The following is a 288,358-nucleotide window of genomic DNA, read 5'->3' on the forward strand; positions in this document are numbered from 1 at the left end:
AGAGTTTTTTTTTTCCTTGCCTTTTTCAGCTTCTAGAGGCTGCCCACATTCTTTGGCTCGTGGACCCCTTCCTACATCTTCAAAGCCAGCATCATTGCATCTCTCTGACCATTCGTCCATAGTCACATCTCCCTTTCTGACCAAAGCTGGGAAAGATTCTCTAATGTTAAGAGCCCGGGTGATTATATTAGGCTCATGTGAATAATCCCCTCATCTGAAAATCCTTAACTTAATTGTATCATCATAATATGTTGTCATATAATATTCACAGGTTCCAGTGGTTAGGATGTGAATCTTTGGGGGGCGTCATTATTCTGCCTAACACATACATATATGTACAAAGATAGATATGTAATGAATTTTAAAATTTATATAGAATTTTTCTCAAAAAATGTGAAATAAAGGAACAAACAATAAGACTATACCCTCAAACAGAGGAATAATCATTGTAGAAAGAATAAAGTTTTTCACATATGTATTATTACTAGGTCTCTGATGAGATATTGCCATTGATATTGAGGGGAAAAAAATGGAGAGCTACAGCTACAGTAAACAACATGAATAATCCTTAGAAACATGATGTCCAGGAAAAAAAGCAAGTCCCAGAAGACTACCCAAATGTAGGTCTTAAGTCTATGTATGAGCTTCCTTGGGCTGCTGTAACAAATTGACAAAAGCTGGGTAGATTTAGAGAATGGAAATTTGTTGTTTCACAGTTCTGGAGGCTAAAAGTTCTAAATCAAGGTATTGGCAGGGCCATGCTCACTCTGAAGGCTCTAGCGAAGAGCCTTCTTCCTAGCTTTTAGGGGTTGTCAACAATCCTTAGCATTCTTTGTCTTGTAGCTGCATCACTACATTCTCTCCCTCACATGGTCTTCTTTCTTCTGTCTTTCTGTGTGTTTCAAATCTCCTAATCTTTATAAGGACAGTCACTGGATGTAAGGCCCACTCTAATCCTGTATGACCTCATCTTAATTTGATTACATCTGTAAATACCTTACTTGCAAAGAAGGTCACATTCATAGGTGACCATAGGGACCATTCCTTATGGAATGCCAGGGACTTCAACATATCTTTTGTGGGAACATAGTTCAACCTACAACAGTCAGATTTCCCAGGAAATAGACTCTAAGACTGAGATTTGCTTGCAAGGGACTTATTTATGGAGTACTCTGGGGAACAACACCAGTAAGAGAATGAGGGAAGCAGGATCAAGCTGAGGAAGAAGCTGAGCTTCAATGCAGCAGTAATAGAGGCCTCAGCCAATTCCACAGGGAGCTCTGAAGCTAGGATGGCCCTTCAGAGATGTCTGTAATTGAAATAAGTGGGCCAGGCTTTTGTATTTCTGCATTAACCAGGCACTGGAAGCAGGCTGTCCACAGGAGGGACAAAGCAGCTCCCTTTGGCCAAGGATAATGCCCAGGGAGGGACACAGCTGTGAGCCCTCAGCAATTAGCACTCTTCTCAAATGGATATCTTGATCCTGCTGTGGGTGTCTGGGTTGCATCCCCCAGCATCCATTTATACTATGGTTTTTGTTTTGTTTTAATATTTTATTTATTTATTTATTTATTTGGCTGCCTGGGTCTTAGTTGCAGCACACTGGATCTTTTTAGTTGCGGCATGCGAGATCTAGTTCCCTGACCAGGGACCAAACCCTGGCCCCCTGCATTGGGAGCATGGAGTCTTAACCACTGGACCACCAGGGAAGTCCCTACAATATGGTTTGTAATAGATCTCAAAAATAAGCAAAACTAAACAATATATTATTTCATATAAATTTGTGATAAAGTATTTATATGTATATGTATTTTTAAAACATTTATATATAAAAACAGCAGAATGACACACAACATTTAGGAATGTGCTTACCTCTGAAGTGTAGGATAGGGTAGCTTCTTGAGTCTTTGGTTCTTGAATTGGATGGTGAGTTTAGGGGTTTTTTAAATTATATTTTGATTTATAACTAACTTATCTATTTCACATAATCTTTTGTATATATCGAATATATTTACAAATACAATAAAGGGAAGAAAGAAAAGAACGAGGTGAAAGTCATAGAAATTAAGGTAGCCAGAAATTTTAGAAAAAAAAATATGAATAAAGATAGCAAATCTTGAGTCCACTGCTAAAGGAAGCATTTAGGTGAAGAAAAACTTCACCTGAAATTCCCTCATATTCTTTACTTCAGTTTGTTTGCATAACCATCCTAAAGTTTTGTTATTTTTGGCTAGCAGTGGGATGTTGGCAAAATATATTGTTTACTTTCCCTTTCACCTCATTTTAAACTGATGTGTTCATCATGCCACGAATTTTTTTTTAAGTGTAGGAATATTTTGGGTAAGGTTATTGGAATGATTAATAGATCTGCTGGTGAAACAAAGAAATCCAGTAATGTGCAACCCTTATATGTTATTTCACTATGTCTTTTTAAAGGTATATTGAGTGGAGAAAGAAAGTGGTTGGCTTATGTTTGTATGATCACAGTTTGTACTTTTTTTCTTCTTTTTTTATTGAAATATACAAAATATTTATTGTTGACATACAAAATTATGCTAGTTTTAGGTGTACTGCATAGTGATTTGCCAATTGCATACATTATGAAATTATCACCCCAATAAGTCTAGTAACCATCTGTCCCCACACAAAGTTATTACAATATTATTGGCCATATTCCTTATGTTGTGTATTATATACCTGTGGCTTATTCATTTTATAACTGGAGATTTGTACCTGTTAACCCACTTCACCTATTTCACCCACTCCACCACCCTCTCCTCTGGCAAACACCGATTTGTTCTCTGTATCTATGAGTCTTGTTTTCATTTTGTTTTATTTGCTTTGTTTCTTACATTCCACATTTAAGTGATATACATATTTGTTTTTCTCTGTCTGACTTATTTCACTTAGCATAATACTCTCTAGATTCACTCATGTTGTCGCAAATGGCAAGATTTCATTATTTTTCATGGATCAGTAATATTCCATATATATCTCTATGTATCTATGTTGATATATATATATATCTCACATCTTTTTATCTACTCATCTATCGATGGACACTTAGCTTCCATATCTTGGCTATTGCAAATAATGATGCAGTGAACGTTCGTGTGCATGTATCTTTTTGAATTAATGTTTCCGTTTTCTTTAGATAAATACCCAGGATTGGAATTGCTGGATCGTATGGTAATTGATAATTATATTTTTAATTTTTTGAGGCACCTCCATACTCTTTCTCATACTGGCTGCACCAATTTATAATCTCACCAACAGTGCATGAGGGTTCCCTTTTCTCCCCATTCTCACCAACACTTGTTATTTCTTGTCTTTTTGCCGATAGCCATTCTGACAAGTGTGAGGTGATAGCTCATTGTGGTTTTGATTTGCATTCCTTTCCCTGATGATAAGTAATGTTGAACATCTTTTTATGTGCCTGTCGTCCATCTGTATGTCTACTTTGGAAAAATGTCTAGTTAGGTCCTCTGCCCATTTTTTAAACAGGTTGTTTGTTTTTTTGATATTGAGTTGTGTGAATTCTTTATATATTTTGGATATTAACCCCTTATTGGACATATTGTTTGCAAATATCTTCTCCCATTCATTAAGCAGCCTTTTGTTTTTGATAATTTCCTTTGCTGTGGGAAAGCATTTTAGTTTGATGTAGTCCCATTTGTTTATTTTTGCTTTGGTTTCCCTTGCCTGAGGTGACACATCCAAAAAAAATTTCTAAGACCAATGAGAAAGACCACACTGCCTATGTTTTCTTCTAGAAGTTTTATGGTTTTGTTACAAGAAAATGGGGCACAAGAGGATGGTCATGTCCTGGGTCTTGGGCAAGTTCCTGGGATGGGCCACCAAGTGAGGGTCCTTGGCTTCGTGCAGAAAAGATTTCAAGAGTGGGCCATAGTAAAGTGAAAGCAAGTTTATTTAGAGAGATACACATTCCATAGGCAGAATGTGGTCCTTCTCAGAAGGTGACAGTGGCGCTGAAATACGGAATGGTTAGTTTTTATGGACTGGGTAATTTCATAGACTAACAAGTGGGAGGATTATTCCAACTATTTTGGGGGAGGGGCGGGGATTTCCAGGAATTGGGACATTACCTACTCTTTGGCCTTTTATGGTCAACCTCGGGACTGTCATGGCACCTGTGGGTGTGTCATTTAGCATGCTCATGTGTTACAGTGAGTGTATAATGAGGCTCAAAGTCTACCGGAAGTTGAATCTTCCACCATCTTAGGCCTAATAGGTTTTAACCAGTTTCTGTTGTATCCTCAACAGCTAATGGTTGTGCTCTGCCCCCTTCCCTCCTTTCTCACTTTTAGGACTTACATTTAAGTCTTTAATCCATTTTGAGTTTATATGGTGTGAGAAAGTAGTCCAGTTTGATTCTTTTGCGTATAGCTCTATGGGGCTCAGCAGTGTGCTCCTCTCTGGTCATCAGAACGATATGCTCTAGGGGTGCCCCCTATGTGTACACCCTTCTGTTGTGGTGGGCTTGACTACTGCGGGCTCTCTGGTAGGTGAGGCTGGTCCCTATCCTGATTGGCTGCAAGGCAATGCCTCCAGAAGTGGATGTGGGCTTGCTGGAGCATGGGGTAGTCTTCCCTTGAGGCTGTCTGCGTGGTCCAGGGGTTATTGGGGCCACTTCTGCTGCTGAAGTGTGGGGCCAGGTGCCTGGTGCTAATAGACTAGATGGAGGGTTACAAAATGACACTTGCCAGCAGCAGTGTTATTACGGAAGACTGAGCTCCCCAAAATGGCTGCCACCGATGTCTCTTTTCCCAGGGGGGAGTTCCAGTTGCCTCTTTCCTCTCCCGGAGGCTCTCCAAGATCAGCCAGTGGGTCTGACCCAGGCTCTTTTCAAACTACTGATTCTGTGCTGGGACTTGGGGCATGTGAGATTTTGTGCACACTCTTAAGAGCAGAGTCTGTGTTTCCTACAGCTCCCTGGCTCTCCCAAACATAAGCCCTGCTGGTTTTCAAAGCCAGATGTTCTGGAGGCTCATTTTCCTGGTGCAGAAGGTGCACGACCTTTGGGCTGGGGAGCCCAGTGTGGTGCTTGGGCCCCCTGCTTCACGGAGAGGACCTCAATGATTGTGATATTTTTCCCATTTGTGGGTTGCCCACCCAGGTGTGTGGGTCCTGACTATATTGCATCTCCATTCCTCCTACCTGTCTCATTGTGGTTCCTTCTTGATGTCTTTAGTTGTGAAAAATCTTTTCTGCTAGTATTCAGGCCATTCAAATAGATAGTTGCTCTGTAAGTAGCTGTAATTTTGGTGTGTCCTTGCTAAGAGGTGCGTTCAGGGTCTTCCTACGCCACCATCTTGGCTACCTCTTCACAGTTTACTAAAAAAAAGAAGTATGTACGTTGTATATATCATATAGCTTTATTACATAGAAAAAGAAATGGAAGAATGCACTCCAAATTGCCAGCTGCATTAGTGGGAACAGGAAATGAGGTGGGATGGTTTTTATATACTTCTGTGAGCTTTTGAAGCTAAAAAAATAAAATACTAAAACTGTATTTTTTCAATCATTTGTTTCAAAATGATTAGTTTAGTTTTATATGTTTACAGAAGGTTGCATGAAATGTGAGCGTTAAGTTCTCTTATAAGGTAGGTGATAGAGTAGAAAAGAGCACTGGATTTTTAGTGCAAACACCTTGGTTCTAGAAACAGGCCTACTGCACCAGAGTGGTTCTTAGGCAAGAAGTTCATCTCAAAGAGTTTGTTTCCTTGTTGAAAAAATAAGAGTGCTAACGTGATGTTTGAATGGATAATGTATGTGAAGTCACTTTGAAAACGATAATGCAATATTGAAGCATATAAACGTTAATGCTCATGTCATGGTACTACTGTGTGTTAAAGAAATTAAATTTTTACTATTTGGAAACCTCCCAATTTCTAATGTCACAGGTTTGTTTATCATGGCACTATTTCTTTTTAACCTAGAATTGAACACCTCAACTGAACTTAAAGGAGAAATTAAGTGCAATATTTTGAACTGCGTTTAAATGAAGATGAGATAGAAGACAGAACTGTTATAAATATGTAAGTTTTATTATACAGACAAATGAAGGATTCAGCTCTGTTGTAATGTATTCTTAAAAATTCCTAGCTTCTATGTAATTCTCTAATTACAGAATTTTGTTTCATTATATTGAACTACTCCTGATTTCACCATGAAAATCTGACCTGGAACTCAGTTTACAGAAATACTGCAAATGAATTTACAATTAAATGGGAATATTGGTATATTAATATGATACAATTTGGTTGATTCCCATTTTTTTCCATATTAAAGATTATTCTGAACTCTAAATCTTTTAAATAAATGAGACTGAAATTCAATGTGGTTACGTCTGAGCATGTTATCTGTGTAACAACCAAATATTTCTAGAGACTGTTCTATTCGCCCTTAAGCATTTTTAAAAATGCTGCCTTCTCTGATCTAGTTATTGAGAAATGATTTCATAACCACAGTTTTTTTCCATGAATTTCTTTCTTTATTTTAGTTTTATTAGAGTACAGTTGATTTACAATGTTGTGTTAGTTTCAGGTGTACAGCAAAGTGATTCAGTTATATATATACATATATTCATTCTTTTTATAGATTCTTTTCTCATATAGGTTATCACAGAATATTGAGTAGAGTTCCTGGTGCTATACAGTAGGTCCTTGTTGGTTATCTGTCTTATACATAGTAGTGTATGTGTTCAACCCAAGCCCCTGATTTATTCCCCCACCATGTTTCCCCTTTGGTAACCATAAATTTGTTCTCGATATCTATAAGTCTGTTTCTGTTTTGTAAATAAGTTCATTTGTATCATTTTTTAAATTAGATTCCACACATGAGTGATATCATATATTTGTCTTTCTCTGACTTATTTCACTTAGTATGATAATCTCTAGATCCATCCATGTTGCTGCAAATGACATTATTTCATTCTTTTTTATGGCTGAGTAGTATTCCATTGTATATATGTACCACATCTTTTTTACATCTGATGATGGACATTTAGGTTACTTCCATGTCTTCGCTATTGTAAATAGTGCTACAATGAACATTGGGGTGCGTATATCCTTTCAGATTATGGTTTTCTCAACCACAGCTTTTTTTTTTTTTAAAGACACCAATTGTACTTGAACATTTGTTACTTTCTTTCTTTTTTTAAAAAATTAATTAATTAATTTATTTATTTTTGGCTGTGTTGGGTCTTCGTTTCTGTGCGAGGGCTTTCTCTAGTTGTGGCAAGCGGGGGCCTCTCTTCATCGCGGTGCGCGGGCCTCTCACTATCGCGGCCTCTCTTGTTGCGGAGCACAGGCTCCAGACGCGCAGGCTCAGTAGTTGTGGCTCACGGGCCTAGTTGCTCTGCGGCATGTGGGATCTTCCCAGACCAGGGCTCGAACCCGTGCCCCTTGCATTAGCAGGCAGACTCTCAACCACTGCGCCACCAGGGAAACCCCCTCAACCACAGCTTTTAAATTGAAATCCCAATTCTACTACTTAGTTTCTATGTGTCCATAGGAAAAGTATGTAAATGTTTTAAGCCTCACTTTCCTCATCTGTAAAATGGGGATAAAAGTAGTACCAACCTCTCTGAACACAATATCTCTGTGCCAGTCGCTGCTTAAGTAGTATTGCCACATTTTACAGATGTAGAATTTGAATGCTTAGTAGCTAAATCCACCCAAGATCATACAGCTAATAAGAGGTAGAAGTAGGATCTTGTCCCAGATTTCCCTGACACCAAGCCCAAAGTTTTATAGTTTTGCTCCCTCTTCGGAGAGTTTTTAATGGTTTCATATGTTTCTACCAATCTCTGGGAACCGTGGTCTATATTAAATTTTAGCACAGAATACTGCTGAATAGGAGTAGATCACCATAGGTTCCTGTATGTATTAGTGTTTTTAGAGGTTCATAAAGTTTATCCAGGGGCAAAGGATTGTTGTTCAATTCCAAAAGTGTGTAAGTGTCTGAACCAGAAAGGGTTTAACTCTGTCATGTACCACTTCACTCTGTGAAGCCTCTTTTTTTTACTTTTAATCAATAGAATAATTAATATTTCTAAAAGGAAGTTGAGGTGATCAGAATAAATGTGTACATTTTTAATAAAAATTATTCCTGTTAATTGCATGGGTAGTGCCCAGATTTTATAGGAAAAGAACAGATATCAAAATGAGGTGGTTTCAATCTTCAATATTCCTTGAGTTAAAGTAACATACTTAATATGAACTCTAACAGCAATGGAAAGTATATTTCTATGGTACCTGTCTTTATTTATTAAGAAAAATCCAAAATCAACAATTATTTTTTAATGCCTGTTTAATTTTATGTCAGATGCTATGATAGGTGCTAGAGACACATATGTGTATTCTTCAAAACTATTAACAGGTATTGTTGCTCTTTCCTCTCCTCTCTTCCACTCCACTCTTTGCCAGATTAATTTCTGCTTATCCTTAGATCCAGTTTAAATGCTACTTCCTTAGAAAGGCCTTTCAGGGCAGTCTCCTCTCCCCACCTATCCTCTTGCCTTAAGCCCTATTCTTTTCTTCTTTGTACTTATTACAATTTTTACCATATAATTAGTTGGATATTTGCTTAATGTCTGTCTCTCCTGCTAAAGTGTTTTCCTTCATTCATCATTCATCCATTCAACGGGTATTTATTGAATACCTATTAAGTGTCAAGTACTCTTAGGTGCACATCTGAGGTGAAGAGAACAGTGGTGGACAAGAAAAGATCACTGTCCTCATGAACTTAACATGCTATTGGGAAGATGAACAAAAATTAATCAAAGAATTTGAAAACATTAAGTGTTATAAGGAAAACAAATGAGGGTAAAAGGATAAGTAGTGACAGGGCAAAGGAGACAGGCTATTTGGTCTATTTATGTAGGTCAGTTAGTGAAAATCACAAGTGGTGAGCAAAAGTCTAAATAATGTAAAGGACTGAGTCTTGGGAAATAGAAGGTAAGAGGTTCCAGGGAGAGGGAACAAGAAGTAAAACTACTTTGAGATTGAAATGAACTTGACTTATCTGAGAAACTGCAAAAAGTGTGGCTGGAATCAAGTGAACATAGGAGAGGGTGGTTGATACTGCTGGAGAGGTCAGGGCAGTTAAGCTGGTATTGGAGGATTTTGTTAACGTGATGTAAAGTCCGTGAAGGGATTTGAGTGAAAGAGATATCTAATTTACTTTAAAAAAATTCTAGTTGCTTCATGGAGAACAAACGCCAAGACAGGCTTTAGGGGGACGAGTTAGGAGGCTATTGCCATATTCCAGGTAAGGAATACTTGTCATTTGGATTAGGTTGGTAGGAGCAGAAGTGGGGGAAGTGGTCTGTCAAGGTATATTTTGGAGGTAGAATGAAAAAGACTTGCTGAAGAATTGGATATGGGAATGCAATGGAAAGGCAAAAAATCAAATCAAGGTTGACCCCTAGATTTTGGGCTTTCAGAAGTGGGTATATAGTGGTGCCTTTAACAGGGGAAGGGAGGGGTATGTGTATGGTCGGAGTAGAGTTCTGTTTTGAATGTTAAATTTGAGATGTTTATTTTTATCGTACATCTGAGTGGAGATGTTGGGTAGGCAGGTGGAGATGTGTGTGTGTGTGTGTGTGTGTGTGTGTGTGTGTGTGTGTATACACACTCTGGTCTGGCCAGAGACATTTGGAAATTATCCGCTTACAGTTGATATTTAAAAACAAGGGACTATGGTAGTTCCCTGGTGGTATAGTGGTTAGGATTCGGTGCTTTCACTGCCACAGCCCAGGTTCAGTCCTTGGTCAGGGAACTGAGATCCTGCAAGCCGCGTGGTGTGGCCAAGATCAAACAAACAAAAACAAACAAACAAGCAAAAAAAACAAGGGACTAGATAAAATGTAGAGAAGTAAAGAGAGCTGGGGTCTGAGCCCAAGGGCATTGCATCATTTAGGGGTCATCAAGAGCAAGGGCCAGCAAAGGACTCTGGGAAGGAGCAGCTGGTGAGGAAAACAGTGGCCACCCACTGTTGAATGATAAAATAGGATGAGGATTAAGAATTGACCATTTTTTTCACTATTGTATACCTAGTACCGAGTTCAGTTACTGGTACATAATTAGAGCAGAATAATATATATATTTTTGGCTGTGCTGGGCGGCTTGCAGGATCTTAGTTCCCTGACCAGGGATTGAACCCAGGCCCTCGGCAGTGAAAGCGCAGAGCCCTAACCACTGGACAGCCAGGGAATTCCCAGAATAGTGTTTGTTGAATGAATGAATCTTTACTTCTACTTATCTGTTAGATATTTGAGTGTCTCTAAGTTCCAGGTACTATTCTAGGTCCTATGGATTCACAGCATAGTGTTCCCAATAATCATAAATTGTAGTGTGAGCTATATATGCATACAGTACATACATACAAATGCCACAAAATATGTATTTTTAGTTTATGTAACTCTTGCCCCCTCCTTCCACCCTATTCTAAGAAGAATGGGATTGAATATCTGGAGGGCCCTTTTTTGGTGAGCAATGATGAATTGGGATATATAAATTTGGGGCTGTACTGTAGGCAAAGGTTTTGACAAGAGCGAGAGGAGGAAGGTGAGGTGGAGGGAGAGGAGTAGTGAGACTTCAGTTGAATTGGACAGGTAGCCCCAGCCAAAGATATCAAATTCAATTATAACAAAATATGGTGCCAGCTCAACTCACATGGCTGAATTCTGCTGGACAACTGACAGTTTATGAAGAACATTAATTAATCCTATAAGGGGGAGTGGAGAAATAATATATAATCCCGTAAGAGAGGTTATATCTAATTAATCCTATAAGAGGAGGAGAGAGGGGGTTGGGCAGGGAGAGATAAGGCTCTTAAAGTAAATATTATAAAATTATGACTTTAGCTTCAAGATGTGTTAAAATGTTGACCCTTAGAATTATTACCCTTAAGTCTCTGCCTTTTAAGAAACTCTCAAGTCTTGAATCAGCAGCCCCTACTGGCTAAGAAAAAATTTTAGGTATCTTATATGATTCCCAAATCCCTGCCAGAAAAAGAAACAAAAACTCCTGATGGGAGGATGAAGGAGTATGTGTGAAGCACCATATGGCATTACACAATTTCTTAAATTTACCTTGTGGTCCTACTCCCCTGGAACTTTGCTGCGGTGGTTTTCGTATCTGTACTTGGACTGTGCACTTTTGTACCGTCTCACCACTCCCCCTCGCCCCCCACCAAAAAAAAAGAAATACAAAAGGAAAGTAAAAGAAAAATTTCTATAGTCCTTTAAGTCCAGTTAAAACATGGAGCCCTTCCCCCATCTAACTGTTCATCAAGCTGTATTCCCATAATGTATCTTTCATTCATTTTATAGCTCTTATGCCATTGCGTATTATAGTCATTTGACGCCATGAAGTTATTTGCCTTGAACTCCAAGACATGGGGAACTGTGTTATTTAATGCTCCGCGCGGGAGGGACGCCTGGCATTTAGAAGGCCCTCCATAAGGCTGTGTAACCGGAGCGAAGGTGTGTCGTGGGGACGGCACAGAAACAGAAGATGCAAGCCTTTATTCGGAAAAGCTTACAGGAACAATGACAGCACATTTAACAATGGTACAGAATCGTTTAACAAAGATGTGAAAATAAAACCATGGCTCCACGTCCACTTCTTACTACAATCTTCCCATTCACTAGCGTTGTCTCTGACCCCATTCCCTCCTCAAACCCAAGCTCAAACCAGACTGGGTCTGATTGGCCAATAGGAGCACAACCTTAGGTAATCGCGAGGCCTTCTCCAGCCAATGAGAGACCTGGGCGATTTGGCGGCGGTGAGACGTGCAGCCGTCTGGCGGAATCCTGGGGGCGTGGGGACACGTTGGGCGGGACTGAAGTTTGATTGGCAGGTGAGCGATCCGCCGCCTTAGAACGGAAACGCGGCTAGGTGAGAGCAAGGGGGGGGGTCGTGGGCGGGGCAGTGAAACTAGGGTCAGCCAATGACCGACGCACTACATGCAGAGAGAAAGCTAGATCACCAATGGCGGCACGGATATGGTGCCATGGGCGGGGTTTAGGCCCAAAGCTGTGTAGGAGCAGCGCCTATTACGGTAGTCCTCATCTTCACGGCCGGCGCCTCTGCCTGCATTCATTCGTTTGTTTTTTCCATTCACGAAGGTAGTGAGGCCTGGTTGAAAGCCATGGAGAGCGGTCTGCCTGCCGCCGGCTTCCTGTACTGGGTGGGCGCGGGCACCGTGGCCTACCTGGCCCTGCGCATCTCGTGCTCGCTCTTCACGGCCCTTAGGGTCTGGGGTTTGGGTCACGAGGCGGGGGTCGGACCGGGGCTCGGTGAATGGGCAGGTGAGTCGAATCCAGGGCCGCCGGCCCCCTCGCTCCTGCTGCGGCTCGCGCGGCTCCCGGCCGGGCCTGGTACGCGCTGTTCACTTCTGGGCCCAGCGCTTGGCCTTCCCGTCCCCAGCTCCCCTCTCCTCCATTCTGAGACTCCTGCGTCCCGCATACCTGCCTGTCCCCTAAGCCATTTTCTGGCTTGCTTAGACTTGTAGAGTTTTTAAATACTAAATACATTGCTGGCTTAAGTCAGCGAATCTGAAGTGCCACTTGGTGGGCGCGGGAGAAATCTGGCCTGAACTCCCTGGGGCTTGTGTCCTTTAAGCCGTTCCGGGTTAACGGAGTTAGTCGCCTTGCTGCTTGCTTCCTCAGTCGCACTCTACCCACCTTGGCTCGCCCCTTATGAGTGTTTTTAAAACAAAGTCTTTGTCTTGAATACTGGCCCTGTGCTCAGGATGAAAAGCATTCTGTTGCCTTTTGGGGGGCGAGGGTGGAGGAAGAGGACACAGAATTTCAGAAGACTTTCTGCTCTTTGGAACCTTGGATTCGGCCTAGTTCATGTAATTTACCAAAAAAATTTGGTTAACTATTCTGGAGTCCTAATGAGTAGCAAGAATTATTGCTTCTGCAAAACGGTAACTCTTCATGTAGAAATCGGAAATACTTTCTGCAGAAGGACATTTGCAGGAAAAAGTATTCCCAGAAAGAGTGAGCTAAACAAACAGGTCTTGTTCCATCTAGTCGGGGGATTTTGAAGATGGAGGAGAAAGGTCAGATTGGAGAAGTTGGGAAACATCTGAGGAAAGTTTTGCGCTTACTGTTTTTCTTTTTCTGCCTTTTTTGCTGATTTTCTTTCCTTATTTTTTGTTTCTTTTAGCTTTTTTTTAAAAAACCGAGTGATATGCCGTTCTCCGATGTGATTATTCATTCTGCTGTTTTATAATTGAATGTTCACTTCACAAAGCATTTTATTGAATTTTGGGGTAGTTAGGGGTTGCTTTCAGACTAAGCTCAAATAATGTACACAAATAATGTTACTCCATATTCTTAACTTTATTCACTCAAAAACATTTCAACAACTTAGTAGGAAAAACATAATAAATTAACATTTTGGGACAGCAACAAAAGGAGAAAACATCTCAAGTAGGAATGAATATGTGAAGCAGCTATTAACATAATACATATTTTAAAAAGTCACTTAATTGTTTTTTGATCGTTGAAAAAGCAAGTGAAGTGCTCAGCTTGATTATAATCAAGATTGTAATTTCACGGTTGATAAGCCCAAATTCTTGGTTGTCATGTTTGGAAAACTTGCTTGTTGACTCTTTTTTTTTTTAAATGAAGGTTTTATTTATTTATTTAGGTTGTGTTGGGTCTTCGTTGCTGTGCGCGGGCTTTCTCTAGTTGTGGTGAGCGGGGCTACTCTTTGTTGCAGTGCGCAGCCTTCTCATTGCTGGGGCTTCTCTTGTTGCGGAGCACGGGCTCCAGGTGTGCGGGCTTCAGTAGTTGTGGCACATGGGCTTAGCTGCTCCGACGCATGTGGGATCTTCCCGCACCAGGGCTCGAACCCATGTCCTCTGCATTGGCAGGCGGATTCTTAACCACTGCGCCACCAAGGAAGTCCACTTGTTGACTTTTGAACAAGACCCTAGTGCCTTAGGAAATTATATATCAAGATGAATAAGTTTTGTAATATGTAAGCAAAGACTTATGGTAAAAACTTTTTTTTTTCAACTATCTAAAATTGACCATAGTGGCTAATAACTCAAAGGGACCAAGTCATCTGTATATGAATCCATAGTAAAAAGCCAAGTGATATGACATTGTCATTTCATAAGTATTATTTATATTGAAAAGATTTGGCCCCAGAGGAAGGATGTTTGATAAATTAAGGGCAATGTTTAAAAGATTTGGAAATGAAATTTGAACTAGAACACTGGGATATAACAGAGAGGATCATAGTATCATAAAGTGAAATGTTATCCAGTTCACTTGTTGGGAAAACTGTCTTTTTTAAGTACTTAAGTAGAAAAAATAATGAAGTTGTTATTTTTAACATTACTTACATGTGGTGGCCTGGATCTTAAAAGTAAATACGTCTTCCTTTATGTCTCCAAATTCAGGGAATCTTTGAAAAACAAAGAAAAACTGAAATAATTTGAAAAACAAACCAGCAGAGATGACATTTGAATAATTAGGGTTAAATTGTGATTAAAAATAGGTAATTTGTTCAACCAGTTATTAGTGTAACTAACCAGGCAAGGGCTCGTGTACCTGTGGTGCTGAAAGCCAAACTCTGACAGTAAGTGTTTGCAGCAAAGTAAGGGTTTATTTGCAGGGCACCAAGCAGGGGAGTGGGAGACAAGCCTCAGATCCACTTCAACTTGGTCTTTGAGTTTAAGGTTCTGTTTTTTTTGTTTTTTTTTTTTACGGGAAAGAACAAAGAGGCTGGGGTTAATTATCATCTAGGGACATTTCTGTAACATTTCCTAATCATAGTTTTGGGAGTGAGGGTGTCTCTGGTTTATGATTCCCAGGCCAGGTGGTCCACGGCTCAGGGGTCTGTGAGCTCATCTTGTAGTGGAGAAACAGCCTGAGTTTATACGTTGATGATGTTATTGACAACAGCAGTTTTAGTACATTAATGATGTTATATGGACAGTGGCAGTTTCAGTCATCTGACTCTGGTTGATTAGTGTTCAGTTAGCACAGGATTGAGGTCAGAGGGGACCAGAGAAGGAATAAAGTTTTGGGTAGAGAGATTAATCATAAACTCAATAAGGGAACTCGGTTTTTTTTTTTTTTTTAAAAACATCTTTATTGAAGTATAATTGCCTTACAATGGTGTATTAGCTTCTGCTTTATAACAAAGTGAATCAGTTATACATATACAATATGTTCCCATTTCTCTTCCCTCTTGCATCTCCCTCCCTCCCACCCTCCCCATCCCACCCCTCTAGGTGGTCACAAAGCACCAAGCTGATCTCCCTGTGCTATGCGGCTGCTTCCCACTAGCTATCTATTTTACATTTGGTAGTGTATATATGTCCATGACACTCTCTTACCCTGTCACATCTCACCCCACCCCCTCCCCATATCCTCAAGTCCATTCTCTGGTAGGTCTGTGTCTTTATTCCCGTCTTGCCACTAGGGGAACTCGGTTTTAGGGCACCTTGGTGTCATTAGGGAGGCATTGCCTGGTTTCTAATACTGATGTTTATTTAACATCTTCCTCTCCATAACCAATTATTTTAAGTATTACATAGTAATGTGTGTTGAGTTGGTAGTATATTTTTATACTTGTTATTCTTAAGTCTCTGTATGTGAGTATGTTTAATTTCTCCCCTTCAGATTTTAGAATCTGAGAGGCAGGGACTGTGGGTCCTCATTTTTTGTCTTTTCCCACAGTAACTGGCATATTGATCAGATATAAGCTCTTCTAGACATTTAAAAAAAAAAAAAAAAAAACCTTGGAAAATCCCCAAAATACAGTTGTGCTTTGCAATCTGTAAAAATATTCCAGACCACAGATTCCTTAGTCTAGTAGGTTTTTAAGACCGTCCATTACATGGCCCATCCTCTAATTTATCTCCTTCATCTTCTAATCAAGAGCTGGGTCATCCCTTCCCTAGTTCTCTCCAGTAACAGTCCCACTCAAGTGAATCATGCTGATTTCACTAGGTCCCTAGCAGGTGGGTTTAGCCAATTTAGGAGGTAAGGCTCTCTTGCCTGCCATTGTCATGTGACACTTTCTGTATCTCTTCCGAGAACAAAGAGATCCTGTGAAAGTGGAGCTTCAAGTTGTTTGAAGGTCACTGTAGCAAGTAATGAAAAGAAGATTGCTAACAAAGGTGGTCAGTTTGTGCTAAGAAGAGAATAGTCCTTGCTGTGGAGCAACAGAGAATGTAATCTGTAGAATTTGGTTTGAGCGTAGACACATTTTGCATTTATTTGAGCAAGTTTCCATCATTGGAGTTCATCTAAAATGATTGATGTAGAAATAAAGTGGGGACTTCCCTGGTGGCGTAGTGGTTAAGAATCCGCCTGCCAATGCAGGGGACACGGGTTCAAGCCCTGGTCCGGGAAGATCCCACATGCCGTGGAGCAACTAAGCCCATACGCCACAACTGCTGAGCCTGTGCTCTAGAGCCCGTGAGCCACAACTACTGAGCCCACATGCTGCAACTACTGAAGCCGGCACACTTAGAGCCTGTGCTCTGCAACAAAGAGAAATCACCGCAATGAGAAGCCTGTGCTCCGCAACAAAGAGTAGCCCCTGCTCGCCACAACTAGAGAAAGCCCGTGCACAGCAACGAAGACCCAATGCAGCCAGATAAATAAATAATCTTTAAAAAAAATAAAAAAATAAAAATAAAGTGGAGGTGATAGGTGCAAAGACAAGGTAATTATACTTCCAAAGCCACTGATATTTTATCCTTTAAACTTGAGACAGCACTCTGAGCTCTTAGTTTCTAAAGGAGAGGATATAGCTCCAGGCAGCAAAGAATGAAGGATCCACTAATCAGTTAATGAGTTAGATTTTTAAAATAGCTTTATTGAGATATAACTCATAGACCATACAATTTACCCATTTTAAAGTGTACAATTCAAGGTTTTTCTTATATTCACAGGGTTGCGCAACCATCATTATAACCTAATTTTAGAGCATTTTCATCTTCCTTAAAAGAAACCCTGTACCTATTAGCTGTCACTCCCTCATTCCCACCCCCTCGAGCCCTAGTCTTTCTGTCTATATACATTTCCCTATTCTGGATATTTCATGGAAATGGAATGAGATAATGTGAAGTTTTTGGTGGCTGGCTTCTTTGATTTAGCACAGTGTTTTCAAGGTTCCTTCATGTTGTGGCAAGTTTCAGTGGCTTCATTTTTTTTTTTTTTAATTGCTGAATAATATTCCATTCTGTGGGGAAGGAAATCCAAAAAAGAGGGAATATATGTATATGTATAGCTGATTCACTTTTCTATACAGCAGAAATGAACACATTATAAAGCAAACTATACTCCAATAAAAATTAATTAAATAAAAAAAGGAAAACTAATGAAATCCATATAAAGTATGAAGTTTAACAACAACAAAAAATATTCCATTCTGTGGAGTGAGTTAGATTTTGCAAAGGGTCTTCTCCTCTGTATTTTGCCCTCTGCACATCTGCATTAGCAGATCCCTGAGATTTTCCAAAGCTGATGGAACTCATTTGGCTCTGTAGTATTGCAAGGTTTTCCTAATTCAGTAGACAATGAGGACTTAAAAAGGGTATGGGGTGTTGGGGTTCTCCTGTGGAAAAGCCATTCGTCAAAGCTGGCTCTGCTTAGCCAAGCTCCAAGAATCAAAGGGTTCTCAAAATCAGGTGTGGTACATAATTACTGTTTTTACATCAGACAGCTGTGCAGGATTAGTCTAGTTACCTCAAACTGTTGAAGGCTACTTGAGTGACCAGGGCCCACTGACAGTGGGTCCCTTTCTTTAACTAGGTTTTGAGGTATTACATGATTATGTATGTACATATGTATGTATGAAATGTTATTTAACTTGGCAAGTCCAGAAGAAATATTACTATCACTTACTGAATGCTTGAAGTGTTCCAGGCACTTCACATAGATTATCATTAATTTCTCTTTGAGTTGTGCTCCAAAATCCCCAGTGTACAGAGAAGGAAACAGGGGCTTAGGTAAATGACTTCGTCTGTGGTTTCATAGCTGGTGAGTTACAGGATCAGGATGCAAAGCCAAGTTGTCCGTTATGCAACATCTACATGCTGTGTGTGGTGGGGATTGGCTTACAGACTACATGGATACTTGGGGTGGATTCCTTTATACCTTAGGAACTTTATTGCTTTTTGATTTAAGGCACACTTTCAAATCTGGACATGCTCGGTAATTCTGGAAGCATTTCAGGATAAGTAGCACATTTTAGAATCAAGTAGCTTGGGATTTTCTTCAGATTTGTAACCATGAACACATTGGAAAGGCACTCAAGGTGCTTAACAAAGCGAAGGGTTTGACTGGCATCAGTACCTGACCTTGAATGCTGTTTTCTGTTTATCAGTCTGGCATTCTCAAATGGATTTAGTGATTCTCCGGAGGTCCAGCTTGGTTAGTGTAATATGCTCCCTGTTGACATTCTGGTAGACCTGTTCTTGCTGGTGAGTTTGTTTTTGATGTTGATCACAGTGTTTTTTAAAAAAGCTGTTTTTTTTTTTTGTTTGGTTGTTTGTTTTGTTTTTTTAAAGCAGGGCAGGTGGTGGAGGGCAGAGAAACAGATGAACTTAGTCATAAAAGTTCTTGAAGATATTTATTAATTCTTCACTTCATCTCTGAAAAGGGAGTCCATAGGCCTAAATGGAACAAAGTCTCCAGATTGGAGTTAGCAGCGGCAACCTTAAAGCACTAGGGCTAGAGCTGTGTAAGAGGAAACAGATGGAACTGGAGTATCGGCCCTAAAAGCATGCCCTGGTCTTATTTGGAGGAAAAACCAAAGAGGATGGTTTCCTGGAATTAGAAATTCAGCCTCCTTACTCTGAGCTGTTCCCTCCAACCTCACACCAGCCTCCATTGTCTCCTGCTCCCTTTTTTTTTTTTCTGTTCTTCCTCTTCCTTTCTGTGCAATAATAAGTTTCCTATTTAAGGGTCAAACCTGAGACCTCAGAGACTCAAATCTAGACTTGGATTCTAGCTCCTCCAGTTTAAGCTAGAGTGTAACATTGAGTAAGGTAGTAAACATCTGTGAGCCTCACTTTCCTCATCTACAAAATGGGGATAATACTGGAGCCTGTTTCATAGGATTGTTGTGAAGGGTAAATGAAAATACTTATTCTGTGTAAAACAGGTGGTGCAGTGCCTAGTACATAAATGCTTAATAACGTATTAGTAATATTATTAGCCTTTGTAGCATTATATATTAATCACTTGAGCTAATTGACAAGATAAGGCTTAGTAAGAAAAGGTTATTAGCTGGCTGACTGCATCTTCAGCAAACAGATTACCTTTGCTACTCAAGTGAGACTGTTGAGCTTCGAAACTAATTTTCTGTTTGTTTTTGTTGGTTGAGGATAATTTTCAGTTTCAGAAAAAAGTTATTGAAAGATTTAGTTAGTGAGCAGAGTACATTGGTAAGTGGGTTTGAATAGATCAATTCCATTGCCTTTAAAGCCATTTGTAGATAAGGATAAGTTAAAAGAAATTTTATTTAATAGTGTGTCTTAGTTCGTTTAGGCTGCTATAACAAAAATAGTCCAGGCTAGGTGGCTTAAACAACAAACATTTCTCACAGTTCTGGAGGCTGGGAAGTCAGATCAAGGTGCTGGCAGATTCGGTGTCTGATGAGGAACTGCTTCCTAGTTTATAGATAGCTGTCTTCTTTTTCTGTCTTCACATGACAGAAGGGGCCAGGGAGCTCTCTGGGGTGTCTTATAAGGGCACTGATGCCATTTGTTAGGGCTCCACCCTCATGACCCAATCACCTCCCAAAGACCCCACCTCCTAATACCATTATATTGAGGGGGTTAGGATTTCAGTATATACATTTTGTTTCTAGCATATGAATTCAGTCTGTAGCACAGATCCTTTATTCCATTTCTCTCCTGCTCATCTTTCCTGAACATAAAAATATTAAAATATAGCAATTTGTGTCTCTGCCTTCTGGGATAGATTACGATTAAGGCTAGGAGGCAGGGAGGGTGAAGCCTTCACCATCTTGGTGGAGAGTGTGATCCAACACTGTTCATTTGTCCACCCACCATCCACATCCTCCTGAGGCTGGCCATGGACCTTGTAACAGACCAGTGGGATGGCAAACAGGAATCAGGAACAAACTGCCCTGTTAAGTGGTGGAAAGCAGACACACTTGGTTCTATGGGAGCTTGTGAAAGAAGGTCAGAGTGATGACTGAGCTGAGATCTGAAGGGAAGTGAAGAGTAGCAGACAGAGCAGAGGGACCAGCAGGTGCTAGGCTCCTGAGGTGGGAAAGAGCAGGGTCCCCTTAAAACAAGGCCTGAGCGCTTGGAGCCAAGAAAGGGTAGGCATGATGTAAGATGGGAGTGGAGAGGGGCTCAGGGGCCAGTGAGCAGGGCCGTTTAAGAACATGGAAGACAATTGTGGGGATTTTAAGCAGAAGAGTAATGCTGAGTTGCAACTTTATTGTTTTAAGTAAATTTATTTATTTATTTATTTTTGGCCTGCGTTGGGTTTTCGTTGCTGCGAGTGGGCTTTCTCTAGTTGTGGAGAGAGGGTTCTACTCTTCGTTGTGGTGCGTGGGCTTCTCATTTTGGTGGCTTCTCTTGTGGAGCTTGGGCTCTGGGTGCTCAGGCTTCAGTACTTGTGGCACTCGGGCTCAGTAGTTGTGGCTCGTGGGCTCTAGAGCACAGGCTCAGTAGTTGTCGTGCACAGGCTTAGTTGCTCCGCGGCACGTGGGATCTTCCCGGACCAGGGCTCGAACCTGTGTCGCCTGCATTAGCAGGTGGATTCTTAACCACTGCGCCACCAGGGAAGCCCTGAGTTGCAACTTTAAACAGAAGTTTTTGCTTCTGTGATCTTTCTGAAGCTGTTGCATTGTCACAGAGGTAGAGAAGAGCAGATTATTCACATAATCTCAGTTAAAATTGCCTTTAAAAATGCAAATTCATACTTTATAGTAAGGGAGGCCATTTTTGTGCACTTTCTGGTTATCATCTTTCAAAGACTATTTCTCCCTGGGGGAAAATCTAATCACTGTGGTATGGGAAGTTCTACTCTTGACCAGGGACTGGATGATAACGTTGCATGAACCCTGAAACTGGGTTATTGCTTTCTCGAGGTCACTCCATAGGACCATGGTGTGATAGTTGAGAAGCCTGCCACACATCCGTCTCAGAAGGAATGCTTTGTTTTCTTATTCATTTTGTCTGGTGAAAAAACGTGTTTGTCTGGTGAAAAAACGTGTTTGCCTGGTCTCTAACTGGCAATTCCAGGGAGACTATCCAGTTTCTGAAAAGTTATCCTTACCACTATTAAGTGAAGTTATTTCTACTTAAATGATCTAGTCATTGGGGGAAAGGAGGAAAGACTAGAGAACTAAAGATTTTGAACAATTACTGCCTCTCAGGAGTATGACATTGGGGAACAGTAACGCTAACGGAAGATTGGCTTTAGGGTCAGTACAGCAGGTCTGAGCTTTGCTACTTGCTAAGAAGTTTGACCTTGGAGAAAGATTGCTAACCTCTGAGCATAACTTTCTTCATCTAGTAAATGGGGCTGTTACTTTTCAGGGTTATTATGACAGTGGAATGAGATGTAAATGAGGTTCTCATGTAACATCTTATGTGTTTTTATGGATGCCAAGTAACATATATTTAAGACATCTTTATTTGTATACATTGCTCTTATTTGATGAAAAGAGATTGTTGAAACCAAGAAATGTAGTTCACTCAGCAGATAAACTATTGGAAATCTGAAGTTGTGAATAGATTGATTAGGAGGTGATTCACAGTACTCCAGGAGAATTGCTTGCTTTGTGAAAAGATTTACTAAGTGGTTCCTTGAAATATGGTCCCCATTAGTGAACCTGAGATACGATGGACTTAGAAAAATCTGGTTCTGTGCAACTTTTCAACTACATTGTAAAAACCTTGGGTCATTTTCAGCTCTTCTTCTCTCACCCACATACAGTCTATTAGGAAATCCTATTGACTTTAACTTCAAAATATCCAGTATCCAGTTCCTTCTACCACTCTGGTGTAAGCCACCAAAATCTCTTGCCTGGATTATTATAACAGCTTCCTGTCCTTCTGATTCCACCTTGGCTCCCCTATAATCAGTTCTTACAGAGCAGCCAGTGATCCTTGAAAAGTTCTAGTCAGATCATGTGATCCTTTGCTCAGATCCCTCCAATGTCTTCTCATCCTGTTTACTTATTTATTTTTTTAAAATGAATTTTTATTGGAGTATGGTTGCTTTACAATGTTATGTAAGTTTCTGCTGTACAGCAAAATGAATCAGCTATACATATACATATATCCCCTCTTTTTTGGATTTCCTTCCCATTTAAGTCACCATAGTGCATTAAGTAGAGTTCCCTGTGCTATATAGTATGTTCTCATTAGTTGTCTATTTTATACATAGCATCAATAGTGTATATACATCAATTCCAGTCTCCCATCTCATCCTGTTTAGATGAAAACCCCACTTGTCACCATCTCCCATACTGCATACTTTGCTCATGTATGACATTTCTTGTTTGTCTACCCCTGTTAGAATGGAAGCACCATGAAGACAAAGATCTGTCTCTCTTGTTCACTTACGTATCTCAAGTGCCTAGGACAGAGCCTGCACAAAATAAGTGCTAATACATAGTTGTTGTATGAATGAAAATATTCAGGTATTCCAGTGTTTTTGAGGGATAATGTATTTTTTGTGGGGAATTATCTTCTCTTTCTATTTTCTCTTATTAGTTGTAAATCTAAGAAATATTAGTGGTCTCCCCACCTCTAAAAATGAAATTATTTAGTCTGAAAACAAAATATAGATTATAACCTCAGGAAGAAGTTCTCATAGTATAGACCCTGGAACTAGACTGCCCTGAATGTCTTTGTGTCCCAGGCGTGCCTGTACTTACCGCTTCTTTCTGCTTCTGTGTCCTTTTGCTTGTGCAGAGACATTCAGTAGTTTCAGTGGTTGTTGAATGTTGATCTCTCTGCCTGGAGTGCTCTTTCTTCTGTTGTTCACTCTTCCTTAATTCTCCTGTTCATGAAATTCTACCTACTTTTCAGAGTCCTGATTCTGAATGTTTATGTGCAGCTGCCCACATGGAAGCCATCATGTACTTTTGGAACTCTGATAGTGCTTGTTTTGTGCTTTTTTGTGGGCTTTTCCACACTTTACCTTTTTGGTTGTTTGTGTGTGTGCCTGTGCTTGCACTCATGACTTTGTTCTAAACTACAAGCCCCTCGAGAGTGCACAATAAATAATACGTAGTGAATGAATATATTTTCTTTGAATTATATTTTGATGGGGATGGGGTGTTTTGCTTTACTTTTGTATTTTTTTGGTTATGTTTTACAAAATAATTTGTACACCTTTTTTCCTCTTTGTTTTAAAACCTCAAGTGACACCTAAAAAGCTAGATTGAAGTTAAACCCAGACTGACTAGACAAAGACTGGTTATGGAATTATTGTAGCAGAGCTGGGATAACAGTTTTGAAAGTGTGAAATGCAGTGAGAGCAAAGAGATGTCCTTGTGTAGCATTGGTAATAAGCTAATCTTCCTTCATACTTGTGTTAGGAAATTGCTGTAGGAAATCAACCACTTTGCCAGATTTAATAAACATTTCAATATTAATGGATATATTTATTGTTCATCCCCAAGTCTTTATAAAATTGTTACAAGTAGGCTTTCTTTTAGTAAGAAAGACTTTTCCAATGAAAGTTCCAGTGAAACCTTGCTAATTGGTAAGGCTGAGATGAATGAGTGAAAAAACTGAATTCTAGGATGTGTTGACCAAAATGTAGTTTTGTTATTTTAAAGGCCTGAGAAAATGAACCCACGCCTTCTAGAGCCTTCAGACTTTTTGGGGACATTGAGCTGAATTTCCTGGAAAATCTCTTTGGTAGTAAAGGCATCGAATGGTCAATGTATATACTTAATAACTGCTAGAAAGTTAACCACAGAGCATTGAATATATGCGTTGTTTGCTTCATGGAAAGAAATGAATACTGCAGTTGGTTGATAATCTACAAAAGTTTAGTCAGCCATTTTGTGAGAAACTTGAGAAAATTGAAAAATCATTAGGAGGCAGAAGAGACTAATGATAGAATAACAAAACTGGAAGGGCTGTTGGTGACCTCTTCAGTTGAACTATTAGGGAAATAAGCTGGAAGAGGTAATGACTTGCTCAAGTTCATTCATCCAGTTAGAGATTGTTTAGGCAAGAGGGTCAGTGGCAAAGAGCAGAAAATGGGGGTTGCATCGGTGGTCGGTTGATTAAAAGCAGTGGTAGGAGTGATGAGTGGCAGGCTCTGACAGCAGAATAGAAGAGACTTGTCAGGGATGAATTAAGAGAGGAAAACTGGTGAGGAGGACAGGCAGAGGTGATGAGTGCTAACAGTAAGGATGCTGGCAGAACTGAACTTCATCCCATTTCCGCAACTGGTATGGGGCGAAAAGCCTTCTCTGTGCAAGAGCCTGAACTCTCGAAGAAATGACACACATCTCTGTAGCCCCGAGGGTACCATGTTTCCTACTCTTGGTACACTCCTACATGGATGTTAAGACCCGGGGACTTTTTCACTATGTATAGTGCTACAAGCCAAGTGGGTCGATCCAATGTCTCTTATCTATAGTCTTGGCTGTGCCTGTAGCCCTAACTACAGATGATGTTGATGACACTAAATTGCCAAGGAAATACTGTATAGTTTTTAGGATTGCTTCTCAAGGTGGCCAGCAAAGGGTGCAGTATCCTTTAGAAGTTTAAATTCCAGTTTTAGAGTTCCCTTAACCTTCCTCGTATGTAGAAATCTCATTCTCCAGATTGGTTTTACTGTAATGCCGGCAGTAACTGCTCACCACCAAGAGACTTCCAGTAGAAATATTGCCAAGCTTGCTTTAATGATTGCTGAAACTCCCATCTTGTCACATAAACAGACTTAATAAAGTAAGCAAGCTCTCCTAATCTTGCACATTCAGTCATAATTTTGCTGTGGAACGGGGAGCAGCTTCTTATCTGTTGTTCCAATACCTATCATTGCCTGTCATGAGAAAGGGGAGGATGATCTCTTTATAGATAATGTGAAAAAAAAAACACAGGGGTTAGACAATGATGTTCACACATTCTGAATTAGAGGAGGCTGAATTCATGAAATTTTACCGTAATGTTGACATCTTAATTTACAAATTGCTTTTGCAAGTATTCTCCAATGATTGCCATTACCACCCTGTAGTTATTATTTCCACGTAATATACCAGGACCAGAGGGAGCTGCAGGGACTGGTATAGGGGTTACACAGCTAGTAAATGACACAAGAAATTGAATCCAGGTTTTCTGAGTCCGGGCTCCTGCCAAATTTCCTGCCGAAGCTCCTGATAAGGGTGATTCTAAGGCAATTTGCAGTTCCTGTCCAAGAGCTTATACATCGGAGACTTCCTCAAATGTTGTCTGAAAGTGAAAGGTCTGTTTATGCCAATATCCATGGGACATAAGAATCAGTTGGATGTGTTGGTTAAAAATAGAGAGTCTAGGGCTTCACTACAGACCCACTCAATCAAACTCTCTAAGAAAAGAACATGGGAAAATGTATTTTTAACAAATTAAGTTGATTCTTAAGATCATGCATTTTGGGAAACACTGGACTGGGGTCGGGCTAGCCTTAGAAGAAGGCAGTGGACTATACATGCAGGCTTTTTAGCCAGATAGCTATTCTTGGTACCAGGGCTTGGTTTATAATAGTGTTAAAACTTCAAGTGATTTCTGTACTAAATATTTACATATAACTTTGACAGTTAAATAGAGATTCTATTTTAGGCTAGTTCTGTGTTTGTGCATTTGAAATAGATTAGAAAAAAAAAGAGAAAACTTGAAACTTCTCTGTGTTCCTATGCAATGAGAAGAACCACAAGCAGCACACCCAGTATTTCCCAGTCTTCACTAATTGGAGATCGGGGGTGAGGGTAGTGGGGTCAATAAGAATGGTTTTTGGTAGATGCAAATAATTGAAATTTTACTTTGCTTTTGGTAAGACCATAGGAAGAATAGCTGAGGACTTTGGAAGCTTCACTATAAAGAATAGAGAGGGGCTTCCCTGGTGGCGCAGTGGTTGAGAATCTTCCTGCCAATGCAGGGGACACGGGTTCGAGCCCTGGTCTGGAAAGATCCCACATGCCGCGGAGCAACTGGGCCCATGAGCCACAACTACTGAGCCTGCGCGTCTGGAGCCTGTGCTCCGCAACCAGAGAGGCCGCGATAGTGAGAGGCCCGCGCACCGCGATGAAGAGTGGCCCCTGCTCGCCGCAACTAGAGAAAACCCTCACGCAGAAACAAAGACCCAACACAGCTAAAAATAAATTAATAAATAAATTTATTAAAAAAAAAAAAGAATTGAGAGAACAATATGTCCTTATTTTCTATTTGTGATTGTTTTTTTAGTGGCCCCATTTCTTAGTTTATATATATTACATTTATAGACAAGAACGTTTTAAGTCTGCTTTCTTTCTTTATAGATGGATTTAAAAAAGAATTATCCTTATTGTGAAATTAATATAAGTGATTCTTATTGGGCCAATAGACTGGAGAGGATGTTCTTTTTCTTTAAACAAAAAATTAAAGTCCTCCAAATGAGGAAACAGCAGCAAAATGGGCTTAGGTTTAACCAGAAGAAATTTCGATTATAGTTGGCAATCTGAATGACTTTTGTAGTGATTAAACAGTGGAATCGGGTCATTCATTCATTCAGCAGATAATCATTGTGTGCTGACTATGTGCTTGGTGTACCGCATTGGGTCTGGAAACTAGTGGTGAGCAAGAAAGCCTTGGTCGCTACCTTCTTTGTTCTAGTAGAGGACACAGATCATTACATAAGCAGCTCCGAAAAGTTTAGCATGAGCCAGCTATGGGAACACCTCTTCAGGGGTTTAAAGGTTTCTATAAGGGGCTTCCCTGGTGGCGCAGTGGTTGAGAGTCTGCCTGCCAATGCAGGGGACACGGGTTCAAGCCCTGGTCTGGGAAGATCCCACATGCTGCGGAGCAACTGGGCCCGTGAGCCACAGCTACTGAGCCTGCGCGTCTGGAGCCTGTGCCCCGCAACAAGAGAGGCCGCAGCAGTGAGAGGCCCGTGCACCGCGATGAAGAGTGGCCCCCGCTCGCCGCAACTAGAGAAAGCCCTCACGCGGAAACGAAGACCCAACACAGCAAAAATAAATAAATAAATAATAATAAAAAAAAATAATAATGAAATCTGCCATTCTGACCATTCCAAAAAAAAAAAAAAAAAGTTTCTGTAAGAAGTCAAATTTAATCCAAGGTGTGGAAGAAAAGTAGTAGGAAGATGATGATGTTAATAATAGTAATAAGACAAAATGTTTGTTAAAAAGCTTACCATTTACCAGATACTCTTCTAAATGCCTCAATGAATTCATTTACTCCTCACGCACTCCAATAAGGTAGGTCCTATCCCCATCTGACTGAAAGAAAGCTAAGATAATAGAGAGGTCAAGCAGTTTGTCTGAAGGCACATGGCTAGGAAGTGGAGGAGCCCCTGGGATTGGAACTCCTGTGAACTCTGCAAACTGTGTTGATGAGTGAGAAGTGGGCAGGTGGGGGGTTGGAGGACAGGGGAGTTTTTCCAGCAGAGAGAAGACTTGGCGTGAAGACCTTGAGGAAAGTGAGAGCATTCAAGAACTTTGAGCAGACAGTCCTTGAGAGGAGAGAGGCAAGAGATAAGACTTAGAGAAATGGGCAGCGGGCCAGTCCTAAAGGACCTTGAGGCTCCGTGAGGGTTTTATTTATTCTCAGGGCAGTGGGAAGTCATTGAAAGATTTTAAGCAGTAGATGTCATGATCGAGTTTGTATTTGGACCGCTTACTCTCGCATTTTGGAGAATGGATGTGGAGGGAGCCACCCAGGAGATGGGGGGGGACCAGCAGGAGACTGGTGATGGGTGATGGTGGCTTGGATTAAGGTCATGGGGCAGGGACTGAGCGGGGGAGTCAGACGAGAGACAGAGGTAGAAGTCCTGGGCCCTCGTCACAGGTATGTTGTGTGTGTGAATGAGGCGGCAGAGGCTGACACTGGGCACCGACCGTGGGAACCCAAAGAGAAGGAGCAGGATTTGGGAGGAAAGCAGTGATTCCCGTGTGGTTCTGGGTGGATGTCCGGCAGTCTTCCTGTAGATTAGCACTGGCCCGAGCCTGATGTTCTGAGCTCCTTACCAAAGTCCTTTGGCTCAGCAATCAATTATAGTTGTCAAAAATTATATGCTATATCTTACGATCTATAGAAACTTTGGAGCCTCAACATGTAATATCTTAGGACAAGGAGAACATTATTTTTGAGCTGTTTGAGTGCATCCCATGTAGCACTTGGTGGCTTAGTTTGGTAAATGTTTGCTATTTCCTTTTTAGGCGGAAAAGCAGGGAAACACAATCAGAAGACCTGAGTTCAGAGTCCACCTTCCTTTGACATTTATTATCTGTGGAATTTTCAGTCAGCCTCTCTGTTTATTGCATCTATCAAATTATGTCTAAAAATACCCACTCTGTATATCTTCAGAGATATTGAGTCTCTGAATCGTGTCTGGAAACACTGTACAAAGCATTATGCACAAACGGGACATGGGGCCTTTTTCCCCCTTCCATTTTCAGTTAGAAACCTAGAAATAGAATTGCCCCATGAGTTGATCAGAGCCTTTGTGTGAGGTTCAAATTGCTTCAGAGATTTATTTTGGGATCTGTTGCACATTTGTCATGATCAACACCTAAGTTTCTTTTGAAGTGATTATCTAATATATGTCAATTTTAGAACATACCTAAAACTTTTTTTTAAACAACTTTGTTGATGTAAGCTGGGTTTCTGCATGAAAAGTTAAACTAATTTAACCACAAATTATGTTAATTTTAAATAAATACTTCAACTTTATTTTTAACATATGCAATGGCTATGGTTAGGTATAATGGATTAAGGTTATAGTTAAGTTATTGGCAGTGAAGTGTCATTTCAACTCTGATGTAATTGGAAGACTCTCAAGTTTGACATAACTGTTTAAAGTTCCATTATTGTATTAGAAGCGTTATTGTAAGAGGTAATTAGAAGTTCCTGTCATTTCTTACTCGGTACCCTACTGTTTTTGTCTCAGGCTTAAAGATATTCAGAGGGTACTTTTTCTTTAGTTAAAGGTTTTCTATTCCAACCTTCATTTAAGCTAGATTCTTATGAATTATGACATTGATGACATAATGGTACTTTTTAGCTCTCCAGAGCAAAAGTATTATCTTTGATATGAGGAAGTAGTTTCCGGATGTACTTTGATTCTGATTTTAAAAAATATAGCAAAGATTAGGACCATGTATAAACACCCAAATCTTCTAATAATACTTGCTTCAAAATACATTACTTCTTTGAAAATTGTGAATTACTTTTTTTTTTTATTTGTCAATGTGTTAATGTTTCTTCAAATGGAAACATTTACTTTTCTCTCCTTTTGCATTCCTATCTTTCGGTTCTCCCAGAAGCAGATACTGAGACAGGGACTCAAGTGCAATTAGTTTGTTTGGAAGATGATCCCAAGAAACACCAGTAGGGAGGGAGACAGGGAAGGGAACACAGCCAATAAAGGGGCTATTATCAAGACCTGTGATCACCTGTAGCTAGTGTAGAACTCAAGTTTCAGAGCTACTTCACCTGCAGGGCCTGGAAGCTCAAGTATTTTATATACCAATGGCCATTAGTCACTGGTTGAGGGCTGTTGGTGGTGAGGAACACTAGTTCGATAGTACTTATGTCCACTGTGCACTTGGGTGTTGCTGGCTTCAGCCCCCAGATAAAGCCCTTGGGGCGAAGAGACACATTTGGAATGTGCTGTCCAATGGTGTGGTCAGCATGGATATGGACAGGGCACTACCGGCTTAGCTCTAATTCCCATCACCATATTTGCCCTTGGTTTCATTTTCTTTAAACAAAGCAACGAATAAAGACCAAGGAAAAGGTAGGAGGAGTTATTTCCTGGAAATAATAAAAGAAATATAGTGGATTTGAAGTAGATTTGATATATGTTATAATCTTTCACTGTGGATGGGAGTTCTGCTACCTCTCAGGCTGGTTGATGGATTAGCCTGTTTTAAGTGTTTTTACACTTTTTATAAATACAGATGACTGACTAAATATTGAATGAACTTCATTAGGATTATGTTTGCATTAAGGTATGAATTAATCTCTTCCTCTCCATAATTTAGTTCTGATCTACTAAACAGGAGATGGTTGCCATATGGTCAGTACAGAGTGAGTACAGCATTTGAGGGAGTTGTGGCAGATGTGGTTGGTTGCTTGTTGACAGAATGCCAGATTTGTATAGGTATTGGACAACCATATACTTCAGAGGAGAATGGCCCTGTCCTCAGACCCAGGGACCCAATCGTAGTTTACACTTATTTTGATGATTCCTCTCTCCTTGCTAGAGATTGGTTTAGGAATGGGCATGTAGCACAGTTCTGGCCAATGAGATGTAAGAAATCTCCTGGAGCGAGGGCTTCTGAGAAGCTTTCCTCCCCTTTCAAAAGAGGCAGAAGGAAGGGTACTGGTCTGTGAGGATGTGATGCCTGTAGCCGTCTTTGGGACCAGAGGGGACAAACTGAGGAAGGAACCAGCACACTGAGGGCTGCAGAGCAGAAAGATGGAAAGCATCTGGGTCTTTGATTCTGTCATTGAGATGCTGAATTCACCCATTCTGGTGGTGCCTTACACCTCCTTTTGTTTTCAGATAATAAACCCCATTTTTCTTAAAGCTATTTCTGTTATTTCAGCTGAAAGCATCCTAACCTACAGATTCAGTAGAAAAGTAGGGAGAGTTTCTTGTTTTGAGTAAAATTTTATAATTGATGTAAGGTCCTATAGACTTGGATAAACAATATATTGCAGTTCATTTGAATACTGAAATGGATGAAAGGAGGCCAACTTTGGTATGAGATATGATTGCACGTCTCATTAAACAAATAAAGTCTCATTCCTGATTATGCTGGTCATTGAGTTCTTGGCCATATTAGGCCATTAAATTGTTTTAGTCAGGTCTACAGTTTATAAAGCCAAAGAGTATAAGTATGTGAAAACTGTCTTATTGCCAAGATTCTTTGAGAACTGTTACCAAATGATTTAGGAATATTGGGTTTTCAATTAATTTGAAGTAAATGTCATAAGATGGTCTACTTTAAGTTAGTCTAAGTAACTTTATTTTTAGGGAGTACCTAGTAATCTGAAGACTTTGACCCAGTGTAGTTCAACTGAGTTGGAAAAGGATCAGGACTGGACATGAAGAAGTGAAGGTGGGGTGGGTGCATGTTATGTGTGGGTCTGTTACTATCCTTAGAGCTTATTTCTCTCTAATTCCATTTCAAAGCCAGTAAGAAGTCAGTAGTGTTCATTACCCTGATGGTATATTCTTAGCTTTGCCATTTCCCCATATTAATGTATTATTAATATAAAAATTATGAAATCCATTTCAAATATTCCTGGTTGGGGCAACAATCGAATATAAGGTTAGAGATTCAGTGTTATTTAAATTCCCTTGTTTTTAAAGTCCAAATGGGGAAATGTGCCATCTGAGTCACTGAAAAGCTGGAACAAAGATACAGGAGCTTAGGGACATGGATTCTGCTTTGTATCTCAGAGAGGGATATGGCCTTACTGATGCTGAGTTTGTTTTAAGAACCAGGAGAGCCTGATGTGTGAGTCTAAATACTATTTTAAAAAGAAGATAGAGATTGAGTTCATCTTGAATAGCAGTAATGCAAGGACCAAGTCTAAAAGGACTGTAGTACAATAAGAAATTAAGCCTCTCGGGCCTGTCAAGACTCAGGTTGGCCATGCACCATCGCTGGGGCTCAAGGGAAGCTGTGCTTCTTTGTGTGGGTGTGTCACTTCTGATAGGAGAGATTCGGTAACTTACTCAAATTTTGTCCCTTGAATGAAGGGGTGTGTGTGTGTGTTCTTTTCCTGCCTTCCTCTTTCAGAGGTGAAACACTCATGGGTTTTGGAAAGATGACTATTCTTGTGTTTAAGAAACAGGTATTATTTAAGGTAAGGTATTATTGCTGATTAGTGAAAGAATCTGATTCTCTGGTAACAGATCAAAGGCAAGTATAAGAAGACTAGGACAGCCATTATCACCAGTTTTAATTTTGTAGTTTTTATGCCTCTTTTTCTTCTGTATTTGTTGTTACATTTTTATATTACTACCATTTCTGCCCCTTATTTGGTATTGGCACCTCATATCAGGCGTACAACATATATCATGGATATTGTATCGTCTATTCTTGGGCTGTCTCCATACTCCCATCATTAATCTTTCATTTAATTGATTCAACAAATATTTGATCATCTTCGGTGTGCCAGATACTTTGCAGTGTGCTGGGGGGGATAGCAATGAGCAAAATGGTCCAAGTGTTGGCTTTCATGGAACTTGCATTTTAATAGGGAAGGATGGACAATAAACAAACAAATAAATATTTGGTAAGTCTTGCGATGAGATGTACTAAGAAGAAAAATAAAGCAAGGTAGACAATAGAGAATAACAGGAGCATGGAGAGGAAGTTTGTATCCCTGCTAGTTTTATATAGGGTAGTTAGGCAAGATTTTCTCATGAGGTGACATTTGAACTCAGACCTGAATGCAATTGCCTCTCTCCACCCCAGCCATCCTGGCCTCCTTGCTGTTCCTTGTGCATCTACAGCACAGGCTTTGTACTAGTTTATCCTTCTGCCTAGAAGACTCTTCTTATGGTTAGCCATGATTTAAATAAATGGGGAAAAGGATTGGGAACGATCAATTGTGTTACCAGGCAGATCGAATTCTTTCTTCTCTTAGGACTGCAGAGGATTGGTCTGCCTGCCACTGAATTATGTAGAAGATCCTAGCTGGAACTTCTGGATTTCTTTGATGCGCTTAAAATAACATGAATAATTTGTTTAAATGTACATGATATTTAGAAGATCTTTCTGAAGGCTTAATCCCACCCAAGTTATTCTGCCCCATTTGCTACTTTAAAAAATTAATTTGATCTATCTGTAATAAAAAACTAAGTTTTAATGTTTTGTCATTTGACCTAATAAAACGTGATTCCCTGGGTAATATCCATGGAGTTGTCCTCCATCACTTTACTTTCAACACAATAAAAGCTTAGAAAGCTTACTGATAAGTTGGAGCCGACAAACAGTTTTATTCAAAAGCAGTTTTTAAAACAACAAAAGACTGTTGTTTTCTAAGCTCCTCTGAAAGCTGTACATTTATTGACTTTATCGAGAAGTGCAGTGTTTGTGTCTCTTTGCTAATCTTTTTCCTAAGCATATTGAAACTACACCCTTATGATTGATTAGGTTTGTAAAGCAAAGGCAGCTATAAATGAACTTCTGAATAGCATCCCCTATTGGCTTATCTCTAAAATGATAATGCAAAAACCAGAAAATAAAAAAAACTATTTTTTCTGAGCTTATGATTTACGTCATTGCAAAAGAACTGAGTCATTCAACACCACATTCTCATGGTGATGCCTTGTTGGGACCTTAGTAGTTGTGTATATGCTTGTTGAAGAGGAGAATTTCTGTTTGCACTTACTCTTTAGATTATTCTGTACCTTAAGTGGGTCATTTTCACCATTTAAAAAAGTCATTCTTTGCTTTCCACCTCATCTTTTATTTATGCTTTATATAGATAGTGGTGTTTGGAATATATTTTTTTTGGCTGTTAGCCAATTAGTGATTATCTTTTATAATGGTTTTCAAGGAGAACAGAGATAGGTAAAATTCAGAAATATTACTGAGACATCCTTTCTGAGAGCAACTTTAACCTCATTTCCCACCCATACTTTTTCTGGAACCGTAGAACAGACCAAATTAGGTTTCACCAAATTTTCTTTTAGCTAACTGTGCCCTCCAGTGGAGAAAACACAGGGCAGTGAAATAGCCCAGGTAATAAGCAGCAGAGAGGAGGCGATGTAACACATCAAGAGCCAAACTGCATAACTATTTTCTACATAAAAGAAAGAGCTTGTTTTTACCCCTCATAAGCAAGAATACTATGCATTAGCCCTCCTCTTTATGGATTTGTTGAACGTCCAAAGAGGGATTTATCAGTAGTGCTTTGACTTCATTGCTTTATCAAAGTAGTTGATGCAACGCTTTGCCGCGTTTTGTCCCCTCCGTGATGGTGTATGCAGTTTATGAAACATCAGGCAAGTTTAGTAAGAGCTGAGAGTAGGGAGTAATTGGAGTTTTCCCCCTAGAATGAGCTTAAACAATTACTTTTTAAAAAAATTTTTTAAAGAGACAGAAGAAAACCCGAAATTAATTTAGTGGATGTACACAATAAACATCTTGCTGCTGTACCTGTGCATATTTAAAGCGTTCAGAAAATTGTGAATGGACCACTACTCCCCTCTTTTCTGAACAGAAAGGGCTGCTGCCTTGTGCTCTGACTGCTGGCCTGAACGTAGTGGTCTTCTGGTGACCACAGGCTTCATCTGTGGGTATGGTGACTGCGTGTGCCTGAGCCCCTGAGAGCATTGCAGAGGCGCATGCTCAGAACACGGGTTGGTACATGTGCAGCTCTGGGCTGGGGGATGAAGCCAGCATTAGGGGTTGCTGAATTCTGCTGCGTGATGATGGGCACATTGTGCCTGCAGGCTTCCTTTGTGTCTCTGCACTTCTAGGGTCGGAGAACTGGATCACTCAGTTGAAGGGGAAACATAAAAAGAGATTTGATGGTAGTTTTTGTGTTGGTGGAAATTTGGAGATATGTTTCACTAAAATAATTTAGTGGGTGATATCTGAGAAATAGTAAACACAGGCTTTCTTTTTCTTGACTCTCACAAAAACCTGGGCCAACTGTCCTTACAGTGAATTGTCATTTGAAATTTTCAACATATTCAAGAAATATAAGCTTCCTTTATCTTATTTATTTATTTATTTATTTATTTATTTATTTATGGCTGTGTTGGGTCTTCGTTTCTGTGCGAGGGCTTTCTCTAGTTGTGGCAAGTGGGGACCACTCTTCATCGCGGTGCGCAGGCCTCTCACTATCGTGGCCTCTCTTGTTGCGGAGCACAGGCTCCAGACGCGCAGGCTCAGTAATTGTGGCTCACGGGCCCAGTTGCTCCGCGGCATGTGGGATCTTCCCAGACCAGGGCTCGAACCCGTGTGCCCTGCATTGGCAGGCAGATTCTCAACCACTGCGCCACCGGGGAAGCCCCTTTTATCTTATTTTAATGGAGTATATATTAGGTAAACTTTTTTACACATAGAGTGATTCTTAAAATTTAGGCATATGGAGGACAACTAGAAATAAAAATACATGACTTAAAAATCTTAAAAATGCAGGTTTTGGAGCAAGAATCTTTGCATAATAAACTTCAAAAGGCATAGTGTCTTTCACTTGAAACATCTTTTTGCAAAACAATATAAATATCTAAAGGAGACACTGCCAAACAACTCATTTTTAAAAAAAGTGTATGCGGACTTTTAGAGGGGAATTTTGAAATTTTTGAGGGAAAATTATGATATGACTGTGATTTAAGTTCTTTAAAAATTATTTACCGTTATTTTATCACTTTTTATTTTATTTATTTATAAAAACTTATTTATTTATTTATTTTTGGCTGCATTGGGTCTTCGTTGCTGCGCGCGGGCTTTCTCTAGTTGCAGCGAGTGGGGGCTACTCTTTGTTGTGGTTCACGGCCTTCTCATTGCGGTGGCTTCTCTTGTTGCGGAGCACGGGCTCTAGGCACGTATGCTCAGTAGTTGTGGTGCCACGGGCTTAGTTGCTCCGTGGCATGTGGGATCTTCCCAGACCAGTGTTCGAACCCGTGTCCCCTGTATTGGCAGGCGGATTCTTAACCACTGAGCCACCAGAGAAGTCTGTATCACTTTTATTTTAAATAATGAATTACTGTTTTAACATCTGGTTCACTTTGAACTGTAATAACTGACTCTAGAGGGCGCTGATGAGCACCAAACAGTTTATAAAAATTTATATTGAAGGTGATTTTTATTAAAATGAAGTTTCCTTTGGTTTTTAATTTAGTACTTGAACATAAATACATATTTTGCCTCCCAAGAGAGCCCAAAGCAAACATACTTAGTTTTTTTTTCAATTGGGTAAATAATTTACCATTATATTTTGAAATTCTTTGAAAATTCCATTGAATTTGTGCAATTTCTGTAAACCATCTTTGCATCCCACTTTTGGAAGCTTGTTTAATATTTCAAAAGAAAAGAACCTACTTCATGGATATAAAATACAAATCTTAGTACTGGATAGATTTGCCATCTTTTAAATTCAGATAAGTTTGCAGAGATATTTATTTTCATGCTTTAGAAACTCTTCCAAAAGTGTATTCTAAAGTTAGATTTTATAGAATTAACATTTAGCTATTAGAGTCGCAAATAAAATATGCTTTATATATTTTAGGAGATAAAATACTTTAAAAGTATAGTGTGATATATTAATTTGAAGAAAGTGATCAGACTTTTAACATGGGAAAGCTTTTAGAAGATTGCTCCTTTTACCCAAACTCCAAAGATGGTGATGTTGAAGACGTACATTAAGAAAAAGGTCTATATTACAGGGAGGAAAGTTTGCTAAACAAAATTAGCATTGCCAATTAGTATTGCCATTAATTGGAATATTAGTCACTTCAAAGAATGAATTTTTACATAAACTTGCATCCTCTCAACCTATGAAAAAACGATATATTTCCTTTTCTTCTGACTACCCCTCTGTTTAACATTTCTTCTGAACTATCACACTGTTTTCATTACTGCAGGCAGAAAGCCATATTGAAAGAATTCTCTCAGTAATTTGATATGAAACTGTTTCACTGAAGGCAGTGCTGTCCAATAGAACTTCCCATGATGATGGGAATATTCCCTTTTTTTCTTAAATAAATTTATTTATTTTATTTTTGGCTGCATTGGGTCTTCGTTGCTGCACGTGGGCTTTCTCTAGTTGCGGCGAGCGGGAGCTACTCTTCATGTGTGCAGACCTCTCACTGCGCGGCTTCTCTTGTTGCTGAGCACGGGCTCCAGGGGTGCGGGCTTCAGTAGTTGTGGCTCGCGGACTCTAGAGCACAGGCTCAGTAGTTGTGGCGCACGGGCTTAGTTGCTCCTCGGCATGTGAGATCTTCCCGGACCAGGGCTCGAACCCGTGTCCCCTGCATTGGCAGGCGGATTCTTAAGCACTGCGCCACCAGGGAAGCCCAATGATGGGAATGTTCTATATATGCACTGTATGATTTGGTAGCCACCAACTACATGTGGCCTTTGAGCACTTGAAATGTGGCTAGTGCAACTGAGGAACTGAATTTTTAATTTTATCTAATTGAAATTAAATTAAAATTAATAGCCATGTGGCTAGTGACTACTGTGATGGACAGTGTAGATTTAAAGTGCCTCTGCTGAGTGATAGATATATCAGGGGTTGAATCATGACTCTGATGGGATGTATGCATATCCATTCAGTCCTCTGCATTTTTATAATCTTGCCTGAGATTCTATAATATGTAAACATCTGGCTTTAAAATAACTACCTTTATGTGGAAAGAAGAGGAATTTTGTTCTGAAAACTAAGTTGATGTGTCTGTTTAGGTCTAGAATTCTGTGACTCTTAAAACCCACAAATGAAAGTGTTTTTGCCCTTTGGGTATAGCACAAACCATGAAGGTTTTCTTCATGTTAAATACAATTACATGTTAAAATACAGATACACAGGATATGACAACTGACTGCAAATGGAGTGACCGATTAAAACAAAGCAAAAAAGCCCAACACACCAAATCATGTCTGGTAAATAATGTTAAAAAGTTTGAATGATGCTTTATAGTTTCCCAGGCAGTTGCAATTCAATCTTCTTCTTGGATTATTAGCCCCATTTTACAGGTGAGGGAACCATGATTTAATCAAAGTTTAAGGCTCATTCATTCAACAGACATTTATTTTTCATTTATGATTATACGTAGATTTCTGGGTTAGAAATGGAAGAACAGCTCTCCTTTGGAGGAACTAACAATCTAGTGGGCGCAATTAAACAAATAAATAAGAAATTATAATATAGTATGTTCAATACTGTGCTCTATTTATGCCAAGGATGCAGTGGAAGAGCAGGAGAAGCCCCTGACTGATGAGGACATCGGGAGTCCTCCAGGTGAAGAATGTGGGGGAAGGGCACTCCAGGAAGAGGAGACAGCAGGAGCAAAGGTGCAAAAGTGCTCATGTTCTAATCAGGGAATAAATTTAGTACATTGAAGATACCTGAAAACTCAGGTGTTCAAAATTTACTAGTGGTATTAAATCATCTTGACCTCATTTTTTCTTCTAGCTCAGCCTGAAGAAGGGCCGGGCTAAAAAGAACTCCTGGTACAGTGATAAAGCATCCAAGTAACAATTTCAAGGAGAAAGTTAAAACTAGGTTTAGTTATTTGGCAAACACTAACTTACAATATTGATGTGCTTAGTAGAAATCATTTTATTTATTAAAGCAGATCCCTAAAGGTCTCTTTGTTTCGCTTGCTTGTTCCTACTTTCACACCTTTGCTCCTGCTGTCTCCACAGGACTTTAATTCACTGCTGTTTTCCCAGGGCCTAGAACAGTGCCTGGCACATATTAGGTGCTCGTTAAATATTTGGTGAATGAAGAAATGAGTCCTAGGTTATTATCCTAAAAGTCACTGTGAATGTTTAAAAGTATTAAAATGTGTTTTTTTTCAAACTTGAAAAATTCAGACATTTTTATTATTCACACTGGCCTTCCCACCCCCCCCACCCAATGTTTCAGTTACCTGTTGTATATAACAAGCTATCCTAAAACTCAGTGGTTTAAGAAAGCAACCAAATATATTATTGCTAATGATTTGTGGATCAGGGATTTGGGCAGGGCTCAGTGGATACAACTTTGTTTCACATGGTAATTGCTGGGGCAGCTCCACTGGGGCTGGAATGTTCAAGACAGCCTCACCTCCATATCTGTGGCCTTGGAACTCTTTGAGGGGAGCTTCATTTCTTCTCCATGTGGCCTTTCTAGGTGGTCTCTCATCATTCACTAGACTGGGTTGAGCTTCTTTACATGGCAATGAGATTGTTCCAAGAAGGTAAAAACAGAAGTTGCAAGGTATCCTAAAGCCTTGACCTGGAAATCATACAGTGTCACTTCTGCCACATTCTCTTGTCAGAACAAGTCACAGGACCCTCCCAGAATCAAGTGGGAGAGCAAGGGTTCCACCTTTTGATGGAAGAGTGGCAGATTCCCATAGCAAAGTGGCATAAGATGGGAGATATTGTTGCAGCCATCTTTGGAAATGATCTACTACAGTCAACCCTCTAAGCATAACAATTCACATCTCTTTCATATGCAGAATACACTTACCCCTTTTCCAGAAGTTTTGGAGAAGTTTTATCCCATTACTTCAACCTGAAGTTGAGGACCTTATCATTTAAATAAAGAACAGATGCACATGAAGTTTCTCAGGCACCTCTGCTCTGGTACAGCTTCTTATGATCTAGAGGTCTATGAACTAAGAAGACAAGTTGCCTACCCCACTCACCTGACCCACCCACACCCAACATATGCTGGTGAGACAGGGACAGGAAAATTGCAATAGGTATTCCCATTCAAAAAAAGGAAGAATGAGAAGTACATAGCCATCACTGGTCCATAGCAATTTTGAAATCCAGCTGGGCACTATGTTGCCAGTTTTCTTATTCCACATATTGAAAATGTTCCTTGATTTGTGCCCATTTCTGATCCTTGGGAGTTGTTCCCTAGTACATTGTTTTCTGAGACTGTCAGCTCTACCCTTTGGTCTTCTGGCTTTCTCCTCTGCTGTTTTTCTTTTCCATAAGAGATGAGTTATATTTGCAGCTGAGTAGCTTTTTCAACCTGCTTCCTATCTATATGAAGTTGGGACCCCCGCCCCCAGACACATTTTTTCATTTTGAACTATTTCTTTCTCTTTTAGTCCAAGATGGTAGTGCTTTTAGCACTACAATTTTCTTAGAAACTTTGAGGGTTTTCTATGAATTTTATTGGGGGTTGATTTTATGTCCCCAAAGCTACATCCATTATTTTTTCCAAGACAGACTTGTCTTTGGTTTGCATCTATAAGACAAGGTCCTTACGATTCTTACAAGTCCCTCTGTATAGGTGAGAAGAGTCTACTAGATAATACCTTAAATATTTCCAGGGTCTCAACAAAAGATTTTAGGGACAAACCCTTGATTTGATATTTACCCTGAGACCATTTCTTAATTTGAGAATCTTTTGCCAATCCTGTGCCCTCTATATCTTCTTGAAAATTCTGCTTGAAAATTAAACAGGTCCTTGTTTAGATTATTTCTATCTGGAAATAATTTGGTATTTGAATTTGTATTCTTTGCTGCTGTAGATGATTGATTTGTACAGTACGTCTTTTAGGGGATACAGTGATGTGTAAGACAGACATAGAGATTATTATCCATCTTTCCCTCCTTGAATATAATCAACTAGCTCCATAAATAGTAGAATCACAGATAGTGATAATTGCTCTGATGGAATAAAGGAAGGATAAAGACGATTGAAAGTAACTGGTATGTGAGTGGTGGGGATATTTTAGGTAGGATGGTCAGGGAGGCCTCTCTGAAGACATGATATTGAGTGGAGACCTTAGTGATGAGAAGGAGCCAATCTTGTGAAGTTCTACAGTAAGAGTGTTCCAGACAGAGGGAAAAGCAAGTAAGAAGACCAACAGGTGGGACTGGGCTTGGTGTGTTTGAGAAAAGGCAAGACCTTTGGCTGAGCTGTGTGACTAGGTGTGGAGTGTAAGGGGGAAAATGGTAGTAGAAGAGGTAGGTATGGATGAGGCCATGAAAGATCCCATAGGACATGGAAAGGACTTTGGATTTTATTCATTTTGAATATTGGGAAGTCATGGCGGAATTCAAGAGGGGTAGTGATGTGACATGATGCCATTCACTTTTGTAAAGGTGACTCTGGCCGCTGTGTGGTGAATAGACTGGAGTGGCCAAGGGTGGAAGCTGGATGGGCACTAAGGAGCCTTGCAGTCATCTAGGGGAGATGTGCATGGTGGCCCCTTGAACTAGGGTATGGTGCTTTAGGGCATGAGAAGTGCTTGTACATGGTATATATGTGAGAGATAGAGTAGACAGGTCTTGTGGGTGGATTGGGTATAGGATGTGGGAAGGAGGAATCAGAACTGACTTCTAGGCTTTTGGCTTGAGTAGCTGATGGGTGGTCCCATGGGGAGTCTGCAAGAGGAGCAAGCTTGAAGTGGGAATCAAGAGTTTTACTGTGACCGTTACTAAGTTTGTGATACCTACTATGAAAATAAGATCGATGATAATAAAAACTCCTAAAAGTGAAATTTTTTTATCTTATGGCTTTTTGTACGTGCTTTTTTATTCATTAGGAAACTTTGCCACTATTTAGATTGAGACGCAGTGAAGCATATGGATGTGTATTGGAGGAGATATATTTTTTAATGTGCAGCCATTTACTGTGAAATTAGTAGTACAACCAAATACCTTCCAGAGTTAGGCAGTGTTTTTTGTACTATGTTGTAAAAACTTCATGCGCCCCTGAAAAAAATGTCGATTTGTTTTTTTTCCCCTATTTATTCCAACTGGGCGTGGTCATAAAGGGTCATGTGTCATTTGTTATTCATATGCTATTGTTATGGAGAGTTCATTCGTTTTTACTATTAAAAATGGTGACATGATAGTAATCAAAACGTTCTGGGAGAGCCTTCTAGAGGGGCGTAACTCTTAGCATTGAAACCAGCATTTAGCTGAGACCAGACTCCTAACTACATGAAGCAGAATTGAGGAAGGTGAATGGCTTTGATGAATTATAGTGCTGCTTGTGAAGGGCAGTAACTTCACTTTTCCATTTGAGCTAACAGCTTTTTATTGTGGAGTTCAGATGCAAAATGAGATAATAGGTTTTTCACCCTATCTCCAGAGTCATTTGGAGATGGTGTTTTGACCAGATCTGCCATTCAAGTCAGCAAGCCTTAGAAATAATTCATGATTTTATTTTCAAATTGTGATTTTAGGCTATTATCATGAGATGGTTATGATGCCACTCTATTGTACTATAATTGGGCTGGGAGGAAATAATCTTTTATATAAGGTGAGTTAATGGTTTATTGCTGTTACCACTTATTTTACCTTTTTTAGTAAATGAAAATCATTTAAACTTAATTTAAATTCAAATGGATATTCTATAGAGAGCATAACTGATTGAAAACCACATAAAATATGTCCTTTTGGCAACAAAATGTTCAGTTTTTCCTTCTTTTTGAAACCTTGAGTCAAAATGTGCTAGTGAGTGAGGGTGTTTGTATTCCAGTGGTGTAGCTGAACCAGACAGGTCTGCAGTGCAAGGGATTATTTTTAGATACTGGGATGCCATTTTTATCCTGCAGAAATATTCATCAGTGTCTTGCTGACAGGCCATCAGTTTTATAAATGTGTCACACAGACCAGATTTTATTCTTTGTCTCATTTTCCCTCCAACTCTTTTCCTTTCCCTTTGATTTGTTCCTATAACTGTTTGGAGGAGGAGAATTGTTTTTTTTATTTCAATTCATGTATTAGATACTTCATTTCACAGATTTTCAGCATCACACAGTTCATTCATCTCTCTGCAGCTGCTCACGCATCTCTGCTTATTATCTATTATGGGAAAACTGTTATAGATTACTGAGCTGTAGGCAAGGAAAAGAGGAACTTGTGCATTGGAGGCTCTCTTCATGGGCCCATTCAGTTTTTGGCTGCCTTCTCCAGATATGTTATTTTATGTATGTATTTGTATGCAGTGTGTGTGTGTGTTTATTTACTTGTCTCACCCAACTAGGGACTGGCATTATTTTGCATGAGGGATAGCTGCGTAAGGGCCTAGGGGTTACTATATGTGGCAGAAAGCCTATTGGTGTGTGTTGAAAATAAGTCCATCATTATCTCTAAATACATACAACACCAATCATTTAATTTGTTAGGAGGCCCTTCTTTTATTCTGGATGGTTGAGTGGCAGATACAGCCACAACAGGAGAATCCCTGCAATTAAGAGAAAGCAAGGGGCAGCTCATAAATATAGTAAATTCATTTTTTTTTTTTTAACAAAGTATACTCATGTCTCATTTTTATAAAAGTTTAGATTTCCAAAGTGGGCGTGGTATTCACTTGCCCATCTCTCTAATAAATGTTTACTGAGTAGATACTTCAGGTCCTAACACATTAATTGCTCTGGTAGATACCAAGGCTTGGAAAACAGGCTTCCTGACTTGTAGAGTTTATAGTTATTTTAAAGAGAGAAGATATATGTGGATATTTCACAGACATGGTTGTATAGTTTACTGGGGAAGAGTGTAGGCACAGGAGCCAGAAATTGGGGTTTTCAACTTGTGCTTGTCATCTCCTAGTTCTGTTACCTTGGGCAAATTATTTAGCTTCTCCGAGCCTCAGTTTCTTCATCTACAAAATTGGTATGTACCTTGAAGCTACTGACTGTAAAGGTTAAAAAGATGGTGCTTATTTAGCAATATGCTAAGGATACGGACCATCATGCCTAGAACCTCGTAAGCACATAATAAATGCTAGTTAATTTATAATAACAGTAATAGCAATAACAGGGATAATAATGAATATTTGATGAGTATTCTGTAGTGCTCTAACAGTCAGGAATGTATTCAGCTATAAATAACAGAATACCTGAGTCTGGTGGCTTAAATAGATAGGTATTTATTTATCTAATAAGAGGTCTAGGGCAGGCCAGATTGAATATTCATCATTCAGTAATGTTTATTGAAAATCTATATGCCAGCTCCTATTCTAGGCACAGGGATTCATCAATAAGTAAAATATAACAGTCCCTACCCTTCTAAAGCTTTTATTCTAACTAGGGAGAGAGGCAAAATAAACAAAATAAAAATGTAAGTTATTAGTATACTAGGAGGTGGACTGCAGAAAAAGCTTCATAAAGGAAGGCCCATTTAATTACGTCATAAGAGAACAATAGAGTTTTAGTAAATGAAGGCTAAGAGAAAATACACAATAAATGTAAGAAAGGATGGAGGGCCTTCCCCAAAATGGACTTTCTGTGTTAGTCATCAAGTAGTCAGGAACCAAGAATGTAAGATTTTTGTAAGTTTTCTAAATTAAAAAAATCTTCTGTGTTAATGTTATTATTCTCGCTTTATATAACAATTAGCAATCAGATACTTCAAACACCAATAATGATACTAGTATATAGTGCTTTTATGTCAAACATTGTTCTAAACAGTAATAATAATGAAACATAATGGCTGACACATATAATTAGCACATATAATGCTAATTATGTGCCAGGAACTAAGGATTTGATATCCATATTCATATCCTAGTCTCTGAGTTAAGTACTATTGCTATTGCCATTTTATAGACGAGTGCATTGAGGTAGTTGAGTAGCTTGGACCAGGTTATTTGTCTTCGAGAACAAGGAAAGAGGCAGCCAGAGAGATAGCATCTCGTTCTCTAGTCCAGAGGATCAAGTAGGTGAGAGTAATGCTAATGGAGTGTAAGTAGGTTGCATCCCTAAATCCTGAGCAAAGGAAGGAAGGAGAAATCGAGGGCCTGAGATGGCTCATACCAACACTCCTATCCCTGACCTCTACGACTCGGCTTACCAGTAGATGTGATTTGGTCCAGAACTCTTGTCATACTTCACAGATAGTCTTCCCACAACTAAGCCTCAAGCATATACTTTCCTCATCAGGTACCATTAGAATCCTTTGCTCATAGAGAGAGTATCTTTTTTGTTTGTTTTTCTCTTGGTTATCTCTTGAATTAAATGAAAAAGGACTTTTGCAGCTTCAGTGTTGGTCTTCTAATGGACTGAGTTTCCAAGATTAAGCACATTTAGGTAGTATCTGAATAGCTCTTATAGAACAAATGTTATGACATGGCCTGTCTATTAAAATTTCCATCTGGTTTCTTGTATACATTCTGTCCCAAATTAGAAGCTGCCAATCCATCAGCATACAGGTGTGGTCCATTCTTAAGGAAACCTGGTGTAAGAGAATATAAATTTACAAAAATAGCTAAAGTAGGAGGGGATATTTACGTTCCAAAAAGATTCTTAAGGCTTCTATTAAGTTAATTGGGGAGTTTGCTTTACATAATAATTAAAATAACAGATTTTATTTATACAGTATATAAATATGAGACCACAGTTATTACCTAAAGGGTAAACTTACTTATATATACATTGCATGGAGGACTCGATCATGATACAATGTCATGTTTATTCTCAGTGAAAGTGACAATTGTGTAGTCAGGTAGCACATGCAGAGAAGACCGTAGCCTATTTAAAGGCCAAGAGGGAACAAATTCAATGTAAAATATTGCAGCAGTCCTCACTATTTCATTAATTATTCTTATGTTATATGTTATCAGCTGACTCACTAAAAGTGGCTCTGTTGTCTTTATCTTTTTTTAGTTTTTATTTTGGCTCTGTTGTCTTTAAATGAAAGCTGAGTAGATAGATGGCTCCAGGGAAGATCCAGTTTAGAGACAACTTTGTGGGAACTTTGAGTCTGTTTGAATCTTTAGCTTGCTAGAAAAGTAACTCATGATTATAAGGCACTTTGCTGATATAAATTGCCCTCATAGAGTAAACCATCATCTCTTAATGCTGAATTTTACAACTGTCTTTCTCCAAGTACTTGGTATTACGGTAAAACAGTAGAAAACCCGCCAAATTCCCCTCTCAATACCCTCTTATCCTTTTTGGCCTTTGATCAGTCCTGTTTCTCTTTGTTTTCCCCACTATACCTCTGGGTCTCAGGTCAGGAGAGATGGACTGAAGCAGTGAGTGTACAGTGGGCATGGCTGTCCACTTCTCCAGAAGTGGTAGAATAGGTTCAGCTCTTTATTTTGTTTCATTTCTAGAAAGCCTGAGTTTATTAAGTGCTTTTCTGTCCTAGGTTTTAAATGGTAACTGAATTGAACAGACCATCTCACTGAGGCAATAACCACATAGGGACTTCCACAGTGTAATTCAGTTTAAGTTAGCACTTACAGAATATAATTTTATTTGAATTTTAAACTTTAAAAAAACATTATATAAGAAATACCTTTAATTATTATAGAAAAATTAGAAAATGCAGCTAAGTAAAAAGAAGCAAATAAAAATTACTTACAGTCCTCTACCTAGAGGTAACTACCATCAACTTCTTGGTCTATGTATGACCTTTTAGACTTTTTCCAACATACATACAAACAAACATACACATACATATGTATATGTAAATCTTTTTTTTATATAAAAGATAGCAATTGTACTTGTCATTCCTACTATTGCATCTGGGAATTGGCTTGTTTATAAGCTAGGTTTTTGATAAGCTTCTTTTGGCTCATTATTAGATAATGGTCATTAGAAATTCCAACTAAGGGTCTTCAGGAGAAATAAATGTCGTTAAAACAAATATAGTCAATTTTGTTCCTCATGGTTTTTCTCCAGTTTGTCTTCACTTAGCAATATATCATGGACACCTTTCACTGCCAATAGCTGTTCTTTGCTGCTATAATTTTTGATGGCTGCATTGTATTTCTATTGTATTGACATACTATCATATATAATATAGGTATTATATATTTTATATATAGTATACATATGTATGGATATACTATGTATTACTATATATACCATAATTATATACTGTATATCTACTATATCCATATATAGTATATATATTCTTAATTATATATTCTGTGTAATTTATTTAGTGGTCCCTTATTGTTGAATGGTTTCGATTTTGCTATTGCAAACAATGCTGCAGTATACCAGCATCTTAAAGGTCATGCTCATTCTGAAAAATTAAAAAGGAAAGGCAATAGAGCATTAAGTTAGTAAGGGCCAGCAGATGGCATGGAAAGGCATGACATTTAAAGAATTGCTTCAGATGCCCTTGTTTCTTAAGGATCAATGACCAATTAAGAAAAACTGTACAATTAAGGGCTATTGTACATCTACTAGAATCTAGTAGAATACTGAAATTTATGAGTTGAGCAGTGAGGCATCCTAATCTTGTGAGGAATTGAAGATGTTTTCAAAACATTAAATAGCAGATGGTATTAATCCTTCCAGCATACCTGTAAGGTAGGTGAGTAGGTCAGTGAACAACACAACTTTAACATCAGGCATCAGAGACCTTATTGTTTCTCTTTTTCAGCTCTAGTTCAGACAGTGAGACTTTGTTAAATAATTTACATTCGAAAAAGTTGTGGAAACTTTTACTAGAGACCAGTGAGTTGCCACAGTTCCTTTGCGGAATAAGAAGAGGTATAAGTAAAGAAATGGGACTGCTGAAAAGTACATAAGATTGCATTTTAGATCAGCCTTTTGTTAGAATTAATGTTTGAAGGAGGTAGCTTCTTGAAGAGAGGAGAGTATGTGTCCTTTGGGTCCATAATGCTCCCAGACAGCTGTGCTTGCTACCTAACCATTGCATCTGAGCGAGGACTTATTCATGAACTTGAATAAAGCAGGCTTCAAGCAACAAGCAGAAAATCATTTCACTGGTCTTTACCACCTCCAGAACACCAATGGTTCACAGGTGAAATAAAGTTATAAAACAAGCCTCAAGCTTTCTACCTTTCTTGTTAACTTTTTTTTGGAAGAAAAGTTGAAAACAGTTAAAAGAGTTTTTGATTCAGTTACTCATGTTCTTTCTGTCTTGACTTTCTAAAGATGAACTAGCTGTAGGTCTATTTTATTATCATAAATCATAGCTCTGACTTGACGTCTACTGTTTCTAACACTTTTGGATGTGTTTGTTTCAATAATTAAAGGTGAGAAAGAAGTCATGACCATGACTTTATATTCATCATAGTCATGGAACCATAGGGTCTTGGCTATTCATTTAATATGTGACTACACTTAAAAAGATGCTGAAATTGAGGCTCAGAAATGTTAATTAGTGGTCGAGGTTCACTGAGCTAGCAGAACCAGGGCTAGAACCAAGGTTTCCTGACTGCTAGTCAACTCACCCCTTTTTAACATATCAATAGAATATGATCTCTGTAACTGAGAAACATGGTGTTGGGTTATATGAAGCTCCTTTAAAAAGATTAGGTTGAAAATGTATCTCACTGAGTGTTCATTTTGAAAAGTGTGATAGTCGTTAAGTTGCTTAGCATAATTTCATTGGCAGTCTTGGGTTTTCCTAAAAAGTACAGAGGATTCAGCTAGATGTTGTCTGATAGGAGGGAACTGTGCTTCCGTGCTTCCATGGTTTTGGCTTTTCAGGGAAAAAAAAAAAAAAAAAAAACTATTGGAGAGAATAGATTAGCATTCTTCATTTCCTTCCTCAAATTTGTTGTTGATACTAGCCAATCTTCAAGATATATATCATAAATTGTTTATTGGGGAAGCTGTTTTGAAGTTCTTTTTTATTTTTATTTTATTTTTTATTGAAGTATAGTTGCTGGACAATGTTTTGAAGTTCTTGACCAGGCCTGAGTCAGAATGAATTTGATTTCTTCTGGGTGTAAAGTACCTGCGGATGTGGTGAGGCTTCTTTGGCTGAAGCATGAACATTTAGGCTAGGGAAGCATTTGATCCTTGAAAAAGAAATTATTTACTAGGAAACTCTGGCTCAAAATATGACTTTATTGCAGTGTTACTGTGATAAACCTAGTTGAAAGCAGAATAGCTTTTTAGTTGGAAGGGACTTATTTATCAAAGTGACTAAAATCTGGGTCTCTTTGTTGGAGGAATTTACCCACTTCTTATCTGAAGAAAATTGTTAAGAGCTTAAACTGGTTGAATTTGGTTGAAATAAACCAAACAATCTACACTAGACCCTCCTTATATATCTATGTATATATATCTACCTTGGTGTGTATAAATTCAGACCATTCAAAAGAAGTTAATTATTGGAATTCCCAAGTAGATCTCATTATAACTCTTTCACTTTTATCAGGCCTGAATTATATATTTCAAGGACACTCATGTAATAGACACTATTGTCCTAATAGTGTGTTTTCGTACTGTTTATTAGCTAAGGAAATGTTTGATTTAGTTATCACTCTTCCAGTTAAATGCATATAATCATAAGATATGTCAAGAACTAATGTTTCTTGTTTTGAGCTAAAGGACTGTTCCAATTTGGACTTGTTGAAGTAACTTCAAGCCTGTAGGCCTTTACAAGATGTAAATTTCTTACATAGGCGTAGAGGGAATGTTATGGTTTATGTTGAATATAAAACAATTACGTAGACTGGACAATTGTCATTTGAATGTTACCTACTCCACATGAAGAAGAAAATAGAGCCAGGATTACGTAACATATCAGAGATAAGAATCTTGTAACTATGCCATCAACTCATTCTTTTTCTTTGCCTTATTTCTTTGGCCGCACTGTGTGGTTTGTGGGATGTTAGTTCCCTGACCAGGGATTGAACCCGGGCCGGCCGCAGTGAAAGCGCAGAGTCCTAACCATTGGAGTGCCAGGGAATTCCCTTCCTTGCCTTATTTCATGATCTAAGTTTTTATTTTTTTTTTAATTTATTTATTTATATTTTTGGCAGCCTTGGGTCTTCGTTGCTGCGCCTTGGCTTTCTCTAGTTGCCGTGAGCGGGGGCTACTCTTCCTTGTGGTGCATGGGCTTCTCATTGCAGTGGCTTCTCTTGTTGCAGAGCACGGGTTCTAGGCGCGTGGGCTTCAGTAGTTGTGGCGCACGGGCTTAGTTGCTCCATGGCATGTGGGATCTTCCCGGACCAGGACTCAAACCCATGTTCCCTGCTTTGGCAGGCGGATTCTTAACCACTGCGCTACCAGGGGAGTCCCTCATGATCTAATTAACCATTAGGATTAGAACTAGATAAAAAGTCAGAGAACTTCAGTTCTGTTTCTTTGCTTCCAGTTATTGTGAACTTGTGAACAGTATTTAGCTTCGAATAATAGATTAGTCAGGCTTTGACATCCTAGAGGCTAGGATGTGATTAAGTCAGCTGGACTTAATGATTGTTGTTGTCTGTAAAGCTTAGAGGTTCAGATTACTGGAAGGTGGCTAATGGGGGTAGAGAGTAAAGAGAAAGATCCTTCTCAATATTGAGCACAACATGGGGCCCATTCCCTGGCATGTTATATTTGGAAAACACCAGACAAATTGTCTGGGGTTAAGAGGCTGGTTAAGAAATAATGAAAAATAAAGTTGGATTCTGCATCATCAGATTAATGAGCAAGGAACTCTGGAGTATTTGTGTATGCACCATGCATCCTTGCTAAATGTGACTGTTTTAGGCACTTTCAAGTTTATAAGTCAGTGTTCTATTGTGTAGTGGGTTCATGTTCTGGGGATCAGATTTAGGATGATGTGACCATTGGCAAGTCACTTAACCTTTCTGAGATGGTTTCTTTATTTATAAAATTAGATATTGGGAATTCCCTGGCACTTCAGTGGTTGGGACTCGGTGCTTTCACTGCTGGGGCCCGGGTTCAGTCTCTGATCGGGGAACTAAGATCCCGCAAGCTGCATGGTGTGGCCCCCAAAAATAAAAATTAGATACTATAATAAGATCTTATTATCTATAACCCTCACATACTTGCTGGGGTAGCTACTAATTGAGTGTTGGGACAATTAAAATATCTGTAAAGTGCTTGCTACTGTGTTTGGCACAGAGTAGGTCCTCCATAAATTTAGATACATGTAAAAGGGCTGTTCTACCCATGGGAGCAATCCAAATGTAGGTTCCTCTGCATTCTGTTGTGTAAATTGAATGATGTGTTAATTGAAGTCTTACTTCCTGAATTCAAGGAACCATACGGCAAGAGAAATAGCGATTTCTTTTCTTTTCTTGGTCTAGCCCTTGGTGAAAAGTTAATCTTTACTAACTTTTTTTAAAAGAGACTTTTAAAAATTGAGGCAAAATTCTCATAACAGAAAATTAACCATTAACCATTTTAAAGTACACAGTTCAATGGAATTTAGGACATTCACAGTGTTGTGCAACCATTACTTCTATCTAATGCCAACACATTTTTCTCACCCTAGGAGGAAACACCATACCAAGTAAGCAGTCACTCTATCCCTCTTTCCCCAGCTCCTGGCAACCACTAATCTTTCTTCTCTGTGGATTTAACTATGCTGGATGTTTCATGTAAATGAGATCATACAGTGTGTGATCTTTTGTGTCTGGCTTCTTTCACTTAGAGTGTTTATACATAAGGTTCATCCACATTGTAACATGTGCCAGTACTTCATTCCTTTTTATGGCTGAGTAATGTTCATTGTATGGATATGCCACATTTTGTTTATCCATTCATCAGTTGATGGACATTTGTGTTGTTTCAACTTTTGGGCTATTAATGTACAAGTTTCTGTTTGAATGCGGTTTTCAATTCTTTTGAGTATATACCTAGGAGTGGAATTAATGGGTCACATGGTAAATCCGTGTTTATCTTTTTGAGGAGCCACTAAACGGTTTTTCCTCAGTGGCTGTACCATCTTGCTTTCCTACCAGCAATGTACAAGGACTCCACTTTCTTTCTTTTTTTTTTTTTTTAATTGCATAATTTCACTATCACCCAGAGAAAATTACTGCTAGATCTTTTTCTTTCTTTCTTTCTTTCTTTTTCTTTATTTTTGGCTGTGTTGGGTGTTTGTTGCTGCACGCGGGCTTTCTCTAGTTGTGGAGAGCCGGGGCTAGTCTTCATTGTGGTGCGCGGGCTTCTCATTGTGGTGGCTTCTGTTGTTGCGGAGCATGGGCTCTATGCATGCGGGCTTCAGTAGTTGTGGCTTTCAGGCTCAGTAGTTGTGGCTCTCGGGCTCTAGAGTGCAGGCTCAGTAGTTGTGGCGCACGGGCTTAGTTGCCCTGCAGCATGTGGGATCTTCCCTGACCAGGGATCGAACTTGTGTCCCCTGCATTGGCAGGCGGATTCTTAATCACTGCACCACCAGGGAAGTCCCCAAGGACTCCACTTTCTGTACATCCTGACCAACACTTGCTATTTTCCATTTTCTTTTTTTAAAAAATTATGGCCAAACTAGTTTGTCATTGTAGTTTTAACTTGTGTTTTCCTAATGATGCTGAACATTTTTTCATGTGCTTGTTAGCCACTTGTATATCTTTTTTGGATAAATATCTATACAGGTCTTGCCCATTTTAATATTGGGTTGTCTTTTTGTCGTTGAGTTGTAGGAATTCTTTATATATTTTGGGTATTGGTCCCTTATTAGATATATGATTTGCAAATATTTTCTCCCATTCTTTGGTTTGTCTTTTCACTCTCTTGATATCGTCCTTTGATGTACAAAAAAATTTAGTTTTGATGAGGTCCTATTTAGTTTTGATGAGCCTACCTATTTTTTTCTTTCGTTGCACATACTTTTTTAAAAAAATTTAATTAATTAATTAATTTATTTATTTATGGCTGTGTTGGGTCTTCGTTTCTGTGTGAGGGCTTCCTCCAGTTGCGGCAAGTGGGGGCCACTCTTCATCACGGTGTGTGGGCCTCTCATCATCGCGGCCTCTCCACAGACTCCAGACGCGCAGGCTCAGTAGTTGTGGCTCACCGGCCCAGTTGCTCCGCGGCATGTGGGATCTTCCCAGACCAGGGCTCGAACCCGTGTCCCCTGCATTAGCAGGCAGACTCTCAACCACTGCGCCACCAGGGATGCCCCGTTGCACATACTTTTGATGTACTTTTAGTAGCTTCTTAATTTTCCTTTCTGTACCCCTTCCACTTTCTATTATTCCTCATCTATTGCTGATATTTGTTGAGAATTTATAATATGCTAAGTTCCATGCTAAGTACATTGTATACATTATGCTGTTTAATTCTCAAACAATCCAGTATGATGAGTACTATTATTAACATTTTATTGAGTCTTTACAGTAACTCTGTGGGACAGATGGTGTTGTCTTCACTTTATAGATAAAGAAACTGAGACAATAGAGGTTAAGTAGCTTCTGATAGTTGGCAGAGTTTGCATTTGAACCTGGACTTGGAACCTTGCTGGTCTGATTTTAGCACCCATGTTCTTAACCACTTCACATACTCCCTTTGTACTTAAATGGCAAAAGCCTAAAGGCTTTCCTCTGTGGGATCTTACTAGGCCTGTGATCCAGAAGTAGTAACCCCTTTGTTCCCAGTCAGAATTCCTACTCTCAGGAGGCCCCTTCTGTGTTACCCTCACATTTTGGGTATTCCCAAAGGAAGCCACAAAGCAGTTTGAATCCGCTAAATCAGGCAAAGGCACAAGGATTGATAACCTTTTAATTCTTGTTCAAGGGTTTGCATTTTTAAAGAGGATGTGGCATTCACTGAAATGAATCATTATCTGCCAAGGTTTTCAGTTAACCAAGTAAAGTGAAAGAATCAGGCAGAAGATATTTTTGGGTTTTGGTGCTGCCAGAATGTTATTACTGGGCCTTGCCTGGAAGTGGGCCCAGGGGATTAACTGCCTTAAGGGGATCCTGCTTTTTGCAGTTTCTTCCTTTTTTCTGTTCTGAACCTCTGGGTGCTTTGAATGTTGTCTTGTTCTGTTTTGGTTTTGTTTGTTAGTTTTTGAAGTGGCAAATTATAACTGTCTGCCCTATTTGGTTGGGTCAAGGGAAAAGGAGGGAAGGTTAAGAGAGAGAGAGCTGTTCAGTAGGGAACCCAAGAGGACGTAGTGGGAGAGGGGCCTATGCAGTACTGGGATAGCATGTTTGTAAACTGACCCTTTTCTTTCCATAGTAGTATACTGTACTTGAGAAGAGGTGTGTATTTCCCCAAACCGTGAGGTTGTGGGAAATGCCCACAATATCAAGGTTGATGCATAATCTGATTTTTCTTCCTATAAAAATTTTTTTAAAAAATATGATGAGAACAAGTTATAGTTGTCTTTATTTTGCATCACTTTCACTGCTTCTCTTTAATAAAAACGCAGGAAGTTGCTGCTGTTTTATTAACTTGCAGGCTGCATGCCTCTCTTCTTTGTTCTTTGTTAAATATGAGCTGGCATGTGTTAGACTACTTTAGCATTTGCTGTTAGGACTTCAGTGGTTTCTAAATTCAGCCTGGCTAAGCCTGTTCCCTGTTTGCCTGAATCAATTGAGACTGCTATTTTTAGCAACAAAAGGGGATTGAAATAGCAATTTTCTTTCCATGTAATAGATCCCCAAGAGGAATACTGATGCAAGCTCTCTGTCATTTTCTGTTCTCCCCACCCCGCAAAAGCACTCAGAGGAACGGCAGCTGTCGTGGTTTGCGGCAGTATTAATCTTTAATCAATCGAGTGTTTTCTGCATTCAGGTGTTGGGGGAGGGGTGGGGAGGGAAGGGTCAGGAGAAGGAACCTGCTTGGAATAACTTAAGCTCTTACGCATGGGCTCTGCAGTCAGAATTTGGTGGGTAGTAGCAGAGAATAGACAGAAGAGCTAAAAATAGCCTGTTTGCTTCCAGTGTTCCTCTAGTCTACTTTTGATGTTTGATTTTGATAAGGTTGATTGGGTTCTTACTAAAAATATCTGTTCCTAGCAAGTTGAGGACAAAAAGAGTAGAATATTTTTAACCTACACAAACAGAAGCATTTTTGTTGACTGTATAAAATCTGGAAGCTGAGCCCTGGTCAGTTGCCAGTATTTTATATAATCTGTAACAAGCTAGACACTTCTGGATGCCAAGTTGGGATATTCTTTATAGTTGTCAGTTTCTATCTTCTCAAAGGCTTGCAAATTTGGTTTCTGGTGTTATATTTATATATGAAAACATAAGCCTTTTTGAATCTCCTTTTTCCCCCCTCCCTTCTCTCCTTCCTCTACCTCAGTTCTGGCCCTGGCTATCATAAATTACTCTCACAACCCATAGGGTTGTGGGTAATACCTGAGGCCACTGGGTTATGCGTGGGCAATACCTGTAGCTTTTTCTGTGTATTGTTGAAAACTACCTTAAGTTATCCACTTGCTCCATGGCAAAATGGAATCTGAGAACCCCGAGTGTTAATTGAAGAAGCCAATCTTAATGACAAGAACAGAGAACTGTCCTTTGAAAATGTGTATCTATAGATTCATCATAAACTAAGTTAAACTTCTCTCTGAAATTTCTTAAATTTTATTTTAGATCACTGATTCTTGATGTTGAGAGGGGCTGAAGAGTAGGTGGGGTTGTGTACAGTAGGTGATTGGGTGTTATTTCTAAAAAAAATGGGTAAAGCAGTGGGGAGTATCACAAGAGGCTAGTTTTCCATTCATAGTCTCCTTTTATTCATTCACTCATCTCACAGAACCTCATTCATCATCTACTTTTTGCCAGGCACCATGCTAGCACTTAGACTGTGGTGACCCAGACTCTTATGGAAACCTATATGATGAATGTCATGCAGGGGAAGTACAGAGTACCATGGGGCCAGTGAGCTATGAGAGCCTGCTAGTCTAGAGGTCAAGGAAGGCTTAAGGGAGAGGAGATGTTCAAGCGAAGATGTCAAAGATGGGAGAGAGAAACTGGGGGATGTGAAATTGGGAGTAGAGGGGACATTTGTGAAAGGAGAGCATGTTACCTTGTAGGAACTAGAAAAATTTCAGCATGACTAGAGCAGTGGGTGGTAGGGGGAAAGTGATGAGAGGTGAGGTCAGCTCATGGAAGACCTTGTAAAGAATAAGGGCAGTGGGAAACGACTGACAGATTTTTGGCAGGGAAGTGATGTCAGATCTGCCCAGTGGAGTGATCGCTTTGGCTGCAGTGCGGAGAGTGAGTTGGAGAGGAATAAGAAAGGGAGCAAGGGGCTTCCCTGGTGTCACAGTGGTTAAGAATCCGCCTGCCAACGCAGGGGACACAGGTTCGAGCCCTGGTCTGGGAAGATCCCACATGCCGTGGAGCAACTAAGCCCATGCACCACAACTACTGAGCCTGCGCTCTAGAGCCCGCGAGCCACAACTACTGAGCCCGAGTGCCACAACTACTGAAGCCCGTGTGCCTAGAGCCTGTGCTCTGCAACAAGAGAAGCCACCCAATGAGAAGCCCGCGCGCTGCAATGAAGAGTAGCCCCCCGCTTGCTGCAATGAAGAGTAGCCCCCCGCTTGCTGCAACTAGAGAAAAGCCCACGTGCAGCAACAAAGACCCAATGCAGCCAAAAATATAAATTAATTAATTAATTAATTAAAAAGAAAAAAAAAAGGAGCAGGTGAAGTAGTTAGAAGGCTGTTGCAGTAGTTCTTGTGGGAGATGAATGCTGGTAGCCCCAGGTGGTGGCAATGGGGAGATGTGACTAGATTTGTGTTCCAGGTTTTATATAATTAGCAATAGGGAAATATTGTTGCTTCTTGACAGAAGAATGAGATCATAAAAATGGTGTTTGAGAAAGATAATTCTTAGCTGTGTATTGCATGAATCAAGTGGGAAGGAACTGAAAGGGTCATTGCACAAGTCCTTGTGTGTTGGGATGATAGCTTAGACTAGGGTGAGAGCTGTTGTGAGAATTAACTGGATAATATCAATGAAGTACCTTGAGCAAATAGTCTTATAATGTGAATACTGTTGATGAAAATAATCAATAAACAATCAATAATGAGACTAGAAAAAGAGTTTTATTTGAACTGAACTGAGGACTATAGCTGGGAAAACAGCCTTCAGATAACTCTTGAGAAACTGCTCCTGAGAAGCCTGGTTTTCAGTATGGTTTTATATCTTGTCAGAAGAAAGAACATTAAACAACTCAGGGATACATTTCTTCAGGGTTTCCAAAAAAATGACCAGCATGTACACGGTGAGTCAGTATGGCCTTGGCGGAGGGAGTCTTATCATCAAAGGAGTACCAGCATTGGCATCCCAGGAAGGGAGACAGTTAATCTTTATTTTTAACGTGGACATTCTTTACTTCTCGTCAGTGTGCCTTTTTCTTTAATAATTAAAGCAGATGTACAGTGTATGTTTGATAGGCCACAAACAGGCTGTTTCAGTTAAAATAAAATTCAAGTTAACTCATATATAAGCCAGAATGGCTTCCCCATACCTCAAGATGTGAAAATTTATTTTATCAATATTAAATATTTTGTTTTAACAATTTACTGACAGCTTACTCTTGCTTTTCTGGCCCTGTAATAGTGACTTTAACCATATAGAAATTTATTTATTTTTCACCCAATTTAAAGAAGACCAGGTAGACTTTTTGTGTATGTTGTTTTGTTTTTTGTTTTTTTTCTTTGGCTGCTCCTTGCAGCATGCAGGATCTTAGTTTCCCAACCAGGGATCAAACCTGCACCCCTGCAGTGGAAGCTCGGAGTCCTAACCACTGGACTGCCAGGGAATTCCCACTTTTTGTGTATGTTTGATTCCCTGTGGTAAGCAGTTAATAAAAGAAGAACTGATTGGTTGAAAAAAAAAACCTGGCATAGAAATTCCATGGAGTCATGAAAAACCTTGATTTCTACGAGTATGTTCCTTCACCTTAGCCCATGGCTTCTACCCTCAAGGTTACTTCCTGGTTCAAGACTGCTGGAGCTACAGCCATCATTTTTTGAATTGGCTAGACAATGGGCAGAAAGGGGCCTCTCCCTGCTGAGTCACTGCTTTAAGCAGCCTTTCTCAAAGTCCCTCACAACACTGCATCTTATTTTCAAGATTTAATCCCATGGCCACACCTAGCTGCTAGGGAGGTTGTATTCCAGGCCACGATTGCTGCAAAGAAGGAAGGGAAGGATGGGTACTGAGGAAGACAGCAGGCTCTGGCCCATGTGTGTACATAACATAAGAAGGATGGGTCCCCAGGATTGTTTTTGCACATTGCATCATCTTTCGGTGTGGCTATGAGTGCTTAATTTTTGAATCTTAAGAAAATTCAAAAAACAAGCAGTATTTCTAATTTGGATGATTTGGAAGCTGGTCTTTGTTTCATTTGGTTTTCATTGCAAGGTGGTAGGTATATCAGGGTGATAGTGCTTAGATCGTGTTTCCCAAAAGACCTACCAAGAAATGATCTTAGGTACTGCACTGATGAATATTTTAAAATGTTAATGGTTTTTTTACATACGTATTTTACACTAATCTATTTATATTTATTGAAACTGGTAGTCTTTTATGATAATCAAGTAGTTAAGTAAATAGTAGTCCAGTAATTAAGATTTCTATTAAATTTAATTGTTTAAAAATCAGTTTTGGGGCTTCCCTGGTGGCGCAGTGGTTGGGAATCTGCCTGCCAGTGCAGGGGACACGGGTTCGAGCCCTGGTCTGGGGGGATCCCACATGCCACGGAGCAACTGGGCCCGTGAGCCACAATTGCTGAGCCTGCGCGTCTGGAGCCTGTGCTCCGCAACAAGAGAGGCCGCGATGGTGAGAGGCCCGCGCACCGCGATGAAGAGTGGTCCCCACTTGCCGCAACTAGAGAAAGCCCTCGCACAGAAACGAAGACTCAACACAGTCATAAATAAATAAATAAATAAATAAAAGAACGTGAATTTCTAAAAAAAAAAAAAAAAAAAAAAATCAGTTTTAAGAAGGTATTAGGTGACCTTAGGAAACACTGACTTAAGCAGTGCTACATTGATTTTTGGGAAACTGGAATAGATGAAGAACCTGCTGGATCAGTTTACACCATCTTTCTATTCCTGGTAGGAAAGGACTTCTGTTTTTGGAAAGACAATACAAGCACACGGTTAAAAAATACCAACAGTAAGAAGAGTAAAAAATAGTAACCTCTTCCCTGTATTTCCCCAGTGCCCCAGAACAACTGCCAAAAGAATTTTGATTTAAGGTATGCTTTAATTAGCTTCAGTAGTTGTGGCTCGTGGGCTCTAGAGCACAGGCTCAGTAGTTGTGACGCACAGGCTGAGTTGCTCTGCCGCATGTGGGATCTTCCCGGACCAGGGCTCGAACCCATGTCCCCTGCATTGGCAGGCGAGTTCTTAACCACTGTGCCACCAGGAAAGACCCAAGGATTTTTTTTCTATCCAACTATGAGCTGCTGTCTCTGCTACTACTGTTGGAAGGTATGTAGCTTTAAAGCAAAGAATATATCTTTAAAAGCAAAGGCAGGATAATCCTTGTCCCCATCCTCCCTGTCTTAAATAAACAAATTTATTATTATTATTTTTTGGCATCAAGTAAAACTTTTATGAGTGAGTAAAGTTTGACAGATGACTTGGTTGTGTCTGTACATTATTTCAAAAATATTACCTATCATATGACTTAGAGAACTAAAGAATTTGTCATTTCCTTTGATAGGGAAATGATACTTGATCCCCCATTGCCTGGCCATTGTACATGACTCTGATTATTATAGAACTGCAGTGGTGCTTACAGAGATGAATAAAGGAGGCTCTTGGTTTCCAATTTTATTTTTTGTTTCTTTGTGCCCATAAAATAATTTTTATACTTTTCTATTTTCTCAGGAAAAAAACATACTTGTGAGGCAGTATCTGACTTATGTATAACTATACAGTTCTGCATTTGGTTTTGAGAATTATCAGAATATGGAAAAGTGATATTTTTATCTATCTAAAAAGATCAGAGGCTAAATTTTTAATATTTTTACAATTTAAAGTCATGTTATTTCTGTTTAATATTTGAAGACTTAACCGTGAAATGGGTGATTTATGGAACACCTAATATCCACAGTGGGTCTTATACATCATTGTATTCTCTGTAGTCATATACATAATAGTTTCTAAAAACTGTTAGTTTGATTTAAATTTGATAGTTAATAGCAAATGATAGGAAAAAATGTTCTTGTTGGGAGCATAAAGCTAAATCTTTTGAGAAGTGTGTTTTGTATTTATTCTCAACTTAGTCTACTTTAAAATGTTTAAGAGGGACCTTGGGGGACTGGCAGTTTTAAAATAGCCAAGTAACAGTATTTCTAGCCTTTTATCTCTTGGAAATCCTCTCTAATAATTAGGAGAATAAGGAACAGAAAGCACCATTTTGATGAAACTAGGGAACTTCTGAAATCCCTCATCCCCAGTCACAGCAAATGAAGTTGGAAGAGTGATAACTTACCTCACCGAGCCGACACCTGAGTGCTCATGGATGGTCCACCATTGGGAAGCAAGCAAGTTTGCTCTGCACCCCAGAAAAGCACAGGAATTAGAAGTATCAGGTACCTCAAAAGACAGGGATGGGGAAGGTCACTGAACCAGATGTGCTTGAGACTCCAGAAAATTGGGCACAGAAGAGGGCAGAGGTGAGATACGAGACTGAGAACAGGGGTTAAGTGAAAAGTCTACAGACTTAATAGCTGCCCAACTACCCAGCAGCCAGAAGACTGGAATTTGGGAAATGCTTAAGAGATACTGAAGGGTCCTAGAGAAAATGCAGATACTGACTTGTGGATTCCCTAATCAAAAAGCTGGTTTGCCCATCGATTACCCTATAGTGGGGGTCACAGTGTAGTCATCCCACCAATGTACACTAATTGCCATGTTATTGCCTTCAAGATGAGACAGACCAAAACAATCAAAAGGAACTTAGAGGAAACAGAATAAAAGAGTAGAAGAAAGTATAAATATGTAAACAAAGTCTAATTAATGTCCTCAGAGATAAGATAATGGATTTATAATAAGAATAAACTGCTGCTTTAAAAAGAGAAAGAGCAATCAATACAGAAGAGCTCTTCAAAATTAAAAAATTGGCAACCTAAGTTTAAAAAGTCAATAGAACATTTGGAAGATAAAAGTTGAAGAAATTTCCAGGAAAGTAAACAAGAAGAAAAGTAAGATTAATAGAGAAACTCTTACGTCTGAACTCTGATTAATGGAAATTCTAGAGAAAAATGTGAAGAAATTATCAAAGAATTAATACATAAGAAAATTGCCAGAATTGAAGATCATGGATTTTAAGGCCCATCAGTGCCTAGCACCAATGAATGGAAAAGCACCCAGCCCAAGCTCTGTTACCATGACAGAGTCCTAAAGATTAAGTAACAATCCTAAAAGCCCCAGTGACCAAAAAGTTCATGTGCAAATTGTCTGAAATGAGAATGGTGAAACATTCTTTTTAAACAATACTGGTGCAATGGAGAGTTGTTTTTAATTTTTTGTTAAAAATGATCTGTTTAGAATTCCATACCTAGTGTCGACTGAAAAAAAAATGCACAACCTAAAAGTTGAAATTATGTTTTATTCGGTGGACATACTGAGGACGTAAGCCCAGGAGACAGCCTCTCAAATAGCACTGAGGGAGATAAGGGAGGAGCCGGGATACATAGGAGTTTTCACAACAAAACCAAGTAATCAAAAGATTGCTGTTAATTAAAGAAAACCAGACTTCTCGAGTTAATGAATTTAGCGCTTTTCCATGTGTGGGAAGATGCAAGAGACTGCGTTTATTGAAGTCATTCCTTTGATATGCACCCTAAAAGGCCAGTGTCCTGTTTTTCTCCATCCCGAATCCCCTCAGGGTGCATACTTGGGGGTGGCTATGGCTTGATGGCCTCAACATCCGTTGTTTACCGATATGGCAGGCGACGTTCTTTGTCCACACTAGTTAAACTATTACGTGTGAAGTTAGAATATAGACTTTATTTTTAAAGATATAAAAATGTAAAAAAAACTTGCTTCAAACTGTCACACGAAGAGACGTGATAACTAAATGTAATATGATATTCTGGATGGCATCCTAGAACAGAAGGACACTCAGTAACAAGACAGTCTGAAAAAATATGAACTTTAGTTAATAATAATGTATCATAATCGGTTCATTAATTGTGACAAATTTACCATACTAATGTAAGATGTTAGTAATAGGATACACTGGCTTGGAGTGTAGGGAATACTCTGTATTATCCTCACTTTTTTTTTCTTTGGTAAGTCTAAAACTTATTTTAAAATCTAAAATTTACTTTTCAAAATGTTTACAAAGTGTATCTTCATGCATCCTTTCTTGGGAAGCTAGATGTGCTGCATAATGAGGGAATAGAACAAGATCTAGCAAACAAGAGCTTCAACCCAGGAGAGACAGTCCAAGGGAATTCCCAAGATTATGTTCTAGAACAATAGCTGTGCCACAGAGTATTCCAGGTTGGATAGGATGAAAGCTGGAGTGCTCTGTGAAGGCGATCTTTAAGGGGAAAAAAAAAAAAAAGTAATGGAACAAATTGATGGGGTTGATCATGTGGAAAATTATATTGAGAGGCTGTTAGAGACTGGGGGAAAATTTAAAAAGAAAACTACGCAAATGCAATAAAAAGGCAATTTTAACTCCAGGAGAACAAAAACGTTGATTAGGGAAGAGAATGTAATTCTACTATACTGTTTGGTTCACTAGTGGATAATATATTTTTCTAGCCACAGTAATTGTTGTATACTAAAGAATTTGACTGACCTTTGTTCCTGGGAGGGAGCATCTAGATCCTTGGAATTTCCTAAGTGATAGGAGTGTCTTTGTTATTTATGGTGGGCTCTGATAGTTCATACTAATGAAGTCACTCAAGGTGGGACTACACAGAGCTTCAGGATGGGGGCTGGTCCTGCCAGAAACACCAACCATGTGATCAGAAGATTGGAGCTTTGAGCCTTGTGATACCAACTCAACCTTCCAACCTCTGGGGAGGGAAGGGGGGAGTTGGAGATTGAGTTCAGTCCTGTGACCAATGATTCAGTCAACCATACCTTTGTAATGAAACCCAGTGAAAACTCTGGACCCTGAAGCTTGATGTAGGTTCTTCCTAGTGGGTGAACACATTGAAGTGCTGGGTGAGGGTGGGGGGATGGCCTGCCCTGATTCAGAGAGGGCATGGAAGCTCTGCATTTGGGACCGCCCTTGACCTTGCCCTAAGTGGCTTATTCATTTGGTTGGTCCTGATTTGTATCCTTTATTATAAAGCCGTAATCATGAACTGTAAGTTATCCTGAGGTCTGTGAGTCATTCTAGTGAATTATTGAACCTGAGGAGTTATGGGAACCGGGAACTTTGTAGCCAAATAAGTCACAAGTGTTGGTGGCCTAGGGACCCCTGAACTTGTGGCTGGTGCCTGCACTGTGGGCAGTTTTGCTGGGGACCATGTCTTTCACCTGTGGGATCTGTACTAACTCTGGGTGGTTAATATCAGAATTGAGTTGCAGTATTACAATAAGGTAAACACTGACAAGTGACAGAATCTTGTGATATAACTTCATTGGAAGAATGGGGAAAATATAAAGGGAGTGAGAGTTCTCATCAACCCTAATGAGCCAAGTAACATATTGATGAATCAGGAAATTACAGTGTAACATAGGATTTAGAACATGTAAAGATAAGGAAAAACAGTTAAAAGCAATGAAAATGGTTGCTTCTGGGGATGGAATAGGAAGGTGCAGAAGGATAGGGGTAAAGTCCTGCTGTTTTTGGCCTAAAAATTTGTAACTATTATCTTTTGTGGACTAAGTTATGTATTACTTAGACATAAATAAAATCACTTTAAAAAGAAGGAGCTTGGGGCTTCCCTGGTGGTGCAGTGGTTGAGAGTCTGCCTGCCAATGCAGGGGACACGGGTTCGAGCCCTGGTCTGGGAAGATCCCACATGCCACGGAGCAACTGGGCCCGTGAGCCGTAATTACTGAGCCTGCGCGTCTGGAGCCTGTGCTCCGCAACAAGAAAGGCCCGCGCACCGTGATGAAGAGTGGCCTCCTCTTGCCGCAACTAGAGAAAGCCCTCGCACAGAAACGAAGACCCAACACAGCCATAAATAAATAAATTTAAAAAAAATATTGCAAACCTTTAAAAAAAAAAAAAAAGGAGCTTGACTGTAGGCTGTCAGTAGTTCATCAGGAAATAAACTTGGACAGTGAGATGTGTGTATGTGGGGGGGTGCTTTGGGGGATGCTCTCAGGAAGAGCACCTGTGAGGAAGCAAAGGGAGCCGAGTAGGGCAGAGGGAGAAGTCAAACTGTGATGCAGAGTCAAACCTGATCCCATGGGAAGCTCTGAACCTGGGATGGTGCTTCAGAGATGCTTAACTGAAGTAAGGGAGCTGGATCTTTGTGTGGACCAGTCATTAGACATGTACTGCCCAGGGGAGGCACTGTAACCTCGGGCAAGGCAGCTCCCTTTGGCTGAGGGCAGTTCCTGGGAGATGCTCACTTGTGAGCTGACAGCAGATAACACTCCTGGCAAGAGGACTGCCTGAAGACCTCTGTGCTGGAGGGGAGCATGTGGTTGGTGCTCTAACAGTACCCACTACAAACTCCAAAAACTGGAGAATCTGGAAAAGGAAGGTTTGATATCCCTTAGGCAAATTTTATAATCTCTAGTCCTGGCATATTCTGAGCTATCCAGGATTATTTTTTTTTTAATTTATTTTATTTTTATTTAGTTTTGGCTGTGTTGGGTCTCTGTTGCTGCGCGCCGGGGCTACTCTTCGTTGTAGTGCATGGGCTTCTCATTGCGGTGGCTTCTCTTGTTGTGGAGCACGGGCTCTAGGCATGCGGGCTTCAGTGGTTGTGGCGCGCGGGCTCTAGAGCTCAGGCTCAGTAGTTGTGGTGCATGGGCTTAGTTGCTCCGTGGCATGTGGGGTCTTCCCGGACCAGGGCTCAAACTTATGTCCCCTGCACTGGCAGGCGGATTCTTAACCACTGCACCACCAGGGAAGTCCTCCAGGACTATTTTTAAAGTGTGGTATGCTGCTTTAGCTCAGCCTGGGGTTGACAATGTTAAATAGACACAAACACACACACACACACACACACACATCAGAGTCATCTGTGTTCTTCTGAAATATGTATATTCCAGCCAGAAATTCTAGATGCATTATTTGGAGTGACTTTATTGTAGTTTAATTATTGAGCATTTCTTATTGAGGGATTTTAAAGCACACAATCTGAGAAAATCTGATGTTGCCACTGATTCAGTGCTGTAATCACATATAGGATTTGCTTGCTCCACAGTTGTAGAGAATAAACAGAATAATCTAGGTACCAAAGGCTCTGTGAATGGACAGATTGAGTGGCAGACAGATTAGGAGAATATAAGGTACTGTACTTGTAAAGTGAAGAACTTTGAGAAACCAGGTTCTCAGGGAAATCGTCCAAGTCCTGTGAGTTTTGTAGTTTGTAAGACCAAGTAAACGTGAGCATCATTCATGCATTCAGCAAATGTCTACTGAGCACCTACCTTGTGCACATCACGTAGCAAGGAGCCTGGAATCTGGTAGAAGAATTAAGACGTGTACACGTAAGAAAATGCAATTCAAAGTAGAGAGTGGTAAGTGCTGTAAGAGAAGTGCATGTAAAGGGCTAAGGGAGCTTAGGGGAGGGAGAGGTTCCTTTTGTTTGAAGTTATCTGAACAGTGGAATTAGTTGGTGAAGTTTGAACAAGGCTTTGAAGGAAGCGGCGAGTAGGTGAGATTCTGGGGGTCTTGGAGAGAGCAGAAAAGTTTATCACAGAAGGAAAAGGAGAGAATTGGAAACAGGAAATGTTTATACTTCATGTGTGACACTTTAGTGCATCAGTAACAGGAATACAGTATAAAACTTGGGTCCCCATACTTCCAAAGTACTCAGGAGATGAAGAGTTACAGAAATATGCAACTGAATTGATCATGAGGTTGAGGAACTCTCATATGATACTTAATTTCATATAGATGGGTTCTGCTATGAATGTTTAAATCCATGAGTTAGTAATGTTTCTTGTAAACAAAACCACAATCATAAAAATGCATAAGTTACCTTTGGGAGATGCCAGAGAACCAATTTACTTTGAAAACTGGTAAAGGAGAAAAAGAATCAAACATTTATCTTGTGTTCCTGTGCAAACTCTGTATCATTTGTAATCAAATAACTGATGAGGAGTCATTTCTCGATGGAACTATTCCAGCTACTAAATGAAGACGGGATGATAGAATTCAAATATCACCATTTTGCAATATCTAATGAAATAATGTGTCTCAGTGTTGATCATCAATGGCTGCTAATATAACAAAAAGTAAGGTTAGCAAACATGTGCCTCCTGATGGAAATATGCAATATCACTTACGAAGTATTCTTACCCAAAAAATCAAACCTGAATTTGATCATCTACAGCTAACTTTTAGGGGATGGAAGAACATGTTAAATGACATCAGGAGGATGCAATCAACCAATGACAGGCTGGTTAAGTATAAATGTATGACCTAATGTCTTCAACAGATGACAGGGGGTGGAGCAAGCAGGGAGGGAGAGGAAGAAAAAGAGGAGGAGATAGAGGGGGGGAGACAAAGGGAGATGGAGACAGATAAGTAGATCTAGACAGATACAATTTTATAACTTATTCTATTATTTCATAATCTATTATGATTATGAAAGATATGGCTAGGAAGAATTTAGATATGTTTGCCATATTTCTGCATAGTAAAAGTAGGGACCATCATGTAATTTCAAAGAAGTGGTTTTAGGACAAATACAAGAAAATCCTACTTTACACCATAACTTGGTTTCCATAATTTATAAATGGTTTGGGAAAACTCATAGAGAATTTTGGGGGGCATCCCTAACCTTTTGCGATGCTATTCAAAACCATGCTATGAATTTGTAACAAACATGATTCCGGTATTTTAGAGATAAGATACCATGGTCTAGCCTGACCCATTATCATTTTCAAATGTTTATGCTACATAAGGTTTTAGAGCTTTTAAGAGAAATATGCTCTCCCATAGAAGAAATAGATATTATTCAATTTCTACTACCTATAATTAAAAAAAATAGTTTATTATGGTATAACAGATACAGTGTGTACTTAATTGTACAGCTATATGAATTTTTACATACACACATACACAACAAGATATAGAATATTTCCTACATCCTGAAGGTTCCCTTAATGCCTCTTCCCTGTCATCTACCCCGTTACTCGGGGTAACCAATATTATCACTTATATCTTTATAGATTAGTTTTGCCCTTTTTGAAATTGCATAAATGGAATCATAACAGCTTGTACACTTTTTTTAAAATTTTTATTTATTTATTTATTTTTGGCTGTGTTGGGTCTTTGTTTCTGTGCGAGGGCTTTCTCCAGTTGCGGCGAGTGGGGGCCACTCTTCATCGCGGTGCGCGGGCCTCTCACTGTCGTGGCCTCTCCCGTTGCGGAGCACCGGCTCCAGATGCGCAGGCTCAGTAGTTGTGGCTCACGGGCTTAGTCGCTCCGCGGCATGTGGGATCTTCCCAGACCAGGGCTCGAACCTGTGTCCCCTGCACCGGCAGGCAGACTGCCAACCACTGCGCCACCAGGGAAGCCCAACAGCTTGTACACTTTTATCTCAGGCTTTTTTCACTCAACATAATGTCTGGGAGATTTGTTCTTGTTTTGAGTGTATTGGTAGTTCTTTTTTTTTTAATTGCTATTTAGTATTGTGTAAATATATCTGTTTTTTTAAGCTCTTTTTTTAATTAATTATTTTATTTATTTTTGGCTGTGTTGGGTCTTTGTTGCTGTGCGTGGGCTTTCTCTAGTTGCGGCGAGGGGGGGCTACTCTTCTTTGCAGTGCGCGGGCTTCTCATTGCGTACTGTGTTAATATATCTTAATTTACTTACTCATTCTCTTGTAGTTTATTATTTGGGCATGTTTACCGACTCTACATAAATAAAGCTACCGCGGACATTGTTTTGGTAGACATGATGCCTATTACCTCTTGGAAATTGTTAAGTCATAGATAGGCACACATTTATTTCTAGACATAATGTAAAATCGTTTTTCCAAAATGACTGTGTCAATTTACAGTGCCACCAGCAATGTATGAGAGTTCTAGTTGCTCCACATCCTTGTCAACACTTGGTATTGCAGTCTTTTAAATTTTAGCCATTGTCATGGGTATTCATTCCTAAATTTGAGCCACTGGTAATTGCTCCATCTTTTACATCAAGTACAGTTGACCCTTGAACAGCATGGGAGGGTGAGGGGCACGGACCCTCCACGCAGTTGGAAATTCAAGTATAACTTCACATTTGGCTCTCAGTATCTGGATCTTGCTTCCGAGGTTTTGCATCTGCGGATTCAACCAACCTTGGATCGTGTAGTACTGTAGTATGTATTTATTGGAAAAAATATCCGCGTATAGGTGGACCCTCGCAGTTCAAACCCATGTTGTTCAAGGGTCAACTGTATTACACAGGTCTTCTTGTGTCTAATTGGTGGGTCCTAATTGTGATCAGTTCTACATTATAATTCTTAAACTAAACTGTTACTTTTTTCTTTTCTCAGTTGTCACAGGTAGTACTGATGGAATTGGAAAATCATATGCAGAAGAGGTAGGTAATTTTCAAGACTTTTCTTTTTGGTATAAGAATATAAGAACAGATATAGAATGATCTCTTATAGTAGTTTTGATTTTTGAAGTTAAAAGCACAAATATAGTGTTACACCATATAATAGATGTACTTTGTTTCGATCTTGTTAGAAATGCTATGTTTGCTTAAACACAACTTTAAAACACATTTTTGTGCAAAATGTGTGTCAAACTTTTTATCCTGGAAAGTTGGTGTTGTGAAAATTTTAGTGTAATTTTATTTTATATTGTGTAACTATAGACAGTTCTCAGTTTTTAAAGTTAATTGTTTTGTATTATTTTCCAAAAGGTAGACAGATTATTAGAGAGTGGTTACATCTCCAAACAAGTCCATGGCGTCATTTTCACAAGAAGGACTGTGATGGACAGATATTGACAGACAGAGGCAAAAGATTCAAGTTCTCTGTAATGTAATTGAAGGAGGGGAAACCATCATAGTTTGAAGACCACTGTACAAACCTCTCCTGTGAAGGAGAGCTTCCCTGCCTTCCAGTTCCACAGAGGCACCAATAGCCTCTGATATTGCCCGATTGTGATGAAGGTCCTGACAGATCCATTGAATCTCTCATTTGTCCTTTAAAAAGGGTTTTAAAAAAGAATCCTTTGTTTTCTCAGGTTTTTATTTTGAGTATAAAAACTACAGAAAAGTTTCAAGAAGAGTATACAATGAACACCCACACACCTTTCACAAGGATTCGCCAGCTGTTAACATTTTGCTACATTTAACTTATCATTATAATTATAATTTGGCTGGACTATTTGGGAGTTACAGACATTGTGACAGTTCACTCCTAAATATTTCAGCTTGAAGCTTCTGAGAACTAGAATATTCACTGTTGTAACCACAGTACAGTGGTCACACATAGGAAGTTTAACTTGACACAGTACTATTATACAATATACAGTCCAGATACAAGTTTCCCAATTGTCCCATTAATGTCTTTCATAGAGCTTCTTTTTTTCTTCCAAAATCCATTTAAGGATTATGCATTGCTACTTAATGTCATATCTCTTGACTAGGAGCGTTCCCTAGCCCCTCCTTTTTTTCTCTTTTTTCTTTTATAACAGTGGCATTTTTGAAAAAACCTAAGCCAGTTGTTTTTTAGATTTCTCAATATGGATTTGTCTGATTGTTTCCTCATAATTAGATTCAAGTTAAACATTTTTTAGCAGGAATGCTACACAGGTGATACTGTATTCTTTTGAGTTTATCTTATCAGGAGCCACAAGAAGTCCATTTGTTCCTTTATTGATTATGTTAAAGTAAATCATTTATTAAGATGTTGTCTACCATAATTTTCCATTATAAAAGTACCTTTTCCCCTTTGTAATTAATAAAGATTCTGTGGGATGATACTTTGAGACTATATGAATATTTCATTTCCCAACAATCTTCCACCCATCATGTGTTGCTGTTTTTTGCCTAAATTAGTTGTTACTAGGGTGGTTTAAAAACGGTTTTTCTGAACTTTTGAATTTTATTTAATTTAATTTTTTATACAGCAGGTTCTTATTAGTCATCAATTTTATCCACATCAGTGTATACGTGTCAATCCCAATCGTCCGATTCATCACACCACCACCCCCACCCCCACCGCTTCCCCCCCTTGGTGTCCATACATTTGTTCTCTACATCTGTGTCTCTATTTCTGCCCTGCAAACCCGTTCATCTGTACCATTTTTCTAGGTTCCATATAATATGCGTTAATATACGATATTTGTTTTTCTCTTTCTGACTTCACTCTGTATGACAGTCTCTAGACCCATCCACGTCTCTACAAATGACCCAATTTCGTTCCTTTTTATGGCTGAGTAATATTCCATTGTATATATGTGCCACATCTTCTTTATCCATTCATCTGTCGATGGGCATTTAGGTTGCTTCCATGACCTGGCTATTGTAAATAGTGCTGCAATGAACATTCGGGTGCATGTGTCTTTTTGAATTATGGTTTTCTCTGGGTATATGCCCAGTAGTGGGATTGCTGGGTCATATGGTAATTCTATTTTCAGTTTTTTAAGGAACCTCCATACTGTTCTCCATAGTGGCTCTATCAATTTACATTCCCACCAACAGTGCAGGAGGGTTCCCTTTTCTCCACACCCTCTCCAGCATTTACTGTTTGTAGATTTTCTGATGATGCCCATTCTAACTGGTGTGAGGTGATACCTCATTGTAGTTTTGATTTGCATTTCTCTAATAATTAGTGATGTTGAGCAGCTTTTCATGTGCTTCTTGGCCATCTGTATGTCTTCTTTGGAGAAATGTCTATTTAGATCTTCTGCCCATTTTTGGATTGGGTTGTTTGTTTTTTTAATATTGAGCTGCATGAGCTCTTTGTATATTTTGGAGATTAATTCTTTGTATGTTGATTCGTTTGCAAACATATCCTCCAATTCTGAGGGTTGTCTTTTTGTCGTGTTTGTAGTTTTCTTTGCTTTGCAAGAGCTTTTAAGTTTCATTAGGTCCCATTTGTTTATTTTTGTTTTTATTTCCATTACTCTAGGAGGTGGGTCAAAAAAGACCTTGCTGTGATTTATGTCAAAGAGTGTTCTTCCTATGTTTTCCTCTAAGAGTTTTATAGTGTCCAGTCTTACATTTAGGTCTCTAATCCATTTTGAGTTTATTTTTGTGTATGGTGTTAGGGAGTGTTCTAATTTCATTCTTTTACATGTAGCTGTCCAGTTTTCCCAGCACCACTTATTGAAGAGGCTGTCTTTTCTCCATTGTGTATTCTTGCTTCCTTTATCAAAGAAAAGGTGACCATATGTGCGTGGGTTTATCTCTGGGCTTTCCATCCTGTTCCATTGATCTAAATTTCTGTTTTTGTGCCGGTACCATATTGTCTTGATTACTGTAGTTTTGTAGTATAGTCTGAAGTCAGGGAGTCTGATTCCTCCAGCTCTGTTTTTTTCCCTCAAGACTGCTTTGGCTATTCGGGGTCTTTTGTGTCTCCATACAGAATATATGATTTTTTGTTCTAGTTCTGTAAAAAATGCTACTGGTAATTTGATAGGGATTGCACTGAATCTGTAGATTGCTTTGGTTAGTATAGTCATTTTCACAATATTGATTCTTCCAATCCAAGAACATGGTATATCTCTCCATCTGTTGGTATCATCTTTAATTTCTTTCATCAGTGTCTTATAGTTTTCTGCATACAGGTCTTTTGTCTCCCTAGGCAGGTTTATTCCTAGGTATTTTATACTTTTTGTTGCAGTGGTAAATGGGAGTGTTTCCTTAATTTCTCTTTCAGATTTTTCATCATTAGTGTATAGGAATGCAAGAGATTTCTGTGCATTAATTTTGTATCCTGCAACTTTACCAAGTTCATTGATTAGCTCTAGTAGTTTTCTGGTGGCATCTTTCAGATTCTCTATGTATAGTATCATGTCATCTGCAAACAGTGACAATTTGTATTCCTTTTATTTCTTTTTCTTCTCTGATTGCTGTGGCTAGGACTTCCAAAACTATGTTGAAAAATAGTGGTGAGAGTGGACATCCTTGTCTCGTTCCTGATCTTAGAGGAAATGCTTTCAGTTTTTCACCATTGAGAATGATGTTTGCTGTGGGTTTGTCGTATATGGCCTTTATTATGTTGAGGTAGGGTCCCTCTGTGCCCACTTTCTGGAGAGTTTTTATCATAAATGGGTGTTGAATTTTGTCAAAAGCTTTTTTTGCATCTATTGAGATGATCATATGGTTTTTCTTCTTCAATTTGTTAATATGGTGTATCACATTAATTTGTGTATATTGAAGAATCCTTGCATCCCTGGTATAAATCCCACTTGATCATGGTGTATGATCCTTTTAATGTGTTGTTGGATTCTGTTTGCTAGTGTTTTGTTGAGGATTTTTGCATCTATATTCATCAGTGATATTGGTCTGTGATTTTCTTTTTTTGTAGGATCTTTTTCTGGTTTTGGTATCAGGGTGATGGTGGCCTAATGGAATGAGCTTGTTAGTATTCCTTCCTCTGCAATTTTTTGGAAGAGTTTGAGAAATATGGGTATTAGCGTTTCTCTAAATGTTTGATAGAATTCACCTGTGAAGCCATTTAGTCCTGGGCTTTTGTTTGTTGGAAGATTTTTAATCACAGTTTCAATTTCATTACTTGTGATTGGTCTGTTCATATTTTCTATTTCTTCCTGGTTCATTCTTGGAAGGTTATACCTTTCTAAGAATTTGTCCATTTCTTCCAGGTTGTCCATCTTATTGGCATAGAGTTGCTTTTAGTAGTCTCCTATGGTGCTTTGTATTTCTGTGGTGTCCGTTGTAACTTCTCCTTTTTCATTTCTAATTTTATTGATTTGAGTCCTCTCCCTCTTTTTCTTGATGAGTCTGGCTAAAGGTTTATCAGTTTTGTTTATCTTCTCAAAGAACCAGCTTTTAGTTTTATTGAGCTTTGCTATTGTTTTCTTTGTTTCTATTTCATGTATTTCTGCTCTGATCTTTATGATTTCTTTCCTTCTGCTGACTTTGGATTTTGCTTGTTGTTCTTTCTCTAGTTCCTTTAGGTGTAAGTTTAGATTGTTTATTTGAGTTTTTTTTGTTTCTTGAGGTAGGCTTGTATAGCTATAAACTTCCCTCTTAGAACTGCTTTTGCTGCATCCCATAGGTTTTGGATTGTTGTATTTTCTTTGTAATTTGTCTGTAGGTATTTTTTGATTTCCTCTTTGATTTCTTCAGTGATCTCTTGGCTATTTAGTAACGTATTGTTTAGCCTCCATGTGTTTGTGTTTTTTACATTTTTTTCCCTGTAATTGATTTCTAATCTCATAGCGTTGTGGTCAGAAAAGATGCTTGATATGATTTCAGTTTTCTTAAATTTACTGAGGCTTGATTTGTGACCCAAGATGTGATCTATCCTGGAGAATATTCCGTGTGCACTTGAGAAGAAAGTGTAATCTGCTGTTTTTGGATGGAATGTCCTATAAATATCAATTAAATCTATCTGGTCTATTGTGTCATTTAAAGCTTGTGTGTCCTTATTAATTTTCTGTCTGGATGATATGTCCATTGGTGTAAGTGAGGTGTTAAAGTCCCCCACTATTATTGTGTTACTGTCGATTTCCTCTTTTCTAGCTGTTAGCAGTTGCCTTTTGTATTTAGGTGCTCCTATGTTGGGTGCATATATGTTTATCATCTTCTTGGATTGATCCCTTGATCATTATGTAGTGTCCTTCCTTGTCTCTTGTAACATTCTTTATTTTAAAGTCTATTTTATCTGATATGAGTGTTGCTACTCCAGCTTTCTTTTGATTTCCATTTGCATGGAATATCTTTTTCCATCCCCTCACTTTCAGTCTGTATGTGTGCCTAGGTCTGAAGTTGGTCTCTTGTAGACAGCATATATATGGGTCTTGTTTTTGTATCTATTCAGCTAGCCTGTGTCTTTTGGTTGGAGCATTTAATCCATTGACGTTTAATGTAATTGTCAGTAATGTATGTTCCTATTACCATTTTCTTAATTGTTATGGGTTTGTTTTTGTACGTCCTTTTCTTCTCTTGTGTTTCCCACTTAGAGAAGTTCCTTTAGCATTTGTTGTAGAGCTGGTTTGGTGGTGCTGAATTCTCTTAGCTTTTGCTTTCCTGTAAACTTTTTGATTTCTCTGTCGAATGTGAATGAGATCCTTGCCGGGTAGAGTAATCTTGGTTGTAGGTTCTTCCCTTTCATCACTTTAAATATCCATGCCACTCCCTTCTGGCTTGTAGAGTTTCTGCTGAGAAATCAGCTGTTAACCTTATAGGTGTTCCCTTGTATGTTATTTGTCGTTTTTCCCTTGTTGCTTTCAATAATTTTTCTTTGTGTTTAATTTTTGTCAGTTTGATTACTGTGTATCTTGGCGTGTTTCTCCTTGGGTTTATCCTGCCTGGGACTGTGCTTCCTGGACTTGGGTGGCTATTTCCCTTCCTATGTTAGGGAAGAAAAACGGTAATTTTTTAACGATAATATCTCTCCTTTTACATTTACATTAGATGCTGTTTTTCTATAAAACGCAGCTTTTCTTTGTTCTTCCTCTCCCATTAATTTTTTAGAAAAACTATCAGTATATATTCATGGGTTCTTTAGATGTTTTATAAATGATTAATTTAGTAAATTATTGCCAACCTTAATTATTTTTATAAAAAAATGTTCTTCCATATCTTCTCATTTGCAGTACTACTGTTCATAAAAGTTGGCTTGAGGATTTAGGACTGGAAAATTAGTTCACTAAATCACTTATAGTTCATAGCACCTAATTTATTCTCATTTATATACTGTCTGGAGTAGTTCAGTAAAAAGTTCTGTGTATATCAGTGTTTTTTTCCTCTGCCCCTATATTTATGGGTCTCTGGGGTAGAAACCGTGTTCCCATAAATCATTCATTCTATGAAGCACTTACACAGCACTGGGGAAGTACATAGAGGGTACCCCTCAGGAAATTCTTTTTTAAGTCATCCAATAAACTCTCTTAGTTGGCCTTTGTAGTCCATAAAGTCTTATGTTTAAATAAACATTTTAAAATTGATTCAATTTTTAGGAATTCCTAACATTTTAACTGTGGTTTTCTTTGCCAGTTCTGCAGTCTTCATGTATCCTCTCTAAAATGAAAATGTTTTTAAAGCTAATTTTTCAATTAAAAAAGTAATGGATACTTATGATTAAAAAATACTAAGTATAGACAAGTCCAAAATAAAAGTAAAAGTCTTCCTTTTTCTAAAACCCTATGACTTTTATATACTAGCTTGATTGAGAAAGATAACCCTTTGGGGAATCTTTTTGTAAAGTCTTCATTTTGTTTTGCCCATTCATTGCATTCTGGTTTATTAGTTTTTTAACTTGGATTATCATATGGTCAGATTTTCTTAAAATGACACTATATCTATCAATAATTTACATTTTAAAGTGAAACACGCAGGTGTCATTCAGCTGTTTGGTGTCTCTTTTATTGTTTTAGTTGGCAAAGCGTGGAATGAAGATTGTCCTTATCAGCAGATCACAGGACAAACTGAACCAGGTTTCCAGTGAAATAAGTAAGTTCTCACATCACCCTTCCCTCCCGTTATGATCACAAAAGGAATATAGCTAGTCTAAATTTAATGTTTTCAAGCAGATATCTAGCATTGACATAATTATTTATAGTTCCGAAAGCTGCTTTTTCATGCTGTTAATGGGATGTTTCACAGATGGATCATCAGTTTTTTCAAATTAATATAGGACTATTATAATTTGCTTAAAATGTCTTTAACTGACTCATTTAGGTTCTTTTGTCAGGAGTCAAATTCTCTGATCATTTTATCATGTTCTCCTTAAATATCTGAATTCCTTTTCTGTTGTTTCATTTAAATATTCTTGCATTTTTTTACTCTTTGACTTCATTGTCTTTAAATGGTATATATGATTGAGGAAGAAATGCAAAAGGTAGTATATATACATGTGACAGGGAAACTACTTTGAACTTTTTTCTTAGCTATGCTTGAAACCTGAAGTATAATACGGCAAAAACTCTTTCAACTGACATTCAGTTAACCAACCAGCTGGATAAACCAGTGCTGTCCATTTCCTTGGTAAAATGTACTGACTCATGTTCCCAGTATGCTGACTATTTGTGACCTGTAGGCTTCTCAGTATGATGCTTGTCTACTTTTATTCCTACAGGTCAAATGGTTTACTTATGAACAGTCAGTTGTATTTGTTTCCAAACTTACTTATGCTGGGTGCATTTGTTATTAATATTCTGTAAACTGATGCAATACTAGTTTAAAAAGGGGAATACAATAACTAAGTTAAAAGCTCTGAAAAAACTGAGAAAAGCAAGTTGTTTTAGAAATTGGCTGTCAGAAATTCCATGGTGGTCCAGGGGTTAGGACTCAGCACATTTACTGCTGGGCCCGGGTTCGATCCCTGGTCTGGGAACTAAGATCTCACAAGTCCCATGGTGCAGCCAAAAAAAAAAACAGAAATTAGCTGTCAAGTTAGGGGTAAACAAGAAAAATTCAAAATATTGGAGAAAACTATAAAAAGTAAGAAGAAATTTGTTTTGATTGTTTCATATGTGTTGAAGTTTTTGCTGTATTTTATGAGAGCTGAAACTGCAATTATAAATAATGCATTATGAGTGTGGTTTATGTAAGAAAGACTAGAATTCCAGGTAGCAGATCTAAACTCGGATAAGGACTTGGCCCTACACAGAGGTTTGGTGAAAGAATTACACTTATTCATGGTTTAAATGAAAATAAAATGGTTACAGTGTGTATTTATCATTTTCTAGGATTCCTTGCTGTAACTGACTTCTCTATGTAGCCAGCCAACAAACTGCCCTAATTCATTCAGTTGAGAGAGGATATCTACTGTATTTTTATGTTATTTTTTTCCCCAGCTTTATTGAGATATAATTGACATATAACATTATGGCAGTTTAAGGTGCACAACATACTTATTTTATTATTAACATTACCATCTGCTACTAACATTTATGTAGTACATTATTATTTATTTATTCCTTCACATGTATTATCTCTTTGATCCTTCAAACATCCTTGTGAAGTGTATATTTTTGTTATTATTTCTACCCAGACCATAGCTGGTCCTGTTGGACAGATTACACATTGACGCACTTTATCTTTAGGTGAAAAACAGATCTTCATAGATTCCTGGTATAACGTGTGTTAAATTTTTTTTTTTTTAACCATGTTGAGAGCACAGATCTTTACAAAAGTGAGATATTCAATAAGTCTCGGGCATTTAAGGATTTTAACTTTCAAGGTTTCAACTACATAAAACCAACCCTGAGGGTCCAAGACATACAGAATCTTGTAGTTTTGCTAAGGTGTGAATTTGAATTAAGCCATGACACTAAGGAGCCTGAGGTAGTTATTACTTATGTAGTAGGTGAACTGAACATACTGCCTGGATCTTAGTACTGTTTCTTTCTTAGTTGCTTGTAGTCATGTGTATAATAACTCTTATAGTGATAAAAATGTTGTGTGTATGTGTGTGGGGTGTGCGTGTGTGTAAAACTGACTGTTAATGAATGCACTTACTAGTTGCTGGAAATAAACGTTCATAGGCAGAAAATAGAAGCTTTTGATTAAATGGAACGTTGAATTTTGAAATGCTGTGCTATGAATGAATCCACCACTTATTTGATTCAGAAACAAGAAAAGCTACCTCACGACACTCACAGCAAGTGCTCCAACCTGTACAAAAATTGCCCAGTGAGTCAGAAGATATACTTTAATGATATTTGAGAATTTGGTTAACTTGTGATATGAGGTGACACATGACTGTGGGCAGAAATGTGATTCTGGAGAAAGACAGGATCCTGTTCAAACATTTTTCATGAAGGAACAGATGGTAAAGGCACTGAATTGACCTTTATTATGAGGAAACACATTTTTTTTTTAGTTGTTGAAAATTTTGAAAAATGCTCTTCTGGGCATAATACAAATTTAATGGAAGAGGTGATATCAGCAGACCAGGTCATCCATTCTAGGATGAAGAAATAAATACACAGAGGAGATTTATAAGTTTGTATAAGTTTTTAACTCAGATGTAAATCATCTTTGAGAGGATAATGTTTTCCTGAACATATGTATTCCGGAAGAAGGAAGGACCAGAATTTAATGTTGATGAAGACAGACTAACTCTGTTTATGCCTTCAGCAAATCTTTATCGAATGCCTGTGTACCAGGTACTGTGCTAGGCAGTTAGGATACAGTAGTGAGCAAGATAGATGCTGTCCTTGCCCTCATGGAACATATATGCAAGTGGAGGAGACAGAAAAAACAAATAGGAAAAAAAAAATAAACAAAACAAAAATAAACAAAACCAAAAAAAGACAAATAAATAATTGCAGTTTGTAGTAAGTACCATGAAGGAAAAAATAAGGGACCAGAGAGAGAAAATGGGGAGTTCTTATGTTGTAGCAACATGGCAAATTTTATGACTGGCAGAGTGTTAAATGGCCAGACTGATGACCTCTTGCCCGTATGATGGACAAGCTGGAGCCTTAGTGAGGAGCTATCTACTGGGCCCTCTGGCGGGTACAGTGGTAGAGGGATTGTGTGTAAGTTACAATGATAGATTCACTCCAACATTTCTATTTGCTTATGCTTTTGGGTCCTTGACTCTAGATTATGCCATGGGAAGTTGTGGCCTCCCTATCTTATTAAATGTGGGCTATCATGGAGTCTAAGTTTCAGTCAGCAACAAGTTAACTCTTAGAGCCCCTTCTAGCTGTATAAGCTAACTGTTAAATCCTAAATCTCTAGTAAGCGACTCATAAAATATATTGGCCCAATCTGGTGTTATATTTTGTTTTCCTTAGTCTAACACTCTTAGGATCTATTCTCACACAGATTTTTCCAGGTTTCTACCAATACAAATTAGCAAAATTTGACAGTTATTTTTGTGTATAAATTATTACTTCATGAATCGGACTTTGTACTTGTTCCCCAGAGAATGTCAGTATATAACCCTGTTACGGGGTGGTGGTAAGGGATGGTCCAGCTAGGTCTTGAGGAGAAGAGGAATTCCCTTGCAAGCAAATTACCCATATATTGGGTTGGCCAAAAAGCTCGTTTGGGAAAAACCGGAATGAACTTTTGGCCAACCCAATATTTATGGTGAGGTTATTACAGGATTTTCAAGCCAGGGAAAGCTAATCTCTTCAGATACAGGAGAGCAGGCTATTTCTATTTCCACTGGCAAGGGAGGCTCAGAGTAACATTGAGGGGGCAGTGTGTGTATCCAGATTCTTAGCTTCAGCAGAGTCCACCCAAATATCCTCATCCCCAGTTTCAGGGTCTCATTCTTTCTCATTCAGTTTCGCTTTCATCCATGAAACATGGTGAGTCTGTGGAATTCACCTTCCATTGTGATTCTGCAGATGGCACAGTTGAATCTGATGTTAGCCAGGTGAGCTCTGTGGCTATAAGACATAAAAGTTTTTATTGGGGTTGTCATAGAAGTTCTCTGGATCCTGATCATAAATGTGAGCTTGAAAGCTTAAAGACCCAAGCTTGTCATTTTCTTTCCGTAAGAGCTCCAGTGCATTCAGAAGAAGCCACATACCACAGTCTTTGTTTTTTATTGAAGTATAGTTGATAGACAATAGTATATATTACAGGTATACAGTACAGTGATTCACAATTTTTAAAGGTTATACTCTAGTTATTATAAAATATTGGCTATATTCCTCGTGTGGTACAATATATCTTTGTAGCTTATTTTATACTTAGTAGTTTGTATGTCTTAATGCCCTACCCCTGTATTGCCCCTCCGCTCTTCCCTCTCCCCACTTATAACCACTAGTTTGTTTTCTTTATCTGAGTCTTGTTCTTTTTTGTTATATTCACTAGTTTGTTGTATTTTTTAGATTCCACATGTAAGTGATATCTTACAGTATTTGTCTTTCTCTATCTGACTTATTTCACTTAGCATAATACCCTCCAAGTCCATGCACGTTGCTGCAAATGGCAAAATTTTATTCTTTTTTTATGGCTGAGTAGTATCCCATTGTGTATATATACACCTCCTCTTCTTTATCCATTCATCTATCGGTGGACACTTAGGTTGCTTCCATATCTTGGGAATTGTAAGTAATGCTGCTATGAACATTAGGGTGCATGGATCTTTTTGAATTAGTATTTTTGGGGTTTTTTTTGATATATACCCGGGAGTGGAATTGCTGGGTCATCTAGTTCTATTTTTAGTTTTTTGAGAAACCTTCATACTGTTCTCCATAGTGGCTGTAGCAATTTACATTCCCACTAACAGTGTAGGAGGGTTCCCTTTTCTCCACATCCTCGCCAACATTTGTTATTTGTGTTCTTTTTTATGATAGCCATTGTGACAGGTGTGAGGTGATATCTCCATGTGGTTTTGATTTGCTTTTCCGGTCTTTGCAGTTATCATTTCTCCCAAACTCAAATCCTTTAAGGCACTTCTTCAGTAGATACTTTGCTGCAATCAGCAATCACTGTTAATTTGATTAGTAGTGATGCTACTGCATCACATCAAACTGATATAAAAGTCTTTTGAGGTCTGTATTTTGGGCTTCCACTCCTGATACCAATTTCTGTATCAGTCAGAGTTCAGTCAGGAAACAGAAGTCAAACAAGTTCATTTAACTAGACTAACTTGTCTCTCCTAGTCCAGCTCTTACACTCACTCCGGTTGGTTAAACTCATCCCTCTTTCTTCCCCATCTCAGAGGGAAGGAGGAGACTGAAAAAGAAACTAAGTGCCAACTGGAGAGAAATAGGGCTCCTTTCACCCTCTAACTCGCTACTGTCATTATGTAAACTTGGGGATTCTATCCCCAAGAAGTAATTTCTTGAGAAGTAATTCCTGGTGAATGTGGAAGACAGTCTACTCATAAAAGTTCTTCAGAAAAAATTTAAAAGGATTATATACAATTTCGTAGGGAACTAAATGTTTCGCCAACAATGGATAAATGCTTTCTCAGGATTGACTGCTTAGATGAAATTACAGTTCTTTGTAAGGATACCTGTCACTGAAAGTGACACGCTGAAAGTCATCACACATATAATAAGCTTATTTTATTATCATTGTTAGCCAGGATTATGAATATATTAAGTATTTTTATCGATTTTGATTTGTCAAGGAAAAGAAACTCCTGGATAATTTTTGAACTCTGAGTTTTTACTTGCAGTAAAGCACAATGCACTGGAGACTGGCTTTCAGAACAACCTGTTGGTTCACAGAATATAGAGATGGGGCTATTAATAGTTCATATTATTATGTGGCAATCAATAATTCTCATTGCATACAGTTTTAATCAGCTTTGATTATAAAAATACATTTCTGTCTTTGAGTAAAAAAAAACAAATATGATGTTTCTTTTTTTTGTGACTTATGTCAGGGTGAAAACCTTTAGGATGGCCCTGAAATTTCATGGCTGTATTTCTTGAAATGCAAAGCTTTCAGAACTATAAATCTTACTGGTCTGTAGTCGACAGAGGAATAGGTTAGGGTGAACAGTATCAGTTTCACTTTTTCAGTCCTTACCTATGATCATATCTGTGCAGTTAAGGTGTGGATTTGACCAAACATGTTTGTTCCATGGTTTTCTGATGCACTATCAGTATTGTAAATATGGTGCTTTGGTATATTTAGCTTATTTCAGCTACATAAGGACAATGAGGCATTATTGAACATGTAAAGATCTTTTTGTTTTGTGTTTAATAAAACTAGAACTGGGATTCCCCTGGTGTTCCAGTGGTTAAGACTCTGTGCTCCCAATGCAGGCAGTCTGGGTTCGATCCCTGGTCAGGGAACTAGATCCTGCATGCCGCAACTAAGAGCCCGTGTGCTGCAACTAAGACCCGGCGCAGCCAAATAAATAAATAAATATTAAAAACAAACAAACAAACAAAACCAAAAACAAACTAGAACCACATGATAGTAGGATTAGAGTTAATCTCATGCAGCCTCTAGAGTCATATATATATATTTTTATCACTTCTATAATGCCAGAAATATTTTTATTGCCCTTAGAATTCACCTATTTCAAGGTCAGGAGCCATCAGGAACCAAAAAACCATTCAGTTTGCCTCTAATGATTTTGCCTGTAGTACCTATGACTGTAGAAGTATCCTCTTACTCCAAGTTCCTCAAATAACTCAATGTTCCTGGCCTTCCAGAAAGTGACATTCTGTGCTACCTATAAGACTGAGACTCCTCAAGCCCACAGAGCAGGTTCCAGGATAGTTTCCTGGCAGGTCTTTGAAGCATTGTTTCCCCATATGGGAGTGTAATTCCTTACTAGTGGGCTTGTCATGCCGAATTAAGTGAGATTTATTATTAAATGAAACATTTCTGGCATGGTGGTAGTTACAAATTTGTTTTATCTAATTATATCCTGGTAGGGAGAAAGATAGATTCTTAGTGAGCCTATGCAAATAATTACATTGCCGTGTAAAGTAAAAGAACTCGGTAAAGACATGTTGTGTAATTTGTGACCATTGTCCTGATGAGTTTTGCAGACAAGGCCAATCAGTATGAGTTGTAGGGACTTCCCTGGCGGTCCAGTGGTTAAGACTTTGCCTTCCAATGCAGGGGGTGCCGGTTCAATCCCTGGTCGGGGAGCTAAGATCCCACATGCCTTGCGGCCAAAAAACCAAAACATAAAACAAGCAATATTGTAACAAATTCAATAAAGACTTTAAAAATGGTCCAGGGCTTCCCTGGTGGTGCAGTGGTTGAGAGTCTGCCTGCCAATGCAGGGGGCACGGGTTCGAGCCCTGGTCTGGGAAGATCCCACATGCCGTGGAGCAACTAGGCCCGTGAGCCACAACTACTAAGCCTGCGTGTCTGGAGCCTGTGCTCCGCAACAAGAGAGGCTGTGATAGTGAGAGGCCCGCGCACCACGATGAAGAGTGGCCCTCGCTTGCTGCAACTAGGAAAAGCCCTCGCACAGAAACGAAGACCCAACACAGCCATAAATAATGAATAAATAAATAAATAAATAAATAAATAAATAGCATTCCCTTAAAAAAAAAAAAGTCCACATCAAAAAAAAAAAAGAAAAAACCTTAAAAAAAAAGGTGTTGTATTTTCTACACAATTTCCATCTTTCAATCAACCTAACAATTTACTAGTTTATGTTCCAGTTACTATTGCCACATAACAAACTACCCCAAATTTATCAATGTAAAATAACCATTTGAGATGCTCACAAATTCTGCTGGTCAGGAATTTTGCCAAGACTCGGGGGACAATTTTTTGCCCGTCATAGCATTACTGAGGTCACTCAGTGGTACTTAGCAGGTGGATTGTCTGGTCTGGAAGATCTGAGATGGCTTCTTCCCAGTTTGGTGCCATGGCATAGCTGGGACTGTTGACTGCAGTGCCTTCATGTAGCTTCTCCAGCATGTCCATCACAGGGTAGTTGGACTTCTTACATGGTAGCTGTCTTTCCTCAGAGTGAATGTCCTGAGAGAACCAGGCAGAAGCTGATATCTTTTGGTGACCTACTCTCAGAATTCATATGGTGTTACTTTTGCTGTACTCTGTTGGTCAAAGTGGTGATGAACCTGCTCAGATTCAATGGGGAGAGGAAAAGATACCACCTCTTGATGGGGCCGTGACATAGTAACCTTGGAGAACATGTGGGAAGGGAGATATTTTTTTGAAAATAAAATCTGGATTTGGAAAATACAGTCTGCCACATTTTATAAGGTATATTGAGATTTCCCAGAGAATGCTTTTCCTGAATTCAGAGGGATCGGTCGGAGCAACATATCATTCAAAGAGTGTTTCGTTCCAATTTGCCCAAGTATAGCCGGCCACCATGAGACTTAGTGAAAAATGAAGGAGAAAGATAATTTCCCTCATAGGTTCCATTCAGTCTTGCAGAATTAATTCTTGTTCCATTGAATCTTGGGTCAGCAGCGTGGCTTTACAAAGTGTCTGATTTTAGAATAAAAGAGTCTTGTAAACGCTGACTCAGGTTTCTGGTAGCCTGTCCAAGAGTCTGCTCTTGGTGGTGATGTTGGGTTACACTGGGCAGGAAGCCTGACCCATGAGTCAGTAATAGTCAAGAATACTGATATAGGCCTTTATCCAGGCTTTCTTCTTTGAATGTTTCATCCTACAGACTCAATTTTCTCACCTCCAGCTTATGGCCTGGCCTTTTGGCATGCTTGAAGGAAAAGTAGAAACCACCTGTTAATAAGACTGATATTAACTGGCCTCTTGTTAATTTATTACAGTAATTAACAGTGTCAGAATGGAATCCCCGATTGGGGTATAATATACAGCTAATTAATAATTTAGTCAGTGATTATCCTGAGGGCACAGGCCTTATGATGGACACTAAAGGCATTGATAAATACATCTCTAGGGACTTTTATAAAGTGTGTTTTAAACATGCCACCAATTAACAAGAGTATTTAATACTTAGAAACATAATCTTAGAAATCATTTTCTTTACATCATTTTGCCAATCTTCGCACAGGATCATGAATATGTTCTGTCTACCCTGAAAAGTATCCTAGTGTTGAACCATATTCGTTATTAGTTACACCATGGGTCTGCCCATATTATGGGCTTGGTAAACAGGGCAGCTCTCATGATAGAGTTAAGCTAATTAAAGATATGGAGAATACATATTTAGTTCTTCCTAATAGCCTCCTTGCTCAATAGTGCTACCTAGTGGCTATCTGGGAAGTACCAGAGATAGTTTGGGTGTAAAATATATGTTAACAATTTTATTATTTTTAATTTGAGGCTTAAGTTTGCAAAGGCAGTATCATAACGAGTTGCCAGGAGACTAGTGATTGCAGGAGAATATAAGCATAAGTCATAGGTGCCCAAGACAAGAAATGATTACAGTCTTGGTTTGGAGTGACAGTAATTAAAATAAAGCATAGGTGCAAGAAACAGTAATTGTTATGAAATCTAGCTTTTTCAGAAACAAGAAACTTTTGTTAAAAAATGTTTAAGGGGCATGACAAAGGTCAACACAAAAGCTCAGAAAGTTAACTGGCTGTTAGGAAGTGAGAGTGTTCTGGGAAGTTGAGGAACCTGGCCAGGCTAGGTACTGAAGGCACAGAATAATTTTTTTATAGCTTGCTTGTTAAGAGAAGACTATATTATCAAAGATCAAGTTTCTTCTCAACAACTGGTTTCAAACTGTTTAATTCGTAAGCTTTCTTTGTAGATTTTAACACATTTTATACACCCACATATATATATATAATATATATATTTAGATTGCAAATTAACACTTGCACCTGTAACTTAAAATGTATTAACTTTGTGTTCTCTTATCATAAGATGAAACATATACCACACTAAATTTGCTATCCTAATTAGAGTTTTCTTTAAGAATTTTAGTCTTTAGAAACTGGCCAGGTAATCAAAGATTCCTCATTATTTAACTCACTGTGATATTAGTATGGTATCTTAAGGCCAATTAGAATTATAGAAGTTTATTTACAGTGACGTTGCAGAGCAGTATAATGATTATTGATACCAAGTTTGTCAGAGATGGCATTTGAAAGTTTCACACAGAAGACGGGAACAGTGATTAAGATCAAGTGATTTGACAGCAACAGTCAGCTCTACCCACCACCAGAGCCTCCCATCAAGCCTCTTAGATAGCCTCAACCACCAGAGGACAGACAGCAGAAGCAAGAAAAACTACAATCCTGCAGCCTGTGGACCAAAACCCACAGTTACAGAAAGATAGACAAGATGAAAAGGCAGAGGGCTATATATCAGATGAAGGAACAAGAAAAACCCCCAGAAAAACAACTAAATGAAGTGGAGATAGGCAACCTTCCAGAAAAAGAATTCAGAATAATGATAGTGAAGATGATCCAGGACCTCGGAATAAGAATGGAGGCAAAGATTGAGAAGATGCAAGAAATGATTAACAAAGACCTAGAAGAATTAAAGAACAAACAAACAGAGATGACCAATACAATAACTGAAATGAAAACTACACTAGAAGGAATCAATAGCAGAATAACTGAGGCAGAAGAACGGATAAGTGACCTGGAAGACAGAATGGTGGAATTCACTGCTGCGGAACAGAATAAAGAAAAAAGAATGAGAAGAAATGAAGACAGCCTAAGAGACCTCTGGGACAACATTAAACGCAACAACATTCGCATTATAGGGGTCCCAGAAGGAGAAGAGAGAGAGAAAGGACCAGAGAAAATATTTGAAGAGATTATAGTCGAAAACTTCCCTAACATGGAAAAGGAAATAGCCACCCAAGTCCAGGAAGCGCAGAGTCCCATACAGGATAAACCCAAGGAGAAACACGCCGAGACACATAGTAATCAAAGTGGCAAAAATTAAAGACAAAGAAAAATTATTGAAAGCAGCAAGGGAAAAACGACAAATAACATACAAGGGAACTCCCATAAGGTTAACAGCTGATTTCTCAGCAGAAACTCTACAAGCCAGAAGGGAGTGGCATGATATACTTAAAGTGATGAAAGGGAAGAACCTACAACCAAGATTACTGTACCTGGCAAGGATCTCATTTAGATTTGATGGAGAAATCAAAAGCTTTACAGACAAGCAAAAGCTAAGAGAATTCAGCACCACCAAACCAGCTCTACAAAAAATGCTAAAGGAACTTCTCTAAGTGGGAAACAGAAGAGAAGAAAAGGACCTACAAAAACAAACCCAAAACAATTAAGGAAATGGTCATAGGAACATACATATCGATAATTACCTTAAACGTGAATGGATTAAATGCTCCAACCAAAAGACACAGGCTTGCTGAATGGATACAAAAACAAGACCCATATATATGCTGTCTACAAGAGACCCACTTTAGACCTAGGGACACATACAGACTGAAAGTGAGGGGATGGAAAAAGATATTCCTGCAAATGGAAATCAAAAGAAAGCAGGAGTAGCTATACTCATATCAGATAAAATAGACTTTAAAGTAAAGAATGTTACAAGAGAAAAAGAAGGACACTACATAATGATCAAGGGATCAATCCAAGAAGAAGAGATAACAATTATAAATATATATGCACCCAACATAGGAGCACCTCAATACATAAGGCAACTGCTAACAGCCATAAAAGAGGAAATTGACAGTAACACAATAATAGTGGGGGACTTTAACACCTCACTTACACCAATGGACAGACAGATCATCCAAAATGAAAATAAATTAAGGAAACAGAAGCTTTAAATGACACAATAGACCAGATAGATTTAATTGATATTTATAGGACATTCCATCCAAAAACAGCAGATTACACGTTCTTCTCAAGTGCGAACGGAACATTCTCCAGGATAGATCACATCTTGGGTCACAAATCAAGCCTCAGTAAATTTAAGAAAATTGAAATCATATCAAGCATCTTTTCTGACCACAATGCTATGAGATTAGAAATGAATTACAGGGAAAAAAACATAAAAAAGACAAACACATGGAGGCTAAACAATACGTTACTAAATAGCCAAGAGATCACTGAAGAAATCAAAGAGGAAATCAAAAAATACCTAGAGACAAATGACAATGAAAACACGACGACCCAAAACCTATGGGATGCAGCAAAAGCAGTTCTAAGAGGGAAGTTTATAGCTATACAAGCCTACCTAAAGAAACAAGAAAAATCTAACCTTACACCTAAAGAAACTAGAGAAAGAAGAACAAACAAAACCCAAAGTTAGCAGAAGGAAAGATATCATAAAGATCAGAGCAGAAATAAATGAAATAGAAACAAAGAAAACAATAGCAAAGATCAATAAAACTAAAAGCTGGTTCTTTGAGAAGATAAACAAAATTGATAAGCCATTAGCCAGACTCATCAAGAAAAAGAGGGAGAGGACTCAAATCAATAAAATCAGAAATGAAAAAGGAGAAGTTACAACAGACACGGCAGAAATACAAAGCATCCTAAGAGACTACTAGAAGCAACTTTATGCCAATAAAATGGACAACCTGGAAGAAATGGACAAATTCTTAGAAAGGTATAACCTTCCAAGACTAAACCAGGAAGAAACAGAAAATATGAACAGACCAATCACAAGCAATGAAATTGAAACTGTGATTAAAAATATTCCAACAAACAAAAGTCCAGGACCAGATGGCTTCACAGGTGAATTCTATCAAACATTTAGAGAATAGCTAACACCCATCCTTCTCAAACTCTTCCAAAATTTGCAGAGGAAGGAACACTCCCAAACTCATTCTCTGAGGCCATCATCACCCTGATACCAAAACCAGACAAAGACACTACAAAGAAAGAAAATTACAGACCAATATCACTGATGAATATAGATGCAAAAATCCTCAACAAAATACTAGCAAACAGAATCCAACAACACATTAAAAGGATCATACACCACGATCAAGTGGGATTTATCCCAGGGATGCAAGGATTCTTCAATATACGCAAATCAATCAATGTGATACACCATATTAACAAATTGAAGAATAAAAACCATATGATCATCTCAGTTGATGCAGAAAAAGCTTTTGACAAAATTCAACACCCATTTATGATAAAAACTCTCCAGAAAGTGGGCATAGAGGGAACCTACCTCAACATAATAAAGGCCATATACGACAAACCCACAGCAAACATCATTCTCAATGGTGAAAAACTGAAAGCATTTCCTCTAAGATCAGGAACGAGACAAGGATGTCCACTCTCACCACTATTATTCAACATAGTTCTGGAAGTCCTAGCCACGGCAATCAGAGAAGAAAAAGAAATAAAAGGAATACAAATTGGAAAAGAAGAAGTAAAACTGTCACTGTTTGCGGATGACATGATATTATACATAGAGAATCCTAAAACTGCCACCAGAAAACTGCTAGAGCTAATTAATGAATATGGTAAAGTTGCAGGATACAAAATTAATGCACAGAAATCTCTTGCATTCCTATACACTAATGATGAAGAATCTGAAAGAGAAATTATGGAAACACTCCCATTTACCACTGCAACAAAAAGAATAAAATACCTAGGAATAAACCTACCTAGGGAGACAAAATACCTGTATGCAGAAAACTATAAGACACTGATGAAAGAAATTAAAGATGATACCAACAGATGGAGAGATATACCATGTTCTTGGATTGGAAGAATCAACATTGTGAAAATGACTATACTACCCAAAGCAATCTACAGATTCAATGCAATCCCTATCAAATTACCAATGGCATTTTTTACGGAACTAGAACAAATCATCTTAAAATTTGTATGGAGACACAAAAGACCCCGAATAGCCAAAGCAGTCTTGAGGGAAAAAAACGGAGCTGGAGGAATCAGACTCCCTGACTTCAGACTGTACTACAAAGCTACAGTAATCAAGACAATATGGTACTGGCACAAAAACAGAAACATAGATCAATGGAACAAGATAGAAAGCCCAGAGATAAACCCACGCACCTATGGTCAACTAATCTATGACAAAGGAGGCAAATATATACAATGGAGAAAAGACAGTCTCTTCATTAAGTGGTGCTGGGAAAACTGGACAGCTACATGTAAAAGAATGAAATTAGAATACTCCCTAACACCATACACAAAAATAAACTCAAAATGGATTCGAGACCTAAATGTAAGACTGGACACTATAAAATTCTTAGAGGAAAACATAGGAAGAATACTCTTTGACATAAATCACAGCAAGATCTTTTTTGATCCACCTCCTAGAGTAATGGAAATAAAAACAAAAATAAACAAATGGGACCTAATGAAACTTCAAAGCTTTTGCACAGCAAAGGAAACCATAAACAAGACGAAAAGACAACCCTCAGAATGGGAGAAAATATTTGCCAACGAATCAACGGACAAAGGATTAATCTCCAAAATATATAAACAGCTCATTCAGCTCAATATTAAAGAAACAAACACCCCAATCCAAAAATGGGCAGAAGACCTAAATAGACATTTCTCCAAAGAAGACATACAGACGGCCACGAAGCACATGAAAAGATGCTCAACATCACTAATTATTAGAGAAATGCAAATCAAAACTACAATGAGGTATCACCTCACACCAGTTAGAATGGGCATCATCAGAAAATCTACAAACAACAAATGCTGGAGAGGGTGTGGAGAAAAGGGAACCCTCTTGCACTGTTGGTGGGAATGTAAATTGATACAGCCACTATGGAGAACAATATGGAGGTTCCTTAAAAAACTAAAAATAGAATTACCATATGACCCAGCAATCCCACTACTGGGCATATACCCAGAGAAAACCATAATTCAAAAAGACACATGCACCCGAATGTTCATTGCAGCACTATTTACAATAGCCAGGTCATGGAAGCAACCTAAATGCCCATCAACAGACGAATGGATAAAGAAGATGTGGTACATATATACAATGGAATATTACTCAGCCATAAAAAGGAACGAAATTGGGTCATTTGTAGAGACGTGGATGGATCTAGAGACTGTCATACAGAGTGAAGTAAGTCAGAAAGAGAAAAACAAATATCGTATATTAATGCATGTATGTGGAACCTAGAAAAATGGTACAGATGAGCCGGTTTGCAGGGCAGAAGTTGAGACACAGATGTAGAGAACGGACATATGAACACCAAGGGGGGAAAACTGCGGTGGGGTGGGGATGGTGTTGTGCTGAATTGGGCGATTGGGATTGACGTGTATACACTGATGTGTATAAAATTGATGCCTAATAAGAACCTGCAGTATAAAAAAACAAAGAAACAAAACAACTAATACTAAACTTTCATTGGGTTATTTGTATGGAAATATGTTAATATAAATGTTTCAGACATTATATGAAATTTCTAAAAATCTTATATGTTCTGGTATAATGTTATAAGTCATAATCCTAGTTATTACCTTAAAAGGTATATCTCAGAAATAACTAATTTTCTTGTCAACTGCATTATTATGAACTTTCATCAAATTTTTAACTGTGGTCATTTTTAAGTCTTTTGTCATTTACAGTCAGTTCTGGGTGTACTCTGATGCTTTTGCAAATATGTTCCTGTAAAAGGGTTTCATCTTTAAGAAATTCATGGAAAAGACTCTGACAAGTACAGGTTTCTGGTAACTGAATGTACTGCTGAACTGAATGAATAAGCATTTTCAGAACTCTAATGAAAAACTGATGAACTCATAAAAGTGCTAACAAAAGATCAAGATGAAAAAAAAATTAATTACATGGGACTGAGTGAACTGATGAGGATCAGTATAATTTTTGTGACTTTCTGTCTGAATTAAAAAAAAAAAAAATCCCACAAGGACTCAGAGGCAAAGAATATACAAATCAATTTTCACTGCAAAGTAAAGGAGCTGTTACAGTGGAGGATTACTGGACTGAATGTCAATATTATGACATAGTATGAGTGTGTTTCATGTTTGGTAATTGCAATCATTGTTGCTTTTGTTGTGGTCATCCATGTACAATGCTTGGTGTCAGTCTATTTATCTCTTGTAAAAATGAAATACAGTGTGTGTGTGTGAAAAAAAAAAAGACAAAAAAAGTGAAAACACACACACACACACACACACACACACACACACAAAACCATGGGCTGGGTGACTTAAAAAAAAAAAAGACAGAAATGAACTAACTTTAACTGGAAAATAGTATTTTGACTCGATACAATAAAGACAGAAAGAACTGTACATAAATATTATGATATAGTTATCAAAAGTGTTTCTTACAGAGGTGTGGGCTAGCAATTATGAAAGCACTTTATATGTATACCAGAACTGATCAAATAAGTAAATAAATTGTAGATAATGAAAAAAAAAAAGATCAAGTGATTTGTAGCATTGTCTGTAATTTAGAAGAGCTAATAACCCTTTAATAAAGACATCAATTTTTATGACTTTAAATCGTATGTGTGGAAGCAGTGATAATACATCTAACCAGTAAAACCTGTGAAGAAAATTTAAAAGCTCAAAGAATGAAATGTTACAGTGCATTATATTTTGTACTATGATATGATCAGAAAGAAGACAGAACTATTTTAAAAATTAAAATGATCAAACCAGCTCTAATTTAGCCAACAGTTTGCCTTAATTAGAAGTTTACATACAAATTGGATACCATTATTAAAAATATTTCAAAAGTTTGTATTACTATAATTTAAAATAACTATGAGTTGTTAGCCAAATATCTTTTTGACTTTTTAAACTATCACTGCTTGAGCTGGTCATTTCTTTGAGAATGCATTTTCTGAAATTCCTAGCACATTTAAAGCATTAGAAGTTTTGTCCTTGCTTGGTAATTTTTGAGTTTTCTCAGATTTAAGTGAGCACTTATTAGTCAGAAAAGAAAAGGTGTTTTAAAATTTAAAACAGAGAGTTGCTTGATAGTATTGTTCTTTGCACTGAAATCTACTTTGTCCAAATTTCTTGTGATTAGTTTTAGCATCCAACTTTCTTTTGATTAGTGTTAGCATGATATATCTTTTTCTGTCTTTATTGTTAGTCTATATGCACTTGATATTTAAAATGGGTGTCTTGTAGACAACATAGATTTGGTCTTGCTTTTTATCCAGTTTGATGATTCCTGTCATTTAATTGGTATGCTCAGACCATTAACGTTTAATGTCATCGTTGATACTATTGTGTTGAAATTTACCAGTTTACTCTTTGATTTCTATTTGTCCCATCTGTTCGTTTCCTTTTTTTTTTTTTTTTCTGCCTGCTTTTTGGTTAATAGCACGGTTATTATTACATATCATTTTCTCCCTTGGCTTATTGGCTGTACATCTTTGTTTGTTTGTTTGTTTTTAGTGATTGCTTTTGATTTTGCAGGGTACATCTTTAACTTATCACAGTGTACTACTTCATGTGTAGCATATGAACCTGATGATCCTATACTTCCATTCCATATATTCTGTTTCTCTGTGTGTTATGGACTGTGTAACAAAGTACTTTTGCCTTAGTTCAATTGTATTTTAAACTGTATTTCATATTATCATTTCTGATGCTCTTCATCCCTTTGTGTAAATAAAGATTTCAGGACTTTTTTTTTTTCCTGTCTGAAAGATGTCCTTTAACATATTTAGTAGTGCTGGTTTGCTGGTGACGAGTTCTTTTTGTATATCTGAAAAAACCTTTATTTTTGAAGTATATTTTCCCTGGGTATAAAATTTTAAGTTGACAGGTTCTTCCCCACCTGCCCCCCCAATACTTTAACTATTTTGCTTCACTGCCTTCTGGCCTGCAGTGTTTCTGACAAGAAGTCTGCTGTCATTCTTTTGGCCATTAGTTCATCAAATATTTTTTTCTATCCCTCACTCATTTCCCAGGACTTCAGTTATACGTATATTAAACTGATTGAAGTTGTCTCTCAACTCACTGATAGTGTGCTCTTCTTTTTTTCAGTCTCTTTTCTCTCTGTATTTCATTTTGGATGGTGTCTCTTGCTATGCCTTCACATTCACTAACCTTTTTTCTGCAGTGTCTAATCTGCTATTAATCCTGTTAGTATATACATATATTTTTTTAATCCAGACATTGTGTTTTTCTCTATATATAAAAATTTAGGGTTTTTAAAAAATATCTTCCTTATCTTTTTTTAAAATGACCACCCTCTACTTTCTGGAACATATAGAATATAGCATGTTCTCTCTGTCTGTCTCTTGAGAACAACACTGGTTTGAACTGCATGGGTCCACTTAAACACAGATTGCTTTCAATATATACTACCTGATCTGTAGATGCACAACTGCAGATATGGAGTGTTGCCTGTAAAGTTACATGTCGATTTTCAACTGGCAGGGGGTCAGCACCTGGATTCCCGAGTTGTTCAAGGATCAACTGTATGTATATATCTTTCTTGCTCTTGTTCTCACTCACTCTCTCTCTTTACTCTGCTAATTCTGCAGGCTCTGTCTTTCCCAAATGCTCAAGTCTGTTTCCTCAACTCACGGGATACTGCTCATCTCTATGTGAGTTCTCTCTTCATCCCAGTCTAGAAAACCTAGCTGAGCAATAAGCTAGGGCAACCATAGGGGTCACCTTATTTATTTCCCTTCTATTAGATATACCTCTCCTGAACTGTCTATTGTGAAATGTCTAAAAACCATTGTTTCATATATTTTGTCAATTTTTTAAAGTTTCAAGTGATAGAGTAAACCTGGTTTCTGTTACAGCAGCATGGCTATAAGCAGGAGGGCCCCCCCCCCATTTTTTTTCTACCATTAATAGATTTTCTAGTAAATATAATTTCTGTCTTTGCACATGTCTATAAATGTTTGGTCTGCATTAGACCTTAAAGAGAGAAAAGGACTCAATTCTTTTGCAAACGTTTGCATGGGGCCTGGCATGAATAAGGGGGTTGTGCCCACTTCGCAAGTATTGTTTTGGTGACTGAAGAGTCATTATGAAACCTCATAATATTCTTAATATTGCACAAGAAGATGCTTTTGACATTTAGCTGATGTTTCAATTTTGGCACAAGTGTTTTTCTGAGGTAATGCAGGATCCTGTTGTAAAGCTGTCCAACTAAACAATTTCACCAAGTGTAGCTTATTTCAGCTTCCTTACTGTTTGTTACCAATCGTTTACTCCAATAGAGAAAAACATCTGTAATATGGGTGGATATTTTGTTAGAAATGTAGCATACCTACCAATTAGTTGGCCCAGCCAAATTAGCATGTGTTGGTCTGCATCTCCAATTAAGGCAGCTGCTTGAATGTTGCTATTCTACAGCTGGCATTTGGCATGTGGGAGTGTACTGCACCATGGCCAGACACTAGCTATACCTCTTAATTAAAATATTTGCTTATGTTGGTGTGGTTTCTTTAAAACAGTAAGTGGTCTTTCCAGTCAGGTTATTGATGGTTCAGTGACTTTTGTATAAAACACTTCTTTTTGGTTGGGGAAATGTGGGACCAAGGTGTTCTGAAATTGCTCCCATTCAAGTAGATGATTGGTATTTCTCCTCCCACTTTTAAATTGTTAGTTGTTGTTTTAAGTGGATAATTGTAATTTGGGGTACAGCCTTCGGCTTTAATAAAAGAATTTGTAGGAAGGCATTCTTTGAAACATTTATAAATTTCAGTAGTCTGATATAGGGATTGCTTTCTTTTTTATCACAGAGAGAAAGTATTTTTGAAAGTCTTATGAAAAAGGTTCACTTTATTTTGATTTTCCCATCAAGTGAAGTTATGTTTTCTTGTCAATTATCCATTGTTTTAATAATCTCTTTATACTATCACTTATTAAATGTATAATTTATGTTATATGATAATCTTTAAAATAACTACAAATCAAATTTAAATGACCTACTGTTATATCTAATAATAGAATCAAAGAGAAGATGCATCCATTAAAACTGACAGGAAATTTCATAAATTTTGAACTATTTTATTCGTTTGCTATTAAAAAACAATAGAATTAATATTTAAGGACAGCAGGCTACTAGTAATATTTAGAAAGACTATTGATAGTCAGCTTTTATTATGCTTCCATTCTGTTTAATGCTGTAGAGATGTATAAAATCTAAAATGCAATCACTCTTCAATAACTGATTAAAATACTAAGCCACAAATATAAATATAATCACTTTCGTGGAATGCATAGAATCATGTTTAGGCATGTGTAGTTTGAAAAGCACACTCTACACTATTTTAAAAGGGCATCTGTTTAGTAACTACCGATGAACTAAAACCCTCATTTTATAAATATGGAAGCTAAGTCTGAGAAGCCAAGTATAGCTAGAATGGCAGAGGTGGACAGGCTTCATATCTTTGGCTTCTTGTGCTGTGTTCTCCTTTACCCCCATGCTCTTAAATATACTTTAAATAGTGTGGCTGGGTAACTGAATGATAACTTTTTGGAAGGTACATTTCAAAAACGTAATGTCAGAATTACTTAGCATCAAAAGAATAAAGAACAAACTATGCTAAATTTGCATTGTGACTTTTTGAATGCAGTTGCCTATTACAGTTATTAGCATTGGATCAGGGATAAAGGACATGTGAGCGTTCTGATTGCATGGATGTATTCTTTTTCTTTTTTTAAGACACAACCACGTCCAACTGTGTATTTAAGGAGGACTTTGAATTAGTAAAACCCTAACATAACTAAATAAAACTGTTTATTTATATTAAAACAAGCTTTGATTAAACACAAATAGTCTTCCAGTAATATTTGAGATATTTCCTGAATAAGTAATGAAATAAACATTCATAATTGATCCTTAGAACAATCATGAGGACAAGCTGGCAAGGTTACCCAAGATCACATACTAGGCAGCATGATCTTTAATTGCAGACCATCTAACTGCAGGTCTAGTTCTCCTTCCACTCCTGGGTGATACTTCTAATTATTCATCTCTCCTCCCCAAGTTATCCTTTATGGTGTTAATCTAGATTTCCAAGGTGTCTTGAGTGTGTGCCTTGTTTTCCAGTCTTGAATCACTTAGAATCCATGTTTTGGAATCCCATTTCTTAATATCATGGAAGATGCTGCTGTCATACCCAATTCTAGAAGACCATTATTCATCCTTTGTGTGTCTTTCAGTAGTGGTCTATGTGGTTGTATGTTGGACCTCCAGCAAGATAGGGGGCACCGTAATGTGTAGGACTCCAGCTTTCCTTCTGCTTCAGTGTTGGCCACTCTGCTTTTATCAGTTTTGTGCATGGAGTTCTGTGGTCTTTTGATAAAAGGGCCTGTTGCAGTGAAGTTTGGAAACCATTGCTGGAAACCCACACCTTCTCTGCCATTCCTTATTGTTTCCTTCTAACAAAGGACCTGATTACTCAGCATATGTCTCTATATGCCTGGACTTTTATCCTCTTCAGAGGAAGAAATGTTTTCTTCTCTAAAAGCCAACCTTTTGCTGGTATCTTGAATCCCAAGCTGGTATCTCTTGCTAGTACCTTAGGGACCTGTTCCCATAGCACTCTTCTCCTCTGATATCTCAAACAGGTACCTTTTAGATGAGCTTTGTTGGGCTTTTTCTTTTAAAAGTCAGCACATGTCAAGTAAATCGTAATTTATGCCTTCCTTTGAAAATCCAAATGATCTCTTAACCCTAGGCCCAACATTCCTATAGGGCAGCAATCAGCTGGAGTTATGACCCACTAGCCCTTTAGGTGGGGACTGTCCTGTGGAGGGTGTCCCAGCCCCTCCCCACCCTCACAGTGCATGCATATGTACTTTTATTAGGGCCTCTTCACACTCTTGAGAAATGTGTTTGGCCCCTGAGGACATTTGAGCTTGCAACCTCTATTATCCTTTACAGTCTTTCTAAGCAGCACATCTAAAGAGAAATTCTGTTTCATTTGCAGGGTATGGTAGAACATTTGCAAGGCATGTAGAACACTTGTATCACTTGGATATGTCTTATCTTCAATAAAATATATTTCTAGTATGGTATAGGTACACTTTATAAATATTTTCCGTTAATTTTGCTTTTGTCTTGTAACAGAAATATACCTGTAAATGTTAATACTGAAAACAATATAAACTTAGGATGTGGGAAAACTATGAAAATACTCATGTACAGGTTAGTGAGTGATCACAGAGTTGAGGGAATCACATACTCCCTCCCAGTTACTACTCCTTTCCTCCCCTGAAGTAACCACTATCTTAATTTCTAATGTTATCATTTGGCTTTGACTTCCTTGGGCTATATATACATTGCATGATACAGTATGTATTTTTTGAGTTTCATGTTCTTCAACTCAGCATTATGCTTGTGAGTTTCAGCTATATTTTTACATGTAGCTATAGTTCATTTATTGAATATACCACCATTTAGCTATCTGTTCCATTGTTGATGGACATTTGTGTTGTTCATATCAGTGATGTTACTGGGCACAATACTGGTGTATGTCTTTTGGAGCACGTGTGCGTGCATTTAGGTTGGATCTATAGTACGCGTGGACTCATTCTTGATAGCCTCTTTGTCGTGCGTAAGGCATTGCTGTTTATTTTAGGGTCTTTGGTAAAGAGCTATCAAATACATTTCTTAAGATCATGTCGCAAATACAGCAACAGATTGGGAATCGGCACCTAAGACCTTAATTCCTTCTGTGCACTGCCACCTTACAAACAAAACAAAAAACACCTAATGAGACTGCAAACTACCTCTTTATTTTTATGTCTTAACTTTTGGTGCTTTTTATGAATTTATGTGTGTGTGTGTGTGTGTGTGTGTGTATGGCTGAACATCTAACCTTTTTACTGAACTGCTTTGAAATTTTTCTTTTTTTTTTGAAATACTCATTCACATCATTCCATTACACACATTATTGATGGAGTATATTCTTTTATTTATTTATTTATTTATTTATTTATGGCTGTGATGGGTCTTTGTTGCTGCATGTGGGCTTTCTCTAGTTGCAGCGAGTGGGGACTACTCTTTGTTGCGGTGCGCAGGCTTCTCATTGCGGTGGCTTCTCCCGTTGCAGAGCACGGGCTCTAGGCACGCAGGCTTCAGTAGTTGTGGCTCGCAGGCTCAGTAGCTGTGGCTCACGGGCTCTAGAGCACAGGCTCAGTAGTTGTGGCACACGGGCTTAGTTGCTCCGTGGCATGTGGGATCTTCCCGGACCAGGGCTCGAACCCGTGTCCCCTGCATTGGCAGGCGGCTTCTTAACCACTGCGCCACCAGGGAAGCCCTGAAATTTTTCAAAGTTAACAAAAATTTTATAAGTTGGTTCACCCGGCAGTTTGCCTTGTTCATTTGGCATGGCTTCAAGTGGTCAGAAGTTATAGTGAGGAGACTTAAAGTACATTTTAAAGATCATGTTAATGATGATGGAGCCTGAATATGTGGCAGATTACTGCATTAAATGGAAAATACATAGCATAAGCTCCCGCACTGCTCCCCACCACTGTTTTCTCTTAAAAGTTCATTCTTGAAAATGTTACACAACAGATATGTGTACTCATATAAATTCACATGGGCCATCCTAATCAAATCATGAATTAAAATACTTTTATTTTTTGGCTTTGCCTTCTTTCCATCACCCTTTCACACACAGAGCTAAAATGTTATTAATTGAATTTTCTCTTGGCATAAGTACAAGATGATTTCTGCAAGAAGGGCTTAATGTTACTTAAATCATCATTTTACACAACAACATTGCCTCTGGGACTTTTATACAATGCAGCTGCTTTTGGTAGATGAAGGGAATCAAGTACTGCTGCACAGACTTTTAGGAATACTAATATATTTTAAAAAGTAAGTAAAATAGCCTATGTACTGGCTTGTGATCCGGTACGAATGGAGAATAAATCCATAGGAGCGGTTACTTTTTCTTGAGAACAGAGCATCATGGGAATATGGGCTGTTTCTAATCTTTTTTGTGAATGGGTTTTACTTATTTATTTTTTAAAATGTTTTATTTATTTATTTATTTTGGTTGTATCAGGTCTCAGTTGCGGGCACATGGGATCTTTGTCGAGGCATGCGGGATCTTTTCGTTGTGGCGTGCGAGCTCTTCTTTGCGGCACTCGAGCTTCTTTCTAGTTGTGGCGCGCTGGCTCCAGGGTGCATGGGCTCTGTAGTTTGTGGCACCCAGGCTCCCTAGTTGAGGCACGCGAGCTCAGTAGTTGTGGCTCGTGGGCTTAGTTGCCCCGCGGCATGTGGGATCCTAGTTCCCCAACCAGGGATCGAACCTGTGTTCCCTGCATTGGAAGGCTGACTCTTTACCACTGGACCACCAGGGAAGTCCCTGTAAATGGAGTTTAAGTTGTCAAATTCTTAGGAATGATTTTGGGGGAAAGAAAATACTTTCAAGCCATTTTGAAGATGTTTAGAAAAATTAAAGGATATTTTATGAAGAAGGTTTTATCTTACTAGATTTAAAAATATTTTGTAGTTTATTTGTTTTTAAAAATAGGCTTTATTCTTTAGAGATAGTTTTAGGTTCACAGCAAAATTGAACTGAAGGTAGAGAGATTTCCTGTGTACACACAGCCTCCCCTGCTATCAAAATCCTGCACCAGAGTGGTACATTTGTTACAATTGATGAACCTGTGTGTTAATACAACATTATAACCCAGAATCCATAGTGCAATGTAAATATTTCATACTCTTGAAAGGAACACATTTGAATCTCAACTTTTTGTTGTTATATACTGCCCACGAAATGTTTCACTTAGATGGCTGTGCTTGGATTCCTTGGCTTATACTCCTTTGGCTTTAAAAAAAAAATGGCATGGAAAGTAAATTTTTTGCTTTTCACCATTTTATTTTTTTCAGTTTAACATTTTTGTTTTCAAAAAATATATTTATACTGTATGCCTTTTTCTGTTTCTATATCGTTCATTGGGCATAGGCTGAAAGGGATCAGTTTAGATCCCAGGTTAGAAATGCATATGCTTTTAGAGACCAGGAAGGTAATGAAAATGAATGAAGTGGGCTAGAATGAGGCTAGAAGGAGTGGTGAGGTCTGGAGAGCCAGAGAGCTCTTGCCCCGTGTAAACACGTTGTTGGCTCTTGCTAATTGTACTGTGTGGCAGTGCAAGCCTGAGGGTGCCACATTTTCTAGTTATTTAAAAAGAATTTTAAAAGGAAACCAAGATGTCTTATGTAAAACTTGCAATTTTCCATCAACTTAGCCCTAATTGGGGCCAAATAAAATTGAGGAGGCCCCAACAATCTGTGGGCTACTATTTTATTTATTTTTATCAAAGTATTATTTCTACAATCATTAAATGTGCTAGGGACTATTCTAAGAACTTTATAGAAATCAACTCATTGAATCAAGCAACTCTCTGGGATTGGCGCTTTCATTATCCCCATTTGAAAGGTGATACAAGTCAGATACAGAGGGGTAACTGTCTGTGGTAAGCAGAATTCTAAGATGCTCCTGAAGATTCATGCCCCATGGTGTACATACCCCGTATAATCCCCTCCCCTTGAGTGTTGGCAGGACATCTTGTGATTAGGTTACATTATATGGCAAAGGTGAAGGGAGTTGGCAGATAGAAGTAAGGTCTCTCATCAGTTGATTTAGAGCTCTTCAAAAGGGAGATTATCTTTGGTGTGCCTGACCTAATTAGGTGAGCTCTTTAAAAGCTGGCTCAAGCCTTCCCTGAGGTTAAGACATTTGAAGCAGCAGAAATAGTCTTTTGGCCTCGAAGAAGCAAACTGCCATTTTATGGGGAGGGCCATAATGCAGGGAATGGCAAGGGGGCTCTAGGACCAGAGAGCCCCAGTTTTGCAACTGCAAGGAATGGTATTCTCTCAACAGCCAGTGCGCTTGAAAGGAGAACCTGAGCCTCAGGTGAGATCACAGCCTCTGAGATTGAGCAGAGGACCCAGCTACACCATGCCTAGATTCTTAACCTACAGAAACTGGGAGGCAATGAATGTCTGCTGTTTTAAACAGGCAAGTTCGTGGTAATTTATGATGCAGCAATAGAGAACTCATACATATTCCCTGGGTCACACTGCTGAGGTCATATTGCAGAACTGGGGTATGGGTCCAGGCAGTGCAGATGCAGAGGACACTGCCCCGTGTCATTATTTGGTGGCTCCTATCCAGAGAGCTCTTTGCACAAATAATGGTAAGAATGTATTTTTAAACCTTCCACTCGGGGCTTCCCTGGTGGCGCAGTGGTTGAGAATCTGCCTGCCAATGCAGGGGACACGGGTTCGAGCCCTGGTCTGGGAAGATCCCACATGCCGCGGAGCAACTAGGCCCGTGAGCCACAACTACTGAGCCTGCGCGTGTGGAGCCTGTGCTCCTCAAAAAGAGAGGCCGCGATAGTGAGAGGCCCGCGCACCGCGATGAAGAGTGGCCCCCGCTCGCCGCAACTGGAGAAAGCCCTCGCGCAGAAACGAAGACCCAACACAGCCAAAAATAAATAAATAAAAATAAATGAAAGCTTCCACCCTCTCCTTCATGACCACAGGGTATATATTCTACTATGATGTTCTCCTTCATAAATCCACTTTTGTGGGCAACTCAGAAATTTATTTCTTCAAGTTCTCTTTTTATCTTTTTCCCCTTAAATTAAGAAGCTGATAGATGTATACATATGCATATTTAAATATATATATAAATCATTTATACATAGAAATATTCTTTACGTAATATGTTAAAATTAGTTTTATTAAAAAGCAGTATTTTTTCTGTATTGTGAACTAGTGTTAATGTTTCCATTCTAATCTCTTCGGTATAAAATTATAAAGAATGAGCATTTCAGGATATGTAAATAAAGTATTTGCTGAAAGCTCTTTGAGGTATTGTAGAAAGTTTATTTTCCTTGATTCAAATTTTAAAAAGGTGATGGAATATTTTAGAACTTGGTAATTTAATTAATGACATTCATCCTGAACTTTCTGACCTTCAGAATTTACAGTTTTTATCTTGTATTTTAAAATCATGAGATGGAATTGATCACTTTTCACTTAACCCTCATGACCTTTAAATATGTGGAAGGCAAATGAGACCTGCCCAAAGCAGTGCAGAGGACATGGCATGGAGTATAATCTACCGTGTGGGCAATAAAATCTCTAAGGGAAACCTAATAGGCATTTATCAGTTCTCGTTATAGGTATTAATGGTTAATGAATCTTAATTATTAAGGATTATCAAGGTTCTTAAATGAGCTGGAATCCATACCTTTTTTAAAAAAGTTCCATTTTAGAATGTGAAATCAAGTGACAACACTGTTTTTATCCAGAACGCTCTATTAAAATACCAAGTACTGGTAACAGCGCATGATTCTGTGACCATGGATTAACCATTTGTTAGGCAACCTGGATCCATCTCTGGTCTTCCACTGACACCTTTGTCACCCGAGACACCTGGTTGTCTCTTGTACTTTGTGTAGGACAGATATATTCACATCTATGATGTTGATAATATCTGCTTTCTGTAACTTAGAGGATTGTTGTAAGGATCAAACAAGATAACATACTTGAGAAATTTTTGAATGTAAGGGGAGAGCTTAAACTTCAGTCTTTGCCATTCCAGGTATAATATGTTAATTGCTTTCTTGGGGCAAAGTGAGAAATATAACTGCTATTTACTCAGGACAGTTTGCAAAATGTCTTCCACGTGATCCGCTGCTGCCTTGCCTTTGGACAGATGATTCTTTATCTTCCTGCTTTTCATCATCCTGGTCTCCAGTCCCTACTAAGAAAGAAAACTTGCTGCTCCTTTTCCCACTGCAGATCCTAAAGTTGGCTGCCACTTTAAGAATTGTTGGAAATTGATTGACATTTGCAAAATAATTTTGCTGACTTGGATCTTTGAGAGAATAAAGGTTAGTGTCTCTGTCATTTCATGGGAGGCATTGGTAGCAGGATATAGGTGATCTACCCTCTCCAACCCCCAGTCCCTACCCTACTCCCTTCTGCTCCATATTACATTGCCTCCTATACTCTCGGCTGCATATACGTACATATCATACCTATGTTACATAATCATACATGAGGATATCATCTCATGTATCATCTTAGTGTTTCTAAGGAAGATGTAGAATTTTTTTCTTTCTTTTTTTTTTTTAATAAAACTCTGTACAGGGATGTGCTCTTTGTAACTTTCCAGTGCAATGTGATTCATTTACATAGCTCTTAAGTCTTGCTTGTTGGTGGCATTTGATAATGAGGAATAGGAGAGGATAAAAGGGAGATAAAAGATGTTGGCCCTTGCTTTTCAAGGTAACTTTTCATGGCAGTGACACTGTGGTCATTACTGAAGCTTATAAAGGAAAAAGGAAATGTTGCTACAGAAGGCTGTTGGCTGAGGGACCAGTTCAGTGACTATAAAGGTCTGCCTGGGATTATTACTTTTAGGGTAATATGAATTGGTTTCCTCAAAATGACCACTTAGACTTCCTACAAATTTGATTGAAAATACACATATAGAGACATAGGATTTATTAATGATAGACACATTGTGTTTTATATTTTACATTAAATTGTGTGACATTTGTCAATTGGAAAAATTTCAAATACTCATTTTTTTCTTAGAAATAATTGAAAGGTATAGCAAAAACAAGTAAATTTACTTCTTAAGGATTCAGCATTCAATTAGCTATATAATTTGATCCATTAAGAACCTGTAATTACGAATTTGTTGCACACTAAGAATGGCATAGGAATTTAAACACAATGTTGTACCAGTTTAACAAATTAGGAGTAGGCAATTTCTTAGCTTCAAAAAATATTTTCATTTTAAAAAAATTGTTGTTCAGTCATTCCCTTTCCCTCTCACCTTGCTTAATTTTTCCCTGTGGCATTTGTTACCAAATTTGATGCATTATCTTTTTTTTTTTTTTAATTTGTCTTTCCAACTTAGTTTTCTTCTAATTTTATTTTTAAATTTTTTTATCATTCTTCTTTTTTTAATTAATTTATTTTATTTTTGGCTGTGTTGGGTCTTTGTTGCTGCGCGTGGGCTTTCCCTAGTTGTGGTGAGCGGGGGCTACTCTTCGTTGTGGTGCGCGGGCTTCTCACTGCAGTGGCCTCTCTTGTTGCGGAGCGTGGGCTCTAGGTGCGCAGGCCTCAGTAGTCTTGGCACGCGGGCTCAGTAGTTGTGGCTCGCGGGCTCTAGGGTGCAGGCTCAGTAGTTGTGGCGCACAGGCTTAGTTGCTCCGTGGCATGTGGGATCTTCCCGGACCAGGGCTCGAACCCGTGACCCTGCATTGGCAGGCAGATTCTTAACCACTGCGCCACCAGGGAAGCCCGATGCATTATATTTTTTATATTTTTACCTGTCTCTTTCCTGTCTGCCCCCACTCCTGCATAGACTCTAAGCTCCAAGCTAAGCAGATTGGTTTGGGTCATGGCTAATATTTCCACACATAGTCGGCACTCAGTAAATATCTGTTGAATGAGTGAATGAATGTCCATAGCATCAGCTGCCTTATAAAGAGACTTTGGAGGACGTGCTTTATAGATGATGAGACTATCCGGATTTGAATTATGTCATCAACAGAAGGAGACTAGCCAGACTCAAGGTGTTCAGGGCCCTGTTTCCAGATATTCATACACCGAGAGTTTCAAAAGTAAATTTATGGGTTAAATGTAGCAATAATCCTCAGCAAGTCAAGAGTCATTCTAAAACTGAAAATTTTGTTATATTGTTTGATCTAAATGTAAGGATCTTAATGTAAGGCTGGGGACTTCCGTGGTGGTGCAGTGGTTAAGAATCCGCCAGCCAATGCAGGGGACACGGGTTCGAGCCCTGGTCCAGAAAGATCCCACATGCCGTGGAGCAACTAAGCCCGTGCACCGCAACTACTGAAGCCCACGTGCCACAACTACTGAAGCCCGTGAGCCTAGAGCCCATGCTCTGCAACGAGAGAAGCCACCGCAATGAGAAGCCCGCGCACCGCACAAAGAGTAGCCCCTGCTTGCCACAACTGGAGAAAGCCCGTGCGCAGCAACGAAGACCCAAAGCAGCCAAAAATAAATAAATCAATAAATTTATTTGAAAAATAAAATAAAATAAAAATAAACGTAAGGCTGCCAGCCTCAGTTAATAAGGAAGCAGCACCTGACATGGTCAAGAGAGAGTGGGGCTGGGAGTAAGATGCCTTCTCCAGCGCTGGATGCCTGGCTTCCCATCTGGTCTCTAACAGAACTTTCTGACATTGGGCAAACTGTTTCACTTCAGTTTAAAATGGAGACAGTCCTAGCACTATGTTCTAGGATTGTTGTGAGAATTCAGTTAGATGACTCATGGAAAACACTTGGCTCAGTGCCTGGCATGTGGTAAGCACTCAAAGGTTGCCATTGTGATGGTTTTAGAAGAGCGCTGTGAGATAAGAGAAATACTAAGTCGGAAATAGAACAGGACAGCTCCAAGTTGTCAGAGGAACGTATTCAGCTCAGGTACAGAGTGTGCAATCTGGCTGTAGGCAGGCTGCTGTGGCTGAGGGGCCGTGTACCGAGAGTGGCCTGCAGGGATGCATTTATGGTTGCTGCCAAAGAGCAGTGGCCCGGGCCGGGGACGGAGAGAGCCTGTGTGCCTGCGTGTCTAAGACAGAAAACTTAAATTCCACACTGTTCAGTTCAAAAGGAAACTTCTGGAGAATTGGCCAGGATTTACAAACTGGTATATAAATATTGCAGGCCCTGAACCTGATTTTGTCCAAATATTCAGAGTAAATATGCCTTTCAAGGGTAAAATTGCATGAAACCAAGTTTCATAGGCCGATAAACAAAATCAAATGCCCAGTTTTACTTATTTATTTATTTTAAAGGAAGTATAACTATGGTACAGCCTATAATACTTCTCATTGTAGCTACTCCCTGTTGGCAGATGTACAGAGGAAGGCAAAATAAAACCAGAATTTCCCTTCATGAGCATGGCCATCTATTGCCCAAAGAGTTTGTGTGTCTGAGGGCGTCGAGTGAAAAGAGTCTGGCGTCTCCATTTCCATGATGGGAACAGCCTTGCCTGGATACCTGTTTGCTATCTCTGGCCGACTTCCCTCAGCCTGTGCTTGGAAGAACATTTCCAAGACTTGCCTTAGTGACTCTCATTTTTTCTACATTCAGGTCTCTCCAGCATTTCTCTCTCTCTCTACTCAACACTTTATTTCTTTATGTATTTTACTGCTTGCAGCCTGGCTCTGTTTATAGTTCTGTTAGCCCTGGGAGCCAGTCTTGACCTGGGGAAGTATTTCTTCTTTTAAAATGACAGAAATGCTTCTGGCTTTCTGAAATTCATCAACTACTTAATTCAGACTATAAAAAAGCAGAAGTTGATTCCCTTTTCTCCTGTACCCAATCTAAAAACACATATACCCTGACTGTTCTACATGTAGGAATTTATCCTACAGAAGAACTCAGGTAACTGCACAAAGATTTATATACAGGATATTCAACACAGTATTATTTATAGTAGTGAGAAATGGGAAACTATCTAAATGTCTGTCAGTGACTCCCTAATCCATTTTCCTGTTTGAGCAGAGACAGGGCCCAACCTCTCAATGGAGATAGTAAGAGCTAGATTGCTCTGTGTTAACAGGGCAGTGGGAACATAAGCTACCTCTTCTTGGTCAGTGATTCCTTCCAGACCTTGATAGGGATGATTAGAACGGTAGGCACGGATTTATTGCCCATCTTGACCGCAGTTATGGGGGTAAAAGAGGTGACCAGAGTCCACAAATACTCTTGAATGCTTTAGCTCAGTAGGGCTCTTTAATACATTACTCAGTGTTTTTCCTGTAGGACTTCATGCCTTTGTTTGTTGCTTGTGGTATAGCCTTTTCCAGATTCTTCCCCAGACCATTCCCCAGGGTGGCCTTAATGAGACTACAAATAGCCCTGCCTTGGATTATGATTTATTCTACATACTTTATTTGTATACGTATGTTTTTTTCTCTTTTATTCTAATCGCTTTGGCCTGGGGAGGGTCTTGGAAGCTGGGGCAGGTGTATGTGAGGAGAGCAGCCTTAGTTGCAGCCACAACTCCTTTTGGTCAAACTGCTTTTGGCTTTGGTGTTAACAAATGTAAACATTCTGTAGTTTCCTGAGTCCTTATTTTGTCTTCTTTTAAAAATAAAGTCTTGGTGACCTGTACAATTTCCTCTGAATTCATTGACTTCTCACATTTTGTTTCTTATAACTTGCCAGGATACACTCTCCTTCTCCAGTACAGTGAATTCTTCCTTTGATCTGTGCCTGCTCATACTGTGTTTTGAATGGCTGATTAAATAAATTGTGTCCTAGCAATTCTGTGTAATTAAAAATGTCTCGGGGCTTCCTTGGTGGCGCAGTGGTTGAGAATCTGCCTGCCAATGCAGGGGACACGGGTTCGAGCCCTGGTCTGGGAGGATCCCACATGCCGCAGAGCAGCTGGGCCCGTGAGCCACAATTACTGAGGCTGCGCGTCTGGAGCCTGTGCTCCGCAGCAAGAGGGGCCGCGATAATGAGAGGCCCGCGCACCACGATGAAGAGTGGCCTCCACTTGCCGCAACTAGAGAAAGCCCTCGCACAGAAACGAAGACCCAACACAGCCATAAATAAATAAATAAAAAATAAACCCAAAGTTTAAAAAAAAAAAAAAAGTCTCTCCGTATGTACTGACATGGAAGGCCATCTTTAGTGAAAAAAGCAAGTTACAGAGTAGCATATTTAGAGAAAGTCTGGTTTTAATTTTGTTTAAAAAAAAAAAAACCAACATGCCACATATATACAAATACTAACCTCATGAACCAACTCTGTGTTATGTCGATATGCATCTAAAATTGTCTGCAAGATCACAGCCCATAATGTTCACAGTGGTTATTTCTGGAGAGCAGTTTAACCAAAAATGTTTACTCTTTTGAGGGTCATGGACCATTTTGTGATTCCAAATGATAAAAACCTTATTCCTATAAAAATATGTATACATAGTATTTTGCCTACAATTTTAGGGAGTTCAGGGACTCTTCTAGGAACTGCCTTGATTCAACCAGTGTGTTGGTATTACTGTCTAATATCCATCTTAGTTTGTCTATTTTTAAGTACTGAGAAAATCCCTCATTTTTGCCTTTATGATACCCACATTGTAATAATGTCTATTGAGCTTCTACTACTTTGAAGCAACTGTAAGGACAGTTGGAAATGATACTGCCTCTGTCTGCTACAGAGAAATTTGTTAATTAACAGGTTTAGCCCATACATCCTTGAGCTTTTTTTTAAAGGCCCATACTGCCCAAATCATTCTAAATTCTAGGAGGGCAGTTTTATTGTATATTAAGTGGGACTAATATGTTTTAAGGTCAAATTTATGATATGATAGTTACATTTTTTATATGCTAAGTATATACTTTATAGTAAATTGGGTCATCAAGGCAATCAGTATTTGGGAGCATAATTTTACCATTTTAAATTATTGTAGAGGCTGATGGTATTATTTGTGTATTTATGTTATTGGGCTTAGCTATGATTGATTTTAGTAACAGAAATTCCAATTATAAACTTGTTTCTGTGGGCAAATGGGATCTCTTTTTCAATATCTGTTTGGTGTACTTTCTGGAAATGATTTGAGCAAAGTATGGAAGTTGCTTATATATCTTTAGCGTGAAACTCCATAAGTAACCAAGAGCTCATTTTGCCCTACATAGCTCAGATATTTTTTCATACTTTATCTACCAAGTGAAGGCCCCAAATAAAGCTATCCCTTCTTAAACCAAGGCTTAAATTATAGTGTTTTATCAGCCTTTATTACACATTATATATCAAAGACATTTGTGTATTTAGTATCCAAGAGACTTGGATACATTTACAGTATTCTAAGCTCTGGAGAAGAGCCCCAAGGCCTGCCTACAGCATCTTTGGCTCCTCTATCAAAGCATCTCAAGTAGTGTCTCTCAGCGGCAACTAAGTCCTCTGTGGAACACTACCCAATATGTACTTGTATTGTGCCTGTGACACTGCAAAAGTTGGCTGCCAAAGCTTATGGTCTTTACTGGGAGCGGCTACACCCCAATAATAATGAGTAAACTCAGCACCCAGATCTTGGCTTCCAGACTGTTTTCTAATAAAGGATGCAGTGTTCCTTGGAGAAATGGCTAGTTCCAGGGCTGGGGCAGGGAAAATAGAAGGTGAGCCTGGGATATCTTATGGTGCCAGAAATCAAGAAAGTATTCAAAGAATAATGGGGACATGTCAAAAAGGCACAGAAGCCAGCTTGAAGGGACTCCCTCCCATTAATCAAATCTGGATAAATTGAACATTAAAATTAAAATGATAGAAATTATAATCTATTGACTAAAATAGGAAATTATGAGCCCATACTAATACTGATAAATAAATGCATAAATTGAAATTTTGATGAGAAAGGGGATTTTATGTAGTCTCAAAATCTCTGCCCACAAAATACCAAAATATTTGTTAATTACGAAGGGAAAAATAGTAACTTTACAGTGGAGGAGCCAGGCAAACACCACCTTAATATGAGATCAAATGTATCTTCATCGGTAATGGGACAATTGATAGGATGCAATGAGAAACACAATTCATATCTATGATATTTCCACCAAGGATGTATAACCTGAATCTAATAATGAGGAAACATACAAACCTAAATTGAGAGACATTCTACAAAGTAATTGGCCTGTCATCTTCAAAGTGTCTAAGTCATAAAGGTCAGGAAAAGACTGGAAAACTGTTCCAGATTGAAAGAAGCTGAACGGACATGGCAGCTAAATGCAATGGATGATTCTGATTTGGATCCTTTTGCAGTAAGGACATTGTTGAGACAATTGATGAAATTTGAACAGACCCCAAGAATTAGAAGGCAGTAATGTATCAAGGTTAATTTCTAGATTTTGATGGTTATGTAATATTTAGGAGACTGTAGGAAATAAATACAAAAGGAACGTTCTTAAACTTTTTAGTCTCAGGACCCCTTTATACTCTTAAAAATTATTGAGAGCCCCAAAGAGCTTTTGTTTATGTGGGATATAGCTATCAATGTTTATTGTATTAGAAATTCAAACTGAGTCATTTTTAAAAATAATTATTTAATTCATATAAAAATAATAGCAATAAACACATTCTGTGTTTACGTAATGTATTTTTAGTAAGAAAAATAACTTTATTCTGAAACAAAACAAGGTTCAGTGAGAAGAGTGGCATTGTTTTACATTTTTGAAAATCTCTTTCATATCTGGCATAGAAGACAGTTGCGTTTGCAGATCTGCTTCTGCATTCAGTCTGCTGAGATATGTTCTTTTAGTTGAAGTATAAGAAGAAAATCTGGCTTCACATGGATACGTAGTTGGAAAAGAGAAAGTGATTTCAGTAGCATCTTCAGATAATTGTGGATATTCTTCTTCGATACTACATCAAAACTCCTTAAGTGGAGGTTTCTTCAAGGTTAGTTGCAATATGGAATCTGAAAACATATCAATTTTTCATACTCAATTACCTAAAAATCCGTTTGTCTACCTCCCACTTTGAATCGGTCTTTTGCCAATCATGATTTTGTAACTTGATGATGCCTTGATCTTTGGAAAATATTGGTTCCTGAGTTCTGCAGATCTTACTGTTGTTGGCATAGTCCCCCCAAATTACAATTATGAATATCACCCCTAATCTCATCAGAAAAATCTTTTCTTTCAATCTCATGATGGTGGATACAAGTTTTCCAAAATTCTAATTTTCACTTAAAATCTCCAGTTTTATCATGGACAGTAAATACTGTTGCTTGTTTTTCTTGAAGTGACAGACTTACTTCATTCTTTTTTTTAAGGTATGTCTGCCAGATCTGAATAAGCATAGTTTTTCTGTCAGTTGTTCTTTCAAGTAAAATGATGCTGCATGAAAAAAAGGGGCTAATTCAGCTCATGACTCAATTGCACCTGCTTTTTCTCAAGACGGCCATTGTATTAGGTACACAGAAAAAGTGCTTTATGCACACTTCCCATTTTGTCACATGGAACATTAAAAAGATGTGTACGCAAGAATAGAGATTTAAGAAAATTACTTATTTTACCGCTTCATCAGGAGACATTCTTTAACGAAACTGACTTATTTTCTTTTTTACTGCCAGTATGTGAAGAATACAGTGACTTTTAACATAGTTAGGTGCTACTGCTTTGATTCTTGTTAAGATTGTAGCAGTTTTACCCATCATTGCTCTTGTGCCATTGGTGCAATTGTCACAACACTGAAGAAGGCAAATAGTGTCTTGGTATTTCTGACTCTCAGGAACCCTCAGGGTCATGGACCACAGTTTGAGAACTGCTACATTGAAGGATTTATGGGTGATGGAATCTTATCAGCAACTGAATGGAACATGGTTCCGGAAAAAAAGTTCCTTGTACAGCATTTGCAACTTTGCTTGAGATTATTTCAAAATTTAAAAAAATAAATAAGTAAATGATGGCTTTTCAAATGATGAAAACTGAAATTTATGAGAGTAATCATTTGCAAGTTTCAGCAAGGTACCAGTAAATTCTTTTGCAGATTAAATGACATAATGTCATTCAGTAGACTTTTTTGCATCTAGTTGATTCTCAGTAATTGATAACTATAATAGTTATTACTCCTGTTTAGTTGGTAGACTATTAACTGCAACCCTGTGCATTTTACATGGAACCTCTGAGTTCTTTAGGACGTCCTAGAGCCAGGATGATTGGTGTCGGGTCCTTATCCTTAGTTCAAAGAGTACAGGAGGAGACTAAATCAAGCACTTTTGCTTTTACTTTGGTTTAATATATGAAGACTGTGCTCTTTTAACAGTTTAAATGAAGAGGTTTGTTTTTTGTGTTAAATAGAAAAATGGTTCTACTCTTGACAAAATGTTGAACTATATTGATCTTCAAAGTATTAATTGCCGTAAAGTAAAATACTCATTTCAATAGCTGATATTTTAAATTTTATGGTGGTTTTTTCGAAAGTTCCTAGTTTTGTTTTGTTTTGTCTTTAAAGAAATAAAAGCAACTGTTAAGCTTCGTTTTTCTAAATACCAAAGTGAGAGACCCAGATCTTGAAAAGAATACTTTTTCCTGTGGCAAGATCTCACAAAACCAGAGTGGAATCTTGTAAGAACAGAGTGACAGGTTGAAATAAAAAGAGGTCACTTAAAAAAAATAAAGCACAATCAGCATTTTTAGAAGAAAGGTACCGTGTGATATTTGACTTCAATTAGTTCTAACTACCTTTCTCTTTGAAAGAAGAAGGGAGGAATGTTATGGAGGGTAACAAAAATATCCCTTTTGATTTCCAACTTCATTTTTAGTTCACGATTATCCTGCATGGAAAATTGGTCAGCTCTGGCCCAGATCTTACTGGTAGTACTCACGGCCCTCTGTATCTGTGGGTTCCACATTGTGGATTCAACCAACCACAGGATCATGTATTATGTTTACAATCCTGGGTTGGTTGAATCCATGAATACATGGGCTGACTGTGGGGCTTGAGCCTCTGTGGATTTTGATATTCACAGGGGGTCCTGGAACCAATCCCCCTGGATACCAAGAGATGACTATAATTTCATTTCTCAAGCCAATATAGAGAAGTAAGTAAGCTACCTCAAGAAAAAAGTTGCTTTCCAAAAAAAATAAAAAATAAAAATAACAGAGAAACATTTTATGTGATTTAAAAAATGCCGAGACATATTGGAGGAATGTTGCCTCATACGCAAAACTTATGAAGACTGTTTTATTTTTTGATTTTTTTTTTTTTTTTTTGGCTGTGCAGCATGTGGGATTTTAGTTCCCTGACCAGGGATCAAACCCATGGCCCTTGCAATGGAATGCAGAGTCATAACCACTGGACCGCCAGGGAAGTCCCAAATGAGGACTGTTTTAGCTCTAAGATACGATAGTTAATAAACTGTCTAAAGCAGATGGATAAAACCATCGTGTCCTCTCTTCCCCAACTCAGACTCAACTCAGAGATCCCCCGTTTCCACTGCTGCCTCCCTTCTTTGGGCCCCTTCTCTTAGGACTAATTCGGCAGCTGCTATGTTCTCTCCCAGCTGCCCGTTACTTTTGATAATAGGCTGTGTCCTCTTTGCCACAGCATTTCCTTCCTAAAAACAAGTGTGGTCGTGTCACTTCCCAGCTTAAGAACCTCTGCTAAGTACTCTAATACACAGGATGACTTGTCAACGTGTTATAGGGCCGCCGCCTTCGTAGGTCTGTATCCTGTGCATTTGCACAGGGCCCTGTCTTTGGTTTGATGCTCTGCTGTCACCATCCTGAAAGTCTTAATTTTTGAACAAGCGGCCCCGCATTTCTATTTTGCACTGGGCCCCAGCAAATTATGTAGCTGGTCCTGCTTGTTATCTTGGCACATACAGCCTCCACCAGTGTCCTTCTACAGAACTGTTTCTTTCTGTTTCTCTCTGTGTACCACCTACTCCACCCACATGCCCTTCCTTTTCCCCATTCTCTGCTTTTGCCTACTTCTCCTTCTCTGCATGGCCCATTCCTACTCAAGGACTCGAAACCAGTGTCACCTCCTGTAGAAAATCCCACTCTGCAAGAGTGATTGCTTTCTCTTTGCACGCTTTGTTTATATTTATTAGAGCACCAGTTGGGTTCACACACATTTCCTTCACCAAAACATGACCTATTTGCAGGTATCTGCTATTATTCTCAGGGTAAAGTCTGACATGTGGACACTACTCAGTGTGTACTTCTTGAATTTAATCAGCCAAAACATACTCATTGAGCTCCTATCATGTACCGGGCACTATTGGGCTCTGAGTGTATAGTGGTAAAGAAAAAAACCAGACACGGACCCTGCCCTCACGGAACTCACAATTTAGGGAGTGAGGTGCTTTGCCTGGTGGCAAATGCCTGTGTCGCCGAGTAAATGAATGAGCATATGCTAAGGTTGTCGGGTCTTAGTTTCGGATGGGCAAGCTTCTGCCTTCTTGACTAGCGGTGGCGTTGGAATGTAATAGGCACTGCAATACCAGAAAATCTTGCATTTGGAAGCTGTCCTTTGTTCATTTTGTGACCTGAAAGAGGAGGGTGGAGACCCGCAGGGTTCTGTTTCTTTCATCAAATCTGAGACACCATTGATCATGAAATGATGCAGCTTACAAGCATTAAGAAAGAAAAATGGCCTATTAAACTGACACACCATCAATTGTAAGGCATTCTGATTTCAAAGATAAAAAGTGAATAAAAATGTGCATCTTGGAATAGACAAAGCATAGTAATTCAAAGGTTAATCGCAAGCAAATTGAGTGAAAGAAACACTTGGGACACTAAAGGCATGGCTTAAGTAGTATATTGTAACCATAGATTCCATGGGTGATACAGTAATAAATAAACCACTCTTTAAAGTGGAGGTATATGTGCTTGGTCAGATTGACAGGGGATATGCAGCTGATGCAAAGAGGAAAGAGTTAATGATATAGATAATACCTACAGCAGCCTGTGCTGTTCAGGAAAAAACAACTATATATCATGCAGTCATCTTCGTAGATATTGGCAGATACAGGAAAATAAAACATTTGAATAAGACTTTACAGTTTCATAAAATACATTCTCATATGCTATGACATGTAATCCTCATAGGAATTCTGTAGGGTGGGTATTATTTCTTGTAGTTTAAAGCCTAAGAAATGGAATTCCTGAAGGTTGAAAGGCTTGATTGAAGGACACTCAGCCAAGTGATGGAGCTGGCAATCAAGTCCAGAGCTTCTGACTGCATCCCCATGCTGTTTTGAACAAATTCTGTGTCTTGGTCAGCTCAGGATGCCATAATAAAATATCATAGTCTGGGTCTCTCTCTCTTTTTTTTTTCAATTTATTTATGTTTATTTTTGGCTGTGTTGGGTCTTTGTTGCTGTGTGCAGGCTTTCTCTAGTTGCGGTGAGCGGGAGCTAATCTTCGTTGTGGTGCGCGGGCTTCTCATTGCGGCGGCTTCTCTTGTTGCAGAGCACGGGCTCTAGGCGCTCAGGCTTCAGTAGTCGTGGCATGCGGGCTCAGTAGTTGTGGCTTGTGGGCTCTAGAGTGTAGGCTCAGTAGTTGTGGCGCACGGGCTTAGTGGCTCCGTGGCATGTGGGATCTTCCCCGACCAGGGCTCGAACCCGTGTCCCCTGCATTGGCAGGTGGATTCTTAACCACTGGGCCACCAGGGAAGCCCCATAGTCTGGGTCTCTTAAACAGCAGACCTTTGTTTCTCACAGTTCTGGTGGTTGGGAAGTCCAAGATCAAGGTGCTGGCAGATTCAGTTCCTGGTGAGAGCCTCTTTCCTGGCTTGTCTTCTCCCTGTGTCCTCACTTGGCCTTTCCTAAGTGTGTTGTGTAGAGAGAAAGAGCTCTCTCTATCTTCCTTTTTGTACAAGGTCACGAATCCCATCATGAGGGCCCCACCCTCATGACCTCAGCTAAACCTAATTACTTCCCATAGGCCCCACCTCCAAACACCATCACATTGGGGGTTAGACCTTCAACGTATGAATTGGGGGGGACACAAATATTCAGCCCATAATACTCTGCTTCCATAGTATTAGCAACATCATCTTGGAATCTTAAGCATAATAATGTTAGAAATAATTTTTATATTTTTCTCACCTCAAAAAATAAAATTCAGATGTTTCCATTGGCAGGCCTTTTTTTTCCTCCAAGTGTAGAAAATAAACATCTTTATTTGAAAATTTCTTCAAAGATGCCTTGTCCAGGGGTCTACAATACCTGAACCAAATGTAGAACTCAGGGCTTAAAAAGAATGGGACCTATTCATGCCCTATTGGTAGAACAATTTCACATGGTATAAGGTTTTTATTTATTGCAGATGGCTGTTCTAGTTAAATAGGCTGTAATGAATAAAATATATAATAACCTTGGCTTAAAAAAAAGAAATAAATACTTGGTTTGGGATGGAATCCCTGATGATGCTATGACAGATTTTTTGATTTGACTGAAAGTGAGTCTCTTCATCTGAGATTAAAATTGTCATGAATATATTTTCAAGGGCAATGTAAAAAAGAAATGGATCTTGATTTGTGTAGCATCTCTGATAATTATAATTAAGTGGGCCTTTAAAAAAAAATGGAGTCAGATGAATTTTTCACATCTAGGGCGTGAGCACCTTTTCTCCAGAGCTACATAAGGGAGGCTTTGTGGGGAGATGTCTAATCCCAAGGGGCAGGGGTGAAGGGAGATGGTGAGGTTTGGGGGTAAAAAAGAAAACAGGAAAAGGAGTGAAGTTAAGTGGAAAGGATATGTTTAGGGGACTTGTTCCTTGTTTTCTCCTAAAAATTAGAAAAAGTACAAAAGACTCACTTTTTACAGCTCTAAATATTGTAAAACATGTGAAAATGGAGGGGGTTTTCAAAACATGCAGTACATTTTTATAGTTACAAATTGAATTTAATGAATTTAGATTTAAGAAGCTAAAATTGGTAGGCATTGAATATAGTACCATTTTCCCAAGAGTCTCTCCTCTCCCCCTGATTATCTTTTTCAGGGCTGGGGAGAGGGAGAGTGGTCCCATGACTAAAGTATCTTCCACCTTCATCTCGGTGCCCCTGAGTTAAGCTTCTGGAGTACTTTATTCATGAGACTGGATGGTTTTCTAAGGTTTCTAATTACTCTAAAGTGTTTCTACTTCCATGTGGATGGTAGTCCAACCCAGGCAGGACAGATGGAAGAACTGAGTTGTTTCTCAATTTATCTTAATGCTTTAAAAAGCCTAATGTTAAGTACCTTATGTTATTATGTCTCACACAGACATCTCTTACTGGCATGTAGTTTTATTTCTATAGAGAGGAGTTCAAGAAGTAGTGAGATGATTTTGATATATCAGCTGTGTTGGCCTAGATGCATTTATTCACCCAACAAACATTTGAGTGACCTCTGCTATATGCCAGGCATTGTGCTAGGTGCTGGGAATACAAAGATAACAAATTGATTGTGTTTGTTAGGAAGTAGAGACTCTTTGCATAATGTATTATGGGAAGTGCTTAATAGTGTTATATAGAAGGTCTCTAGGAGCACAGTCGAGAGGAAGTCAGTAGCTCTACGTTGGAGGTAATGGGAATCATGAAAATTCAGTCCACAGAGGTGGTGACACAACTCGAATCTTAAATGATGAAATTTATAATATGGAAAAGATGAGGAAGGATAAATGTAATAGGAATTTTGTAATGAATAGGGGGAAACTGAAGGGGGAAAGACAGATTGTTTATTTGGAGCAGATGTGTCAAGAAAGGAGAATCAATATATTATTTTTGGTTGTTATTAATAGAAAAATTATAAATAGTACATGAGTTTATGTAGATTTGACCTCTTTTCTAGCATTCTCAGACCTAATATCCCCAGACACTCAGGGGAAAAAATGAGGAAAGTCTTTCTAAGACCTATAAGATTATTCTTAGAGCAAAACTGTTAAATTTGAGAGATGTCGATTTTTTTTTCTTCTGGTATTTGTATCAATATAAACCACGAATATATTATCCTAGTCTTCAGTGAAAGTGGAGAGATGTCAATTTGTTGAGCAAAATGAAAATAGTGATGGCCAGACCTAGAAGTATGTTAAACATAAGGCTATTATGAATATGTTCATGACCTTTCTAGGTTTGAACATAAAAATGTGTTATTTTTATTTTATTTTATTTTTTTATTTCTTTAAATTTATTTTATTTATTTATTTTTGGCTGCGTTGGGTCTTTGTTGCTGTGCGCGGACTTTCTCTAGTTACAGCAAGTGGGAGCTACTATTTGTTGCGGTGTGCGGGCTTCTCATTGCAGTGACTTCTCTGGTTGTGGAGCATGGGCTCTAGACGTGCAGGCCTCAGTAGTTGTGGCACGTGGGTTCAGTAGTTGTGCCTCGCGGCCTCCAGAGCACAGGCTCAGTAGTTGTGGTACATGGGCTTAGTTGCTCCGTGGCATGTGGGATCTTCGCGGATCAGGGATCGAACCCGTGTCCCCTGCATTGGCAGGCGGATTCTTAACCACTCCACCACCAGGGAAGTCCCACGTGATAGTTTTAATATTGAGAGGTGTTTTAGCTGCATCTTGAAACTACTTTTGACAGAGAAGTTCCTTCTCTGTCAATTCCAGACTTGAACTAATTCAGGATCCTGTGAGTAAAAATCAGCAATGTGAGTGTAGGAGTGGGACACCCATTCTTAGAAGTGATGGACTGACTCAAGGCAGTTAGGACATTCATTGTTATAGCTCTATATTTATGAATAATATTTGCTTTCTAATATTCCACCATCGTGGTCATGTGGTTTTCAGTGGAATAGTAGATAAAAAGCGATGAATGGTATCAGCCCAGCTATTTCTTAGCTTCATTCCCCACTTTTTAAGCCAGAGCTGATTTTCTGCCCCATTTCTAGTGAGTTGACTGCCTTGCACAGCTCATATTAATCATCAGAGTTTTTTGCTTCTTAGTTTTTCGTGTTAGCCACTAGGCTGAGAGATAGAGGGCCAAGACCATATCGGAATCATTTCCATCTGGAAGAAAGGGAAGGAGGGCCTGATTATATTTGGCTACAACTAGTAGCTAGGATGCTAGCCTATCCAATTTCAAATATCAAAGGGTACAAATAGTCAGTAGTATGGAGTATCTTTGCATATGGTGTGTAGTATTCTAATAATGGGATTCTTTAGTTCTTTAATTTCTTTAAGAATTCACAACACTAGATTATACTGTGAGACATTGAATAAATGGAGAGCCTGGAGGGAACGCCACATTGTCATTCTTCATAAATTTAATTGAAATGTTGAATGCAACCCAATAAAAACTGAGACTAAACAAGTAAGGAAAACCAATAAACTTTTGGAAAAGAATAATAGTAAAGGAGCTCTGCCCTACTAGACATATTAAAACTTATCTTAAAATTAGAATAATTAAAACTAGGGCATTACGAAAGAACAGAAAAATATGATAATAAACAGACTATACTTTTGGAATCAGAATGCGGGCAGTAAACGCTGTCCAATGGCTTTATACTCTCACCTCAATCACTCATTGGATGTGGATGTCATGAGAAAGGCATGATCTTGGTCCAGGCAACTCTCTGAAGCTGAGGCAACCCCCTCCCCCTGCCTCCCCCTTCCCCCTGCCAAGGGGCTGACACCTAAAAGCCGTCTGCTGATGATACCCCAGCAGCTGGGGTAACCAGAATTTCCTTGAAGGGGCAGTTGAGTGGCTCATCTCTTTCCATTGCAACCTTCAGATTCACTTGTTTGTATGTCTTTATTCCACACACTTGTAGGGTATTTATTTTAACTTATCACAGCTCCTACCCTGGAGGAAAGACTTGACAGAGGCTGTCATGTCATGGGCCTCTGTGGTGGGCAAGGATCAGAGTACTCAGAAGTATGTCTCCAAAGGCTTTGGTGAAGTTCTTACTCTTCCCCAGGGGTGGGCTGTTGCTGAGTTGTGAACTGGTAGTCTTAGGTAGAACCTTGGGTAGGGGAGGTGGCGAAGGTGGAAATGAAGGTTGTATTATGTGTATGTGGTCCCCACTTCTCTTCCAGGTGCTTATTACATCCGTGTACTGATGTTTAAAATTGAGGATTCTTGTTCGTCTGTGTTGGCTTCTGTTGGCAGGGTCAGATGAGAGCTGATAGACTCTGGGGAGGGGGAAGATGACTAGATTTATTTCCTAGTTCCTAAGGAAGCCAGCTATCTCCACCTCAGCCTTTTAGAACATCCTTCATAATTCTTTTCTATTTGTCTTGGCCAGAGAGAGGCATTTCCTGTCCTATTCTTATATGTGTGCTACTATTTTTGATTCACACAACTTGGTGGTAGTGGTAGGGACGGTTCACGGAATCCTCAAAGCCAGTACATGGGCCTGGTCAAGAGCATGTATATCCCATAATCTTTTTTTAAAAAATTTTTTTATTTATATTGGCATATAGTTGATGAACAATGTTGTGATAGTTCCAGGTGTACAGCAAAAGTTGATTCAGTTATACAAATGCATGTATCTATTCTTTTTCAAATTCTTTTCCCATTTAGGTTGTTACATAATATTGAGCAGAGTTTCCTGTGCTATACAGTAGGTCCTTGTTGGTTGTCCATTTTAAATATAGCAGTGTGTACATGTCAATCCCAAACTCCCTAACTATCCCTTCCCTCATCCTCCTCCACACCCCCCCACCCCTGTCACCATAAGTTCATTCTCTAAGTCTGTGAGTCTGTTTCTGTTTTGTAAATAAGTTCATTTGTATCATTTCTTTTTAGATTCTGCATATAAGCGATACCATAGGATATTTCTCTTTTTCTGTCTGACTTACTTCACTCAGTATGACAGTCTCTGGGTCCATCCATGTTGCTGCAAATGGCATTATTTCATTATTTTTTTAATGGCTGAGTAATATTCCATTGTATATATGTACCACATCTTCTTTATCCATTCCTCTGTCGACGGACACTTAGGTTGCTTCTTTGTCTTGGCTATTGTAAATAGTGCTGCAATGAACATTGGGGTGCATGTATCCTTTCAGACCATGTTTTCCTCCAGATATATGCCCAGGAGTGGGATTGCAGGATCATATTTTAGCTCTTTTTTTAGTTTTTTAAGACATATCCCATCATCTTGGGAAAAGAAATGTGAGGGAAGTCTGCTGGATTCTTCTGAGGAAGTTTTCCTCACTATAAAAGGGACATATAACAGGGATGCCCCATTTCTGCCTCTGAACATTGCTTGCATGGATGCTTGGAATGGCAGTGGCTCTCTTGAAACCAAGAGAAGAGCCAGCCTAGGGGAATAGGAGGAAAGGGTGGAAGGACCCTGGAGCCTTTGTGACATTGTTGAGCAACTGAACAAAGCAGATCCAAGACCTTGTCCTCACAAGCTTAATTCTGGTGGGAGCAGATGACAACAAACACATGCATTATTAAAATACATAGTATATTAGAGAGGGGTAAGCACGATGGAATGAAATAAAGCAGGGAAGGGGGACAAAGAGTGCTGGGGAGGAGTGGCTGCATTTTTTATTTTTATTTTTTTTAATTATTTTTGGCTGATTTGGGTCTTTGTTGCTGCGTGCCGGCTCTCCCCAGTTGCAGCGAGCGGGGGCCACTCCTCGCTGCGGAGCTCAAGCCTCTGACTGCAGTGGCCTCGCCCGTTGAGGAGCATGGGCTCCAGGCGCTTGCTTCAGTGGTTGTGGCTTACGGGCTGTAGAGCGCAGGCTCAGTAGTTGTGGCGCACGGGCTTAGCTGCTCTGTGGCATGCGGGATCCTCCCGGCCCAGGGTTCGAACCCATGTCCCCTGCACTGGCAGGCAGATTCTCAACCACTGCGCCACCAGGGAAGCCCTGCATTTTTTAAAGGGTGGTCAATGAAGGCTTCTCTGAGAAGGTAACATTTGCTTAAAGACCCAACAGAGACAGGGGATGTGGAAAAGCATTCCAGACAGAGGGCACAGTAAGTTGAAAAGCCTTGAGTGTATTTGGAGAACATCCTGTGTCTAAAGAACTGCTAGGACCCCTGTGACCAAGGCTGGGGAGCACCTGGAGAGTAAGTGGGTGGAGATTAGTTCAGTATCAGGCTGATGCTGAAGACTTTGGTTCTTACTGTAAATGAGATGGAACGCTTTGGAGGATTGCAAGGAGGGTGGCAGGAGCTGACCTATGTTAAAAAAGAAAGAAAGAAAAGCCCACAATAGAGGCAGTGAAGAAAAGTTAAGAGAAAGTAAACAACGTTAACTGGACTAGAACATGATTCAGAGTAATTCAGGTATAAGTTCAAATTTTTATTTATCTTGAAAAACTTGAGTCAGAAACCATTTTGCTTATCCTAGTGTGAAGACATAAGAAAGAGCTTACTGGAGGGTTCTTATTAAGTAACATTCTTTCCAAAAGGGTCTCTGAATTTTTTTTTTTTTTAAACAGCGTGTCTATGTAAGACTGTGCCATATAAGTACATTCACCAAATCCTGTGAGATCTAAAAGTAAATTTGATTCAGGGGTTGTGAGGTAGCTTTTATTACTAGAGAGAAATTTTCCTAAATGTCAGTATATAGTGCTAGTGTGGAAACAGACGTTGCTTTCCTCAAACAAGTAGATAAATTTTATCTTATTTTACTTCCAGAATAAAGTTTTACATTAGTAAAAGGTATCCTTCAGCCTTTTGATTTTGGTCTTTTTTCATGTGAATTGGTGGCTCTAATAAATGCAGAGTTCTTTACTTACTTGTGGTAAATTCTGTGAACCATTTATGCTAAGACATGTCAGACCAGCTACTGGGAAATGACAGCCCTGTATCTGGCTGTCCATTACATGAACACGTAATAACTCATTTATATTCGAATAGTAGGTATACCTTTAACACCAGATAAGGTATTTTCCAGGTCAGTTATATCCTCTCTAGTTTATTCATAGATTCCTATCTAGGGTGGATACTTTTCACTGAGTCTAAAGAATCTCTTGTGAACCAGCTCTTTAGTTTTAGACATAAATCCTTTCAGATCAAGAACAGAAACCTCCTGTGTGGATTACTGCTGTATATTCTGTGATAAGCCGGCATTGACTTTGAAGGAAGAAAATTTTATTTTTGGAAGCAGGATTTTTAAATTAATTCTTTTGAATTCTCATCAAGTTCCAAAGAATAAGCATTCTTGGAGACTTTATGGAGTGCCTCATGTATGCCAGTACATGGTAGTATTGTTAGTACTAAAGGTAATACTTTGGTACCTTTGCGTTGATAGCACTAATGGGTATTATTACCTTCATTTTCACAAGAGGATGCTGAGGCCCATAGAGGACATGTGACTTGCTCAAAGTCATTTAGCAAATAAGTGTGGAAGTCAAATTGGTACCCAAGTCTGGGTGATCTCGCAGTCCGTGCCGTCTTCTCAAAGCGGCTCACTAGTGAAGGCAGAAATCAACATGACATGTTCCCTCATATGAGTTTTGTTTCTCCAGGGTCTCATTTCTGAATCTGTTATTTCCCTTAGCTCTGTTTGGACCTTAACAGTCCTGTACAAAGTAGAACACTGAGGTCTTTCTGGTGTCACTGTGTAGCTCCATTACTATGCATTTTGTGTGGCTTTTTAAATGTAGTGATTATTCATTATTAACCAAGCTCCTAAATTCCAATGTGATCATATTCATTTTATTTCCACTTTAATAAGGTGGATTTTTTGTTTTAATAGATCACACTTAAGACTTTTTCCTGAAATTATGAAGTATCAGTTTGCAATTAAAATCACAAACCAGTGATATTTAAAGAGTATATAATATTATGATATGCATCATGTTTTATTATTTGCACCTAAGGGTCTAAAAAGTCATCATTATTGATTTATAGGAGAACTGATTAAGGAACATTCAGCCAGCTCTGTGATAACATTGGAATTTTTATTGCAGAACTACTGTGTTGACTCTATATCATATCTTAGGTGGTCTCATGATCGCTTAAAATTATCCTGGTCTAAATTTCGTATAAAATTGGGGGGAAAAAAGTGTTTGAAAGGGTAATGTCATCAAATGCTTAAATCTTAATTGCCATATATTAATTTTTCCTCTCTCCATTTGTGTTTTTTTCCCTAGGAGAAAAATTCAAAGTGGAAACAAAGACCATTGCTGTTGACTTTACATCAGAAGATATTTATGATAAAATTAAAACAAGCTTGGCAGGTCTTGAAATTGGTGTTTTAGGTTTGTATCTTTTTCATGTTTAGAGATTCTTCTTGCATTTATTGACTAGGACTTTCTTTTTGGATGTTTGGTGTTCAATTGGTGAAATGACTAGTGAGAAGAAAATGGTCTCGTTAATACAAGTGATCATTAGATGATATGGATCTATATACGCTTGAATCTTTATGTTTTGGATTGTATTTTAACGATGATTCTACAATTTAGGTTGTTTTCCCTGCCTGCTTTATTCCCAGTCTCTCATTCTCTCTGCATATATTTAGATACAGCTATATCATAATAATCCTTTGTGGTGGGTAATGCTGACCCATTTTTACAGCTGAGGAAATAAAGGCTTAGAGGGGTCTCAGCCTTTTGTTCAATATTACCCCCCCCCCCGACAAGGAACCTTTTTAGACATTATTTTCCCTTAGTCCACCCTCCCATGAGACTTTAATACCACAGATCCACTGTGTATCTTCTTTATGTGCTGTATGTATATCTGTTCTTTATACATAAAAAGGATAAGAGCTCACACCATACCCCCGAATCAATTTTTGTTCCCTTGGGGGAGCTATCACCCCAGTTGAGAAAACGTGGCTCAGAGAGATGAGTGACTTGCCTAAGCTGCCGTAGAGACTGAGTACTGCACATGGGATTTAGCCACTGTTTGTTTTTTCTGAGTCTCCTACTCCCTTGTGTTACACCTCAGCTACCTTATTGCCAAAAACCGATGCTTCTGCTGAGATGTGGAAGTATTGGACCTTGTTATGGAAAAGATTCACCAGATTTTGAGGAAAAGAAAAAAAAAATCAGGCTTCAGAAAGTTACCCAGCATTCTCTGACTCATTTCTAGAAAGAAAAAGGGCATCTAGTTCAGAAAAACGTCACTTCTTCACTAAATCTCTTTATCCCACTGCCTAAATTGGTGTGAACCTGGTAATTGACATTGTTTTCTTTATTGGACTATAAAAGGAGGAACGACGAAGAGAAAATACTTTTAAAAAATGTTTCTTAACCTTTCTTTAGTCAAGACCCCACCTGTCTTCCTCATACTATAAAAGAATGATCTCTTATATAATTTCTTGAAAAGGCAATTTAAAAAAAGTTATACACATTATAGCCCTACATAGTGCCATTGGACCTGGGGTTAACCCTGACTTTGATGTGTTATCTTTTCACTTCCTGCCTGGTCCATATCACACATCACCACGCCCCACCTACCCTCACAGCTATTCCCATACTTATAGGAGAGCCAGTAGCAAAAGATGAATGAACACACAGGTCTAATTTTTGCCTTGTTCTTCTCTAATACATACATTACTCAGAGTCTTTCACAAGCTCTTCTTCCTTTAGCTTAACCTAAAGCACAGCTAACATCTGTAAAATTCTCAACTTTTTAAAAATTCCAAGTCAGTAGTAGCTGTAACTTACTAGTTAGGATAGAGACTGCCATAGTCCATCCAAACCCCTTTCAAACTAGTCATGGACTGGATAGTGAAGGCTGGCTTAGGCAAGGAGGGGGATCAAGGATCCCTAATGAGAGGAGACTTATTTTGAACTTGTGTTCTTGAAGAATAACTTTGTTTCAGGAGTAGTTCAGTTAATCACAGTTGTCCTTAGCTTTGTATAAATTTCAGCTGCTTTTCACTGGGTAATTTTGAAAGTATAGCTACTCTGGGACTATGCCATTGAAAACGGAAGATGTCAGGCATCAGGTTGCTGCTGGGCTGGAGGGTTATAAAAGGCACTCTTCAGCTGTTCTTTCCTGACCCAGTATATACAAAGTCTGCAGTGTGATTTTATGCACAATAGGTAGATCTCTTAAGGATGAGGGTGCAGAGTACATGGTGCCCAAGCACCTTTTCCCCACTTCTAGAATCCTAGGACTTGTGTCAATACGTAAGCATTGATATTTAGACCTAAGGGTTGATATTTTCCTGGGCCACATATGCTAATGGAACCACTGCTTTTGTAGTCCAGCCCCTTAGTAAATTGCAACCTGTGAGTCAGCAGTTTACACCCCTCTTTATTCATTCATTCATTCATTTGTCAGTCAATGAACTGGAGATACAACAATGAACAGGAAAGCGCCTGGCTTTATGTAGTATAATGTTCTAAAGGGAAAGACAGCCCTAATCAAAACTAGTTGCCTGCGGGCTAAGTGTTGAGATGGGGAGGGCAGGGTGTAATAAGAGGGCAAAAGGGATGATGGAGTTGATATGGGGAGAAATAATGGTGACTTGGCCTAGCCAGTGTTAGGAAAAAGGATGATTCCAGAAATATTGAGGAAGTAGAGGAAGCAGGACTCTACTTGTGAGAGATTGCAAGAGAACTCATGATGACCTTCAGGGTTCTGGCTTGAGCATCTGTGTCAATAGTGCCATTTAATAAAATGGGGAATCCTGGAGGAGGAGCCTTTTTGGGAATGAGGATCATTTAAGTTTGGGGTTCCTCTAGGATGTCCAAGTGGGGTTGTTAAGTCGATAGTGGACATGTGGATCTAGGTTTCGGTAGAGCTCCTAACTAGAGATAGAGTTTGGAGGTAAGTCATCTCTGAGTAGTAATCTCACTGAAGAAAGGAAACTGGAGCTAATCCAAGGAGAATGGAGAGAAGGTAAAGAGAAAACTGGGGACAGAGCTCTCTGTTATCAAAGGCTGCCTGGAACGTATAGTGTGAAGGAGGGATAATTTTTTGCACAAGTTCAGCACTGTCCACTGGAAGTATAATGCAAACCACACATTTAATTTGAACATTTCTAGTAGCCACATTTTTAAAAAGCAAAAAGGAACAAATGAACTAATTTTTATAATGTATTTTATTTTAACCCACTGTATCCAAAATATTATCACTAACATGTAATCCACATAAAGTTTTTCGAAACATTTTGTATTCTTTTTCTCATACCAAATCCTCAAGTCTAGGGTGTATTTTACATTTATAACATATCTCAGTTTGGACCAGCTACATTTTAAGTGTTCAGTAGCCACATGTGCCTAGTGATGGATATCTAGCTCTAGTTCATCTTGGCTGTCTCTCATCCTCAGTTTGGGTGGGAGAGCCATAAATATAATTTCTAGGTTTTTCTTGTGCTTTAACATAGCTTTCAACCAGGGGCAGTTCTGCAGTGTCTGGCAATGTCCAGAGACATTTCTGGTTGTCACTAATTGAGGGGGGAGGAGGAGGAAGTTCTACTGGCCCCCGGCGGGTACAGGGAGGGGATGCTGCTAAACTTCCTTCAGTGCACAGGACAGACTCCCACAGCGAAGCACGATCAGTCTAAAAGCTCAGCAGTGCTGAGGTTGAGAAACCCTGCTTTGAAGTTATATTGTAACTAAATAGTTCTGATTGAATACTTATGGAGACACACACACACATACACAGACAACTTAATTTTTGATTTCTAGGTTGGTTACAGATCAATAATAAAAATAATTATAGCTAATGTTTACATACGCCTTTAAAGTTCATAGCAGCACTTTCACATACATTATACTATTAATTGGCTATACATTTTGTTTTCTTTCTACTCTACCAGAACTGTCTCCTTAATCATAAGCTTTGTATAATTATATTGACATTTATTAGCAGATATCTTATATTGCATTGTAATTTTAATTTGTCAAGATTTTGGGGGAAACTATTAAAACACCTTTATGAGCTAAATTTTATCTTATTGCTAGGTCATATTTCAACTCAAATCTTACATTTCTTTCTCTAGTGTGGGTATAACCCTCTAGAACTTGTGGGAGGGGTCTGGTGTTGATGTTTTCTTTTTTTTATGATTACCTGGGCCTATAGCCCCTTCACTTTCTTCCCTTTTTCCTCCCCATCCAGATCCCACATACCCCCCCTTCTGTCTAATAAGGGGAAGATAATCTTATTTATTCTCCTTCCTCCTCTGCTTAGTGTCAGTCTCACCTTTATAACATTCCCTAAAATAACAAACATGTACATTGATTTCTAGTAAGATTTAGCAATCCTTATTAAGTCATAGGAGAGAATTTTGTCTACCAAGTATTAATGAAACCAGTAATGATAAAAAGAAATAAAAATCACCAAGGTACATTCCATTTGTTTGAATAGCACTAACCACTAAAGCATAGTCAGTGCTTAATAAAGAAAATTAATATTTTCAGAATTACAAAGGAAAATGCTAAAGCTATTGGTTATGAAAGAAACATTGTTTTCAATAAGATAAGCAGAAAGAAAATGGCCATGAATCGTGTGAATTTGTACTGAAAGGTCACCATCACTTGATAAGACCATAAATGCGTAAGGCTGAGACAATGAATTCTTAACTCTGGTGTGTAAAATAAGTAAGCATCTGCTGTCTTCTCTCAGGCAAAGGCCAAGAAACACAGATTTGGGAAAACTTAAAAAACTTCAGCTATTTAGAGAAAATGACATCAGTCCTTTCAATAAGCAAACAATTAGTTAACAAAATATGACTGCTATAGTGCTCACTTGATTCCTCAAGAGAGACTCTCATGTGTGTTCCAGATTGGTTTGGAGGACTTCATACAGTACATCGCAGGAGGCGTAATTTACCAAGGCCAGGGGAGTAGCCTTGCATTTACAAGTATGCCACAGAGAATACTTTTTTCAAATTTCACTATGATTTTTTTAACTTTTAAAAAGTGGCATTCTTTATTCTAGAGGTAAAAATAAAAAGGTCCTCCTGGAAAAAGATAGTTACTTGTTTTGTGATTCATTAAAAAAAAAAAATCAACCATAGCTTTATTCAAGCTTGTAATTCATACTAGACCAAGAATTTCCCTATGCCAAATGCTAGGAAGGTCCTCTCCACCCATACTATCATTATTATTATTATTATTTTTAAACTTATTTATTTATTTTATTTTTGACTGCCTTGGGTCTTTGTTGCTGTGCGTGGGCTTTTCTCTAGTTGCGACAAGCGGGGGCTACTCTTCGTTGCGGTGCGCGGGCTTCTCGTTGGGTGGCTTCTCTTGTTGCAGAGCGCAGGCTCTAGGCACACGGGCTTCAGTAGTTGTGGCTCGCGGGCTCTAGAGCGCAGGCTTAGTAGTTGTGGCGCAGGGGCATAGTTGCTCCGCGGCATGTGGCATCTTTCCGGACAAGGGCTTGAACCCGTGTCCCCTGCATTGGCAGGCGGATTCTTAACCACTGTGCCACCAGGGAAGCCCATACTGTCATTATTTATGTAACTTGTAGAGTCAAGAGAATCGGTTGGTATAGGGTGACAGCCTGTGATGGCTTAGTGTCTTAGGCCTATTTATTACCCATCAACTTTTTCCTATCTCTACACAGTGCCCGTAATTTTATTAGGAAGCATCATTTAAATAACAACAATATGTATAGATAATAAAAGTCAGTTGATTGCAAAGAGTAATTGATTGCAAAATCTGGAATAGACCTTTTTATTCTCTTTTCTTCCTGTGCCCTTCATAAATTAATAATTGTTCTATTAATGTATTTGGTGGGTTATTTTTAAATTGGTATCCTTCCCTTCTCCTCAGCTGAATGTAAAAATACCTCTTGATTATCCTTGCCTAAGCAACCTTATGGATTATGGGAAATACTTGGGAAGCATTTGTGTTCTGTTTTTCTCCCCTACAACCTAGTATTTCCCTGAATGTTCTGAGATGGAGAATAGTTGAGTGTTGGGAATACGTATCTTAAAAGATAGTTTGAGCAGAGATTAATAGTTAAGATCAGTCAACTCTATAACTGTTTATACTTAATTTTCAAAGCTTTTTAACAAAAGACCCAAGAGTATTTTTAGCTACTTGGGGGAAAGGACCAGTGATCTTCAAAATGGCAAACCTCCCAGGTAATTAATTTGGTTGGAATTCAGAGATGGCTTCCTTATAGTTCAGTGTCAAAGAAAGAGGAAATAGATGCCTAGGAGAGGGAGCCGCAAGCCTGCAGGAACTGGGTTGAGGAAAACTTTTCTAGGAACCCTGGGAAGGAAGAAATCTTGAGCATACTGGGAAGTTATGTGGCTTTCCAGTCCCAATTGATGAAGGAAGTTACAAGTAGAAGAGTCTTGCTTCTTTAGAGGGTTTAAAAATATATAATGCTTCAGATTATCTTCTTGCCAATTTCAGGAACTTTACTAATTAGAAATTAGTTTTAAATTGCCTTCTTTTGAAATGTAAATATCTCTGAAAGGGCAGTGACATCTTCATTTACATCTTATTGGGATTAGTACATTCAGTTTACTGTCTCCTTGCTGGATCAGTCACCCGGAGGAAATGACTATCTTAGTTAATGAAAGACATGGAGAAATCATTTCAAAATGGAGAAGAGAGGCTTAAAGAGGAAACTGTAGTGGTAGATTGGCGATTGGTGGGGTGCTGAGAGGGGATGAAAAATAGTAGGGCAAAATAAAGTTAGTTGAGAGAGCACCAATGATAAGTGTTTGGAAATACCCTCCTTCCTTTTTTTTTTTTCCTGGAACCCAGGTATAAAATGACTCAGGCTCAAGAAAGGACAGAGGCTATTATTCTAAAGTATGTAGGAAAGGATTACAGGAGCATGGTAGGATGATAGTTTGCAGAGAGGGTGGAGTTTCTCTATTATGCCACGATATGATTTTCATGCCTTCTAGGGGTTAAGGATACTTCCCAAAACTTCCCTTTTGTAATACAATTGAATTCTGTCCCTAACCACCCCAGAGGTAGTGTAGACTCCACAAGTTCAAGGACACAGTCTCCAATTAAACTGCATTCACTTCAGACATCAGCTACAAGTTTGGGGGCGCAGGCCACCTGCACTTCTGACCAACTGGCTACAAATTCCCCTTACCCCTTCAGGTTCGACAATTTGCTACCCTTAAAAAAATTACAGTTGTATTGTGAAGGATACAAATCGAGACCAGCCAAATGAACAGACACATAAGGCACAGTCCGAGAGGCGTCCAAACACAGAGCTTCTGAGCCCTCTCCTTATGGAGTCAGGACGCATCACCCTTTCCACACATCTGTGTGTTCACCAGCTAGGAAGCCTGTGCTGATTTGTCTCCTTAGCTTAAACTCAGGTGTGATCGCAAAGGCCCCGCCTTGAATAGCAAAGACATTCCAAGGGTTTAGACATTTCCAACCCAGGAATCTGGGGCAAAGACCAGACAAATTCTTTACTATACAGCATCTTTTCTTTCCTATTTGTTTTTTGTGTTTTTTTTTAAGATACTTTTCTCTTTGGTATTTTTTTTTGGAACATCTTTACTGGAGTATAACTGCTTTACAATGTGTTAGTTTCTGCTGTATAACAACGTAAATCAGCTATACATATACATATATCCCCATATCTCTTTCTTCTTGCATCTTCCTCCCATCCTCCCTATCCTACCCCTCCAGGTGGTCACAAAGCACCAAGCTGATCTCCCTGTGCTATGCAGCTGCTTCCCACTAGCTATCTATTTTACATTTGGTAGTGTATATATGTCCATGCCACTCTCTCACTTCCTCCCAGCTTACCCTTCCCCCTCCCCGTGTCCTCAAGTCCATCCCCTACGTCTGCGTTTTTATTCCTGTCCTGCCCCTAGGTTCTTCAGAACCTTTTTTTTTTTTTTTTTGAGAGTCCATATATATGCATTAGCATACAGTATTTGTTTTTCTCCTTCTGACTTACTTCACTCTGTATGACAGACTCTAGGTCCATCCACCTCACTACAAATAACTCAATTTCGTTTCTTTTTATGGCTGAGTAATATTCCGTTGTATATATGTGCCACATCTTTATCCATTCATCTGTTGATGGACACTTAGGTTGCTTCCGTGTCCTGGCTATTGTAAATAGAGCTGCAGTGAACATTGTGGTACATGACTCTTTTTGAATTTCGGTTTTCTCAGGGTATATGCCCAGTAGTGAGATTGCTGGGTCGTATGGTAGTTCTATTTTTAGTTTTTTAAGGAACTTCCATACTGTTCTCCATAGTGGCTGTATCAATTTACATTCCCACCAACAGTGCAAGAGGGTTCCCTTTTCTCCACACCCTCTCCAGCATTTATTGTTTGTAGATTTTTTGATGATGGCCATTCTGATTGGTGTGAGGTGATACCTCATTGTAGTTTTGATTTGCGTTTCTCTAATGATTAGTGATGTTGAGCATCCTTTCATGTGTTTGTTGGCAAATTGTATATCTTCTTTGGAGAAATGTCTATTTAGGTCTTCTGCCCATTTTTGGATTGGGTTGTTTGTTTTTTTGATATTGAGCTGCATGAGCTGCTTGTATATTTTAGAGATTAATCCTTTGTCAGTTGCTTTGTTTGCAAGTATCTTCTCCCATTCTGAAGGTTATCTTTTCGTCTTGTTTTGGTTTCCTTTGCTGTGCAAAAGCTTTTAAGTTTCATTAGGTCCCATTTGTTTATTTTTGTTTTTATTTCCATTTCTCTAGGAGGTGGGTCAAAAAGGATCTTGCTGTGATTTATGTCAAAGAGTGTTCTTCCTATGTTTTCCTCTAAGAGTTTTATAGTGTCCAGTCTTACATTTAGGTCTTTAATCCATTTTGAGTTTATTTTTGTGTATGGTGTTAGGGAGTATCCTAATTTCATTCTTTTACATGTAGCTGTCCAGTTTTCCCAGCACCACTTATTGAAGAGGCTGTCTTTTCTCCATTGTGTATTCTTGCTTCCTTTATCAAAGAAAAGGTGACCATATGTGCGTGGGTTTATCTCTGGGCTTCCTATCCTGTTCCACTGATCTATATTTCTGTTTTTGTGCCAGTACCATACTGTCTTGATTACTGTAGCTTTGTAGTATAGTCTGAAGTCAAGGAGCCTGATTCCTCCAGCTCCGTTTTTCTTCCTCAAGATTGCCTTGGCTATTCGGGATCTTTTGTGTTTCCATACAAATTGTGAAATTTTTTGTTCTAGTTCTGTGAAAAACGCCATTGGTAGTTTGAGAGGGATTGCGTTGAATCTGTAGATTGCTTTGGGTAGTATACTCATTTTCACAATGTTGATTCTTCCAATCCAAGAACATGGTATATCTCTCCATCTGTTTGTATCATCTTTAATTCCTTTCATCAGTGTCTTATAGTTTTCTGCATACAGGTCTTTTTTCTCCTTAGGTAGGTTTCTTCCTAGGTATTTTATTCTTTTTGTTGCAATGGTAAATGGGAGTGTTTCCTTAATTTTTTTTTCAGATTTTTCATCATTAGTGTATAGGAATGCAAGAGATTTCTGTGCATTAATTTTGTATCCTGCTACTTTACCAAATTCATTAATTAGCTCTAGTAGTTTTCTGGTAACATCTTTAGGATTCTCTATGTATAGTATCATGTCATCTGCAAACAGTGACAGTTTTACTTCTTCTTTTCTGATTTGGATTCCTTTTATTTCTTTTTCTTCTCTGATTACTGTGGCTAAAACTTCCAAAACTATGTTGAATAATAGTGGTGAGAGTGGGCAACCTTGTCTTGTTCCTGATCTTAGTGGAGATGGTTTCAGTTGTTCACCACTGAGGACGATGTTGGCTGTGCATTTGTCATATATGGCCTTTATTATGTTGAGGTAAGTTCCCTCTATGCTTGCTTTCTGGAGGGTTTTTATCATAAATGGGTGTTGAATTTTGTCAGAAGCTTTTTCTGCATCTATTGAGATTATCATATGGTTTTTATCCTTCAGTTTGTTAATATGGTGTATCACATTGATTGATTTGCATATATTGAAGAATCCTTGCATTCCTGGGATACACCATGATCAGGTGGGGTTTATGATCCTTTTAATGTGTTGTTAGATTCTGTTTGCTAATATTTTGTTGAGGATTTTTGCATCTGTGTTCATCAGTGACATTGGCCTGTAGTTTTCTTTTTTTGTGACATCTTTGTCTGGTTTTGGTATCAGGGTAATGGTGGCCTCGTAGAATGAGTTTGGGAGTGTTCCTCCCTCTGCTATATTTTGAAGAGTTTGAGAAGGATAGGCGTTAGCTCTTCTCTAAATGTTTGATACAATTCGCCTGTGAAGCCATCTGGTCCTGGGCTTTAGTTTGTTGGAAGATTTTTAATCACAGTTTCAATTTCAGTGCTTGTGATTGGTCTGTTTATATGTTCTATTTCTTCCTGGTTCAGTCTCGGAAGGTTGTGCTTTTCTAAGAATTTGTCCATTTCTTCCAGGTTGTCCATTTTATTGGCATGCAGTTGCTTGTAGTAATCTCTCATGAGCCTTTGTATTTGTGCAGTGTCAGTTGTTACTTCTCCTTTTTCACTTCTATTTCTGTTGATTTGAGTCTTCTCCCTTTTTTTCTTGATGAGTTTGGCTAAAGGTTTATCAATTTTGTTTATCTTCTCAAAGAACCAGCTTTTAGTTTTATTGATCTTTGCTATTGTTTCCTTCATTTCTTTTTCATTTATTTCTGATCTGATCTTCATGATTTCTTTCCTTCTGCTAACTTTGGGTTTTTGTTGTCCTTCTTTCTCTAATTGCTTTAGGTGTAAGGTTAGGTTGTTTATTTGAGATTTTTCTTGTTTCTTGAGGTAGGATTGTATTGCTATAAAGTTGCCACTTAGAATTGCTTTTGCTGCATCCCATAGGTTTTGGGTTGTCGTGTTTTCATTTTCATTTTTTTCTAGGTATCTTTTCATTTCCTCTTTGATTTCTTCAGTGATCTCTTGGTTATTTAGTAGCGTATTGTTTAACCTCCATGTGTTTGTATGTTTTACAGTTTTTTTGCTGTAATTGATATCTAGTCTCATAGCACTGTGGTCGGAAAAGATACTTGATATGATTTCAATTTTCTTAAATTTACCAAGGCTTGATTTGTGACCGAAGATATGATCTATCCTGGAGAATGTTCCATGAGCACTTGAGAAGAAAGTGTATTCTGTTGTTTGTGGATGGAATGTCCTATAAGTATCGATTAAGTCCATCTTGTTTGTATCATTTAAAGCTTGTGTTTCCTTATTTATTTTCATTTTGGATGATTTGTCCATTGGTGAAAGTGGGGTGTTAAAGTCCCCTACTATGATTGTGTTACTGTCGATTTCCCCTTTTATGGCTGTTAGCATTTGCCTTACGTACTGAGGTGCTCCTATGTTGGGTGCATAAATGTTTACAATTTTTATATCTTCTTCTCAGATTGAGCCCTTGATCATTATGTAGTGTCCTTCTTTGTCTCTTGTAGTAGACTTTATTTTAAAGTCTGTTTTGTCTGATATGAGAATTGCTACTCCAGCTTTCTTTTGATTTCCATTTGCATGGAATATCTTTTTCCATCCCCTCACTTTCAGTCTGTACGTGTCCCTATGTCTGAAGTGGGTCTCTTGTAGACAGCATGTGTACGGGTCTTGTTTTTGTATCCATTCAGCAAGCCTGTGTCTTTTGGTTGGAGCATTTAATCCATTTACATTTATGGTAATTATCGACATGTATGTTCCTATTACCATTTTCTTAATTGTTTTGGGGTTTTTTTTGTGGGTATTTTCCTTCTCTTGTGTTTCCTGCCTAGAGAAGTTCCTTTAGCATTTGTTGTAAAGCTGGTTTGGTGGTGCTGAATTCTCTTAGCTTTTGCTTCTCTGTAAAGGTTTTAATTTCTCCATCAAATCTGAATGAGATCCTTGATGGGTAGAGTAATCTTGGTTGTAGGTTTTTCCCTTTCATCACTTTAAATATGTCCTGCCACTCCCTTCTGGCTTGCAGAGTTTCTGCTGAAAGATCAGCTGTTAACCTTATGGGGATTCCCTTGTATGTTTTTTGTTGCTTTTCCCTTGCTGCTTTTAATATTTTTTCTTTGTATTTAAAATTTTTGATAGTTTGATTAATATGTGTCTTGGTGTGTTTTTCCTTCGATTTATCCTGTATGGGACTCTCTGCGCTTCCTGGACTTGATTGACTGTTTCCTTTCCCATATTAGGGATGTTTTCGACTATAATCTCTTCAAATATTTTTCAGTCCCTTTCTTTTTCTCTTCTTCTTCTGGGACCCTTATAGTTCGAATGTTGGTGCGTTTAATGTTGTCCCAGAGGTCTCTGAGACTGTCCTCAATTCTTTTCATTCTTTTTTCTTTATTCTGGTCTGTGGTAGTTATTTCCACTATTTTATCTTCCAGCTCACTTACCCGTTCTTCTGCCTCAGTTATTCTGCTATTGATTCCTTCTAGAGAATTTTTAATTTCATTTATTGTGTGTTCATCATTGTTTGTTTGCTCTTTAGTTCTTCTAGGTCGTAGCTAAACATTTCTTGTATTTTCTCCATTCTGTTTCCAATATTTTGGATCATTTTTACTATCATTACTCTGAATTGTTTTTCAAGTAGACTGCCTACTTCATCTTCATTTGTTTGGTCTGGTGGGTTTTTACTTTGCTCCTTCATCTGCTGCGTATTTCTCTGTCTTCTCATTTTGCTTACCTTACTGTGTTTGGGGTCTCCTTTTCTCAGGCTGCAGGTTTGTAGTTCCCGTTGTTTTTGGTGTCTGCCCCCAGTGGGTAAGGTTGGTTCAGTGGGTTGTGTAGGCTTTCTGGTGGAGGGGACTGGTGCCTGTGTTCTGGTGGATGAGGCTGGATCTTGTCTTTCTGGTGGGCAGGACCATGTCCGGTGGTGTGTTTTGGGGTGCCTGTAACCTTATTATGATTTTAGGCAGCCTTTCTGCTAATGGGTGGGGTTGTGTTCCTGTCTTGCTAGTTGTTTGACATGGGGTGTCCAGCAGTGGAGCTTGCTTGTTGTTGAGTGGAGCTAGGTCTTAGCGTTGAAATGGAGATCTCTGGGAGAGCTCTCGCCGATTGATATTACATAGGGCTGGGAGGTCTCTGGTGGTCCAGTGTCCTGAATTCGGCTCTCCCACCTCCAAGGCTCAGGCCTGACACCCAGCCGGAGCACCAAGACCCTGTCAGCCACACAGCCTGGTACGTGGGGAGTTTCTTGCCTTTTGGGAAGTCTGAGGTCTTCTGCCAGCGTTCAGTAGGTGTTCTGTAGGAGTTGTTCCACATTTAGATATATTTTTGTTGTATTTGTGGGGAGGAAGGTGATCTCTATGTCTCACTCCTCTGCCATCTTGGAGGTCCTCCTTCTTTCCTATTTGTTGATTGATTCATCAGTCAGTCATACACTCACTCATTCAAGAAGTAGAATTCCAGAGATATAGCAGTAAACAAAACTGATATTGTTTTTGCTTTCATAGAAGACAGCCAGTAAACAAGTAATTGGGAATGTGTTGCCTTTAATGACAGGGTATGTTATGGAGGAAGCTAAGAGTATTGGAGATGATCTCTCTGAGAAAGTAATATTTACGTTGAGATCTGAATGCTGGTTAACCCTGGGAGAAGAGATGTTTCCTGGTAGAAGAAGCAGTATGTACAAAACAGTATGTACTCTGAGGTGAATGTGCTTGGCAAGTTGGAGGAACTGACAGAAGATATGTAAATCTAGAGCATGAATGCAAAGGGGATAGTGCTAGAGTCTGGAGATTAAGCAGTGCCAGATCCCGGAAGGCTTTAGAAAACCAGGTTGATATGTTTGGACTTTATTGGAAGGACAGTGTAGACATTGTAGAGTTTTAAGCAGTAAATTGATATCATCCTAGAATTTTAGAGAGTTCATTCTGACTCCCAAGTGGAAGGGGCAAGAATTGACATGAGGAGAACAATAAGGTTATTTCAGCAATGAAATATAAGATGAGGATGGCTTATATTAGGATGATGGCAATGGGAATGGATAGAAGTGAATTGACTAGAGATATGTTTAGGAAATAGAAATAGGACTAATTTCTGATGAGGTCCTCATCAGAAGTCTTGTCTGACAGAAGGAGTGAATAATAATGGTAGTTTGTTGTTTTTAATTATTATTGCCAAGATTCATTAAGTATTTTTTATATGCCATGCATCATGCTAATGAATCTCATTTAATCCCCAACAATCCTATAAGGTAGATACTAATATTTCTATACCCATTTTACAGACAGAAAACAGGCTTACAGTGATTAAATGCATTGTCCAGGGTTATACAATTGCTAATTAGCAACCTCCAGGTCAACTTGAGCAACTGGCTGCTGTTTCTCTAACACAGGAGACCGTGAGCCAGGACAATTCTGTAGAGAAGAATGATGATTTCGTTTTGGGTTATGTTAAATTTGAGAGAGCTGTGAGAAAGCCAAGTGGAGTTTCAAGTAGACAGTGGCATCTGGTATAAATGCCCTCCTTTGTGTTGAATGAAGCAGAAGCCTGATGTAGCCAATCATGGCAAGCAGAATAGGTACATGGAATTTTTAGGGGATTCATCAGGAACATTATTAGACTAAGTATAGTGCCTTATAGTTCCATTAGATGTATTGAATGAGATTGGATTTCCAAAGTGAGAATAAGACTTTGAATTCATATTATTTCCTTTTATTCAAAAACCACTAATGGTATTAATTAAAGCAAAACCTTTAACTTAAAACTGGGTAATTAGTTATGATTTCAGAAATGTAAGTAGAACCGTAATTCATGAAATTGATACGTATTCCTCCCATTCGCTGAGATTTAACTACCAACCTTCTGCCATCCTTCTTTCCTCATCCTCTCTTCCAACTTTATGTATGTGTATGGGTCAATTCTTGCCCCAAATCTTATGTGGTTTTGTAATGAACGTCACGTAGCAGTTTATAATTAAACAGCTGAGGTGAAATGTTCTGTTGTTTTGCTTCTGACTCGATCTTAATTTTTCAATTTCTGAGTAAAAGCGCTGCAGATTTAAAGCCTTGTAAACTCTCTTTTATTTAGAAATTGCTACTCGCAAGTGTAGGAAAACTGTAAAGTTTGCAAAATGTTTTACTTGGTGTTCCAAATATCATCTGTCAGAGTATGAACATGTGCTAGCTACAGCAATATGTTAAATAAGGCAAAGAAGAAATTTTCTTTGCATCACTTTCCAAACTCTGCAGACTGTAAGATTAGATCTTCTCGAATGAAGTAAAGAGGGTAAAGAAGCAATTAGGATAAATTCAATCAGTATAAAGTTATTCTGGTTAACTGTTGCCTAGAGCTCTCTTTTAGAAGGATCTCTCCACTTCAGTGCTGATCACGAACAGTAAAAACAGAGAGAACTTGGTTGTCTTGCTGCAGCCCTTATGGTAGTGTTGGGTGCAAAATAGGAGTTCAGTGAATACTTGTTGAATAAATGACCACACAACAAGAACAACTCTTTCTCCTCCATTTATTAACATACTAGTATGTTCCAGGCATTAGGTTAAAGATTTTATGCATATTATCTCATTTAATTCTTTTCCCTATTTTATTTATAAAGGTGATGTGGAAACTGAGGCTTGTTGGGGTGAAATCACCTGCATCTTGTTAAGATCTGGTAGTAGTAGAGCCAGGACTGAAACCTGGGTCTATTGGACTCTAAGATCCATCCCCTCCTAGTTCAAAAGCTTAAGACAGGAGGTGTTTCTCCCTACTTGTGCTGTTACTTGGGTCTACATTTTTATTTTTTTATTTTTTAGAATTTATTTAATTTTTTGGGCTGCATTGGGTCTTCGTTGCCGCACGCGGGCTTTCTCTAGTTGTGATGAGCGGGGGCTACTCTTCGTCGCATTGTGCGTGCTTCTCATTGCGGTGGCTTCTCTTGTGGAGCACGGGCTCTAGGCGCGTGGGCTGCAGTAGTTGTGCCGTGTGGACTCAGTAGTTGTGGCTTGCGAGCTCTAGAGTGCAGGCTCAGTAGTTGTGGTGCACGGGCTTAGTTGCTCCGCGGCATGTGGGACCTTCCCCGACCAGGGCTCAAACCCGTGTCCCCTGCATTGGCAGGCAGATTCTTAACCACTGCGCCACCAGGGAAGCCCCTACATTTTAAAAATTCAGTATATTTTCAAATATAGTGAGGTAGCAGCATTTTTAAAAATTCATTTTTATTAATGAATTCTAATAGGTTTTCCATTTCTCTAGTCTTTATATGGGTGCTTGAACTGCATTAGTGTATCCAACTACAAATGTGACCAAAATGTAAACTTATTTTAATATTTTCTACTTTGATATTATGAGAAGGAGATACAGAAGACTTTGCATTATTTCATATATATTAGGAAGCCCAACCATTAGGCAGTGTATTTTTTTTTTACATCTTTATTGGAGTATAATTGCTTTACAATGGTGTGTTAGTTTCTGCTTTATAACAAAGTGAATCAGCTATACATATATCCCCATATCTCTTCCCTCTTGTGTCTCCCTCGCATCCTCCCTATCCCAGCCCTCTAGGTGGTCACAAACCACCGAGCTGTTCTCCCTGTGTTATGTGGCTGCTTCCCACTAGCTATCTATTTTACATTTGGTAGAGTATATACGTCCATGCCACTCTCTCACTTCGTCCCAGCTTACTGTTCCCCCTCCCCGTGTCCTCAAGTCCATTCTCTACGTCTGCGTCTTTATACCTGTCCTGCCCCTAGGTTCTTCAGAACCCCTTTTTTTTTTAGATTCCATATATATGTGTTAGCATACAGTATGTTTTTCTCTTTCTGCCTTACTTCACTCTGTATGATAGTTTCTAGGTCCATCCACGTCACTACAAATAACTCAATTTTGTTTCTTTTTATGGCTGAGTAATATTCCATTGTATATATGTGCCACATCTTCTTTATCCATTCATCAGTCGATGGACACTTAGGTTGCTTCCATGTCCTGGCTATTGTAAACAGAGCTGCAGTGAACATTGTGGTACATGACTCTTTTTGAATTACGGTTTTCTCAGGGTATATGCCCAGTAGTGGGATTGCTGGGTCGTATGGTAGTTCTATTTTTAGTTTTTTAAGGAACCTCCATACTCTTCTCCATAGTGGCTGTGTCAATTTACATTCCCACCAAAGTGCAAGAGGATTCCCTTTTCTCCACACCCTATCCAGCATTTATTGTTTGTAGATTTTTTGGTGATGGCCATTCTGACTGATGTGAGGTGATACCTTGTTGCATTTTTGATTTGCCTTTGTCTAATGATTAGTGATGTTGAGCATCCTTTCATGTATTTGTAGGCAGTGTGTTTCTCAACCACCTTGATTTCTTATGTCTGATTAATCTGGAAAAGGTAGCAGGTTGAAAGTGGTCTCTGTGTGGTTACCCATATCTGTTATTATTGTGTTTGTTCAGATGGACTTTTATTCTCCAGTAATTTGTTGTCATTTGCTCCTCCCGCATGCCCAACCCAGATAGCAAAAATCTAATTTCCTAATGACATCATTATCTCTATAGCAGCTGGTTTTGATAAAGGATTCTAAGTCCAGTGAGGTCAGAAGCAGCAGCAAATGAATTTAGAAGAAACAAACCTTGTGTATGTTCTTGTCATTTTTAAAACGTGTGAGATGTGGAAGTGATTTTTAAACAGTAGTATGATGTAATTTAGAATATTTATATATATAACATTCAGAAATACTCTGTGTATTTTCTGAGTCTAAAGTACTATATGTATCAGTATTGGTGTTTTAGAAAGTTCTGGGTGGCGAATGTGGAGAGCACTGCTGAACATGGCGCACTGACAGTTCCTCCCTGCGAGGATCTCGCCACCTCCTTCTTCCCACTTACCTGTTGTTGTTCTTGGTCTGTCTTCACCTCTGTTCTCCATCTGCCTCATCTCTTCTGTTGAGCTCTTCCCAATCTTGGAACTCCACTGAGAAACTGATGGGAAATAGTTTATATGTTCATGGCCCTTGGGGTGGTGGTTGGAATTCTGAGATTATGTGGACATACCTCGTTTTCTGAAAGACATGGTGTGTTACACGTGTTAAAAAGCTTTTTCAGGTCATTGAACAAAAAATGTTCAATCTGTCTCTGGTGCCTCCTTGAAGAATTCAAGAAAACTCACTAATGAACAGATATTTAATGCCAATTTAAAATGCTACCATTTAAGAGGGATTTTCAGCTATCTGAAAAATGTTGGAACAACTTGTGGCATTGTTTGGTTTGGTGAATCCTATAATGAATCCTGTAATATAAGAAGATGGCATTGCATGCACCCATTCTAAGTGAGATTAAATTATAATGGAAATATTTCCATCCTTCCCTCCTACCCAAAGCCTGTTTTCTTCCTTTTCCAAGTCTCTGAAAGCTTTCCGCCTGCTGTTTGGCTGTTGCTGCCACCTAATGTCTCAAAATAAAATTGCAATGAGTTTGCCTTTTCCATAAGATTCACACTATTGTGCAATTTATGGAAATAACTGTTTGAGAGCAACAGTTGTTTTTCTTTAACTCTTAAATAATAGCACCCTGAAGTGATTACTTATTGTGAAGACAATATGGGTAGCATATATTCCACTAGCAAAATGTGCAACTAATGAAGCAGGAAAGGATTTAAGAGTCCTAGTCCCTAGTAAAGGACAACTTGCCAGTGTGACCTTGACGTGTACTTCCCTTCATAAAATCAGGCTCAGTGGGGCTTCCCTGGTGGCGCAGTGGTTGAGAGTCTGCCTGCTGGTGCGGGGGACACGGGTTTGAGCCCTGGTCTGGGAGGATCCCACATGCCGCGGTGCAACTAGGCCCGTGAGCCACAACTACTGAGCCTGCGCGTCTGGAGCCTGTGCTCCACAACAGGGAAGGCCGCAATAGTGAGAGGCCCGCGCACCGTGATGAAGAGTGGCCCCCGCTTGCCGCAACTAGAGAAAAGCCCTTGCACAGAAACAAAGACCCAACACAGCCAAAAATAAATAAATAAATAAATAAATAAATAAAATCAGGCTCAGTGCTCTGAAAGATCTGTTCCAGCTTTAACACCTTTTTCTTTTCTGTGTGTATTTTTGGTTATAAAAGTATAACCTTTATACGTGATGCTGTTTATTTCTTTGGGTTAACGTTCTCAGTGTTGACTGTGTTTTCTTTTAGAGTTGTGTTAAATAGATGATCACGTTTTCACTGTATGAGTAGATAGCTTTGACGGCTTTCCTTTGCCCAATTAGCAGAGACAGATCTGAAGATTTTCTGTTGTAAATACAGCCTTACCCAGAGTAACACTTCCTTGCTTGCTTAGTTATGTGTGGGCTTCCTTAGCTCGACTTTGGCCTTGTAACAGAAGTTGCAAAGATTGCAAAGTTAACTGTGCTGCTTACAAAGTTCCTGGATTTTTTTCTTTAATCCATGTCTGGACTTTAAATATTTATAATTACACTCTTCAGTTTTCTTTAGAATTTTGAAATAGAGCATTAGTATTTCCATGGGCTAGAAAGAGATCTGAAGATAGAAAGTTTTCTAGATACAGGAGAGTGAAAAGAGATGGAGTTTGCTGTATGTGACAGCATTTTCTTTATTTTATTTTTTAAAAAGTATTTATTTGTTTATTTGGCTGCGCTGAGTCTTAGTCGTGGCACGCGGGATCTTTTAGTTGTGGCATGTGGGATCTAGTTCCCTGACCAGGGATCGAACCCGGGCGCCCTGCATTGGGAGTGCAGAGTCTTAACCACTGGACCACCAGAGAAGTCCCCAACAGCATTTTCTTGAAATCGTGAAGAATGTTACAATTTGGCAAAAACCTTTCCTTGAGGTTTCTGTAATCTTAAACTGACTTTGTAAAGAATATTTTGTTTATGCATAGTGTTTTAACAGATATTTTGGTTGTTGCTGTTTCTCTTAGTAACATTATAATAAGACATTCATCATTTATAACTCTGTAGATGGTTAAGACAAAGTTGAATGAACATAAACCCTCACCTTCAACTAGTTTTGGCTTAATTGTTAACAGATCTTTTATAGAATTGATTCCTAGACCTCTGGTGGGTGGAGAACCTTTTGAATAAAATAAAAATAAAAATGGATTTGAACCTGCTATTCTTTTTTTGTTTAGATACCATCCCTATTCAGATGGGCAAGAATCTGAGTTAAATACAGTTTGCTTTGCTACTGTCCTTTGCCTACAGACTTTTCAGACAGGTTTCAGTGATCTTGTTCGAGCCATCCTGACCAAATTGTACCAGTAAAATCTTGAGACTCACAGCCTGAAGTGACTGGCTTACTGCTAAATATAGAACCCTTATTGACTTCCTTTGAACTGCTAATTTTGTTAGTCTATTGAAAAAGTTACTATTACTACTATCAGGTTTATCAGGCACAATTCCTTATAAGCTTGAGCAGAACTATCAGAATTTCATTATCTTTTTGCTACTGAAAGCTTTCTTTTCTAATACTCTACCGTTTTATTAAACATTGCTATCAGATTTCTGTTTATTATCCAATTATTACTCACAGTTTTTCCTGAACTAAATACTGAATGAAGGCATAGGATGGCTTTAAAGTAGTGGTTAAGAGCCTAGCCTCTGAAGTCAAATTTCCTGAGTTTGAATCCTAGCCTTACTTTGCTCTGTGACCTTGCGCAAGTTATTTAACCGCTGTGAACTTCAAGCCTTCCCGCATATCCCAGATGAGGTCTGGGACAGGCTCCCATAGCACTCTGTACTTTGCAATGAAATAATTGTTTTATTCCTTTTTGTTTAGTGCCTCTCTCTTCCTACTGGATAGTTTGCTCCATGATGCCAGAAACTGCCTTTTTCTTTATGGTTTTTCTAGTTCCTGACACGTCTTGCACATAGATGAATGGTAAATTTTGTTGAATGATTAAGTGAGCTCTCATTTAAGAGGTGAAGAAACTGAGATGTGTATCATGCGTGACTTACCCCAATTCACACATTTTCTGAAACAGTTATAAGTAGAACTCAAGTTTCCGGTCTCCTACATAATAGTACTTTCCGCTCTTTCTACTACACTATGGAAGTTGAAGATCTAGAGAGGGGTTAAGCAATATCTACAAATAATTGTATTACAGAGGCAGAATACACACATACTTCAAGGGGCTAGGGAAATTGAGAGGCAAATAAAAAGTCCTTTTGCCAGGAGTTGGGTATAGAAAGGCTTAATGAAGGAGGAAACATTTGAACTGTCCCTACAGGTAGATTTTGGAGAGACAGGTCACTCTAGACATAAACAGCATTTTATGTAATTGTATGTATCATCTTAGTTGATATCTTTAATCTCTTTTTTTTCAATAAATCTCTAAAATGTATATGTTAGCCAGCTGATGATCTTGTCTTATTTCAGTGAACAATGTGGGAATGTCATATGGGTATCCAGAATACTTTTTGGATGTTCCTGACTTGGACAGTGTAAGTCGTTCTTTATCGATTATGGTCACAAAAAGAATGCACGTAGGTATGTGTAAGACAATATGGTATAACGTTCAGGCTCTGAGCACTAGAGTCCAACTAACGACCGAGGTTCACACCCTGGTCCTTCTACTCTACCTGAGTTCCCCGGGGAATGACCCAACCATACTTAGTCTCCCTTCTCCTGTCTGTAAAATAGGCAGCTTTACAGAGATGTTAGAAGGATTGAATGAGAAAATATTTGTCACCTCATTTGTACAGAACCAGGTTCAATAATAGCTCCAGTTTTTTATTATCATTTTTATTATATCAAAACAGCTCTGTTTAAGTATCAGGATTCTAAACATCAATTTAAAAACCATAAATGTGTTAATATTAATATAAAGCAATATGGTTGATTCAGATAAACTAGCTCTACCAAAATGAAAGGTATATCCTTGATGCATGTATAATTCTTTAATAAAAACTAGAAAAGCATATCATTGAAGGAATATGTAAATTAAAAAAAATTGTTGAAAACCTTAGATTCAATAATTTCTCCTTTCCATGTTAGCAGAGAGGAAACTGCATATTTATTTTAGGTTTAGTATGTCTTTTTGCTTGCACATTTCACTTGTACATATACCTTGAATTTTGTATATTAGTATGAATTGCTGCATTTGGTAGAAACGTACTGTAACACAGAGTAAAATAAAATCTGCCTCTTTGCCCCAACTCCTCTCATTTTCCAAGTTCTTTACTGTATCTGGGGAAACTTTCAATGCACCTCTGGATCACTTGCATATGTATCTAATATGGTTACTTCCATGATCAAATCTATATAAAATTATCAATATTTCTTTTGCAGACCATCAAGAAACTGATAAATGTTAATGTTCTTTCTGTTTGCAAGGTAAGCAGCTTCTTTATAAATATGCCATCTTCTTTTGTTTTTTTTTCTATTTAAAAACACTGAATCAGTTTGTTCACTTCAGTCAGCTCTTGTTTTGATGTAAGTACATATTCCAGATGAAAGCAATCTATTTCCTCGTGTCTTCAGGAAATAGAACTAAATACCGAACAGGTGTCTGTATAGTTTTACTTTTTAACAACTGAACATTTATTAAATGCCTCCTATATGCAAGCACTGTAGTAGGCCCTGGGACTATACAAACTAACTTAGGCTGAAGATTGATTTTTTTTACAAAGTTTTCATCTGTATATAATTCATCACTGATAAATTGTTTCCATTCCATATCCCCTGTGGTCTACGTAAGGTGATGAGCTAAATGTTGTGGGAAAGCATTGTATGGGCAGTGTGGGACCATAGAGTAATGAGAGTTATTTTTATTAGCCACACATGAAAACTACTCTCATTTCTAGTTGCTAGGTGTTCATTATAGCCATGTCACTCGTATATGCCAACAAAAGACACCACAGCTAATATATGATAAAAGGACGAATAGCTAGGAAGTATGAGCATCTGAACACCATTTCCCCTTCTTTTTTTTTTTTTGGCCACACTGTGCGACATGCAGGATCTTAGTTCCCTGACCAGGGATCAAACCCCTGCAGTGGAAGTACGGCGTCCTAACCACTGGACTGCCAGGGAATTCCCATTTCCCCTTTTAACAGTAACTACAGTGAGATATCATACCTTGATTATACATACCAGACCAGAAGAAAATATCGTCTGAGGCAGAATTTCCATACGTAATGTGGGGTAGTTTAAATTTGAACATACTGATGGAAAAGCCTAATTATTTTCATTAACTCTTATATACTAATTTAAGAAAACCAAAAAAACATTTAGCTCAAAACTATTTGAAGTGACCAGATAAATATAAATAAGAACGTAATTATTAATTTTTACTTTATGGCATAGTCTTGATCCTTTTTTCTATTGTGATATTTAAAAGAAAAGTTCTCCTTGGGTCTTCATTTCCTGAGAAATCATAACCCTTACATGGTTGATTTCAAGTTCAAGGACCCTAAAATCTTATGCCTTGATCAGCTTTTCGTATATGGCTGTGCTTCTCCCTGTGTAACATATATGTTGCTTTTAAAGTATGTAGTTAATTCAGTCTTTATAATTTCAGCCTTTAGCAATATGGTTGATTCAGGTAAACCAGCTCTACCGAAAAGAAAGCTACATTGTCGATGCATGCACACTGTGTAACATTTGGTAGCTTGCTACCTAAAGGCACCTCTAATGAATCATATTGTAATATGACAAATGATTTTATAAAACAAATAATCGCTGTATCTCTTTCGTTGTTGTTATTAACCAAGATTTTTTCTCAAGTAAGATTCAGTGTGAGGCAAACTATCAATACAAACAAGTGCATCTGTGAGTAGCTTTGGATCAAGACCCACATGCAGAAAATTAATGCTTTTAAAAATGTGGTTAAGGGGATTTCCCTGGTGGTGCAGTGGTTAAGAATCTGCCTGCCAATGCAGGGGACACAGTTCGAGCCCTGGTCCGGGAAGATCCCACATGCCGCGGAGCAACTAAGCCCGTGTGCCACAACTACTGAGCCTGCGCTCTAGAGCCCGCGAGCCACAACTACTGAGCCTGCGTGCCACAACTACTGAAGCCCGCGCTCCTAGAGCTCGTGCCCTGCAACAAGAGAAGCCACCACAACGAGAAGCCTGCACACCACAACGAAGAGTAGCCCCCGCTCGCCGCAACTAGAGAAAGCCTGTGTCCAGCAACAAAAACCCAATGCAGCCAAAAAATAAAGAAATTTTAAAAACAAACAAACAAAAAACGTGGTTAATGTGCATGTATCTGTATAGTTTTAAAGGTATTTCCCTTGGCATACTATGTAATCATTCTTCAATAATCTGTATGAGGTTTCAAGTTAATTAAATAACTCTATCATTTACTAGTTATGTGGCCTTGAGTGAATTACTTACCCTCTGTGCTTCAGTTTTTCATCTATAAATTGAGGATGATAATTCTCTTTACCTCACAGAGTTGTTTTGGGAATTAAAGAAGGTAATATGTGTAAACCTGTTTAGAAAAGTGCCCAGATCATACTAAAGCCTCTAAAAAATGTTTCTATTACTTTGTTAAACTCAGAGGTGATAAAGATTTTTAGTAAACATGTGCAACTGTTACTTTTTTAACAAGCAAATTATTATTATTTTTTTTTTTTGGCTGCATCGGGTCTTCGTTTTGGCATGTGGGATCTTTTTGTAGCGGCATGTGGGATCTTTTTGTAGCGGCACGTGGGCTCTGTTGCAGTGCGCAGGCTTCTCTCTAGCTGTGGCTCACAGGTTCCAGAACGTGTGGGTTCTGTAGTCTGCAGCCTGCCAGCTCTCTCGTTGTGGCACGCGGGCTGAGTTGTCCCGCGGCACGTGGGATCTTAGTTCCCAGACCAGAGATGGAACCCGCATCCGCTGCATTGGAAGGCAGATTCTTTACCACTGGACCACCAGGGAAGTCCCATAGCAAGCAAATTTTTTGATCAAAATTAATATCACTTCTAGTCTATAGTTTGTTTTATGGTTTTGCATTTTGAAATGACTGATTTGTACTATTGTTTTGATAATCTTTTCTAATACGTTTGTCCAAATGCTTAAAAATAATGAGAGTTAAAAAATAATGAGCGTTTTATTATGTACATGTGTTTCATAATATATTGTAATGAGTTAATCATGAAAAATATTTTACAGTGTTTAAATTGTATTTTATAGAATTGTGGGGTTTTAAAAAATATCTTTATTGGAGTATAATTGCTTTACAATGTTGTGTTAATTTCTGCTGTACAACAAAGTGAATCAGCTATATGTATACATATATCCCCATATCCCCTCCCTCTTGCATCTCCCTCCCACCCTGCCTATCCCACCCCTCTAGGTGCTCACAAAGCATCGAGTTGATCTCCCTGTGCTATGCAGCAGCTTCCCACGAGCCATCTATTTTACATTTGGTTGTGTATCTATGTCAGTGCTACTCTCTCACTTTGTGCCAGCTTCCCGTTCCCCTGCCGTGTCCTCAAGTCTGTTCTCTACATCTGTGTCTTTATTCCTGCCCTGCCACTAGGTTCATCAGTACCATTTTTTTAGATTCCATATATGTGCGTTAGCATCCGGTAATTGTTTTTCTCTTTCTGAACTTACTTCACTCTGTATGACAGATTCTAGGTCCATCCTATAGCATTGTTAATGCTAGCTCCAAATTAGTCTCCTGATAATTTTAATTCCTCTATCAGATAAACTGTGCAAAGTTTTTACTCTAGATACGTTAGTATCTTCACCTGAGATCTCCTGCTTGTCAGTACTTCCGTGTTTGTATACCCTTACACTCTAAAACCCTGGCTTCCTCTGTCTCCCAAAACATGCATGTTGGGCTGGCAGTCTACAGAATAGTAGTGATAAAAGGCCAAGGTCCTGACCTTGATCTGTGAGAACCAGTCAGCTTGCTGTGCTCTGCAGTCACACACCGCATCCTTCAAGCAGCATCTGAGCACAGATCAGCGTGTGCTGGTGGTGGTCACCTCATGGCCCTGCTTAACGATGAGTAGTACAGTGGCGGGAGATGTGGATGAAGCACCACCAGTTCCACAGCACTGGAGAGGATCTTTCCGTTTTCTTTAAAATAATGATGAAATAATAATGAGGCACCAGTCCTAGTATCTTGACAAATTATAAAATGCTTCTCCCACCTCTTTATTCTTCCTCTTCCACTTTCTTTTTTCCCATGGGCATGGACACTTTTTCCCACGAAATGAGTTAGAGACAAATGCCAACTTATTAAACATCGTGCCCTATCATATTGTGAGCCATACTGATGGGAAGTATCACCAGCAGAAGAGCTGGATATACGCTTAAAATTTTTACATGTGAACCTCTTTTTGCAAGTCACATCCCATTTACAAAGCACTAAGGGAGTTTGCTATTTAAAACACTTTTTCGTTAAGCCAAACAATCATCCTTTAATTTATCTTTCATGTAAATATGCATTTTCCTGTCCCTTTGTGATAGGTACTTTTAGTGGAAAAACAATTCAAAATTCTTGATTTATTCATCATGGAATTAGTAACATCTGGAGGACAGCCAGTTAGTCTTCACTGTACTATAGGCAGGATCCGGGTCATTATCATCTGTGTCACACAGTGGACTAGTGACCGTTCAGGTGTGGATATGGTTTGATCAAACAGCAGGAGGTGAGTGGTGTGCAGTGACCAGAAAAGTAAATTAGGACATGATTGTGCAGATCCTTGAGTGCTGTGCTCAAGAGGGCAGAGAGCCTTAAAGTAGAAACAAGGTGTGATCTGGTGTACATTTTAGAAAGACAGTTCTAGTGGCAGAGTGGCCCGGCAATGTGTATTTTATGGTACGTGTGTTGATCTTGTACTGAGAAGGGACATTCACCTTGATGGAGTTCTGTGTCTGTCGCTCCCAGGTTTAGTGTTCTTTCGTGCTGCTGTGATTTGCCCTATAGTATATTTTGATGAATTGTGCCTATTGTCCTTTAGTTGACTGTGTTATGTTGCAGGGTCAGGGCTACATTTTCAGTATCAGTGGCTGTTTGGAGCCCTGGGGTAACTTAAAAGAAGATGAAAATTAGTCTGGCTCTAGAATCTTACAAGGTTTTCTGGTGGCTGGATATGTGGGGAACCAGGGCATGGATGTCTGCAGCCTAATGCCTTAATAAATGCATCGAAAAAGGCTTATATGAGAAAGAGAACAACCTCTTCTCACCGTCAATATTGGTCCAAGTTTTATCTCCTCACCAAACCACATGATAGGGGCTGGCCATCTGAGAAGTGTGCCAGGAAAGATTGGAAAAGTCAGCTTGCCCTTGTGACCTTGGGTTTGTGCCCCTAATTTGGAGATATTTCCTGGGTAGGGCCCAGCATCTAGTTGGAAGCCTGTGCTGCCTCATGAGTATTGAATGACCTGGCTTGACCTTCCTTCAGGTCCAGGATTAGTGCTTGGTCCATGTGTTCCCATCCTGTATCAATAGGTCAGATGATAAAAATTGTATCAGTCCCCCATTCCAATAGAGGAATAATAGAAGTGAAATATCCTGACCGAGGGAATTACAGGTCATCAGCAGATGAAGTGGCGATGAGTGGTCCCCAGAATATTGAGGAAGAAATATTAATAAGAATAGTTGTGACTGTAGACCCCTGATGTTCAATTAAAGAGTCCAGATTAGCTCTCCCAGGCCTTTGTCTCTCCAGTTCCATCTGATTATTTCACTTTTCATCTTATCCAATAATTTAGGATTATTCCTTTCTTCTCTCTCAGTGACTTGCTTAACTGGGCTTTCCCTTTACCAGGTTAGTTGAGGTAACCCAAGGGGTATTTAGAAGCCTTGTTGCTTGCTTTACAGTTTTGCTCTTAATACCTTCAGGGTTAAATTTAGTCTTGTTCTTATTCCCTGCAGAGCAGGAACGTGCCAAGGTGAGGAGAGCAGTGGTGTGGAAATTGTACATAGGTGACTGATATGGCAGGTAGATCAGCCTTCACCTGGAAGAAAGGTCCTCCTAGCCAGGGCTTTTTTCCTTGTGATTTCAGATGTTCTGTGACTAAAATCTAAGGTAAGGCTTATTTCTCCTCAGGAACAATGACCTTTAGACCAGAAATGATGGAGTTTAGAGATAATTAAACCTCCAGTTATTGAACTACACCCTTCTACAGTAGTTCCAGTTTTATGCCTGGAAGGGGTTTCCATCTCAGAATACGGAGAGTTTGCAAATGAAATTGTTGTATTGCTATGGGTTATTACTAGAGAAATCATGGAAAATGGGGAACGTGCCACAACTCCAGAGACAGGTATACACAAGTCCACTTTGAAACAGGTAGCACACTGAGCACCAATCCAAAGACAAGTTCTGAAGCAGATCTTCTTTGCATTGTTTGTTACTGTTTTGAGATCACTTGTTTTAACATCTGCCACGTTCGGTGTTGCCTTCCTTCTCTAGGCCTGACTTTCTTTGATTCCTTTAATGACAGTTTTAGGACCTCAAGACACCGTAGACTCTTCACTCCTTTTCAAATGAACATGGCCCAAACCATATTACCTGCACTTCCCACAGTTTACCTAATAAGCCTTCTGAAGGTACTGGGCCCTGAAGCTGCAACTGGGCTTGGTGAATACAGTGGACGATAGGGAGTGGCCCTGCCTACACCTGGATCCCTTAGGAGATTTCCAGACTATCATTCTGACAAATAGAGGGGATGTCCCAACCTTCTTTTTTTTTTTTTTTTTTTTTTTTTCTTTTTTTTAAAGAAATTCACGTTATTTTATTTATTTATTTATGACTGTGTTGAGTCTTCGTTTCTGTGCGAGGGCTTTCTCTAGTTGTGGCAAGTGGGGACCACTCTTCATCGCGGTGCGCGGGCCTCTCACCGTCGCGGCCTCTCTTGTTGCGGAGCACAGGCTCCAGACGCGCAGGCTCAGTAATTGTGGCTCACGGGCCCAGTTGCTCCGTGGCATGTGGGATCTTCCCAGACCAGGGCTCGAACCCGTGTCCCCTGCATTGGCAGGCAGATTCTCAACCACTGCGCCACCAGGGAAGCCCCCAACCTTCTTTATTACCTTTCTTAGAGCAGAGAAGGAGGTGGGTGGAGGTGTGACCCAAGGAAAAAATTTATTAACAATTTCCACTTACAGTGAAGTACCACTGAGTTTTGTTTGTTTTAATTGGGAATGGGGAGGAGGAGTATTAAGCAGGGGATCAGAATTTAGTTCTTCCTTCGTCTGATAATCAGCCAAAGTGGAAACTTGAAACCATGTCTTATTAGGCGTGGTTGAAAGAACTAGAGATGTTTAGCATGGAGAAGGGACGCGTGACATCACACACAGGCACATGCGCGCACACACACATCTAATCAAGGCCAGTTAGTTCAAACTCCTAAGTATTTTGCAGATCAACTCACTTTTTATCCCCAGTGATAAAAGGTGAGTTCCCTTCTGATTCTAGGCCAGAGGTTGCAAATCAATTGTCTGTGGGCTGGATGTGCCTACCAGCATATTTTAGTTGGCTCCAGCTGTGTTTTCAAATTGGGACATTTCGCACCCAAATTTCTAGCTTCTCTTGGGAAAAATCTAAGACTAGGGTAACATAGACCTGAACTGCTGCATGGCAACAAGTGATTAGAGCTGAGTACCAGCTGAGCATGCTGAGTAATTAGGCCTGCACTCTCCAGATTACCACAGTCCCCACTAGTCTGACTTACTGCACTCATTTATGTTACCCACCTGGACCTTTTAGACATTTGAGTTCCTGTTCCCCTGTTCAGTAACTCCAAGTATTCAGTCTACTCAAACTGAATCATTGCTTGCTTGGTTGAGTTGAAGAATTTGAATGGCTTTGACTAAATCAATCTCTTCCATCCCTATGATTATCTGAAATCAAATCACTTAGAGTATGAGGCCCTTTGCATGCTTTTGAAAAGTCAGGTTTTTTTTCTCATAATACCACTATGTATTCATTGTACGTCACTTAGCCATAATGCTATGCCCTGCCCATGGGATAGACAATAATAATAAATGTTTGGATGGATGGACAGATGGATGAAAAAGCACAGGAGAAGCGCTTGTTTACTTTTTCTTACATGGATTTGCCTCTGGCATGTGACCTAGTACCAGTAGGGGGAGCCCTGTATTAATTTGGAAATCCGTCAGAAGAATCTCTGTTCAGCAGTCTAGTTGTATTTAATTTAGGGATTATGCTGAGAATTTATCCCCCCGACTCTGCCCCAAGAGTTCAAGTTAACAACAGTAGGAAATTTATAAACTGTAGGAAGGAGAGTATGACCCTCACCACTGCCCCCACCCAGGGCTTTTCAGAACGAAGACATTCCAAGTTAATATTTAGAGTCTTTTAATCCACTTGAAAGCAGCTATCATTAAGCTCTTAAAAATTTCCAAATTTGGGGGCACATTTAGCCCTTAGAGTCTCATAGGAATGGGCTGCTTCAGGCACAACCATAAAATGATGGGTTTGTCAAACTACATGACAACCACTCTTTCCATAGTTTTCATCTTAAAAACTGAGGGAGTAGTTGGAGATTGGTTCTAAGGTTCTTTCCAGCTCCAAGTAAAGCTAGTTTATAGGAGAAATGCCTTATAAATGGGTGAAAATGTAAAAATCTCTTTGAGAACTTTAGGAATTATTTTCTCCTACCTAAACCTGTCACTTTTGGAGAAGTCAGCTTATTTGGGGAAAACGTAAGTAATAGAAACTCTTAGCATTTTATAAAATGCTAAACTTAGAAAAACAGTATGTGATGGTATGTGTGTTCTTTTTCTTTTTGTTTAGAGTTTATAAATTATGGCTTTAGTTTCATTATAATTAATTGGCATTCAGTTCTCTGTTCTGGAAAGTTCTTTTCTTTTTCTTTTGGTAATTATTTTAACAAAATCAAACCAGAATTTATTATAAAAGGAAAAGTTTTTTATGGCGTGGGGCTGAATTTCAGGTTAAGTAATATGGGGTGAGGGGAAATGGCAAGGAGGGCTCATAACTTCCACAAAGACCTAAACATTAATAGAGAAGAAAACCAAACAATGCTCAGAGATCTCAAAGCACTCTAAAAACTTTATCTCATTAAGCTTTTCACCCCCTGCACAGTAAGTATTCTGTTAGCCATACAGGTGAGATTCTAAGAATTTCTAATTAAGTTGTATTTTTGGTACCACAGAGCTCAAATTATACCGTTTGTCAAAGGAAATGTGTGCTGTGTCATTCTAGTGTGACTTCAGTGGAGTTACCACCTCATTTCTCCAAAACAGGCATTGTGTAACATCGTTGTTACTTTACGTAATTCTTTTCGCTATTATACTGTGATTTTAAAAATTACTGCTAATGATTCCAGTTGAAAATTTGCTTAAGGCATTTGCATCTGCTTCCTTCTAATTTGTGTGGGTTCATTTTTCAGTTGCTTGAATTCAGATCCTGTTTACTCCAAGCAGGTTTCTCTGGGATAGAGGGCAGGGCAGAAGTGGACAAAGTGGCTATTTGTGGTGTCCTAATTATTTGTACTAATAGCTTGGATTCCTGGGGCTTTGCCCAGATTCTAGAGCAAGTTGTTACACTTCCTATTTATATATAATGGTGATACAGGTGTCAGTATTTGTTTTCTTATTTTACTAAAGTATCTTGAATTTTAATCGTTTCACTTGGGTTTTTAGTTATCTTTTGAGCACTATACAACAGTGTTTTCTCTATACTGTTCTCTCCAAAAAATGACCAAACGCCAGAGGTTACATGATATAAAAAAAGAAAAAAAATGTATTCCTCATAAAATTGTACTTTTATTGTAATAACTATCAACGTTTAGATTATACTTACATTGTTTTGGTCAATTGTACACCTATAATATTTGAAAAAATAAATCTTAAAAAAAAATAATTTGCTTGTAAAAAGAAATTATTTGCTTGTGAAATAATTGTGTAATTTGCATAATTTGCTTGTGTTACCAGTTTTCATACCAAACTAAAAAGTGGGAAACTCGGATTGGCTTTTGAGTATAAAATAAGGTTCCTTCTACAAACTCTTGATTACTGATGCCAGAGAAATGAAAAGAAAAAAAATTTATTCATGTTAGTTTCTTTTAGAAATGATACTGATTGTGGGTGCTCTTCTAATTACAAAAGCAATGCAAACAGTTGCCAAAAATATGAGAAATATTTCAGAATACTATGATGGATACATTTTAGTATAATGTCTTCAAGGATTTTCTAGGCCAGCCAATGCATTTTAAAAAAATTTTATTTATTTTTTTATACAGCAGGTTCTTATTAGTTATCCATTTTATACATATTAGTGTATATAGGTCAATCCCAATCTCCCAATTCATCAAGCCAATGCATTTTTGAGTCAGGTTATCTCAACTGAATGATCTAATAATACTGATTTTGATTTTGTATGAAGTAAATCAGCCTCTTATTTGTTTCCCAACCAGGATATACGTACTTGTGGCAATAAATACCAGTAAATATTTCACTCTTGAGTAGAATATGTGGTGTCCCCAAGAGAAATTGTATATTGAGCTATTGTCGGTGAAGACTCATTTATCTTTGTATATGTGTATACTCTATGGCCAGCTTGCATACAAAGTGATGTGATATCTTGGTATGAGATAACATATAGTGACGTTTCTCCCTTTGATTTTAGACATCTAGGACTTTTTTGTGGTAAGGATTGATGAAACCGTCACTAAAAAGTTTATATATAGAGGAAACATTTGTTTTTTTTCTTCTGCAAGAACTTAAAGCTCCCATTGTTGTAGAGGTACTATTACAGGACTTTTATCTACTTCTTAGGAAAGAATTAAATTCAAATTGTTTGCTGTATACTTTTGGAAACAGCCTCAACATAGGAGAAAACAAGTATAGAAGTCATGTTTACTACTATTTTTCTAATATTCTCAACCACTGAACTTACAAGGTATGGTAACCTTATTTTAGCGGTATCTTAAGAGGAACAAACATTTTCCTAGTACAGCAATTATCACCTGCAGATGGCCTAAAATAAGCATATTGAGTTAACTCCAGAAACAGCCTGTAAGCTGTGAGATGGAGTTCAGATAGATAGTGAGATTTCACAGAAACACTTGGTGTGTGTTATAAATAACCAGATATCAAGATACCAATCGATGCATATAAAGTAAAATGAGAATACTAATAGCTTAATTTAAATATCCTATGTAAAACTTGATGTTAAAGAGAATTTAATTTGATGTTAACGTAGTGAAGCCTCTCTACTTATACACAGAATATTGAGTTACTTGTATACACATACCCAGATAAAGAAGGCTTGAAATTGAATTTATTATGACATGTATTCTGAGTAGAAGGAAAGATAATTTAAGTATAAATAAAGGCATTAACCAATTTTATAAAAGCTGGCAGATTTCAGGTTAACGCTTCTTAGGCTTTTCAGTGTTGCTATATTTGATAGATCCGAGAAGATGGTCTATTTTATGGCAAGGAGAAATAATGTAGAGTCAGAATTTAAGAGGAGAAACCAATGAACAATGCAAAAGAATATAACTTTTTCATGAGTGGATTTCTGTTTTTGCTGATGAATCATTTGGTCATTGAGCATTCCACCAAGTGTTTCTGGCCCTTTAATAGCCAGGTACTGAAAACACTGCTTCTTCCTTTGGGTTAAGTTATTAAAACTTCTTGAGTTTTAATTCACCTGTATAAAGAATATATTTTAGTTCTCACTTCAGCAGCACATATACTAGAATTGGAACGATACAGAGAAGATCAGCATGGCCCTGTACAAGGATGACGTGCAGATTTGTGAGGTGTTCCATATTTTTGATGTTAACTAAACTTATTGTGGTAATCGTTTCACAATATATACATATATCGTTATGTTATATACCTTAAACTAATAAAAAGTTATATGTCAATTATATCTCAATGAAATGGGGAGAAAAAAGACTATATTTTGAAGATGTCCACACACTGATGACCATCAAGACTGATTTAATGTTTAGCATGCTGTTGATATAATTTTTTAAGTCAGATTATATCTTATGGGGTTTTATTTTGTCTCTGATCATTTCCTGTATAATCTTTGCCATTCAGAAAGGAGACATTTAATATATGACATGCGCAGTGTAAGGAAAAAACAGCTCCCAATGTGTGCATTTGTATTTCCTTAATATCCCAGCTTAAGGTGATATTTCTTATTGGACTGTATTTATGTGTACATAATATGTAATGTGTAAATGTACATCTTGGGGGAAAACCTGAGTTAAACTTTAAAACTCTGCACGACTGCTTATTAAATATTCAAATGGTACTGAGATCCCTGGTCAGAATAAAGGAATCCATCAGCAGATCTTGTAGACTTTCCTGGTAGTTCTCCAGATTGATCAGTGCCTACAAATCCCATCCCTTCTCTCCTTTTGTGTAGGAAAGCTGAACAGTTAGTGGCTACCCCTGTCAACTCTACTTAGCTACTTTGCACTTAACAAGTCTCATTTCCTTACTGCAAATGCGCTTGTGCGTGCGCACATGCATACACATGCACAAGCACACACACACACACACACACACACACACACCTACCCCTAGGTGAGAACATTTTTATTGTCAGTCTTCTCCTTCCTCATCCTGTTTCTAGTGATCTCCGGACTTCGGGGAACTGCATAATAGCTTCTTTTCACAAAATGCTTGGAGACCTCATTATAATACATTAGGTAAGCATTATGGTCCCCTGATGAAATGTACTAAATAAAAAAATGTTTTCAGATACAGCTAAGAATGCATATAATCTATCCTTACAAAGAAAATCCTCCACAACTGTTACCATGCCTGATGTACATCTGCTTGTAATACTAGCATGGGAAGCTGTCCGTGACGTATGATATGCACACTGCATGACGTATATAATAGGATGCACATATTTTTACTTCTTTGTATATTTCATCCATTCAACAAAAAGTTTTTTTAAATGCATTAATTCTAATAGCATATTGTAATTTCCTGCAGCTGTTTGCATTTTTGCATTCTATTCCCTTGATTAGAATTTTTTTTCTGCCTAGTGAACTCTTACTTATTCTTTCAGAACTTAACTGAACCGTAATCTGTGAAGCTCTACCTGTTTCCCCAGTCGTAACTAGTCCCTCTCCTAAGCGTTGGTGCCCTCTGTCCTTACTCCTGTTGTCCCACTCATAGCATTGTCGTGTAATGATTTATTTATATAAATATCTGTTCTCCTGCTCAGTCGTGAGCTCCCATCACCCAACCCTGATTCAAGTAACTAACATGTCTTCTACTGAATGGAAGAATGCCTGTTTATTACTTCGCATTGCTCCAGGCCATGAGTTGATATGCATAGAGCATTTTGAGAGCTCTTTTATTTCCTGTGTCTGATAAAGTAACATCAAATGTACTTTGTGATTCCAGTTCTTTAATTCTTATCCATATGCTTATTGAGATTTTCTTCAAAAAAAAAAGCTTTATCGAGGGATAGTTTATATACTCTATAAAATTCATCCATTTTAAGCGTATAGTTGAATGGTTTTTAGTAAATTTACACAATCTTGAAATCATCATGGTACTCTAATTTTAGAACAGTTCTTTTACCCTAAGAAGCTCCCAATTGAGGCACTTTAAAATATTGCTGGAACTGTCCAGAAATTTCTGTGTGGTGAGTTGAATTGGATGACCTCAAAATGTGTCACTGTTTTTGGCTCTCAACTGTGTTGGGCACAACATAGTTAAGGGAGGCCTAGATACTTAGTGGTGCTGTGTCCTGAAAGAAGAGTGCACGCTGGCAATAAGGGACATAATTCTCTTTCAGGGGCTTACTCCGTGGTGCGCTCTGTGCTAGGTCCGTTATGTACATCACCTTATATGAAATTCAGAATATAATAAGCTGTGATGTAGATGCCTTCTTCATTTAATACATAAAGGATAAGAGGACTTCAGAGGAGGATAAGAAACAAACTCGAGGTCACATGGCTAGGAGTGGAAGGGCTAGGATTAGCTCTTTGGCCTGAGTACATACCACATTGCCTTAAACATTCAGCAGCTATTGCTACATGTGGAGCGATTCCTATACTCCTGTAAAAACATAAATCTTAGGAAACATGTAAGCCGATTTGAAGAGTTGTTATTTAATCTGAAAAGAGAAGAGCTGACTGCGTTGAAAGGATAAACTTTGAACTCAGCCTTTTCAGCTTTTTCTTTGACTTGGTTCCATACAGTTTTTTTGGGGGGGGTGTTGTTTTTTGTTTTTTATTTTTGGCTGCGTTCGGTCTTCGTTGCTGTGCGCAGGCTTTCTCTAGTTGCGGTGCCAGGCTTCTCATTGTGGTGGCTTCTCTTGTTGCGGAGCACGGGCTCTAGGCGCGCAGGCTTCAGTAGTTGTGGCTCGTGGGCTCAGTAGTTGTGGCGCACAGGCTTAGTTGCTCCATGGCATGCGGGATCTTCCCGGACCAGGGCTTGAACCTGTGTCCCCTGAATTGGCAGGTGGATTCTTAACCACTGTGCCACCAGGGAAGCCCAGTTCCATACCGTTTGGTCTGAGGCTGAGCGGGCACATTCTGACTTGAGTCAAGCAGACCTAGAAGAGGGAAGAAATAGGGTCGTGTTTTAACAAACTATAAAATATTGAAGCCATTTGGGCTGTCAGCATAATTTCTGATTGAGTTTGCTTTGGGGATTGTTTCTCTGTTAAGTCATAAAATGTTAACACTGGTTGGTCTTTAACAATTCACAAGGTCAGTTATGTCAGTTAGAATATTGGTTTGGCTGCTGTAGCAGAGGTTTAGTAATGGCTTAAATAAAATAGAAATTTATTTCTCTGTCAGATAAAAGGCTACGTGGGTAAGCAATGTTTGGCATAAGAGCTCCACAATCATTAGAGATCCTGCCTCTTTTTATCTCACTGCTCTGCCACCATTAGCACATGGTTTCACCTTGGGGTCTAGGATGGCTCTTTCGCTCCTTCCATCACATCTACTTTCTAGCCATCAAGAGGAGGAACAGGCACAGAGGAGGACATGTATTTTTTTCCTCCTTTAAGGGCATGACCAAGAAATTGCATGTGTTACTTGTCATCTTATCAGATAGAACATAGTTATAGGGCCACATGCACTGTGAGAGAGAATGCAGAAAGTACAGTTTTTATGGCCGGCATATCCAACTGAAAATTCAGTTGTTATATTAAGGAAAGAATGAATGTTGAGGGACAGTTGGCATTCTTTGCCCCATCCTTCTATGAAGATGAGTTTAATATGAGAAGCATAGAGGGACTTCCCTGGCGGTCCAATGCTTAAGACTTCGCGATTCCACTGCAGGGGGCACGGGTTCCATCCCTGGTTGGGGACCTAAGATCCCGCGTGCAGTGTGGCACAGGCAAAAACAAACAAAAAAACCCCAAAAAACGCAAGCGCAGACTTATATGTAAGAAGGAGGGAGAAAGGGGATGCTTCAGGCCAAACTCTTTCTTACGGTCTCTCCTTTTTTCATCTGGAAGATTTGACCAAATCTAGATACTTTGTTGAAATGATTCCCCTAGGCTTTGAAGATACCACTTTGTCTGTTTAGAAGTTGGCAGTGTGTTAGTCTACCTTTTATGATGCAGTGTCAGTTTGAATTCGTGTTCTTCCTGGAGAAACGTATGCAACGGCCCCAAGGTTGATATCTGGGTTGGGAGTACTCCAGAGCAGATTCTACGTTGGTAAAGTCTGGATGCGTTTTCTTTCTTCAAAATGTTTCTAGGAAAACATTCTCTGCTCGTCAGAATGCTGTTTTAATTAAGACATTATTCAAGATAGAAAGCTTAAAATTCCTATGGTTGGCATGCATGCAAACTTTTCTGTAACAAAACAGCATTTGTTTCTTAGAGAACTGATGATATTCAGGAGTCCAGAGTTCATACTCCAACCTCAGTACTTAACTATGACGTGACCTTGACTAAGCCAGTGGATGTCTTAACTTTTCTTAGTTAATAGTATCTTAAAACAGAGTTTAGAAGTACTTTCTCTCGTCATAGTATATGTATTTAGTCAACAACTATGAAGTCCTTTAAAAATGTGGGTGTCCATGGAATTTTCTGGCGGTCCAGTGGTTAAGACTCCATGTTTCCACTGCAGGGGGTGTGGGTTCTATCCCTAGTCCAGGAGCTAAGATCCTGCATGCCGTGCAGTGCGGCCAAAAATAAAAATAAAAAAATTAAAATGCTGGTGTCCTTTTTTTCATTGTTGGTTATTTGAGATGACAGATAACTTTAACTTTCTTTAAGGATGCGTTTTACTCACAGTTAGCTTGAGCAACAAGAGAAATAAATGTGAAGATAGACCTAATACTTGCCAACATGTCACTTTATGGCATTCTTCTAAAGGCTTTTTTGATAGGAAAAGGTTATTTGATCTCTTGAGATTAAAAAGCTTAAGTAAGTTTGGTAGGCAGGATATTTCTTGTGATAACATATGTCCTTTTCTGAGAATGTATTTTGGGAGACATAGATTTCACCATAAAGCCTTAATTATTTGAAGATCTGCATGTCAGTATTACATTTCAGGCAAGACTAATTTTAGCCAAGTTCACTGAGAGTATTTACAGTATTATCTCCAGTAATTTCATCTGATTCCTTTTTAGCACGCTTGCCACAGGCAAATTATACAGAGTATATCAAATAACTGCTGTCTGTAGAAGTGGCGAGTGGTTTCGTGATTCCCTCCCTGTTTGTGTGGGTGAGTTCTCTCCACTCTCTCTGTAGCCTGCATCCTCACTGATGTTTTCTTTTTCTCTTTTGCAGATGACATGGTTGGTACTGCCTGGCATGGTAGAAAGGTGAGTCATAAGCTCACACACAAACACTAGAGCAACAGAGCTCATGATTATTTATAGGGAGAATCCTTACTTTGAAAAATTCATTAAAGTGACTAATGAACCTCTCCTCCATGTCTTAGTGACAGAGTAATGTGCCAGGCGAGTCACACGGTCAAGCATGAGTCATCTGGTGGTGGAGGCCTTTTCCACTCGATTCCCTTTTTATTTCCCTCTCCAGGGTTGTGTGGTTCCTTTACATCAGGATTAAAAAATCTGCTTGAGTCACCATCACTAACTCAATTGCCTGCTGTTCTGAGGGGGCGGATGGAGTTGCTAGGATATTCCCGGGAATGCCTTCCTAAAGCTTTATGCTCTCACAGCCCAAATCAGTGGACTTTCATGCAGCGAGACCCCATCCATCCTCTGGTGTTTTTTGTTCTTACTAGGAGAATGGATGTATGAGGGACTTGGGCATGTTAGAAAGTGATTATGAGATGTCAGCCCCCACCCTTGCCCTTGGAGGAAGAGGCTGTGTCCTCTAGCCCCAGCTGTGTTCCAGTTTGAATGGGGTTCCACTAGCATATGCTAGATGTCTTCATTTTTATTGAGAAATGTGTTGCTAAGTCCTTACATTTGAAATAGCGTGAAGTGTCAGATGGTAATTAAGCTCTGTTCCTCCCTTAGAGAAGCCTGAGTGATGGCTAAGCTTTCCAAGAAAACCTGTTGCAAAGAGCTGGGCTTGCTTGGTCATATGCTAAATTTAGGGCTTCACAGTCATCCTTCCTCTGCAAAATAGCTTTGAGTTTGGAAGAGATCCAAAGGAGTCACAGCTTTGCAAAGGGGAGACCCAGGGACCCTACTTCTGTGAAGAAACCTCCATGACCAGCTTTAGGCAGGGTTTACAGCTCGTGTTTATTGATTCCATGTTATGTGCCAGGTGTTGGATGAGAACTTGATATATGTTTGCTCATTTAACTTTGATAGCCTCTCACCATCATGCAAATAAGGACACTGAAGTTGGGAATCCATTTTGTTTTGCAGCTACTTTGTAGCAAGGCTCTTTCTTTGTAATGCATTTTACATGTGGTTTTGTATATTTTAATTGCTTTATTTTAGTAAAATTCCCCTTAAAACCTTTAAACTACTTATTGATGGCTACAGTGGGAGTGTGCCCCTGATGGTCAGGTATGGAAGTGATCGTGGTCAAACCAGACCAGAATCCTAGAAGATTACAGAGAATTAGGGCAGACAGAGTAGAACTCAAGAGGGATGAAGTTTGGGTCATCAACTTAATTCTAGTTTGGATATCTGCAAGTGACACAGTATTAATTCAGGATAGTACATTCCATCCGTTAAAGAAGAAATTTATATACCACAGAGGTACTGTAAAAGGAATTTTTAAGTGTGTTGGTAAAAATCATATCAAAAGAGATATTGGTTATGACCAGGAAGAATTAGATTCAAAGAGTCAGAGGATTTCAGTACTTTAATTGAGACCAACCCCCCCTCATTTGACATAAAAAGTGAGATCCAAAGAAACTGAGTGCCATGAGGCTACGTAATCAGTTAGTAAATGATACAGACACAAGGTGCTCACACCTCTCTCTGTAGACCTAGCAGCCACGATCACAGTTGTAGCTGGAGCCTTAGATAAAGACAAAGAATGCAAAGGAAAGGATCCATCTGTTTCAACAGGCATTCACTGAGTAAAGTTTATCATACAGAAGATGAATTGGATCCTTGCCTGTAAGAAATCAAATTGATTTTACACGGGGGTTGCGAAATGATCTGGTAGAAAGCCATCATAGGCTAGGTATTGAAACTGATGTCACAGGGTTGATTGTGGCACCTGCTAAGAACTAGTCAGAAATGTAAGTGGGTTTTATGAATCGGTACTTTTGGATAGGAGAAGGAACAGCTATGTCTGCTTGAGTTAAAGGAGTTACTCGTTATATTAGTCAAGGCAGGCTAACTGCTATAACAGACCACCCCAGAATCTCAGTGGCTTAACACTCTAAAGGTTGATTTTCCCCTCACGTCACAGTCTGGTGTGGATCAGCGATCGGGGCTCTGCTCTACCCAGTCATCCAGGGATCTCAGGCTCCTTCCATCTGGGGTGAGGGGATCCACTCTTCTCTTGGGCCTTGCGATTCTCTGCAGAAACATCTGCATCCAGCCAGCAGATGAGAGAAGAGAGGGGAAGGATGATTTTATGGGTGGTTTCATGGGCCAGGTCTAAAAGTGGTGTCCCTCACTTCTGCCCTCATCCCATTGTCTAGAACTCAGTCACAGGCTACAGCTAACTGCAAGGGAGGCCAGAAATGTCGTTAGCTGTGTGCCCAAGAAGAAAGAAAGACTCCGAGTTCACAGATCACCTGAAAGCATTCTTACTTACGTATTACAAGTGATTTGTTTATAGCCTACCCTTTTTACCATCCCCAAATGGCATAACTATGGTTGGTTACCGTACGTAGGTTTCGTATCTCCATTGAGGAACAGCAGGGTTCTTTGTTGTTGTGGGTTTTTCCCCTTTCACTGATTCTACTTCTGATGTATGCGATTTTCCAAACTCTCTAGAACTATAGCCTAGGGCCAGCTGACTATCACTAAACAAGTCCCTATAATCAAACTAAGGTATTATTATCATACAAGTAGAAAGTGCATAATTACGTTATAGAGGAAACTTGCTCTTCCCACTTCTGTGGAATTATAAACATTTTGTACAGCTGGAGCCAGGAGGTGGTTGCCATAACAACCATGGAAAAGCTAAAAATAGCCCCTTTCATACTGTATTGCTTAAGGTGGAATTATGACATGTTATGGTGTTTCAGGGCAGGCAGTTCTCTTTCATGTGGGAAATGTTTGCAAACTTTCTTCCACAAAGCAATGTTTGTATAATGTATTTGGATCGCTGGTTCTAATTATGTATCTGACCTCCGTGATCCAGGATTCTTTTCTGACATGGAACCCGGTTTTGATACGTTTCTCAGTCTTTTTGAGAATCTGTTAGAGAACTGTCTGTACCAATTTCTGTGTTATGTTTAAGCTTAAAAAAAAAAAAAAAAAAGTAATGACCCTCCAAGAGCACACTTATATGCTCCCTGATAAGAAGTGAAAATATGAAGAATTGGGATGTAGTCTTTTTTGCACAATCTCCCTTGTCTGCAGTCACACTCTGTATCAAGTAAGCGGTCCACATTAGGACTGACCCTGTGTTCCATTGCTTCACAGCAGCATTTACGCCTCCCCATCTTCCCCCCCGCACCTGCAGCGTGGAGCAGTGATGAGAGGGTCCCAAGGAAGGCAGAAATCAGTGACTTATTTCATGGGAGACCTGTTACTTCCTCTATGACAATAGTATTTTTGTAAGAGCTGTGCACAAGGATACTACAACAGTCTGATAGAATAGTGGGGCATGTAAGGAAGAAAAGAGGCTTGGGAATTTTTTTTATCCAAGTGATCATTAAGGAGAGTTTTCTAATTGGGGATTTCACAGGACGGAGGAACGTCTAGAAAGCATAGCTATAGGAGGCTATAAATACAAGGTACTGAATTTTATAGGGTTTGGTGTGTTTAATGTCTGGCTTGTGGGAGGGCTAGTCATTGAAGAGAATAATTTTGGATGAAAAGGTGCTTCCTTATCTGCAGTGGTGTTTTCTGCTTTGTATTTTGCAGTATTTTAATTCTAGTAGATCCTCAGTAACTCACACTACTGAGACACCATCGTGTGGCTGTTAGCAAGTAAGCAACCTGATGAATTAAGAATGTTGTATCACAGAAAATATTACTTGACTTGTTTATTTGGATATATGTCATAACAAACTAGAAATGTGCTGAAATATGCGCATCGTGAGTCTTCATTATGGAACTTCAGCAAATATTCTCAATGTACCTTCCAGTCTTAGAATTGTTCCCCAAGTCCCCAGAAAATGAGAGATTAACCAGGGTTTGGTTTTATGTTTGTTTCTGTGTGCAATTAAGCACAGCCCATTTTGTCCTTCTGCTTCATGTAACAGAGTTGTCATGAGTCTGGCTGTGCCATGGAAACTGGTTTGACGTCACTAATTCTGCTTAGATGGGGGATTAGTGCTAGACAAAGTAGTTGATTTTAAAGGCGAGTCCTTTGTGCCTCGTGGTCCCAAATGTTCATCTCCATCTCTACGTAAAGAATAGATAGTGTATACAGTACAAGGATTGAGACAGCTCTACAAGTGTGTTATTTGTGATTTCAGACAAAACTAAGTCGAATATCATTATCCTTGGAGAGAGAGAGAGAGACTTGTATGCTGTTGTGTGTGGGGGGAAGGTTTTTTGTGAGACAAACCTTCTTCGTAGCACAGTGTTTTTGTGGAAGGGGTGTTTTCTCTACTGTCATTTTGATCCAGTGATAAATGCTATCCTTTTAGTGTTTACTTAGATCTAGTGCATTCTCGCTTTATACTTTGTTGGTGTTGGATTTGCTTTCATGCATTTTAGAGTGCAAATATGGTGTTTTGAATAAAGTACCTTCCAATTCTGACTTTTCACTAACTCAAACTAACTCTACCCCCTAGAAATTTTAAATTAGGGTAGAATATTTGAGAAACAAAAATCTCACTTGCCTCAAGGAGTAAACAAAGCACATGCCTGCATAATTGTGGCATATTTGACTATTGGTCTGTATTAATTTTGCAACCAGGAATGAGGTTTTTATTATCTTTAAATAAATTTTCCTGTATTGAAATCATTGCTTTGGTGAGTGAAGTTTTAGGAATCAGTTTTGGTGAGGTCAAGATTTAATTTTTAAATTGTTTTTGATAACATTTAAACTTTAATTTTGGAAGACTTTTAAATTGTATTTCATTTCTGTGGAAGGAAATAAAGAATGTAAGATTTTTGTTCAAGGGCACATGCAGCCACCTCAGCCAATTTGAGTATCATCCAGCCCATAATCCCGCTGATAAAACCAGCAGTGATAGGTTACAGTGAAAAACAGCATCTTCTACAACTACTTCAAATTGGCTTTTCTTCACTTGCTGTGAATGAGTGAGGGCATAGCAATTCCTGGTTACATGAGAAAACATTAAAATAAAGCACTACCTAAACCTACAAGGGTGCTTGGGGCTCAGGATGGGGTGCAACTTGTCAGGATTTGGGGTTACTTCTCAGAAAGCATATTGTATTGCAGAAGATACAATAGCTTTCTTAGCTTCTACTTGATTGGGATCTGCCCTTAGCTTAAAGGTGACACATTCCAGTATATCATAAATATATTTCACTTTCTCTTTCTCTTTTTTAATAGGTTTATTGAGAATATATTTCACATATCATAAAATCCACTCATTTAAAGCATATAATTTGATGGTTTCTAGTATATCCATAGAGTATATATCACCACCATGATCTAATTTGAGAACATTTTTAACACCCTATAAAAGATAAAGATATTTTACGGGACTTCCCTGGTGGCGCAGTGGTTAAGAATCCGCCTGTCAATGCAGGGGACATGGGTTCGAGCCCTGGTCCGGGAAGATCCCACATGCCTCGGAGCAGCTAAGCCCGTGTGCCGCAACTGCTGAGCCTGTGCGCCTATAGCCTGCGAGCCACAACTACTGAAGCCCGTGGGCCTAGAGCCCGTGCTCTGCAACAAGAGAAGCCACCACAATGAGAAACCCACGCACCACAACGAAGAGTAGCCCCCGCTCACCGCAATTAGAGAAAGCCCGTGCACAGCAAGGAAGACCCAACACAGCCAAAATAAATTAATTAATTTAAAAAAAAAATATTTTAAACATCATAAATTAATACCGTATTAAAAGTCCCAGTAGCCAAAGTGGTTTTTAACCCATTTCGGTCAAAGGAATGTCTCACAAATACAGATAAAATGAAATTACTAGATACTCATTGCTAATTCACCAGTTTTTATCTTAGAGTAATTGGGTTCTAACTCCTGATAGGCATTCTTACTCTCTTAACATTTAAAAAGAAAAGCCTTTTCTGTCTGTGTGAGAGATGCAAGCAAAAACTACAAGAATGGTATAATTAATACATTGACTAAATATTTCCAACTTTCTTCAAAACCGTAATATAACAATTTAAAATTTGAGATTTGATTTCTGTGTCCAACGTGTTAATGGATTTCGCCGCTTAGGAAAGTGTATATAACTATTACTAATAAGGACTTCAGTTCAAAAACAGAAACAAAAAACAACAGCTCGTTTTCAGTGACTCATTAAGCGGAGGGTCCAGACTTCCATTTGATGGTTGAAGTGGCATCTCGCCTAGAGGCTGGCAGATGGACCAGGTGACCTTTGGGGATTATTTCTTTTCAGAGTTTTGTCTAAAATAACTTAGATGCCATTTAATCATGTTTCTTTTATTATTTTGTATAAGAGGAGTCTGTATCGTCCTTTTAAAAAAATACTTAAAAATTAGGCCTTAGGAAGTAAATTCAGCTCAAGAATAATGAGAAACTAAGCTGAAGGAAAGGAACCTGATCTAGAGGGCAGGAGGCAGGTGGGGCAGATTGCAGTAGCTGAACAAGGGGACCAACTCCCCTGAGAAGAATGGATTTGAGGGGGAAACGTTGGCTGTTAATTCTGTCTAAAATTCCTAAAACCCTAACTTCACACTTTACCCAAGCCATATACGGCTGCTGACAACTTGTGTGTTTTTACAGCATTGCCTTCCTCAAACTAATTTTCATTTATTTGTAGAATGAGTAATTCCTGGTAACTCTCTGACTTTGAACTTTCATTAGTCGCTAAAAGTTACAGTAGAAATTGAGCTTTGCCTCTTGGCAAAAGAATATGGTTTGATGAACTATAGAGTCGCATATTTTAGAGTCAACTCTGCATTTAGTGCCTGAGAGCAGGACATAACCATTCATTCATGTAAGTACCTGTTACATGCTCAGGACCATGCAGAGTATTTCTAGGAAAAGTGTAAGATAAGGGCTCTGAGGTCTAGAAGCTTATGGTTTTTTTGAGGGAGAAGAATGTTTATACTCATAGAATGATTAAATATGACAGCATGATAGTATGTGGTGATATGCCAAATTAAAGGCATACAAGGAGTACTCTTAAGAGTAAGAATTCTTGGTGCTATGGCCAGAGAAGACCTCAGAGAATAGAAATCAACTCGAGGAGACTGAAGATCTAATCTGGTCATGCCCCTGATTACTAAGACTGAGAAATGAGCTAATTGCAAAGAAGAGCTATTTTTAGTTGATTGAGTTATGCCTCGCTCACTGACCAAGCATGTCACGTGCTGATGAAAGGCAAGGAGAGATGTGTGTTAGAAGAACAGCCAGGTTATTATGTTTCAAATAATTAGATATCTAGATCTGTAATTTATAAACAATTGTATATATGATTTCATTCTGTTTACTTGCATCTTCCTTTTTAGATCTAAAGGGGCAATTCTGAACATCTCCTCTGCCAGTGGCATGTACCCAGTTCCACTGTTGACCATGTACTCTGCAACCAAGGTGAACAATTTTTTAGTAAATTGTGTCAGAATAAGAATAACGAATACTTTTCAGTCTGAGAAATGGGTATGGAACTTTCTTGAAGTTCTAGCCTTAGCAGTTTTCAAATGGACTGAGAAGAAAAGGAAAATAGCCAACACTAGTTTCAGAGGAGCCAGAGCTGGAGATATACTGACTGGTATCAACTTTACAAATGAGGCACCAAGATCTCAGATCCGCAGATGCTTTTTTTCTCCCAATAGTTTACTGGTTTTAAAATTGGTATTTGTACTTCCCAACAGAGAGGTGGTCTGGACCAGTTAGCTCAGCTGATCAGAACATAACATAAATGAGTCTAAGAATGGGGATTTGATTCATGAATGACTCAGCACACAGCTTAAGTGCCAGGTCCGCAGAGCTTAGAAGGATCGCAGCTAGTCAGCACATAGATACACATAGTATGCACAAGATAGATGGGGAGAGTGTGAGTTTTTGCCACATTATTCAGAGTTCACAGATATTACTGCCACTTCTGGAGTGAGACAAGAATTTTCCAGACCTCTCTGTAAGATGCCATAATTTTAGACCACATCACCATTCACCTCTTCACGTTACTACTAGGACAGTAATTTAAAATGCATTTGGTACTGCCTGCAGGTCAATAGCATCGTTTTCAAATACGTTGTTGAAGCATAGGATACATCTCTGAAATAAAAATGACCATTGGGACGCTGAAATTAAACAAGCTTTTAGGGGAAAATGAACAAAATAAAATGCACAATAAGAACTTGCAATATGACAGGAAAAGAAAAGAGCAAAACACCTGCCCTCTTTTTCACTTGGCTCTTTGTCCCCTGGAAAAACTTAAAGTGACTACGTACTGTATTTTGAAAAAGCTTGGCTCCGCCCCCCCCAGCCCTGCAATCTGCTTGCTTTCTATATATCTGAAACATGCAGTAGGCATGTTTAAAATGAACACCATGTTTCTTGAAGGTGAACTTCAACTTCTTCTTGCCTGTTCTGCTCCACGGAAAGACTGTCACAAATTAGGACCCTAGTAGAGTCATCATTGATACTTTGCATTTCAAGCCTGAGGTTGTCCACCTTTGTAAAAAATGGCACATTATATTTTACAAATAGATTTAAAGTTGTCCTATTGGAAGAAGATGGGCTGTCACGTTCACCTCTACACTTCTTGGATCTTGCCATCCCAAAGGACCAAGAGGACGCTTGCTCTTTTCTTCTCTTTACTGACAACAAAATCCCCGTAGAACAGACTTGAACAGAATTCATACTGTGTTTCTGTTTGAATGGCAAGTGGGGAGGAGGAACGCATCCTTTGTTATATAATAAGATGTTTCTTCTCGGAAAGTCATTTTCCAAAAAAAGAAAAGATAAGAAGAGCCTTTTCCAGTTAAATCAGAATTTGGTCTGGATATTATATTTGGTAAGAGAATACTTAATTTAGTGGCAGATAAAGAAAACTTGAGGTTTTGAAGGTTTTTTTTTTTTAAGGTCTCTTCTGCATTTGAAATGAAAAGAATGATTAGAAACTATAGTGTTAAGTGGTTAGTTGATTATTTTTGTTTCCATGGCTACAGATCAGGCAGATTGATGTAATATGTAATATGTGTGTTTGTGTTCTCACCCCCACCCCCTCCCAGGCTTTTGTAGATTTCTTCTCTAGGTGCCTCCATGAGGAATATAAGAGCAAGGGCATCTTTGTGCAGGTGAGTGGAGTTTGTTTCAGTTAAGTATCCCTGTTTTTGTGTGGTTTCCACAGCAACTGTTGCTGTCTTGGCAACGAAAGAAAATCACATTCCTAAGTAAGTGAATGTGACGTTAGCACACCATTAAAGACATGGTTTCTTTTCCTTTATGCACTTAAGTCTAGATTTTAAACAATTATTTCCTAGAATTTTTAAGTGGTAATGCCTAAAGTAGAACTATGCAGCATAAACAGTCGGTGCATAATAATTGTAAGTTCTTATGATCTTATTTTGAGAGAATTAGACTGTCAATATCTCTCAGCTGCCAGGTATGCAAGGAGTGCCATGACTATTCCAAAGCCTCTGTATAATAATCACAAGAGAGGAGAGAGCTGAATAAAACTGAGTTTTACTAGAGAGAGGATGACTGCATACAACAGGATGATATAGGTGTGGTAGTGATCTTTTACTTTTTTTTAATTGTGGTAAAATATACATAACCGAAAACACCATTTAAATCACTTTTAAGTATGCAGTTCAGTGGCATTAAGTACATTGACATTGTTATGCACCCATTACTACCTTACATCTCCAGGACTTTTTTCATCCTCCAAAACTGAAACTCTATATTCATTAAACAATAACTTTCCATTTCCCCTCCCCCCAGCCCCTGACAACCACCATTCTACTTTCTGTCTCTGAATTTGACCTCACTAGGTACTTCATGTGAGTGGAATCCTACAGTATTTGTCTTTTTGTGACTGGCTTATTTCACTTAGCATAATGTCTTCAACATTCATGCATGTTATAGGATGTGTCAGAATTTCCTTCATAATTCCGTTGTGCGTATATACCACATTGTGTTTATACATTCATCTGTCCATGGACATTTGGGAGGTTTCCACCACTTGACTGCTGTGAATAATGCTGCTATGAACATGGGTGTACACCTATCTTTTTGAGACCCTGCTTTCAATTCTTTTGGATATGTACCCAGAAATGGAATTGCTGGATCATATGATAATTCTTTTTGTTTGTTTTGAAGAATCGCCTTACTGTTTTCCTTAGTAGCTGCCCTGTTTTACGTTCCTACCAGCAATGCATAAGGGTTCCAGTTTCTTCGCATCCTCAGCAATACTCGTTATTTTCTTTTTGTTTGTTTGTGTTTAATAGTAGCCATCGTTATGAGTGTGAAGTGGTATCTCATTGTGGTTTTGATTTGGATTTGCATTTCCTCAGTGATTAGTGCAGTTGAGCATTTTTCAAGTGTTTACTGGCCATTTGGCTATCTTCTTTGGAGAAATGTCTATTGAAGTTCTTTGCCCATTTTTTCATTGGGTTGCTTGCTTTTAATTTTTGAATTGTAGGAGTTCTTGATATAGTCTAGATATTAACCCTTTATTAGGTGTATGATTTGTAAATATTTTCTCCCTCTCCGTGGGTTACCTTTTCACTCTATGGATAGTGTCCTTTGATGCTCAAAAGTTTTAAATTTTGATGTAGTCCAATTTATCTATTTTTTGTTGTTGTTGCCTGTGCTTCTGGTGTCATATCCAAGAAATCATTGCCAAATCAAATGTCATGAGGGTTTTCCCCTATTTTTTAAAAAATTTTATTGACGTATAGTTGATTTTCCCCCCTATGTTTTCTTTCATGAGTTTTATAGTTTTAGCTCTTACATTTAGGCCTTTGATCCATTTTGACTTAATTTTTATAGAGACCATTGATTTTATTATGTAGCTAACAGATACAATGCTGTGAAACTACAGTACAAAATACAAGAGGAAGCAAATGTGGAGGTTTTTATGGGTGTCAGTCTCAAATCAGCTATTGCTCAACACAAAGAAATAATGGTTCACAGTATTTCCATGGTTAGGCACATTTTTAACAGTGTCTTGGGAGAGGTTGCAATTCTTACCCCTTTCCTGCTCCTGTCCACGACCTGCCCCCACCTCTTCACACATCCAGTGTTCATTATGGCTTTTAATTCTGTGAGCCTAGTATTTTCCTTTTTGCACCCTGAAGCCTCAAATGATCAATCATAATAATAGTAGGTAATATTTGAGGGGATACTTTTGAGGAACAATGCTAAGCACTTCATATGTATCCATGTATTTCATTGCGTCTCATAATGATCTTATAAGATGGTGTTGATCATCATCATCTTTAAATTTATGGAAGTTGGGGTTCAGAGAGGTTAAGCCACTTGCTCATGTTGAACTGGACTCAAGTCCAGGTCTGTTTGGCACCAAAGCCTTTGTTCTTAACCACTGGGCTACTTGCTCCAGGCCTTCAGGACAGCACTGAAGACTTACTGGATCCATCTGCTTAGGCAGCCACGAACCAGAAGGTGCTGGGCTGCTTAGTTCCACTTCCTCCCTTATATCTTTAGGGTAAATGTTTCCTCATCTTCCAGGGTCAGTTTAGAGCCTGCTTCCCCCTCAATCCTTACCTGAGGTCTCCCCCAAGGGATCCTTCGATGTCATAGCCCTTTGGTGTCATTCCGATTTGCAGCTCCACATAAATACAGGGTACTCTGGGGAGGACAGGGTTTTCGAGAATCTTGAATTTTATACGGAGCTACCGTACGCCCCCTTTTCCCCCTTCCTTGACACCAGTCACTTTAATGCTAGTAGTTTGAACCTGCTACGTAGAATGTGTTATATCTTGGTAACAGGAAATCAGTAAAGCACTCAGGGGAGGTCAGGCATCATGTGCCACACAATGTGGTGCCATTTTCTCATTCTGATGAATCTATTATATTCACGCTATTAACTTAACAATTTTTAAACACTACTGAGAGCAAGCAGGAATCTTAAAGGTCCATTGGTGGGTGACCTAGAGTCATTGTGACCAGAAGCTGCAAGTGTTTCAGTGACAAAGGGAGTCTTAGGCCTTGTGAGCATAGATGAGCAATTTCTAAAATTCTGTGAACAGACAGGACTGTTTCGTCTCTCACTTTCAGGTCTGGTTTCCTTCAAAGATCTTTTCTGCATATGGTCTGCCTATTGATCTGCTGTGACTAACAGCTACTACAAAAGCACATTAGCATTTGTTTTCTGAAATATTTTACTTTGACAAATTTTTATTTTTTCCTAATAATGAATTACAAATGATGTAATTTCATTCATCATTCTCTTCCTTCATAGGAATTCATTCATGGTTTAAACTTAGAATGAATTTGGTGAAAAAACAAAAACTGAAATGTTTGTGAGGAAAAGTACAGTTGTCATTTCTGTGTGAACACATCAAAACTCTGAAGTAGAAGAGAATCTCATATTAATTCTGACCAAAGGGATTAAAAAAAAAAAATCTGGTCTAAATGAAGCTCAGTTTAAAAATTATTGGTTTTTCTCTGGTGGTATGTTGTGTCTGCACGTTTTTTTGGACTAGAAGTATTTATCAGCTGGTTTTCCCTTCCACTCCATCCCACATACTGTTTCCCGGGTGATCTTATTAAAAACAAGTCAGATGACGTTGCTTTCCTTCAGTGTCCTCCAGTGGCCACCCGTCATGTTGAGGATTGAATTCAGACCCCACGAGGCCATTGCCTCTTGCCATTCCATCACGCCACCCTACGTTCCGGCCAGAGCGGACACTGTAGTGTCCAGTGCATGCTCTGCCCTCTGCGGTGCCCCTGACTGGCTCCTCTGCTGGCACGCCTTTGCCCCCACTCCTCTGCAAGTCTCCTCTCCACATCTCCTCCCTGCCCCATTCGCTCCGGAGCCTGCAGCCCCTGTCCGTCTTTCAGGGCTTCAGCCTCATTTCACCTGCCCTGGGAAACCTTATCTTGGCCGCTGGGCACTTGTGGTTACACCTTCCCTTCTGCTCTCTTATTCCTTATTATATACCTCTGCCTGATACTCTCTGGCCCAGGACTCCCTCCACTCCAGTGTATTCTTGAGAACAGACTTTTTATCGTGTTTGTCTCTGTGTCGCTAATGGCACGTGTAATGCGGGGCACACCAGAGACCTGCCATTTGCTGGCATCACAGAGGACCCTGGCTATGCATGGCCATGCTTGGTGGTACACAGTCCTCTGTTTTTAAGGCCTTTTGAGCTTCTTCTGTTGCTCCCATATGCCTCTGGTCTTGAATTTTCAAACTCTATATCTAGAGGGTTTCCAAGCTAATGCTATGATGCCAAAATTCAGTTTCTTCTTATCTTTGGAAGGCAAGTGCTCTTCTTAGGTCTACCTCCATATGAAGATACAACAGATTGCTCTTTTGGGAGAGGAAGAGAGTATGGTTTTCAAATCCCAGCTCGTTTTATATTAATTCCTTGTTAATATTTTTTTCTTTGCTTTTTTCTCTCCCCATCTTTCCCTCAACTTCTTTCCTGTAATTTTGTAAGCACATTTAAAATTTTCTTCATGAATTCAGATTTGCTAATATGTAAGCATTTCCTGGAAACACAAATAAATAGTAGCAACAAGATGTGCTATAAACGTCCTAGAGGTGAATTTTGACTCTGTTGATGTTTGAATAGAGGATAAGAAGTACATTCTTGTAAATCTCATGGAAAGTGTGCTCTGTTGGTGAGAACAATCTGTTCTCATTCTTACCCTATAACTAAAACCCAGTCAAAATTATGCCTCTTTCAAAGGGTCAAATCCAAAGTGCTCTGACTGGCTAGTTGGTGGGCCCCAGTACTGGGCTCTGTCTCTTAATGCTAAGCAAGTAAGAAATAGCTGAAACTAAGATGACATCCTAAAACTATGCTCCTTGAACTCTTATTCTGTAAAACTTTCACAGGCCGCCTTGTTTTTTTTAAACTTTTTATTTGGAAATAATTTCAAATCTATAGAAAGCTTGTAAAAATAAGAATAGTATAAAGAACACCCCAATACTCTTTACGCAGATTCACTTATTGTTAACATTTTACTCCATTTGTTTTATCATTGGGAAGTGAGTTGCATATATCATGTTTCTTTACCTCCAAATCCTTTGGTGTGTATTTCCAAAGAATAAGGATATCCTTATAAATAATCACAATATAGTTACCAACTTTAGAATTAACATTGATATAGTATTTTTATCTAACCTACCATCTGTATTCTAATTTCTGACCTCACAGTATTCTTTTTTTTTTTTTTTTGGCCACACTGCACGGGTTGTGGGATCTCAGTTCCCTGACCAGGGGTTGAACCCGGGCCACAGCAGTGAAAGCCCAGAATCCTAACCACTAGCCCACCAGGGAACTCCCCCTCATAGCATTCTTTATAGCATTTTTATCCTCCCGTGAAGAATTCAGTCTAGGACCAGGTATTATATAGTTTTCCTGTCTCTTTAGTTTCCTTTAATCTGGAATACATCCATAGCCTTTCTTTGTCTTTTATGACATGAACATTTTTGAAGAGGACAGTACTCCTCTGCTCTTTTTAATCAAACATTTCTCACTTGGGGTTTCTCTGATGCTTCCTCGTGGTTAGATTCAGGTTATGCTTTCCTGGCCAAAATGACATATGTGACATTGTGTCCTTCTCAGGGCATCACATCCAGAGACACACGATATCCATCTGCCCCTTATTGCTGATGTTGACTTCGACCCTTCAGTCAAGGAGTTACCCAGTTTCTCTGCTGTAGCGTTACTGTTTTTTTCCCTTGCACTGATAAGCAGTCTGTGGGGAGACACTTTGAAAACCGTGCAGATGTCCTGCCCCCTCTCACAGTTTCCCCTAGATTTAGCATCCAGCAATGAATGGCTCTTCACAAACCTGCCTTATGAAGAGCTTTTTGATGCTGAAGAATTCATGAAGCCCTGCCCGGATATTTACCCATTTCAAAGTAAGAAGTCTTAGCTCCCCCAGTCCAGGCTATGGTTTTATACAGACCACATTGATTACTGGTGTGCTTAGAGGCGGTGAGGAAAGGATGCTGGGCCTAGAGACAGCAGACCAAGGTTTTAGTTCTGGTATCACCCCTCAGTGGTCTAACCCGCAGAAAGCTGCTTCATTACCTTGAGACTCAGCCTCCCCCTCTAGCAGGTGGGGACACGTGATAATGCATATATAAATAAAAACTGGAAACTCTGAAACATCAGCATGAAGTAAGGAAAGAAACTTGCATTTATTGACTATCTACAATATGCCCCATGTCTTCACCTATTTTGTTATCTCATTTAAGATAGATGTTAACCTAGTCCCATTTTACAGACAGAAAGCCAAGAATCAATAGGAATCATGTATCTTGCCTAAGGTCAGTGAGTGCCTGCCACTGGCCAGCTCTTCAGCCAGGCAGGGAGAAGCAAGTGAATAAGACACGGTTCTGACCTCCGGGCACTCACAGAGAGAGACAGATACTTAAACACATTACAATGACAAGGGATAGTAAGTCCAAAACCAGAGGTGTATGTTTTGTTTCACGTTTATTCAGTCAAGAAATGCTGAGAGGGAACTACTAGGGAGGTGGGGATGCAATAGCAAAAAGACAGATGAAGTCCCTGCTGTGGCAGAGTTTATATTTAGTGGGAAGGAGACAGACAATAGCAAGCAAGCAAACACATGAATGTGATTATTTTACATAGTGATCCGCTCTATGAAGAACCTAAAGGAGGCTGCTGTGTTGGGTAATGTGGGGAGGTGTGGGGAATTTAGCCATCCGGATTGGCCGTGAGGGTTTGAATAACGCCGTGATCTGTGCTCTTTCTGCCGTGCCCTCCTGCTCCTCCCCGGGGTGTTACTCTGCACCATAGTTTCCTTCCTTGGAGCTGCGAAGCCAGGTCTCTGGAAATGCTGTCAACAAGGAGATCATTTGCTAACTGAAACCATCGTATGAGGTTTAGTTTACCTGACCTTTTACCAGAGGCAAGGTGAGGACACAGGTGGAGACACCCCCCAGACCCAGAGAAGGCGGATGTAGGTTTCAGCCGGTCTGGCCTGAAAACGAAGGAGGCTTCTTACTCTTAGCACAAAGATTACAAAAGAATATTCCATTTAAATGTGAATTTACCATAATGGAGAAATTCTCTGGGCCCCATTCTCTTAAAGTCCTACCTTCCAATGCTTTGTTGCTCTCTTGTGATGAGGGTTGGTGGTTTTGTTAATTTGGTTAAAAATGTAGTTTTTAGTCAGAATAAATTTAGAAAACATCGGACAAATTGAGATGAGGGAGCAAACAATTCCAGTTTATTTTGTTAATGAAAGAAGATATTCCTCGTTTATATTTTGTTAAAACATTTTATCGCTTAGAGTAATCATACAGATCTACTGGGCTTCAAAGAGCTAGAAAGCTAAACAGAAAAATTCGTGTCGGGACTGAAAACATAAGTCCTCATCCATCTTTCTTGTTAATTGCCAATGGCAATAAAAGAAGGTAATGGCATGTGTCTTTAGTGCAAATGGAGTCTAAATACAGAGAACTATAAAGCAACAGAAAGATTCTCACAGGAAATATTCATATCTAGTCAACTGCACCAACTTTGAGAAATGGCTGAAGAATAGTAAAATTAGTCCTGTTGGGATCATTGGACCCAGACCCCTTCCAACTAGGTGAATCCTCATTTTTGTCAGTGATAATGGCTTTTTTCCTTGGCCTTTTACAGCGGTGTTACACCACAAGAACTAAAAACCTAAGGTGTCCTTTAGTCCTTCAAACCACATTAAATCTGTATCCAGAAAGGACTCAGATATCCAGGTGGTTACCACAGTCGTTTTCTATAGAAAATGATGTTCTTACCCCTCTTGCAGGATATAAAGACTCAGCCAAGTTTTTCTTTCTAAATCCATTCTGAAAATTATAAATATTAGAAAACTTAGAAAAGAATTCTAATACATACCAGAGTTTAAATCTCACACTCTTTAACTGACAATCTGTTTTTCAATCCTCATAATAATACAATAGGGAAGATGCTATATCCACCAAGGAAGAAAATAAAGCTCAGTATTTTGCTCAAGATCTCACGACTAGTAAGTGGTCAAGTGGAATTTGAATCCAAGTCTGTCTGATTTCAAAGCTGAAGTTTTCTCCCCCTCCCCGTATCCAGCTTATTCTTTCTCTTACACCCCAAATTCAGTCCATCAGGGAATCTCACTGACTTTAGTTGACCCTTTAAACACATCCACTGTCTGACCACTTCTCATGACTGCCACCGTGATCTCTTGCCCTGGTTGCCCTGGACCTTTTGCAGTATCTTCCTATGTGGCCTCCCTACTCCCACCCCTGCTTATAGCGCCACCCCCCCGCCCCCCGCCCAGTCTCTGATCTCTTTAAAGCATAATCCAGGTCATCTTACTCCTCTGCTGAAAATTCTCCTGTGGCTTTTCATCTCTTTCAGAGTAAAACCATGAGTTCTTGTGACCCACCATGTTCTGACTGCAGATGTTCCACATTATCGTGTGCCCCCACACACACCCCGCTATTTCTCTGGCCTCCTTGCAGTCCTCAAACCCTCTGAGCACACTCACACCTCAGGCCCTTTGCACTTGCTCTTCTTTCAGTCTAAGGCTCTTTATCCAGCTATCTTTTTGGCTTGCTCTCTCCCTTCACTGAGATCTTTGCTTATATGTGACCACGTCACATACATGTCACCGTTGTCCCAGAGGCCTTCCTTGATTACCTGCAGGAACAGCCTCCATCACCTCCACCCTTTACTCAGGTTTATTTTCCTTCTTCCTTTTTATCATCACCTGCCAATATTGTAGACATTCTTTTAACCATTTGTTTGTAGGCTGTGTGCACCAGCCCCCCCTTCCCCCCACTAAAATGTAAGCTCAGTAAGATCAGGGACTTTGTCTTTGTTCATAACTGTATTCCGAGTGCCTAAAACAGTGTTCTAGTAGGCGCTCAGGAAATACTTGTTAAATACATGCTGTTTTGTGAGATAACACTGTTTTCCCTTTTGTCCTTTGAATATTAGCATACGAATTCCACATATTTGGAGGTAGGTCATTTGTAAGATTATCAGCCAGCCAGTGTTGATCAAGGATTTTTTTGTGTAGAGCACAACATTTTAACTCCTTCATTTTGGGCTTAGGTGCTAAGGTTTATACCTAATGTTACTGTGGGGCTTTTGCTTATTGCCATGTTATCAGGGATCTCTGTTCCATCAGAATGATTCCTTTTTCCTAACATTTTCTAGTAAGGCCAAGGGTTTCTACCAGTGAGATAATCAAGGGCCCTTTTGTGGAAATGCTGATCTTGTGGTCTGCAAGTGAAATAATACAAACTCCAAAACTAGACTCTATGCATACAGTTATTCAGATTTTCTGGAGGATATCAGATCCTGAAATGGAGGAGGAATACACAGACTTAAGGAGAAAAGATTCCCTGAAATGCCTCATAGGAGCCTCAGCCTCTACCTTAAGAATATGTGCTGACTTCACTGGTGACCTTAGTGCTCATAAAAGGCAGATTAGACCCCGTCTTGAGAATTCCATGTTGTGTACGTAGACTGGAGCCTGGCGTTCTCTGGACCCGTGTTTCCCAAAGCGTGGGTGTGAGTTGTCCTAGTCATTTTTAAATTTGAGAAGGCATATTTAGTACACAGATGACAACATGAAAGATGTGCACTACATGAAGTTAGAAGGTTCAGTGTTTGATTCTTGAATATCTGTCATGCAGCCCTGGGCATCCGTCTTTCTCTTGTTCTGTGACATTAAGTTGTAATAACCTTCTTATTCCTGAATCGAGGCCCCCTAAACTGTTCCCTAAAGACCAGATACCTCAGCAAGCTACTCAGTGGGTGAGAAAAAAGGATACCAAGTTTGTTTCCAGGGATTTTTTCAATAGGCTGAGCAAGGACAAAAAAAGCTTTGCTTTATGGGCTGGTTAATTATTTTCAGTTTGGGATTCTAAGTGCAAAGACCAGGGCACTTGCCTGCATGGGTAGCTGTCAAGGTTCACGCTGTTTCCAAGCTGGCAATATTTATAATGGCAAATTGTTGAGCATAAGAAACTTTTAAAAATTTGTTCTGCCCAAAATACCCCCTACGAAAGTATGGGTATCTTCTTGACCTGTTCACTGTAATGTTTCCTTGCGTAGACAGGAAAAGTGGATTAATTATCATTTATTGGGTTTTTGTTTAACTGTTTAAGGATGTACCTAGATGACATTTTGACATATAAGATAAAGATACTTCTTTACTTTTACATAACTTGAAATTCTCCTTTACTTTTACATAACTTGAAATTCTCCTTCTTTTTAAATTCTGAGTAACTAAGACCTGTAAGTTTGCCTTCGTTTAGATAGATAATCTTGCTTAAGCTCTAGAATATCTAAAATTGTGGTTTAAACTCTCATATTACATTGTCAACTTCCTCCTGTCATTAATTTTCTGGGCAGCAGCAGTAGAAAGGGACCCCAGTACTATATTCAGTGCTGTCCATAATGAAGTGTTCTGTTGCTAATTCATTCAGTAGATCTTCTTAGCACTCCTACTACATGCCAGGCAATGGCAATGGCTAAGCATTGGCAATATAATGGTGAATAAGACTGTGTCGTCACAGAGCTTATGCTCTAGAAATCGATAGTGTCGGTGATTGGATTTCGTTTTCTGTACCGTTTAGCCTTCCTTCTGCCACTGCTTCACACATTTCCAGTGTCTGAACCATGCTGGCTGAACTACTGTAGTTCCATGAGGACATCCTGCTCTGTCTCCTTTTCTTTGCCCCTGCTGTTCCCATTACAAAATGTTTTTCCCTTATGTGTTTACCTGGCAAATTCCTCCACATTATTAAGACTTAGCCCAAAAGTTATTTCATCTCTGAATCCTTTCCATCCTCTGCTAGGCCATGTTAACTGCTTTGATTTTAAACCATTGTAGAAATAAATACCCTTTCCAGAATAGAATGTACATGCGTCTGTTGTCCCCACCTCAAGAGCCAGGACCTTCTCTAGACTAGCTGGATGGTTTAGCCGAATGATGAGTTTGTTAACTTGTGGCACCATCAAGTGGTTCAGCCAAGCAGTGCGACTTCATTCTTCTGCAAAATCAGAACAGTCCGATTTATGCCACATAGAGAGGGAGGGGGGATTAGAATACCTAATTATGTAATTGGAAGGTATAATGAGTGGACCACCTTTATGTTGAGAAGCTCAATACTCTACAGTACTCTTGGCAGGCTTGTGATCAATATACGGGAAGGTTTTTGTTTTGTTTTTTTTTTTAATCTTTATTTTTTATTTTTTTAACTTTATTTATTTATGGCTGTGTTGGGTCTTCGCCTCTGTGTGAGGGCTTTCTCCAGTTGCGGCAAGCGGGGGCCACTCTTCATCGCGGTGCGCGGGCCTCTCACTATCGCGGCCTCTCCCGTTGCGGAGCACAGGCTCCAGACGCGCAGGCTCAGTAACTGTGGCTCACGGGCCCAGCCGCTCCGCGGCACGTGGGATCTTCCTAGACCAGGGCTCGAACCTGTGACCCCTGCATTGGCAGGCAGATTCTCAACCACTGCGCCACCAGGGAAGCCCCTAATCTTTATTTTTTTTGTAACCAGGAAACCTGGCTCATAGAGATGTGATGGGGTTTGCTTATGGCCCTTCACTGTTGGAGTCAGAGTATATGCATACATTCTCTTTGCTTTGTTTGCTGCTCAGCTTGAACAAACTTTTCTTTCCCTACCCATTGGCAGAGCCTCATGAGCTCTGCATTTCATATTGTGTGTTAGTCTGGGATCTCTCTTTGGTTTGTGCTCTCATATACTGGATCCTTGCAGCAACATGGGTTTAAAAATAAAGACCTGCTTGACAAAAAAAAAAAAATTTGCTTTTTAAGTGAGGAATAAGTGTAGAGTAATAATTCCAATACACAAATTCTCGAAAACCAAAAGTCACCTAATCAAAGTTGGCCCAGGTATTGAAGTACTTTGGGGAAGTTAGTTTACTTAGTGTGGATTTGTGGCTGCAGGGACTAAGAGGAGAAAGTTGGAGAGTAACAGTGGTTAGGCCCTTGGGTTCATGGTTCTAACAGGTGGGCTGAAGTTTCAGCTCACCTGTTAAGGAGGGTGACTTATACTTGGGAATGGGAAAAATACAAAATAAAACAAAAGAGATATGGGAACTCCTCAGCTCTTGGCAGGAAGAAAATCTATAGTTTGGAGCACATCTCAATTTTATTTCTGCCTTTAGTAATGAAGTTTTTGATTTTGACCACCATGTGTTGAAACAGATCCTCTTCCTTAATAGAAGTTTCATTGTAATTTATACCCTTTCCTTTCATACATGTCAGATAAACAGAATACATTCACTCCTTGGTGTACAACCATGCCCAAGTAATTTCAAACTATAGAAGGAACCGCTTGTCATGACTCAGGAGTCGTTGTAATAGGGTTTCCTTGCATTCTGTGTTGAAGCATATACAAAATATAGCAAGCATAAGAAATAACAGCTCCCCTAACCTAAAAGGTAATGTCCAGCTTTGTCATCCCACACCACTTCTGTCAAGTGTCTGTTAGTTACCCAAGCTGTTTCCATACTGTTATCCCGTCTCCCCCCAACAAAGAAAAAAGAAAAAAAGAGGTGGTCCTATCTTATCAATAGCAAAGTTTATAAAACTCAGAGGAGAATGGTAAGAAACTAGGGAAGAAAAGTGGTAGCCCAAAGCTGAGAACATGAAATGTTTATTTTAGAGGGACCAAAGCTGATAGAACAAGTTTAATAACCATAAAGTATGGAGAAAATTATTATTATCTCTTTGGGGGCATAAAATGTCAAAAATCTCCTATGTGGTGGTTCTGTAACTATGTTGTTTAGTCAGAGTAGAAAGCATCCGGCCCCAAATCTCTGCTATATAGATTTGTTTAATGCCTTCTTTTTAAGGACTCAAAAAGGTATGTTATGTTTCTGCTTATTTTTAATACTTTCTCTAGTCTCAAACTCTGTTGTATTGACAGATTGTTTTTTTACAACTTGTTTTATGCTGTCGTTTGTTCTATCAAGGTAGCTTTTAGATAGCTGCTTCTCTTTTCTTCTCTCTCTCTAAAGATACAAACTTTAGATTTTTTCAGAATGTTTCTGCCACTAAGAGCAATCAAGCATCAGTGTGAATTGAGTTTGTGGCCTTCCTAATCAGTGGCATGGTTTTTTTTGGGGGTGTATGTTGCCATTCTAGAGTGTCCTGCCCTACTATGTAGCTACGAAACTGGCTAAAATTCGAAAGCCAACTTTGGATAAGCCCTCTTCAGAGACGTTTGTGAAGTCTGCCATTAAAACCGTCGGTGTGCAATCCCGAACCAACGGATACCTGATCCATTCTCTTATGGTATGTAGATTTTTAAGTTCCAAATCAGTACTTTGGTTTGGGGTTTTCTTTCCCATCGAGTCACAAAATAGTATGTGGTATATTAGCATATATACATTGTCTACACTTACTAGCAAGGCATCTGTTTTCAACTGTATACCCAAGAACTCTAAAATCTACCTATAAATAAAACAACAATATAGTAAAACATAAGATCATATGTTTCAAATGAGTTCAAATTGTAAGCCTTAATTGCATATCTCCCCATTTCTTTCCCTAGGCCTCAGTAATCTCAAGCCTGCCTTCCTGGTTGTATTTTAAAGTGACCATGAATTTAGGCAACTCCACCCGGGCTCGCTATCTGAAGAAAATTAAGAAGAACTAAGCATTGGTAACTGTGCTGAGTAACTTGACCAGATGTTCCAGCCTAGGCATGTTTGCTGCAAGGCACCCACCATCTCCAAGTCTTCAGTTGTCATGTTAATTAACAGTTACTGATAAAGCTAAATGTCATAATTGAGAGGAAAGCAGAGTTGCTTTCAGGAGTTCCTGACATATATTCTGGATGCTACCAGGAGTTATTTTGAAATGTAACATAAATGCCCCTATCAAATAGATACAGAACTAACAGCAAGAACTGCTTACTAGGAAGGAACACAATTATAACAAATCGCTGAATGATAGAGTCAGATGTAAGGCTTAAGAGTTTCATCTGGTCCAAAATGCCAATGATGATTATGCTTGTATTTTCTCTGAAACATACTTTAAAAAGTAATGGCCAGCTATCCTTTTTTGTTTTTAACACTTTGAGGGAGTGGGGATTAATTGATTTACTTATGGGAGGACACACTGCAATTTGCATAGCACTCTGTAAGGTTTTCTAAAAGTATGTCCTGGTTTGTACATTTATATGGAACTTTCCTTTCTCAAGGGTAGCTAATGACGTAAAAATAATGATGAAATACAGAGTTATTTTTGACACATGCCCACTAAAATATGCTTTCCTCTAATACGTATGCCTCCTCAGTTTAAATGTATGTAAATACTGAATGCTATATGGTATGATTTATAAAGGTAAACAGGCCAAAATGTACATTGATGGGCAGCCCCTTCAGTGCCACTAAAACCCTGACCCAGCAAGGTGGCCTGCTTGGACCCCAGCTTCTTTGTTTCTGCACTGCACCAATACTGCTCACATATGTGACACCAGGCTACTCCTAGAGCAATGATGATATTAGAGTAGTGGCATTATACTTTTAAATAGGTACCCTATAGATATTGATACAATTAGTTTTAATAAAAGATGTTATAACCATGGTGTTGATTGAAAATATATTCCTTTGGTGCTTGAAATTAAGCCCATTTTTGCACTGGTTTAATATAAATTAAGACTTACTTTTATTCTGCTACATAACTTGTTTGGGGAACTTGCTAAGAAATTAATTCAATGTTGTGAAACATGCAACACAGAAGGTAGGTCTTTACCTAGGCTATGGTTCCCAGGCTCTGAGATTTAAGCACCAGGAAATCTGCAGATAAATAAATAAAATTTTTAATTGGGACATTTACGTGTTTCTAGCATTTAAACTTGCCAGCTAAGGACATAAAACAAAAACAGAAAAACCCAAATTACCGTCTGCTATTGGCATTATTATATAAAAGAAAAGACATTTTAGCATTCCCAAAATAGGAAGAACATAATCTCAGAATAAAGAATAGTCATTTAAATTGAATAAATTTAGCTTTACGAAAAACACATTGCCTTTCTCTCTCTCTCATTTTGTTGTAGAAATGGTGAAATCACAATAACCTGGGCAATATATTATTTGCTTTCACACATTTGTTGGTTAATTGTTGTGGTGGTGGTTTTTGCTGGACAGTTGGTAGAGAGGGGGAGGGATTGGTTTGCAAGTATACAAAATACTTCGCCTTTTATCCCGTCTAGAATATAGTTGTAATCTGGCTAGGAAATCCCTTAGCAATCTCAAAACTTCTGAGCTATGGCTTTGACTGCTTCAACTTAGCAAGTGTCCTCTTGTATTTGACACTCAAGGTTGAAGATGATGACATGAAAATCTATGTTTCCAGGCACATGAAAGAAAAATTATACTAAAAGAGCAACCAATGTTCTCAAAAACCTTCAAAATAGTGAAGCATAATTTTTAGACTTAACTTTATATTGACTTGATTTTATAGTCTGATGTGTGCTAGATAAGGTTTGAACTCAAAGAGCAGAGTAGAAGATTAGTATTGATTATTACTGTAGAATCAGCTCTCCTCACAACATAGAAAACTGCATTTTAATTTATTGTTCTTTCATTGTCCTTTCAGTACAGTAGCATGGGGGAGGGAGGCCAGGAGAGGAATTGCCCTGCACACAGAATGATGTGTGCCATTTTGATTTGTCCTTATGTCAGGCCCATGTGCACTGGCAATAAATAAAGATGATATTGGTCTCCATTTCCTCAAATGTGGTCCTGCCCTAAAGAGATGAATTCTGAGTTCTCACTTGATATTTATTGCATCAAAATACAATAGAAGTGAACTTTATATAGAGTGAACATCAATGCCAATACCAATACAAATGGTGCTGATTCAGTGTAAAAGAGGAGATTTATTGTGATAATAATACCTTATGAGAATGAAATGAGCTTAAGTAGTACTATAATTTCTGAAGTCTATTGATATCAAAAATTACCTGATATTTTGGTGGTCCTGGATTTTGCTACTTTGCTCTGTAGTTTACCAGTATCAAAACAAATGATCAAAGCTTTTTATTTAATATGTTAGAAACTAATTAATTAAAGAAATTTTAAGGTCTCACTACTTTGTGACATTCGAATATTTTTAGATTAGCATATTTATGTTACTCCTGATGCAAAACATACAAATATAGACAGAATTAAAATTCCCTTGTGGAAATGTAATTCTTTCTATTGAGATTTATATGGAAACATCTAGAAATGGAACACTGTCTAGCATGAACACAAACTTAATAGATGAAAAAAATTTTAATGTGATAAACAGCATATTACAACTTTGACCACTCTCCTTTACCTGTGTCACTGAAAAGCAAGCAAAATGGGTACTACAAATGGTACTCCTAAAAGGATATAAAGCCAGCTTGTCTTCCTTGTTAACAAAAGCTTCTAGACAGACTGATGTGTGCGTTTATTGAATGCCAACCACGTCCATTTACGCTTCTGGATGCTGGAGAAACTACAATGAACAAAGCAGACAAAAAATTCTTAACCCCAGTTGAGCTTACACTTGAACAGAATGTGGGGCGGGGGAGGGACCTGGGGAGGGAGTTAATGAGGGACAGGTAGTAAACAAAAGGAATAATAATGTGGTGTAAGTGCTATATGCTGTGGGGAAAAATGAAGCAGGGTAAGTAGGATGGGGAATCAATGTTTGTTGGGGTAGGGGTGGGAGGCTTGTGACGTTAAATAAGGTACTCATGGCAGACCCAGAGAGAGGTGGCATTGGAACCATCTTGAGCAAGACTTTTACCTCCCTGAGGGAAGAGCATTTCAGGCAGACCAGCCTGTGCAAAGAGCCCAAGGAGAGAGCATACCTGGTATGTTCCAAGAATAGCTAGGAATACATACATATTGAAGCAAATACTAGGTGAGCTATTTCTGGAAGATTTCAGAGATCTTGCTTTAGTTTAGTTATGACTTTCTAGTATTAAATCACCTTTACATTCTTGACCTTATTTCACTATCTTTATTTACTGTGGAATTCAGTTTGCTGGTACTTTAGTTAGAATTTCTGCATCTATATTTAAGAAATGGGCTTACAGTCTTTCTCATACTTGTCTGGTTTTCATATCAAGATTATAACTTCATTAAATGAGCTGGGGAGTGCTACCTATTTTATTTACTGTGCTCTAGAAGAATCTGTAAAAGATTGGGACAGACTTTTCTTTGAAAGCTTATAAAACAATCTGGTCCTAGTATTTATTTGTGGCAAGATTTTTAACTACTTATTATGTTGCTTTAAAAATATTAAGACTACTCAGGGTTTCTATTTTTTCTCGAGTCAATTTTGAAAAAAAAGTTTTGTTCTAAGCATATACTCATTTTTTTCCCCAAATTTATTAGCATAAAGTAACTTGATGAACTTTCTTTTTAAACCTCTGCTAGATATATACCTATTTCCTTTCCCAGTATTGTTTCTGTCTTCTCACTTTCTTTTCCTTGACCATTTTGCCAGAAGTTTGTCTATTTTATTAGTTTTTAAAGAACCAACTTTTGGCTTTGTTGATCCTCTCTGCCTTTTTCTTTTCATGCTCTCCTTCTTTCTGGAGGTTTATTCTGTTATTTTTCTTTCATAAATTGGACATTTAATTCATTCATGTTCAATGTTTTTTTTACTCTGAAATAAACATCTATGGCTCTAAGTTTATCTTTTACTACATCCCACAATTTGTGTGTTTGTGTGTGTGCACAAATATGTATGTACACAAATGTATTCTCAGTGCTAATATTAAAAAATTTAAATTATGATTTCTATGAGCTATGAATTTTTTGTTTTTAAAAGCACAAATTTAAGTTTTTGTAAATGTATTTCCTTTAAAAAACTTATATTCATGTCACCATTAATAAGACAATTTTATATTACGTGCATTCTGATATGATGGACTGAAGATACAACATCACTTATGTGGTATTCCTGGCAAAAATGTATAAACTGAACATAATCAAGAAGAAATATTTTTTGGGCTTCCCTGGTGGCGCAGTGGTTAAGAATCCGCCTGCCAATGCAGGGGACACGGGTTTGAGCCCTGGTCTGGGAAGATCCCACATGCCGCAGAGCAACTAAGCCCACGTGCCACAACTACTGAAGCCTGTGCGCCTAAAGCCCGTGCTCCGCAACAAGAGAAGCCACCGCAATGAGAAGCCCACACACTGCAACGAAGAGTAGCCCCCGCTTGCCACAACTAGAGAAAGCCCGCACACAGCAATGAAGACCCAATGCAGCCAAAATAAATATAAATAAAATAAAATTTATTTAAAAAAAATATTTTTTAAAAACTAAATTGAAGGATATTCTACAAAATAACCAGCTTACACTTGTCAAAAGTTTCAGATTAAGACTAAAGAAATGTGACAAATAATGCAAAACACATGATCTTGGATTGGATCCTGGTTAAGAAAAATTTTTTTTTTGCTATGAAGGACAATTTTGAGACAATTTGTGAGATTTGAGTACAGATTAGATAATATCATTGTATCAATGGTAATTTCCTGAATTTGATCACTGTACTGTGTGGTTACTTAAGAAAAAGTTTTTTAGGAAATACACACTAGACTATTTAGGGATAATGAGACATTATATATGCAACTTAAACTCAAAATTTTGTTTCAGAAAAAAGTATGTATATAGAAAATGATAAAGCAAATGTGTTAATATGTTAACATTTGGAGAATCTAGGTGAAGGGTACATGGGAATTTGTGCTGTTTTGCAAATTTCCTGTATTTCTGAAGTTATTTCAAAATAAAAAGTTAAATCTTTTGTTACTGATTTCTAAATAATTGCATTGTAGTCAAAGAACATGTGAATATGACATAGCTTGGGCAGGTTATAACCTTTCTCCACCTCAGTTTTGCCTTCTGAAAATGGGAATAATAGCTCCTATCTCATAGATTGTTGAGAGCATAAATTAATATTTTAAAAGTGCTCAGAATCCAGCACAGCATAAGGTAAATATATATATATATATATATATATATATATAGTATATATGAGATAAATAATGGTCCCCAAAGGTATCAGGTCCTAATCCCTGTACCTGTAAATGTTACCTTATATGGAAAAAGACCCTTGCAAATGTGATTAAGTTAGGGATCTTGAGATGAGATTTTCTTAGGTTATCCAGATGGGCCCTAAATGGAATCACAATATTCTTAATAAGAGTGAAGCAGAGAAAGATTACAGCCAGAAGAGGAGAAAGCAATGTGACCACAGAGGCAGAGACGAGTATTGCAGCCATAAGCCAAGGAATGTCATCAGCCACCAAAAGCTGTTAGGGGCCAGGAATGGATTCTCCCCTAAAGGTTCTGGAGGATGCAGAGCTCAGCCAACACTTTGATTTGGACTAGTAACAATTTGGACTTCTGGCCTCCTGAACTGTGAGAGGATAGTCTTACTTTAAGCCACTGGGTTTGTTAGAGCAGCCATAGGAAACTTATACAAATGTAAGCTCTTTATTATTACCTTTTCTTAGAAGTTTTTTTGAGACATGTCTTGGTACAGCCAATTTTTTTAATGTGCCATATGTGCTTAAGAAGAATGTTTATTTTCTAATTGTTATTTTTCAATATATGTCCTTTAAGTCATTTGTTAATTGTATGCAGATCTTCCATCTGTTTATTAACTTTTGTCTGCCTGACCTGTCAATAATTGAGAGAAGTGTTTTGAATTCTCTCACTGTAATGACAGATTTGTCAAATTCCCCTATTTTATCATTTTTACTTTATACATTTTGAGGCTGTCTTTTTAGGCAAATAAAGTTTAGAATTATGTCTTCCTGGTGAGTTGAACTTTTTTTTGTCATGTACTGACATCCTTATTGCTAATGCTTTTTGCCTTAAAATCTGTTTTCTGTGATATCAACTTAGCTACCTTTGCTTTATTTTGGTTAGTATTTAGTAGTATATATATTTCAATTATTTTCCCTTCTATCTTTCTACGTATTTGTGTCTCGTAAGCCAAGTAAACCTGGATTGGGGGTGGGGGATTGTTTTTTAATTTGGTAATCTCTGCTTTTTACAGGCAAGTTTATTCCATTTACATTTATTATGATTCTTAAAACATGAAGACTTATATCATGCTATTTTGTGCTATTTGTTTCTCTCTTTTATGCTGCTTCTCACTTTTTGATTGGCTCAATTTTTCTTTTTTTAAAACTCCATTTCCCCCCTGTACTAGTTTGGAAGTTTTACACTATATTTTCCTTGTCTTTACTCCTGAACATTTTCAGTGCATATGCAATACAATTTAAAGTTGTCTGGAATCATAACCCCTTCTTTAATAATATATGGTCTTTAGAACATTATTATTCTGATCAACCCTTTCCTGACTTAACATGTTTTTGTGGACCAGTATTTTGTTTTTTTTTTAACTCTATAAATTGTGTTTTCATTATTTTATACAAACATGTTGGCATAAAATAAATTACATGTTTATCACTTTGCACACCTCTTGCATCTCAGACCTTCCCTCTGGTGCATGTCATGGTTTAATTGGCACTATATTTTCCCCTTTGTTGGTGGTATATTTAAAGTAATGGTGTGTACATACCCGGTACGTACTCCTTCCTAGGTCCCAGCTTTATGCAGAAGGTCTCTGCTATAACTCCCCTTCACGAACTTTGTCTCCATCCTGTCCCAAGCCACCTACCCCCTCCCCCAGTAATATCCAAGCAGTTGGCCACCCAGGAGTGTATATGTCCCAGCTTACTCATCTCTCTGGACTCATGTTCCCACATTACTCCTGGTCTCAGAGGAAATCTTTATTGCACAGGCCAATTCATTATTGAAAAGCATTTTATCTTTTATTTGTAGGTGTTTTATACCAGATACCCCTCAGGATCTCCAACCTAATTTCTAAAAATGGAAGTTCTATGTGCTTTCACTACATGGAGTCAGATTCTCCTACCTAGTGTACTATTGACTAGCTTATCTCTGAAAAGCCACTGTTCTGCCCCTGAGAGCACAATGGTGCAAGACATGGAATAATCCTTTCAGACTCATACTTTATAAATGTGGTTTCTGCCCAGCAAGTAGTACTAGAAGTATGAAAGCTATAAGGCCACTTTTAACATGCCCAGTTTATCCAGAGTGTTATTCCATGCATAGGAATGATTTAGGCTTACTATGTTTTTTTATTCATGCACCCACCCTGATGCAGGTGTTGGCTGCATTTGACAAGTGGACAAACCAATGGCGGTTGCCAAGCACTACACAACCTATGGAAAAGCTGTAAGTGGAACCTCAGATGAATACTCTATTTAACAGCTATGTTGTCTTTGGTTCTTTCCGGGCAAAAGACAACCTAGGCACATCAATTTAGCTTTTATGCCTCTTTACATAATGCATTTGCTTCTACAAAGTGGATAACTTATTCCTAAGGCATTAGGGGACTTATTCCACTAATCATTAACTTAATAATTTCAGGTACTTTTAATTTATTCAGTAATAAGTTTTTGTTGACTATTTTCTGACCAGCATCCTAGTCACTTGAAAGAAAACAATCCCTGCCTTAGGACACACCTAAGAAAAAATGGACCAGTATTCTGGTGTCTCTTTAGATCACATAAAGCTTTCACCTTTCTAAAACAAATGGATTTGACAACCATTTCAAAGTATCCTATGAGATGGAAAGTAAGGGAGAAAGGGCGAGTGAGTAATGTTAATCATATACTTCATACCATATATAAATTAACATTTAATGTTTATTATGCCTCTCAAGGCCTGCATGATCTGCCTCTTTTCTACCTCATCTCAAAAAACTCTTTCCCTCACTCTCTATTCCTACAGGAACTGTTTCTCCAATACTCCCCATCAAGTAGTGTGGTAGAATGATTGCAAAAATGGCTTCAATACTCTACTCCTCCCAGTATCCATACCCTTTGCAATGTGACTTTACAACAACTCCAATCAAGAGGTGAAGTCTATTTCCCCGCTCCTTGAAACTGAGCTGGCTTGCTTTGGCCAATAAATGAAGAAGTGGTTCTGTAACACTTGCAAGCCTAGGCCTGGAGAGGTCTTGTGTGTTTGCACACACCTCCCCTGACACCACTATTAGAACATGCCTGGTAAGCTTGTTCAAGGATGAGAGACCACATGGAGCTAAGGGTAGTTTAGACCAGCCAACCACCAGCTGCTAACCCACCATCTGAATTAGATCCAAATCAGAACTCGCAACCAACCTAGGACTCAACATACAATGGGGATATTACTCCACTAGGTTAGGTCCCCCAAGATAGAGTCTCATATAAAATACCACACCTGTAATATCTGTTTTTTAAATGTCTACCTTCCCTGCTAGACTATAACCTCCACGAGGGAAGGAACCAGGTCTGTCTTGATCACAACTTTGTCCCCAGCATCTAGCACAGTGCTAGCTACAGTCAGTACTCATTATTAGTTGATTAAATGTGTATATCAGTGAATGTATGAGCGAATCTTCACACAATCCAATTCCAAGATGAGGAAAACTAAGGTTGGGAGGGCTTTAGTAACTTTTCTGAAGTCACCCACCAAGGAAGTAGTGAGGCTGAGACACAGTTCATACACTTGAAATAATACAGTTCACACAGCTGTGAGGACTGGGTAACTCTAAAGCGGAATCTGCTAAGCCATCTAGATAAAGCCATTAAGAACGACCTATAACCCAGGGTCTGCTGGATTATATTGCTACCAACCCTTCACTTTTGAAGTCACTGAAAGAAACCAGCTATGAGGTCCCAGGAAATGGCTCCACGTATCATTCCAGGAATAGTCCTGCCTTTCTTAATTTGGCTTTCATTCTGCCATGTATTTGTAGAGTAGTCGCATGGTGGCATCATGAGTGGTTCAGTTTTCTCCTTTGTAAATGGAACTAATATTTATATTACCTACAACACAAGGTTGCTCTAAAAATTACATTAGCGTAGGCATGTAAGTAATTGGAACAGCACCTGGCATGCAAGAAGCTCTCAAGAAATGTTAACTAATAATATTACTTGCTACTATTTAGAAACAAGGACATGGAAATGTAGCTTACTCTTTTCAGGGGTAATGTAACTATCAGAACATCTTTGAGCCATATGAATGCTACATACTTTAAAACCTTGACATAACTCCCTGTTTGCCATAAAGGTCTTCACTGATGCCGATAACCTCTAGTGGTCTCTCCTGTCCTGGATTTTTGTCTGCTCTCCACAATTTCACATCCAATTATACTGTTCTTTAATTGCACCTCATATCATTTACAGTGTGGTTCAACGGTAGATTTCATCTCTGGCAGCACCTGCAATCATGCTGGGCACTGAACAGGAGGAGCTCCTGTCTGGAGTCTGGGGAAGCATCCTTTCTCCCGCAACAATGTTTAAAGTTGACAGAGGCTTGAAAACCCCCACGCAAACACCCTCCTCCCTCAAGCCAGGAAATGCTAAGCCTTTGGCAGTTGAGACATGAGCTGGGAATTTCTCTATGAAACCTTCACTGAGAACTATTAGCATGATGGCGGTTATTTGCCTTGGATTGGGTTTTCTCAGGAATTCAGCAGCAGGTGATTGAATGTTTGGCAAGAGTCTGGTGTGAAAATCAGCAACTGAAAACAGGTTACAGTGTGTGCCTCACCCAGAATCATTTCTAAGAGCTACCACCACGTAAAGTATCTATCAGTTTTGCCATCCAGGGGATGAGATAACTGTTGGGTGGAAAAGTAACCACCTGAATAAAGCAGGCAGCTGGAAAAGGTAAAGAGATCTCTTGAAGCTTCTTGCAAAATGAAACAAAGCACTGTTAAAAATGCAAATTCCTGGGCCCTGCCCCAGACCTACCGGGGGGCCTGGACTCTTCATATTTACAAGCATCCCCTACGGACTCCAGTGCAGATGGTCTTCTGACTACATGCTGAGAAACGCTGGTTTTAGCTTCCAGATTTGTGCCTACTGGGACTTCAGGAGGGTTGTCTCAGGTGAAGAGAATCAAGAAGGTAGTGCAAGAGTAAAGGGCCAGAGATAATAAGGGTCCAAATCAGAGGCAACCCCACTACCTACAGTTTAAGGCCTGCCTGGGAGCCAGCCACTTGCTACCCATTGCTCCCATCCCTGCTATCACAATCACATTGTAACAGTCAGGACTTAAACAGGAGACAGAAACCATATAGTAATTTGAACAAGGGAAAAAAAATATTAACCATAATAGGGTATTACCTACAAGGGGAAAAAGAAAACTCTGATATACAGAAACAGCAGATATAGAGAGCAGCCACTACCTACCTCTATGTCGAGGCAGAACACGAAGGAAGGCACAAATCTGGAAGCACTCCCACCCATCAGGAAGCACAGACCTGTGCTGTACTTTTTAAGTCATCTGCTCCAGGTGAGGGTTTCACAGGGTTTTCAAGCAAAGGATGACCAGTCTCCTCAGACACAGGAGGGCAAGCTGCTTCCACTGCCAAGGGAGGCTCAGGGTGACTTGGATGTGCAAGATGGTCAATTTCACCTGGGTCCAAGCAGATGTTCCCTATTTCAAGTTTTGGGATCCCATTCCTTCCCAGATGATGTCTTAACTTCACAAGAGATGTTAACAAGGCTGTAAATTCAACTAATTCAGCGCACAGAGAGGTGCCAATCACAGCAGGCCACCATGCACTGCAGAGCCAGCTGAGAGAAGCACTCTGGAGTGAGGGGAAAGAGCTCCTTCTCCCTCTAATGTCCCTCCAGCATCCTCTACTGATGAAGCTTAACACCGAGCCAAATGGCAAGAGAGAAATGTTCCAGTATTGCAAGCAGAGCAGAGAAGTATGGGGCTGGGGCTGAGAATCAATAGGCTGGTGACTGGTAACGCACCCCACCTTCATTGTCTCTCCCATGGTCTCTGCTACCGCCCCCTAACAAAACCACAAATACTGCAAATAGAAATGAGGAAACCCAGGATGCCAGCACCCATCAAGAACATCTTTCGAAAACTATATACTCACATGTATCTAGGGTGACCAACCATCTCAGTTTGCCCAGGGCCATTCCAGCTTTAGCACTTAGAGTCCTGCATCCTGGGAAACCCCTCAGTCCCAGAAAAACCGGAATAATTTGTCACCCTACATGCCTCCCAAAGGTTTTCAAACATTCTGTGCATCAGAATCACCTTGGGCACTTGGTAAAAATACAGGTGACTCTGTTAAAACTGTTAAAGGTGATGCAGTTATTTTGGGTGCAAGCAGACCATGGATTGATTTTTAAGAAATGTTCTACTTGGAGGACAATCCAGAACTTCTTTGTTCCCGTTCCCAAACCATAATCATTGAAAAGAAAGAAATGACATCCTTTGGAAGATACAGACAAGGTTCCTGAACCAGAAGCAGACACTGACAAATTATTAGTTGATGGGGTGTGTGGAGGGTAGAGATAAAAATTATAGTCTGGTCTTACCACTTTCTCTCCTTTCAGTTCAGGGATAAATCATTTTCCCTTCAGTGTCACGAAGTATAACAAAGAATAATGGACGCTGTGAATTTAGAGTTGATAGTAGTAACAACATAGGGTCGTTGATGGGGTATACTGAGCTTCCTGCAGGTAAGCACTATATAATAGAAGGTTTATTTTAAAGACTTTCACAGAATAACTTGCACAGACATAGCTAATTTAGTGCTACTTTTGCTATTTTCACACTATAAGGTACATGATTTACCATGGCCACTTTAAAGATGTTTCTCAAAAACTCAGATGGGTTGAAGAGAAGACACTCTTAACATTTACTGAGTTTCTATTGCGTTCCAGGCATTGTGCTAAATTCTTTAAATATATTATTTCATTTAATCCTCCCAACAGAAGCTGTGCCCATTTTATAAAGAAGCAGGGTACTCGACCTAGATTATACACCTAGTAAACGATGGTGTATAGACGGAAACCCGGAAACCCAGGTCTCTTCTCTCACGCAAAATTTGTTAGCACTGTAGAGCCATAACGAATAAGGCGTGGGCCCTCGCCCTGGTTTAAGTGCTATGATCGAGGTATGCACAGGCTGCAGTGGCAACACAATGGAGATTCATCTTAGACTCTCAATGGCTTTCAGGATAAAAGTCAAATCCTTTTGCTCAGTACATCAGGACCAGGTTCCCCAACGCCTTCGCCCTTCTGCCAGGCCCGCTGGGTCTCAGTCGCTCTTTCCGCACAGACCAAAGAAGCGGGCTCCTGGACGTCTCTAGTTAGGGGTGTGCGGGGAATGTCCAGAGGGACTTCGGCCTAGTTAATACGTCTTCATTCCCACCTTCGCCATATCCCGGCCCCTCACGGGGCTCCACCGCACCCTCAATCTCTGTGCTCGCCTCGAACACCGGCCCTACCATCTGCACCTTCAGCGAGTCGGCCCTCCAGGCGCGGGGAACGCTGAGCCGCCCGGATTGCGGGAGGTGGCGCCGGAAGCGACGGCCGCGGCAGCGGCACGTGACGTCAGAGGAAGTGCCAGACGCCGCGGCCTGTGGTTGGGAGTTGCTGGAGTCGGTGCCCGGCGCTCAAGGTTCCCCGGACCGCGGGCGGCGGAGCAGGCCGGGGGCAGCGGGGTTGGCTTTAGGACGAGCGGCTTTGAACCTCTGCGCCCGTCTCCGCCGGCAGGTGCGGCCTCCAGGCCTGTCGCTGGGTGCCCGGGGCTGCGAGTGCGGGGACCGCCCTGAGGTCCCTTCCCGAGCGACCCCCGGGACCTCGTCCAGGGCCTCCCAGGAAAGAAGGGTCTAAAATAGAGAAAGTTGCTAACCCTTATTGAGAGGACTAGGCTCTCTTACCTTCGAGGGTCGCTTAACCCGCACTTGGACCGTGAGAGAGGTATTGGTTCTTCTGTTTACAGAGGAAGAAACAGGCTCAGAAATGTGAAGTCGTTTGCGTCAGGCCATGCAGCTGGGAGGTGTCAGATCTGGGTTCAAAGCGAGTCCTTTGGCTGGCGCCAGAACCCTTGTTGTTTGCACTGCAGCAGGGTCCTCACACTTGATTCGGGTAAAGAATCTCAGCATGGAAGGTGGGGTTAGTTAACAGCGTCTGGGACTGCAAATTCAGTAGGTCTGGGATGGGGTTCTGGAATCTGTATTTTCAACAGCCGTACCGTGCATATAATAATAACACATCGCTCCCCTGTGAACACAGCAAGAACGATAGCTAATGGTTGTGTTAAGGTTTTAAGGCCTCACTTGAGAGAAAGTGTCACATGAGGGCTTACTCTGCAAATCACGTGAGACTGCAGAGTTGGCATTTGGTTCTGCCATTAACTCTTTGGGCAGATGGCAGCCTCTGGCCTCTCCCCACCTATTAAATAAGAAGACTTACAGACTTATCACTTGGAGGAATTTTTTAAACATACAGATTCCCGGGACCAGCTTTATTCTACTGAATCAGAAGGTCTGGAGGTGGGGCTGGGAATCTGTAGGCTAAATAAGCTATAAAGTGAGCCTGTTACCTTTGAGAACTTGAGATGGAAATGGATTATAGGGTTGGAACACTCCCCCCCCCTTCCCGTTTTTGTTTTTTTGTAGCTGTGCATGCTCCTGTATTTGCTGTGGGCTAGACTTTTATTGGCAAAAATGTCAAATTAGTATTACTGGCCATTACGAGGTGGATTTTTTACTTCGCTGAAGACTGGAACGTAATAAAATTTGAATGTTAGTCTACCTGCTGTTGATTTCCTGAGTGACACTGGGTGAGCCACTTAACTTTGTGGGCCTTACATACCTGTTTATCATCATCTCCTACAATGCTTGTTATAAAGACCAACACCTGTGTCCATCCTACATCACATCCTGAGACAGGCCATAGGTGTTTTTAACAAGCTTCCGTGGAAGTTTGGTGCAGCCTGTGATAATGGAATATGGCAATGCCCTGGGAAACTGAGTCTTAGCCTATTTCTGAATGTTCATAGGTGGAGTATTACAGTTTCTCTGTGTTCTGCTCTTGGGGGACTAATAAGAGTAATGTGGTTTTTGATAGGTCCTGGTTTTAGAATTTCTTAACATCTACTTTCTTGCGAATGAAGTGAAAGTACTGTGATAAGATAAACATTAAAAGATAAACATTGCAAAAGATAAACATTAAAAGCAGCATCCCCAAGTGACTTAGTAGGCTCCTTGACTGAGATGTTGTGATGTCAGAAGTTGATTTCATGTAGAAGCTCTGATTGCTATTGAACCATCTCGTCTGCCTGAAAGGATTATAATTACCCCTTGATAGTCCAAGCTCTCACAACCTCAACTAAAACATCTTTTTTTTTTTTTTTTCTTTAAACAGATACCATTGTGTAGTTTGAATCAGGAATGAAATCTTCTGAAAGCTGAGAGCAGAAGCCTTCTTGGTCAACATGGAGGACAAAAGACGGCGAGCCCGAGTGCAGGGAGCCTGGGCTGGCCCTGCTAAGAGCCAGGCCATTGCTCAGCCAGGCAAGAACCTGTGGGGATCTCGTGTGTGTGTGTGTGTGTGTGTGTGTGTGTGTGTGTCTGGACAAGTATCATCCTATTTTATATATATCCCTTTGGTTTATAGTGAACTCCCATTTCAATTGATGTTAAGGTTTGAGTCTCTTCTCTCTCTTGCTTCAGCTCCCACTGCTGAGAACCATCTCCAACAGAGACCTGGTCAAACCTGGATGAACAAGGAGCATCGTCTGTCTGACAGACAGTTTGTGTTCAGAGAACCCCAGGAGGTAAATTCTTGTTTCTTCTTCAACAGTAACAAAGATTTATTTATAAAAGCAACAGTCACATAGTAGACACTCAAATAAATAGTGACAGAATAAACTCACGAATAAAAAGAGAGTTGAAAGTATTATAATAATAATGAACTATGGGGTATCAGTTTCTTAGTATGTCTGAGGATTCTTTGTAGTCTTCCCCCAATTTGTAGGCATATATAGTTCCCATTTTTTTTGGCAAGGAGGTGTACCATGACTAGAGGTTAGAGGTTATACCACGACTAGAGCTTGCATTAGTTATCTAAGTTCTAACGGTCCTAAAAATTGCTAGTATAGCACGTACCTCTGGAATTGGATTGAAATTTCAGCTACTACAATGCCTGATCTTTTTAGCTTTTTCTCCCACTGGGAAGAATGTAAGAAAGGGTGAAGAGTCATTTTTTAATAACATGGGAAAAAAGAGCTAAAAATCAGGCATCTTGCTAAAGTAATGATTCTATAAGTAATATTAAAACCCCTTATTTCCTAGTATATCTTCTATTTTTAAAAATCCCGTGGAAAGATGGCTTTTCCAGAGCTGCTGACTGCTAGGAAAATGTATTAATTCTAATTTTGTCATCTTTTACTGCCCACTAGTAACTGTGAAGTAGTTCTAAGAAGAATAGAAACAAGAGTTTCTGGTGGGATAGTGAGAGCTTAGAATAAAAAAGGGAGAGTTTTAAACCTGATTTATTTTGACTAGAAATGAGAGGATACAGTAATCCTGCAAGTAAGCCTCCCTGAGGTAGGAATCATTCAGAAATCAGACCTGGCTGTTTCCTTACAGGTGGTACGCAGAGCCCCAGAGCCACGAGTGATCGAGTAAGTAAATTGCTGCCCTCCTGTAACTATTGCCTACAGTGAAAGGGAGAGTCCAGGATCTTTCCCTCACCCTAGTTTTTCCATCTGGAAAAGATAATGGCCAATGTGTCTAAATTTTAGGCTGGGATATTCCTGTCTCAGATGTCTTTAAACTTGGTCTTTTGAGAAGCCTTTCTGAATTTGCTGATGGTGTGGGAAATGCAACCAGATATCTGTACATTAAACTCTGGCTCTGGTGTAGATTTCCAGACCCTATTTCACTAATATGTCTGCAGATAGTAGTTAAAACATCTCCTAGATAAAGACAGAGAGGGACTTTTTCCTGAGTCATTGAAACATGGCTCTTTGAAAAACCTGTAAGTATAATTTTACTAGCAATGCTTATGAAAACTGCTAGAAATCTAGATGCTCTTACAGTTCATTTCTTAAAACCACATAACTCTTCCAGAGCAATTAAATGATAGTAAACATTTCTCTTATAGTGATCTGTGTCTAAAATATTCTTTTCCAAAATGATGAAAGATGCTTTGATTCCTCTTTTCCTGCTTCTCAGTTTCCACCTGATGCAGATAAATTATCAGTAGAAAGCATCCTTTTATTTTAGCAAATTAGAATTATGTGTATGCTGTTGCTCATGAACAACTGTTAAGCTGTTTGGCTGTTTGCAGATTGACTTGTATATCTTAGAAAAATTTGAAACGAACACAGATGTCATCATACTTTAAAGAGGGTACGTAGTTGTGGCCTTGCCATTAGTTAGCTATGGTAACTTACCTAGTCCTTAGGTAAGTTATTGCTATCTCTCTGGACTTTTGTTTCCTTGTCTGTAATATTAAGGGTTTGGACTGTATAATCACTTAAGACCCAGGCTGGTAGCTCTAACAGTCTTTGTTTTGCAAACACAAATGTGATACTGCCTCCATTGGTGGTAAAGAGAAGAAACAAAACCATGAAACCTGTTACAGATAGGACATTCAGGTTGAAAAAATGGACAATTGTGAATTTCCAAGTCAGAGAAAAAAATGACAGTACTCATCCTCCTTGAACATAGGGTTTGTTAATTCTGTTTATCTGAAGTTAGCTATGCTAGATTTTTTTTTTGGCCTCATTGGGTCTTCGATGCTGTGCACGGGCTTTCTCTAGTTGTGGCGAGTGGGGACTATTTTTCATTGCGGTGCATGGGCTTCTCTTTGCGGTGGCTTCTCTTGTTGCGGAGCACGGGCTCTAGGCGCTTGGGCTTCAGTAGTTGTGGCTCGCGGGCCCTAGAGGGCAGTCTCAGTAGTTGTGGCGCACGGGCTTAGTTGCTCCGCGGCATGTGGGATCTCCCCGGAACAGGGATTGATCCCGTGTCCCCTGCATTGGCAGGGGGATTCTTGACCACCGTGCCAGGAAGTGGAAGGGAATCTAGGGAAGTCCCTAGATTTTTTATTTTAATTAATTAATTAATTTATTTATTTTTGGCTGTGTTGGGTCTTCGTTTATGTGCGAGGGCTTTCTCTAGTTGCAGCAAGCGGGGGCCAGTCTTTATCGCGGTGCGCAGGCCTCTCACTATCGCGGCCTCTCTTGTTGCGGAGCACAGGCTCCAGACGTGCAGGCTCAGTAGTTGTGGCTCACGGGCCTAGTTGCTCCGCGGCATGTGAGATCTTCCCAGACCAGGGCTCGAACCTGTGTCCCCTGCATTGGCAGGCAGATTCTCAACCACTGCGCCACCAGGGAAGCCCGATTTTTTTTTTTAATAGCCAGAAATGTCCCTCACATTTGAAGTGAGCGTTTCTAAATGTGGCCCCAAATATATCACACTGAAATATTATATTCACACTCTAGCAAACTTTATAGGCAACTCATTTTGAAATGTGCTAAATGTTTATGATAATAACTCTGCCTACATTTTGGCTCAGAGCGGCTCACACATCTACCTAAGAGCCCAGCTCAAAGATCATGAACTGCTAACTCATGTGGAAAAGGGTGATGGAAATACTGTCCCTTTATATTATTCTCTGTAACTTATCTCTGTGAGAAGAATCTGACACAGTTATCTTGACAGAGGCACCTCTCCAGTCTGGGTCACTTTTCTCACCATGGTGGGTTATAGACCTCACTACCCTGCCCATCTGTAACAGTTTTGTACTGTCGCACATTTGATTAAGTTCAGTAAGCTTTTTACTGCTCATCTATTATGTGCCAGGCACTAGGAAACAGAAAAATAACCCATTCCAGCCCTTCAGGAGCCCATAGTCTAGTAAATGAAATAGACATGTAGTCAGATAAGTTGTAATCCTGAATATCTTGGAAGCGTAGACTTGTAGGTAACGAGGTGTGGTAACAGAGGATGAGATAGCTAACATTATTGGCCTGGATTACAGGTCAGGAAAGGTTTAGAGAAGGTGATGCTGAGCTGAGATTTTGAAGGATGAATTAGAATTTTCCACTGGACCAAAGCTGGGGGTGGTTTGGATTGGGAGTGCTAGATGGTGGGGAGGCATGCTGGCATGTAGAAAAGCATGGGGTTTGACACGTGGTGGTGTATTCAGAAGATTCCAAGCAGTAATTACCATGGAAGCTGATGCGTCTGTGGGAACTGTCGGGAGGTGGAGCTGGATCATGGGGACCTTGTACTTGCTTCTGTTCAGTGTATCTCTATTCCAAAGTCTCCAAGGGGATACTCTATTTGCCGCCCCTTTGTGTGATAGATTCCTGCACCACATCAGCCTGAATTATGGGTGAAATATAAAGGGATAGCACTAGAATTTATTTTGTCCTGGTTTTTGCCTCCATGGCCTGATTTTGTCAAGATTCCAATCCCAGTGCCATTAATGATTACCACCCTGTTGCCCCTTACCTCAGTGGTAGAAGAAGGTGGGGCTGTACTTCCCTCATAGTGCGCCTTCATCGTGAAGTGATTTTGGTGAGCTAGGACTTTGTGAACTCTGAAGGACAACCCATCCTTCCGCTACGTGCCGTATATTGCTTTACTTGATACTAACAAGTCTTTGTTTTCTTTGTTTCTTTAGTAAAGAGGGTGTGTATGAAATCAGCCTGTCACCCACAGGCATATCTAGGTAAGTGAATCCTCACTAGAAAGGGACTATAATTATCACTGAGTTATAGTCTCTTAAAATATTCTACTCCCTTGATTGAAGTAATTAATGTGGTAATATCTCCTTTTATACTAGCTTCAAAACATTTTCATAGCCTCTCAGGTATAGTAGCTTACTTCTCCAGTTTTTCAGATGAGGAAATGAGGTCCAGGGAGATTGAGTACTTTTTCCTAGGCTACATAGTAATTTAATATTAGAGTTGGGTCTGGCCTCAACTTATGTGCTGTTTGTGTTACATTATATTATTATTGTTAGATTACATTGTATGTATTGGGTTGGCAAAAAAATTGTTCGGTTAGTGAATACATTGTTCAATAAAGTTCTTGGTGAAAGTGGAAAATGTGTCTTTTATTTTTATTTAAAACTGAACGAACTTTTTGGCCAATCCAATATTATTACGTATTATGTTAATCATACCTTATTATATATAATATATATTAAGTTATGTCATATTGCTATATAAAGGTAGATTTCAATAAAATTAAAGCATATATGATTTAGGGTATATTAGGCATTAGTCATTGTTTCAAAACACTTTGAAAGCATCACCTTAATGCATGTCACTATAAAATAATGAGACATTTAAATAAATCAGAACTTATCTATCTAAATGAATTGCTTAGAAAGAGTTGCTGTTGGACTTGGAAGCCTCTATAATTAGTCCACTGGCACTGCTATCGTTATAGCCTTTTTCAGAACTTCCCTTTTAAAGCAAGTTTAATAGTCACACAAGAACACCAGTTGCATTATTTTGGTCACATCTCATTGTTAACCTGGTATGGCTTCAGGTGAGCTTTGGCTCTTTCAAAAAATCATTTCACAATATGTGTAAGCCAAATCATTAGGCTGTACACTGTAAACTTATACAGTGCTGTATGTCAATTATATCTCAGTAAAATTGGAAAAAAGTAATAATTCAGATCCAAACATTTTAAATTGGACAACAGGTTAAAATTAATTAATAAATTACTTGTTAAACTGTTAAAAAAAATTAAATGTACCTTTAAAGAGTGAAAGTTTACTACCAACAAGGCTGTTGAAGAGAGTGTCCCATGGGCTTTCAGAACATTTCTTAAGAAAGGTATCCAAAAAAGCCAAATGCATTGTTAAAATGAAATAGTATATTAGGGACATAGAAATCAAAACCACAATGAAATACCACTTTATATTCACTAGAATTTCCATAATCAAAAAGACAATAATAAGTGTTACTATAAATGAGGATGTGGAAAAATTAGAGCCTTCCTGTATTGCTGGTGGGAATGTAAAATAGTACAACCCTTTTAGAAAAAAGTTTGATGGTTTCTTAAAAAGTTAAGCATACATTTACCATATGACCCAGCAACTTCACTCCTAGGTGTCCTACCCAAGAGAAATGAAAACATACATCCACACAAAGACTTGCATGTGAATGTCCATAGCAGGATTCATAATAGGCAAAAGTAGAAACAGCTCAAATGTCCATCAGTTGGTGAATGGATAAATAAAATGCAGTATGTCTGTATAATGAAATATTTTATTCTACCATAAAAAGAAATGTTCTGATAATGTGCTACAACATGGATAAACCTTGAAGACATTATTCTTTGTTGAATTTTACAGTATGTAAATTAAACCTCAATAAAGCTGTTTAAAGGAGAAAAAAAAAAAGATATCCAAAACAATTTTGAGCTGGCTTGGCACTGTTGAAATAAGTGTATATTCAATAGAGAAAGAACCCTTCTTTGGATATGTTTATTTTGATAGTTATAAATGATTGCTTTCCCTACAATTAACATAGTCTTAGAAGACTACCAATTGTTAAAGTAACACAGGGCCAAGCATTTTATTAGTTATTCTACTTTTCACAGTGATGCTATAAGGTGGAGATCATCTTTGTGTTACAGATGAGAAAAACCAAGGTTCAGAGAGGTTAAGTAACTTGTCCAAGGTTTCACAGCTAAGCAGTGCTTGGGTAATATTTGAACCATATCTATGAAAGCTGTCATGTACCTCTTTATCTTTCATTACCTCTTTTATTTGTCTTAACTTGAAAGAGGTTTATTTTACATCTGGAGCATCATGATCTGGGTGATATTAAGCTCTGGAGGTGTGGTAAGATGATTTCATCTCCCTACGAAAGGAAGCATCATCCAGATTAATTTATTCTGCTAATGATTAGAGTCTAACTCATCTTTTTCTGTGTTCTTTAGTTAATAACTGTTCTTTCTGCATCAAGGGTGTGTTTGTATCCTGGCTTTGTTGACTTAAAAGAAGCCGACTCAGTATTTGAACAGCTTTGTCAGGATGTTCCCTGGAAACAGAGGACTGGCATCAGAGAGGGTAAGTAGATCTCTGAGATCACAGTTGTTGATGTTTGGTCTTCCTCTCCGGAATGTTTTCCAATACCGTTGCTTCTTTGCACCGTTGCTTCTTTGTACCACAGCCAGATTTAAACAGAGATTCAAAGCCTGACTGGAACCCTAAGGATGAGTGGGAATTAGCCTGTCAAAGGGGACGGGGAAGAGTGTTCCTGGCAGAAGAAACAGCAAGTGGTTCTCAGAACATGGCAGGAGATGGGAGTTCAAGGAAGCAAAGGAAGTTTGGTTTGACTGAACTGTGGTTGATATGCTTATCTCCTTTTGTGTTTGTTCACTATTTATTACTGCAAATGGTGCCAGCTTTCCTCTTTCTTCATAGAAACTTCCAGAGCTTTTTTTTCCTGATTCTATTTGACATATATTCTTTTGTGATCCTTTTTATCAACTTTTTATTCTCATTTTAGTTTCACTAGAAGAGTCCAGTCTCCTTTAGCTTCAGCATCTGTCGTATTCTACTGAGCTTGTCGAGATTACCTGACTTGGAACACGGGCTCCTCTGTGGTCATCCACAAGCAACAGTACCTGCTATACCAGAGGCGGTCACTGGGGAGCGCCTGTGCTCTAGCATAGAATTTCCTTTCTGGCCCATTGAGTGAATTTAAATTTTCTGTGGAGAAAGAGGCAACGTATACTGGCATCATTTTTGTAACTCAGGTGTCAGAATGAGAGTCAGCTCTTTCAGGGCAGCCTTCTAATTCCCAGCAGTTTCTACAGCAGGGCTTTTGGTGACGGACTTGGCTTTGATTGCTGGCTCTGTCTTTCAAAATAATGGTTAATTTTAAACAAATTACAGTTAAATAATTTTCTGATTCTTGATTTTCTGATCTGTAAAATAGAGTGAATAATAATATTGGTACCTATCTTACATGGTTGTTGTGATAATTAAATGAGATAGTGCATGATAAGTACTTAACAGAATGCCTGCTACATAGTAAGCCTTCAGTGAATGTTAGCTGCTTTTATTATTATTGTTTTTATTGTTGTAGTGGTTGAAATCAATTGTAGGAAAAATAGCAGATCTATGGGTAACTCCCTCTCTAAATAAATTGGACATCAAAAACTTCTGACTAAAATTAGCTACATGCTATGATTGGTCAGAGCACTTTTTTCTTCATTTGGAATCAAAAGGGCTTACACAAGGGTGGCACAGGGGTGAACAGTTTGTCTTGTTTCTTGTATGGACGTTGGTGCCACAAGTTCCTACCTACAAGGGTTCAGACTCCATATCCTGCATTTTAGACCCTCCCTAATCTGAATCCTTCTGTTCTGCGCTGTGTCCCGGGACTTCACTCTTGTTTATGTCATCACTGACACAAATAAGTCACACACATTCTCACCTCAGAGCTTCACCCATACTGTTTCTGCCAGTGTACCTTCTCTTGTCGTCCTCCTTTTAGCTGTCACCATTCTACTCCTGAAATCCCATGCCCTCTGTGAAGGTGGAGCCTTGGGTCAGGGCCCATCCTTACTCTTCCTTTGTATTTCTCATAGCTTCTTATACATTGCAAGGCATGGTGTTGGCACTCAATGGGTACACCTTAAATAGCATCAAACCATTTCAAAGGGCCTGTATTTTCTTTCTTAGATGTAACTTACCAGCAACCAAGACTTACAGCATGGTATGGAGAACTTCCTTACACTTATTCAAGACTCACTTTGGAACCAAATCCTCACGTATGTTGGAATGTTGTTGTTGGTTTGGTTTTATAGATTGTGTACTATAAATGTAGAGTACTATAAAATAACAGTAAGTTACCTTGCAGAGCTGCATGGTGGTTCCTAGTTCAAAAAATCCTCTGGGTTCAAACACTGAGTTTTTGCGCTTATCACCCTTGATGTGCTTTTGATCCATAGATAAAGAAAGAGGATGAGAAAAAAACTGGAACTAGAGTGAACTAGAACCAGACTCAGGGATTTCAGAGAAATGAATCATTTCTTTTCCTAATCTCCCCTTCCCCAGGCTTTTCTGGCCGTAGCCCTCTGTGTGCCTCCTGATACGTATTTGCTGTGGGGCATAACCCTTGTGACTGACCAGTGAGGTCAGAATGTTTCTTCCCACTTCTCAGGCTCTTTTGCCGTTTGTGAAAAAATCCGTGCTTTTCTTGTTGACTTTGTGTGCATTCTGTGGTTGCAGTTCTCATACTTCTGACTTACCATTGCTTTGGCTTGTCTCTGCTGCTTCTTTTGTTTTTAAAAATTTCCATGACAGACAGAGAGATTCTAGTATATAAATTAAGCTTGTCCAGATGATGGAATTAAGATCCAAGAAAGAGCTCTCTGTTTAGTCCCTGGAATCTTGCCTTTGGCAAATAATATTATGTTTTTATTGAAAGAGACTTTGAAGGAAATGGAGTTTTGCTTATGGCATTGGAATAAAGAGAAATATGACACATTTAGAGCTTCTAGTAATTTGTTATCATAAACTACCATTTTACTAAAATGTTCAGGGATAAAATATTGACTGAAGGGAACATGGCTTTTTCACATAAAGAGATAGCTGTATGCTCTGGTTTCTACAGCTGCATTTAGAATGTGATCCAGGGAAACGTTGAGACCCTCTATATCTGAAGTTGACTTGGAAACATGAAGAGAATTGAATTAGGCCAATCCAGCATAGACTGCTGGCCATGTTTCTGTCAGAATTAGTTTATCTTCTTGTCAACAGTCATAGCAGAGAAGCTGAGGATTAAACAGCCTGTGGGGAAGAAGTTCTTATTCATTCTAGTTAATCTTTTAGAACAGGATTTCTCAACCTCGGTATTACTGACATTTCAAGCTGGATAATTCTTTGTTTTTAGGGTTATCCTGTGCATTGTAGGATGTTTAGCAATATCCATGACTTCTGCCCACGAGCTGCCAGAAGCACCCCTCACTCAGTCGTGACAACCAAAAATGGCTCTAGACATTGCCAGACATCTGCCAGGGGTCAAAATGGACCTTGGTTGAGAACCACTGCTTTAGAATAAACATAAGGCACAAAGATCTGCTGAGTTGAGTGACCACTTATGCTTGGGGACATTTTGACAACTCTTCAAAAGAATTTTTTAAATGACAATCCTTTTCTTATAATGTAAGTAATATGTGTCTGTTATTGAAAACCTAGAAGCTATAGATAAGTATGAAGAATATTAAAATTTTGGATAATAGTTCCACCTGATATTTTGGTTCCAGTCTTTTTTTTCTTTTTTTTAGGCAAATACATGTAGAGAATTTTTCTATAAAAATAAAATCAATTATTTGTATACTACACTTCATTTTACTATATCATTAACATATTTTAGTATCATTATTCTTTTACAACATTGTATTAATAGGACGTAGTATTCCATAATCTATGTGTAGCATAATTTATTCAAGCAAGCCTCTTTTGTTGGATATTAAGGTTGTCAAATTAGAGTTTTTTAATTTGAATTTGGCTGGCTCATAACTTTGCATTTATTGCTAATAAATTTAGTTTGTATACCATCTGGAACAAAGTCAAAAGTGATGCCTCAGATTTTTTTTCAGGGGGGATTCCCTAATGTGTTACTATATGTGTTGGGGGTACTAGTTTAAAGTTGTTATTACCTCAAGTTTAGTATCCCATAGCACAGGAAGAGATTCAACCATAGGTAATTAAACTCCTTTTTCAAACTAAATCTTGTATGAACCCAATGTATGAAAATAAAAGAGTATCTCGACTGACTGGCAGTCCTCCCAGCTTGACCTCTCCTTTCTCCTGCTGTGATCCCAGAGACATCTCTGTGGTACCTACGTCTCTACAAAACACTGTTCGAAATCTACTGAATAGGCCCTTTTACATTCGTGATTCATATTTTCTCATACTCATTTCCTCAGATGTCTTTTAAGGATAGAATGTATTCACTGAACAGTGAGATGACTCTGAATTTTAATATAGACGTTCACTTCTGAGGGATCTGTATATAGAGTATTGGTTGGAGAGTCTAAGTTAATCCTCTAGTTCATTATTTCCTTTTTTTCTCCTTTTCTCCTTCACCACCAAAAATAACCAAGAAAAAATATATATCCACTTAGAAACATAATGCAGACTTGGTGTGTTCACAGTGCTCAGTCCCTAAGCAAGTCAAGGAAGTGCTAATTAGTTTCTCAGTCACATTGCCGAAAAGCTCTCATCATCCTCCTTTACATTCTTGTGTTTCTTGTTAAGTGTATAATTCTAGCATCTGATCTTTATCCCCATGAAGATAAGCTTAAGTCATAAAATAAATAGGAAATACAGCTTGCTAACATTATTATGGAATTTTACTTTGAAACTTATTCTCTTGAACTAACCTATGTTAGTTTAATAACATTTGTTTTCTTGATCTGAGTTTTGTCTGTTATTATTGCTGTTTATTTTTTTAAATCCTCTTCTCAGAGGAGCTGAATAGACATTTTTCCAAAGAAGACATACAAATGGACAACATGAAAAGATGCTCAGCATCACTAATTATTAGGGAAATGCAAATCAAAACCATAGTGAGATATCACCTCATACCTGCTAGAATGGCTATTATCAAAAAGGCAAGAAATAACAAGTGCTGGTAAGGCTATGGAGAAAAGGGAACCCTCATACACTGTTGGTGGGAATTTAAGTTGGTGCAGCCACTATGGAAAACAGTGTGAAGATTCCTCAAAAAATTAACAGTAGAGCTCCCATATGATCCAGCTATCCTACTTCTGGTTATGTATACAAAGAATATGAAAACACTAATTTGAAAAGATATGTGCACCCCTGTGTTCATCACAGCATTATTCACAATAGCCAAGATATGGAAACAACCTAAGTGCCCATCAACAGATGAATGAATAAAGAAGATGTGGTATATATATACAATGGAATACTACTCAGCCATTTAAAAAAAGATGAACTCTTAGCATTTGTGAGACCATGGATGGACCTTGCTGGTATTATGTTAATTAAGTCAGGTGGAGAAGGACAAATACCGTATGATTTCATTCATATGTGGAATATAAAAAACTAATAAAATAAGTGAACAAACCAAACATGTAGATACAAAGAACAGAGTGGTGGTTACCAGAGGGGAAGGGGCAAAATGGAGGGCAAAATGGATGAAGGAGATCAACTGTATGGAGATGAATGGAAACTAAATTTTTGGTGGTGAGCACGCAGTATGGTATATAGAAATAGAAATATTGGAAGAACCCGGACGAACTTTTTGGCCAACCCATATAACGTTGTACACGTTAAACTTATATAATGTTATAAACCAGTGTTACTTCAATAAAATAAATAAATAAAATTCTCTGCTTAGAATGTAATGCTAATATCCATAACAAGGAATGCCAGCTTTTACCATGATTTCCATGTGACAGGGAAGCTGAGTGATTTCCACATATGCTCCCTGGAAGTTTTACCTGACAGTAGTCACGGGATATACCTTATAATGACATTATGCTTTCCTTTGCTGAACATCCATTTCTTTGCTTTCAAACATAGAACGTGGACTTTGAAGGGGTTCCTTATTTTTATTTTATTTATTTATTTTTAAAATTTACTTATTTATATTTTTGGCTGCGTTGGGTCTTCGTTGCTGTGTGCAGGCTTTCTGTAGTTGTGGCGAGCGGGGGCCGCTCTTCGTTGCGGTGTGCGGGCTTCTCATTGCAGTGGCTTCGCTTGTTGCAGAGCACGGGCTCTAGGCATGCGGGCTTCAGTAGTTGTGGCACACGGGCTCTAGAGCGCAGGCTCAGTAGTTGTGGCTCACAGGCTGTAGAACGCAGGCTCAGTACTTGTGGCACACGGGCTCTAGAGCTCAGGCTCAGTAGTTGTGGCTCATGGGCTCTAGAGCGCAGACTCAGTAGTTGTGGCACACGGGCTTAGTTGCTCCACGGCATGTGGGATCCTCCCGGACCAGGGATCGAACCCGTGTCCCCTGCATTGGCAGGCGGATTCTTAACCACTGTGCCACCAGGGAAGTCCTTGAAGGGCTTCTTTAAAGTGGCAGTTCTTAAAGTAGAGTCTGTAGATCCCTGGAGGAAGTCCACGAAATTCTTTCTGGGAATCCACAAGGTCAAAGTTATTTTTATGGTAATGCTAAGACTAGGTGACATTTTTCACTGTGTTGAATTTGCACTGGTGATACAAAAGTAATGGTGAATAAAATTGCCGGTGCCTTAGCATGAATCAAGACATTGCCAGCAAACTGTACTAGTAATCATTGTTTTCTTTACTACCTGTACTTCCAGTAAAAACAAAAACAAAAAAAAATGCTGATTTCACTTAAGGATGTCCCTTGATGAAGCACTAAGCACTATTAGTTTTATTAAGTCTTGATCTTTTTTAATTGTTTGATGAAATGGAAAGTATGCATAAGGCACTCCTGCTACAAACCAAGTATGATGGTTGTCGAGGAAAAACACTTGTGTGATTGTTTAAGCTGTAAGCTGAACGAGCTACTTTTATCATGGACCATTTTACTTGGAAGAGCAACTGGCACACAGACTAGTTATTCAGACTTGAGTATTCAGCAGACATTTTCTCAAAAATGAATGAAGTGTCACTTCCAGGAAAATAATGGACAAGATTTGTCACTAATGATAAAAGTTGAGATTTCAAGGAAATATTAGGAATTCTGGAAAAACTCATATCTACCACCTTGAGCCTGACCTCTTCCCTTTACTTAGCTTTTTCTGAAGAGATCAGTGGTTTTTTGATTTTTTGATATTGGAGATGATGTTTTGATATTGTATAACGAAATATGTCAGTATTAAAAGGGTATAACTGCATAACTCAGTGAGCCAATATTTTCCAAATGACCAATGCTTGATGTTACAGAATCATGCAAGATTAAAACATCCATTCAAAGTGCAAGCTAGACCAGTGGATTTAGATGTAACAGTATGAAAAGTTTGTTGATATAGTTTCAGATTCCCCATTGCATCTAACCTTTAAGAAATCAGTTCAGTTGAGTTTTGGTGTAATGTCAAAGAATATTTACAATTATTTGAAAAGACTATAAAAGATTCTTCCTTTTTCTAACTACATACCTGTGTGAAGGCAGTTTTCTTCGTATGCTTCAACAGAAATAACATATTGTAACAGATTAAATGCAGAAGCAGATATTAGAATCAACTCTTCTATTAAGTCAGACATTAAAGAGATTTGCAAAACAGTGCCACTCTTCTCACCAATTTTTTGTATTGGAAAATAGTTAATTTTCATAAAATAATACTTACGTTAACATGTAATGAGGTTGTTATTTTTTAAATGAATTAACCAAAAATTAAAAATTTTTTTAGTTTTAATTTTTAATATGGTAACTATTGTAGCTATAACCCATACGTACAGAAGTTCTTTGGGGCCCTCAATAATTTTTTTTTTTTGGCCGTGCCTCACGGCTTGCGGGATCTTAGTTTCCCGGCCAGGGATTGAACCTGGGCCCTCAGCAGTGAAAGCACGGAGTCCTAACCACTGGACCTCCAGGGAATTCCCACCTCAGTAATCTTTGCCAGCCGTGTGAGAACTCCTGTTCTCCAGGAAGCTCTGTAAAGCACTTGAGGTTTCCTGGAGGCAGGACGTAGAGTTCTAACAAGAACCGATATGAGCTGTGCTGATTGTAGCCCCCAACTACAACCTAAGCTTAGGGGTCATAGCTTCCTAAAGTATGTGTGGCAAGATGCTGAGCGCCGCATATAAACAGAGGTGAACTCGGTGCTCAGGAGGCAGGGCTGTGGCCTCTGTTTAAATCTTCTGTAGTTCACAGCCATGTTATGATTCCATTCTGTAGAATGTTTTTCCCCTCTAGGTTCTGTTTTTAGGAAGTTTGCCACTCTGGAAATATTAAATATTTTTTTTAAAGAGCAGTTCTGCCATTCATGATAAAATAGGAATGGAACAGAGGGCCACCCAGCAGGAGAGTTGTTTCACTCCTCAGACTTCAGTCTGCATCTGCTAACTCTTGGTGGCCCGTCAGCTGTGGTGACAAACCAGGCTTACTGCTCCACACGCTGCCTCAGTGACTTACTGAGGTGACTGCCCTGAGTGTATTGACAGTTGCTTCTCTGCGAGCGTCATATATTTAACGTGGAAAGGATGAGATGGGTGGATAGGCCTGGTCTTCATGGCATTCTGTACCAAATTTAGTACCTTAATAAAAGTGTAGAGGTCAGCTTGCTTCAAAATAGGACTAACAGGAGAGAATTAAACTACTCTTCTAGGCTTACGTTTATTACGTTTCTGGTGGTTTGCTTATTTCCTGCCCCTGTTTATAACATGACTGATTTTGCACTTCCTGTTTTTCCACGTGGCTGCCACCTTGTGTCTTACGTGAACTGTCTCTGCCCCTTTTCTTGGCCTGTTGAATGCAGTGGCATCCTGTGCTGCTCGTGCTGAAGAACCAAATTGAAGAGAACACTGGCCACACCTTCAACTCCTTGCTCTGCAATCTCTACCGAAATGAGAAGGACGGCGTGGACTGGCATAGTGATGACGAACCTTCGCTGGGGAGGTGCCCCGTCATTGCTTCACTCAGTTTTGGTGCCACACGCATGTTTGAGATGAGAAAGAAGCCCCCACCAGTGAGTAGTCTATTTATTCTATGTTCCTCCTGCCATCTAATACTCTGTGGAAAAAACTGAGCTCCTAAAAGGCTCCTATTTTCAGATTTAGGGGATTGGAGTATGTGTTTTGTTGATGAAACATTTTCAACTGATTACTTGCCCAATGGTTAACTTTTGACTTCCAAAGAAGCCATTCGTTCATTTACTTATGCAACAGAAATTGCCTGCCGCGTGCCAGGTGCTAGAGGCTTATTTGCATTGGTGGAAAGGACAGACATGGTCCCTGTCCACATGGAAACAGGGAGATACAGATACTACTAATTACTGGGGTAATTGCAATTATGATAAATGCTAGGAAGGAGGGCTTATAAAGGCAAGGTTCAAGTTAGTGGGGGCAAGGAGGCAAAGAAGGGAGTCTCAAGGAAGATACCCCTGAAATCTTAAGTAAGTGTTCCTCATGGCAGTGTTGCCTCTGTTTTGTGAGAGAGCATCACATGCATCCTCATTGCCTTCTTAGCCTGTTCCTGAGATCCAGATGGCTCTGAAACTCTTTCAGAGAGGAAATTCAAGCCAGGTTATCAGACAAGCAGTGGCTAAACTGTAGAATAACTTTAGTTGTCCAGCCCAGCTCTTACCTATATTACAAGACATTTGAGGGATATGAGGGCTATTAGTGTTTTTAAATCAAAAAGTGTAGAACTTTAGGACTAAGGTAGATAGAAGGATAGTAGAAACTCTAAGAGCAAATCTCTACCAAATTATCTTATTTCCAGGATTTATGTTTTTTTTCTAACCAAGGTTCCCAGTCATTTTGTTTATAACATTAAACCAGACCCAGTCAGTGTGGAAGGCCTACAAGGCTGTGTTTTGAGTATGACCTAATCTAGAGCACATAATTATCAGGCAGTCAGTGCTTGTGTCTGTTCTGCATCAGATATCCTTCTTTGGGCTGTTTTTCTGACATGTATTTGGGTTTCCAAGCATGGAATTTTGAAGCATATTGTGTTGTTTTGCATTTATGCCATTAAGCACCTTTCATTGGTATATTTTCTGTTGACTGGGTTTTCTTTGCTTTTGTTTGCACAGAAACTTTAGTCTGTGTTAGTGGGGGATTGTCAGTTGCCAGTGACTTACTGAGTGAACTTGCTCCCTGAGCACTTTGAATAGCCTTCAGGGTTTCATTGGCAATCAGCCTTCTCATGTACCAGGGAGTACCACCTGAGAAGCAAGGTATGGTTACGCTTTCATATGTAGGCTTCCACTCAGTTAAATCCCAAGTTCACACATGTGAAGAATTCATCCCGCCCTTAATAAGTCTCCTGTTGTATGAATAGTGGAGAAACACCACGTGTCTCATTTTAAACTTCAGACCCTCTTCTCAAGCCAGGCATATAGAACACAAACGTTTTGCCAGGCATGGTCCTGGGAGCTGGGGCTATAGCAATGGATAAGTAAGGTGAAGTCATCTTTCCCCTCCTGGAGCTCCTGATCTGGCCTGTGCTAGTGCTCTGCCTCCCTCCCAGAGTTATCCGTCCAGCTTTCTGATTGGAAAACAAGCTGTAGTGTGTCCAGTATAATCTTTGGTGTAATCCGAGTCTCCGAGTCTTTGCTCTTATTTTCTTTGTTGCCAAGTATTTAAGTATTCAGTTACTGCTTCTCTGTACACGTACGTTCACCACCACCACCACCATCATCCCTTTTTAAAAACATTTTTGGCCTGTTTATAGATTTTAAGCTTAAAAATTCCCAAAGCATGCTTTCTGGGTAATTAATTTTGCTGTACCAGCAGTTTCCAACTATTAAGCGTTAACAATGTTCCGGTGCCCAGAATACTGCTATTCCTTTTCCCCTCTAGGCAGCTGAAGGTCTTCATTTTCCCATATAAAAACGTATTCATGGTGATCAAGAGCTATTTCAGTTATGTTACAGGTTCGTGTGTGGATGGAAAATATAACTACCACTTAGCATTGTTTCTGAGGGCAACCATTTGGAACAAAATCTCTGTGTAAGAGGGACACTGACCATACTTACTGAAACATTGTCTTCTCAAGGCTTCTTAGAGTCTATTTTGGTGAACATGAGTGAAAGCACAAGCCATGAAACACTGAAAATGTGGTTAAGTCCCTTTAACTGTCCACTAGTAGCAGGGGAGTCTGCACTATAACTATGGTAGCTGATTTGATGAAACTACAGATCTGATAAGTAAGAAAATTTGTCTGAAACAAAGTTGGCTGAGGAAACAGATTTGGGAAGAAATATAAATGTGTCAGTATGTCAGGTTACTGACTCTAATAAGTTTTGGCTTCCAGCATAGTCTTAACTATGATTGAAATTGATGCAGTTGTGTATTCCTTCAAATCTGGCTTTTGTTTAAGATGGGGAAATTATAATCATGCATTAGTGAATACAGTTTAAAAATTACTTTTTTCCTCCAGAACCCATAAAGCCCGTTCTTGGATAATCAAAACCCAGGTTTAAACTTTTGGAAGGATTTCTTCAAGTTTCTTTAACAGATTTTAAAAATCTTGGGCTCCACAAATCTAGCTAAACTTGAAGTGCAGAAGCCTTTCTTTGAGTTGACATCCTTGGAAATGTATCTTAGAGTACATCATCTTTATCACAGGATAATGATCCCTTTTCTGAAAGATTGAAAGGAAAAGTTTATTGCAAATCAGTCTACTTTTCTTTCTCAACTGTGGTGATAGCTTTGAGAACATGGCTTATGATTCATATTGTACAACTCAAAGTAAAAGCATAAAATAGAAAGTATAAATTAGTCTTCTGTGTGGAATTTGTAGGAGTCTTGACTTTCTGTAGCTCCTAGGAACCTGTCTCGCTATGCCACTATAGACTGTAATTTTTATGTCTGTCATCAAGACATTTGGAGTGTGCTAGAGGTTGTGGGAGGGCATCTCTTTCAAAATTCAGTTAGTTTTAAACTATCAGAGGAGAAGAAGGTAATACCTGCTTGACTTGAGTCAAAGTTTCTCACCTAAAGCTGACATAGAGGAATCGTGAGATTGCCTGTACTTCATTCAAGTATGCAGTTTTGAGACAGAAAAGCATCTGTTTGGGGCCACTTTCAAAGAGAATTAGCCTTTTTTTTTTAACATTCAAACTCCTCCACCCCTGCAGCAGCTGTTTGTTTTGCAGTCTGGCACCTTAAGTAGTAGTTCTCTGTAGCTGCTGATCTTCTGAAAGCTGCCCCAGTTCCACACATTGCACTCCTAACAATTTCTCGCTGTGCTGAGATGGTAAGGAGACCTTTGGTTCCTAAGCACCAGTGCCCCTCTGGTTCATGCAGTTGGCTCAGGCAGCTTCATGCATGCGTCACCCCTGGGGTTAAACATTCACGCCTCCAGGATGCCGATCCTCGTTCCCCTGTCCTCTAGTCCAGGTTTGTCAACTCCTGCTCATTCATGTTGATTTTAGAGTCAGTTACCACTTCCTTTAATGATAATAAGGTACTTGGGGGCACAGTAGACTTGCTCTTCCATTCACCCCATCCCTTCTTTTGTTAATTCAGTTAAACGTGAATGAATAGCATAATATCCATCTTCAGGCCAATGTCAGGATACACTGTCTTAAGACGAAAGTAAAGCTTTCCAAATATACCTCAGTAGACATTTTTTAGAAACCAAGAACCTTTTTTTTTTTTTTAACATCTTTATTGGAGTATAACTGCTTTACAGTGGTGTGTTAGTTTCTGCTTTATAACAAAGTGAATCAGTTATTTTTGGGCTGCATTGGGTCTTCGTTGCTGCGCAAGGGCTTTCTCTAGTTGCAGCGAGCGGGGGCTACTCTTCGTTGTGGTGCGCGGGCTTCTCATTGTGGTGGCTTCTTTTGTTGCGGAGCGCGGGCTTCAGTAGTTGTGGCTTCCGGGCTCTAGAGCGCAGGCTCAGTAGTTGTGGTGCACGGGCTTAGTTGCTCCGTGGCATGTGGGATCTTCCTGGACCAGGGCTCGAACCCATGTCCCCTGCATTGGCAGGTGGATTCTTAACCACTGCGCCACCAGGGAAGCCCCAAGAACCTTTTTTTATTCTCCCAAGCTGGGCTCATTAAAGCTTTTCTACACTCGTGTCCCAAACCCAGTTGTACTTTTCAAACTGCATCATGTCCCTGTTGTAAAGATTAGTCTGGTTCTTTTCCCAGTATAGTTTTAATTCTGTACTGAAAAACAAGCTGGAAAAGGAACTACAAAAGCCATTTGGCAGGCTGCTATTTCTCTGTCGGTTACCATAGAAACAGTGATGGCTGAGTTGGGGGGTGTGGGTGTTAGATAATAGGAAGTTTGTGATGCACTGAAGGTTTGGATACCAAAAGCCTTGTTTTGTAGAAAATTACCCGTGCGTAAGCTCTGTCCTTCATCAGCTGAATCCTGAAAACGTGAGGGGCTTCTGTCCATCTTGAGGTGATTGAATTGAGGCCAGTTGGACATTTCTCTAACGATTCCTCTCTCTAGCACCTTCTGAAGGATGTGAACTCTGTTCATATCACCAAAAGAGATGGTTGTAAAACCACTTGTAATGGTAGAGGTTCTGAGAGTTCCCAGTGCGTTTGGGTTCCTAGTACCTCCCTTGCTAATTGGTTTTTTACACACTACTGGGAAGAGTGGAGTATGAAAAGGTCAGTTTGATCATAAATACCAATATTTTTCCAGGACTGTGGAAGAAGTGAGGATATTGGAATCCAAAATAATATAAACTGACTAGCTTACATTTGAAAATTGGATGAACTGGACTGTGTAGTATTTCATGGAGTGGTGACTGAACTGCCACCTCAGCCAGAACCCCCGCTGAGGCTCTTCCGGGCATCCACACTTCTCATTAGTCCATCTTCTGATTACAGCATCTGTTCTGAGAAATTACAAGACCTACCTGAAAGAAATTGTTGATAACCATCATCTTTTTAATACATTCCCTAATGAAGTTTAGAAAATCAGGTTTTGTTTCCTATTTCTGTTACTGACGTTTGTAAAAAGCACTTATCCGCCTCATTTATACTTACTCCTTTTTTGTAAATGGGGATGATAATTGGGAGCTACTTTATGGGAGTAATAGAGAAGTTTTCCCGTGAAAGGCACCATGAAAGTTGTTGCAGTAATCAGTGAATTTTTAAGCTGTTATAAATGGTGGTTGCTACGGTGACTTTCAGATGTGGAAATTGAAAAAGAAAATGAACAGCCAACCTCCAAGTTTGCCTTGGACTGTGAATGGCATTTACTGAGGGAGTACAAAGGAGACTCTGAGAGGGTAAAGTGGCCTGTGGGTCAGGAATGGTGACTGAGTTTTTGAGCTCCTAGCTGTAGGGTCATGCAGTGGTTTGGAGAGCCTGAGTGAGTGAGTGGGAAATTAATTTGTGCATGTTTAAGCAGATAAAGATAAATAGTCCTGGTAGGACCTGAATTCTCTACTGACACGAGATCTTTTGGGAGTTGGAATCATCATTTGCTTCCTTGGGGCCTTGTCTCAGGCTAGAATCCATGTCCTGACTGCCACTGGGAATAATTAATTTTTGCAGAGAGCCTCCCAGTTTCGTATTGCCACCGATAGTACTTTTAGTCTTGGGAGAACAACCTTTTCCAAAGTGATTCGTCAAGTTTCTGTGTGCCCCAATTAGGTATGGGATCTGCTTGCAGACTGTTTTTTAAACGTTTTCCCAATGGTAGAGTTTTTTTCCCTCCACTTTGCCATACTCTAAAAAACTGTTCCTAAGCCTTCTGGTAATTTTTCCGTCTTCCATAAGCCACATTTTCATGGTGGGTGACTGCTTAGCTGAGGCAGAAAAGAGCTTAGTGAGTTTGAGGAAGGAGGAGAAGGCCCCACAGTGGAGCAGAGTGAGCAAGCGAGGAGAGTAGCAAGTGATGAGATGGGAGGAGTGGGCCAGCGCCAGAGCACGCGGAGACTCATGCGCCTCAGGAAGGAGCGGATTTTATTTTAAGTACATCAAGAAGCCATTGAAATGTGTTAAGCACAAGAGTGACATGTTCCGATTGAAATTTTACAAGGTCAGTTGCTGCTGCGTGGAGCTCGGGCTAGATAGGAACAAGAGGGGAAGCCAGGAGACCAATTAGGAGGTTGTTATACTTCCTGGGACCAAGGCAGAGAAGAAGGGAGGTGGACAGCTTTAATGACAGGAGCTCAGAGGAGCAGGTATTTTTAAGAGCAGCATGGGAATAATGGTCTGAAAGTGTTAATAAGGAGTATCCCCTGGCTCTATAGATATGAGAGACGTGATCAGCTTCCACAGGAGAGAGAGTTTCAGGGAATTTGGAATCTTCTGGAGGGACCTAGTTCTTGATTAGGACAAGGAAGTAGAGGGAACCTTCAGAGCACATGAGGCTGAGGATCTAGGGGGGTGTTTGCTCATCACTGAATGAGAATTCCAGCAGACACAGTGGAAGGGCGCAGGGGTGGGTGTGGGAGATTATGTCTGATCAGGTTATGTCCCGGAATGGTTTGGGAATGAATGTTCTGATTTAATGGATGACTGGAGAACCCTGCACTTTTGCTGATGACTGGGGTCAGCTGGATGTCAGGCTTCATGGAATTTGTTCTGTATGCTCTTCGAGGAAGGAGAGTGTTTATTTCTGGTGCTACAGTGTTGAGTGGAAGGTCTTTGAAAATAGCAGTTCCTTTAAGTTGCATTTCTTGGAAACATTATGTCACCAAGAATGGCATCTTCATTACATTAAGGCACATTCAGTGTGGCTAGAATGACTGTAACAGTCAGTGTAAAGCCAAGCTTATTTTTGCTTAAATTCAGTAACTTCTGACCCCCACCCCACCGCCGATACTATATCAACAACAAATCTGAACAGCAAACGCTGTCGGCAGGTGTTTCACTGTAAACTGCATTTGCCTTTTACATTCACTGGGTTCGCCCGGCATAGGATGATTGATTGCACGTGCCAGTCCCTCATGCTTAGTATTCTCCCTCACCTCGCTAGAACCTTCCATGCCAAATCCATGTCAAAAGTCAGGAAAAGAGTTTGATAAAAACCCAAAGATTTGTGTGTGACAAGCGAGCTCAAAACTGTTTTGAACAGATAACCTCGGTCATTTCAAATCTGTTTTTCCAGCTAGCCTCTTCCTTTAGCAGATCTTATTTCAGAAACAGCTGCTTCTTTTTCTAAAGTAATGTTTTTCAGATTGATTTTGAGGATGCCATCTTTGCAAGCGTGGTTTGAGTCAGCAGACTAACTGTAGAGATGACTTTGTGGGGTCCTAGCTTTATTCTGTCTCCATAATTTCCATAACTAATATGTTTTATTTATGTCAGATTTAAAAGATACATTACCACTATGAACAAAAAATCCAGCTGTGTTCTTACATCAGCGCTGTAGGAACAACTTTTCTGTCCAAATATAGCTGCAAGCTTTGATGATCGATGAAGCCGTCTAGAAGCCAGCCAGGTTCTCAAGGGCAAAGCAACACCACAATTTGATTGGGAAAACAAGCTGGAAAGAAATGATTAAAAAAGAGGAGAGGGGAACATTTTGGCATGGCCATAGGTTGGGAGGTAGGGCAATTAAAGGGACACTTGGCTCCAGCAGGCTAAGTAGCTGTAGCACATGCTGGCATTTAGTTTTCAAATATCATTTCAGTTTGCAAAAAAGCCTTGACCATACTTGTCAAGCAGCTCTACCATGTATCTGATTCTTGGACTGGAGAGCTAGGGAAATTCCTATTCTATCTGTTACCATCTTGAGAAAACCCTTTGCTTGATTCTGCAGGCACTCTAACATCTTGGTTTTTTCTTGATTTTGAAGCACGGATTCTGGGATAAGTTGTCTCTATCTGCAGTTTCCCTTGCCTACATCTTAACTTACTTTTGGAACACCTGCTCTCTAGCTCCATCCCACCACACTGCTACTATACTATACCACTGTCCTAAAGAGCGAGTACTGTGGCCTTTTCTCAGTTATCATTCTCCTCTTCTTTGTAACGTTGGTCACCAGTGTCTAGCACCTCTCTGCCTGAAACTTAGCCATCTGTTAGCTGCCTTTTCTTTCTCTTATTGGCTTCTGAAATATTATATTATCTTAGCTATTCTCACACTTTTCTCATTGCTACTTCTCTGCCTCCTTTGAGGTATTTTTCCCTTTACACCCCTTAAATATGGATATTCAAGGTTGTCTTCGATTCTGTTATCTTTGTCTACGTTACCTTTTAGGAAATTATGAGCTAGCAGTAGATTGTAAATGCTGTATAGGCAAGGTCCACTTCTGTCTTGTTTATCATTACGTCCCAGCATTAGCACTGTGTGTGTGTGTGTGTGTCGGGGGGGGGGCGGTATTTTGTTGAATAAGTAAATAAATGGGATTTCATTTGTTCTTATGACTTCAACCTTTTCTTCTTTGGTGGAGCAACTTCTGGATCTTATTTCCAGCTTTGACTTTTATCTCAGGTTCTAGTCATCACCTTGTACATGTTCACGAGACATTTCCACTTATAACAGCATGTGACGTCTAACCTGAAATTGTAAAATTAGATTTATTGTTGTTCTCTCAGAAAACTCCCCAGTTTCACCCACCCATAAGGCCGTTTATGTTCATGATGTCACTATTCTCTTGGTCAGGTTTACATTGTAAGTTATTTTCAGTTCTTTCCATTCTCTCATTTAATTGTTTCCATTCCCAAATCTTCTTAGTTCTTTCTTGAAATGTCTGAAAAACTTATCCTTCTAACAGCAGCTTCATTCCAGGCTCTTTACCACACGTCTAAAATACTAAAATGACCTTTTTCCACCCTGATATCTTTAATTCTAATCTTTCCTCCCTAGTTCTGTCTGATATCCAGATGCCAGATATTTTCAGGAACAGCTCATTTTTTTTTTCTCTCTCTCTCCCCCACCCCGCTCCTGCTCACAAATATTAATTGAGCACCTACTATGTGTCAGGTGCTATGCTCAACTTTGTGGATATAGCAGTAAATATGGCAGACATGGACCCTGCCCTCATGGATGTCACAAGAGCTAGAAGATAATCAAATGAATGGAGAGACATAATTACAACTTGTGGTTAGAGCTCTGAATTTAGATTTTACTCTAAATGCAATGGGAATAAATGAGGTTGTGACATGCTCTGGTTTGTATTTTTAAAAGAGCTCTCTGGCTGCTGTGTGAAGAATAATTCAGGCAGAGGCAAGAGTAGGAGACTAAATAAAAGGTTGTTTCAGTATTTTTAGTGGGAGACTGCTGATTTGGACTCAGATGGTGGCAGTGGGGAAGAACAAAGTGAATGAATTTGAGGTATGTTTTGGAGGGTGAACCAGGTTTCTGGCTTGAGCAGTTGGTGGATGGAGGTGCTGTTTACTCAGCGGGAGAAGGAGCAGGGGGTTTTGCATTTTATTTTGCTCTTATTTAGGGAGGGTCTGTAGAGGGAATCAAGAGTTCCTTCTTCTACATGGTATGTTCGAGATACTTGAGACTTCCAAATGTAAAGTAGGACATTGGCTATGAAGTCTGGGCTTCACATGACAGGTCTGTGCTAGAGGTATCATTTGGGAATTGTCAGGATAACAACAACAATAACAACAGTAAAGGGATGGTGATCAATAACAAGTGTATAGTACTGACTCTGTGCCTGTCTTTGTTCTAAGTGCTTTACATGCGGCCTCCAGTAATCTTGTCAAGTTGATAGTGCTGTTATCCCCATGGTACAGGTGAGGTGGCCGAGGCACCGTGTTCCATCACTTGCTCCACGTTGCACAGACAATTATTTGTTGAACTGAATTGAAACTAATAATCTAGATAGTATGTAAAGCTATGGAATTGCACCATTATCAATTCAGGGCAAAAGAATAGAGAAAGAGGAGCAGAGAGCCAAGATTGAGCTCACTGCTTTCATCACTTTGTTTTCCAACTCAGAAGTCTTTATTTGCTCCTACTGGCACAAATCGTAAATGTAAACTCCTCAGCCAGACTGTCAAATCTTTACATAATCTATGCCCCACCAACTTTGGTGTCTCACTGTTCCCTGTGCGATTGCACTATTCTGCTGAACTATGTCTTTGCTCCTTAGGCATGCTCTCCACCTTCTCATTAACTTAAGTCCTCTCCAGGCTTCAAAGGCCCACTGTAGCCTCGAAGCCTTTCCTGATGCCTCCAGTGAAGAAACTAATAATAGTTAGTGCATGTCGGGTGCTTCCTGTGAGTTTGGGAAATGAGAAACAGGTAGCGGGCTTCTACTTTGTTTTGTTTGACCTTTCTGCTCATTTGTGTTTTGTTTTTATAAGCATCTTCTTAGTAAAAAGATGGAAAAATTTCTAGTAAGTAGCTCACCTAGGAGATCAGAGATGACTTGGAAAACCAGATGTCTCACTGTTGACTAAGACCATTAATTTGGAAGCATATTTTGCGTCCATGGCCTTTTCTGATTGCGTTGGGATCACTGAGATTAAGAATATGATACTTGAAGCAGCATATCTGTCCTGAGCTTTGTTTCAGGCACTACCATGTGGAATGGCAAAGGGGCATCAAAGAAGGCTGGCAGATAACATGTGGCCTTGCTTGGGAGCTTACATAGGATGACAAGACATGGGCATAAAAGAAAGAGTCATGTGAGGGGTCCACCAGCGGCTCAGTTGGGCAGCTCTTAAGCGGAAACTGGTCCTCAGACTTGTTTTGTTTATATACTTCCCAGGGTTTTTAAAGAAACTGAGTTAGTTGCCAAAATTTATAACTCAGGAGATTTCATGTAAAAATCCCGTTATCAGTTTCCCTGGAAAACCCAGAAGATGGGGCAACTCCAGGGGAACAGTGAGGGAGCTGCAGAGTGGCTCCCACCTGCACGCAGGCCCTGTGCTCTCTAGTTCTCCATGGTCCCCATGCCCCACTGTGTTGCACCTGGCCCGCGCCCCTTGTTTATGCTACTTGCTGATGTTTGTGACCCTTACAGTATAGTCAGGGTGCCATATAATTCAGATAGGAAATAATTACAGGATTTCAGAAGAAAGAGAGAGAACTTTGGAGAGACAGCAAGGTGGAAAAAATACAGGCTTTAGAGCTAGGCAGAGATCTAAGTTCAAATACTTGCCTACCTGCCTCTAGCCAGCCCTTTGCCTTAGAAACGTACTTTCCCTCCAGCTTCCTTTGCTTATAATACAAAGGAGAATATCACGTCCCTTACAGGGTTGTGGTGAGAATTAGCACTACTGGGTACAAATTGTCCCTAACATGCCTGGTACTTTAGCAGCGTACACCATGGTTGATCATGTCCAGAAAGTCTAGCAGGATGCCTTGGTTTAAGTACCTGGAAATTGTTATGAAAAGACACTTGGGGCAGGGAAGTGGGGAGCCAACTCTAGGTGGATTAAAGAGTTAAATCTAAAAAATATAGACTTTTTTTTTTAACTGAAAGGAAATGCAGTTGTATATTTAAGTTTCCTGAAGATGGGGGAAAAACCATGAAGGAGAGCCAAAGAAAGATCAGTAGAGTTGACTGCAAAACTTTTTGAGCTATTCTGTGTTAAATATCATAAATGCAGTTAAAAGGCAAATAGCAAATGAAAAAAATATTTATAGAAAGTATAACAAAGGGAAAATATCTTACTATACATGGTTACAGATCAATAAGAAAAACATTAACACCCCATAGAACGATGGACAAAAGACACGAACAGAGTTTACAGTAGAAGAAATGCAAACAGCAAATAGCCATGTGAAAAAACGGTGAACTTGGTTAGTAATTAAAGAACTCTATGTTTGAAGAATGAATTGCCATTTTTCCCTAATTTTTTTTTGCCAATTGATAATGTTCCATACTGGTGATGTGCTCAAAAGGCAGGTGCTGTCACATTTTCTTGCTGGAATTATAAATTGCCACAACCTTCTTAAAGCAGTTTGGTGTATAAATCAAAGTGCCTTCAAGTTCATACCCTTAGATCCAGTTATTCCACTTTAAAGAATATATCCTAGAAATATACTCATAGATGTTTAGCCCAAGATCTACTTGCAGTAGGTTTTTCTTTCCTTTCTTTTTTTTTTTTTTAAAGTATTACTGGTATATTAAAATCTCTGTTTCCAACCATGTGTACCTAACTGCTATATCCTTAGCACTAGCATAGTGCCTAACATATGTAGGTGGTCAAAAAATAATTTGTGAGTTTTAAGGAGGAAGGATGTGTTCATACAAAGGAATATTATACAGCCATATTATAAAAATACATTACATCTAAGATGTAGAAAATGCTCACAATACAATGTTAAAAATGAGTGCACGATTGTATGTGTAGAATATTCCCTGTGTATGTGTTGTATGAATTCTGGATGACGGGATTAAAGGTGATTTCTATATTTTCTTGGTGCTTTTCCTCAGTCATTCAGGACATATTTACTGATATGTGTGCTAGGCATTGAGCGTATTTCAAAAGGGAAAGACAGCATAGCCCTCCCCTCATGAAGTTTGTTATCAGAGATCAAGAAAGCAGACATTGAACAGGTAATTACAAGTGTGTCAGTTACTCTAGTGAACTTATGTTACTTTTATAGTAGGAAAAAAAAACTATGCCAATGATGATTTTCAAGCACTGATGTTTGTATTGGCTTGGCCAAAAGGTTCGTTCGTTTTTTTCCATAAGATGGCTCTAGTAGCACCTAGTTGTCTTTACTTCATTTGAAACAATTTTGTTAGATTGTATCGTGACAGCTGTCATATCAGTGTGCATTAAAAAAAAAATCAAAACTGGTGAATTTTTGTGTAGCCATTTTAATATTAAAGATGGGGGAAGCAACATTTTCAACATATTATGCTTTATTATTTTAAGAAAGGTAAAAACACAACTGAAACACAAAAAATTATTCATGCAGTGTATGGAGAAGGTGCTGTGACTGATTGAACATATCAAAAGTGGTTTTCGAAGTTTCGTGCTGGAGATTTCTCGCTGGACGATGCTCCACGGTCGGGTAGACCACTTGAAGTTAATAGCGATCAAATCGAGACGTTAATTGAGAACAATCAACGTTATACCACGCAGGAGATAGCTGACATACTCAAAATATCCAAATCAAGCATTGAAAATCATTTGCACCAGCTTGGTTATGTTCATCGCTTCGATGTTTGGGTTCCACATAAGTTAAGCGAAAAAAACGTTGACCGTAGTTCCGCGTGTGATTCTCTATTTAAACATATGGAAATGTTCCATTTTTAAAACAAATTGTGATGGGCAGTGAAAAGTGGATACTGTACAATAATGTGGAACAGAAGAGATCGTGGGGTGAGCAAAATGAACCGCCGCCAACCCCACCAAAGGCTGGTCCAAAGAAGGTGATGTTGTGTATATGGTGGGATTGGAAGGGAGTCCTCTATTATGAGCTCCCCGGAAAACCAAGTGATTAATTCCAACGTATACGGCTCCCAGTTAGACCAACTGAAAGCAGCACTTGACGAAAAGTGTCCAGAAATTAGTCAACAGAGAATGCATAATCTTCCATCAAGATAGTGCGAGACTGGGCTTCCCTGGTGGCGCAGTGGTTGAGAATCTGCCTGCCAATGCAGGGGACACGGGTTCGAGCCCTGGTCTGGGAAGATCCCACATGCCGCGGAGCAACTAGGCCCGTGAGCCACAACTACTGAGCCTGCGCGTCTGGAGCCTGTGCCCCACAACAAGAGAGGCCGCGATAGTGAGAGGCCCGCGCACCGCGATGAAGAGTGGCCCCCGCTCGCCACAACTAGAGAAAGCCCTCGCACAGAAACGAAGACCCAACACGGCCAAAATAAATATAAAATAAATAAATAAATAAATAAGACCTGGTGCAACCAAATAAAAAAAAAAAAAAAAAAAAAAAAGATAGTGCGAGACCGCATGTTTCTTTGATGACCAGGCGAAAACTGTTACAGCTTGGCTGGGAAGTTCTGATTCATCCGCCATATTCACCAGACATTGCACCTTCGGATTTCCATTTATTTCGGTCTTTACAAAATTCTCTTAATGGAAAAAATTTCAATTCCCTGGAAGACTGTAAAAGGCACCTGGAACAATTCTTTGCTCAAAAAGATTAAAAGTTTTGGGAAGATGGAATTATGAAGTTGCCTGGAAAATGGCAGAAGGTAGTGGAACAAAAGGGTGAATACATTGTTCAATAAAGTTCTTGGTGAAAATGAAGTGTCTTTTATTTTTACTTAAAAACCAAAGGAACTTTTTGGCCAACCCTATAATTTCTAAGACACCTTTTTTAGGACAAGAAAGGCGCAATTACATGAAAAATCTACATAGATCTCATACAGTGTGAAGTTTCCTTTCCAATGAAAAGAAAAATGTTTAGATTTCTTATCTGTTGGGTGGTTTGTAGTGATATAACAATATACACCCAGGCTTTTTTTTTTCCTAAATAGCATTTTTAAAAAAATATTTATTTATTTGGCTGTGCCGGGTCTTAGTTGTGGCACGCGGGATTTTTATTTGCGACATGAGGGCTCCTAGTTGCGGCATGTCGCATCTAGTTCCCTGACCAGGGATTGAACCCTGGCCCCCCTGCGCTGGGAGTGTGGAGTCTTAACCACTGGACCACCAGGGAAGTCCCTAAAGAACATTTTTCTAAAGGAAACTGAATAGGCTGAGATCTTGGTGAGAGTTGTGGAACTTTGGAAAACCCCAGCATTCACTGGAAATTATAATTAAGCATTCAAATGAATTGGCTATGGTTGGGGAGGGAGTGAGAATGTTGATTAACATTAATATAAAAAAAATTTTTTTTTTGCTTTTTCCATCTACTTGTGAGGTTTCAAGTGTGTGGGAAACCAAGACTATCAACAGCAAAACCCACCCTGTAGACTGACTGTGACCCTAAAAGTTTCTTTTGACTGGGATCGGGAATGGAAAATTTTATCCTAAGCCATGGCTTTTTAATGGGTGTGTTTTGTTTTGTTTTGAAGAAAGACCTGAGTAAATCAGAAGGGTTGCAGAGCCGTGTTTGGGTAACTTAACCATGCTTAATGGCTGTGAGTGCATTCCTCTAAACAGTCTGAACTGTGCTTCCACTGTCGCTTATCCATTTATCAACTGAGCCCTTAGGCTTAGCCACGTGAGCTCCTCTGGCCTTTTAGCTGCTTCCTCAGTGGAAAAAGTCTCTGTGTATCTTGGTTAAGTTAAAGGTGGCTCTTTGGTCTGTTGCTGCTCTGGTCTCAGGGGAAGGAAGCATTCGTGAGCTCTGTGTTGCCTCGGTAGAATTCCCTGCCCTCCTTTCTGTCTCCTTCTGTGAATTAGGAATGCACTTCCTAAGCCAAGGGTGTTGGAAGGAACAAATAACAAGCAGCAAAGTAATGACATCACCTCTCGCTGTGAGTGTCCTGGTATCACTGTCCCCTTCAGGGACTGATGAGAGTAGCTCCCTGCCAAGTGAAGGCTCGCCCTCTTTTGCTCTTTGGAACAACTAATGGTTATACTGGATGTAATGTGTTTCAAACCAACCTGAAGCTTTCTCTCATTTGAAAACCTCAGATCTTAGGAACAGTGAGGGAAATGTGGCTCTGCTGAACGTCACTTTCCGTCCATGCTAATATTTCCCTCTTGCATTTGGAATTCTCTTTCACTTGCTGGGTCTATTCCTGCTGCATGTTTCCAGGTAGAATTACAGTGCTCCCCTCTTCTCTTCCACTGGCCTTAGCACTCCCTCCTCCCCAATAATGGTGTTTGTTTTTTTTTTCACGTTTGGAAAACTGTAAGTAGTTCCATTTATTTGGAGCACAGGGTGCCTGTGAGAGAGATGTAGGAGCTGAAACTAAAGAGAAGGAGCAGGCGGATCATCAAGAGCCTTGGGTGCCAAGCTCATGGATTTGAACTTCATCCTGAAGCCTTTGGGATGTCATTAAAGTATTTTAAGCAAGGGAGAGGAATTCTGAGATCAAATTTGCATTTTATTACAGTGGCTCTGGCAGAGCAACACTGGATTAGAAAATGCTGGCTCTTAACTTTTCTAACTTCTCCAAATTACTCCTTACACCTGTTCCCTGGGCTCACAGACCTGTGTACACGGGATGGGGCTTGGTTTCTTGGCCTCTGGGCTGTTGCACGTACAATTCCTTCTTCCTAGAACATGCTTTTCCTCCTTAGTGTATTTTTTTTCTTTTTTTAAATTGAAGTGTAGTTGAGGTACAATGTTATCCCAATAATGTTTTAATGTTCTAAGAGATCTTCATCTCAGGATTCTCTTCCTGTTGTGTTAAGTGTCTTTCCTGTCCACTGCACTCTCCTGTCTTAGTGTCTGTGCTTGGTTTATAGATTAAGGCCCCGTTGTACTTCTGGATTATATAGAGGGCAGCAACAGTTCTGTTTCTAGCTGTGTTGAACCTTGATCTGGTAACTGACTTTACAGCCTAAATCAAGGAGCCTTGGACCCTCTGATCTCATGAACGATGCATCCCTTCTGATATCTTTTCTTCAGTAGAACATACGTCTCCTCTGTCTGGAATACTTTTTTTCAGAGAGCAACCTTTTGCTTTTCTGAGATGGAGCTGGGCTACCTGAGGACAGGGTCACCTTCCCACTGGTTGGCTGAGGGGTCAGAGGTAAATGTTTTGGTGCTTACTTATTACTGGAAGACAAAAGGTGGCAGACACAAAATCAATCACTGAGACCAAAAGTTATTTCAAACATTGCTTATATCTTCTGCTTATAAAGTTACGACAGTGCTTGACAAAGTCACTGCCAAGGGCTGGGGACTGGAACCTAGACTGTTTATGAAAGTTCATTTTGTTTTGATTTTGATTTTCCTGGGGAAAATCATTGTAAACAGTTACATTCTCAGAAGCACCCCTACAATAATAAGCATAAACACAGCATTGCAGTGAAATTAATCCTGTAGTAACCCAAATGTAATCTCTTGCATTGGAAGCGAAGCAGATGAATGGACGAATCTGCCCAGGATGGAGGTGAAGAAGTCAGGAAACTTGGGTCTGTCCCGGTCTCAATTCTTGACGTGCTCTCTGTTGCTGTGAGCAAGGAAGTTGTTTAATGTGCCCCTTTGTCAGCGGTGGAGGAGGAGTGACACCACCTGTTGGCCATATTGCAGCCCATGCTGGGAGGCTTCATTACGTGTTGGACGTGAATTGACTTTGAGTTCTGGAAGAAAGGGGCAGTGTAAATACGGGCATTTGTATCCTAGGTGCTCAGGAGTTGCGATCCATTCTCAAAGGCTTTCACAGCCAGTCTCAGTTTAGCAGCACTATTCTGGTCACAGAAGAGCTCCCTTCTTTGAGAAAAATCTTGTTGTTGACTGTTGTGGAAAGAAACAAGAATATATCTCCAAAATACCAAACTAGCTATAGGAAGAGTTGTGACTAGTTTTAACATAGGTACCAATTAGTGAATTAGGATAAATTATGAAAAGGGGGTCAAAACTCATCACACCATGTCTTGTTTGAAAGCCTATTCTCCTAACACTGTGTCAAAACACATGGCACAGAATAAGGCAGATGTAAAGAATTATTGTATAAATGACTTTGAATTCCTTCATAGGCCAGAATGTGCTTTTCTGCACTTTGGATGCTGATAATACTAATACTAATAGCTGTTATGCTGTACCTAATACGTACCAGTCTCCAAGTAATTCACACATATGTAAGTTGAGGCTCACAGCAGCCCTGTGTGGCAGGTACTCTCGTCATCCTCATTTTACAAGTGAGTAAATTCAGGAACAGAGAGGTGAAGTAACCTGCCTAAGGCCAGTCAGCCGCCAAGTGACAGAACCAGTAAATGAAGCCCTGCGGTCTGGCTGAGTGGAGGCTGGCATTTCTTTGATGACCAGTGTCATGTTCTGTTGAAGCATCTTGATCACACAAGCAAAAAAATTCAGTGCAATGAATGCTGTTTTCTAGGAAGAGCATGGAGACTACACATATGTGGACAGAGTGAAGATACCCTTGGATCACGGGACCTTGTTACTCATGGAAGGAGCCACCCAAGCAGACTGGCAGGTGAGAACATGCAAGTAACGTGGATTTGCTGTCATGTAGCGGCCGTTTCCTGACTGGCTTACGGTTATTAATTTCTATATCAGACGTGGTGAAAAGCAAGTGGCTTTTATAATGAGCAAGAGGCAATAAACTGACATCTTTTCCAAGGGGTTTTGATTCTACTGACAGTCAAAATGGCCCTCTACAGCAGCGGTGTCCACTAGAACTTCTTGTGATGATGGAAATACTCTGTATCTGTGTAGCCCAATGTGGTAGCCACGATACACATGACTGTTGATCTCTTGAGATATGGCTAGTGTGCTGAAGAACTGAATTTTTAATTAATTTAGAGCTTCAGGCAGCCAGTGGCTAGCATATGGGGCTGCAGAGCTCCATAGCTTAGGCCAGGCCATTCTTAAGGTGTGCAAATTAAGAACACTTAGCATGAGAGGGGAATCTCATGCCTGTCTGTGATCTCAGCCATTTATGTGTTCTCTTTTGAGCTTTGGAAAAATGGCAGGAGGCTGAGAGGAAGAGCAACACTTAGAAAAAATGAAACTGTCTCCCTGTGAGGGTGCTGACATATCACAGTGAGGGTGGTGGTGGAGATTTGTTTCAGAGAAGAAGACCTTTCTCCACAAGACTTAAAAGAGCTATTGCTGCTCATTGAAGGGAGATAAAATTGAAACATGTCTATGTCCTCATAAATAAGTTTTAAATTGCTTTGGAATAAAAGTGTAAGTGTGTGTATGTCAGAGTTATTCATATTTCCATTTAGCATCGAGTGCCCAAGGAGTACCACTCTAGAGAACCAAGAATAAACTTGACCTTTCGGACAGTTTATCCTGACCCTTGAGGGGCGCACTGGTGATGTGAGGTCTTGGAGAGGGAAGCTGTGCTGAGACTGAGCAAACCTTCCACCATGAAGAAACTTCCGGAGACTGGTCCAGCTGCTCTCATGGCGTGGCTGTTTGGAAGATGAGGATGGGATTTGCTTCCCAGCTTGGAGTCCTGTTAAATGACAGCCTGCAGTTCATGTTTGTAATATGTTTACTGTGGGAACAGTAATCCCTAATCATGTTTTGAAATCACATATTTTCTTTAGGCAAATTAAAAACTGCTGTGGCTGTGTTCACAGATGATTTTGTCCATAAGCAGTTTTTTTTCTGCCCTCTCCCGCTTCATTTGAAGAAATATGAATGGACTTTGCCTCCGGGGTAAGTCCACACATGTTTGTTCCTTGTGCCTTTAGCAAAGTGGAGATATAAATGTGAGTCAGTGACTCTGGAGCCTTCCGTAGGCCGACAGCTGCTAAAACCCAAACAGAGCTTTGTTGAAGTCTGCCTTGACTCCTGAACATCTTGGCTTGTGTGCTATTGTAATGCAAAGCTGCATATTCTGGGAGCACTTTATTTAACTGAGTCTCCTTGCCTGTCCATCTTCCCAGGAAATGCTCAGACAGGTTACAGGCCTCTGAATAAAGAGCAGAGGTGGTATTCTCCAGTGCATCTCCAAGCAGCCACCTGGACTACTTGAAATACAAGAGAAAACTGTCCCCTCAAAGGGAGGAAGAATTGAGTGATGTCATGAGAAATTTCGGCTGAAGAGCAGCAGATGCCCTGCTAGTGGCAGCTGTTCTGCATAGATTAGTTCCCCCTGGAGAATGACTTGAGTCATTTAAACCCTCGCCAGATAGGAGCGGGAGCAGTCCTACAGGGAATAGACTCAGTCACCTAACAGTCCTGTTCACTTTAGAGCTCAGTAGCCCTATGACTAAGGCTTTCTTCTGACTCAGTGTTTTCTTCTACACATGTTCCCGAGATGAAAAGCTTAGTCTCTGATGTCACCAGGGTTCCCAAAGCAGACAGAACGACTGCCCCTTTTTGCATCATAAAAGCACGTGTCTTCCTGACCCCTTGACTTAGGAGCAGCATGCCAGTTCCAAACCAAGACAGGGAAAACCGGAGAGAAAGAGAATGGATTTAAATGGATGAAAGTAGGGCGAGAGAGTTAGAGTTTCCCTTAGCTCCCTGTGGGGAAAATTTACCGAGCCTTCTTGCTTTTGATCTTGTTTCCATTCCATGCTGTAAGATTGATGATCCCCATGATCACAATAAAATGCCAAAGGCTGGGCAGGTTCTTCCCCGGAAGGCAGATGAATGCCATGCCTGGCCAGGCGCTGTTCTCTGAGAAGCTCTGTAGCTTCTTGAACCAGAGTCTCTTTCTTTTAAATGTTGTTGCCTGTGTGCTGCTCCTTTCTCTAAGAAATGCTAAATGCTTTATAAAATCTGAACGTCATACTGACTGAACCTTCCCGTGAGGGAGGTACAAATAACCATAACTATAAAATGAAACCTATTTAATCCCTAGCTTTCCTCCAATTCAAACAAACACAACCTGGCCAGGGCGGTGCAGCCAGCTTTGGCTATGAGTTGGCTGCATGACCTGGGGAAATTCCTCTTCTGTTCCCCCAAGTGACAGAGCTGGCAGATGACTCCAGGTCTTACCCACATCCTTCCTGACCCGGGGTCATGCTCTCCCCTCGCGTCAGCCACGGTTTCACCTCTTCCCTCATCACTGCCATGTCTGTCAGGGAAACTAACTCCTACTCTTCAGCAGACAGCCTGGACCACCGCCTGGGTTTCTTCACCTGAGAGCAGCAGTCTTAGGTTTTGTTTCTTGCTGTCAAATGCCGGAACTGCCATTCTTTCTACCACTAAGATAATGTCCCTTCTGAAATGTAAGTAGGTACTTGCCATAGAATAAAAGTACAGGGTTAGGACCGGACAGGAATTCCAGACCCCGGCAAAGGACGCCCATGCTCAGTGACTGCACCAACCTGTTGCTGTGTTTTACTGGTGGTAGATCTTAACTAGGAGTTAAGGGCGAAGCTATTTTTGCCAACATTACTTGTAAAGCAGAGGGAGCAAATATAACGGCTGTCGCATGAAGAAAAACAGGTCTAGTTTTTTAGTTGCCCGTTTTTTGAGCTTTAATAACCTGCCAGGACAATTTAATAACCGTCCTAGGAGCTTTTCATACATAATTCCTAATCCTCCCTGAAGCCCTGCCAAAACAAGATGCTATTCCCATTGTAGAGACTAGGCAACTGAGCCCCCAAGAGGTGAAGTCATTTCCTAGGACCTAAGAACGGCAGAACCAGCACATACAGCACAGGCTAATGCCTAGACCGTGCTTTTCCCTCTGCCATGCAGAATTTAGGCAGAATAGTGGGCACCCCCAGGCCCATGAGCCTCAGGGCTTGGCTCCTTGCAGAGCGGGCAACCCAAGCTCACCCTAGTGCCCTGCTGGCCAGGCTGACTGCCAGGCCACTCTGTTTGTCCCCTGGCTTTCCTGTGAACCAGTGCAGGTATCTGCACCTCATCTCTCCTTAATCAACATGAGCATCTCCTAGTCAGAAACTCTGCTGCCAACTGGATTAGAACTGTCCAGTTTACTGGGGGGAGCTCATTTTGGGTGGACACAGTCCAATTTATGACAAATTAGACAAACTCTCCTCTAACCTTCCTGGCAAGTGACTGAGAACATGTTTCCTGACCATGTCCAAGCAAACTTTCAGAGGTAGACAGGTGGTCCCTTCCTCCCTTCATTCTTATATGTGAGTACATCTGGGGACCCTGATGCCCAGACTCAGCATCCGGCTTCCTCACGATGCTCACCAACACCACGACTCCCATGAGCAGGCAGCCCAAGAAGCAGGGTAAGCTCTGCACACTGAAAACATGTGGACAACAGGCACCTCGCCTCGAAGCATGGGTCGGAACAGCCTGACACAACATCAGATTGTATCCTCAGTGTACAACTAACCACTAACTCACATGGCATTGATGATTCCTAATAAGTTTGTGTCACAGCTCATAAACCTGCCATTTTCCTGTGACACTCACTCCCTGCTGCCCCCGTGGCTGGTATGACCTGCCCTCGCGAGTGGCAGGTCTGTCTGGACCTGGTCAGTAAGTGGCACCGTCTCCGGAATTGTGTCTTGGCAACCCCAGAAGAGTTAAGTGGGCACTGCAGTGAGCGGAACGCTCCAGTTGGACGGCTTCAGAGAAAGCCCTGACACATGATGGGTCCCTGCCCTGCTGGGAATATTTCTTCCTTGAGTTCTGGCAGCTTTTACTTGGCTGCAGAATATCTAAGACCCACTTTGCCTTTTCTGGTCATAAACACTTGTAGTGTTGAATCTGAAGTCTTGATTGCTTTATTTTCTTAACTATGCCTTTGAAAAAGTCGAATGTTTCCATAGTGATGCATTCTGTTTGTTTAAATCTTTACATATACGTGGTTCCACCCACACGCTCTCCTCAGAGGGATTTAGTTTACAACTGTCCCCTTACCCCCTCCCAGCTTCCCTTTGCAAGGAACCCCAGTATGAGACCCCTGTCAGTTTTGTGCTGCTGGAATCCATTCTTAGATATGATGATTCCTGTGTCTCGGGGTCAGCAGGGAAGTTATTTTGATGTTTACTAATGAGGGTGGAACACAGGCTAATGGTGCCTTTTCCAGCTGGCTTAGTACTGCTGTGACAAATCAGAAAAGCCTTCCCCAGCCTGTGACCAGAGCCCCATGCTGGGCTGGGCTTTCAGCTGGGCGCGTAGGAAAACAGGATAAATTAGGTAGTATTCTTGTAGCTAACATTACCCAAAAGATTGTTTTCTCAGATGAGCCAACTTGGAGCTGACCAAGGCATGTGTGACCCTGTTACCATTACAGTTATTTGAATGCTATCACTTCCCCTCCATGTAATGATGATGTCACACTCCCTGGACACCAGGGACAGTCCCTATTCTCATGTGGCCTCCACGAGTGTGGACATGCTCAGGCAGGATCCTGGCCTCTGACCCCACTAGCTTTTAACTCTGGACACAAAGTCTAGGTTTCTAAAAGGGAAGGAAAGGTGAAAGCCAGGAGGAAATGTAGAGTGTTTACTGGACCTGTTACATACATAATCTGACTTATTCTTAAAAACAACCCTCTGAGGCGGTTGGTTGGTTTTTTAAGCAGATGAGGAAACAGGTACCTAGAGGATAGATCAGATCCTGAGACTGGGTGTCCCTGGTGGGCAGGCTCCTGTGTGGTTACTTGTCCGCAGGCATTTAGTGCGATCTCTGGGCCTCCCCCGGCCCTGGCGTAGGGGGGATGGGGGAAGCGGCAACCTGAGTCTCCTGGGGCTGGAGGGACTGTGCTTTCTCATCCCCTCTAGCAGCCGGCAAAACCTCGGGTCCTTGCCTGGGAGCCTGGAAGCTTCTCCCCAGGGGGCGGGAAGCAGGAGGAAGTGGTGGGCCAGGCGCGGGGCTCTCGAGGGCTGCGTGATCAGGTTGCAGTTAGCCGCCCACTGCAGGAAGGGTGTGGGCGAGCGCTGTGACCAGCGCCTGCCGCGCAGCGCCTGTGATGCTGCAGACGCCCCGAGAAGGCGAGCGCGAACCTGCAGGAGCGGCATTAGCCGCGGAGACAGAGCGGCGGCCTCGCCTTCCCAGGAGGCTGCGGCGGGGAGGCCCTCCCCCGGGCCGCTCTGTCACTCTGAGGACTGAGTCGGAGCCTCTGCCACCAGGTCCCTCCCTGCCCCCACCCTTGTCTGCATGAGGATCTGCATCTAGGAAGGGAATCCACACCCTCCAAAAAGCGATTCTGTGTTGCAGGCTGTGTCCTCCCTGCCTAAAGAAAGTTTGTGGGATGGGCGGATGAAGGATGCCGTGGGGACCTCCCAAACTCGGGCCTGGGGTACTCAGGCTGCTGCCCACCCGGTCGGGACTCAGGAGAGTCCAGGAGAGGAGGAGGGCCCCCCAGAAGTGTCTCTCCCATGCCCCTGTTGGTTAGAGAAAACTTTTCTGGAATGTTTTCTCTGAAAAATATATCAAGGGGTTAGCCACTAATTTCTTCCCTGCACCCTGTCTCTGATGTTAGCTGTGAGCCTCTATTCACCCCGTGTGAAGGGGAAAGGAGGACAGTTAGCCTAGAGGCAAAAATCTGGGGAGGAAATGGTCCCCCAGTCGGCCCCCATGGAGGGCCTCCCACCCTGGGCTGGGAGAGGGGGGCCAGAGAGGAGAGCGGGCGGACTCTCCCGCCGCCTTGCTCTTTGTCTCCGCAAGTCCTGTGAGGGTGTAGGCTAGGAGCTACTCTCCCCGTTGGACAGATGCTCTTCTGAGGGCCACCCAGGGCCATGCTGGCAGAAGCAGCGTGAAGAGCCACAACAAGTGCCTAGGCCAGGTTCTTTCCACCGCTCTGAGGTTATGCGACCTCTTCTGAGATCCCCAGCTGAAAGCAGACCCTGGTGACAGGGAACATGGGCACAGACAGCCCCAGAAGGTCGCAGTGCCTGTTGGGGCAGCCCTCCAGGGACTGGTGTTGGCGGTCTCCCTGCCGCCCCGGCCGGGTGGCTCGGGACGTGGCCAGGATCCCTGGCGCAGCTCGAGGGAGCGTCTTCCTGCCGAACATAGAGCAGGCCGAGCTCTGCACCAGCTGCTCGGGGGAGTTAGCTGGACAACTTCAGGCAAGACTGGCTCAGGCCCCCCTTACTGTCACAGTGCTGCCCGCAAGGGTGGAATTAGGAAAGAGCTTTGACACACCCCCTCTGTCCTAGGCTCCACATCTGGCAGACTTACCGCAGAGCCCCTGTGGATCTAGCCTCAACTTGAGCCAGGCTGACCTGGCCTTGAGTCCCACTCTGTCCTTCCCAGCTGAGTCACCTTGGACCCGTCTGTCAGCCCCCAGGCCTCAGTCTCCTCAGCTGCGAAGTGGACACAGAGGCAGCCGCCTCTCCGAGGTCTTGTGAGGGTCGAGCTCATGAATGTGCCATGCCTGACAGTAATGTGCCTAGCAACGTAATCGTTTTAAGTAGAACATTCCACATGCCCTGCTGGCCCCAACGCTGACCCCTCTGCTGGGTGAGCAGTGCCGCTGTGACTGACAGATGGCCCTGTGACCCTACCCTTCCCCTTGCCCGGCTCCCTGGGTGCCTGCACCTCTGTTGCGGGCAGCGAAGGGAGGCCCAGTGGCTGTGGGAGGAAGAGCGAGATGGAGACTGTGCACAAGGAAGCTGATCATATTAAGATCCAGCTGCACTTAAGCGTCTCCTGGGAAGCTCTTCACAGCGCGCTGAAGAGAGCTCCCAGGTGCCAAAGCGGCCTTGCATCGAGGCTTGGTAGCTCTTAGCAGCCTCGCCACATGCTCCCCAGGTAATTGGTCTCCTAATGCACCAGCCCTGGCCGGGTTCCACCGCCTCTTCCCCCTCGGGTCAGTTCATGATGTTCCCCAGCCTGGCGAGCGGGTCGCAGACCAGTGTGACGCAGCCCCGCCAGTCACATTGTTTTCTTGTCCTTGCGGGCCGTTTCTAGATTCTGTACAGAATGCCTTGGCCTGGAAGAGTAAACAAGATTGCCAGGCAATCTTGAATCAGGAATTCTGTTCAAGACCAGGGCTTTTGTGTCCAGAAATTGTGTGTTAGATGCAGTGGGGAACATATAAAAGGGAGACACGATCCCTCCTATTACAGATAGAAGTAAACCAGCATGGTTTTCATTTTCTTCTTCAAAATTAGTTTTTATTCCTAACTACAAAAGGGATATGTGTTCTTGGTAAGAAATTTAAAAGAAAGATAAAAGGAAAATCATTTATAACTTCACACCAGAGATGACAGCTCTTCACGTTTTGCAGTGGATTTCTTCTCTACACATTTGTATACTTCAAAAAAAAAAAAAAAAAAGGAAAGCAACTTCATACTGAACTCATCAACTTGTAGCCTTTTGCTACTTATTTTTTAAATTGACGCATGACATTAATTGTTGTTCCTTAAGAAGTGGCTGCATAGAATGGTATATAGTTGTATCATTATGTACCCAGTCCGTTGTGTTGGATAATTCAATCATTGTTCAAGTTGGAGTTGTTTTTGCTATTTGTAACCATTCTGTTGATTTTGGAAATCATGAGAGTGGATGGTGGGGTGTTAGTGTAGCTAGGAGTCCAGGATTTGGCCTCAATCAGACCTCAATTCAAATAATAAAAGAAGAGATAAGTAACATTTTCATAGAGCCTGAATATTGTGCCAGGCACTGTGTTAAGTGCTTTACATACATTAACTCATGATTTATGAATCCACATAACAGGCCATGGGCTAGGCATTACTTTTATTCCCACTTTACAATTGATGAAACTGAAGCACCACCCCTCCACTTTTGCAGCCGTCCTGTGGCTAAACCTTTGTGCATGTGTATGATTGTTTCTTAGAATACATTCCTGAAAGTGGGGTCCTGGCCCAGATTCGGAAGGCTATACGTATTTTTAAGGCCTTGAATACATAATGTGAATGACTTTCCAGAAAGGTTGCCCCAACTTCTCCTACCAACAGTGTTTGCATATGTTTGAGAAAAATCATGCCATGCTTTGAGCAGCAATAATGTGCCAGGCCAGTGTTCTAGAAAGCTTCTCTCCTTGAAGGAGAGGCTGTGCCTGGCATAGTGTAAGCAAGCACTCAGTACATCTTAGCCAGTGTTAGAATTGTTGTCACGTAATGTGTCGTTTGTTGAGAAAACAAGACGCATACTTGAAGAACCTCAATAACAAGGTGAATGTGGAACAAGGGGTCCTGACAGTGAGTGCCACACGTGTTGGAGGAATATGGGACGGAATTTGGGGGAGTGGTCATGGAAGGCTGCATGGCGGAGGAGGCACTTGGAGAGTGGGAAGGAGGACCCTGAAGTAACAGCCTGAAGGCTCATGAGCAGTGGAGCCTAGGTGGCTTGTGTCCAGGGCTTGTGTAGGGAGTGTTGAGCTGGAGGAGAGACAGTGAGAGAAGAAGATGGGCCCAGATCAGGCCTGGGAGCCGCCCCAGGCCAAAGGCTCTAATGGTGGGGAGCCTCCGAGGGCTGAGACTTTTAGGAAAATGTGCTTATCAGGAGGGAGCGAGGGGATGGGACTCGAGGTGGGGAGACCTGTGCGAGACCGGGACGGGAGCCCAGGCAGAGCGATCTGCGTGTGTGGCCTGGTAGGCACTCTGGGAGCAGTGAGGAGAAAAGATGTTGGGTTTCCTGGTGCTGGTAACAACCCTTCTTGCCGCGAGTCCTGAAGCAAAAGACAAGCAGACACAGGGCTCAGCTATGAGGTCAACATGTCTGACAGAGCTGGATGGGAGACCTTGGCTTCTGTCCATGACCACGGTCAGACTCTTGATACTCCCTCACCCAGTCTGGGCCTTGGGGCACCCTGTTCAAGGAAACAGCACAGCAGGCCCTGTCCCCGCCAGCTGCTGGGAGAGTCGCTGCCCGTGCCGCTGCGCCAGTGCACGGAGAGCCGAGGAGGTGGGCCTCCAGGCCTGCTTCCAGCAGGTGGACGCTGGCCCTTCCCGGTGTCCCTCCCTCCCAGGCGGGGGACACAGGAGCCGAGCAGCACACTCCCTGCCCGTGGGCGGGCAGATCTGCAAGTGGGCAGGAAAGGGATTCGCCATCCCCCAGGCCACTGCCTTCTCCAAGCTCCCCTGTCAGAGAAGTCTGTCCTCCTCTCCTGGAGGAGGGACTCAGGGGGCTTGGGAGAACATTTCCAGTATTCTTCCCCCCCGGGGCTGGAGCATTCCTTTCCTGGTTGCAACTAAGGTAGGAGATACTCCCCCCTCCCCAACACGGTCATCCTGCCCCATCCAGGATCCTTTGGAGGAAAGGCTGCCGGGAAGCAGCCGGGCAGGGGAGTGTCCAGGTGTCAGTCTTGGTGCCATGTAGACCTGGTTCTAGAGCCAGCTCCCCCGCTTACTGCTGTGTGGCCTTTGGCAAATTTCTTGGCCTGAGTTTGTCTGCCAATAAGACTGGGTTGTTGCGAGAATTGAGTGTGACAGTGTAGACCCGTCTCGGTCTGGGTAACTGTTATCATCAAATAATGTAGACGGGGAGGAGGATCCTCCAACCTGCGGGCTTGGGGCAGATCTCACTGTGATGGAGGTGGCGTGACTTCTGTGTAGACGGGTCTAGGACAAGGCCTTGGGGGAGAGAGGCCCCAGCATGGCCAAGAGAGACTCGGGAGGCGGCTGTACAGGGGCCATTGTGGGGGGCCAGTGGGAGGGAGTGTGGAAAGGGACCTGATTCTGGGGTATTCCCATGGAGGGGGGCTTGGGAGGAGGGAAAGGAGGTGGGGAGAGAGCCAGAGAGGAAGGAGAAAGTTCTTTCACAACACCCCATTGCCCCCCACCCCAATACAAAGCACCGTATTCTTCCCACTCTCGCCTGGGAGCAACATGGGGTAACAGTTGGCAAGGCTGATTGTGTCTAAGGTTAAAAGGTAAGAAGTTGGGCCTCTGAAAGGTGGCCCCTGGGTGCTGGGGCAGTAGTGTCCTGGCATCCTGTCTCTGGGCCCTGGGCCAAGCCCTTCTGCACTTGGCCCCAGTTTTCCCATCTGCAGAATACAGGGGTTGCACCAATTTAATATTTTGTAGCTGTTTTGACCACAGTTCATGGTTAAGAAAAAAAAAGTTTACACACACATTTAACTAAAACTGAAGCTTAATAGAACAATACTTTATTACACGTCTCTACTCTGATGTTGTCTGTTGTGCATCACTCAGAAATGCTGGTGATGGCTCCCTAACTGATTGTATGGCCCACTAATGAGTCACACCCCTCGCTCTGAACACTGACCCAGCTCATCTGGAAGTTTCCTTCCTGCTCTGGCAGCTGGCAGTTCTATTCCATTTCCTCTGGCCTCGTGACCCCCATCAACCAAGCCTTTGTGGTTTTCTTCTTCGTATCTTCAAACAGTAATCTCAGATGCGGGAAGGAGCTCCTGGCCTGATGGCACTGCTCCGAGTGCCCTCTCACCTCCGTGGGAGGTCCTGGCACGCCCACTGTCTGGCTGGGCCCTGCCTGCACTGCCTCAAGTGCCGGGACGTCCGTGGGTGGAGAGGGCCCCGTGCCATCACCACAGGCAAAGGAGTGGGTTTGGATGTCATCCACACTCCTCTCCCCACCCCACCCGACCACTGCCTGGGCCAGAGGACACCAGCCTTCTCTCTGGAAAAGTTGTTCGGGGGCTTCCCTGGTGGCTCAGTAGTTAAGAATCCGCCTGCCAATGCAGGGGACACGGGTTCGAGCCCTGGTCCAGGAAGATCCCACATGCCGCGGAGCAACTAAGCCCGTGCACCACAACTACTGAGCCCGCATGCCACACCTACTGAAGCCCGCACGCCTAGAGCCCGTGCTCTGCAACAAGAGAAGCCACCGCAGTGAGAAGCCCGCGCACCACAATGAAGAGTAGCCCCCACTCACCACAACTAGAGAAAGCCCACGCACAGCAACGAAGACCCAACACAGCCAAAAATAAATAAATAAATTAATTAATTAATTAAAAAAAAAAAAACGTTGTTGGGAAGTGGAGCCTGGCTCCCAGTTGGAATTCCAGACTCTTCCCCAGGCACAGCCGCTTCACCGTGTCCCTCCTTGCACTAAACCCCTGTCTGGGCAGGTCCAGGAGTCACCATCGTGGGAGCTGCTGATGGATGATGAGATGAGCTTTGGCAGTGACAGACCTGGGTTCAAACCTCAGCTCTATCTCTGCCTGGCTGTGTGGCCTTGTGAAAATTCCCTAACGTCTCTGAGCCTGTTTCCTCATCTAAAGTTTGGAGATAGCAACACCCATCTTGCAGGATAAACTTAAGGGTGAGATGATAGGTACCGAGTGCTTTGTGTTGGTGCCTGGCCTGAAGAAAACTCATTCCTTGAAATCCTATCCCCTTGGGTGTCCCTGTGAGGGAATGGCTGGAGAAATGGCAGCTGTTGCCGCCTTAAAGAAAGAAGGGGGAGATGCCTTCCATGGGCCAGTTATAGGAGGGCAGTGTCGGAGAGAGGCTGCCTTAAGTGGGCTGTCCTGGGAGTGACCTGCAGCCCCAGCGTATCCAAACTGTGCAAAGAGACTGGGGTGCAGCAGGCATCTTGTGTCCGCTGGGCAGCTGGAGACAAGGTCTGAGGAGGCAGACAAGCAGGGATTGGGGAGAATGGAGTCTCTGGGCGCCCACAGCGGGCCAGGAGCTTTTCACGAGGCTGATGGTGTGTGCCAGTTCAAGGCCAGGCTCACAACACATCACACAACAGGGCATCGTTTCAACCCTAATTTTTTGGAATACATTTAAAAATTCACCCTCCTGCAGGGCAAGTTTTACCCCAGTATGTTCTCATAGAATAATCTGGTTTGATCCTCATAACCACCACCCTGGGTAAAGGATGGGGCAGGCACAAGGCCTCCGCCTTCACAGGGTAGCAAGAAGAACTTTCTGACAAACACTAGAACCAGGGTGCCCAAGCAGGCAGTCTCGATACGCTGTTTGCCTCTTCTCATGCTGTTACCCATTACCGAGGCTGCGTGAACGTCTTCTTTGTGCGTTGTCTTCAGATCCCACAGCACTTTCTTTTTGGTGCCCCCCTCCCATGATGATAATTATTGAAACACCCATATCCGGGCTTAGATCCGAGTTATTATGGATCTGAGCCAAGCTAGAGACAGGCATGAGGGCACCTCTATCTTCAGAGACTGCTGTTCCTGGGCAGCTGCTTCCCAGAACACGGAAAGCCATTCCCCCCAGGGCTCCTGTGCGCATTGGCTCCTGATAGCTGTAGACACCGGGGCTCTGACTGCTGAGGCGACTTGCCCAAGGCCACACAGCTCCAATAGCAGAGGCTAGGGGCCCTTCGAAATGCTGCCTTATGCAACTGGGACTTGGCACTGCCTGGGAAGACCTCTGGCCCCCTCACCTCTGTGTTCCCGGCCAGCTCCAGCTGCCCTCTGCTCTGTTTTGCCAATAACCAGAAGACTCTCCTTCCAGGGCAGAGACTGGCACTTTAACCTTGGAACATAAGTTCCTGGGGCTTGCTTTGGGGAACACATGGGGCTGGCTCGTGGTTCAGTAGGGGCGGTGAAATTTCTCAGAATCTGAGGTTGCATGCGCTGCTTTAGGCTTACTAGCTGGGGGATATCTCTGGGCCTCAATTTCCCTGCCTTATGTGAGGGGCAGTGCCAGATGGACCCCTTCCGGAGAACCTGTCCTCAGGGCAGCGAGGCTGGACTAAAAAGTTCAGGACTGGGTTCTATCCTTATTCTGCCACCACCTTGCTGCTTGCTGTGTGACCTTCGTCTAGTCCCCTCCCCTCTCTGAGCTCCTGTTCTCCACTCAAAAGACAGCAAAGATATCCCTGCTTTGCTGAGGTCATAGAGAGGAAACTACTTTGCCAAGCTCAAGTGCCACAGATGGTAATTTTATCATTATCCACGTAGTGAGTCCCTGGCCAGCAGGCCCAGGAGAGGCAACACTCAGGCCTGCAAAAAAGCATGCAGGAAGGATTGGGCCACAGACCGTGGGCTGCCAAAGCTGTGCCAGGTAGCAAGCCCTTAGCAGGGAAATGCATTCCCATTATTCACATCAGCAAGCCAGGCCCACAGCCTGGGCATGATTGTTGGCAGGTTTCCCTGGGCTCTGGCTCCCTCTGGGTCCCCAAGAATCTCCCTACTCCCCAGTCCAGGATGGTGTTCCCTGGGGCTCATCCTGGGAGTGGGGGGTTGTCAGGGTGCCTCCCCCAGTGGGATGAGCCCTGCTGTGCCAGCTCCAGCAGCCTCCCTGCCAGCAGCTGGTATTCTGTTGCACTGCGTACAGTGAGGCCCAGATTAGACAGTGAGCTCATCGTGACCTGAATGGGGCCACGGGGGGTGGGGGGTGGGCTGGAGGCTGAAGATCTGACTTGAGGGTATCGCTGGGGATCTCCCTGCACCCTCTCCCTTCTCTCTGTCTCTCAGACTCGCTCGCTCTCCCCCCGCTCCCGTGCACACACCAGCACCCTCTCTTGGAGCTTGCTGGGGATTGTCATGGCAACCGTCCAGCAAAATTATCAAAACACTTTTATGCTCACAGTCGTACCAGACCAAGAGCTCATTCTGAGTGAGGCAGAAGCAGGTGGTTGTATGCTGAAGCCACGGGTTTTGTGCGGAGGGCCCACAGGGGGAAGAGGGCGCAGCAGGAGGTGAGGGTGGGGCTTGGCGGCGGGACCCCTGGGGAGAGGCCTTGGCACTTGCTCCTCCCCACCCCTTATGCCACATTCACATTTGTATTCCCTCTCCACACACCTGGATTCACACACACACACACACACACACACACACACACACACATGTGTAGACAAGTGGTCATTGAGCCAGATACACCCAGAGTACAGATGGACCCAAACAGCAACATCTGGAATAACCATGACCTCATTCAGCACGTGGAGGCCTGAGATCCACTCTGGGGAGACTTCTGGGTGAGCAGGAGGGCACAGCCAGCCGACCCAGGCTTCTAGCTGGCAATAGGTCTGTGCCAGGGCAGCAAAGCAGCCACAGGAAGAGGCCAAGCCCTCTTGTCGGGAAGCAGAGAAGGACCTGTGACCAGAACCACCCTGACCTGGTTCTCCCCACCTGGCTGCGCAGCCTCCGTGGCTCACTGCCTCTCTGCATCCCGGAACGGACTCAGCATCCCTGCTCCCTTCTGACCTGGGCCAGGGTACCGCAGGCTCCCTTGGAAACAAAGCCCTGCTAATAGCCGAATAACCGGTGGTTGCTATTTTCAAACCCTGGTTCTGCCCGAAAGCCAAAGTGTGGGTGGGGATGGTGGAGGAGGTGATGGCACAAGCCCCTCCCCGGTCTGCTGCCATCTTCCTGCCCCATCTGCTCCCCCAGCAGCCCCTCCATGGAGGGGAGCCTTCCCCTGCAGCCTCAGCCCAGGCTGCTTGCCACTCTCTGGCCCAAGAGGAAACATCTGCTTCCTGCAACTGGGTCCCCCCATCTGTACATCCTTCCAAGGATTCCAGAATATTAGAGCTGGAGGGGTCCCCAGCAAATCCGAGTCTAGCCTACTCACTTCACGGATGGGGAAACTGAGGCTCAGAGATGGGAAGCAATGGGTTCAAGGCCACAGGGTACGTGGCTGATGGAGCTGATGCTGCAACCTGGGTGTCTGAATTCTAGTCCTGTGCTGTTCCCGTCACATCAAGGGGATGGTGAGATGCACTGTTGCAAACAATGAGCACTGATTTCTGAGTCAGGCAGACCTGGCTTGAGTGCCGGCTTCAGCACTTAACACCAAAGGTGACCCCGGTAAGCTGCAAAGCACCCTCAGTCCTCAGCTGTAAAATGGGGTGATAGTAGGGTCCCCCTTAAGGGATGCCGTGAGGATGATCTAAGAGAGGCACGTGTAAAGCACTCTTGGCACAGAGTAGGTGTTGCACAGGTGACGTTCTCTGTCCTTCCTCTGCAGTTCCAGGGCTACAGGCCTGCTGAGAAGAGGGACCATCCTGCATCCCCGGTAATGGCCACCCCGTGTCCCAGGGTGGCCAGGGGACGCAACCTAGCCTGTCCTGGAAAGACAGAGTCCACCGGGAAGGCAGACCACACTGACAAGTACGAGTAAATGAGAAGGCCTTGCAGACAGTGACCGAGGGGGGGAGCCTTGAAGAGGGTGGCCAGGAAGGCCGCTCTGAGGAAGCAGCAGGGGAGCTGAGACATCCTCAGCGCAGGGAAACAAACGGCTTGGCCCAGGCCTCACAGTAAGTTCAGGTGGAGCCAGGCTAGGACCTGTCTTTAGATTCCCATTCTCGTCATCTCCCTCCTTCTAGAAACATCCTTCTCTCGGGTTCTGACATGTGCTTCTGGTGTTGCTCTTACCCTGTTGGGCGTTGCTTCTCTGCGTCCTTGACTGGCTCACGGTCCTCCCAGTGCTGGCTGGTCCCAGCCCTTCTCTGCCTGGAAGGTGGGTTTTCACCCGCTCCCCTATCTACACCCTGACGCGTCCCAAACGGCCACCTACGTCCCTCGCCTCTCCTCTAAGTTCCAGTGTCCTGCTCGACCTCTCCACCCGGATGTCTAATGGTTCTCTTAGTTGGGACAATCTAAGTCAATATAATAGAGACCCCAAATTAGAGTAGCTTAAAAATATTCTGTTGATAGCTCTCTCACAAAATAGCTCTAAGGGAAATGTTTCGGGTTGGTGGAGAGCTCCGTCCCACAGGGTCATTTAGGGACCCAGACTGATGATGGCACTGCTGTCTTTAACACGAAACCTCCAGGGCTTCCAGCCAGTGTGAGGGAAAGAACACGGAAATCCCGGGCGGCAATTTCTTCTTAAGCAAGTGAGACAGAAGTCTGACTTCTGCTCCCTTCCACAGATGAGAGCTTAGACACACAGCCCCACGGAGCTGCAAAGGAAGCTGGGAAGTGGGCCCAGCTGGGCGGACAGCTAGCAGTCTCTACCACGCTCCACCCTCTAGAATGGTGCGGCCTTCCCGCCCTGGTGGTGGGGGACCCCCTTCTCTGGGGGCAGCCCCCTCATCCCGTGTCTCCCTGGCCCCCGGCTTTGCCTTTGGCACATTCCTCCTTGTCTGTGGCTCTCCACCCAACAGGGTGTTGAAAGTCTGTCCTCCTTGAGCACTTATTTAGGCTGGGGCAATCATGGGCTTTTGAAGTCTAGCCTTTCAATTTTGTTGATAATAACAATCCCTTCAGAAACGTAGTAGGCTTTGGGTCTTTCTGCTTCTAGTCAGTTCCATGGGCAGTAACCACACCCCAAGTTCCTTTCTTGATGGCGTTACTGTCTGTCTGTGTTGCCCAACCCACCTCTTTCTCTCCCATTTTAAATGAAAGTTTAAAAGTCCCTAAGGACATCTGAAATAATAGACTTGGATGACAAGGCAACACCCCTAAGAGAATACTTTGCCACAAGGGTGATTCCTTTGTTTGGCTTATTGTTTGGCCTAATAGACAGGCTTTGAGAAAGGCTCTGAGCGCCAACGGTCTGATCTCCTGTTCTTTGGGCAAAACCAGTCGGTTTTTCCAACCCTGAGGACAGTGATTTTCTGTGTTATCTCCTTTTCTGTTCATCTCTTCTTGCAAACCAGCCAATCTCTTTCTTATAGTATCTTGCTAAAAGCAGCATCAAGCAGCCAACACACGCAAATGTTTTTGGCTCTTTCCAACCATTTTTCTAGAATTAGTGGCTCAAGTAGGCATGTGGTCTGCCTTCCAAATTATCACAGGTAATGTTTTTATTAAACGTTTTGTCACAACATAACAAGGATCACTGGTTCTCCGTTCTCCAGTATTTGTTTCCATGTTGCTCACCACCTGTTTGTTGGCCAAGCCAGTGCCACATGTTTTAGGGTTTTTATACATGGCAGCTTTCCATTCCTGGTACCAATTTCTGTATCAGAGTATTGCTAAGCTGCTATTAAAAGGAACTCCCCAATACAGTGGCTTTAGGATTAGAGAAATGAATTTTTCTCTCACATAATATGGTTCTGATATGATCATTTCAGGCGTCACCCTGGTGGGTAGTGGATTTTGATGGGTAACCTGCAGACCCCACAATGGCCCTCCCCTCCCCAACCTTCTCTTCCCCACACCCCTCCCCTGTATCAATGGCACCACCATCTAACATTTGCTGAGGCCAAATACAAAGACGTCAGCCTTGGTTTCCACCCCGCTCCCCTCAACACCTCCTCCCGCCATCCAGTCCCTCAGCAGGTTCTCTCAGTTCTGTCCCCAAATCCCAAATCTGACCATTTCCCTACAGCTCCGTTTTCTTCACTCTCATCCAGGTCTTCAGTGTCTTGTATCTGTGGGTCATGTAATGAGCTTCTATGTGGGATCCCTGCTTCTTCCCCCACCCTTTCCAGTTACTCTTCGCACGGCAGCCAGAGTGAGCTTTTAAAAACATAGAACGGAGCTTCCCTGCTCAGAATGCTCCAGTGCCTTACCATCGCCCTTAGGATAAAATGCAATCTCCTGACATATACACACTACTATATATGAAATAGATAACTAATAAGGACCTACTGTAAAGCACAGGGAACTCTACTCAGTACTCTGTAATGACCTATATGGGAAAAGAATCTAAAAAAAAGAGTGGCTATATGTTGATATATCACTGATTCACTTTGCTATACAGCTGAAACTAACACAGAATTGTAAAGCAACTATCCTCCAATAAAAATAAAAATTAAATAAATTTTTTTAAAAGAAAATGGTAACTCCTTAACATGGCCCTCAAGGCCTTCCGTGAGTGTCCTTACTTCTCATGCCCCTTGCCCCCTCTACTTTAGCCACATGGGTCTTCTTGCTGTTCCTGGAATAAGCCAAGCTCCTTCCTGCCTCACTATCTTTACACCACATTCCCTCAGCCCTAAACATTCTCCCCGCACTGGTCACACACCGGTTCCTTCTTTGTCCTTCACGGGGCAGACAGCTTCAGTGTAGTGCGTAAGTGAGAGGGCTTAGGAGCTAAGTTGTCTGGGTTTGAATCTCAGCTCTGCTGCTTACTAGCTGTGTGACCTTGGGGAAAGGTGCTTAGCTTCTCTGTGCCTTGGTTTTCCTATCTGTAAATGGGGATAGTAAAAGTACTTGTTATCCAGGGCTGCTAAGAGGATTAAATACAATAGTGAACACATTAAATGAGTTAATGCATAAAAAGTGCTCAGAGCGTGGCATCTATTAAACACTTGGTGGTGCTACTATTGTCCTTCGGGGGGCACCTTAAATATCACCCACTCTGCGGAGCCTTTCCTTGCTCCCTCGCCCCCCCTCCACCTCTCCATCTGCATCACTATCACACCACCCACAGTACATTTCTTGTTTAGGTGTTTATTGTCTGTCCCGCCCCCTTACCTAGACTGTCACTTTCATGAGCGCAGGGACTTTCCTGAGCTGGTACACAGTAGGTTCTCAATAAATCTTTGTTGAATGGCTATGGAAGGAATGGAGGCCATATTCCATGGATCCCCTCCTTTCTCAGCAGCCCCGTGAGCTGGCTGCTGGCACCCCAGGGCCATGTGTCAGAGCGATGCTCACAGTTTCCTCTTGGGAGTCTAGGAACCCCGGGGCGGGGGACCTGCTCTTGGAAGCCAGCCGTGGGGGCATTGGTAGGTATCAACCCTTAGCAGGGGACTGTGAGAGCAGGGACTCTGGAGTGGAGCCCACTTTTCCCCAGCAGTCTCTAATGGGCTAATTACTTATCCTCTCTGTGCCTCCACTTTCTCATATGTAAAACTGGGAGAATACGAATTACCTCACAGGACTGTTAGGAAGATGAAGTAGGATAATATATGTAAAACACAGCTCACTGCCTAGCTTGGAGTAAAGCTCTCCAGATGGTTAGTTATCATTATTGTTGTTGTTAGTGCCATATCTAAGTGTCATTCTTCTGAGCACGAATGGGGGTGCGCGAGGGACTTGGGGGGTGCGGGTAGTGAGGAGACAGAAGACAGGGAAGAGAAGTGGACTGGAAAAATCGGGTGTGTTTGTATTCGTGCCCGCGTGTGTGTGCATGTGTGTATGTGTGTGTGTGTGTTTGGGGAGGGAGGTGGCATGGATCCAAAGAGGACATCCAGCCCTTCCTCGGAACTCAGTTTTGGGGAGCCCGGGTGGCCTGGCTCTCCCTGCAGCAAGGAGACTGGGGGCTGCCCCCGCCCCGCGCGCTCAGCGCAGAACCCGCGCGGCCAAATAACCAAGCGCCTTGATTGTGCGCCTCTGGCATGAGGAGGCTGGAGAGGCGGCCCTGCGCCCCCGCGGCCGCCGCGGTTGGTCCAGACTTGGGGATCCCAGGGCGGGCAGGAGCCCTGCTCCGGGGCCACCCTGCGCCCCTGCTTCGCAGCGTTCTCCGGAGCCTCGGATGCTCCCGGAACCCCCGCGGGCGGGGCCTGCCTTCCGGAGCCGGGCTGGCGGGCGGCGCTGGGGAAAGGGCCGCGACTTTCCCAGAGTGGCGGGGCGACGTCAGGCGGAAGGGCGCGGGGCGCGCACGCTTTAAAAGGCATTTGCTGTCATCCGAGCTCGCAGCCGTGGGGGCAGGAGCCGGCTATATAAGCGGCGAGCCGGGCCGCCGCGGGGCAGACGGCGACAGCAGCGGCGGCGAGCGCGTCGGAGCGCAGCGGAGCAGCGCCCACGTAGCCCCGCGCCCCTCGACGTGTCCGCCTGCCCTCCCGAGGAGCGCCGACCCGGGCCCGCGAGGGCCGCCGCCACCCCGCAGCAGATTTGGATCCCCCGCCCGGCGAGCCCCAGGCTGCTGCCTCCCGGGGGGCCCCGGCGCAGCGGCCGCCCCCGGAGAGCCCCGCCGCCCCGCCGCCCGGCCCCGAAGACGCCGGCAGCGCCATGGCGGCCGCCAAGCCCGGCGAGCTGATGGGCATCTGCTCCAGCTACCAGGCAGTGATGCCGCACTTCGTGTGCCTGGCCGACGAGTTCCCACAGCCCGTGCGGCCCGCCAAGCTGTCCAAGGGCAAGGGCCGGCTGCGGCGGCCGCGCCAGTCCCGCTTCAAGACGCAGCCGGTGACCTTCGACGAGATCCAGGAGGTGGAGGAGGAGGGCGTGTCCCCCATGGAGGAAGAGAAGGCCAAGAAGTCGTTCCTGCAGAGCCTGGAGTGCCTGCGCCGCAGCACGCAGAGCCTGTCGCTGCAGAGGGAGCAGCTCGGCAGCTGCAAACTGAGGAACAGCCTGGACTCCAGCGACTCCGACTCGGCCCAGTGAGGGGCGCCGCCCGCAGCCGGGACTCGCGCGCCTCGGCGGCCCGCCGGGGACAGGTGTGCGAACCCCTAGGGGCCCCGCCCCCCCGGGGTCCCCCCGAGAACCGGGGACCGCCGCCCCTCGAGCGCTTGCACCCTCGCCCGGCTGCGAACTGGTCGGGGCGCCCCGAGCTGCGCTCGCCCTGGGCGGGAGCGCGTGCCGGGGCGCCAGGGAGGGGGCCCGCTTTCTCTGCCCTTGTAAATGTTTATTTTTTAACTCTTCCCAGTACGAACTCTGCTGTGAGTGTGTGCGGGGAGGCGCACCCTCGCTGAGTCGCCCCGGGTCACCAGGGCTTCCCGGAGAGCCGCTCCACGCCCTTGTCCGATGGTTTGCAACTCCGATTTTGCACACGGCTCCACCGTGCCCCCCAGCGCACACCCGTTCACACTCACGCCCACACACTCTCGCTGAACACTTTTATAATTGTTAGGCGCGGCCGATGGGACTTGGGGCGCAGCGCAGCTGCTGCTGTGGCCGGAGGATTGATATTTATTTTTGCATTGCGATGGCTAACGGCGTTTATTTAACGATCTTTTTACCTGGATATGTCTGTGAGACTCCCGAACGGAGACAAATAAAGTCAATATATTTGCACAGTGCATTTCTCAAGGCTCTTGACTTCTTGAACCTTGAGGGCCCAGGCTCCCAAGACTGGGGGAGAAGTGGGGAGGATTCGCTGGAACGGGGGGCCGGGAATCCCCGGGTGGAGGCAACTCCACAAGCTTCGGTCACCGGAACGAGGTCGCGTCCCCGGTGCCCGGGTCCATTACCCGCCTCCCCGGTGGATCCACCCGGCCCAGAGCTCTCCTGCCTCCCGGGTCTGTTCCCCATCGCCGGTGTCCAGGATGGGGTGGAGCAGCTAGGGAGGCGAAGGTTGGCGCTGTGAGGACGGAGAGCGCCTGCCTGGCGCAGCTGACCTCTCAGGGAGACCCGGGGCAGGGTCATCGCCCGGTACCCACCACAGAAGACCCCACTCACTCCGAGCCCTTTCCAGGCGACGGGTGGGGAGATGCCCGAGCCAGCGATAGGAGACCCAGGCGGGGATATGTGGGTGGTGGGGTCCGAAGGAGGGCTGGGAGCTGGCGAGAGTGTGGGTACGCCCTCAAAGTCGCCTGCGGGTGAGGGGGCCCCGCTGCCCCCGCGCTGACTCAGCGGAGTGCCAGGCGCTCCTGCGCTGCGGGAGCAAACGGCGGCTGTTTCGGTTCTTTGGTCCTTTTCTCCAGCTCTTCCCTTTGCCCTCTTCAAGGTTCCTCAAGGAACTGTCTTTGGTCAGAGCCTGAAGGGCGCTTGGGTACCACGGAGGCCCCCCCCCCCCCCCGCCCACACACACGCCTTTGCTTACAGATGAGAAAACAAAGTAGCAGAGAGGGGAAGGTCACGTGAAGAGCAGGGGCCGCGCAGCCCGCGCTCCTGACTCCGCGTCCAGTGCTCCTTGCGTCACACGACTCTGTCTTTTCAGTGCTTTCCGGCAGCTGCCTGCATCCCTGTCTACGCCCTAAATCCTCTGGGTTAGCAGTGTAAGAGGCTCCTCCGGCCCGTTGTGGTAATGGGGGTAATAAACCACATTCGGCTGAGGAGGGCAGGTCCTCACACTTGGTGCCCCCTCCCAGCCCACCCCTCCAGGAACACCCCAGACTTGAGCCACCAGCGCCAGGCTTTCCGCGGAGCAGTTTAGAGAGACGCGGAGAGGGTGGATGCGCTTCCTACTCCTCTCTCTCCGGGTCGCCGCGTGTCTGTGCTCGGGTGCCCCCTGGTGGTGGGGGCCTGGCGCTCAGCTCAGCCCAGCCCTGCGGGGCATCTGAACTGCCTTTTACTCTTCACCCTGCACCTCTTGTCGCCCTGGGCTCTGTAGAAAACGAGAAGGCGGAGGAAAGAAAACAAAGAAACAAAAATAGAACACACAGGGTGTAAAAGAATGTCCTCCCCTCTGGCTCACAGAGAAGGCGGCCAGGCTCAGGGCCTTGGGGACTGCAGCCTTTGGTGCTGTCCTCGCCCCTGGGAACACACAGGCCATTTCAGTCCCCAGCAACAGCCAATTGCACTGTGAGGGCACATGTCCTCGGATGACAGCAAGGCACTTAACTGCACAGGCATCAGCGTGGTGAGGCAGCCGTGGGTCCATGTTTTGATTCCCGTCTCTGCAGTGGCCGTGGCGAGGCTGGTTTGAGCTCCTTGGGGTGGGAGGAGGGTGGCCCAAGCTCAGAACTCCCTCTCCGAGCCCCCTCCCCATTCTCTTCCCTCATCCTGACCCCCCTCACCCCCATTTTATCTTGCATCTTGGGCAGTAGCTCCTGTTTCTACTCTTCAAGAGCCAGGTGCCGCAAGCCTTCCTATGGGTTCACCCTTCCAGACTGATACCCTGGCTAGGCGTCCCCCTCTGGGCACCACGCCCCTGCCAATACCCTTCGCCCTGCTGGAGAGCCTCCTTCTCCAGTCCCCCATCTTCAGCCCATACCCCAGCTGAAGGCCTCCCTGAAGGGTCTCCTTGAGTCATCCTGGCCAATGTCTGGGGACGTTGTAGGGGACCACATTCGATCGCTCCAATTCCAGCTCAGCTGCTGGCAAGGCCCAGCGCCCAGTAGGTGCTTCCGAAAAGTTTGTTGGGTTAAAATGAGTAAGAGGGCAGTGAGGAAGATTGATGCTCATCTTGCCTACTTCCTGATTTGTTTTTAAATTAACGTTTTGTTACCCAAGAACTATTTGTTCATTATATTAAAAACAAGTCAGTCATACTCCTACCAGCCCCGAGATAAAAATGTCAACATTTTGAAGGTTATGCCTGTATTATGTGTGCATGTATATGTATATATATGTGTGTGTATATGTAGATATATATATACACATATATATTTTTTTTACAAAATGGGTTTATGCTCTAAATACTATTTCGGATGCTTTTTTTTTTTCTTACTTGGATTTCTATTTAACATCAGTATGTATCGATCTATATCATGATTTTTATGAAATTCTCTTCAATAGATACTCCACATTTAATTCAGCTTATTTCCCACTCTTTGGTATAAAAGTGATGTCCCATTTGTTTCAGTTTCTTACTTTTGCCTATACTGGCAGTTAGTTCTAAGGATTGAATATGGAAAGAAGTTTGGAAGAGGTGGTGACACGGAGAGAGGCTGGGGGTAGAGACTGGGATGCTATCGTGTCGGGGGCAGCAGGCTGGGTCGGGGTGCTATGGCCCCTGCGCTACACGGGGGCACTCTCCGGTTCCGAGCCTCTCTGCTCTGCACAGAGGAAGGAGGGGAGACAGGAGGGGCTTCTCTGAGACCCCTGTGGAACTTCTGGGGCTCAGCTCCTCCCTGTGGCTCGAAGGCAATCCAAGGCAGCACGCGGCTCCAAGGAGGCGGCTGGGCTGGGCTGGGCTGGACTGGGAGGCCGAATAGTGGGAGAGGAGGAAAGAGAGGGAGACATGAGCTGAGGGAGCAAGAGAGCATGAGAACCAGAAAGATGGGAAGGAATGAGGCCCTCGGGGAAACGGGGAAGCCCAGAGACACAGAGAGATGGCGAAATACAGAGCCAGGAGCCAGAAAATGTCACGAGGCTGAGAAGAATAAGGGCCACCCTTAGAGAGAGAGAGGAAGAGAGAGAAAGGGGCCTGTAGAAAGTAGGGGGGAGGGAAGGCGAGGTAGAAAGTACTCTGGAGAATGCGCATTGGAGCAGAGAGAAAATCGGGGTGAGAGCGCCTCTCTGGGAGCTGTAGAGCCCGCATGTGCCAGGGGTGGGTGGAAGCCTGCCCAGCCGTCTGGCTTTACAGCCGTCTGGATTTACAAGCTTGTCCAAGGAGGCGCCTCCTTCCTTCCCTTCCCCACCTGGGCCTTAGCCCACAGTCCTAGCCTGGGTGATGAGTTTTCAAACAAGCTGGAGCTCAGAGGAGGTAGCAAGTTGCCATCCCAGCCCTGGCCGGCAGTCTCTTCTAAACATTTCTCTTTGGTCCTGGGGGAGATATTTATCAGGGTGTTTCTTGGAATCGTTTAAATGCCAGGTTGGCCTTTGCAGTCTGCTGTGTGCCACTCCTGGGTCTGCTTGGTGGGGGGGTGAGAGGGCAGTGCTGTCTGTGACCCCAGGGAATCGAGGTCAGCTGTGGACTTGGGAGTCCTCCGTCAGGGAGCGCATTTGGGGTAGCCCTTAGGCCCACCGGGCTCTGCAAGATGGGGGGAGGATAAAGACCACCATTTCGTGAGCACCTCCTGTTGGTACTCTGATTTCATCCTGAGAACCTCACCCAGGCGTTTCACAGAGGAGAAAACTGAGGGTCAGCAGGGTTAAGTTTCTTGCCCAATGCCACGCGGCTAGTCAGTAGTGAGCTGGGTTGCCACACATATTTTCTTTTCTATTTGAAAGCCTACGCTCTTTCTAGAATATGATCGCAACTTCTTACTGTACCCCCTGTGGCGGCGATGAGAATGGGCCTTGCAGACCTCTGGTGACAGGGGTGTAACTGACCAGTACAGAGCAGCTCTGGCTTTGCAATCCATCCCCTTCTTTGGCGGAGGCTGTGACCCCCACAGGCTGCTCCCCACCAACGACTGTGTACGTGGCTGGGATTCTAAGGCAGAACAGTTCTTGGGAGACACGAGATTTCTTTGTTGGTGGACTTTGGCTCAAAGATTTCCCGATGGCTCTGCAGAAGCTTTCTCAGACTGGGGGGCTGTCCACGGACACCTTCTCTCCCTCTCTCCTTCTCTCGGGGTCACTCCTGTTTCGCAGCCTGCTGGCTGGCTTCCCTCTGCTTCCCTCTGTATTTCACGTCACACAAGCACGCCTCCTCACGAAAGCCTTGCACACTTAATCCCACCTTGGCGTCTGCTTCTCGGAGAACCCGGGCCTGCATGTCCTTCCATCTCCTGGCAGCTTCATGGCGCAGCCCTGCATCTCCCTCAGGCCCCCACTGGCACGGGGAGGGATGACAGGCATCGTTTTAGAGAGAACTGTAGGGACATGGCCAAGTTTACCAAACAAATATGTGTTGGGAGGTCTGCTGGCCGTGTGGTTCTGGATGGGGGATAGCACGCTGCAGACTGTGTGTATATATGCCGTGAGAGGGTGAGGGACTCCCACGTGGACAGTCCTCTCAGCCACGTGACTCACACAATGGCCATCTGCCCATTCAGCTCCCAGGCCCACAGTGGAGACTGCTAATCGTCCACCAACATTGATTTCCCGCTTCCTCCAGGGCACACAGCCAGCGTCTGTGTCGCAGATGCTCTTGGACTTAGGTCTATCGATGTGCTAAGTTTTTGCCAGTGGCATATATTGGGAAGAGAAGCATGTTTCTCCCAGACCTCGGCCTTAATGTGTACCCTCCTCCTGCCCTCCCCCCCATGCTCTCTGTCCCCTACCCACAAGTGACAACATGTGCCTGCAACCCAGTGATCGAGCCGATAAGGCCAGTGGCCTAGGGGATGGCAGAGAAACAAGACGAAAGGACCCCAGGCCCCTGGATGACCTTGTGGAACCAAACAGCCTGCCGATCTGGAATGATCACCGTGGACAGTTACACACGAGAGAAACACACTTCTATCTTCTCTGAGCCACTAAATCATTATTGCGTCTCTTTGTTATACCAGCCTTCCCTTACCCTGAATAAAGAAATATTAGCGCTGGCAGTGGGGTACTGTCCTAACAAAACTTCTGCAGTACTAGGCATTGACTTCGTGATTTTGCTGCAAGCGGGGAGCGTATAAACATTGCAGGTTGGAAAGTTAGAGCCCCTTGTTACACTTTGGAAAAGCATTTGGTAAAACCGTGTTTATGACATTTTGGAAGGCTGATCATGTATTGACTGAGCACATAGCTCTAGGAGAAGTGGTTGGAAAGAGCCAGAATATTTGTGTGCATTGGCTGCTCTCTGTGGCTTTTAGCAAATTATTACAGGAAAGACATGAATGATGGAAAGGAATAAGGAGTATCTAGAAACATGGGGCCTCACAGGGGTGAGAGCCGCCCCTCTTTGTAACCCACACAGAAGGAAATCATCTGTTGTGGCTCAGAGCCATTCTCGAAGGCTACCCAGGAAGCCCGGCCCGGGATCCAGCCCTGGAGCAAGGTTAGACTAAGGGTCTCATCTGCCCAGTCAGACTAATTGTGGTAGAATCCACATTCCCCTCTCCTCCCCTTCACCCGCCACCCCATGTAGCCCAAATTAAAGTGAGAGTGTTACGGACCAGGGTTCTTGGCCTCCTTAATCAACAGAAATTGATCAGAGGCCAGACAAGAAATTCAGGCAAAGCTTTATTGGGGCCCCTGCTGCAGCAGGGGGGAGTGAGAACAAGTAACAGGTTCCCTTGCTTGCTCACCGAGGGGGGTGGGGTGAGCTGATTCCTTATATGGGGTGAGGGTAGGGGTGTGGCCAGGGGTCGGGCCAGAGGAGCTTAGGTGTTTTGCCCACACTTTGGGTGGTATTTTGTACAGGGGGGCATGCACAGTACCCTGCTTTTGCTCCTGACCCCCTGCTTTTGCTCCTGGCTCCTCAGAAGTGGCAGTTAGGGGCTTTCCTGGTGGCGCAGTGGTTAAGAACCCGCCTGCCAATGCAGGGAACACGGGTTTGAGACCTGGTCCGGGAAGATCCCACATGTCGCGGAGCAACTAAGCCCGTGCACCACAACTACTGAGCCTGCACTCTGGAGCCCAGGAGCCACAACTACTGAGCCCGTGTGCCACAAATGCTGAAGCCCGCGCACCTAGAGCCCGTGCTCCACAGCAAGAGAAGCCACTGCAATAAGAAGCCCGCGTACCACAATGAAGATTAGCCCTCACTCGCCGCAAATAGAGAAAGCCCGTGCACAGCAACAAAGACCCAATGCAACTAAAAATAAATAATAAATTAATTAATTAAAAAATAAAGTGGCAGTTAGGTGTTTTTGGTCTTTTTTGTATCTTGTTGTCCATAATTTGCCCACTACCTTATAGTTTCTTTGTGTTTTGTTGCTGGAGGAGACATTTGTCCAGGTACAAGCACTGCGGCACAGGGTCCCAGGTCCCAGCCTGTCTCAAGAGGGCTGGGCCAGAGCAGGAAACAATGAAATAAAACAGTTTTCAGAATTATGCTGAGAAATGGTCTTTGCTTATGACTCTTGGCCCTAGAATCAGGTAGAAGCACCTTGACCAGAAGCTTTTTGAACGAATAGCCGAGGCAAGTCGCAATTGGCCAGTGCTCAGGATTGTTTGAGCCCCAAAGAAACCTTCAGGGAAGCCAGACTATTTAACACCTGCTTCAGATGTAGCCACAGAGGGTGATGAGGAAAAGAGAGTCTTCCAGCACCAGGTTGGCCAGATTAGCTTCCTCTGCCAGAGCAAGTCCTCACCGTTCATGCCAGCAAGATTTGCCTACCTCTGTGCACCAGCGACTCCTGAACGTTTCCCTTCCTCCCTTTTCCCCATGGGAGTCTGTGCTGTGGTTTTCCTATCCGTGTCCACCACTGTATTTGGGTTGGGGAGGGGGACGCGGCCAGGGTGGGGGAGGGCAGATGAACTGTCTTGCAGTTTATGTCACTGAACCGTGAGGAGCCATGTGGGGCTCAGGAGAGGATTTCCTTTCCCCCGGGGTATCCTGCACTTTGATCGGGAAGCATAACCAGATGGAATTTGGGGTCCACGTCCTTGGAGAGGACGTGAGTGTGTTCTGTTGTGGGAAGGAGGGTCACAGGGCTATCTGGTAGCCAGCTGAGCAGTGGGTACTGCCAGTAGCCCAGTGAAATCCGTTTTCTGCATCTTCCCCGGCACAGCGCCAGGCTGCCGGCTCCCTCCTTTGTGGCGAGCAGGGCCGCGTGCTAAGTGCTCCGGAACGAGCAAGCGAGCGGTGCCTGTCACGGTGTCACACTGGGCCTGGGCCTTAAGACCGTGGGCATGTGGCTCTTGTTCTTCCCCAAAGACCAATGTGGGCGTTCCTGTGGCCTGCGTTTGACCAAGCATGAGGGCGGTGCTGGGGACCTCAGGACATGCAGCTGCCTGTGGAGGTGGAATGTCGACTCAAGATGGGCCATTCGCTGAGAGAGAAATGAGCTCCCATCTTCCTTAAACCTCTGCCTTCCTCTTGGGTCTCTCTGTAGTCAACCAACTAATACAGAGGCCTTTCCCTCAGTCCACAGCAGAGTGGGGCAGAGGGGCTCTCCAGGAAAATGTCCCATCCTCCGGATCGGAGTGGGGACATCAGACTCTCACCCCAGATGTACTCCAGCGGTGGGGTGGGGAAGATATAAGCGGCTCAGGACCTGGACTCGCGAGACACTCGCCCCAGCTCTGCTCCTTGTCCTGTGGCCTTGAATAAGTCACTTCCCCTCTTTCTCTGAGAGCCCTCCCAGCTTTAATTGCTGAAGCTTATAGAAGACCCCAAGCACCTTGGTGCACCTAGAGCCTTAGAATCCTGGCCCTGGGGGATGTGTGGGCAGGCAGTGTGCGCAGGGACCAGACTTGCAACCCCATCCTGTACAGATGGGGAGATAGAGGCACAGAGGGACAAGGTAGAGTCTTCTCTGAGACGACAGCACCTCCACCCCACTCCTCTCTCCCAACCTTGGGGAGAGTCCCAGAAACTCTAGGCTGGGCTGTTCTGTGCTGAATAATTCATGCCAAACCCAAAATAACAGCCTGAGAGCCAACCCGCTGCAAGCTGGGACCCCAGCCAATGTGCCATTGCCCCACGGCCCTGATCCTGCCCTCACCAGGAGCTGTTCTGGACCAGTTGGTTGGCCTTTAGGAAACCTCTGACCTTCCCTCTGATCTTGTGTGGAGAAGTCTGACAAAGCTACCCCTGCCCCCGTTGTTCTAAATGTGTAAGATATTCCAGGAAAGGCCAGACCCCGTGAGCCTATTACTCCCAGATCCATGCCTCATAAACCCCATTTTATTGGCTGTTATATGTGTTCTGAGGTTTATTGGTTAGCTGTTCTTTGGTCTGCTGTAGAATGTAATCCCATAGGAAGCTTCTGGGTACGCTGAATCTGCTTTGGACCATCAATGAGTAGCCCAAGTGTGGGACTGAGCCCAGTGGGGGGCATGGTCCTTGGCCCTAAAGAAGCCTGATGGGGACACACACATGCACGCACACACACGGATATATTCATAAAACAGTTCAGGATGGGGAGGAAGCTCTCAACTTGAGTTGGGGTGGAGGCGGGGGTTTAAATCCTGACTCTGGCCCTGAGTCACCTTGGTTGTATTTGGCTTCAAAAGTGTAGCACAGAGTGGCCATGGCTCAGACCACAAAGGCAATAGTTACTGCTCAAAGAAAAGACATCTGAAGGAGGGTTGAGTGGCTCAGTGATGCCATCAAAGACCCAGATTCAAAGAGAATCTCATGGATAGGAAATACAACCATACCCAGCTTAGTGAAAGCTGAGTCTGAGGATCAGAAAACCACCAGGGGCTATGCGGCTCTCTCCATTTCCAGGAAAATAAATAAATAAATAAAGCCAGGTGTCAGGGACTGGGCACTAAAGATGAGTAAGGTTTAGGGGGAAAAATAAAGGACCCAGATTCTGACCATGTTCTCTGCCATCTTTGACAATGTCTTTTCCCCTCATGGTTACAAGATGGCTGCCACAGTACCAGCATCACATCAGCCTCCCAGCATGAGGGATGGTGCTGGCAAACAAAGAGCCTTCACCTGGTAGCTCTCTTTTATCCTCTTACAGCATCATCTCAAAATCCAGAAATCTTCTCATCTAAATTATATCCAAGTTCAATGAGGCTTATCAGGTACAGTTCCTCAGGTACAGCTCCCCACCTATGGTTCCTCTTGATCTGAAGACCTGTAGACTATAGGGACAAATCATCTGTCCCTCACACATCCAACATACAGTGGTAGAATAAGCATAGGATAGCTGATATAGACCCTTCTGTTCAAAAAGAAGGAAAATAGAAGGTACACAGAAGGCACTGGTCCATAGCTATTCTGAAATATAGCTTCTCCTAACAGAGTCTTTAAGTTTTTACTAACACTGTCCTTAAGATCCTTCCAGCTTCTGTCTACTACCTGGCCCCAAAGCTACTCCAAAATGTTTAGGTTTTTGTTCCAGTTACCAAAATCTGTATTACCATAGAACTAATTACCCCAAAACTTGGTGGTGTAAAACAACAATAATTATTTAATATCTCTCATGAGTTCTCTGGTCAGTGTTTGCGAGCACCTTGGCTGGGTGGTTCCGACTTGGAGTCACTTATGAGGCTGCAGTCTGACGTTAGCTGGGGCTGTAACCATATGAGGGCTTGACTAGGCTTGGAGGGTCCAAGACGGCACACTCACACGGCTGGTAAATTGGCACTGTCATTGGCTGGAAGCCTCAGCTCCTCTCCATGTGGTCTTTTCTAGAGGGCAGCTTGAGTGTCCTCCTGACATGGTGGCTGGCTTTCCCCAGAGTGAGTGATCCGCCTGATTCAGTGGGAGAAGATCACACAAGGGTGTGAAGCCCAGCAGAAAAGGATTACCAGGAACCATCTTGGAGCCTGGCTACCACACAATACCTCTGTTAAGAATGGAATAGTATGCAATAGCAAAAAATAAAGAAGTTATGTACTGATATGGAAAAGTCCTTAAGATCCATTTTAATGTAAAAGAAGCACAGTGAAGAACAGTGTATCTGTTAGGGAAAAGTTTGTATATGCATAGAGTATCTTTGGAGGGATACTCTACGGGGCTGGATAAAATGCTGCTCAGTCAGCCTTCTTGCAAAGCTAGGGAAGTGGAGGCACCAGCTGGCTAATGGACTGTCTAAGCAAACAGTCTTCAGGTAATTGAAAACCAGCACAGACTTGGCTCAGTAGCGTGGGTAAAATGATCCCACATCCTTGATGAGGCCAGGGGACAAAGACTCAGTTGCAGGTACTACAGGGGAGCCCTGGTTTCTCTCAGCTGGATCTGCTATATGTTTCTCCTCACCTGGGAAGAGAGAACCAGAGACTTGGGGACAGGTGTGTAGGGTCTTTCTGTGTATTTCATATTATGCAGATGATATGCAAATTACATACATGCCTCCACTCCTCCTCTTAGCGGAACTCAAAGCTTTGGAAGACTCTCAGCCAAGATGGAGCAACAGCACTGGATTTACCTTCCTTCCTGGAACAGCCCAAAAAAGTCAGACAATACGTATATGAAACAACAGTTTTCAAGTCACTGGACATCAGGCAGTGAAGGACAGTGATTCTTGAGATAGGAGATAAATCATGTGAGCCTTGCATTGCTCTGGATTTTTGTCTTGAGAGACTTTCAAGACTGTGGCTCAGGAAGGGGGGCTCAGATGGAGCCTGGCACACTCTCTGAATTGAGAAGAGGGAGCTGAGAGCCTGAGCAGACCACGGCGTCTAGAGTTGGCAGGGCAGTGTGCCCGAGAGGAGAAAGCTGCACAAAGAATGAATTCCAGACATCTGCAGAGGGTCTCCCTCCAGGATTCAACAGATCAGTGAATGCATGAGAGGCTGGGGAAAGAAACAACCAGAAAGGATTAGAGGAAACCCTACCTGGTGCTCACACAGGACTGAGAATAACACCTGTTCCTATCAGCCAGACTGGAAAACCTTATAATTCACCGGGCATTGGGAAGAGTACTCAGAAGGGGCTTGCCTCAGTAGTGGGGTAATTCACCCTAGACTAAACATGGCTCTGGTCCTGTGTAACAAATCCTAAAAGAAACACCCAAAAGGATACTTTAGGGCTTCCCTGGTGGCGCAGTGGTTGAGAATCTGCCTGCCAATGCAGGGGACGCGGGTTCGAGCCCTGGTCTGGGAAGATCCCACATGCTGTGGAACAACTAGGCCCGTGAGCCACAACTACTGAGCCTGCACGTCTGGAGCCTGTGCTCCGCAACAAGAGAGGCCGCGATAGTGAGAGGCCCGCGCACCGTGATGAAGAGCGGCCCCCGCTTGCCGCAACTGGAGAAAGCCCTCGCACAGCAACGAAGACCCAACACAGCCAAAAAATAAATAAATAAATAAATTAATTAATTTAAAAAATTTTTAAAAAAAGGGATACTTTAAAGCAAATATCCAATGATCTCTATTTTATTTAATGCTTTTATAAAGAATGGAGGTGAATGTTAAATGTCTTTTTGGCATCTATGGAGACGACCATGATTTTTTTTCCTTCCTAGATCAATTAATAAAATAAATTATACTAATAGATTTGCTAAACCGTACTTAAAGTCCAGGAGAATATTCCTATGTCAACATGGTGTACTGCTCTTTTCATATGCAGCTAGATTCTGTTAGATATTTTATTTAGGTATTTTGAGTTGTTTTTCGCAAATGATATTGGGCTGTGAATTTTTCTTTTCTGGTGCTACCTGAAAATGATAACCCTTGACATTTTTCTCTATTTCCTTGATAGAAATGATCTGTTTAAATGTTTTTATTTCTTTTGGATCAGTTTTGACACATTATTTTTACTGAGGAAATTATCCATTTCATCCATGTTTTCAAGTTCATTCGCATAATGTGAACCAATTAATCTCACGTGAGCCTCTTAATCTCTTCCATTTCTGTGGAATTCCCCCTATCATTTCAGATTGTGTGTATTTTGCATTCCCCTGCCTTTTGCTATTGGATTTTTTTTCAAAGAACCAGCTTTTGAGTTTATATATTAGCTACATAATATTTTCTATTTTATAACTTTTATTAATGTCTGCTTTTATCTCTTATAGTTCTTCCTTTCCTTAGTTTTCAGTTTATTGTCTAACTTTCTGAATTGAAAGCTAACTTTACTTCTTACCACTCTTTTTAAAAAAAAATTTATATAGATATTTAAGGCTATGAACTTTCCTCCAAATACTTCTGTAACTATATTTCATTTTCACTCTTTTATGGTAATACTGCAGTTTTAGATTGCATTTCCTTTTGACCTGAGTTGTTTAAATACCAGTTTAAAATTTTTCCAAGCAGAAGAATATATATTTTTTCAGATTTAGTTATTAATTTCTTTTTCTTTAGTTTCAGTGTGGCCAGATAATGTTTTCCATACTATTTCTCTTTTTGGGAAGTTGTTGAGATTTTCTCTATGACCTTATGAAAGCTCCATGGTCACGTGAAAACACAGTGTGTTTACAATTTTCATATGTCAGATTTGCCCAATAAATTATAATGTTACTATGTTCTGTGTCTGTGATACAGACTAACAGGTATTCACTGTAATCTGTTTTCCTATTCTACCTGGGGACAGGATTAGACTACATTTACCAGACCTTCTTATAGAGAGGTATGCCCATAAGACTAAGTTCTGTCCAGCAGAATGTAGGTAGAAACTTGTGTGCCATTTCTACACCTAGGTCTAATGACTGTATATATGCTTCTCCCACATTTTCTACCTTCTACTTGCCAGCTGAAACCTATATATGGTGGTGGCTCAGCTTCTACCATGCTGATGAAGACACAGCCCTAGAGATGGTGGACTAGACATTTGGAAGGAACCTCAGCCTGGCATGCTTACCTCTTTCTACTACATGAGAAAGAAATTTAGTTCAAGTCACCATTTCTTTCCTCTCTCTCTCTCTCACACACACACACACACACACAACACACACACACACACACACACACACACACACACACACACACACGAGTCAACAACCCTTACCCTAACAAATATCAAAATTGGCACCAAGAGTAGGGCCCTGCCATAAATGAAACCTAGTGGGCAGGCAGCAGGTGGCAGGAACACAGATATTGTAGTTTTGTATGCTGGAAATCTGGGGACTCTTGGCCAAATAATAGGTGAAATTGTTTCCTGCAATGGTCTGAAAGGCAGATTTTGTACTTTCCAAGGCTGTAACTCAAGGAGAAGTTGGGAAGAGCTAGATGGTTAGCGAATATTGGTTGCTCCTTGTTACTTTTACCAAGATATTCAAAGAAAAGAGATGACATCCACACATACTGGACAGATTTCAAGCAAAGATGAAAGGGAATAACGTCTTAAAATGTCGGGGCTTCACAGGGTTGAAAAAGCCATCTGCTTCTGTCACCCAAACAATAGGAGATCTGACAGTTATGGCTCAGAGCCTTTCTCAAAGACTATCTGTTAAGCAAAACATTCATTCAAGGCATCCAGCCCCAAGGCAAGGATCAGACTAAGGGCGTTGCTTCTCAGTAAGCCTCTTATTTCAGTAGGACTCCAAATAGCTGCCTTTAATGTGAGGAAAGGGGTGTGGCTAGAGCTAAGAAGCAAAGGAATGAAGTAGACTTGAGAATTACATAAGAAAACAGCATCAAGTGTGGTTACTGGCTTATGATATGACTGGAAGCAGATAGACTTTGATCTCTAATACATCTTCCAGGGCATTGTTTTTCCCAAAGAAACCATAAAAACCCATAGTTGTTTAGGCCCTAAAACAGCCCCCAAGGAAGATGTATTTTCTGACACCCACTTCAGATGAGGGCAGAAGAGAAGGAAGAATGTTCCAGAGGGCAAGACCAGAGCAGACAGAACATCCACCGCCAGGGCAGGGGTCCTGACAATTCCTGCCCTGGGATTACTGTGTATTGCCCATGCTCTGTCTTCTGAATGGGGGTGTTTATTGTGGCCTCACTTTCTCTGTTTCATGACTTTCTCTTGGTCAGATAGGTGGAAAAAGAATTGTCTTTTAGCTTACAGGCCTTCGGACCACAAGGAACCACATCTGAACCTGGTGGAGAGGTCTGTGTATCACTGAGAGATCACCAGTATGGTAACTGGATGGACTTTGGTGTGTCCCCCATGGAAGAGGATTGAGTGTGTCCTGCTCATGGGGGAGTGAGCACCCAGGGGAATGGGCTTTGGCACAGATTGGCAGTGATCCCCTGAGATCTATTCTATCCATTTTCCTAGGCATGAAGCTGGACCACTACCAGCTCACCCCACTCTTTGGGTTTAGGTTTATACAGTGACAAGTTTCCTCCAGTAAAATGTGAGTGCAAGTAGTATTTGCCACTTACAGACCCAGGCCTGAGATTATGGGCATGCTAGCTCCACAATCTCTCCTCGCTCCTTCCAGGAGCAACCTGAATATGGTGGTAACTTGGATTCTACCAAGCAGATGTTGCTGCAGTCTTAGGGGATGATGGAGCCACAACCTGGAAGGGATTTGGGTCCCTGAACTGTTGAGTGAGCAGAGCTGTCTACCATCCTGGACTGTCACAGGAGAGAAAAATAAAATTGTTCCTTCTGTAGGTCTCTTGTGTTCAGCAGAGCTGCCTTACGTGATACACTATCCTTGCTTTTCTGACCCTGAGACCCGCCATGAGACATGAATTCCAGCCTCCTACTTCTCATGTGCTCTGATTTTCCTTGCGCTGCAGTAATTAGTCCTGGTGAATGTAGCTGCTGGGTTATCTGCTGCACAGATATTCATAATAGTTACGTCTGCATTTGAGTGGTGCCCTGATACATAACACAATTCCTTTCCATTTTGTTTAGTGCTTTGGCCTGAATTGCACTTTGTTTGATAATGAAATAATGACTTCTGCTAACCATCATTATTATTATTTATTTGACAAGAGTGCCACTGTTTGTCTTTTAGTTTCAACCTCTTTGTATTAGGTATGTCTCTTGCATATGGTGAAGAGTTGGTTTTTATTTTACTTTGAGATTTAATCTAAAAATATATATATATTTAAAAAATTAGTTAAATACAGACCTATAACAAGTAAAGAGATTGAATCAGTAATCAAAAACCACCCAATGAAGAAAATTTTTAGGCCAGATGGCTTCACTGGTGAATTCTATCAAACATTTAAAGAGGAATTAACACCAATACTTCTCAAGGTCTTCAAAAATTAGAAGAGGAGGGAACACTACCTAACTTATTCAGTGAGGTCAGTATTATCCTGATACCAAAGCCAGACAAAGACACCACAAGAAAAACTACAGACCAATATCTCTTATGAATATAGATACAAAAATCCTCAACAAAAAGCTAGCAAACTGAATCCAATTTAGCCTATTAAAAGGATTTACACCATGACCAAATGAGATTTATCCCAGGAATGCAAAAGTGGTTCCACAAATCCAACATCTTTTCATGATAGAAACACTCAGCAACTAGGAATAAAAGGGAACTTCCTCAACATGGGAAAGGACATTTATGAAAAGCCCACAACTCACATCGTACCAGATGGTGAAAGACTGAAAGCTTTCCCTAAGATCAGGAACAAGATAAGCATGCCCGCTTTTGTTCTGCTAGTCAACATTGCACTGGGAGTTCTAGCCAGAGCAATTAAAAATCTTATTTAGGAAGGCTTCTTTTTCCTTTTTTCTAGTGTGTACCTTCATAATTACAGCATTATATAGAACACTTAGTTCCCTACTTGATTAGACAGTATCTGTTAGTGTCCCAGAATGAGCAATAAAAAATCAGTACATTTCCCCACCTCCCCATCTTTTCCCTCAACACAATGCAAAATGATCTCTATACATGTTTATCTTTGTATTCTTAAATATGCTATATTAAATATATTAAACATATTTCTATTATTTCATTTCTCTACTTGCAATGATCTTCCTTATCTCCTAGCTCTTACAGACAGGGCCATCAGAGAATATACTCTATTCTCATCTTCTTTCACTCCCCCCACCCCATTTTTTATTAGATATGTCATTTCTACATTGTCATAGCATATACAAATTTACACTCAGATGTCCACATTTCTTTTTGTCTCCACTCTACATTTAAGTGCATTCAGTGCTTGCTCCTGGCCCTCCTTTTGCTGTGGCTTCCCTAGTCACCACTTGGTGGTCTGCAATTTGTTCTCTGGTAGTTTTCTCAAGAAGAGTTCATGGGAACAGTACTCCCTGAGTTCTTGCATGTCTAAAAAATGTTTGGAGCTTTTATACTTGAGGAACATCTTGACAGCATATAAAATCCTTGGCTTACACTTTTTTCCTTAAATATTCCATGAGTATTGTGCCACTGTTTTGGCACTGAAAATTGCTGGGGCTAGCCTGATTTTATTCTTTAATGAGTGATGTGATTTGTTTTGTGGGGCCTGTCTGCTCAAAGGATATTTTTGTTATCTTTAAAGCCCAGTAATTTTATTAAGGGAGTCTTGGAGTTTTCTGTTCTAGGTCAACTTTCTCTGGCACACATAGTACCTTTTACGTAAATTGAAATCTTTTATTTCAAGAAAGTTTCCTTTAATTCTATTTTTTAAGTATTTTTTGTATTTCATTGTTTTGTTTTTCTTGTCCAGAGACTCCAATTATGTGTATGTTGGCTCTCTTTTGTCTTTTCTTCTATATTTATCATTTTCTCTCTAATTAAAAAAAACCCCACTTTGTACCTTTTGCCTCATTCTATTCACTTTCCTTATTTATACCCTCCATTTCTACTGTGCTGTGTCTAGGTTCTCCTTCTGATTGCTTCCTCATTTCTGAAATTTCTGAATTTCTGAAATCCTGCCCTCAGTTCTTCCAGCTCTTGTTTCACCTCCTCCCATTGTCTTGCCATCTCTTCACTGAGTTGTTAGATGTCTGCTTTGTGTTCTTCCTTCACAGGGGCAATTATTTTATTAAGATTTGTTAATTCATGAAACAACGTTTGGTCATATTTTTCATCTATTCCATGGTAACTTATTTTTTTTCTAGCCAGTGTTCTTTATTGGTAGGTTTAATGACCTTTCCCATCCTTTTGTGAAGTATCTTTGTATTGCTTCTGTGCTAACTCAATGTTAAAAATTACATCTCTTGGAATGAGTTGGATTCCTATGCCCCAGCTATTGTAGAAGTTTCTTTCAGGCAGTGTAATTTTGCTGGCTCTTCCTGAGATTTGCTGTCACTGGGCTACTGTGCTATTTTCTCTGTGCATTAGTTGCCTCACTCCACCTTCCACCACCCACAATGAGGCTTCTCTATCTCTACTCTGTGCTTCTCAGCTCTGTATGCAGCTTGTGTCGAATACGAGGGATCTAAGTTTATTATTTTAGACCAGTGGTTCTCAACCAGGGACAATTTTACCCCTCAGGGGATATTTAGCAATGACTGGAGACATTTTTTTAAAAAAATTATTTATTTGTTTATTTATTTATGGCTGTGTTGGGTCTTCGTTTCGGTGCGAGGGCTTTCTCTAGTTGCAGCAAGCAGGGGCCACTCTTCATCGCGGTGCGCGGGCCTCTCACTATCGCGGCCTCTCTCGTTGCGGAGCACAGGCTCCAGACGCGCAGGCTCAGTAATTGTGGCTCACGGGCCCAGTTGCTCCGCGGCATGTGGGATCTTCCCAGACCAGGGCTCAAACCCGCGTCCCCTGCATTGGCAGGCAGATTCTCAACCACTGCGCCACCAGGGAAGCCCCTGGAGACATTTTTGGTTGCCAAAATTTGGAGCAGGCATTGATGTTACTGGCATCTAGTGGGTAGAACCCAGGGATGCTGCTAAACATGTTACAATGCATCAGCCTGTACAACAAAGAATTATGTACCCAAAATGGCAATAGTGCTGAAGATGAGAAACTTTTCTTTAAAATGAGCCCTCAACTAAAGGTGAAGTATTTTTGCTGGAGTTTTTTGAAATTGGCCACTCCTGGGCTGACTGGCTATTCTGCTCTCCCACAGCTTCCACCAAGCAATTTCTGTTGCACTTCATCTTCATAGCTTTTGTGTGAAATCTTTGCTTTTGCTAGTCTTTATGTATTTTTGAGTGCTTGGTTAATATAATAGAGTCTGCATTATTTTTTCTGTTTACCTTTTTGCTTTTGAACATCCAGGAAAAGAAGAGGAAATTTGCTTCTTCCTGCTTCTCCATTCATACCAAAATCTCTGGGTGGATACTTTAAAACTTCAGCTTGTGATGTTTCAGTTTAATGTGAATTTAGGCTTCAAAACCACTGATAGCCCATGTGGGATTATGAAATCTCAGGGAAAATGCTTTTCCCCTCAACTCAGTGCTAAGATTTCTTTCTAGGTTTTAGTGGGGATGGTGAGTGGTGGCTTCTGCCTTTAGTTTCTCCCTAACCTAGTGGAGAGGCCACTGGAGATCCAGCTTTGTGCAGGGCTGGGTCTTCTGTTAGTGTCCCACCTTGGGTGGGCTCTGGGAGTTCACTCTTCTGTTTCTCAACTCTATCAGCCCATGAGAACCAAAGCCAAGGTTCATATGACTTGGCAAATGCTCTCAAGGTGAAAGGCAGCCTCCTTCCCTGCCCACCTCTCTGGGGTCCTGATTTCACTTATTTTTTTGGCTTCTGAGTGTTCCATACTTTCTTGTGAGATCACTGATTACTTTTTAAAAAATTCTTATTTTAACCAGCTTTTAAAATTGCTTTCAGAATAAAAGTCAGTTAGCAGATCTATCCCACTATAGTGCCCCGAACAGAATTTCTCGCCTTCCCTCTCTAAACCTCTATTTCTTCATCTCTATGGGATGAGGGAATAGTAACAGAGGATATCTCTAAAATTTCTGTGAGGATTAGTGAGGTAATATATGTAAACCACCCAGAACAGTGCTTGGCAGATAGGAGGTGCCTGGCCAATATTAGTTTTTCCCCTTCCCTACTTCCCAGTCCCTCCTTCCCCTCTCCCTGTGGTGGGAGAGAGCCCAGGGGCAGTGAATCTCCTGTCCCCAGCAAACCCTGCTGGCCCACAGATCCTGCCAGGACCCCACCTCCTGCCCACGCCTCGGCTTCCCGACGCCAGTCCTCAGGGACCAGCTCCTCAGCCATACAGAGCTTTCACTGTTTCCTCTTGTTGTTTCCTCCTGCCCTGGAGAAGGGCCAGAAATAATGTTTCTCGTTGTCGGCACCCTTCCCTGCCAGCCGGAAACAACTCTGTCTGCCCAGAGGCACAGCTCCCTGGGTCGGTTTGCCGGTTCTAAGATCTGGCCTTGGACCTCTCTCTCTCCTCTCCCCTCGGCACACCCCCCCACCCTGAAACAAGCATGGGGGGAGAGTTGAAGTTTTTCTTGACTTTTTTGATAGCTTTTAATTTTAAAATAATTTCAGATTTAGGAAAAAGAGGTGCAAAAATAGTACAAAGAACTTCTGTATATCCTTAACCCTGATTCCCCAAATATTCACATTTTACATCATTTGCTTTATCATTTTATCTACTGATTTATCTATATAACCATATATATATATTTTACACACATACATCAGTATTATTATTATTATTTTCTGGACCATCTGAGAGATAGTTACATATATGAAGCTCCTTTACCCCTTAGTACCCCTTCATGTATACTCCTAAAAACAAGGACTTGTCTATCCACAGTGCAGTTATTGAAATCAGGAAATTAACATAACTATAATACTATGATGTAACCCATAGACATTCATATTTTTCCAGTTGTCCCAGTAATGTCCTTCATGGCAAAAAAAAATTTTTTTTTCTAGTTCAAGAGCCTATCCAGGATCGCATGTTGCAATTAGCTGTCAGGTTTCTTATCTGGAACCTTTGTCTTTTGTGATCTTAACATCTTTGAGGAGTACCAAGTAGTTATTTTGTAGAATGTCCCTAAATTTGAGTTTCTCTGCTGTTTCTTCATGATTAAATTCACGTTATGAATATTTAGGAGAGATACTACAGAAGCAATGTTGCTTCCTTCTCAATGCATCATATCAGGAGGTACATGATGTGAGTTTGTCCCATCACTGGTGATGTTAACTTTAATCACTTGGTTAAGGTGCTATCAGGGTTTTTTTGTTATAAAGACATGATTTTCATCACTGTAATTAACAAGTATTTTGAGAATATGTAAATATTGCATTCCTCATCAAACTCTCACCCAGTGGTTTTAGCATCCATTGATAATTCCTGCCTGAGTCAGCTATTGCTATGATATTTGCCAACTCGTGATTTTTTCTAAAACTCCATCATTTCTTCTACATTCATTAGTTGGCATTCTTTTTTTGTTTTTTGGCTGCATTGGGTCTTCATTGCTCTGCGTGGGCTTTCTCTAGTTGCGGTGAGCGGGGGCTACTCTTTGTTGTGGTGCACAGGCTTCTCATTGCAGTGGCATCTCTCATTGCAGAGCATGGGTTCTAGGTGCTCAGGCTTCAGTAGTTGTGGTGTGTGGGCTCAGTTGTTGTGGTGCACGGGCTTAGCTGCTCCGTGGAACGTGGGATCTTCCAGACCAGGGATCGAACCTGCGCTCACTGCACCACCAGGGAAGGCCTAGTTGGCATTCTAACATAGCAAATAATTCCACCCCCCCCCATTTATTTATTTATACCAGTATGGACTCATAAATTCCTGTTCTATTCAACCCCTTATAATTGTTGCTATCATTATTTATATGGAGGCTCAAATTGTCCCAGACTTAGTCAGTGGGAGCCCAGTAGTATTTTAACTGTTCTTCCTGTGTCTAGGAGCAGGGCCTGTGTTTGTTTTGCTCACTGCCAATCCTAGCTCCTAGCACAGTACCTAACATATTTTTAAATGAATGCTTGAACCCTTATCTAAAGCGTAATAGCAGTAACTATTATAGGTTTTTTGCAAGAAATAAATGAGCTATTACATATAAAGTGCTTAGAACACCAATTATATTAATAGCAAATATTTATTCCCCACTTACTATGTGCCAAGTGCTGTTCTAAAACTTTGACATGTATTAATTCACTATACTGATTCTGTGAGGTAAGTAATATTGTTTTCTTAGTTCACAGAAGAGGAAACCGAGAGATAAAGCATCTTGCCCAGAGTCGCAGAGGCAACATGCAGTGGATCCAGGATTTAAAAGCAGGTCCGTTTGCTCCAGAGCCTGCATTCTGACCATTGCACCATATTGCCCCCTTATCCATATCATGAGAGTGAGACAGATAAATTAATGAGCATACAGTAGGAAGGGTTTTGATACATTGAGGATGGAAAGACATCTAGAGGGACCAGCATGAGGGATGTCACACCGATGGCAGAGTGCAAGGTCCAGACCCCCAAATAGCAGCTCTGGGTCATAGCCCTCACCAGTGCTCCTTGACAGTTAGCTCCCTGCCCACTGGTCCATGACTTTGACCATTGACCCTCTGCTTCTTAGCACTGATCACTGTTGCAACTTCATAGTTATTTATTTGATCAGTCAGTTCATGTCTGTCTATCCTGGTAGACTCTGAGGCCCATGAAAACAGACATCATGTCTGCTTTTGTTGCCATTTTATCTCTTGAGCCAACTTAACACATAGTAGTTACTCAATAAGTACTTGCTGAATGTATGAATGACTGTAGCCCTTTACTTTCTCACCCACTCTTTCATTGACTTTTCCCCAGAGTTTTGCAATGGAGCATCCTCAGCTATAAAGAATGAAGGTATTCTTGACAATTCAGAGGAGAAACGGGCCTGTTTCCAAAATCCCACACCAGGCAAGTAGCAGAGCTAAAACCCAGGCTCATTCTACCTTTGTGACTTGTGTCTCCCACTGCCCTTCACCTCAGTGTTCATGTTCCCAGCTCCATGGAAATAGCTCTGGATTACTAGAAACCCATGCAGAAGGACTCTGGGTAGTAATTAGTTCTCAGGAAAATGAAGTCATTTATATTTCTAATACTTGGTTTTGAAATTTGTATGATTGAGGTGTTTCTGGTGATTCACACTGACACCGGGAGTGGCCTTAGAACCCATCTCAAACTGACAGCTAGACTTGGCTGTGCAGTCATGCAGGTGAGCAGAAGAGACCTTTCTGGGCAGATAGTCTCACACCTCCCAGGAAGTCTGGACCCACCTGGTAATATTAGGTGTCAGGGCTAAACCCAGCAGATTAGGAGTATACCCTGGGATACAGGTGATTTGCTGTCACTGACAGGCCCAAGTAAAGAGTTTCTGTATTAGGCTTACCAATAATCCCAAGTACAGATTGAATATAAATTAAAAGGTTCCATGTGACCCAAGCAACAAGCCAGAACTTGTGGAGAACAGCCAGGAGCAGGGTTTCTCTGCATCAGAATCACTTTGGGAGCTGGTTAAATGCGGACATCTCAATAATGCTAAATCACAACCTCTAAGCAGAATTTTTATCTTTTATAAGCACCCACCCACACAAACTGATGTTGATGACACTGGACTTTGAGATCCAGTGTCTTAGAGAAAAGACTGCACAGTGTGACCTGGAATGAGACACAATTAGTGCCAAATATATGGGTGTGGACACAGATTTTGCGAGATAATCCAACACTATTTATCCCAGGCACTAAGTAATTGTCGTACATGTTCTGTGCACAAAATGATTCTGAGTGATAGGTTTAATGTGTGAGTGTTCCATTTATGGATTCCATATGCGTATATCATGGAGGTTTTTAAAAATAAATGTAGATGCCTTGTTCCTTGGTTGGTTTTGATATATATGCTAGAAAAGAAACTTCAGTATATGTAGTCATAGTTTGCAAAAACAATAATGCTTAATCAAATACCATTCACCTGTTATTAATATTCTAAAATATTACTTTGGTCTGCCTTCAACCCCTGCAGTGGACTGGAGTAGGGCAATTTGATTGCAGTTGATATAAAAGGGGACTCCCAGATCAGGAAAGAAAAGAGAAACATCTAATGAAAGGAAAAATGTGGAGGAGCATTGAAGTGGTTTCAGTGAGTGTTGAGAGAGCTGTTCTTGAATCCTCACTTAAAGAATGAGGTCCTAAGGATAATTCACTCCCCGTGTTTCACTTGAATTAGGCAATGTCATAACATTCACTATTTCTTCATTTATTAAATGCAAACTCCCACCCCAGAACTTTCTATCTTAGTTTTCCTCCAGGGGAATGTATAGGATCATTATAACATGGGGGGTTTGAAGGACCTTAAGTACCAAGATACTGAACTGATATTCACTAGAATGAAAGCTCCATGAAGGCAGAGACTTTTGTTTCCATTGTTCACTGTGGTGTCCCCGGCACTGAGAACAACGCCTAGCAAGTGGCAGGTGTTCGATACATATTTGTGCAGTAGCCACTATGAGATTCCGAAAGGCAAAAAGAGGAGGAGATTTATAACTCAAGATACACTGCTTTGAATTTAGAGCAAGAATCACACTGATGGGCTGACTTCTTGTGGTAGCCAGCTGTAGTGGAGTCCTCAAGCTGCTAGAAATTAATATGTTGGCAGGGTAGGTTCCTTCTGAAGACTCTGAGGGAGAATCCATTCCATGCCTCTCTCCTAGTTTCTGGTGACTTTCAGGAATCCTTGGAGTTCCTTGGCTTGTAGACACCTACCTCTAAAATTTATGAGAATACAGATAAACTTCCATTTCTGTTAATGGCAAGCTAAATAGTTTGGATAAATCCTTCTACTGGTGACAACTGAAAAAGCTGGGTGAAATATAAATTAATTTTGTTAAAAGCATTAAAAATTGACAAGATAATGATGAAGTATTGAGCCTAAATCTAGAAGGTGAAAACTCAAAGAAGTAAGCCCAGCACTCAAAACTATCTTCACAATGAGGTCATTTGCTAATCTAGCAGAATCGCTTACAAAACTGGTAACTCTTTTCCTTCAAGTTGGAACCTCAAATATCTATAACTTCAGGATAAGGGTAAGCAGAAGTAAACCAGTCCTTGAGCAGAGTTGCAACTCAGATTTGCTTGACTGGGTAGCCCAGGGAATCTCAATCCTTGAACTCAATTAGGGTAATCTCAGACTGTTCATACCTCCAGGTGCCCGGCAGAAGTAAACAAAAATATTTTCTGAAGGAAAATCTTTTATGAAGAAGAGCACTGCCATACTGTTCTCAAATTATTTCTACAATTAATTTTTCATATACAATGTCCAGCATGCCAAGATAACCCATTGCATAAGGAAATATGAAACAATGAGTGAGAACCAACAGAAAGAGACCTCCCAAAGACTTGAGATGTTGATATCATTAGACCCAGAGAATAAAATAGTGATGCTTACTGTGTTTAAAGAAATGAAATGTGAGCTTGAAAATCTCTGCAAGAAATAAGAAACTATAAAAGTATTATAGAATATTTGAAAAAGAACCAAATAGAATTTTTAGAAAGGAGAAAATACATTAACTACAATTGATTAACTCAATGAATAGTTTAATTGTAGATTAGCCACATCAGAATAGGGAATTTGTGAACTCAGGATAAGTCAGAAGAAAATATGAAGACTTTAGCAAGGAAAGATGAAAAATATAGAAGTAATGATAAGAGATATTAAAGGGTGCAGTTGGAAGATCTAATGTATATTTCAACAGAGATAAAATGTAAGAAAAAGAGAAAGAGTAGGAGGCAATATTTGAAGAGAGAATGGCTGAGAATTTTTCAGAACTGAAGGAAGATACCAATCTACAGATCCAAAAAGTCCAAATAATCTCAAGCAAGATAAATGAAAAGGAATCTCTATTTAGACATAACATAGTGAAACTGCAGAAGGCCACTGAAAAAGAGAAAAGTTTATTAAAAGCAGCCAAGGGGAAAAGAAGGATTACCTTCAAAGAAGCCATTTAGACTGTTCCCTGTGCTATACAGTAGAACCTTGTTGTTTATCTATTTTACATATAGCAGTTTGTATCTGCTAATCCCAAACTCCCAATTTATCTCTCTCCCCACCCCATTTCTCCTTTGGTAACCATAAATTTGTTTTCTATGTCTGTGAGTCTGTTTTGTAAATAAGTTCATTTGTATCATATTTTAGATTCCACATATAACTGATAGCGTATGATATTTGTCTTTCTGTCTGACTTACTTCACTTAGTATGATAATCTCTAGGTCCATCCATGTTGCTGCAAATGGCATTACTTCATTCTTTTCTATGGCTGAGTAATATTCTGTTGTATATATGTACTACATCTTCTTTATCCATTCATCTGTTGATCCATTTATCACTTAGGTTGCTTCCCTGTCTTGGCTATTGTAAGTAGTCATGCTATGAACGCTGGGGTGCACAGAAGTAATTTTTTAAAAGGAAGTAAGTGATCCGGTAGGTCCCACAATGCCCAGACGCACTTCTAGCTTAGAGGTAGTATTTGGCCTCATCCCTGGCTCAGGTTATCGATCCTGTGGCTCTCCTTGGGTCACCACCAAAGGGAAGGGTGTTATATCTCCAGTGAGCCATTCCCAAGTCAGGGGCTGCCGTCAGGTAAGTCAGGTGTGTGTCTGGGTGGGAAGGTAGTGTGGACTGTAAGGACAGCATCGAGATACCTTTTGTGTGCATCAGTCCTGCCTGAGCTAAAGTTGATGGATGGTGTTAGTAAGTCCCTTGTTCACACCCGACTTGTCTCAGCGGGCTCTGCCAGAGGGCAGGGGTTGTCAACCCAAAAGTCTGCTCTGACCTGTCCTAACCCAAGCCAGACCTCAGTGCAGTAAGCCGAGCTGGATCCTACACCTTCTCTTGGCCCTCTCCTCCCTTTTAGCATCACCCTGTGGTTGTGAGGCCAGGCCTCACCCTGACCCATGGGCTGATGCTTCGCTGGACCTGCTTTGCTTGCCAAGAGAAACGAAGTACTGGAGGACACACACACAGGTGGTGGAGAGGAGGGTACTGATGCCGTAGATGAAACTTAAAGCAGCCGCTGGCTAAACCCCTCAAGATAACTCTCTCTGCTGGGGCCTTCTAAATAAGTTCCTTCATAGCAACAGATTGGCGGGTGCCAGTACTTAAAAAGGTTATCTTTACAGCCAGCACCTGCATTAAATAGGAAAGATCAGTGCTTAACCCAAAGAGTCGAGTCCTAATTAATTTAATGCAGCTTTCTGGATCCAAACCTTCAATTGTTCCTAAATCGTCTACTGAATTCAGTACAGACACCTACTCTGGCATTCAAGGCCCTTAACCTACATTTTCAGCCGCATCTCCATTACTTCCTACATCAGCAACATATTCTAACCTAGCTGGACCACTAGCTCCCCCAGGCCCAGGCATACCTTCTGCGTCACACACACCTGAGTTCCAATGCCAAGAACCCCGTCTGTTCACAGTGGGATCTTGGGAAAGCCATGTGAAATCTCTGAGCTTCTGTTTCCTCATCTGTAAAGTGGGAATAAAATAGAACTGAAATGTCTTGGGGAGGAATCCCTGAGATAACATCCAGGGTGTGGAAACAGCCCAGAGCCTGGTGTGTAGTTACTCTTCAATCAGCATGAGTTCACCCTCCCCACATCACTTTCTGTTGAACAATCTCTTCACTTCTCTCGAAATCTGCACTTATTGCCCACTCTTCCCTTTACCTGGTTGGTATTTTTCTCATTGGAAACTTTTCTTTCTTCCCTGCCTGTCACCTATTATGCTGTAGCCATTGGTACTAGATTTAGCCCACTCTATTTGCCTTAAATTTTGTTTTATTGTGGTTAAATATACATAGCCCGAGTCACCATTTTAACCATCTAAGTGTACTGTTCACTGGCATTAAGTACATTCACAATGTGCATCCATCACTATCGACTATCTCCAGAATTTTTCGTTTTCCCAAACTGGAACTGGAACTATTACACACTAACTTCCCATTCCTCCCTCACCCCCAGCCCCTAGCAACCACTGTTCCACTTTCCGTATCTATGAATTCGACTACTCTAGGAACCTCAGAGGAATCACATAGCATTTGTCATTTTGTGACTGGCTTATTTCACTCAGCATAATATCTTCAAGGTTTATCCATGTTGCAGCGGGTGTCAAAATTTCCTCCCTTTGTATGTATATACCACATTTTCTTTATCCATTTATCTGTCAGTGGACACTTGGGTTGCTTCTATTGGTCTTTGAGTGTCTGGAGGACCAGGGTTGGGTCTCCTGGCAGAGCCTGGCACATAGTAGGTATTATCAGTCTTTCAGAGTTGTCAAGATATTTTCCTGGAACTTGAGCACAGAAGGTGAGAGAGGCCACTACCACCCTGAGGAGGAAGCCAGGGAAATTCAAGGCAAAAAGTGGGTGAGAGCAGCTTTCCAGCTGGTCCCACTGCCTCCACTCAGCCCTCCAATCCCTCCTCCCCATGGCAGCGAATGCAAAGATCACCATGTCAATCCACTTTCAGACCTTCAATGGCTCCCTGATGTCCTCGGGATACAGTTCAAGCTTTTGATGATGGTCCACAAAAGCCTCATGCCAGCCTCATCCAATCTCCATTCTCATCTCTTAGCACTCGCCACACCAGCTAAATTCAACTTCTTCTAAGTCATAAAACAAACCATGGGCAGGTACATGCAACTCTGTCTGCCTGGAACACTCTTGTTGGGGCTAACTCCTATTCATCCTCAGAGTCTGAGTCTGCCATTTGAATCCTTGCCTCACTGGGTGAGGGTTACATGATAAAAAGCATGTTTTCAGTTGCAAGTAACAGGAGACTCAATATACAGTGGTTAACCAGGAAGGAGTGTTTCTTGTCATGACAAGAAGTTTAGGGTTGGTTAATCCAGTAGCTCAGGGATGGCATCCAGGGTCCAGATAGCCTCCATCTTTCCTTGCTACCATCCTCAGTCAATCGACTCATCCTTTTGGCCTGGCTCTCCTCCTGGGGCCAAGATGCTTGCAGCAGCTCCAGGCAGGCTCCAGACTTGTGTTTCTTTTTAGACACAAAGAAAACCTTCTCAGAAGCCCCCTGTCAGATATCCCTGAACATTTCATTGGCCAGAATGATGTCACATGCCCTTACCCCAGCTAGTCACATGGCCCAGGGAATGAGATCATGTTGAATGCTCAGGCAGACAAGGACCTGCCCCCCGCGTAGGATGGGGAGGAACTCGGCACAGTGCTGCATGACGGTTGAACAAAATCATTGTCTTTCAGCAAGGAAGGAGTACAGCAATGGCTTTTTCTTAGTCTCTCTCCTCTGTATCCCCAGTACCTAACCAGTGCTTGGTACACAGTAGGCATTTAATAATTTTTTGCTAAATGATGTCACAAGCCCAAAAGGAAGGATGTGGCATCCTTTACCCTGCTCTAAGCAGCATGAATATATTGCCACCAGATGCAGGCTCCATGGCGGGTCAGGGACAGTCCTTTGAGTGTTTTCGTCCCATGGATGTCCCTCAGGATCACCCATTCCCTAAACTGTTGTACTGCGCTCACCGAAATACTTCACCATGTAAGCAGAAATACAAACGACCATTATATCTCATTAATACTCATGAGGGGCTTTAAGGCATGCCGAGAGAAATAAGCTACCATTTCTTACCTAACACGCTGGCAGAAATGAAACAGTTGCTGGCACATAGTACTGGCAAGGGTTTGGGAAAACAGGCACTTGCATTCACTATTCATTAGAGTTGAAATTGGTACAAACTTAGGGGAAGGCGATTTGATGATAATCCTTCAAAACGGGGATATGAGTGAGCCTTTGGCCCCAGCAGTTCTCCTGGTGGGAGCACAGCCTTCAGAAATCTACACTTGGGCTTCCCTGGTGGCGCAGTGGTTGGGAGTCTGCCTGCCAATGCAGGGGACGCGGGTTCGAGCCCTGGTCTGGGAGGATCCCGCATGCCGCGGAGCGGCTGGGCCCGTGAGCCACAATTGCTGAGCCTGCGCGTCTGGAGCCTGTGCTCCGCAACAGGAGAGGCCGCGATGGTGAGAGGCCTGCGCACCGCGATGAAGAATGGTCCCCACTTGCCACAACTGGAGAAGGCCCTCGCACAGAAACGAAGACCCAACACAGCCATAAATAAAATAAAAAAATAAATAAATAAGTAAATAAAAATTTAAAAAAAAAAAAAAAAAAAAAAAGAAATCTACACTAGGCTGTGCAAAGGTGGATGTGCAGGAACATCCATGGTGCGTGTTATTCATAATATCAAAAAACTAGAATCATTTGAAATATCCATGAAAGGGGGACTAGCCAGGTAAATTACAGGACAACCTTACACCAAGAAATTTGATAGCATTAAAAAAACTAAGTAGCTATTACACTTAATCTTAGCCAAAAGTCTGAGAAGCAATAGTGTCCGTAGTTAACAATATGGTATTGTGGACTTCAAAATTTGTTAAGAGGGTAGATCTCATGTCAAGGAAACACACACACACATACACACACACAGACACAGGAAACTCTGGGAGGTGTTGGATATGTCTATTATCTTGATAGTTTTCATATGTCCAAACTCATCAAATTGTACACATTAAACATGTGCAGTTATTTACATATCAATTTTACCTCAATAAAGCAATTTTTTAAAAAACAACTAAGTAGATCTACATGTACTGAAAGGTGCCCTTGGTCTACTGCTAAGTGAAAAAACAAGTTGCAAAAACAGCATTCATATCAAGATACAATTTCTATATTTGTCTTATAAGTATATGCTTTTTATTTGCTTGGTAGAAATAATTCTGAAAAATTTAACAAACTGAAGTGTCTAAGTATTTGTTAAGGTAATGATAGCTGGTGTAACTAAGTGCCAAAGCTGCCTGGCATACACAGTGGAAGTTTATTTCTGGCTCATAATGTCAAATACAGGTGTCCCAACCAGTGCACCTCTTTCCTCCAAGTGGTGATCCAGTTCTATCCTGAGGTCTGCCATTTTCCATACTTGGTGTCCCAGGAGGATGGCTATAGGAGGATTCCTGGGGCCACGCTTGGAGGTGGTGGACTTCACTTCTGCTTGTTCCCATTGGCCAGAACATGTCATGTGGCAACACTGGACTGCAGGGGAGGCTGGGAAAAGAGGGCCAGCTGTGTGCCCAGTGAGAGCCAGGTTCTGGTGGACACATCATAGGGCCCCACAGTCACACACTTCTGTGACGCTTGCATATTTTCTGTGAGCAGATATCACTTTTATAATGGTAACCATAAGTAAGAATGGGTGAATAATCCTCATGCTGGGTCTTTCTGACCCCATCAGGACCAGGACAGGGGCCCTTCCCACTGTGATAAATCACTGATGTTCCTAGCCTAGGAACTGGTTTCTTGGACATTTTGCTCAGGGTGAATCGGTTTCTCAAACCCCATGTGAAGGTGAGAACTAGACGCTGTGTTAGGCATATTAACTCCCTGCAGCTTCTGACCTGCCCCAAACACTGTTTTCCTTGCATCTGGAGGGAGCCGCAGCCAGAGAAGCACAGATACTTGTACGAAGCTGCAAGTCAGGGTGCATGGGATGCGGGCAGGAGAAGAGCGGTCTGCCACGGTAGCCAAGTTTATCTTTTTCTTTTAAAAAAACAAGGTCATTTTTGATTAATGTTTATACAATAAAGGCAAGTTCTTTTCTCCCAGTGTAACATTATATATGCCCTTCCCAATAGGAAGGAGCCAACAACTCCTTCCCATCAGCCCTCGTCCACGGCATTCCATGGGAAGGAGTTCATCTTTCTTGCTCTTACTCCGGGTACGTTGCCTTCTGAGGTCCAGGAGGCCAGCCCAGCAGTTAAGCTCTAGGGACCCTTTGCTCACGATTCTCTCCTGGGATGTCTTGGCCAAATGCCCAGGCGGGGGCGGGTGCAGCCTTGGTGCCTGTGGCCGCCATCAGTTTGGGTCAAGATTTTGAGGGAGAGAAGCTGGCTTCCCTCTGCCCTAGCCCCTCTCCCTGCGAGGACACCGTCACCATCTCCTCTTCTCTTTTCACCTCCAGTCAAAACATTCTCCCTGCAAAGGAGCTGAAAGAAGAGGGCCAGTCGCTGGGTCTTAGGTCTGTCTGTGTCTTTGAAGGTGTGGAGCAGTCAGAATCCATTTGCTGAGAAAGCTGTGGTTAACACTGGTGACATAGGCAGCTCACTGGAGCAGACGGGGTACCATCGGTGGGCCTGAGGGGCGCTCCAATACCCCCCCTTCCTAATTCACAGGGTGACAGAGCCTGAGCTCCGCCCATCGTGACGGAAGCCAGGGGGCTGTGGGCGGGGGGGCGGCACGCTCGGCTGCCCCATCCTGTCCCTTCATCTCCCTCAGAGCGGCCTTCTCAGGACCACCCATCTCACCTGCCTCTCCCACCCCAACACCCTCTTGACCAGTTCCCCCGTTTCTAAACTTTTCTTTATACAACATATCACCACTGTATATTACTGGCTTGCTTTATTGGTGTGTGTGTGTGTGTGTGTGTGTGTGTGAGACTCCGGCATGGCGGAGGGAGTAGAGGTGCATCTTCGGAGCACACGTGTCCCCCACGCTCAGGCCTGGACCTGGCGCGCAGTAGCCCGAACTCTGTAATGGGGGCCTGGGCACCAGGGGTCCCGGGCTCTGGTCTGGACTCGGCCATGGGGTTGCCGGCGGACCTGGAAGTCTATCCTGTCGTGGTCAGGTCCCCCCGGAGCCAACTCTGAGAAGGAGATTCGTGTGCAGGGCCACAGTCAGGGACTGATTCAGGATCCACACTGCGGGACGGGAGGGAAGAAAGCAGGGAGTGGGCAGCAGAGCTGTGGGTACCACCCGCCCAGGTCACCCTGAAGATGGGTGGCCTTGCGGACTGAGGAGCAGGACTTTACCCCCCTGTGAGTCAGACTGTGGGTGCATCACCCAGGAAGGGGCAGGACGCTGGGAGGAGGCCCTCTTCAGCTGGGGCGCTCCCCAAAGAGGGCTGACCGTGAGGTTGGGGGGATCAGTCCCCCAGCCTGAAGGGGGATCTGGGGGGCAGCTTCCACCCACAACCCTCGTGCCCCGTTTGTCCCATCCTTCAATGGCGATGATTGTATCTCCTCTTCCCAAGCGCTCCAGGGACTCGAGAAGGCAATGAGGAGAAGAGCGTAGGTTAAAAGGTTTAGAATAAAGGTGCTCCAGGGAAAATGCACTTACTGCTTGGAATTAATTAGAAATGGGAGCCCAAGTTTGAATTAGAGACAATTCTTTAAAAAAAAAAAAAAAAAGGATTTCATTGCTTTCATTTAATTCATTCATCTAGAAATATCTATCGCACACCTTCTATGTCCCTGGAGCAGGAGGTATGGTCCTTGCCTGCGTGAATGTGCATTTTAGTGGGGGAGACAGGCAATCACCAAATCAGTGTACAGGATCCGTTTGGGTGTTGGTCACTGCTGTGAAGAACAGAGAAGGGAGTGACAGGGCTGGGGAGCTATTTCAGATGCTGGGGAGAGAGGCCTCTCTGAGGAGATCCGAGCTGAGGGCGGGAGGGAGGAGCCAGCAGTCGTGTGGGGAAGGGGCAGGTGCAGGAACAGGACGGAGCTCAGGGTCACCGGGCGGGAGGGCAGGCACAGGGAACGCTTTGCACTGAGATCACGAGGGGACACGAAGAGACACGAGTGACTTTTTTAGGAACACACGGAGCAGATCGAGGTGTTATGCCAGGGTCACTTGTAAATCACCCGTTAAATGATGTCCTGAAAGATAATCATAAGGGGCCTGGTGGAGGGCAGGAAGAATCAGACCTGGCTTGGATTCCAGCTTCTTAACCCACTAACTATGGTTCAAGGGATTCTGTAATCTGATGCAGCCTCAGTTTCCTCATCTGTGAAACTAAGAAGAAGAAAGAACACAAATGACCAGTATAAGGAATGAAAGGGTGGACATAACTAGAGACGCTACAGACATCAAACGGGGAAGGGAATATTATGAACAGCTTTATGCCAGTACACTGAAAGTGCAGATACGAAAAGTTCTCTGAAAGGCATAAATTGCAAAAAGGTATCCAAGAAGAAAAAAAAAATTTCAATGCCTTTAATCAATGAAAGAAATTTTTTAAAAAATCTGATTCCGAGCCCTGTTTCTGGCACATGGTAGTTGTCTAATACACACAGCCATTATCATGCACTTATTCCAAAGAATGATGCAAATATTTCATCATCGTCAGAAACACCTTACAGTATAAGAAAAAAATACTCTATATAGTTTCACCATTAAACTCTCTCCTATACCTACTTCTGCCCCTACTAGCCTCCAAAGACATTATCTGCTTTATTTATTATACTTGATACAAAAGACTTTCACTTGTTACCAAAAATATGCTATATACTTGCTTGTCTTGGGAGAGGATGCCCAGATAAATGTACTGCAGGCTTAGACCACCTCTTAGTACAAACAAGAGGTTCGGGTGTGCAGAAGCCAGAAAGGTAGGTTACGCACTGCCCCTGCAACTCCACGTGTACTCCGCAATGACCTAGCAAGGCTCTGTATTCAGGGATGCTGCCAGGACATGACGCTGTAGCCAGGGTCTGAATAAATTAGCAGTGACCCGGAGCTAGTGGCGCCCAAAGGACATGTGTCTGTCGACCTTGCCAAGATATTCACTTCAAAGAAGGCCCTGGCTCCTTCAGGCGGCCGTTCCCGTCAGTCACGTGCCTCCCCTCGCAGGACTGTGTTGCACAATTGGCTTTCCAAGCAGAGGTCAGGTCTTGTCCCTTTCCTGTCACAGCCTTGCCCAACTGAGGGAAATGGTTCCAAGCCTGGGCCATGGGACTTAGATGTGGAGAGCAGGTGGTGTGTGTCTGCTGGACTGAGCAGAGGTTGCTGGGAAATGGCAGGGGCTCCTGTGGTAGACTCAAAGAACTGCAGGGTTGCCAGGGACCTGCCCAGTTTCATCCACCTTCCCGTTTATCAGACGGGGAAACTGAGGCCCAGGGAGATGAAGGAGTCGGCCAAGGCAGCACAGTGGGTTCTTTCCAGCCTCCTCCCACAGATGGGGACAGATACTGCATGGGGCCTGGGCCACCTCCATGGCCTGTGAGGAAGTTCGGCTAAGAGGAGGGCAGAGCGAGCCTGGGAACGTGGGTGGCTCTATGGAAGAGGCTGGAAAGAACCTGCTGGTGGGAGCTGTTGTCAGGTAGAGCGTGAGCCTGGGTTGTGGAACACGGAACAACATAGAGGGAGGCTGGCTGTCCCACAGAGTCCGATTCAACGTGGGGAGGGGCTACGTGGAGAGGGTCCCCGTGCATGTCCCCAAGGGTGCTTTCCCCAGCCCTGCGCTCCTTTTTGGCCAGATGTCACAAAGCCTGCCATGCCACCACCCACACTCCTCTTTAGGGCCTTCTCTGCCTTTCTGTTTTAAATGCAACGTCCCAGGGGAACAGAACACTCCAGACTCTTCGAGAATTCTTGTTATGCCAACAACGCCCTAAATGCCTCTTCCCTCGTTTCCTGTGCGTAGCAGCGATCAGGTGGGCCCTGCCTCTGCCCACCTCCCAGGGTAGTTTGAAGGACCACTCAAGATAATGGCAGGCAAAGTGTTTTGAGGACCGAAGTGCAGTGCCTGCGCCGGCATAAGAGGTGGTTCTAAGTGAATGATTTATGCCTGGGGGCTGTGTTTCCCGGCAGGAAGCTGGCAGAAGAGGAGACCAAAGTGAGAGACGGGAAAGCTGGAAGCCAGCGGCGAGTTTCCCAGGGGACCAACCTGGACAGTTTCCTCAAGCAGTGTCTGTCACGGAGGCCTTGATTTCCAGCTCCATCTTCACACCCAGCAGCCTCTCCCCGTTCAGTTTATTTCACAGAGATTCACTGAGCACTCCCCTACCTCCCTGCCCAGCAGGCTCCAGCCCAGCACTGGCCTCAGTGCTGAGAACAGGGTTAAGAGCCAAGCCAGGCTCAGCTCCTGCCCTCAAGGGGCGAAGGGAACAGGAAACAGAAACACAAGTCATCATATATGAGCATCACAATTATTGTCACTGCTGTGACTATCCAACTGCCTCCTTCACATCTCCCCTTGGATGTCTAAAGGCATCTC

The 288,358-nt window shown here is 41.1% G+C and overlaps 3 protein-coding genes and 1 non-coding gene across 6 annotated transcripts; all 4 read left to right on the forward strand.

The window, feature by feature from the left end:
• Positions 1–12,042: 12,042 nt before the first annotated feature.
• On the forward strand, positions 12,043–186,022 carry HSD17B12 (hydroxysteroid 17-beta dehydrogenase 12). Its single transcript, XM_036862379.1, has 11 exons — positions 12,043–12,340; positions 68,165–68,211; positions 75,192–75,267; positions 123,586–123,693; positions 144,627–144,691; positions 145,539–145,583; positions 161,923–161,957; positions 169,323–169,404; positions 171,048–171,113; positions 184,138–184,287; positions 184,547–186,022. The coding sequence occupies exons 1-11, from the start codon at positions 12,181–12,183 to the stop codon at positions 184,649–184,651; spliced, it is 939 nt and encodes a 312-aa protein (XP_036718274.1). The 5' UTR covers positions 12,043–12,180; the 3' UTR covers positions 184,652–186,022.
• Positions 156,862–156,967, forward strand: LOC118900329. Its single transcript, XR_005021108.1, has one exon. It is a non-coding gene; the product is annotated as a U6 spliceosomal RNA (small nuclear RNA).
• An 11,418-nt stretch (positions 186,023–197,440) lies between the features above and the next one.
• Positions 197,441–233,674, forward strand: ALKBH3 (alkB homolog 3, alpha-ketoglutarate dependent dioxygenase). 3 transcript variants are annotated; one of them, XM_036862128.1, is made up of 10 exons: positions 197,441–197,597; positions 199,254–199,402; positions 199,562–199,665; positions 200,480–200,514; positions 203,526–203,573; positions 205,831–205,934; positions 207,558–207,646; positions 214,301–214,510; positions 232,308–232,406; positions 233,164–233,674. In XM_036862128.1, the coding sequence occupies exons 2-10, from the start codon at positions 199,324–199,326 to the stop codon at positions 233,239–233,241; spliced, it is 846 nt and encodes a 281-aa protein (XP_036718023.1). In that variant the 5' UTR covers positions 197,441–197,597; positions 199,254–199,323; the 3' UTR covers positions 233,242–233,674. The 3 variants fall into 3 exon arrangements, with proteins under 3 accessions (XP_036718023.1, XP_036718024.1, XP_036718025.1); XM_036862129.1 differs by having other exon boundaries at positions 197,442–197,804; positions 233,164–233,524; XM_036862130.1 differs by lacking the exon at positions 197,441–197,597 and adding an exon at positions 197,862–197,972 and having other exon boundaries at positions 233,164–233,524.
• An 18,548-nt stretch (positions 233,675–252,222) lies between these two features.
• Positions 252,223–253,553, forward strand: C8H11orf96 (chromosome 8 C11orf96 homolog). The gene has a single exon (XM_036859179.1). The coding sequence runs from the start codon at positions 252,537–252,539 to the stop codon at positions 252,906–252,908; it is 372 nt and encodes a 123-aa protein (XP_036715074.1). The 5' UTR covers positions 252,223–252,536; the 3' UTR covers positions 252,909–253,553.
• The last annotated feature ends 34,805 nt before the right edge of the window (positions 253,554–288,358 follow it).

The sequence above is a fragment of the Balaenoptera musculus genome, chromosome 8 (assembly GCF_009873245.2).
Source record: "Balaenoptera musculus isolate JJ_BM4_2016_0621 chromosome 8, mBalMus1.pri.v3, whole genome shotgun sequence".
Taxonomy (NCBI): Eukaryota; Metazoa; Chordata; class Mammalia; order Artiodactyla; family Balaenopteridae; genus Balaenoptera; species Balaenoptera musculus.

What these genes read in the sequence shown, in the direction of transcription:
- HSD17B12 (XM_036862379.1), top strand. Translation starts at nt 12,181, where the DNA reads ATGGAGAGCGGTCTGCCTGCCGCCGGCTTCCTGTACTGGGTGGGCGCG. An exon ending in ATGTTCCTGACTTGGACAGT is followed by an intron (nt 144,692 to 145,538) that starts GTAAGTCGTTCT and finishes TTTCTTTTGCAG; the next exon opens with ACCATCAAGAAACTGATAAA. An exon ending in GCAAGGGCATCTTTGTGCAG is followed by an intron (nt 171,114 to 184,137) that starts GTGAGTGGAGTT and finishes TTGCCATTCTAG; the next exon opens with AGTGTCCTGCCCTACTATGT.
- ALKBH3 (XM_036862128.1), top strand. Translation starts at nt 199,324, where the DNA reads ATGGAGGACAAAAGACGGCGAGCCCGAGTGCAGGGAGCCTGGGCTGGC. An exon ending in CCAGAGCCACGAGTGATCGA is followed by an intron (nt 200,515 to 203,525) that starts GTAAGTAAATTG and finishes TTGTTTCTTTAG; the next exon opens with TAAAGAGGGTGTGTATGAAA. An exon ending in GAGGACTGGCATCAGAGAGG is followed by an intron (nt 205,935 to 207,557) that starts GTAAGTAGATCT and finishes TTTCTTTCTTAG; the next exon opens with ATGTAACTTACCAGCAACCA.
- C8H11orf96 (XM_036859179.1), top strand. Translation starts at nt 252,537, where the DNA reads ATGGCGGCCGCCAAGCCCGGCGAGCTGATGGGCATCTGCTCCAGCTAC.